Raw genomic sequence first — 288,358 nt, 5'->3', positions numbered from 1 at the left:
ACGCAGGCATCAATGGACGTCTGCAATCACGGTAGCCTGCAGGGAGATAAATGAATGCGTACTTTGTAAGTGGCGGAAATCAGTGGCGGGAGGAAGCGTGGTGGCTGTATTTAAATATAAACACTGTTTTTGAACAAAAACAGTGTTTATTCTCAGCAGACAAGAATGGATTGGCTCAGGGGACCTTTGTCCCTTGCAGCCAACCTCCCCTGCTCCAGGCAACATCGCGATCGCAGGCATCTGCCAGCACGATCGCCCACACAGCCCCCCAGGCTGCAGGGACGTGTCTATCGCATCCCTGCGGCTGTAGCAGCTGCCTCTGTGGATGTGAGGCTCCCGTCCCAGCGGCAGAAATGGTTAAGGAGCAGAGAGTGCTGGTACCAGAAACCGCTGCACACCGACCAATCGCCGCACTGAAACGCTGCTACCACCATTCACGCCACACACCCGTTGCCTCAGGCCACCCACTCTGCTGTCTTTATGATGGCAGAGCTCTGTGAGCCAGTCAGGAGCCAATTTCATTGGCTCCGGATGCTGTGATCAATGTGAGCCAATGGGATTGGCTCACATTGATCACAGGGTCAGGAGCCAATGAAATCAGCTCCTGACTGGCTCACAGAGCTCTGCTGTCATACCAACAGTAGGGGGAGTAGGTTGCGGCAGGGAGAGAGCAATATGATTGGCAGGCGCGAAGAAAGCGCACGCCCTAGGGGGTGACACTAGAAAACAAGGAGAGAAAGCAGTGACGCACGTAAGGCGCCACTAGAGGACGTCATACAGGGGAGACTGTAGAGAAGATGAATAACCGAGGACACTCGGGGAAAGGTAACTGCAACTACAACTCTGACGGTTAAAGGGAACATAGTGGCAGACACTTGGAGGGGATGGGGGAAGCTAATTTGCACACACTGCTTCAGCGGGAGGCTGGGCACATGCCGGCAACAGTCTGGAGAGGGAAACTGCTGATTATACCGCTCTGGCCATTAGACACATGCTGGGGACACTGAGGGGGAGAGAAACAGCTGAGAATACTGCATGTGCCGGGGACACTGGAGGTAGGGGGTCACTAGAACACTGAGCCAATGGCTCCATTCTTTGTTACCATCATAATTGACAGATCAGTACAGTGGAGCAGCAGCACAGAGCTGCTGATAATAAATGACAGCACTGGCATTATAATAGATGCATTCAAGAGTTCCCATCTCTGTCACATTACCCTACGGTTTTGTTGAGTATATGGGTCAAGTGGTGGGTGGTGAGAGATGATTTCCACTGCATATACATGGTTAGGTGCATATTTTCTATGGCATACTTCTTTATGGTCTATCACTCCCGGCTTATAGTCGGGTCAATGATTTTTTTTCTTGTTTTTTTATGTAAAAGTTGGGGGGTCGACTTATACTCTGGTCGGCTTATACTCGAGTATATACGGTGTATATATATATAATCATTTTTGGAATAATCCAGTCTTCAAAAACCTCATCCAGCCCCTTGTCTTTTTATGAGGGGATTTCATTCTCATTCAAATCACAGTACATAAGTCACCAAAAATATCAATAGTGTGCATAGAATACTTATATAAAATATATATATATATATTGCACAATGGTCCAAAATAAATAAAGTGCCAGTGTATAGAAAAAATTATAATAATGATAATAGTAGTAATAGTGATAGGGGGAGGAGAATGAAATCCCCTCATAAAAAGACAAGGGGCTGGATTCTCTAAAGCGTGATAACTGCTAGCACAGCAGTTATCTGCTGCCGCGCGCAAAGGTTAGGACGCGAACAGCGTTACTTTGCGTGATAAGCGAAGGCGCTTATCACAGCAGCTCGCGTGATAACTGCCGTGATAGCAGGTATCAAGCTTTAGAGAATCCAGCCCAAAGTCTGAGGGGAACAAAGTGCACCAGTGTCAGGTAACAAGACCAAAGTAAAGGAGGACTTATGTGTGAAGAGGAAGATGAGGACAAGGGATACCAATGCTAAGCGCATTAATGCATCTTGTGGGTCCAACCCGCTTCTGGAAGAGGCAAATTGTAAGTGTGTCAGTCTGATTTTAAAACCCCCCGCTGTCCGCCCAAACCAGGAAGACAGAGACGCCCAATGGATGTGACGCGTCCACATCATAACGCAGGAGATGTCGGGCTGCCATAGCAACCCAGATGCTCCCGTGCCGTCCAAGTTGAAAAATGAACCTCGATTTAGGCTAGTAAAGGGGCGCGTGCGACCCTTTACTAGCCTAAATCGAGGTATATTTTTCTACTTGGACGGCGCGGGAGCGTCTGGGTTGCTATGGCAGCCCGACATCTCCTGCATTATAATGTGGGCGCGTCACGTCTTTCGGGCGTCACTGTCTTCCTGGTTTGGGCAGACAGCGGGGGCTTTTAAAAGTGGACTGACGCATTATCTGCAAATGCAAGGGCAGAAAAAACGCATGGAAGAATAGATCTAGTTCTGAGACAGAAAGAAGAAGTCACCAATTGAAGAAAAGTGATGAAAAGAGTTGTAACAGTTGTGACATCTCTCAACTTGAGGATTGACTTTGAGAGGCACTTATGAGAAATTTGATTAACTATTCAATGGCAATTACCTTATGATGTAGAAAGCAATTGCAACTCATGATCCATTTTTGCAAGAGCATATAAAGAAGTGTGAACATGCTGATTCAGGAACAACATCTTATTTGTCAAAAACTGTGTGCTATGAGTACATTGATATGGTAGCTGCAAAACTGCTAAATACAACACTAAGAGAAACAAAGTAAGTAGTGTTGGGCGAACAGTGTTCGCCACTGTTCGGGTTCTGCAGAACATCACCCTGTTCGGGTGATGTTCGAGTTCGGCCGAACACCTGACGGTGCTCGGCCAAACCGTTCGGCCACATGGCCGAACTAAGAGTGCATGGCCGAACGTTCCCCGAACGTTCGGCTAGCGCTGTGATTGGCCGAACGGGTCACGTGGTTCGGACCCGAACGCGCTCTGATTGGCCGAACTGTCACGTAGTTCGGGTAAATAAATACCCGAACCACGTCATATCTCCGCCATTTGTCTGTGGGTTTAGCTTTGGGTAGGCAGGCAGGGTAGTTCGCGCTCCAGCCACGCTAGTCAGGGTCCCCCCTGTCATTGTGTCGCTGCTGGGAACAGTAGTACACCGCTCGCTCAGCCACACTATATAGCATTCTGTTTACTGCCACTCTGTGTACCTCGCTCAGCCACATTATATAGCATTCTGTTCACTGTTCTGTGTCTGCTGGGAATAGTGGTACACCGCTCGCTCAGCCACACTATATAGCATTCTGTTCACTGTTCTGTGTCTGCTGGGAATAGTGGTACACCGCTCGCTCAGCCACACTATATAGCATTCTGTTTACTGTTCTGTGTCTGCTGGGAATAGTGGTACACCGCTCGCTCAGCCACACTATATAGCATTCTGTTTACTGTTCTGTGTCTGCTGGGAATAGTGGTACACCGCTCGCTCAGCCACACTATATAGCATTCTGTTTACTGTTCTGTGTCTGCTGGGAATAGTAGTACACCGCTCGCTCAGCCACACTATATAGCATTCTGTTTACTGCCACTCTGTGTACCTCGCTCAGCCACATTATATAGCATTCTGTTCACTGTTCTGTGTCTGCTGGGAATAGTGGTACACCGCTCGCTCAGCCACACTATATAGCATTCTGTTTACTGTTCTGTGTCTGCTGGGAATAGTAGTACACCGCTCACCCGCCACTGTATAGCATTGTGCTCTGTGTCGCTGCTGGGAATAGTGGTACACCGCTCACCCGTCACTGTATAGCATTGTGCTCTGTGTCGCTGCTGGGAATAGTGGTACTGTATAGCATTTCTGTACTGCCACTGTACTGCTGCCAGTCAGCGTATACTGTAAGGATAAGTGAAATGAGGAAGAAATCCGGTGAAAGAGGGAGGGGCAAGGGAAGAGGTGTTTCCCCTGACGGTTCACGTACAGGCCACAGGGGAGCACCCAAGAAAACCCACTCAATACCGCCCATGTTGTCCAGGACAACAACCCTCACAAATCCAAAAGAACAGGACCAGATAATTACTTGGATGACCTCTCAAGCGTCCAGCAGTGGGTTAAGCAGCACCAGCACATCACGCACGAGGTCCGAGTCCTCAGCCAGTTACAAGGAGCCAGTGGGCACAAAGCTGACACAACCGGCAGCGACACCACGCACACAACTGCCAGATAACCAGTCCGATGAATTACCTCAGGACACAATGGGGTATTCGCAGGAGCTATTCCCAGCCCAACAAACTTCCACCTTTCAAAGGTCAATGGAGGAACAGCCAGAAATGTTGTGCCTGGATTCACAACCGTTAACTGTGGGAAATGCACCGCGCACTGAAATACAAGGCGAGTCCGAGGAGGACTCGGAAACCCAAATCCCAGAGCAATTTGGGCAGGAGGGGTTGCAATTGCAGGAGGTCGGCCGACAAGATCTGGAAGACGACGTTGGAGTGTGCTGCGCAGAGGTTGTTGTGGGGAGCTCTACTCCACGGCGGCGGCCCACAATGACATATGACGAGTTTGAGGAGATGGAAGAGGAGGGTATGGACAATGTGGACAGAGACCCAGAATTTGTTTGTGAACGAGAACATCGCCGTCGTAGCAGCAGCACAGATGAGTCTGTTGAAGAACCCACTGCTGCACGAGTTCGCCTTGTGCCACAAGGTAGGCGGCGCGCAATTTCAGGCACCACAAGCGTGGAAGTTCAAGTGAGAGGCAAAAGAGGAGCAAACAGAAATCGCCAGCAAGGAGGCAGGTGCTCCAAAGTCTGGGCTTTCTTTGAAGACTGCACTGAGGATGTTACCATGGCGATTTGCAAGGTGTGCAAGACCCGCCTGAGCAGGGGGAAAAGTATTAACAACCTCTCCACCACCAGCATGAGCCGTCACATGCTATCCAAACATCCCACTCTGTGGGCAAACGCGTCAGGACAGGGTACCAGCAACAACACTGCCTCCCTTGGGTTCACCAGACTCACCACCAGACCCGCCTCAGCAGCAGCAGTAGCCCAGCCATTGCGTGGTTCACAACATTCACAAACATCAGAGGACGCTGACACTGTCACTTTCCGGAGTAGTGCTCTTGAGGTCTCCCAGTGTTCATCAAACACAACAACCAACAGCCCTTCCGTGTGCAGCGCTACGGTTCAGTTGTCTGTGTCGGAGATGTTTGAGCGCAAGAGGAAATTGCCAGCAAATGACCCCCGGGCCGTGGCAGTAACAGCCAGCATAGCCAAGCTTCTGGCCTGCGAAATGCTGCCATATCGAGTGGTGGAGACAAACAGCTTCAAGGGCATGATGTCAGTGGCCATCCCACGTTACGTGGTTCCCAGCCGCTACCACTTTGCGCGCTCTGCAGTGCCTGAGTTGCATGAGCACGTGGTCAGCAAAATAACCCGAAGCTTGAAGAATGCCGTTGCCTGCAAGGTTCACCTCACCACTGACACCTGGACGAGTGCGTTCGGCCAGGGTCGATACATCTCCCTTACCGCGCACTGGGTGAACCTTGTGGAGCCTGGCAGCGATTCCTCACCTGCTACGGCACGGGTGTTGCCCACGCCACAAACAGCTGCACCGCCGTCCCTCTCACTGGATAACAACAGCAGCACCTACCTCTCTGACTCCTTCTCCTCCAACGCATCTCAAAGCTGTACCTCATCCGGAAACGCTAACCCAGCAGCAGTAGGATCGTGGAAGCAGTGCAGCACAGCTGTTGGCATGCGTCAGCAAGCGTTGCTGAAGCTAATCTGCCTTGGGGATAAGCAGCACACAGGGGAGGAAATTTGGAGGGGAATAAAGGAACAGACGGATTTGTGGCTGGCACCGCTGGACCTGAAACCGGGCATGGTTGTGTGTGATAATGGGAGTAATCTCATTCGCGCTTTAAGGTTGGCTAAGCTGACACACATCCCTTGCCTGGCGCACGTGATGAACCTAGTAGTTCAGCGGTTCCTGAGGACATACCCAGGCATGGACGATCTTCTGTTGAAGGTGCGTCGAGTGGCCAAACATTGTAGAAATTCCAGTACTGCTTCGGGGGCACTCGCCAAGATGCAGGAGCGCTTCAATCTCCCCCACCATCGCTTGCTGTGTGATGTCCCTACGCGCTGGAATTCTACGCTGCACATGCTAGCCCGCTTTTGCGAGCAGAAGAGTGCAGTGGTCCAGTACATGACGGCGCAGTACCGAGGCGCATCCGGCCAGCTGCCAAGCTTCTGTGGATCCGATTGGGCCAACATGTTGGACCTCTGCCAAGTCCTCCAAAATTTTGAGCAATCCACGTTGCTTGTGAGCAGTGACAACTCTTCAGTCAGCATTACCATACCACTGCTGTGTTTACTGAAGAGGTCGATGTTAAAAATCAAGGAAACAGCTGTCATGATGCAACTGGGGGAATCTGAAGGAGAAAACGATCAGCGTGATGGTACCAACATCAGGCCATCCGCCTCAGGGAACGCTGGCCCCAGCAGCTATGACGAAGAAGAGGAGGAGGAACAGCTGGAGTTGGAGCAGGAATTTCATGCCACCACTGACGAGGGCCAGAGCGGTGCACGTTGGACTTCCACAATTCAACGCGAATGGTCAGCAGAAGCAGACCAGGAGGAAGGTGACGACTATGATGCATCACAACAACTATCACAACGCTCACAAGAGGATGATGAGGATTCTGGTAGGACTCTGGCACACATGGCTCAATTCATGCTAGACTGCATTGAACGTGACCCACGCATTGTGCGCATTCTGGACAACACCAATTACTGGGTTTATACCCTTCTGGATCCACGGTACAAACACAATGTTCCAAAACTGCTTGAAGAAAGAGTCAGACAGGTCAAAATAGAAGAATACCAGCAGGCCCTTGTGGAGACTTTAGAGAGGAGATTGACATCCTCCCCCTCCTCTAGCCAGTTGTACGCAGACAGACTGACTTCCGCAAACCCAGGACGACCAGGAGGGCAGCAAACAACGCAAGCCGCAGCTAGTACCCAAAAGGGAACGGTATCGGCAGTGTCCTTGGAGTGGGAAAATTTTCTGACACCCATGCAGCAGCAGCCCACTGAACAGCAAGCGTGCAGATCCACCTCCAACACCGATCGCCTGGAGAAGATGGTCAAGGACTACATGTCAGATGACGTAGCTGTGTCGAACAATCCATCTGCACCCTTCAACTATTGGGTATCGAAGCTAGACACCTGGCACGAACTGGCAATGTACGCAATAGAGGTGCTGGCTTGCCCGGCAGCCAGCGTTATGTCGGAACGCTGTTTCAGTGCTGCCGGAGGCATCGTCACAGATCGGCGTATCCGCCTCTCTACAGAAAATGCAGACCGTCTGACTCAAATTAAAATGAATCAATCCTGGATTGGAAATGACTACGCAACACTCCAGGACCCCAACCAAGTAATATGACCAATGAACATCTGGGATGGTGTAGCGTTTCCGGTCCCTGTTTATTGAACCTCTCATCTGTATTACATTTATGACTGCATGGCGGCAAAAAGCATTGCTGCTATATCCGCACGCTTTTTGTCCTCATGCAAGGCCTGGGTTGTTGTGTCTCAAAAACCGTGGCCTTCTCCTCCTGCGCCTGCTCCTGTTCCATCACGTCTGCTGCTGCTGGGTTAGCGTTGCCGCGTGGTCCCTGTTTATTGAACCACTTATCTTTATTACATTTATGACTGCATGGCGGTACAAAGCATGCTATCCGCACGCTTCTTGCCCTCATGCAAGGCCTGGGTTGTTGTGTCTCACAAAGCGTGGCCTTCTCCTCCTGCGCCTTCTCCTGTTCCATCACGTCTGCTGCTGCTGGGTTAGCGTTGCCGCGTGGTCCCTGTTTATTGAACCACTTATCTTTATTACATTTATGACTGCATGGCGGTAAAAAGCATGCTATCCGCACGCTTTTTGTCCTCATGCAAGGCCTGGGTTGTTGTGTCTCACAAAGCGTGGCCTTCTCCTCCTGCGCCTCCTCCTGTTCCATCACGTGTGCTGCTGCTGCTGCTGGGTTAGCGTTGCCGGTCCCTGTTTATGGAACCTCTTATCTTTATTACATTTATGACTGCATGGCGGTACAAAGCATGCTATCCGCACGCTTCTTGCCCTCATGCAAGGCCGGGGTTGTTGTGTCTCACAAAGCGGGCCTTCTCCTCCTGCGCCTCCTCCTGTTCCATCACGTGTGCTGCTGCTGGGTTAGCGTTACCGGTCCCTTTTCCTGGAACCTCTTATATGTATTACATTTATGACTGCATGCCGACAAAAAACATGTTACCTGTGCAAAGAAAACAGACATTTCCCGCATTTAAAAGACAGTTTTCCCTTTGAAACTTTAAAATCGATTTTCTCAAAAACTATAAGCTCTTTTTGCTAATTTTTTTTCCTCTTGTACCCACTCCCAAGGTTCACATACCCTGTAAATTTGGGGTATGTAGCATGTAAGGAGGCTTTACAAACCACAAAAGTTCGGGTCCCCATTGACTTCCATTATGTTCGGAGTTCGGGTCGAACACCCGAACATCGCGGCCATGTTCGGCCTGTTCGGCCCGAACCCGAACATCTAGATGTTCGCCCAACATTAAAAGTAAGCAAAGTACTACTCCATTATTATTAATAAACTTTAATTATAAAGTTCTAGCATATTATGCAGCGCTGTACAATAGGTGGGGGAAACACTACAACATTAAACAAGGTTACACAACGGCATTACCATATTAAACAATGGTACACAAAATAAATGTAACAATAAACAAAGGTAAGGTAGAGGTAAATATAGCAGACGAGTCAATGGTTCCGTATGGTGGAATAACACAAGAGGAGGAGGGCCCCGACAAATAGGTTTACAATCAAAAAATTCCTACTAATGGTATAAATGGTACTTATGGTCCAGAGTGATCAGGTAAATGTGATCGGCTTGTCAGAAAATAAACCGACTGTGGTCAATTCTAATGGTGATCATTTGATAACAATTTAGTCGATACAGAATTTTTATTTTTTTTAATTACTTGTGATGGATAGGAAACACAGGTTGTTTCGATGATGGTGAAATAATCACTGTATTACGATATGACACATTCATCTGATCGTGCAGGTGAATATCGCTGAAAATTGTACTGTTATTGGACACCCTAAGGGGTGGGGGAGAGGGACACAAGGAAGGACACATACTCCATTAGTGCTGACTCATCACCGCACATATCACATATTGACCAGCTATCAATCATTCCTCGATGTAGACAAAGCTGTCATGGACACATTTAAATCATATGAGGTTAACATCATGGACTGCAGAGGCCAGTCTTCCAATAATGCAAGTAACATGTCTGGTCATTATTCTGGCCAATAAGCAAACAGGTAAACCAGCTTGCTGTTTTATACTATGTTCTGCTCATTCCCTCAATGTTGCTGAAACTTGTGCAATCAACGGCTGTAAGGATTCTCATTTTCCACAATTTTCAACATTTTCAATTTTTTTTCTCTGCGTTAACAACTAGATGGCATGCACTTGTTTCTCTTAAAAGGTTTGTCCACTACAAGGTGGTCAGCATGAAGTTATGCTTGCCTCAGCCTCAGAAAGTCCTGGAAAAATATAATTAAGCCTTGCAAAAGATATCAGAAGACACCAGTCAAAAAGCGGAGGTTGAGCAGAAGGTTTAAACCTGAACCTGCAGATATTCGAAACAAAGGAGTTGGATTCTGAGGGATCCGAGGACCTTCCAGAAAAGACAGAAAAAACACAGAGACACCAGAGGCCCCTTATGGTTTAGTATGTTAGACTGACTCTTTGACTAGTAAGTCTATAGAGTAATACAAACATGGGTTGCAAAACTAGCAAACATAGTATAACAGCCAGCAGTGGTGGCACCCGCTTCAAATTTTTGGGGAGGCACAAAGGTGGCACGATGGCTGGCTGGTGGTGCCTATTTGGGTGATCAAAATAAATGTTTCTATGGCGAGCTTTAGATATTTTTTGCCTAACTGAGGTGATAAAATTAAGGCTAACTTGTTCAGCAATGATAGGAACCAAATGTAAACATTACAAACAAAACTCAGAGGCTTTCGAGCAGAGCAGATTATAAAAACATTGCTAAAGGAAGGTTAACTAAAGATGTACTTGGCTAGTTTGCTTGCATGCGTTGATCACAGACAAATCATTCCATCCCCAGCCGGTGTCACAAGACTCTACAAGCAAGGGAAGGGGGAAGAGGCAGGGGGAAGAGTAGCTAAGCACTGCTGGAGACTAGAGATTGTATTTTACAAACAGGAAGTTTTGAATCAGGATTATTATCCTGATTCAAAACTTTGTCTGTAAAATATAATCTTTAGTATATTAGCTTATTTAAAAGAAAACAGTAAGCTTTCAGCTTGTAAGCCTTTTTCAGACCCTATTCCTGTTGAACTTACAATCAGAAGGAGGAAGAGAGAATGTTTTTGCATATATAAATGTCATCTAAATACATGAATTACAAAAGATCTTGCAAGGATTGTGAGGTGTTTATGGCAAATAGATAAGTCCCTTGGTTTACGTAAGTCCCTTGGTTTACTTAGACTCAGGCTGACATGGAGAGGTTTTTTTACAGAACCCTTTCCTGTTGACTGTATGCTGCTGGAGCCTGGAAACAGTTACCTGTATGGAAACATGTAACTGTATGTTACTGAGCAGTGGGTGGGCACTCAGGGGCGCACAGTGACTCCAAGGGGGAACAGTGCCCCAGTGTAGAACTGCCCATGACATCTAGTGAGGAAAACCTGTCCTCACTCAGGTTCTTGGGTCTTTCAATCAGGTAGGTCACACTCCAAAGGAACTGTTATAGTTCAAGGAACTTTAAACATACAACTCCCCTGATAGAGGGGGGCTGACTAAATAACTGAAAGGCAGGAGGCACCCCCAAAAATTGTGTAATAGTGATTTTTATAAATAATGAAACAAGCTTACCTCTAAATAAGGACAATGCCTATGTAAGTTTAAATTAGTTTAGTATTAGATCACAGTCCGCTTTCCTCAGATCAGTAACAAAGTGTAACGATCGGTGGGCGCAGAGAGTATCTGATTACCGGTGATCTGCAGTATCACTGGAAATACAGATATATACCAGATTATAAGTGAACTGCAGTCTCACCGATAATCCGATATACAAACTAACCTCTGATCACCCGAGTAGAGTGTAGTGTTTGGTGTAACTGTAACACTAAGAGGACAAGGCCTCAATGCAGTAAGGAGTACTGCACAGATTCCTTCCGCAGACCTGAGCTCTCCAAGACGGGAGGAGTCAGACTGATAGTAGGAAGGGATATCTGAAAGTGACCCTCAGGAGGAAGGATCGCTAACAGAGCGAGGAACCGCCTCTAACGGTAAGGTCGGTTCTCGAGGTCGGACAAGCCAGGTCGTACACACACGGACAGATAAAGTACAGGATCAGGAGGCAAAGTCAGAGTCAAAGTACAGGCAGGGTTCAGCAACGGGGTATCAGAAATATCGGGGTACAAAATCAGGAGGCAGAAGCAGAGTCAAGGAACGAGCCGGGGTTCGGCAACAGAGTATCAGAAATATCGAGGTGCAAGATCAGAGTTCAGGAGGATAGTCGAGGCAGGCAAAAGTCATAACATATAATCACAATCAAACTAGTACTTTAGCTATCAAATATCTAGCTAAGTGTAGGATTACAGCTCCAGCTGGTCCCGGCACACTTCAGGATCTGACTACGGATCTGGGTGCTCCCACGTATGTGATCGCACGCCAGACAAAGAGCAAGTGAACAACCAGCAGTATATATACTCTAGGACCTTTCCAGGACCTCCCTAATTGCTGGTCCAATGGGAGCAGTGGAATTTGTCAGCTGACCCAGCTGGTCAGCCGACACCCTTCTAACTGCTATTTAAACTCTGCCTCTGTGCTCGCGCGCGTGTAAGTCTGAATCTTGGTGGACTATCAGTCCCAGCCACACCAGTACTGTTTTGCAATGTATCTAATGCGGGGGTCGCCTCTGATGTGGATTCCGCCGTTACCAATGCGGATTCCGCCGCACTGCCCATGCGGCATGCGGCGTTTTTTCCGCGTTGTGACGCCATGCTGGACGCGGAAACAGCCGCCTCACCTCGAGAGACGGCGGCTTTTCCGCGTTTCCTCACAGTACCCCCCTCCCGAGGAGTGGACTCCGGACAACTCCCACCAGGCTTCTCGGGATGTACAGCATGAAATTCCTTCACTAACTCGTCCGCATGCATGCGGTTCCTAGGTACCCATTGCCTCTCCTCAATCCCGTACCCCTTCCAATGTACGAGGTACTGTACCGAGTTCTGTACAGTACGTGAATCTATGATCTTCTCCACTTCGTACTCGGGTTGGGCATCCACCAACACGGGAGGAGGAGGAGTAGGACCTACCTGGACTGCTGGTTTAAGAAGGGACACGTGGAAGGACCTCACCCCCCGCATGCTGGTGGGAAGGTCAATGGAATAATTAACATTATTAATCTTCTTGGTCACGGAAAATGGGCCCACAAACCTGGGACCCAGTTTGGCAGATGGCTGCTTCAGGGTCAAGTGACGTGTGGACACCCAGACTAGATCCCCTGGCCGAAACTTCCATTCCACGGACCGTCTCTTATCTGCTTGACCCTTCTGACTCTGGAACGCCTTCTGTAAATTCCCCTTAACAATTCCCCAATTGTCCCTGAGTGATCTCTGCCAATTTTCCAGTGCCGGAAATGGAGACGAGACAACTGGAAAAGGGGAAAATTTGGGTGACCTCCCTGTTACAATCTGAAATGGGGAAAACCCAGACGAGGAATTCTTTAAATTATTTTGAGCGAATTCCGCGAAGGGCAAAAATTTCACCCAGTCACTCTGCGCCTCAGAAACGTAGCATCTCAGAAATTGCTCCAGGGATTGGTTAATGCGTTCTGTCTGCCCATTGGTCTGTGGGTGGTAGCCTGACGAGAAAGACAATTTCATGCCCATTTGGTGGCAAAATGCCCTCCAGAATCCAGACACAAACTGGACTCCCCTATCAGACACGATGTCTTCCGGAATGCCATGCAGCCGGAAGATGTGAATGATAAACAATTCAGCCAGTTCTTGAGCCGAGGGGAGTCCTTTCAGGGGCACAAAATGGGCCATTTTGCTAAACCGATCGACTACCACCCAAATGACCGACATGCCTTCAGACCTGGGCAATTCCCCCACAAAATCCATGGACAAGTGGGTCCATGGCTCACTCGGGGTGGGCAAAGGCTGCAACCTTCCTACAGATGCCAGCCGGGAGGGCTTACTCCGGGCGCACACCGCACACTCCCTAACATACTCCTTGCAATCTGTTGCCAAGGAAGGCCACCAAGCACACCTGGCAATCAGATCCTGCGTTCTGGCAGCTCCAGGATGACCAGCATTCTTATGGGCGTGAAAGAGTTGCAGAACCTGTAACCGGAATGGTAGTGGTATGAACAAGACCCCTTCGGGTTTCCCTTCAGGAACCTCCTGCTGAAAGGGACCCAAGATCTCTGTCCACTCTTCCCAAGACTCCGTGGCGGCTAACACCAGTTTCTGCGGAATGATGGATTCAGGAGTGTGAGGCTGTGCTGTCTCAGGTTCGAAACACCTGGAGAGGGCATCTGCCTTGATGTTTTTGCTACCTGGAGTGTATGTGATTATAAACCTGAATCTCGTAAAAAACAAGGACCACCGGGCCTGACGAGGACTAAGCCTCTTAGCCCCCTCGATGTACTCCAAGTTCTTGTGGTCGGTGTAAACAGTGATCGTGTGCTCTGCCCCCTCCAACCAGTGGCGCCACTCCTCAAATGCCAATTTAATGGCCAGGAGCTCTCTGTTGCCTATATCGTAGTTTCTCTCCGCCGGAGAGAACCTACGGGAAAAGTACGCACAGGGGTGTAGTCTTCCCTGTAACCCTGATCGCTGAGACAGCACAGCCCCTACCCCGACCTCCGAGGCATCGACCTCAACAATGAACGGATAAGCGGTGTCGACATGTCTCAGGATTGGTGCGGAACAAAACAATTTTTTCAGACTAGAAAATGCATTCTGAGCCTCCGGAGACCAGTGGGTAGTATCTGCCCCCTTTTTTGTGAGACTGGTAAGGGGTGCAATGATCGTGGAGTACCCTTTTATAAACCTCCTATAATAATTTGCAAAACCCAGGAATCTCTGGAGGGCTTTCAGACCCACAGGTTGCGGCCATTCTAGGACAGCTGTGACTTTAGCAGGGTCCATTGACAGACCTGAGGTAGAAATCACATACCCCAGAAACGTGACGGATGTCACCTCAAAAATACACTTTTCTAACTTGGCGTAGAGTCTATTCTGTCTTAATTTGTTTAGGACAAATTTCACATGGACCCTGTGTTCAAGGAGGTTATTGGAATAAATTAATATATCATCGAGGTATACCAGTACGAATTTACCCAATACCTCCCGGAATACCTCATTGATTAGTTCCTGGAAGACGGCGGGCGCATTGCACAACCCGAAGGGCATCACTAAGTATTCGTAATGCCCGTCGGGTGTGTTAAAGGCCGTCTTCCATTCATCGCCCCTTCTAATGCGGATTAGGTTGTATGCCCCCCTCAGATCTAACTTAGAAAAGATCTTTGCAGTAGTGACCTGCGTGAATAAGTCGTCTATCAATGGTAACGGATAGCGATTCTTCACCGTGATTTTATTGAGACCTCGGTAGTCGATACAAGGTCGAAGACCCCCGTCTTTTTTCTTAACGAAAAAGAAACCGGCCCCAGCAGGTGACCGAGAGGGCCGAATAAACCCCTTGGCCAGGTTGTCACGAATGTACTCCTGCATGGCCAACTTCTCGGGACCGGACAAGTTATACAGGTGACCCCTAGGGGGCATACAACCAGCACGGAGATCAATGGGGCAATCGAACGGGCGATGAGGAGGTAATTGATCAGCAGACTTGGGACAAAAGACATCAGAAAAATCGGAATACACCTCGGGAACACCCTCCACGTACACCTTGGTCTGACCCAATGTCACCTTTCCTAGACACTGTTGGTGACAACGATCAGACCATCTGGTTACCTGACCCGTGGCCCAGTCGATTTGTGGAGAGTGGGCCTGTAACCAAGGCATACCTAAGATAATAGTGGAGGTTGACATGTTCAAAACGAAAAACTGTAGCTGTTCCCCATGCAATACCCCTATCGTGACCCTCACCTGCGGAGTCTGAGACAGGGGACGATCCCGTTGCAGCGGGGAATCGTCTACTGCCGTGACCTGAATGGGGGGACTTACTGGAGTGAGAGGAATACCCAACTCCCGAGCAAATTCAAGGTTCATAAAATTGGCCGCTGAGCCAGAGTCAATAAAAGCTTCAGTGTCCACAGACTTATCCTCCCACGTAATAGTACAGGGGAGAAGTAACTTCTTCTCTTTTTGGGGTGAGAATGAAGTGCCTAGGGTGTCACCCCCCACTACTCCTAGGCAGACCCGTTTCCCGACTTGTTAGGGCAGTTTCGCACCCTGTGCCCTGCTTCTGCACAATACAGGCACAGTTGTTCTGTTATTCTCCGCCTACGTTCCACCTGGGTCAATCTTGATCGACCAATTTGCATGGGTTCGGGTGGTGGTGAGGCTGGAGAGGGTGACACCGGTGGAGATGCCGTTACTGCGGGCGTACCAGAAGGTGCCACATACGAAGTCACCCTGACCCGGTGACTGCCCCTAGTCTGCCTCTGATGGCGTAGTCGACGATCGACTCTGATGGCCGATGATATGGCCTCATCGACTGTTGCGGGCTCGGGTAAGGTTAGCATCAAATCAGAGACCTCCTCCGACAACCCAGATAGAAAATAATCCATCAGAGCAAAATTGTCGAATCTGGCGGTAACAGACCACCTACGAAATTCTGCTGCGTAATCCTCGACCGACCCTCTGCCTTGCCGCAAAAGTTTGAGCTTCCGCTCTGAAGTTGCCGCAAGGTCAGGGTCGTCGTATATTACGGCCATAGCCTTAAAAAATTCCTCGACTGAGGTCAGAGCTAAACTAGTGGGGGACAGGTTGTATGCCCAGGACTGGGAATCACCAGTTAACAGTGTTTTAATGAAAATGACCCGTTGGGTCTCAGTCCCCGAGGATCGGGGTCTTAACTCGAAGTATGACAACACTCTACTCTTGAAATTCCGGAAGTCAGACTTGTGGCCGGAAAATTTATCAGGTACAGGCATACGTATGTCATCACTAGGAGGGGATCGCACTGAATCAACTGACGTCTGGAGGGTTTGCACAGAGCCTGAAAGGGCATCAATCAAAGCTTTGTGCTGGCCCAGTGCTTGATGAAGGTTATCCACCGAAGTGGCAAGCATACCCAGACGACCAGTGTTGGCGTCCATTTTGTTTTTTGGTCTGGCGTTCTGTAACGATCGGTGGGCGCAGAGAGTATCTGATTACCGGTGATCTGCAGTATCACCGGAAATACAGATATATACCAGATTATAAGTGAACTGCAGTCTCACCGATAATCCGATATACAAACTAACCTCTGATCACCCGAGTAGAGTGTAGTGTTTGGTGTAACTGTAACACTAAGAGGACAAGGCCTCAATGCAGTAAGGAGTACTGCACAGATTCCTTCCGCAGACCTGAGCTCTCCAAGACGGGAGGAGTCAGACTGATAGTAGGAAGGGATATCTGAAAGTGACCCTCAGGAGGAAGGATCGCTAACAGAGCGAGGAACCGCCTCTAACGGTAAGGTCGGTTCTCGAGGTCGGACAAGCCAGGTCGTACACACACGGACAGATAAAGTACAGGATCAGGAGGCAAAGTCAGAGTCAAAGTACAGGCAGGGTTCAGCAACGGGGTATCAGAAATATCGGGGTACAAAATCAGGAGGCAGAAGCAGAGTCAAGGAACGAGCCGGGGTTCGGCAACAGAGTATCAGAAATATCGAGGTGCAAGATCAGAGTTCAGGAGGATAGTCGAGGCAGGCAAAAGTCATAACATATAATCACAATCAAACTAGTACTTTAGCTATCAAATATCTAGCTAAGTGTAGGATTACAGCTCCAGCTGGTCCCGGCACACTTCAGGATCTGACTACGGATCTGGGTGCTCCCACGTATGTGATCGCACGCCAGACAAAGAGCAAGTGAACAACCAGCAGTATATATACTCTAGGACCTTTCCAGGACCTCCCTAATTGCTGGTCCAATGGGAGCAGTGGAATTTGTCAGCTGACCCAGCTGGTCAGCCGACACCCTTCTAACTGCTATTTAAACTCTGCCTCTGTGCTCGCGCGCGTGTAAGTCTGAATCTTGGTGGACTATCAGTCCCAGCCACACCAGTACTGTTTTGCAATGTATCTAATGCGGGGGTCGCCTCTGATGTGGATTCCGCCGTTACCAATGCGGATTCCGCCGCACTGCCCATGCGGCATGCGGCGTTTTTTCCGCGTTGACGCCATGCTGGACGCGGAAACAGCCGCCTCACCTCGAGAGACGGCGGCTTTTCCGCGTTTCCTCACACAAAGTTACACAGGCACTCCTGGCTTACAGACTTTGATTGTAAGACACTTTGTTACTGATCTGAGGTCGCGGACAGTGATCTGCAAAATGCCTCATTAATTTGGAGTCTAATAAAAAAAAAATTTTTACCTCATATACGCAGTAAACACATTTTATTATTTAGAAAAATTACTATTCTGTTACAAATTTGAAACTGCCTTTATAACAATGCTTTTGAATTTCATTCTTGACAAATGTAAGGATACAAACAGAAGTTTGCAGAGTGTTGAAACTGAAATTGCTTCTGGTGAAAAACATCATGGATGTCTAATCACACTGTTGCAAAACATAAAGGAAGAATAATATAGATTTGAAAAATAAGCAATAAAAATGCCTGGTGTAGAAAAACGCAAGTACTTCTTAAGTCTTCTTAAACAGTTACCGTATATACTCGCAAGCAAGCCGAATTTTTGACCCCCCAAAAGTGGGCCAAAAGTTGGGGGGTCGGCTTGCTTGCGAGTCATGTGTGGGTGGGTGGATAGGTGCTGTCCCTCCCCGCTCCCCCTGCGGCCGCCGCTGCTGCTATTACCTCAGGCGGCGCCGCTGCCTCTATCCCCGTCCTCCTCCGGTAACTCATTCACACAGCAGCGCGCCCCCCGCTGCTGTGATGACGCAGGAAACCATAGAGAGCGGTTCCCATAGTAACGGCATCACGCTACAGGAAGCCGCTCTCTATGGTTTCCTCGTCATCACAGCAGCGAGAGGCGCGCTGCTGTGAATGAGTTACTACCGGAGGAGGACGGGGATAGAGGAAGCGGCGCCGCCTGAGGTAATAGCAGCAGCGGCGGCCGCAGGGGGAGCGGGGAGGGACAGCACCTACCCACCCATACTGGGGCATTATGCTAGCTATATGGGGCACTATACTAGCTATAATGGGGCACTATACTAGCTATAATGGGGCACTATACTAGCTATACTGGGGGCACTATACTAGCTATACTGGGGGCACTATACTAGCTATACTGGGGGCACTATACTAGCTATACTGGGGGCACTATACTAGCTATACTGGGGGCACTATACTAGCTATAATGGGGCACTATACTAGCTATAATGGGGCACTATACTAGCTATACTGGGGGCACTATACTAGCTATACTGGGGGCACTATACTAGCTATACTGGGGGCACTATACTAGCTATACTGGGGGCACTATACTAGCTATACTGGGGGCACTATACTAGCTATACTGGGGGCACTATACTAGCTATACTGGGGGCACTATACTAGCTATACTGGGGGCACTATACTAACTATACTGAGCACTATACTAGCTAAACTGGGGCACTTCACTAGCTATACTGAGCACTATACTAGCTATACTGAGCACTATACTAGCTATACTGAGCACTATACTAGCTATACTGGGGCATTTTACTAGCTATACTGAGTACTACCTACCTATACTGAGCACTATACTAGCTAAACTGGGGCACTTCACTAGCTATAATGAGCACTATACTAGCTATACTGAGCACTATACTAGCTATAATGAGCACTATACTAGCTATACTGGGGCATTTTACTTGCTATACTGAGCACTACCTACCTATACTGGGCACTATACTAGCTATACTGGGACATACTGGGGGGATCACGCGGCCAGCGTTTCCTACCCCGGCTTACATGAGGGTCAATCATTTTTTCCTGTTTTTTGGGGTAAAAGTGGGGGGGTCGGCTTACATGCGGGTCGGCTTGCTTGCGAGTATATACGGTAACACTTTATTCAAGACTAAAAATAACCACATATGATTCCCTTATCCCCCCTTAAAAATAAACAGCCAGGTTTTAAAGTATAATCAGCTGAAAACTCATCCAGACATACATCACAGCTCACCAAAAGCTATTATCCTACGTGACGTCACTATTTAATGACTCATGATGCAATAAGTCACAGTAATAACCACTCTGTAACACTACTGCAGTCTCTCAAAACAGTGATAACATCCATGAAAAATGGTTGCTGGGTCAGTTCGCGTTTCCACAGTGCATAACACTGCTCCAGCACAGTCACTTCCAGTTCTGGATGAGAGCCACCAAGGACACATTGAACTGACTCCAAAAGAATAGTTCAGAGTCTTAACATTTCTAGTGATACTGGATAGACTAACAACTGAACTTCAAAAGAGAGCTGAAGCATACAGCAATTTAACAAAAATGTAATCTTCCCTCCCCTAGTGCCTTCTTCCCTCTGCAGAGTCCTGAGCAGAGTGTAAATGAGGGGTTACTCACACAGCTCTTGGCATTCCACTGCCGAGATCTCCCTTCAGTTGATGGCACCACTGGCAACTTAAAACTGAGGGTACCTCTGGCTACCTAATGCTAAGGGGCACCTGTAGCTACCTATGACAGGCAAGGGAAGTAAGGGAGAAGTGAAAGCTGCAGCTGGACCAGCCAGCACACTTGCGACGCAGTTTGGTGGAGGTTTGTAGGTTCAAGGAGGGTAAAGTCTAGGGTGAAGTCTAGGGTGAAGTATAGGCTCCTGTGAGGTAAATCCGGGCCTGAACATATTATTAAAAATACAAGATGTTCTACACTGTGTAAAATCTTAGAGGACGTGGTCAGAAGCCAAAAGTGACACCTGTGCTGGCCAGGAGGATAATTAGAGAGGTGAAAAATAATCCAAAGATCACCAACAAGGCCATCCTGGTGCATCTGGGCTCTGCTGGTGTCAATGTCTCGAGGCAGACAATCCAACGGACACTGCACACTGCTGGGCAGTGGCGTATCTGGGTAAAATTGTGCCTATGGCAAATACTGAAATGTACGCCCCTCCCCAAGACATTAGACTATGACTATGGTACGGATTAGATTGTAAGCTCCTCTGAAGACAGCCAGTGAAATGACTATGTACTCTGTAAAGTGCTGCAGCACATGTCAGTGCTGTATAAATATATAGTAATAATATGGTAGGACATTAGACTATAACTACAGTAGTATTCGATTGTCAGCTCCTCTGAGGACAGTCAATGACATGACTATGTACTAAAGTGCTACAGAAGATGTTGAGGGGGCTGGGCAGTGGGAGCGATGAAACTAAAGGCGCTACTAATGGTCCAATTTCCTGAATGAATGGCTGAAAATTGGCCGGGAACACTAATGGGAAATTAAAATCTGCTAGATCCGATCATGGAAATCGATTCCATAGTGTTCCTGATCAATCGCTTGTGGGCGATTTTCAGACAGTGAATTGTTCAGGAAATTGGACCATTAGTGGCCACCTTAAAGAAAAATTTAAAGAAAATGCAATGTTGCCAGTTACTTTCCTGGGGCCTTTTCCAGCCCCCTGAAGTCCTTCTGGTCCCTCATCTCATTACGTGCTGCTCCATTCAGCCACTCTGCCCCTCCGAAAGCTGTATGCGTGGCGCTGTACTACGTGCCTCCTCCATCGCGCTCCCATAGCTGGGAGCATTATGCGCTTGCGCAGTAAGTAAAAATTGCTACTGCGCAGCCATAGAACACTCCCAGCTACGGGAGCGTGATCAAGAGGCAAGGGCAGGGCATGTGTCGTGGCCCACAAGTGGTGGACTTTGCCAGCTTTTGGAGGGGGACAAAGGCTGAATCGAGCAGTGCGGAATGACACCGAGGGCACAGGACTTCAAGGGGCTGGAAGAAGCCCCAGGTAAGATAAACTAGCCAGATATATTTCACTTAAAAGTCCTTTTTAAGGGAAAAACAATAGAGTAAAAGAGAAGCAGAGAGAGGGGAGAGTGAGATACGGGAAAGGCAGAGGGTGGACACAAAAAAGAGCAAAAAAAAAGGAGGAAAAAACACAGGAGAGAGAAGAAGGGTGGGAGATAAAGAGGTAGAGAAACAGGAGGGACAGACTGGGAGTTTAGTTCTGATCGCTTCCCGGTTAGATTTGCGCAGTCATTGCAGCGATCAGAATGACATTTTTTCTTTTCCTGAAGTATGTTTGTTGACCAGTGAAGTTAATGTTTGTGTAAATTAACTTCATCAACAGGGTTCCTTGCTGGCCAGTGACACAGAGGTGTGAAACCCTAGCCAGAATCCTGGTGTAATATGTCAAAGGTTGTCTAGCTGGTCACACTCAGATGCTAATTGTGCACCAAAAGTTCCTTTCATCACAGGAAAAACTAAGGAAAGCTTCCCCAGCGGGAGGTCAGCCAAAGTGGCTCCGATTAGGAATAGATTTAAATGCATGTGGTTTATGATTTCGGTCTGTTGAATGAAAACCGTGTATAGCACAGCTATGAAATTCATATAGTCTTATTCATTAAATCTGCCCAATGTGCCGATATAAAATTCATAACAATAACCCGTCCGGTTATTGGGGTACGACCCTTCTCAGGGACAGGACAGCATATCGCACTCATGCGAGATGTCATATTAATCTGTATTTTCTGACAATTATGAATCTGCTATCCACCTAAATATGACATGTATTATTTATGAGTCACAGTGTTTTACAATTTAAGCTCAAAATCCTCCTAGGAGGAGGTGGGCAATTCAGAGGGGGCAGGCGTTGCCACACCCCGAGACCAGCTTCATCAAAAGCACATTGCCAGCAGGCGGACTTTAGTCCTCCATCTTAACATCATCTGGATTACAACTAGACCTGTTGCTGGGCAGAGAACCACCCAGCAGCCATCTTGGAACTGTAACATCTGCTTGGATTACAAAATATTCAGCTGCACAGAGGTGGCGCTCACAGGTGCTATGTTATGTGCATAAATCTGTAAAATCAACAATAAAACATAGTGATCTCTATGAAACTACTTATTCACAAAGTCCATATAGTATGTGCTCAGTCCAAGAAAAATATCACTAAGAAGTTTTCTCGTTCCCTCCAAATAAGTAGAAAGTTCACATTGGCAGAGCACACATCCAGTAGAAACAACCTCCACCTCACCCTTTGGTGCCTGACTCACCGTCTATAAAGACCTTCAATTAGGTCTATTGCAGCATTGGGACCGTTCCCGGGTCGTCCCCCACCACTCAGGCACAAGCTGGATGGCTATCACCACTTCAAAGATCCGCTACTGTATTCAGTTCACTGCATCTAAAAACTTAGACAAATGCCTCTCATAGCGTAAAAACGTCTTATTTATTCACGTATAAAAAGGTTATTGCACTCACAATTTCCCAGAGGTAAAAATCACATCGAGTTTTTCTTCCATGCGGGCTCTCCCCCGCTGTTTGTTGGCTACCGGCTGGCTGCTCCTAGTAGTCCCACTGAGTTCCGCCGTTAGTGCGCGCTTCTCCCGGCCGATACTCCCGTGGACGCCGCCGTACGCCTTTCCCCAGTTCCTGATTGCGTGGTTAGGCTCCGCCCGACATGTTTCGTCAGCATATGACTCATCAAGGGATGCTGACGAAACATGTCGGGCGGAGCCTAACCACGCAATCAGGAACTGGGGAAAGGCGTACGGCGGCGTCCACGGGAGTATCGGCCGGGAGAAGCGCGCACTAACGGCGGAACTCAGTGGGACTACTAGGAGCAGCCAGCCGGTAGCCAACAAACAGCGGGGGAGAGCCCGCATGGAAGAAAAACTCGATGTGATTTTTACCTCTGGGAAATTGTGAGTGCAATAACCTTTTTATACGTGAATAAATAAGACGTTTTTACGCTATGAGAGGCATTTGTCTAAGTTTTTAGATGCAGTGAACTGAATACAGTAGCGGATCTTTGAAGTGGTGATAGCCATCCAGCTTGTGCCTGAGTGGTGGGGGACGACCCGGGAACGGTCCCAATGCTGCAATAGACCTAATTGAAGGTCTTTATAGACGGTGAGTCAGGCACCAAAGGGTGAGGTGGAGGTTGTTTCTACTGGATGTGTGCTCTGCCAATGTGAACTTTCTACTTATTTGGAGGGAACGAGAAAACTTCTTAGTGATATTTTTCTTGGACTGAGCACATACTATATGGACTTTGTGAATAAGTAGTTTCATAGAGATCACTATGTTTTATTGTTGATTTTACAGATTTATGCACATAACATAGCACCTGTGAGCGCCACCTCTGTGCAGCTGAGTATAATTTAAGGAGAGGAGGCGAACCAGGTGTTTTTTGTTTTAACTTTTTGTTGTGTATTTTGCATTTTAAACTTTTTATTTGTTATTATAAATTTTATCCTCATAACCAGTGCCATCACCCTCGACACTGAGGGAGTCTAGGTGGTGCTATCCGGGTGTCTTGCGCATTTGTGTGCTGGTATTATATGGATTACAAAATATGCCTAAAGGCCTATGATTCTGAAACCAAGGACTTTGCATTTCTTTTCCCAGAAGGACATATTTCCACGAACTTACATATTTTCTCCCTTTTTATTTTCATACTGGCTACTAATGTTTCTATAATTGTTGATTTTAATGATTTTCTGTATATAGTAATTATTTATATTGCATTTTTAATTAACAACCCTAACGTCATTTATTTGTTCGGCTACATTTATTATTCAGCAACACAAAACTGAACCCTGGCTTCTGAAGAGTCGCTACTATTGTTGATTGCTAGATAAAATAGAGTGTGTTTAACCGTTGTCTATTTGCAGGTCTAGAATCAGCCAGTCAGTGGGCTCCTCTGACCCATTAGAACAGAGGTGGTGGCAGTTATACCCTGAAATAGTGTGTAAATTGTATTACCGTAACTTGCAGGCTTCCTCCTAGTCGGTCTGCTGCCAAATTCCCTGCGGTTTCTGTGCACCGATTACGACCACAGATTGCATGATCTGTGTGCTGAAACCGAGTGAAAGGCATAGTGCGGTCCGGCCACTAGGGGGCTTGTGACAGGGGGGCCCGCTCAAAATTTCTGCAGGGGGGCCCAGTGGGTCTTAGTTACAACTCTTGCTGGTAGAATAAAAGTAACTTTAAGTCAAAATTTGCCAGGGGTATAAAAAATTATGGGCAGCACTGTAAATAAATAATAATATGGCAGGACATTACACTATGACTATGGTAGGATTAGATCGTAAGCTCCTCTGAGGACAATGACATGACCATGTACTCTGTAAAGTGCTGCAGAAGACGTCCATGCTATATAAATACATAATAGTAGTTAGAATGAGACAATGTTGATTTTTTTAAGAGAGGAGCAGGGGGAGGAGGGTGGGAGAGAGATGCTGAGACAGAGACAGAAGAGTGAGAAAAACAGACAGAAGAAAGTGGGGGGATGTAATGATCTGCTCAGTTTAGAGGCTCGTCTGGAATCCAACCCTAGAGAGGGGGGGGGGTACTGTAATGATCCGCTCAGCTGGATGCACTGGCAGACAGCTGTTTGACCATTCCTCTAGTCTGTGGGCTGCAGGTCTCTGCAAGAGAGACCTGTTTTTCCATTACAAGTTTCTGGTCTATCCTGCTGCAGAGGAATTTGCATACACTCGTTATGCAAATCCCTTACCTGCCTCCTTTGATGACTGGCAGTATAAAGAGCTTTGTTTCCCAGAGTCCTTTGCTGGTCATAAGAGTTAGTCCTGTGGAACACTCGCCTGGAGTGTCAGCCTTGCTCTTTGTTTGAAGATTAGCCTAGAGTAATTCCTGGAACTGCACTAGGCAGTTTCCCTAGTGCAGTTAGGATTGCATATCTGTTTTGTTTGTCTGTTGCTATTGTCCTGTCGACAGGAAATCCTTCTGTGTGTCTGGGTGCTAACCGGAACAGCGGTTGTTACTGGTAGCCCCTTCTGATCTGTTTTCCTGGATCGCACTCGCCTCTTGCGCTAGTGCTGTGGATCCTTTTGGTCTGCTACTCTCTTGCTGTACTTGGATCGCACTAGCCTCTTGCGCTAGTGCTGTGGATCCTTCTGTTCTGTCTTCCTGGATCGCACTAGCCTCTTGCACTAGTGCTGTGGATCCTATCGCTCGCTTATTCCTGTTTTCGTGTATCTGTCTTGTCTGCTACGAACGCTTGCTGGAGGCTCGGTGAGGTAACCGTTAAGCAAGCGCTCGCATCCTCTGTTTCATGTTTGTCTGTCGGTGGTTAGTTAGGCGTGCTTGTCTCTGTTGTGCTTATCACGCGGAGACCGCGCATAAACGCGTGCACTGTTGCGAATGAGTGCGGTGTTCGCGTTTAGCTAGCGTTTGTTATTTTCCTTATCTTCTTATTGTATGATTTGCTGTGCCTTTGCTACTCTAGTGCTCTGCCTTGCTGTAGCCTTGTGTCACCTCAGGCAATTGCCTCTCTCGCGATTGCGTTCCTGCTTCTTATCTGCTGTTGTGTATGCACCGTCGCGGGTGGGCGACTAGTTTGGTGCACACACATACAATCTGTCCCTGTGCTCATTCTCTTCCACAATCGCTTCTCTTGCGTTTGCGTTCTCACTTGGTTTCTTCTGTTGTGTGTCCACTGTCGCAGGTTGGCGGCTAGATTGGTGGACATACATACATTCCTCATCTGTGCTTATTCGGTCTTGTGTCGCTGTCAGCAATCGCCATCTCTGGCAATTGCCTTCTCGCTTTGTCTTCATGGTTGTGTGTTCATCATCGCAGGGTGGCGACTAGTTTGGTGGACACACATACCCTCTGTCGCTTTGATCTCTCTCTTTCAGGGCTATCTTGCCCTGCGTTTCTTCCCTTCGTGCAATTCCTGTCTGGCGTGTGTGGTAGGGCAGAGGAGTTGTTCCTCTGCACTCCACAGCGCCACCTGCCGACAGGAATTTCCCTCTACAGGTGCATTGCACCTTTTGCTGGGTTTCCTCAAAATACACGCTTGTGGAGGATTTCCGCAGTATCAGCGCACATCTTGTGCGCTGATCACGGAGAGAATTCCACAATCGTTACAGTATGACCAGCCAAACAGAAATTCCAAGTGTAGAGGGAATTTCCGATTTGTACGATTTGGTCGAGTATGGGTCCTGTGTCTTTAAGAGCTTTAAAAGGCTAAACTCAGAGACCAAAGCGGAATTTCTCTCTGAATGTGTGAGGTTTTGCCTGAATCCCACTTTTCAGATTACTGATCCGTCCACGTCGGCTCTTCAGTTTGCCTATGTGCTCTTAAAAGGCGATTTGTTCACCTGGGCGTATGATGTGCTAAAAAACAATTCTTGGAATGATAATCTGTATCAGTTTCTTGCAGTGATCTTCTCTCACTGGTTTAAACTGCCTGGCTTACCACCTGCTCTGATTGAATGTGTAGCTGCTGATAAGTCAGCTGATCTTTCCCTTCCATGCAAAACCTTTCAGTATGACAATCAGTTCAATGTGTCGGTTGCCACTTCAGGTTTTAAACAGCAGACATGCAAAGTTGCAAAGAAGGGGAAAACTAAAAAACGCAAGCATCTGAATAAAACGTTCCCTATTGATGTTTATAATGATGTTGTTCAGTCTCCGGGTTTTTCACCCCAATCCAAAGCTTTTGTGGATCCTTTAATAGGCAGAATCATTTTCTATATTAATGGAGTAAGAAAGTCTATGCATGTACCTGACCCCAACCCATATGAAAGCTACTTAGATACAGGGTTATTTGAGCCCCCATTTGCTTCCTGGGATATTGGGGCCTTGCTGGAGGAATTTGATTTTGATTGGAAAGCCTTTTGCGATTTTTACATCGCAAAAAGCGAAGATGTCTTGAATGATTGTCTCGATTCTATGTACCTTTTGATTGATTCCGATGAGTGTGACAGGTGTTTTGTGGATCCAGTGATGTGTGTGTGGCAGACGATTTTGGATGAGTTGCACACACACCAATCGATTGATTTCAATAAAGAGACATCATTGTCGGATGATTGTTCCTGCCTTTCTGGGGTAAAGCATGTGAGTCGTGACATTGTGCGATCTGAAATGAGTGGGTGTACCACTGTGCTTGATTCCTGTGCGAATCCTGAAAGATTCTCTCCTGACTGCGTGCAGTTTGAATCGGTGCGATCTGATGCCTGTTTCTCGGATGTTCCTGCAGATTGTGATCGGCATGGATGTGCCAGTTTTCTCAAGGATGTGTGGGACCCCTTGTCATTTAGAGACAGATCTTTAAGATCTTCCATCTGTGATCCTGCTATGGGTAAAATTCCTAAATTATGCAGCATCAGTCAACTGGTGACCCCGAGCACTCAGCTGGCCGAGGAACTGAACAAGTTCTACTGTAGGTTCGAGCAACAGCCCAAACAGCCCGGGGCCCCGGGGTCGGTGACGACAGCGGCACCCTCCTCACTGAGAGACCAGGACATCACTGCACCGGTTGCAGTCCAAGAGGCAGAAGTCCTCATGCTGCTTCGCAAGCTCAACCCCAGGAAGGCTTCAGGCCCGGATGGAGTGTCATCAAACTGCCTAAGAACCTGTGCGGACCAATCGGCTCCGGTGCTCACCACCCTATTCAGAAAATCGCTAGCGGAAGGTACAGTCCCCTCCTGTTTCAAGAGGTCCACAATCGTACCAGTCCCAAAAAAGCCAGGCAGCGCAGACCTCAACAACTTTAGACCCGTGGCTTTAACACCTACCATTATGAAGGTTCTAGAGCGGCTAGTCCTCGCTCACCTGAAACGCACCACTGATGCACTGCTTGACCCACTCCAATTCGCATACAGGGCCAACAGGTCCATTGAGGACGCCATAAACATCAGCCTGGCACACATCATGGAGCACCTCGACCGGCCTAGCTCCTATGCCAGAATCCTGTTCCTGGACTTCAGTTCAGCCTTCAACACGATCTGCCCAGACACCCTGGTCGACAACCTGGCGCAGCTTGGTGTTGACCCCACACTTCGCGCATGGGTCAAGAGCTTCCTTTCAGACAGGACACAACAGGTCAAGCTCGGAAACTGCTCCTCCAGCATGAGAACTACCAATACAGGGGCACCTCAAGGGTGCGTACTGTCCCCGCTTCTATTCTCTATGTACACCAATAACTGCACTTCCGCCTCAGACTCCCTCAAGGTCATCAAATTCGCTGACGACACAACAATCATCGGTCTCATAGGCGAAAACAGAGAGCGGGAATACCGCAGGGAGATAGGGAGAATCTGCGAGTGGTGCAAGAACAGCAACCTGGTCCTCAACGCAACAAAGACTGTTGAGCTGTTTGTTGACTTCAGGAGGAATCCTCCCACTCACCCACCAGTCTACATAGATGGAACCGAAGTCTCCAGAGTATCATTGGTCCGGTTCCTTGGCACAACCTTATCCACTGATCTAAAGTGGGAACAGAACACCATCAAAATTCAGAAGAAGGCACAGCAGAGGCTTTTCTTCCTGCGCCAACTTAAAAAATTTGGTATGCCTCGGGAGCTGCTGACCAGTTTCTACACCGCTACCGTGGAGTCCATACTTTGCTCCTCAGTTATCGTCTGGTATGCCCGCGCAACGGCCAGTGACAGACATAAACTGCAAAGAATAATTAGTGAGGCGGAAAGGATCATCGGATCGCCCCTGCCACCTCTCGATCTCCTCCACGCGGCTAGGATGAGGAAGAGGGCCACTAGGATTTCCTGCGACCCCACCCACCCTGGCAGCCGCTTTTTTGAGCCCCTCCCATCCGGCCGCCGCTTCCATACTATCCCAACCAAGACCACTAGGCACAGGAACTCTTTCTTCCCCCAGGCAGTTCTGCTGCTCAACAATTCTGACCCCTGACTCTTCCATCCTAGTCTGCAACAGCATAACCATTATATGAGCAAGGACACTATACATGTGGTTACTAACTGCCAATGTGTTTTATTTAGAATTTAGTACCTGTAATATGAATGTTTGATGAATGTTTGATTCATTATCTTTTATAAAATTTTAGAGGTGACCCACTTAACACCTGACTCAGCATATGAGCGCAGTATCAGGGTGCTGTAATTGTTGTGAACCAGCATACTTGCCTTAGTGGCTCTTCTGCCTTCTCTTCTGCATCTCCAACACACAATATCAAAATAGATGCTATCGTACTGTTATGCTGCTAGTATGTGGAACTGTAGCCGCTAATGTATTGTAAATGCTGTCAGTATGTGTAATTGTTGCCGTATATATGTAAAATGTAAAATGTACAACTGTCATTACGTATTTGCCCTAGCCATGTGTACCACAAGCAATTCCGAGTACGGCACCACCGTATTTGGCGAATAAATCCATCTTGTATCTTGTATCTTAAGTAAAATTAATATGTCTAATAAAATTTTTCCTGATGTTGTCGCTATTTCTACTGCAAATGCGTCTTTGTCTCACCCTGTTCACACCTGTAAGAGCCCGTTGCCTGGTGACAGTTGCTCCAGTGTTTCTGTCCTGAACGGCTTACAGTCTGCCCCGCAGATCACGGAGGTTTGCGCTATGGAAGCGTCAGTTTCACAACCTAAAGCGATTTTTGATTCGCAAGTTTTGCGTTCTGACTCCTCGGATTTGACATGGTTAGCCGAATCTAAGAGTGAGACAGCGCTTCGGTTTTGCGACTCTGATGCTGAAGCTTCTTTGCTTTGCCCAGAGAAGCTTTCTCTGAATCTGCCCTGTACCATGAATGAAAACATGATCTCCACTCGCACTGACATTTGTGAGTCCCTTTCTTGTTCTGAGGAAAATGCTGATTCTGCACCCTGTACTCTGGATGAGTTAAGATGGCCTTGTTTAGAGTCTCCTGCAGTGTCCCTAGAGGCTCGTCTAGGTATTGCCACTATACTCACCTGTTTTTCTGCAGTTTTGGAGTTGCGAGCTAGTTTGACTGCTACGCAGAATTCTGGGTGCAGTGAGATTAAAATTAGGGAGTCAGTGTGTGTTCCAGTAAATATTCCTGTACGTTCCGCTCATGATGATTAAATTCAGTCTCAGTTTATGTTGGAACCTTCCATGGGACATCTGCCCTGTCCACAAAATAAAGTTCCAGTTTTGCCCTGTAACATGGATAGTTCAGAATCCTTCTTAGAAAACTTGAAAAATGATGTTCCTGAGGTCTTGCCTGATGTCCTGGAGACCTCTGAGTTCCTCCAAAAGGGTGCAGAACTTGTAGGAGATGTCTCCTGCCCCCCAAGTCCTTCTGAGGTGTTGCCCACTTCAGTAGGCATTGCTGCCTTGCTGGCTACTTTTTCAGCTCTGGTGGAGCTTCAGTCGTGTGTAGTCAATGCTCCTGAGGTTTTGTTTGATGCTCTGGAGGTCTCCGAGTTCCTCCCAAAGGGTGCAGAACCTATAGGAGATGCCTTTGGCTCTCCAACTCCTTCTGAAGTATTGCTCACTTCAGTAGGCATTCCTGCCATGCTGACTACTTCTGCAGCTCTTGCGGAGCTTCAGTTATGCGTAGTCAATGTCTGAGGAGTTTTTGTCAGATACCATTACAGTCACTGAGACTTCTAAGCCTGAGTCCGATTTTTTTTTTGAAAGTCCAGTGCTTGAGACCACTGCTCATGATGATTCTCTGCCCAGTACTGGTTTTGGTCCTGTCGTGTCGGACTCGGAGGTTGGCAGTTCCCCGACATGTTCTGAGATTTCTCCTGTGCTGGTGTACCCCAATGTGCTCTGTGACACAGAAAGCCCAAGTGTGCCTCGGTTACCAGCATGCTCAGATGCTTCCTCGGTGGAGACATGCTCTGATATGGCCTGCCTGCTTGCATGCCCAGAAGTGATCCCTGAAAGTCTTGATCTTGATGGGTGTCCTAGTAATTCTGAATCCAGAATAGTCATTGGTTTCATAGGAGGGCTTGATAGTTCTCCATGTGAGCCTGGTGATTGTTCTGCCCTCTTGGGATCTCTGTGGAGCTTTAAAAGGTTCTGGGAGATTCCGGGAGAAATTTTGCTTGGTACCCTGGATAAGATCAACAGTGGCTTTTGTGTTGTAAGGGACACTTCGAACAGGTATTGCGGCAGGTTTGGTATTTTCGGACGCTCCCTGGAAGGTGGTGGGTATTGTCTGGAGGGTTTCGATGGCTTCTTCTCTGGCGTTCACAGTCCTGATGGGTGTTATACTGAGACTGGTAGTACTGAAGGGCATGTTTCGGTGGCGTTTGCTTCCGATGAGGTCGGTTTCGGCTGGACTGACTCTGGAATTGGGCCTTGTCGGGCTGCCCCGGACCTACATGAGTCTTTAGTTAGAGTCTTTTGTTAATATCAGTTTAGAGGCTCGTCTGGAATCCAACCCTAGAGAGGGGGGGGTACTGTAATGATCCGCTCAGCTGGATGCACTGGCAGACAGCTGTTTGACCATTCCTCTAGTCTGTGGGCTGCAGGTCTCTGAGAGAGACCTGTTTTTCCATTACAAGTGCAGAGGAATTTGCATACACTCGTTATGCAAATCCCTTACCTGCCTCCTTTGATGACTGGCAGTATACAGAGCTATGTTTCCCAGAGTCCTTTGCTGGTCATAAGAGTTAGTCCTGTGGAACACTCGCCTGGAGTGTCAGCCTTGCTCTTTGTTTGAAGATTAGCCTAGAGTAATTCCTGGAACTGCACTAGGCAGTTTCCCTAGTGCAGTTAGGATTGCATATCTGTTTTGTTTGTCTGTTGCGATTGTCCTGTCCCAGCGGTGGTCGACAGGAAATCGTTCTGTGTGTCTGGGTGCTAACCGGAACAGCGGTTGTTACTGGTAGCCCCTTCTGATCTGTTTTCCTGGATCGCACTCGCCTCTTGCGCTAGTGCTGTGGATCCTTCTGGTCTGCTACTCTCTTGCTGTACTTGGATCGCACTAGCCTCTTGCGCTAGTGCTGTGGATCCTATCGCTCGCTTATTCCTGTTTTCGTGTATCTGTCTTGTCTGCTACGAACGCTTGCTGGAGGCTCGGTGAGGTAACCGTTAAGCAAGCGCTCGCGTCCGATGTTTCATGTTTGTCTGTCGGTGGTTAGTTAGGTGTGCTTGTCTCTGTTGTGCTTATCACGCGGAGACCGCGCATAAACGCGTGCACTGTTGCGAATGAGTGCGGTGTTCGCGTTTAGCTAGCGTTTGTTATTTTCCTTATCTTCTTATTGTATGATTTGCTGTGCCTTTGCTACTCTCGTGCTCTGCCTTGCTGTAGCCTTGTGTCACTTCGGGCAATTGCCTCTCTCGCGATTGCGTTCCTGCTTCTTATCTGCTGTTGTGTATGCACCGTCGCGGGTGGGCGACTAGTTTGGTGCACACACATACAATCTGTCCCTGTGCTCATTCTCTTCCACAATCGCTTCTCTTGCGTTTGCGTTCTCACTTGGTTTCTTCTGTTGTGTGTCCACTGTCGCAGGTTGGCGGCTAGATTGGTGGACATACATACATTCCTCATCTGTGCTTATTCGGTCTTGTGTCGCTGTTAGCAATCGCCATCTCTGGCGATTGCCTTCTCGCTTTGTCTTCATGGTTGTGTGTTCATCGTCGCAGGGTGGCGACTAGTTTGGTGGACACACATACCCTCTGTCGCTTTGATCTCTCTCTTTCAGGGCTATCTTGCCCTGCGTTTCTTCCCTTCGTGCAATTCCTGTCTGGCGTGTGTGGTAGGGCAGAGGAGTTGTTCCTCTGCACTCCACAGCGCCACCTGCCGACAGGAATTTCCCTCTACAGGTGCATTGCACCTTTTGCTGGGTTTCCTCAAATTACACGCTTGTGGAGGATTTCCGCAGTATCAGCGCACGTCTTGTGCGCTGATCACGGAGAGAATTCCACAATCGTTACAGGGGAAAGTAGAGAATGAAAGTGAAAGGCAAAATGCCTGTAGACATTATGGTGTCTTAACTTGTGCCTGCCCCCAGACAATGCCCTGGCCCTGGTCTGGGGGGGGGGGGGGTATTCTTGGCACCAGTAATCACCCCCTTCTCCCAAAACTTGATTATGATAGGTCCTTCAAACTAAGGATGTTTTTAAAGGAAAGTTACAACAACAAATTAGGAGGGTTTTGTAAAGAAATTGCCTGGACTGCATATAGTTTTAATACATCCATTTAAGTTTTGTGTTATGTAAAGACCAACATTTGTAGGAGAAAAATGGTGAAACACAGAGTCTGCTGAACTGAACTCTCTACAATTATCACTAAAGGTGCATACACACCTCTTGATTTTATGCAAGCTGGCCTGTACAGATATGTGTCAGCTATGTAGCTGACAACGTGTTCTGTTGCTATACAATACAATACAATACAATAACATTTGTAAAGCGCTTTTCTCCCATAGGACTCAAAGCGCATAGCTGTGTCTCAGATTAATACAGGGTTTCAGGCTGGGTTGTGTTACAGAGGAGATAGTCAGATGTTCATGAATGCCAGACTGAAAAGGTAGGTTTTCAGTTTAGACTTAAATGCTTCCAGGGATGGGGCTGTCCTGATTGGGTGTGGCAGGGAGTTCCAAAGTGTAGGGGCAGCATGACAAAAGGCTCTGTCTCCAAAGGTTTTGAGGTGGACTCTGGGGGTGACCAAGGTGTTACGTCCTTTTGATCTAAGATTGTGGGGGGTGTGATGTAGTTGCAACAAGTCCTTCAGGTATCCAGGGCCCAGATTGTGCAAGGATTTGAATGTCAGTAAGCCAATCTTAAACAGAATTCTCCATTTTATCGGTAGCCAGTGGAGTGAGCTCAGGGTTGGTGTTATGTGGCAATGGCGGAGTTGGCTCGTTAACAGCCTTGCGGCGGCATTCTGTACTAATTGCAGGCGGCGTAAGTCTTTCTTATGCAGGCCTGTGTAGAGGACGTTGCAGTAGTCTAACCTTGATGTGACGAAGGCATGAACTATGCGGCAGGGGGAACAGGACACAACGGAAACGTGCATGTGGGACATCATGCAGTGGGCAGGGGAGCAATGCAGACAATGCGATCAACAATCGCAGGGGGTGAGTTGATCCGCCGGGTGGATCGCTTGTGGGTTGGGGGTCGGCGGCCGCTGTACACACGCCTATCAGCTCAGGCAGTCGTTATCAGCTGCCTTAGTCAGGCATGTGTACGGGCTTTAAAGAGAATCTGTACTCTAATATTCTTACACTAAAAAGCATACCATTCTATTCCTTATTTTCTCCTGTGCCCCTCTGTGCTGTTTCTGCCACTCTCTGCTGCAATCCTGGCTTGTAATTAACAGTTTTAGGCAATGTTTACAAACAAACTAACCAGCTTCTAATAGGCTCAGCTAAGCATAGTGTGTGAGTATGCAGGGGGCCTGCAGAGGGTGTGTATCGCTTCTACCAATCACAAGCAGCCCTGCACATTCCACACAATCAAAGCCTTAGCCCGACAAACAGGACAGAGGAAAGACACATTGATTTATTACAGAGACAGTGTAATTAGGAAGAGCTGCAGTAAGCCCCAGCACATTACATCAGGCATAGGAACTCATAGGATAGAAGAACTAAGGCTGAAAAAATTGTTACAGAGTCTCTTTAACCACTTCCCGACCGCCCACTACACAGGGGCGGCGGGGAAGTGGAGCCCTGCAGGACGGCCTCACCCACAGAGGCGGCGGTCCATTTAAGGGCATGGGCGGAGCGATCGCGTCATCCGTGACGCGATCCTCCGCCGGCGCCTGTCACCGCTCGCTCGCCGCAACATCCCGCCGGCTATACGGAAGCGCCGGCGGGATGTTAACCCCGCGATCGCCGCATACAAAGTGTATAATACACTTTGTAATGTTTACAAAGTGTATTATACAGGCTGCCTCCTGCCCTGGTGGTCCCAGTGTCCGAGGGACCACCAGGGCAGGCTGCAGCCACCCTAGTCTGCACCCAAGCACACTGATTTCTCCCTCCCCTGCCCCAGATCGCCTACAGCACCCATCAGACCCCCCCCTGCCCACCCCCCAGACCCCTGTTTGCACCCAATCACCCCCCTAATCACCCATCAATCACTCCCTGTCACTATCTGTCAACGCTATTTTTTTTTTACCCCCCCCCTGCTCCCTGCCCCCTCCTGATCACCCCCCACCCCTCAGATTCTCCCCAGACCCCCCCCCCCCCAGACCACCCCCCCTGTTCACTGTATGCATCTATCCCCCTGATCACCTGTCAATCACCTGTCAATCACCTGTCAATCACCCGTCAATCACCCGTCAATCACCCGTCAATCACCCCCTGTCACTGCCACCCATCAATCAGCCCCTAACCTGCCCCTTGCGGGCAATCTGATCACCCCCCCACACCAATAGATCGCCCACAGATCCGACATCAGATCACCTCCCAAATCCATTGTTTACATCTATTCTCTCCTCTAAACACCCACTAATTACCCATCAATCACCCATCAATCACCCCCTATCACCACCTGTCACTGTTACCTATCAGATCAGACCCTAATCTGCCCCTTGCGGGCACCCAATCACCTGCCTACACGCTCAGATTGCCCTCAGACCCCCCCTTATCAATTCGCCAGTGCATTAATTACATCTGTTCTTCCCTGTAATAACCCACTGATCACCTGTCAATCACCTGCCAATCACCTATCACCCATCAATCACCCCCTGTCACTGCCACCCATCAATCAGCCCCTAACCTGCCCCTTGCGGGCAATCTGATCACCCACCCACACCATTAGATCGCCCGCAAACCCGCCGTCAGATTACCTCCCAAATGTATCGTTTACATCTGTTATCTTCTCTAAACACCCACTAATTACCCATCAATCACCCATCAATCACCCCCTATCACCACCTGTCACTTTTACCTATCAGATCAGACCCTAATCTGCCCCTTGCGGGCACCCAATCACCCGCCCACACGCTCAGATTGCCCTCTGACCCCCCCCCCCCCTTATCAATTCGCCAGTGCATTAATTACATCTGTCCTTCCCTGTAATAACCCAATCACCTATCACCCATCAATCACCCCCTGTCACTGCCACCCAACAATCAGCCCCTAACCTGCCCCTTGCGGGCAAACTGATCACCCACCCACACCAATAGATCGCCCGCAGGTCCGACATCAGATCACCACCCAAGCGCAGTGTTTCCATCTATTCTCTCCTCTAAACACCCACTAATTACCCATCAATCACCCCCTATCACCATCTGTCACTGTTACCCATCAGATCAGACCCTAATCTGCCCCTTGCGGGCACCCAATCGCCCGCCTACAATCTCAGATTGCCCTCAGACCCCCCCTTATCAATTCGCCAGTGCAATATTTACATCTGTTCTCCCCTGTAATAACCCACTGATTACCTGTCAATCACCTATCAATCACCCATCAATCACCCCCTGTCACTGACACCCATCAATCACCCGCTGTCACTGACACCCATCAATCAGCCCCTAACCTGCCCCTTGTGGGCAAACTGATCACCCACCCACACCAATAGATCGCCCGCAGATCCGACAACAGATCACCACCCAAGCGCAGTGTTTCCATCTATTCTCTACCCTAAACACCCACTAATTACCCATCAATCACCCCCTGTCACTGCTACCTATCAGATTAGACCCCTATCTGCCCCTAGGGCACTCAATCACCCGCCCACACCCTCAGAATGCCCTCAGACCCCAGCCCTGATCACCTCGCCAGTGCATTGCTTGCATCTATTCTCCCCTCTAATCACACCTTGAGACACCCATCAATCACCTCCTGTCACCCCCTAGCACACCTACCCATCAGATCAGGCCCCAATTTGCCCCGTGTGGGCTCCTGATCACTCGGCCAAACCCTCAGACCCCCTTCCGATCACCTCCCCAGTGCATTGATTGCATCTATTTTCCCCTCTAACCACCCCCTGAGACACCCATCAATCACCTCCTGTCACCCCCCTAGCACTCCTATCCATCAGATCAGGCCCAATACAACCTGTCATCTAAAAGGCCACCCTGCTTATGACCGGTTCCACAAAATTCACCCCCTCATAGACCACCTGTCATCAAAATTTGCAGATGCTTATACCCCTGAACAGTCATTTTGAGACATTTGGTTTCCAGACTACTCACGGTTTTGGGCCTGTAAAATGCCAGGGCGGTATAGGAACCCCACAAGTGACCCCATTTTAGAAAAAAAAGACACCCCAAGGTATTATGTTAGGTGTATGACGAGTTCATAGAAGATTTTATTTTTTGTCAAAAGTTAGCGGAAAATAATTTTTATTGGTTTTCTTTCACAAAGTGTCATTTTTCACTAACTTGTGACAAAAAATAAAATCTTCTATGAACTTGCCATACACCTAACGGAATACCATGGGGTGTCTTCTTTCTAAAATGGGGTCACTTGTGGGGTTCCTATACTGCCCTGGCATTTTAGGGGCCCTAAACCGCGAGGAGTAGTCTAGAAAACAAATGCTTCAAAATGACCTGTGAATAGGACGTTGGGCCCCTTAGCGCACCTAGGCTGCAAAAAAGTGTCACACATGTGGTACTGCCGTACTCAGGAAAAGTAGTATAATGTGTTTTGGGGTGTATTTTTACACATACCCATGCTGGGTGGGAGAAATTTCTATGTAAATGGACAATTGTGTGTAAAAAAATCAAACAATTGTCATTTACAGAGATATTTCTCCCACTTAGCATGGGTATGTGTAAAAATACACCCCAAAACGCATTATACTACTTCTCCTGAGTACAGCGGTACCACATGTGTGGCACTTTTTTACACCCTAAGTACGCTAAGGGGCCCAAAGTCCAATGAGTACCTTTAGGATTTCACAGGTCATTTTGCGACATTTGGTTTCAAGACTACTCCTCACGGTTTAGGGCCCCTAAAATGCCAGGGCAGTATAGGAACCCCACAAATGACCCCATTCTAGAAAGAAGACACCCAAAGGTATTCCGTACGGAGTATGGTGAGTTCATAGAAGATTTTATTTTTTGTCACAAGTTAGCGGAAAATGACACTTTGTGAAAAAAAACTATTAAAATCAATTTCCGCTAACTTGTGACAAAAAAATAAAAACTTCTATGAACTCACCATACTCCTAACGGAATACCTTGGGGTGTCTTCTTTCTAAAATGGGGTCATTAGTGGGGTTCCTATACTGCCCTGGCATTTTAGGGGCCCTAAACCGTGAGGAGTAGTCTTGAAACAAAAATGACCTGTGAAATCCTAAAGGTACTCATTGGACTTTATGCCCCTTAGTGCAGTTAGGGTGCAAAAAAGTGCCACACATGTGGTATCGCCGTACTCGGGAGAAGTAGTACAATGTGTTTTGAGGTGTATTTTTACACATACCCATGCTGGGTGGGAGAAATACCTCTGTAAATGACAATCTTTTGATTTTTTTACACACAATTGTCCATTTACAGAGGTATTTCTCCCACCCAGCATGGGTATGTGTAAAAATACACCTCAAAACACATTGTACTGCTTCTCCCGAGTATGGCGATACCACATGTGTGGCACTTTTTTGCACCCTAACTGCGCTAAAGGGCCTAAAGTCCAATGAGTACCTTTAGGATTTCACAGGTCATTTTGAGAAATTTCGTTTCAAGGCTACTCCTCACGGTTTAGGGCCCCTAAAATGCCAGGGCAGTATAGGAACCCCACAAATGACCCCATTTTAGAAAGAAGACACCACAAGGTATTCCGTTAGGAGTATGGTGAGTTCATAGAAGTTTTTATTTTTTGTCAAAAGTTAGCGGAAATTGATTTTAATTGTGTTTTTTCACAAAGTGTCATTTTCCGCTAACTTGTGACAAAAAATAAAATCTTCTATGAACTCGCCATACTACTAACGGAATACCTTGGGGTGTCTTCTTTCTAAAATGGGGTCATTTGTGGGGTTCCTATACTGCCCTGGCATTTTAGGGGCCCTAAACCGTGAGGAGTAGTCTTGAAACGAAATTTCTCAAAATGACCTGTGAAATCTTAAAGGTACTCATTGGACTTTGGGCCCTTTAGCGCAGTTAGGGTGCAAAAAAGTGCCACACATGTGGTATCGCCGTACTCAGGAGAAGTAGTATAATGTGTTTTGTGGTGTATTTTTACACATACCCATGCTGAGTGGGAGAAATATCTCTGTAAATGGACAATTGTGTGTAAAAAAAATTAACAAATTGTCATTTACAGAGATATTTCTCCCACCCAGCATGGGTATGTGTAAAAATACACCCCAAAACACATTATACTACTTCTCCTGAGTATGGCAATACCACATGTGTGGCACTTTTTTGCAGCCTAACTGCGCTAAGTGGTCCAAAGTCCAATGAGCACCTTTAGGCTTTACAGGGGTGCTTACAATTTAGCACCCCCCAAAATGTCAGAACAGTAAACACACCCCACAAATGATCCCATTTTGGAAAGTAGACCCTTCAAGGTATTCAGAGAGGGGCATGGTGAGTCCGTGGCAGATTTCATTTTTTTTTTGTCGCAAGTTAGAAGAAATGGAAACTTTTTTTTTTTTTTTTTTTTCTCACAAAGTGTCATTTTCCGCTTACTTGTGACAAAAAATAATATCTTCTATGAACTCACTATGCCTCTCAGTGAATACTTTGGGATGTCTTCTTTCCAAAATGGGGTCATTTGGGGGGTATTTATACTATCCTGGAATTCTAGCCCCTCATGAAACATGACAGGGGGTCAGAAAAGTCAGAGATGCTTGAAAATGGGAAAATTCACTTTTTGCACCATAGTTTGTAAACGCTATAACTTTTACCCAAACCAATAAATATACACTGAATGGGTTTTTTTTCATCAAAAACATGTTTGTCCACATTTTTCGCGCTGCATGTATACAGAAATTTTACTTTATTTGAAAAATGTCAGCACAGAAAGTTAAAAAAATCATTTTTTTGCCAAAATTCATGTCTTTTTTGATGAATATAATAAAAAGTAAAAATCGCAGGAGCAATCAAATAGCCCCAAAAGAAAGCTGTATTAGTGACAAGAAAAGGAGCCAAAATTCATTTAGGTGGTAGGTTGTATGAGCGAGCAATAAACCGTGAAAGCTGCAGTGGTCTGAATGGAAAAAAAGTGGCCGGTCCTTAAGGGGTAGAAAGCCCTAGGTCCTCAAGTGGTTAAGGCAGACAAACAAGAAGTTGTTTTGGTGCAGACTGCAGTAGATCTTTGTTTCTGGGCGAAGCAGAGAGACAAATACTTGTGAGGGCATGGCAGGAAATGCTCATCAGACCCCACTGTAAAATGTAATTGCAAATGGTCTAAATGATTCTATTCTGGATAGTCAGAATTCTAATTTGTTAACTGATCATGCATAGGTCCACATCTTGTATGTGTTTTGCTTCCCAAAATACTTAAAGAGCCTTATAACCCCCATTGTCTCAGCGGTGGGTTCAGTACTTTATTCTTTGGCTAAATTTGCAGCTCATTGCTTACAGGATGTGGTTACTGGTATAAAAAACATGTTTCAAGGATGTGAACGAGTTTGTTATGTTCTCTGTTCGATAATGGTCCTCTTCCTGAGAACTTATAGTTGTGTATTTTGGACGTCAATAATTTATTCACATCCATAATCCATTAAGAGGAAATGCATGGAATTGAAATTAAATTATTGGAAACTTTTTTACTCAATTGCCTTGAGATAATCTTATGTTATAACTTTCGGTTTGACAATGAATTTAATGCCCAGCCGCAGGACACGAGTATTAGATATCCAATTATCTTTTTTTCAATCTTTGCATGATGTTTGTGGATAATGACAAATATGAGGAGGAGCTGATCCCACATTTTTGATTTGACATTTCTATATTGTGGAAGGGCTCTGAGCGATGTTTTCTAGAAATGGTACATGAACCAACCTGTGCACACCTGTACACAGAATGTTCTCAAAATGGTATCTATCTTCATGTTTTGATATCAAAGTTTGTAGACCAATTGCTCAAGACTGTATAGTAAACCTATAGAAATAAACAATTTATGTGCATATTACTGCACACCTTCTGAACAACAAAGAGTAAATTCAACTGTGACCTGCAATTTTTGTCATCTGGTTGAATGCTATAGCTCTCATTCCACTGTGCCAGCACAATGGCATCTCAGTGGGGATCTCAGCTCTCAGCTTAAACTGCAGTCAAGTCAGTGATTAGTGACCCCCTTCCCGAGTCCATCCCCCATCGCAATGTGAAAAAAAGAGCTGAGCACTAATGACCGCGTGCCCCCTCCCTCGTTTGCCGCTATGTGCAGAGTGATGCAGCACTGGTGACAATGTTATTCCCTCCCCCACGCTGCCAGACCGGAGTGTGAGGCCGACTTTTGAGGTGTCCTCTGTGCCCCCCCAAGTGTCCCCGTCAGGATATGCAGAGCAGTGTGAGTGCTCTGATTATTTTAGATGCCAGTCTTTGTACCTGTTGTACTATGTCAGAGTAAAGTTCTTCCAGGGTATATAATTATACAAAAGGAGACCCTGAAGAATGTGTCACCTGCTCTCCTCCAGCTTTCTGCTCTCCTCCCGCTATCCTCCAATGTCATCCGTGACCAGACCTAAATACTGTTGTGTCAATCCACTTTTGAAAGCATTATCAAGCAGGTCTGAGAAGATAAAAGCACTTTTTTCACAGAGAAATTATGTAGCAATTAAAATAGAACTACCATCCAGAGGTTTTTGAATAATAGTTGATAGTTCTTAAAAAATAAATTACATTAAATAATATGCCACTGGACTTTAGCCTTACTATAAAAAGATGTGCTTTTAGGTGATTTGAATAACACTGTAACTTTCAGAGCAGACAGCTTGAGAACCATGAACCACCCAACTAGACTCTCATGGTAGGTTTCATGAAGAAAGCCTATATCCTATCTATCGCCATAGAAGGCACTGAAGTCACTAGGGCTTCAATCGTTCACTTCCTAGCTACTACCATCTCCAAGGTTCTGAAATGGAAAGGAAAAAACATCAAAACACAGAAAAAACACCAACAAAGGATGGCCACTGGGCCTACTAACCAGCTTCTACTCTGCCACCATCAAGACAATACATTGCTCCTCTATCACTGTCTGGTATGCAGGCGAATCTATGAGTGACAAGTATAACAGGTAGAAACTACAGATGGTTATCATCGCTGCTAAGAGAATCACTGGAGCACCCCTGCCATCACTGGCCCTCTTCCACACCTCAAGATTGCAACACCAGCAACAGCTACCTCAATCTTCTTCATCAAGCCACCACTACAGATCCATCTCCACCAGGACTTCCAGACACAGAAACTATTTTTTCCCCATGCTGTCTAACTCTTCAACACAAGAAAAAAATACATATATCCAGGCACATCGCCTCTAGTTAGGACATTAAATAAGTTATTAAGGAAAGGGAGGTGCTGAAGGGGGTATGGCTAGAAAACAGCCAAAATCTATTAACCCCTCGCACTCTCGCATGCAAATGTTCAAACAAATTAATTCACAGATTCACTCATCCAGGCACAACTGTTATCCCTACAGCTAAGTTAAAAGCCGGGGTTTTAGTTCACAGAAGAACGCATTCCCATGCTTAGTCACCTATATTTCGCAGAAGTACCCTGGTAAACATAGGTGTCCTAACTCTAGCACTGTAACATGCATAGTGTAAACATGCAAACACATTCATTGCATCAAACCTATCAATGGATTAGGAGCACACATCCTGACATCCTCTACTGGGACAGATAGTGCATCTTACCAATCGCACAAGGGAGCTAACGTAATGTATCCATGTGCACCATGCACATACACCAGCATAAGCTGTGTGCATGCTGACAAAAATATACAGGGGAAGGAGGGAGTGCACTGAATTAGACCCTAGCCACAGGGGTCAATAAGAAAAAAAATACATATATCCAGGCACATCGCCTCTAGTTAGGACATTAAATAAGTTATTAAGGAAAGGGAGGTGCTGAAGGGGGTGTGGCTAGAAAACAGCAAAAATCTATTAACTCTCGCATGCAAATGTTCAAACAAATGAATTCACAGATTCACTCATCCAGGCACAACTGTTATCCCTACAGCTAAGTTAAAAGCCGGGGTTTTAGTTCACAGAAGAATGCATTCCCTTTAACACAAGACTTCCTACCAACCAACTCCCCTAGTTCCCCACATCCACACAAAATTCTATTGGACCTACAGTATGTGTATCTACTGTATTTACCCATACACGAAAGGATCAGCTTACCAGTATCATAAAATGTCCAATCTTTATTTGTGAACAATGGACATATGGACAATCAGCAATTCTGCAGTAACAGCTCCCAGTTATCTGATTGTCCATATGTCCATTGTTCACAAATAAAGATTGGGTGTTTTATGAAACTGGTGAACAGATCCTTTCATGTATGTTGGTGTAATGCTGAGGGGTCATACTTTCTGACCACCCAGCGCAACAAGGCTAAGAGCTGGATAATGGAAGAGGTTACACAGGCTGCCCACAGCAACTGCAGCTCTGGGCTTCCGGTATCGCTACAAATAAAACACAATGGCAGCGCAGTGCGATGTTGCACTGGCTTAGTTCGCACTGTGCTGCCTTAGTGATAGCAAGTATTCAGACAGGTACAAGACAGGACTATATATTGGAGCGTAACTAGTAGCAACCGCAGCTCACAGTCACGTCCACAGAAGCAGAGCAAGCAGGCTAACAACAGTTACCAGCAAGCATCCACCCAGGCAAGACTACAGGATAGAACGTAACTAATAGCAATTGCAGCCATTAGTTCTGTTCCCAGAAACTAGAGTAGCAGGAATACTACCAGTCACCAACGTGGTGATGGCAGAATCCAAGCTATCTGGATAATGGACATCATCACTGACCCACTGCAGATGCAGCGAACGTCCATCAAGCATGGAACTAGGCAATACACAATAATAAGAAAAATAACAAACGGCTCAACTAACGGATAAATATATATTAGCAAGTCTGCATATACATTTATCAAGAACTAGCTAAAGCACAAGTAACAAGGTCACATAGAACTACAATAACAGAACTATACAGAGTAACAAGGTGCCCACCAGATCAGCGTACTGACCACTATGACGGGCGGGGTATGAAATGGGAGGCAGACTTTTATGCTGGCATCAGCCAATGGATGCAGGTATGCAAATCTCCACACAGCTGAATGGTAATCACTCAATCCTGAGCTGTCTTGATTACCATTTGCTAGCTGGCTGTGAATGCAAAGGACTCCCATAAGAAATACATGCGATACCCACCACCTTCTAGGGACTGTCCAAAAATTTCCAACACAGTACCCACTGTCGAACCAGTCCAAGGCACCAGGACATGTTTCCTCAGAAATCTCCCAGAACACTTTGAAGCTCCATAGAAATCCCAAGAGGTTAGAACGCCCTTTAGGCTCACATGGAGAACTATCAAGAACCCCTATGGAACCTAGGGCAATTCCAGAGTCAGGGTTACAAGGAAAAACTTCGAGATCAGGGCCTTCAGGGACCAGAACCACCTCTGGGCATCCAGGCAGACTGGCAAAATCAGAACATATCACCACTAAGGAAGCATCTGAGTACGCTAACACACAAGACACACTTGGGCATTCTGACACACAGAGCACATCTGGGCACACTGGTACAAGAGAAACTTCTGGGCACGTCAAGGAACTGCGGACCTCAGAGTTAGTCACGATAGGACCAAAACCAGGACTGGGCAAAAAATCATCATGACTAGACCCCACAGTTACTGGACTCTCTCTAAAGAATACAGAATCAGACTTAGGGGTCACTGATTCCACCAAGGTTATTAACAAGTCATGTTCAGGGGCATTAACAGGACAGGACAAATCTTCTGATGTATGCACTGAACTAGATAGAGCCTCCACAACTTCCTCTGAACTGGACAGAGACTCATCGCCAACTACACTGGATTGGAGCTCCAAAAGAGCTGCCAGTCAGTATTGCAGCAACCCCCACTGAACTAGGCAAGACTGAGAAACTCACTGGACAGGAAGAGGACTCTGGAACCTCTGCCACACTCGATAGAGAACCAGAATTTTCCAAGATACTAGGCATGATTTCAGGAACACTTACTAAACAGGACTGAAATTCTGAGACTTCTGTTATTTTTACCAGAGAGTCAGAATGATCCATGTTACAGGGCAAGACTTCTGAAACTTCTGAGTTCCCTGGCTGCTACAACATCAGACAGGGATTCAACAACATTAGCTAAATCAGACTGTGTTCAGGGCAAGGCATGCAAACCACTTGCTGACGAGAACAATGCTTCAATGGCTTCTGCTTCACTGGACAGAGATTCATCAAGTTTTACTAGAGTGGACTGTAATTCTAAGACAGCTGCTAAACAGATGAATATTACTGCAACACCAACTGAAGAAAGCAGAGTCTGAGTCCTCTGCTAGAGATCTTGAGGCATCCAAAGTACTGGGTGAAGCATAAGACTCTGCGACCTCAGCTTCACTGGACAGGATCACTGAACAGTCCATGTTGCAGGGCAGAACCATGGAAGCACCTGCTGGACAGCATAATGATTCTGTGACCTGAGCTTCATTGGACAGAACTACTGAGTAATTCATGGTACAGGGCGAATTAACTGGAACATTTTCTGGATAAGGCAATGATTCTGTGATTTCAGGTTCACATACCAGATGCTCTGAACCATTCACGGAACTAGAGCAAGGTGTGGAAACAGAAGTATCATAACACAGAGTTTGCGAATCTGAACCACAGTTCTTCAACTGTGAAGTTGGAAAATTCAGATGCTGGGGTTCTAAGGCTACCAAACATGATTGCTGAGACTCAGGAACTGATGCAGTGCATCCATTGGTGTCTGCTGGATCATATGGTTTGCAAGATGCAGAAAACAAATCAGTAGGAACTTGTTTGTATTTTTTCGCAAAACGTTTTGCGATCAATTTAACAAATTCCAGGGGGTCATCAAAAACCTCCTCATTTTCCTCAGCAACTTCCTCAGCCCAGGTTCTCATCTTTCTATCAAGCAGGTATAAGATAATAAACCTGGACTGTTGAAATCTTGTAGCTGATCTGAAGAAAGAACATGAATTCAAAATTTTGCAATTCTGCAAGAAATTCAAAAAAGACTTATTGCCACCATTATAACGGGCTAGAGAAGCAAGATGTGCATCTGGAGCAAAGCTAGCAGGCGATGACATTGCTAGGGGCAACGGAAAGACCGAATTGACATTGGTTATTGAGTGTTGCTCACACTGACTCCCAGAGCAATCATTCAAGATCTCATTCCATGCATCAATTAATGGAATTACAAAGTCATGCACACACAGATTAATTTCATTCAAAGAAAAAGCAGACTCAATGCATGCATGCAAAATTATGTTACTCTTAGCAGTGAAAAATTCATAGAAATGTTTTCGATCATTCTCCAATTCATAAATCAACAGAGGATCCCATTCATTCTTGTGATGAACTAAACAATTATTCTGGGTATAATTTACAGTTGGACCAGTCTGCAGGAAGCTAGTTGGAGTGAACTTGGCTTGGTTTACTCCTGACAGAGAATCAACTCGATTAACTGGATCATTATTAGGGTATTTCCTATTCTTAAGAACGTCTAGGACTTGTAATAAGTGGTAAACTGCAGAATATGCAAATGTTCCTTGCTGCACAAACAATTTGATTTGCTCAATACTCTGGAATATTTCCTCATAAGAATATTCAGACAATTCTTTTAAACAAAAATCTTTATTCTCCCTGGCTAGCAAGGAAAGTTCATTGATAGTTTCATAGGTCCATTTGACTCCAATGAATGACAATTGAATTTCATTATCTGCTAATTACAGAGTCTGACTATGGGTCTGATGCGCAGTTACTATGGACGACACTGCTGGTTGTGAACATTTTCTGGAACGTTTACTTTTAGTTTTATGCAAGACTTTAGACTTTGCGGCATACAGATTTTAAATACTGCTGAAGAGACATCTGATTGACTAGCAATCAGGGGTTCATTAAGAGGATATGGTAATGGAGATATTCTTAACCAGTTATGGATCACAAAAGCTATGAATTCTAAAGGCTTTTCTCTCAGAGAAGTGTAATTCAAAACATCAACTGCCCAATCAAAAAGCTTGCCCTTAAATAGAGTGCAAACTATCTGATCAGCCCAGGTAGAAAATGCTGAAGCCTGAAAATCTGGATTTAACAAGAATCTAACCAATTCTGGCATAAATTTGCTTGCTGTTTGACAGTCAAGCTTTTCAAATCTTTCAATAGACAGGGAACCATAACACACGGTGCTAGAAGCCTCCTCCATGTGATTTTGTGTTTGGCCCGTCATAATGTAATACTGGGGGGTCATACTTTCTGACCACCCAGCGCAACAAGGCTAGGAGCTGGATAATGGAAGAGATTACACAGGCTGCCCAGAGCAATTGCAGCTCTGGGCTTTCTATATCGCTACAAATAAAACACAATGGCAGCGCGCTGCCTTAGTTTGCACTGTGTTGCCTTAGCGATAGCAAGCATTCAGACGGGTACAAGACAGGACCATAGATTGGAGCGTAACTAGTAGCAACCGCAGCTCACAGTCACATCCACAAAAGCAGAGCAAGCAAGCTAACAACAGTTACCAGCAAGCATCCACCCAGGCAAGACTACAGGATAGAACATAACTAATAGCAACTGCAGCCTATAGTTACGTTCCCAGAAACTAGAGTAGCAGGAATACTACCAGTCACCAATGTGGTGATGGCAGAATCCAAGCTATCTGGATAATGGACTTCACTGACCCACCGCAGATGCAGCGAACGTCCATCAAGCATGGAACTAGACAATACACAATAATAAGAAAAATAACAAATGGCTCAACTAACGGATAAATATTTATTAGCAAGTCTGCATATACATTTATCAAGAACTAGCTAAAGCACAAGTAATAAGGTCACATAGAACTACAATAACAGAACTATACAGAGTAACAAGGTGCCCAGCAGATCAGCGTTCTGACCACTATGACGGGCGGGGTATGAAATGGGAGGCAGACTTTTATGCTGGCATCAGCCAATGGATGCAGGTATGCAAATATATACACAGGTGAATGGTAATCGCTCAATCCTGAGCTGGCTTGATTACCATTTGCTAGCTGGCTGTGAATGCAAAGGACTCCCATAAGAAATATATGCAGTATTATGTAACAACATGCATGCAGGAAATCCAGGGCTATCTGGCCGCAGCTCAGCTGCAACAAGCAATTGGTGGAGTGATGACAGCATCCTGAGCTGCCCAGAACTGCAGAGCGATTGCAAATAACAATGAGACACATTGCAAATGCACAACCGAATGCATGCAGATAAGCCAGAACTGTCCGTTTGCAGCTCCACTGCAACGGACAGAATACGCTACAGGAGGAATCCTTACAGTTGGACTCAGGAGCTCTGGCAGCTAGATTGTGCTCCCGATGAATGGGGTAGGTTGTAGCAGAAAATCTCTTCTCTGTGTATCTCCTGTATTTATTGTATGCTTAAAGTTACTCATAATCCTTACATTCATGTTTTTGTTTTTTTGTTAATTTGCACTTATGTTGAACCTGTCTGTGACAAAAATAATTTCAGGTATGATCCTGTCTTATGTTACCCCAACATATCAAATGTAACGAACATTACCTCCCATATCAAGTGCCTCAAATGATTATCCCCCCTCCCCCTCCCTCCCCCTCCACACCCACACACATAGCAAATGCAGCAACAATACCCCAATGCAGCAAACATTAACACACACACATCTATTTACCTGCTGCTGCAGTGCTTCTTCTTCTTTGGTGCTTGCTCATACATGCTGGGGCCTCACCCATCAACCCCAGTGGCTCCATGCAGCGATGAGGCAGAGCTACATTGCAGCTACTAGACCTTGCTTATCCTCCCCAATGTTAATTTTCCACAGGATTTTTGTACCAAAAGTAGAACAAATTTTATTCTTTATATTAAAAGCATTTTTGCTGATCCCTTGCAAGTTGTGGTCTTACAATTTGTCCACAAGCATGCATACAATATAAAAAAAAAAGTGTTTACATTTTTTTTCCTTTACATTTTTTTTTTTAAATTACTTTAATGTTTGCTGCTCGTAGCATTTTTTTTAGACTTACACACTCTTTTTTTATTGGATCCAATACAGATGTTTGCATTGAATCCAAAAAAACAAACAAAAAAAATAGAATTTGCTGCCAAAAGTGATGAAGAAGCTATGGGCATCTGATAGCAGAGGGCGCATGCATCATCATCACAGGCACACGCCAGGGGACATGTGATTGGCGAGGCCCACCACAAAAGAAGCACCAAAGTGGCACACCATCCGGAAGATCAAGACCAATAAAAACATGTAAATCAACGGTAGATCTAAGTGTAACCTGTTTATTAAAAAACATAGCAAATAGCCATAAAAGATGAATAAAAATTAATAAGACTTACATACGGGGCCCAAGCAATGAGAACCCTGAGAAAATTTTGTGCTTGTATGCTGGTCCACAACCAGTAAGACAGTATAAAAGGTGCCGCCTTTTATACTGTCTTACTGGTTGTGGACCAGCATACAAGCGCAAAATTTTTGCCTGGGTTTCCATTGCTTGGGCCCCGTATGTAAGTCTTATTGAATTGTATTCATCTTTTATGGCTATATGCTATGTTTTTTTAATAAAGGGGTTACACTTAGATCTACCGTTTATTTGCATGTTTTATGGATCTTGATTTTCCGGATGGTGTGCCTGAACTAATATAAGGATTGATGAAATTGGGGTCTTGGGCGTTTCTTGGTCCCTCTTACCACTGAATGTGAGACATACAACCTTATAACGTGGGTTGTCAGCAGCTGGTAAGCTCTCTCTAATCCTTTGGGTGACGAACTACCACTTGGATATAAGAGGTGAATTACCACTTTGGTGAAATACAGTTGAATGTGAAATAGTGGAATCACTTATGATCTGCGCTGACTTTTTAATAATAATATAATATATCAGATACATTTACCCATGTTAATGGGAGGGGGGGGGTAAGAATTTTGAAAATAAATAAGAAATTTTATTCATTCAGATATGCACAGTAGTGTATAGCGGAACTCGTGTGATAAAAAGCATGTGATCAGTTTTATCAGGGCTCTGATTTGCTGTGTTGCTTTTCTCCTGTTTCCATTGTAGGCTAGAGTAGGACGTGTTAACAACAAATCAGAGCAATACAAACCTTATTAAACTGACCGCATGTTTTTAAACAGGAAAAACTGTAAAGCCTAGTACACACATCCAATTTTCATTGGCCAATTTTACCACTTCCATGTAGTATGAAAGCCAACAGATTTTTAACACTATGAACAGATTTATAGGTAAGCTTTAACACTACATGAAAGAGAATCTGTACAATAAAAAAAGATACTATTCGAGTCACTGTGATCTCCTGGATCCCTCTTTGCCGTTTCCGCCGCTCCCCGCTGCGATCCTGGCTTTTAATCACCAGTTTTAGGCAGTGTTTACAAACAAAAAACAAGGCCGCTAACCAGGAAGTGATGTTTGTATATATATATATATATATATATATATATATATATATATATATATATATATATATATATATAATGTTACAGTACACTACAAGTTTTTATTACATAGCGAATTATCTGCACTCCAGTCAGGGTTTCTCAGCATGGGCAGCTCCCTTCCCCCTTGGACAAGCTGAAACTGGGAGCAGAGACCTGTCTGTGAGGGATGAACCAAGCACACACACAGAGCCTGCAGGGGGCGTGGAGGGTGTGTGCATAACTACTCTCTATCACAGCAGAGGCAGTGCATTCCTCTCTGGGTCGACAGAGCTTGACAAAGAAAAGAAGATTAGTTATATTACAGAGACAGTGCAACTAGAAAAGGCGGCAGTAATTCAGCCCACATTAGAATAGGTATAGGAACTTATAGGATAGAAGAAATAAGGCTGACAATTTTGTTACAGAGTCTCTTTAAGGTAGTAAAATTGGCCAGTGATTGGCCAATCAAAAGTGTATGTGTGTATGCACTCTAATTGAGGTTGTCATATCTTTTTTAAAGCTCTTCAAAATTGTCTTGGTTTTTCTAGAATGTCTGTAACAATCTAATGCACACAATCCCTCAGCTGTCTCCATTTCACCTGTTGAATGATGATCTTTTTCTAAAAGACTATTTTCAACTTACTGTAGTTGAGTGAAATCTCTTCTGAACAGGGATGTTACAGAAATATTTATCTCCCTTGACCTGGGGTCCAGATGCATTATCTCTATAAGATGAGAGATATTGCTATCAGTACAGTACATACTGACACTTGACATACTGACATATGCAGCTTGATTGATTTTAATACATTATAAAGAAAAAACTTTAGTCATTTCAGACAGGTCAGATTGCTGGCATTTGATAGCTTTGCTTTACTTTAGCTCAAAAATAGTTTTAAGCAATATTTTTGAAGATGTATGAGCTAAATATCAAAAATATCAATACATAGAATGGCTATGTTGCAAATCTCAAACATACAGTGTTTCAAAAAAGATCATTTTGTTTAGAGGGCTTTAAAGGAGTGTTTTTCATCATTAAATCAACAAATACAAAAGGCATGAATATGATATGCTACTAAACTATCTAGACCATTCATGTCAAACTCAGGCCTGCAGGGCCATCAAATCTGGCCCATTAGTGGATTACCATTTTGCATTATGTTTGGCCAACTCTAGATCACCAGGGAGGCTCTAATGGAGGTGATGCCCTAGACCAACAAGAAAGAAATGTGGGGAGAAGGAGGAAATCACTAGACCCCAGGGAACTGTATATGGGAGGGAGGGGGTCACTAGATACCAGAGAACTGTATGGGGAGGGAGGGGGGCACTATGCACCAGACAACTGTATATGGGAGGGAGGAGGTCACTAGATGCCAGACAACTGTATGCGGAGGGAGGGGGCCACTATGCACCCAGAGAACTCTGTATGGGAAGGAGGGGCCTCTAGAAACCGGAGAACTGTATAGAGGAGAGAGGGGGCTACTAGACTGGTACTTTTGTTTGGGAGGCAAGGAAAAACACTAAACACCAGGGAAGTACTAAGGAGACTAAGGAGAGGGAGGGGGCATTAGACACCAAGGAACTGTATGGGGAGGGAGGAAAGCAACTAGACACCAGAAAACTGTATGGGGAGGGAGGAGAGCAACTAGACATCAGGAAACTGTATGGAGGACGGAGGAGGGCCATAAGACAACAGGGAACTTTATAAGGGAGGGAGGTGGCCAGTCCACTAGACATTGTGTGTTGATCGAAATGTTTAATTTCAGCCTACTTTGTATTGTATGTATGAGTTTGACAAGGTTTTTGTGTTTTTTATTATTTAGGAGGTTTATGGTTTAAGTTCACCTTTCTACTAGAGGTTTCCACATTTCTGAGCTTGTCATTTATTAGGGTTACTTTTTTCACTTTACGATCCCCAGTAATCAATTTGTTTTTCGTATTTAAATAGTTAAAGTGTTAAGAGTCAAGACAAGACAGAGAATATTTATATTGTGCTTTTCTACTGGTGGAATCTAAGCTCACCGGGGCTGCAGCCACTTAGTGCATGCTCAACAACGGGTTATTAGGGAGCCTTTCCCAAAGACTCCTTACTGTTTTACGTACTGGTTTGAGCCTGGATTCAAACCCTGATCAAAGGCTAAATCCTACATCAAAGGCAACAGCCTTAACCAGAATGCTATCCAGCTGACCCACAGCATAAAACTTAGATACTTTCCTAAGTAGTGAGAAACGCCTAGACCAGGGGTCCCCAAACTTTTTCAGTCAAGAGCCGGGTCAACATACTTCAGACTGCTGGTGGGCCAGAACATAAATAAAATGATGTTGAAAAACATTACATTGAATCTAAGTATTGATTCCCCCCATTCATGCCTGGAGGAGAACTCCCCGCAGCATCCATTCAGTCATGTGGCTCCCGAAGAACGTCTAACGTGTTTGTGCACCAGACAGTGATGCATACCCAGGTGACAATCTCCAGTCCACCAGAATTATGTATGCATTTTTAACTTATGTTGCTGGATGTTCTGCTTATACTATGTGATGAACATAAATTATTATGTATCTATGAACCCCACTTTTGTGCGTTTCATACTATGTACAGTGCTAAGGCATTTTATAAATAAAAAAAAATACAATAATATTAGTTGATGGAAATCCCACATGTAACCAAGTGGATGATGTTGAAATTTGTCATATAGGTTGTAAAAATGTATTGACTTGGCCGGATGATGTGTCCAAGGGGCTTATTTGAATTTTCCATTGCAAAGACTTAAATCATCTGCTACACCCAGATGTCTCTATTAGCATAGGCAGGGCTAGTACCGTTACAGTGGTTGAGAGAAGTAGCTCAAAGAAAGAGGATGGACATGGTGATAATGGCCAATTTAAAAACACTGTCCAGTGATTAGGTGTACCATTGTCAAAGTCTACAATTAGGACAAAACATCATGAAAGTAAACACACAAATTTTACAATAAGGTATAACCCACTGGTAAGCCTCAAAAATAACGAAGGCAAAATAAGACTTAGGAAATAAGAACTTAGGATGCTGGCATAATACTGCCCGTTTAGCTCTGTGGTAAGGTCGCAACTCTGAAATATGGAATACAGTTCTAGGAACCACATTACAGGAAGGACATTGCAGTTTCATGCAGGTGCAGATTTAAGCCGCAAAATTGATCAAAGGAGTGGAATGTCTCACTTACCAGGTTAGATAAACTGGGCCTATTGAGTATGGAGAAAAGAAGCCTCAGAAGAGATGAAATTAACAAGTATAAATACATCAGAGGGTCATATGAAAGTTTGACAGATAAGCTTTTTGTCCTTAGGCTTGGGGACACATTCCATGTATGGAGAAAAAATGTTTCTGTCACCTATTAGGAAGAGGTCCTTTACAGCAAGAGTGATTGCAATGTGGAATTTATCACCACTGGAAGTAGAAATTCTATATGTGCATTTAAAGATATCCTTGGCTATAATTACTAGGTAGTTCCCGACAGTGTTGATCAAGGGATTTTATCTAATTGGCATCTGAAATCAGTAAAGCAGGCCATACACTGGCTCGATTCCCGGGATCGAATCTGCTGCCAATCGTTTGCGGTAAACGCAGCCGCCGATCCGATTTCCTCCCGAAATCGGATCGGTCCGTCGATCGCGCAGTGCGGGAAATTACCCTCGATCGCCCGCGGGTAAAGTGCGCGTCGCTAGCGGCGGCCGATCCGATCAAGTATACATTACCTGAGGCTGGCTCCCGGGCGTCTTCTCCACGCTGCACGGCTCTGTTCCGGCTCCATCCATCCCGGCGCTTCCTGTGTCACTGCAGTGACCAGGAAGCGCCGTAATGGAGCCGGAACAGAGCCGTGCAATGCGGAGAAGATGCCCGGGAGCCAGCATCAGGTAATGTATACAGGGGGGGGGACAGGCGGCAGGAGCAGCTCAGCAGATGGTGAATCGGTTTCAGGCTGAAATCGATTCACAATCTGTTTGCAGTAAAGGCAGCCATACGATCCCTCTCTGATCAGATTCGATCAGATAGGGATCTGTCAGCTGGTCGATCTAATGGCACATCGACCAGTGTATGGCCACCTTAAGGATTTTTTCCCTTTTAGGGCTAATTGTTCCAAGCCTTGTAAGTTTTTTTTTGTTTTTTTGCCTTCCTCTGGATGAACTGAGATATGCAAGGCGTTGATATATTTTCTGGTTGAAATCAATGGACGGATCTCCTTTTTCAACCTATGTAATTATGAAACTATGAGAAAAACACACCAAAGGATGAAAAAAAAGCACAAAGAAAGGAAGTCTCATGATTTAAAGCATACTGTATCATCTTGGAAAAAAGTTTAGGCAGTATTCAGCGGCGTAGCTAGGAGCTTTGGGGCTCCAGTGCAAGTTTTACACTGGGCCCCTCCAAGCATTCTTCATATTGTGCAACAAAACCTGCCAAGGACAGCCACAGTATTAGAGGTGTAAGAAGAGGAGGTGAACAGTTTTTCAATTATTACCACTATTCCAAGCATATATTGAATATATTCCAAGCATATATTGAAGTGATATTTACCAGCATAGCACCATTGAAGAGCATATACTGTAGTTAAGATATGTCCCGTTTGGTCCATCTGCCTCGGTACAGTCGTAACCTCTGCCTCCTCGATTGCTACGTCACATGCATGAACATGTATGGCTGCCAGTGGAATTAGTTTTCCAATGTTTACTAATGATATGACTACTGACAGAAGCAGCGTGGTGAATTCTGGATTGCCTAGTGCTACACTGTCCAATTTAGCCAAATGCTACAAAACTGATAGAATGACACTTCATATACAGATGGTCAATTACCAGATACATAGGGCCTGATCCAATTCACTTTTTCTCCAACATTTTCTCCTACGTGAGATTTCCTATCGTATCAATAAAAAGCCAGCTAGGCCATACATACGTAGGAGCCTACTTCAATAATTTTGGCAGGATGTTTTGATAAAACAACAAAATAACAACTCTTCCCTGGGTCAGGATCAGCTATTCCCAGGCAAAATTAGATAGCAAGGATTGAGGATTTTTTTTCACACATTTTTTCATACAATTTCAATAGATTTTCATTAGATTTTTTTTTTATTTACTAAATTTAGTGTTCGTTTAAAAAATCTAATAGCTTAAAGAGGAACTGTAACATAAAAAGATCCCCTGGGGGGTACTCACCTCGGGTGGGGGAAGCCTCCGGATCCTAATGAGGCTTCCCACGCCGTCCTCCATCCGTCAGGGGTCTCGCTGCAGCCCTCCGTGGAGTCCGGGCAGCGGTGACGTCAATATTTACCTTCCTGGCTCCTGCGCAGGCGCTCTGACGGCTGTCGGCTCCGAACTACACGGAAATACCCGATTGCCGTCGGGTCCGCTCTACTGCGCAGGCGCAAGTTTCCTGCGCCTGCGCAGTAGAGCGGACCCGAATGAGATCGGATATTTCCGTGTAGTTCGGAATGGAAAGCCGCCACAGCGCCCCCGCTGGAGCCAGCAAAGGTAAATATTGAAATGACAGTCGGCACAGTCGCCGGCTGTTCGGAGGGCTGCGGAGAGACCCCCGTGGGACAGAGGACGGCGTGGGAAGCCTCATTAGGATCCGGAGGCTTCCCCCACCCGAGGTGAGTACCCCCCAGGGGATCTTTTGAATGTTACAGAGTCTCTTTAAGATATTGTCTTATGTGTCCTTAAAGCACACATTAAGTAAGAGGAATATGGAGGATGACACATTTATTTCTGTCAATGTGAAATGAAGAAGGCGGACTCCGGCACTCTAATGCAGAGGTAGTTTATTCAAGCACGGTACACAACTTGCAACAGGTTACAAACACGCCTGTGTCGACAGCTGTTTCGCGTGAGACCACACCTCCTCAGGACACCAAGGACCAATCCAGCGGAAAAAAGTAATTAGTTCAAATCTGAAAGAACCGACAGGTTTAGGGTTAGTCCATCTCCTCATGGCGAATTCTCTGAGTTTTCTTTGTTTTCAAAAGCTTTTCCTGAACGTCAGTTGCTATGTCTAACTGCAAAAGATAGTAAGGCCTGGTGCACACCAGAGGAGTTTTTCTGAGCGTTTTGATTTTTTAAATCTGCTGCTAATGTTATCCTATGTGTCTGTGCACACTGGAGCAATGAGGTTTTGTAAAAAACCCCATAGCATTACATTGGGAAGAGCTTTTAGAGGTTTCAAAAGCTCTTCCCAATGTAATGCTATGGGTTTTTTTTACAAAACCTCATTGCTCCAGTGTGCACAGACACATAGGATAACATTAGCAGCAGATTTAAAAACTCAAAACGCTCAGAAAAACTCCTCTGGTGTGCACCAGGCCTAAGATACCAGCCAGCCTCCGTAACAACAGTTAGACTTAGCAACTGCTGTTCAGGACATGCTTATGAAAACAAAGAAAACCCAGAGAATCCCCCATGAGAAGGTAGACTAGTTCAAAACTTGTTGGTTCTGTCAGATTTTAACTGCTTACTTTTTTGCACTGGAGTGGTCCTTTAACCACTTTACCCCCGCGCGTACGTATTTCTCCGCCCCTTTTTCCATCCTTTAAAAACCAGGGACGGAGAAACACGTACTTTCCGCGTTCCCGACGCTGCCCGCGCTCCCGCTCGTAAACACGCCGCCCGCCGCTAGTAAAACCGCCGCCGCCCGCTCGCCCAGAGATCAATGAACGGGAAAATCCATTCCCGTTCATTGATCTAAGCCCCGCAATGATCAGCTGCTCTCCTATGGGCAGCGCGATCATTGTGAGAAAAAACTCACGTGTCCAGCCTCCTTATTCTTCCTCCAAGCTTCCGGAAGGAAGCTTGGAGGTCGCATTAAAACAAAAAGTTACTGTGGCCATCTTGTGGCCAAATAGTAAACTACACCCTACACATTTTTCACATACAAATAAATGACTTTTACACATAAAATTAACTCATTACCTCCCACACTCCCCATTTCTTTTTTTTTTTGTAATTAAAAAAAAATTAAAAAATTTACAATTAAAAAAAATACATAAATAGTTACCTTAGGGACTGAACTTTTTAAATATTTATGTCAAGAGGGTATAACACTGTTACTTTATAAACTATGGGCTTGTAATTAGGGATGGACGCAAAACTGAAAAAAATGCACCTTTATTTCCAAATAAAATATTGGCGCCAAACATTGTGATAGGGACATAATTTAAATGGTTTTATAACCGGGACAAAAGGGCAAATACGTTTCATGGGTTTTAATTACAGTAGCATGCATTATTTAAAAACTATAATGGCCGAAAACTGAAAAATAATTATTTTTTTCCCCACATTTTTCCTATTTTCCCATTAAAACACATTTAGAAAAAAATAATTCTTGGCATAATGTCCCACCTAAAGAAAGCCTAATTGGTGGCGAAAAAAACAAGATATAGTTCATTTCATTGCGATAAGTAATAATAAAGTTATAGACGAATGAATGGAAGGAGCGCTGAAAGGTGAAAATTGCTCTGGTGCTCAGGGGGTAAAACCCCTCAGTGGTGAAGTGGTTAAACAATGCTAAATGCCGGGGTGTCCTGCTGATCATCTGCTTCTAATACTTTAACCACTTGACGACCGCAGTGTTAAACCTCCCTAAAGACCAGGCTCATTTTTGCAGCACTGGGCTGTGCAGGCTTTTCAGCCTCCTGCACAGCCCAGCTAAGAAGCATGGCAATCGGACTCACCTCCTATTTTTGTCCCTAAGGGGACATGCTGCCGGAAGTGTCCGATCGCTGCTGTCACTTTTTTTTCTTCTGCCTCATAGATGCTCTCTCTCCATCCGTCCCCCTCCCTCTCCTTCCTCCCTCCCCTCCGCCTTTTTGATTGAACAAGACTGCGATCCGTCCCGTTTTCCGCCTCTCATAGGCATTAGCCTATGAGAAGATGGCGATCCCCGACCAATCAGAGGTCGGGATTGCCGATCTCGGACAGCGCTGTACTGATGTAAACAAAGGGGATTTCTTTCACCTTTCGTTTACAGTCTGCTAGCCGAGATCAGCGGCTAGCAGGCTAATCAAGGAGCTCTGCACCGTGAGCGGGCAGGGAATGATCGCGCATGCGCGTGGCCGTTTCTCTGGGAAACTGCAGCTCCAGGGCTTGACGCCAATCGGAGTTAGGCGGTCCTGGGGCTGCCGCCGCATTCACGCCCATTGGCGTAATGTGGTCGTTAGGTAGTTAAAGTGTACCTGAGATAAATAATATAGGCATATTTATACTCACCTGGGGCTCCCTCCAGCCCCATCAGGTCTGTGGGCTCCAGCCCCTCTCCAGTGCTCCATTCTACCACTGTATGGCCCAGTAATCTGGCCAGTTGTGGCCAGTCGTGCCCTTCAGTGCATCCACGGCTTGCCCACATGCATGCCTCCATCACGCTCCAGCATCCTGGAGCTGCCTGTGCCTGTGCAGTACGCTCCCGGCTGCGGCAACCAAGCTACGCATGTTCTGAAGAGTGTGGCCAGCCAGATTACTAGGCCAGATAGCAGCAAAACGGAGTGACCAGAGAGGACAGCAAGGGACCACACGGACCTCATGGGGCTGGAGGAAGCCCCAGGTAAGTTTAAATACCCATGTATTATTTATATTAGGTTCTCTTTAAAGGAATAGTCATTCATGATATACTTATCCGGGGCTTCCTCCAGCGCCTGGCAGCCGAAATGTCCCTCGCCGTATCTCTGCTCGCAGCCACCGGCCTGGGGTCACCGCTGGGGCAGAGGCCGACCTCCTCTACTGCGCCACTGTCAATCAAGTCCACGTTGACCGCAATGTACTGCAAAGGTGCAGTAGTTCTGCGTGTGCGCAGTACACTGTGGACAACGTGGACTTGATTGACAGCGGCGCAGGCGCAGTAGAGGATGACCTCAAGGTTGGCCTCTGCACCAGCGGGGACCCCGGGCCAGCGGCGTGGGACATGTTGGCTGCAAGGGGCTGGAGGAAGCCCCAGGTAACTCCTTTAAGCTATATACAGTATCTTAAACAAGCATGCAGATGTTTCTGCCTAAAGTCTACTTGTTTCAGGTGTGAGATTTAGACACTACTGCAGGCAAACAGATCAGTGGGACTTCAAGGCATTGGCAACTGCTATTATTTAAAAGGAAATAAATATACCAGCCACCATGTGCTTCTCACTTCAGGTGTACTTAAAGTCAAACCTCAAACCTGCTCAACATGTGTTTCCCTTGCTAAAGACAAAACTGAATAAAAAAAAAAAAATGAACAAGCAACAACTGGACACAGATTCAATGAAGACTTTGAAAACTTCACTTTGAGGAAAGCCACTTTTAAAGTTGACCCTCTGAACATAGTTGATGATTGCAAACATTATTTTCAAAAATTGAAAATGTTCATTATATTTAGGATTTTGAAAGGCGACACAAATACATTTTAATTCCTCCATTTCTATTTAACTGTTCAACTGCAGGAAATTATCTCCTAGGCCCTAGGGGAAAACTCAGGTGAAAAAGTGAATTGCATATGGGCCAAGGCAGGCCTGTTTCTAGGGGTGGTGCAGCTGTGCGGCCACCCTGAGCGCTATTGGGAGGGGGGCGCTGTAATGGAGGGGGGAGACGCAGCCGCAGGGATGGCAGCCCGACCTCTCCCTCCCTTCCTCTCCTCGGGCCGCCCTCCATGCTCCCCCTCTCAGATGCAGAGTGATTGCAGCAGGGAAGCGCTGTAAATAGCTACTCACCTCACTAGTTCCAATCGCTGATCACTCACTAGCCGCTGGTCTCCTCTCTGCATAGCCGGGTATACACACGCTTGCAGCGTGTGTATACGCGTCTATGCAGAGCAGGAGACCGGCGGCAAGTATGCACGCATACTTGGGAAGGAGTGAGGTTAACAGCTACACTCGGCCAGCAGACGTGCTGATGATCCGGTGCAGTATATGATTACGATATGCTCATGTCCAAGTGTTTACATTGTAAGCAGAATTGTTAGCAGGGTTTTACTGTCTTAAATAAACGGAATTACGCTATGGTTTACTTTTATATCAGCTCTAGGATGTTTATTGCATAGGCAATGGCTGCCAAAGGCTGGGCTTGTTTACAAGAATACTGAGGGTAAGCAGCCACTCTATAGGAAGTGGTGGTGGTTATCCCGGCTGGGGACTTATTCACTACTTCTGGAAGTGTGTGTGTTTAGCAGCAAGGGTGAACTGAGCATACGTTACACCCTATGTTTTGGTTCTATTTTCTTCTCCCCCTACATGTGACATTACTGGATGTGTCTGTGAGGAGTAAAAGCGCAGCAGCATTGGACGAATAAAGTTGTAAGAAGGGATATATACAGTGGGATGCAAAATATATACAGTGGGATGCAAAAGATTGGGCAACCTTGTTAATTGTCATGATTTTCCTGTATAAATCGTTGGTTGTTATGATAAAAAATGTCAGTTAAATATCCTCTATAATAATCCCTAAGTGTCTCTGCGTCTCATGTCCGTGTGTGTGTCCCTTTTGCGCCCTGCGCATGTGCAGGGATGCAGAGACACTGAGGGGGAGTGACGCGCGGCAAGGGATGACGGGCCAAGGGACGGACGGGTGTGCGCGTGGCGGTCGTGTGCGGCATGCGTGCGGTGGTCGTGTGCAGCGCGCACGGCGGGCGCATGCGCAGTGACAGACCTAGCCCATTTTTAAATGGGACAAGGTCACTAGTATCATATAAGAGACACACACAGTGATATTTGAGAAGTGAAATTACTGTAAGTTTATTGGATTTACAGAAAGTGTGCAATAATTGTTTAAACAAAATTAGGCAGGTGTATAAATTTGGGCAACACAAAAAAAAAATGAAATCAATATTTAGTAGATGCTCCTTTTACAGAATTTACAGCCTCTAAACGCTTCCTGTAGGTTTCAATGAGATTCCAGTTTCTGGTCGAAGGTATTTTGGACCATTCCTCTTTAGAGATGTAGCGAACGGTTCGCCGGCGAACTGTTCCAGGCGAATTTAGGGGGTTCGCGTTCGCCTGCATCAGGCGAACTTTTGCGGAAGTTCGATTCGCCCCATAATGCACTATGAGGGTCAACTTTGACCCTCTGCATCACAGTCAGCAGGCACATTGTAGCCATTCAGGCTACACTAAGCCCTGGAGCCCCACCCCCCCCCCTTATATAAGGCAGGGTCTGGCGGCCATTAGCCTCACTCGTGTGCCTGCTAGAGAGAGGAAAGGGACAGCTGCTGCAGACTTTTTCTCCTAGGGACAGATTAGTTAGGTTCTAGGCTGCTTTGCTTGCTCCTAACTGATTATTATTGCTTTTAAAGCACCCAGCAACAGCTCTTTTCAGAGCTCATCCTGTACATTTTTTTTTTCTGTGTGTCAAACTGACACTTTTGTTGCATGCACAGCCTTGCTAATTGATATTGTGTGTGCCACTGCCAGCAGCCCAGCACATTCAGTGACTACCTGTGTGTGTGACAGGGAGCTGCACATTGTACTACCCAGTACTGCATATACCCCAGTACCTGTTGTGTTTACTTAACCCACCTCATCACTGCATTGTGTTGAGTGAACCCAGCTCACTGCATCTAACTACCTGTTGTGTTGAGTGTGAACCCACCTGGCCACCTCACTGCATCTAACTACCTGTTGTGTTGAGTGAGAACCCACCTCACTGCATCTTAAGTACCTTTACTGTTCAGTGAACCCAGCTCACTGCATCTAACTACCCAGTACCTGTTGTGTTTACTTAACCCACCTCATCACTGCATATACCTAGCGTTGTGTTGAGTGAACCCAGCTCACTGCATCTAACTACCTGTTGTGTTGAGTGTGAACCCACCTGGCCACCTCACTGCATCTAACTACCTGTTGTGTTGAGTGAGAACCCACCTCACTGGATCTTAAGTACCTTTACTGTTCAGTGAACCCAGCTCACTGCATCTAACTACCTGTTGTGTTGAGTGAGAACCCACCTGGCCACCTCACTGCATCTAACTACCTGTTGTGTTGAGTGAGAACCCACCTCACTGCATCTTAAGTACCTTTACTGTTCAGTGAACCCAGCTCACTGCATCTAACTACCTGTTGTGTTGAGTGAGAACCCACCTGGCCACCTCACTGCATCTAACTACCTGTTGTGTTGAGTGAGAACCCACCTCACTGCATCTTAAGTACCTTTACTGTTCAGTGAACCCAGCTCACTGCATCTAACTACCCAGTACCTGTTGTGTTTACTTAACCCACCTCATCACTGCATATACCTAGCGTTGTGTTGAGTGAACCCAGCTCACTGCATCTAACTACCTGTTATGTTGAGTGTGAACCCACCTGGCCACCTCACTGCATCTATCTACCTGTTGTGTTGAGTGAGAACCCACCTCACTGCATCTTAAGTACCTTTACTGTTCAGTGAACCCAGCTCACTGCATCTAACTACCTGTTGTGTTGAGTGAGAACCCACCTGGCCACCTCACTGCATCTAACTACCTGTTGTGTTGAGTGAGAACCCACCTCACTGCATCTTAAGTACCTTTACTGTTCAGTGAACCCAGCTCACTGCATCTAACTACCTGTTGTGTTGAGTGAGAGCCCACCTGGCCACCTCACTGCATCTAACTACCTGTTGTGTTGAGTGAGAACCCACCTCACTGCATCTTAAGTACCTTTACTGTTCAGTGAACCCAGCTCACTGCATCTAACTACGTGTTGTGTTCAGTGAACCCAGCTCACTGCATCTAACTACCTGTTGTGTTGAGTGAGAACCCACCTCACTGCATATAGCTAGCATACCCCCGAGATGGACAAAATGGACAAACCAGGTAGAGGAAGAGGTAGAGGCAGACCCAGAGGAAGGCCACCAGGCACCGGCAGGTCTGTGGCTGTGCGAGGTGGTGTTGCTGTGAATTCGTGTGGACCTGCCCCAAAATACTTCCCAAAATCGTGAGGAGGTGCTTGAGTATTTAACACAGAACACCTCATCACCCGCAGCCACCAGCGCTACAACAAGCACCACATCTGCTGCATTTGACACTTCGCAGGAGTTATTTGGTGGTGGTGGTGAAATCACTGATTCCCAGCCACTACTGCAACAACAACAAGAAGGCGCAGGTACACCACCTCATACGTCTGAGTTAGGTGGCGATAGTATGGACGTAACGTGTGTGGATGGGGATGATGGTGGACCACCTGAAGTTGGTGCACTTGAGGAGGCGTCTGAGGAAAGCGCAGCTGGCCAGGAGGATTATGATGACGATTATACGGATACCACATATGTTCCCGGTAGAGGAGATGACCAGGGGGACAGTTCAGAGGAGGAGTCAGAGAGGAGTAGGAGGAGACGACTCCATGGTAGAAGCAGAGGGAGCTCGTCCTCAGAAACAGCTGGGGGCAGTGTCCGGCGCCATGTATCACCAGCTATGGCTAGCCAGCCAACATGCCCTTCAACGTCAGCTGCTGATGCCACCGTAGCGCCATCACCCCAGGGGGGTTCAGCGGTTTGGAAATGTTTTCACGTGTGTGTCTCAGATCGGAGCAAAGCCATCTGTTGTCTCTGCCAGCAAAAATTGAGCCGTGGAAAGGCCAACTCTAACGTAGGGACAAGTGCCTTACGAAGGCACCTGGAGAGAAGGCACAAACAGCTATGGCAAGAACACCTGAGGAAAAGCAGCATCCCTCAAAAGACAAGCCGCGGAGAACAACCGCGGCAGCCGTCACAGGGGGCTTCTGCTGCTCCACGTTCCCATGGTATTGTTCGTGGCTGGGGGGAGGAAGAATGGATACACTTTTAAACAATTTAAAAATACAATCATCTAATCTTTCAAACAATTTAAAAATACAACCATCTAAACTTTCAAACAATTTAAAAATACAACCATCTATCATGTTCAAAAATTTTTAAAAAAGGGCAAAAAAACTTGCCCTCCGTAAAACATTCTTGGCAAATGCTTTCGACTTTGTCTTCCGCTGGCTCAAGGGTCCATCTGACCACAGATGCCTGGTCTGCAAAGCACGGTCAGGGCAGCTACAGCATGGGTCTCAGCAGGCTCCCACTTCGGGCTGGAATCCAACCTTCATACCCCGCGGTGACAATGGCAGACTTGCCCTCCATAACGGATTCCCGTTAAAGGATTTAAAGTTAATTCATTTCAAATACACAGCAGGGCCTCGAAAGTCCGCCTCCTGTATTGTTATTTTTGGTCACTACCTCGGGGCGGGCGTGCATGCCTGCCTGCTGCCCTCCTTGGATGTGTAGTGGTAGCTGTTTCTCAGGCTCCACACTGGATTCCATCCCTCATTCCCCGGCCATTACCCGGGGTCACAAATGGCAGACTTGCCCGCCTCCATATGATTCTCGTGAAAGGAATGTGGTGTCATCTTTGCCCGCCATAACTGGTTCTCGTTAAAGGATTTAACCACTTCCGGATTCCCGGTGCGTATATGTACGCCCCTGAATCCTGAAGTGTATTCCATGGAAACGGCCACTCGTATAAGCGGCCGTTTCATGTCAGTTCACGGAGGGTGTCTCCGTGAACACCCTGCGAGCCGATCTGCGGCTCGCAGGGTAAATGTAAACACACGGGGAAGATCTTCCCCGGTGTTTACATGTATACGGCGCTGCTGCGCAGCAGCGCCGTAGAGGAGATCGGTGATCCCCGGCCTCTGATTGGCCGGGGATCGCCGGCATCTGATAGGCTAAAGCCTATCCCATCAGGCGCAGGACGGAAATCCGTCCTGCGCCGCTCACAGGGGGAGGGAGAGGGAGGGAAGGGGAAGGAGGCCAGGAAGCGCTGCAGAGGGGGGCTTTGAAGAGCCCCCCCCCCGCAAGCGCAAGCAGCCGGCGGCGATCAGACCCCCCTAGCAGGACATCCCCCTAGTGGGGAAAAAAGGGAGGAAGTCTGATCGGCCTGGCTGCAACCTGATCTGTGCTGTGGGCTGGAGAGCCCACGCAGCACAGATCAGCACAAAATTTCATGGTATAGAAGTGGTTAAAGTACATTCATTTCAAATACACAGCAGGACCTCGAAAGTCCTCCTCCTGTATTGTTATTTTTGGTCACTACCTCGGGGCGGGCGGGCGTGCATGCCTGCCCGCTGCCCTCCTTGGATGTGTAGTGGTAGCCGTTGCTCAAGCTCCACACCGGATTCAAACCCCTCATTCCCTGCCCATTACCCGGGGTCACAATGGCAGACTTGCCCGCCTCCACAGGATTCTCATTGTAGCGGTACTGAACAAGTACACAGCAAGTAGAAAATGTAATTTAAAAACAAAACGTAAGCTTTTTAACAATGCCATGGAAAGTTGAGAAGGAAGTCACACATTACCTGACATCACTGAGTGAGGAAGAGCAATCTCGCCATGTTGCGCAGTAGTCCAGCATGGCCGTCACTACACAAACAGCTGTTTGCGGTGCGTTACACAGTGAGTTTGGTGTGTCAGTGTGAAGCAGTACTCGAATTACACTCCCTGATTGATGTATACACATGCAAGATATTTTAAAGCACGTTAGGCCTGCAATTTAGCATTCAATGTGATTTCTGCCCTTAAAACGCTGCTTTGCGTCACATCCAGATTTTTCTCCGGGACTTTTGGCATGTATCCCACTCCGCCATGCCCCCCTCCAGGTGTTAGACCCCTTGAAACATCTTTTCCATCACTTTTGTGGCCAGCATAATTTTTTCTATTTTTCAACGTTCACCTCCCCATTGAAGTCTATTGCGGTTCGCGAACTTTTCCGCGAACCGAACCTTCCTCGGAAGTTCGCGAACCCGGTTCGTGAACCGAAAATCGGAGGTTCGCGACATGTCTATTCCTCTTTTCCTCTTTACAAAACATCTCTAGTTCATTCAGGTTTGATGGCTTCCGAGCATGGACAGCTTTCTTTAACTCACACCACAGATTTTGAAGTATATTCAGGTCTGGGGACTGATATGGCCATTCCAGAATGTAGTACTTGTTCCTCTGCATTAATGCTTTTGTGGATTTTGAGCAGTGTTTAGGGCTGCTGTCTTGTTGAAGCCTCCAGCTTCAGCTTTGTCACTGATTCCTGGACATTGGCCTCCAAAATCTGTTGATACTGACTGGAATCCATGCATCCCTCAAATTTGACAAGATTCCCAGTCCCTGCACTGGCCACACAGCCCCACAGCATGATGGAACCACCACCATATTTTACTGTAGGTAGCAGGTGTTTTTCTTGGAATGCTGTGTTTTTCCTCCATGCAAAACATTCCCCTTGTTATGCCCAGATAACTCAATTTTAGTTTCATCACTCCACAGCACCTTATTCCAAAATGAATCTGACTTGTCCAAATGTGCTTTAGCATACCTCAAGCAGCTCTGTTTGTGCTGTGGGTGGAGAAAAAGCTTCCTCTGCATCACTCTCACAAACAGAATCTCCTTGTATAAAGTGCACTGAATGGTTGAATTATGTACAGTGACTATCTGCAGCAAGATGATTTTGTAGGTCTTTGGTGCTGGTCTGTGGGTTGACTCTGAATGTTCTCACCATTCGTCGCTTCTGTTTATCCGAGATTTTTCTTGGTCTGCCACTTCGAGCCTTAACTTGAACTGGGCCTGTGGTCTTCCATTTCCTCAATATGTTCCTAAATGTGAAAACAGACAGCTGAAATCCATCTAAACCATGATGATGAACAATCTTTGTCTTCAGGTCATTTGAGAGTTGTTGTGAGACCCCCATGTTGCTACTCATCAGAAAAGATTAAAAGAGGAGGGAAACTTACAATTAACCCCCTTAAATACTATTTCTCATAATTGGATTCACCTGTGTATTTAGGTCAGGGGTCACTGAGCTTACCACGCCAATTTGAGTACCAATAATTAGTACTAAAGGTCTTGGAATCAATAAAATGACAACCGTGCACAAATGTATGTACCTGCCTAATTTTAAACAATTATTGCACACTTTTTGTAAATCCAATCAACTTCATTTTACTTCTCAAATATCACTGCGTGTGTCTCCTATATGATATATTTAACTGACATTTTCTGTGGTAACAACCAACGATTTATAAAGGAAAATCATGACAATTAATAAGGTTGCCCAAATTTTAGCATCCCACTGTATATAGAAATAAATAAATAAATAAATATATATATATATATATATATATATATATATATATATATCTACAATAAATAGTATGTGAACCCTTTGAAATTATATGGATTTCTTCACAAATTGGTCATAAAATGTGATCTGATCTTCATCTAATGCTGGGGATACACGGTACGTTTCTGTACCATGTATCGAGCAGCTGATCCAGCCAGCTGATAATATTCAGCTGGTCCGATCACACTGCTCGACCCCCGCCCGCGGACAATGGCAGGGAATCGAGCAGCTGATAAGGAGCGGCGGGGACGAGCGGTAATCGATCCGCGCGCACGTGCCGACGAGCGGGGGCGCGGCGGGGGTCGATCCAGAGGCTAATCGGCCGCCGGATCGACCCATGTATTTTAACAGCATAAGTCACAACAATAGACAATCACAGTCTGCTTAAACTAATACCACACAAGTAATTAAATGTGTCCATGTTTTATTGAACACACCATGTAAACATTCACAGTGCAGGTGGAAAAGGTATGTGAACCCTTGGAGTTAATAACTGGTTGAACCTCCTTTGGCAGCAATAACTTCAACCAAACGTTTACTGTAAATGCAGATCAGACGTGCACAACGGTCAACGGAGAAATTTTTGACCGTTCCTCTTAACAGAACTGTTTCAGTTCAGCAATATTCTTGGGATGTGAAATGTATGGATGGTGTAAATCGCTTTCTTGAGGTCATTCCACGGCATCTCAATTGGGTTGAGGTCAGGACTCTGTCTGGGCCACTCCAGAAGGTATCTTTTCTTCTGTTTAAGCCATTCTGTTGTTAACTTACTTCTATTCTTTGGGTCATTTTCATGTTGCAACACCCATCTTCTGCTGAGCTTCAGCTGGAGAACAGATGGTCTTAAGTTCTCCTGCAAAATGCCTTGATAAAATTGGGAATTCATTTTTCCTTCGATGATAGCAATCCATCAAGGCCCTGACGCAGCAAAGCAGCCCCAAACCATGATGCCCCCACCACCATACTTCACAGTTGGGATGAGGTTTTTGATGTTGGTGTGCTGTGCCTTATTCTCTCCACACATGTTGTGCGTTTCTTCCAAACAACTCAACCTTGGTTTCATCTGTCCACAGAATATTTTGCCAGTACTGCTGTGAAACATCCAGGTGCTCTTTTGCAAACTTTAAATCTGCAGCAATGTTTTTTGGGGGGACAGCAGTGGCTTCCTCTGTAGTATCCTCACATGAACTCCTTTCTTGTTTAGTGTTTTACATATCATAGATTCACCAACAGCATATGGCAGAGATTTTTGTAAGTCTTTAGCTGGCACTCTAGGATTCTTCTTCACCTCACTGAGCATTCTACACTGTGCTCTTATCTTTACTCTCCTGGGGAGAGTAGCAGCAGTGCTGAACTTTCACCATTTATAGACAATTTGTCCTACCATGGACTGATGAATAGCAAGGCTTTTGTAGATACTTCTATAACCCTTTCCAGCTCTATGCAAGTCAAAACTTCTTAATTGTAGGTGTTCTGAGAGCTCTTTTGTGCGAGGCATCATTCACATCAGGCAATGCTTTTTGGGAAAAGCAAATCCAAAACTGGTGTGTGTTTTTATCGGGCAGGGCAGCTGTAACCAACACCTCCAATCTCATCTCATTGATTGGACTCCAGCTGGCTAACACTTCACTCAAATTAGCTCTTGGAGATGTCATTAGTCTAGGGGTGCATATACTTTTTCCACCTGCACTGTGAATGTTTACATGGCGAGTTCTAAAAAAAACATGGAAACATTTAATTATTTGTGTGGTATTAGTTTAAAGGGAAGGTTCAGGGACAGTTAAAAAAAAATCCAAATCCTTTACCTGGGGCTTCCTCCAGCCGGTGGCAGGCAGGAGGTGCCCTCGGCGCCGCTCCGCAGGCTCCCGGTGGTCTCTGGTGGCCGACCCGACCTGGCCAGGCCGGCGGCCAGGTCGAGCCTCTTCTGCGCTCCATTGTGCGTTCCACGCCGGCCCGCTGATGTCATCGGAGTACTGAGCCTGCGCAGTACAGCCCGGAGGACGTCAGATGACGTCAGCGTACCGGCGTGGAACGCACAATGGAGCGCAGAAGAGGCCCGACCTGGCCACCGGCCTGGCCAGGTCGGGTCAGCCACCGGAGAACACCGGGAGCCTGCGGAGCGGCGCCGAGGGCACCTCCTGCCTGCCACGGGCTGGAGGAAGCCCCAGGTAAGTGGATTTGGATTTTTATTTTTTTTAACTGTCCCTGAACCTTCCCTTTAAGCAGACTGTGCTTGTCTATTGTTGTGATATGAAGATCAGATCACAATGTATGACCACATTGTGCAGAAATCCATATAATTCCAACCATATAATTCCAAAGGGCTCACATACTTTATAAATATATAATATAAATATGAGTACACCCCCTTTAAAAAGTACAGATTTAATCAGTAGCTCAATGAACAAAAGAACAGTTTTCCAAAATGTTCACAAGGCTGAGTTTTATTGAACACTTGTTTAACTCCATAGAACATGAAATTAATGTTAAAGGGAAACTGAACCCTTTGCTTTTAAGCAATACCAGTTTCCTGGCTATCCTGTTAATCCTCTACCTCTAATACTTTTAAAGCCATAAACCCTGAACAAGCATGCAGCAGATCAAGTATTTCTGACATTATTGTCCGATCTGAAAGATTAGCTTCATGCTTGTTTCTGGCATTATTCAGACACTATTGCATCCTGCATCCTAATAGACCAGCAGAACTGCCAGGCAACTGGTATTGTATAAAAGGAAATAAATATGGCAACCCATATATTTCTCACTTCAGTTGTTCTTATAATAATAATATAACTTATATCAGAAAATGTTCAGTTTTACTCAAACTGGTTTAATGGATACACCCCACAACAAAAACTACTACATCTAGTATTTTGTATGACCACCATGATTTTTAGGGACAGCACTAAGGGCCCGTTCAGATCACAAATGCGGATGGCCATGCGTGCGGAACGCATGCGGAAACGCAACGCGTACGAACGCACGCCATCCGCGTTTGTGTGCGTTGCGTGGCTGATCCCATCACTGAAAAGTGAATGCGACAGCAACGCGTTTTAGCAAAATCTGCGTGCAGCATGCGTTCCCGGACCGCACAGGTCCGGAACGCATGCAGTGTGAACATCAGACATTGCACTCTATGCAATGTCTGATGTCGTGTGTGTCGGCCACCTGCACGCGTTTCCAAAACGCGGCTGGAAACATGTGCAGTGTGAACGGGCCCTTAGTCTTCTAGGCATGGAATAAACAAGTTGACGACATATTGCAACATCTATCTTTTTCCATTCTTCAAGAATAACCTCTTTTAAAGCCTGGATGCTGGATGGGGAGTGATGCTCAACTTGTCGCTTCAGAATTCCCCACAGGTGTTCAATTGGGTTCAGATCAGGAGACATACTTGGCCATTCAATCATCTTCACCCTGTTCTTGTTTAGAAATGCAACAGTAGCTTTAGATGTGTGTTTTGGACCGTAGTCATGTTGGAAAAGTGCATGACGACCAAGTGCACGGAGTGATGGCAGCATCTTCTCCTTCAGTATAGAGCAGTACATTGTTGAGTTCATGATACCATCAAGGAAATGCAGCTCCCCAACACCAGAAGCATTCATGCAGTCCCGCATAAGGACACTGCCACTATCATGTTTCACTGTAGGCACCATGCATTTTTCTTTGAAATCCTCATCCTCACGACGTCATACAGTTTTGAAACCATTAGTTCCAAAAACAGTAATCTTTGTCATTACTCCAGAGTATGGAGTCCCAGTAGTTTTCATCTTTTTCAGCATGGGCCCTAGCAAATTAGGCATGCTTTTTTGTGCATTGGCTTTAGGAGAGGTTTCCTTTGTGGACGATACCCATGCATACCATTCCTCTGCAGTGTGCGCCGTATGGTGTCACGGGAAACAATCACTCCAGTTTGGCTTTCTACTGCTTTAGCTAACTGCAGTGAACTTGCATAGCAATTTTCTTCAACCTTTCTCATCAGAAGACGCTCCTGTCGAGATGTTAACTTCCGTGGACGGCCTGGACGTCTCTGTAAGATGGTTGCGCTTCCATGTTTCTTAAATTTTTGAATCACTTTTGCTACAGTATTTTGACTGATATGTAAAGCTTTGCTGATCTTCTTGTAACCCTCACCTTTTTTGTGTTAAGTAATAATTTCCTTTGTCAGATTTTTTGACATTTCTCTTCAATGTGGAGCCATTGCTGACAGCATGAAATGGGAATGGCTTTTCTTTGTTAAGTAATGCTCTTTTATAGTCACCTGTCTGCTGGACACCTCTTAAATGAATCATTAGACTTACCTGTGGTTGAATGCCTCATAATTAGAATTTTGTAGTCATAAGTGTAGCTTTTCTCCTAAGACTATAATTGGTGTGTACTCGTTTTTGCGACATGGGCTTGAATGAATTTGTTAGGAAAATCGATATATATATATATATATATATTTAAGAATGAGGAAGTTTGCATTCTGAGACAGGCACAGTACAAAAGCCAATCTGGAGCACGTCTTTGTGACACTAGTGTTTATGCCTTGCCACTGGGCTACTGACCACACTTTAACCACTTAAGCCTATCTGGACGAATATGTTCGTCCAGATAGGCTGTGCTGCTGTCAGTGTGCGGTGCGCACTCCCGCCGCCTGCAGTTAGCCCCCCAATCAGTGAATGGGAATATAGTTCCCATTCACCAATCTAAGTCCCCCGCAGAAAAACCGACGATCTCTTATCAGAGGCCGCGTTATTTCTGCAAAAGAAAAAGGTTCCACATTCTCTTTATAGTTCCTGGAAGTGTGATCGTACGCTTCCAGGACTTTTTTGACTGTGGCCATCTTGTGGCCAAATAGTAAACTACACCCACATGTATTTTTAATAAATAAATGCATTGTATTACATTTAAAAATTAGCTGTTTACTTCCTACACCAAAGATTACCCAAATAAAATTTTTAATTAAAAAAAAAAATTTCAACATAAATTGTTACCTAAGGGTCTGTCAAGAAAGTATGTTAATATATTTTTTTAAATTATAGGCTTGTAGATAGTGATGGACGCAAATTGAAAAAATGCACCTTTATTTCCAAATAAAATATCGGCGCCATAAATTGTGATAAAGACATAATTTAAACGGTGTATTAACCGGGACAAATGGGCAAATAAAATACATGGGTTTGATTTATGGTAGCATGTATTAATGTAAAACTATATGGCCAAAAACTGAGAAATAATAATTTTTTTCCATTTCTTTCTTAATCTTCCTTTTAAAATGGATTTAGAATAAATTAATTCTTAGCAAAATGTAGCCTCCAAAGAAAGCCTAAATGGTGGGGGAAAAAACAAGATATAGATCATTTCATTGTGATAAGCAATGATAATGTTATTGGCAAATGAATGGGAGGTGAAAGTTACTCAGATACAAAAAATTAACAACTCTGTGGGCTTAAGTGGTTAAAGAAGATTATCCTCTCAAAAGGAATCAAACCTAATGTTTGTCCCATATAAACTGGAAATTACAAGCCAATCTTTTGCAGCACAATACTCCGATACAGTACCTTTGTGTTTGTCAGTCCAGCACTAGCATGTGCTTTCCAGAGAAGGACCTCATGTTACTGAGCTACTCACCATTGTTATTTCCACCTGAACACCTGTCTCAGGCAGAGTACAAAATCATAGACTGGGTTTAAAATGGCAGTTCAGATGTGTGTGTGTTTTTTCTCAACTATTTTTCCCTGCAACTATCACACAATCCACTTTACACCATTCACCACTTTTTGTACTCTGGACTAATATTTAGAAGAATAAAAATTGTTATGGAAATAAGTGTGTACCGTAAGTTAACAGGAACAACAAAGGATGATTTGCATATTCAGCAGTGATGCTTGGTGGGAGACATCATATGCTCATTTCAATGTGAATAATCGCAAATATCTTCTGTTTTAACCGCTTGCCGCCCGCGTCACGCCAGTAGGCGTGGCCGCGGCGGCAGCCCCAGGACCAGCTAACGCCAATTAGCGGAAAGTCCTGGGGCCGCAGTTTACGGGAGATCGCGCGCACTGTGCGCGCGCATCTCCCGCTTAGTGGGCAGAGCTGAGCTCCGCCTTCAGTCTCCGAGCGGCGATTGCCGCTCGGGAGACTGTTACACGGCGAAACCGCCGTGTATTTACATGTACAGCGCTGCGATCAGCAGCAGCGCTGCACTGGGGACAGCCGTGTGACACGGCTGTCCCCATGGGGGACAAGAAAGCGATCGGCTCTCATAGGCAGAAGCCTATGACAGCCGATCGCCGTGATTGGCCGACTGGGGGGAGGGAGGGGATTTAGAAAATAAAAATAAAAGAAAATGTCAAAAAATATTTAAAAAACAAACAAACAAATATTTATATAAAAAAAAATAAACACAGGGGGGGCGATCAGACCTCACCAACAGAGAGCTCTGTTGGTGGGGAGAAAAGGGGGGGGGGAGATCACTTGTGTGCAGAGGTATACGGCCCTGCAGCTTGGCCTTAAAGCTGCAGTGGCCAATTAATGTAAAATTAGGCTGGTCACTAGGGGGGTTTACCACCATGGTCCTCAAGAGGTTAAGAAGGCAAACTTTTGTTTTGAGTATCATTTTAGTAGGAGGGCTTTTGGTCCTTTCTAGACCCTTACACACTCCTATGAGTTCTAGATCACTTTGAGCTTTCTGGGTGATCTGTAACTCTGGATGCATCAAGTCCTATCCCATAGAGCCACATTAATCCATGCGATGCACTGATGAGGATCAACCAATCTGAAACAGTCTGTATGCATGTTGAATTATTGTGGCACTGTACAATTGACAAGCTGACACACCAGGTGTGGTTGGCTCACAGGGATAACAAGTGATGATTTCTATATTCAGCAGTGATGCATTGTGGGAGACATCATATGCTCACTCCAATCTGAATAATCTCAAATACCTTCTGTTTTAAGAAGGAAACTTTTTGATTTTCCCCTAACCACTCATGTTGATTAGCTAGATTACTGCCCAAAAACTACTCCATACACATGTATGGGTGTCCTCAAATTTGGGTGCCACATGACCTAACCAACCTAACGTACACTATTGCACTTGCCAAGTGATGCCCCCTCACCAAGTGATACCCCCCTATCATGTGAAACAATGAGTAAACAGCCAGTAATGGAGGGTGAGAGTGGCTTGAGTGCTGCGCTCCCTCCCAAAAGGGACAGCAAGAGGTCAGGCCACAGTGATGATGTGGAGGCTCTCCTCCAGGTGGTGATAGAATTATGGCCAGAAGCATTATTGAGGTGTAATTTCTGGAACTTCTGGGGTCTGTGTGAATATAACAGAGGCTCTTAGGAGAGGGACCCTACTTAGTGGTAGGGGGGATCAGATGAAAGGTAAAAATAATAATAATAATAATAATAATAATAATGATAATAATAATGTAGAAAAGCTTTTGAAATACATATAATTATTTTTTATGCAAATTTTAGCTTTAAGAAAAAAAAAAAACAGAAATAGAAAAGAATATGATGGAAGGTAGAGATACTGCTTATTCAAGCATAAGCATATCTTGAAAATTGTTTCCTTCTGCAGCGTAGCTCTAATACGTATCTGTAAATATTAGAAATGCTGCATGTCGTCATACTAGCAAGCATTTGTGAACCTAGATTTAATGCAACTGCCACGTATATTAAACCTATGAAACCTGCCAGTTGTTGATCTTCAAACCACAGCCAAGAAACCTACCAGCCGCCAGCCTTGGCTAATTAAATATCCGTGACTGACTGCCCACTGAACAGTCTGGCTCTGTTTAATTATATGTTCCCCTGCTGTGCCTGAACTTTGCAGTCTGTTCTGGGAAAAACAGGCTTTCAGCACACCAGCACGACACGCTGCCACATGCACGTGCTGCCTAGCACTGGCTGTAGCAAGGACAATAGGGAATAAGCTAATGGCATACTATACTAGTCAGGAGCTGAAAGGGAGCCTGCGAATAGCATTGAATGCGAGTATTGCAGGGGGAAAAAAAAAGACCTTGAGCTTGATGCTGAGGGTCTTAGAAATGAACCAAAAGAAGCGATTGAATCCCTAGACAGGTATACAAAAGAGAATGCAAGCCTTCTGACATAGGGTGAAAAGCAAAAGATAAAGGATCTGCTTTAGAGGAGAGAAAAGTCTCGGGAAAATACAAAATAGCAGTACACTATAGAATATGATGTCTGTATGACATTCTGCAGCAGTGAAGAGATTGTTTCTGCTGTATTTTTTATGTGCATATCCTGTGTATTATTATAATTTAAATGTCTTTCTTTTTTTGGTTCTTGACAGTTTATTGTGTATTGCAATTATTAGCAGTTTGATAGTAAAAATTAAGTAGCTTCTCTTACCATCATGTTCTTTTGACGTTGATTAGGAAAGCAATTGAAATAATAGGAAATAATAGGAAGCGCCTGCTGTGCTTAATTGCATGACTTAGTGGGGCTGGTTAATTGTAAAATGGTTTATGCAATGGAAGCAATAAACTGTGTTTATGAACTCTAGGTGTGGACAGGCTAATACTGCTGCTGGGTGTATTTAAGAAGGCACAATATAAAAAAAAAAATATTCTGATTGTGCCCGGCATGATTCCTTTGTGCACTTACTGTGTAGTTCTGCTTGCATGCTTTACGCTACATTATATCTCTATTTTTGTACAAGTAAGATCTTTGCTCATTTGCTATTTCATCATAGAATTTGAGGGATTATTGCATATAGGTATATTTTCATCAAAGTGAATATTATGCTGATTTTATGCAAATGTATGCAGCTTGATAATGGACCAGTTAAACGCTATTGCATTTGATCGGTCCATTTCCAAGCTGTGTATATTTGGATAAAATTTGCAGCAACAGAATTATTAGCTTCTCATTCCTAGTGGTAAGCATAAAGAACCGTCATCTGTACATTGCATATATGTAAATCTACATTCTGTTGATTTTTTGTATGTAGAGCTAAGGTACCCACAGATAAAACACTGACCATATACTGCTCCACATTAGAGACATCTACTAAACTTCGACACCATGTGTATTTTACCCCAGAAAGGCTTAATAAGCTAGACCACATGCGCTCCCCACTCAGATTTAGAGGCTGTGGCTCTGTGGGTACACTTTGACATGTCTGCTTTATTCTGAATAGAGGATCATCTGTTGTGTCCTGCCGGATCCCCTTAATGAGGGATAAACCCCCTAAACTAAACAAATATCCTGAGCATAGGTTCGTACACCATGTTGTATCAGCAAAAACCATTCGGGCATGTAACTGGAACTCCCCAAACCTCCCAAATGTTCACCTTTAAAAAAAAATAAAATCTCCTGATTATGAGCCATGTATGCTGTTATCAGAAATAATGCTGGCTGACCATATCACTGCTAAGATAACTGATAATATGGCAGGGCTTTAGAACACTTGGTCTTCTTGGATAGTCTGGCTAGTGGCTAGTAATTTTCACTTATAGTAACGAGGTGCTACATAGAAGGGTCCAGATTTCTTTTCATTATTTGTAGGATTTTGATTTTCTAATCTTTGTTTGTTTTTATTTTCTTTTTCACTTTTACTTTTTTTGTATTCTTTTTGTGTTGCTTTGTTTTTCTATTGTACTCTTACTGAAATTTTCAGCCCCTGGGTGGGTTTAATGGTGTTTTCACCTATTTCCTTATGCTAAAAACATATAAAGATTTTTGAAACAAAAACACTGACCATACTCCCTACAATCCTGAATTGGATTGCTGTATAGGAAAGTGTGCTCACCTACTATAGAAAAGGACACAGGTTAAGCAGGCAATTGTCAAATTTGGAATGGGGTTAAATATTTTATTAGCGAAGGTAAGAAGGTCCAACGAATATACCTCATTAAATCAGGGAGTAGGTGCCTTGCAGGGGAGTGCATTGCATCTATAATTCTTAGAAGGGGACAGTTAAATATCCATCTACAGTTAAGGCTGCATTTATCCTACATCTTAGCTTCCTATACACCTTCCTCCCCAATGCCAAACACATTTTCATCCTTTTTTTTGTTTTATGTGTTGCACCACCTTTCTGTTCCTTCTTCCCTCTTCTCTACCACATTTACTGCTTTAGGATGATTAGTCATTTTTATATTTTGCACTAGGTTGCAATTAGCTATGCATAGTCTAGAATAATAATTCTGTAGGAATTAGAGGAAATAGAAATATTTTAACTTTGGGACTAGTTTAATTTGGTCCACTTGAGATCTGTAAGTTTACTTGGCATTAAATGGGTTGGAAGCCACTCTAGTCAGTTCTGTGCACTATACACATGAATGAAGCCACCAAACATGGATGTGGTGATGGGACATGCCTTCTGGTCTGCCTTATATGTCACCACAGAAAGTAACCAAATCCTCACTACAGGCTTTGGAGAAAGAGGTAAGGATATGAATTGACTACATTTTTATTTTGTTTAGGCGATATTCCGTCTTTGCTGATGAATGAAAAAAGATCACCTTAGTTCTATATCCGATATACGGTATACATTGAAGGGAATTTTGCAAACATAATGTCAGATCTCTTACTTTTGTATCTTCAGAGATAGCTTTAGCTTTGCCACAGGATTATTAACAGCATAACGGCTGCAGAGTTGCAGTGCTTCTTGCTGTGTGCAGTGAATTACTTTACAGGCTACAACAAAATGTACTGATTTCTTGCTTGGAAGAATCTGCTATTTAAGCTTATGGCTCTTCTAGGTATTCATAGGTAGTTGCAAACTAAAACAGAAAGATAGTTTTTTTGAACATTAAATTACATAAAATATTACATATTACATAACATATTGCAGTAGTAAGTGCAACAGCAAAATGTTTTTAAAGTGGTCATGAAAAAATGTGTGTTCTTAGTTTCTACAACTTAGTTTCTTATTATTTGACACAAGTAACTCTTTGTTAATATGTGATTCTTTACTGGAGAGACCGTAATTTAGATTTATGTAGCAAGATGTAATACTTCAAAATATTAACCAAGCAGTCTACAGTCTATGGGTAGCCACACCCTTGGCTTTAATGTTTTACAATCAGTCAGGCTCCTTTTACACTTAATCAGTTGGTGTGCGTTAGTACGCGTTGGTACGCGTTTTTTCCACAGCAATGCATTGGGAAGAAGATTTCAGTTAAAACGCGTTATGTGTAAAAGGTGCCATAGGAAAACATGGGACTTACTTTGAAAATCAGTTTTCTTTCCGTTTTAACTGAGAGCAACTGATTAAGTGTAAAAGGGCCCTAAGTCTTACCAAAGTCTGCCAGAAAAAGACCTTCTAAGATGTGAAATTTTACAGTAACTGCAATGCTTCTGGTTTCATTAGCCTGGAGCAAAGGCTTAGTACACAAGCAAGACTACACTCAACAGATGCCACTAGTCCAGCCATCTCTGTCAATACTTTATCATGTATAAAAATATTGGGGCCCTAATTCAATTCACTTTTTCACCTAAGTTTTCTCCTAGGAGATAATTTTCATCTTCGGTTTAAAATAACTTTTCCCCTGGGAAATAATCCTCTGGGAGAAAACGTAGGAGAAAAAGTGAATTGATGACCAGACTGGTGGGGGCGCGCATTCAGGAACACAAGAGAGCCATCACCAATCATATTAAAGGAGAAAAAAAATATGACACACCAGTCGCTAGACACTTTAACCACTTCCCGACCGCCTAACGCACAGAGGCGGCCGGGAAGTGGACCCCGCAAGGACCAGCTCATGCCCAAAGGCGGCGGTCCTTGTAGGGGCATGGGCGGAGCGATCGCGTCATCCGTGACGCGATCCTCCGCCGGCGCCTGACTCCGCTCACCCGCCGCAACATCCCGCCGGCCATACGGAAGCGCCGACGGGATGTTAACCCCACGATCGCGCATACAAAGTGTATAATACACTTTGTAATGTTTACAAAGTGTATTATACAGGCTGCCTCCTGCCCTGGTGGTCCCAGTGTCCGAGGGACCACCAGGGCAGGCTGCAGCCACCCTAGTCTGCACCCACACTGATCTCCCACCCCCTGCCCCCTGATCACCCACAGCACCCCTCAGACCCCCCCCCCTACCCACCTTCAGACCCCTGTTTACACCCCATCACCCCCCTAATCACCCATCAATCACTCCCTGTCACTATCTGTCAACGCTATTTTTTTTTAACCCTAAACTGCCCCCTGGGGACTCCTGATCACCCCCCACCCCTCAGATTCTCCCCAGACCCACCCCAGACCCCCCCCCCCCTGTGTACTGTATACCTCTATCCCCCTGATCACCTGTCAATCACCCATCAATCACCATACAATCACCCCCTGTCACTGCCACCCATCAATCAGCCCCTAACCTGCCCCTTGCGGGCAATCTGATCACCCACCCACACCAATAGATCGCCCTCAGATCCGACGTCAGATCACCTCCCAAGTGCAGTGTTTACATCTGTTCTCTACCCTAAACACCCACGAATTACCCATCAATCACCCATCAATCACCCCCTATCACCACCTGTCACTGTTACCCATCAGATCAGACCCTAATCTGCCCCTTGCGGGCACCCAATCACCAGCCTACACGCTCAGATTGCCCTCAGACCCCCCTTATCAATTCGCCAGTGCATTAGTTACATCTGTTCTTCCCTGTAATAACCCACTGATCACCTGTCAATCACCCATCAATCACCCCCTGTCACTGCCACCCATCAATCACCCCCTGGCACTGCCACCCATCAATCAGCCCCTAACCTGCCCCTTGCGGGCAATCTGATCACCCACCCACACCAATAGATCGCCCGCAGATCCGACGTCAGATCACCTCCCAAGTGCAGTGTTTACATCTGTTCTCTACCCTAAACACCCACTAATTACCTATCAATCACCCCCTATCACCACCTGTCACTGTTACCCATCAGATCAGACCCTAATCTGCCCCTTGCAGGCACCCAATCACCCGCCTACACGCTCAGATTGCCCTCAGACCCCCCCGTATCAATTCGCCAGGGCATTATTTACATCTGTCCTTCCCTGTAATAACCCACTGATCACCTGTCAATTACCTGTCAATCACCCATCAATCACCCATCAATCACCCCCTGTCACTGCCACCCATCAATCACCCCCTGGCACTGCCACCCATCAATCACCCCCTGTCACTGCCACCCATCAATCAGCCCCTAACCTGCCCCTTGCGGGCAATCTGATCACCCCCCCACACCAATAGATCGCCCGCAGATCCGACGTCAGATCACCTCCCAAGTGCATTGTTTACATCTGTTCTCTCCTCCAAACACCCACTAATTACCCATCAATCACCCCCTGTCACTGCTATCCATCAGATTAGACCCCTATCTGCCCCTAGGGCACTCAATCACCCGCCCACACCCTCAGAACGCCCTCAGACCCCAGCCCTGATCACCTCGCCAGTGCATTGCTTGCATCTATTCCCCCCTCTAATCACACCTTGAGACACCCATCAATCACCTCCTGTCACCCCCTAGCACACCTACCCATCAGATCAGGCCCTAATTTGCCCCGTGTGGGCTCCTGATCACTCGGCCAAACCCTCAGATCCCCCTCAGACCCCCTTCCGATCACCTCCCCAGTGCATTGATTGCATCTATTTTCCCCTCTAACCACCCCCTGAGACACCCATCAATCACCTCCTGTCACCCCCCTAGCATTCCTATCCATCAGATCAGGCCCAATACAACCTGTCATCTAAAAGGCCACCCTGCTTATGACCGGTTCCACAAAATTCGCCCCCTCATACACCACCTGTCATCAAAATTTGCAGATGCTTATACCCCTGAACAGTCATTTTGAGGCATTTGGTTTCCAGACTACTCACGGTTTTGGGCCCGTAAAATGCCGGGGCGGTATAGGAACCCCACAAGTGACTCCATTTTAGAAAAAAGACACCCCAATGTATTCTGTTAGGTGTATGACGAGTGCATAGAAGATTTTATTTTTTGTCAAAAGTTAGCGGAAATTGATTTTTATTGGTTTTTTTTTCCACAAAGTGTCATTTTTCACTAACTTGTGACAAAAAATAAAATCTTCTATGAACTCGCCATACACCTAACGGAATACCTTGGGGTGTCTTCTTTCTAAAATGGGGTCACTTATGGGGTTCCTATACTGCCCTGGCATTTTAGGGGCCCTAAACCGTGAGGAGTAGTCTAGAAAACAAATGCCTCAAAATGACCTGTGAATAGGACGTTGGGCCCCTTAGCGCACCTAGGCTGCAAAAAAGTGTCACACATGTGGTATCGCCGTACTCAGGAGAAGTAGTATAATGTGTTTTGGGGTGTATTTTTACACATACCCATGCTGGGTGGGAGTAATATCTCTGTAAATGGACAATTGTGTGTAAAAAAAAATCAAACAATTGTCATTTACAGAGATATTTCTCCCACCCAGCATGGGTATGTGTAAAAATACAACCCAAAACACATTATACTACTTCTCCTGAGTACGGTGGTACCACATGTGTGGCACTTTTTTACACCCCAAGTACGCTAAGGGGCCCAAAGTCCAATGAGTACCTTTAGGATTTCACAGGTCATTTTGCGACATTTGGTTTCAAGACTACTCCTCACGGTTTAGGGCCCCTAAAATGCCAGGGCAGTATAGGAACCCCACAAATGACCCCATTCTAGAAAGAAGATACCCAAAGTTATTCCGTTAGGAGTATGGCGAGTTCATAGAAGATTTTATTTTTTGTCACAAGTTAGCGGAAAATGACACTTTGTGAAAAAAAAAAACAATTAAAATCAATTTCCGCTAACTTGTGACAAAAAAATAAAAACTTCTATGAACTCACCATACTCCTAACGGAATACCTTGGGGTGTCTTCTTTCTAAAATGAGGTCATTAGTGGGGTTCCTATACTGCCCTGGCATTTTAGGGGCCCTAAACCGTGAGGAGTAGTCTTGAAACAAAAATGACTTACCAAACACACAGGAGAAACTCACTTCCCAAACAGCATGCAACACCATATGAAACAAAAATGACCTGTGAAATCCTAAAGGTGCTCATTGGACTTTGGGCCCCTTAGCGCAGTTAAGGTGCAAAAAAGTGCCACACATGTGGTATCACCGTACTCGGGAGAAGTAGTATAATGTGTTTTGGGGTGTATTTTTACACATACCCATGCTGGGTGGAAGAAATACCTCTGTAAATGACAATCTTTTGATTTTTTTACACACAATTGTCCATTTACAGAGTTATTTCTCCCACCCAGCATGGGTATGTGTAAAAATACACCCCAAAACACATTGTACTACTTCTCCCGAGTACGGCGATACCACATGTGTGGCACTTTTTTGCACCCTAACTGCGCTAAGGGGCCCAAAGTCCAATGAGTACCTTTAGGATTTCACAGGTCATTTTGAGAAATTTTGTTTCAAGACTACTCCTCACGGTTTAGGGCCCCTAAAATGCCAGGACAGTATAGGAACCCCACAAATGACTCCATTTTAGAAAGAAGACACCCCAAGTTATTCTGTTAGTAGTACGGTGAGTTCATAGAAGATTTTATTTTTTGTCACAAGTTAGCGGAAATTGATTTTTAATGGCTTTTTTCACAAAGTGTCATTTTCCGCTAACTTGTGACAAAAAATAAAATCTATGAACTCACCGTACTACTAACGGAATACCTTGGGGTGTCTTCTTTCTAAAATGGGGTCATTTGTGGGGTTCCTATACTGTCCTGGCATTTTAGGGGCCCTAAACCGTGAGGAGTAGTCTTGAAACGAAATTTCTTAAAATGACCTGTGAAATCCTAAAGGTACTCATTGGACTTTGGGCTCCTTAGCGCAGTTAGGGTGCAAAAAAGTGCCACACATGTGGTATTGCCGTACTCAGGAGAAGTGGTATAATGTGTTTTGGGGTGTATTTTTACACATACCTATGCTGAGTTGGAGAAAGATCTCTGTAAATGGACAATTGTGTGTAAAAAAAAATTAAAAAATTGTCATTTACAGAGATATTTCTCCCACCCAGCATCGGTATGTGTAAAAATACACCCCAAAACACATTATACTACTTCTACTGAGTACGGTAATACCACATGTGTGGCACTTTTTTGCAGCCTAACTGCGCTAAGGGGCCCAAAGTCCAATGAGCACCTTTAGGCTTTACAGGGGTGCTTACAAATTAGCACCCCCCAAAATGCGAGGACAGTAAACACACCCCACAAATGACCCCATTTTGGAAAGAAGACACTTCAAGGTATTAAGAGAGGGGCATGGTGAGTCCGTGGCAGATTTCATTTTTTTTTTTTTTTGTCGCAAGTTAGAAGAAATGGAAACTTTTTTTTTTTTTTGTCACAAAGTGTCATTTTCCGCTTACTTGTGACAAAAAATAATATCTTCTATGAACTCACTATGCCTCTCAGTGAATACTTTGGGATGTCTTCTTTCCAAAATAGGGTCATTTGGGGGGTATTTATACTATCCTGGAATTCTAGCCCCTCATGAAACATGACAGGGGGTCAGAAAAGTCATAGATGCTTGAAAATGGGAAAATTCACTTTTTGCACCATAGTTTGTAAATGCTATAACTTTTACCCAAACCAATAAATATACGCTGAATGGGTTTTTTTTATCAAAAACATGTTTGTCAACATTTTTCGCGCTGCATGTATACAGAAATTTTACTTTATTTGAAAAATGTCAGCACAGAAAGTTAAAAAAATCATTTTTTTGCCAAAATTCATGTCTTTTTTGATGAATATAATAAAAAGTAAAAATCGCAGCAGCAATCAAATAGCACCAAAAGAAAGCTTTATTAGTGACAAGAAAAGGAGCCAAAATTCATTTAGGTGGTAGGTTGTATGAGCGAGCAATAAACCGTAAAGCTCCAGTGGTCTGAATGGAAAAAAAATGCCTGGTCCTTATGGGGAGTAAAGCCCACGGTCCTCAAGTGGTTAAGACAGCGGGGCACAATGCAGCGCAGTTGAACTGGTGTGTGTTAGAGGCTGTGCAACCCCAAAACTTGGGGGCGATTTTGAAAAACTCCTCAAACACAGGGAAGCCAGGTGGATACATTTTCTGGACGTGGTATCTCCCAGGGGTATGAACAAAAGGTTACCCCTGAAATGTTTTTTGTGATGCTAAAGATGTTATAGATGCAGACAATATGTTTTTATATTTTGTACATTTATTTGCATGCAGGTTTATGCAATATTTTTAACCTACGTTTTTTCCACAGGTTTTGTTTTTAGGAGGAAGACCTTGTGATAACCTCTGAATCACGGTCAGTAATGGACTTTTTTATTTGGTAGCCCAGAGGGAGTGCCAATCGACTGTTATGAACATTAAAACGTGTTATTTATGCACTTTAGGCGATGGACATTCAAGGGTTAATTGTATGTTGGGTGGGGCAAACAGGAAGTGGGGTGGTGTACACTTGGACTGTTTGTTATATATGAGTTGGTTTGTATTCAATCGCTGTTATGCATCTGAGGAAGTCCGTAACATGTAATGCAGTGCTTTGCTCCATAATACAGAGCAACAGTTTTTGCAGCCAATTGTGTGCCGTCTCTTTTTCATTTGTTTATGGTGAACCAGGACCACTTAGGTAATCCAGTCGAAACTGAGCACCGGCAAAGTGTACATATGCCTGGTGTACTGCTTGCAAGGCACCCCTTCCACTAACTACACTCCTTTGAAGTTGAATGCATAGTACTCTTTAATAATTTTAAGTTGCATCTCTCTCCATAATTCTCCCACAACCACTTTTCTATTTGCTAACCCTGTTCCAAGGCAGGTATTATTGAGTAGCTTACTTCCTGAATCTATCATATGGGACATATGAGTGATATACCCTTATCTGGTCACAACCTAGCCAAACCCAAGAAATGTCCTGTGAAAAAGCAGAAAAGGACCATAATGGCATAAAAGGAGATATTTGCCCTAGCAGAAAGATATTTACATACCTCCCTCAAGGCGATACAAGTGTCTCGCTGGAGAACATTGCACTTGATATAAGTCGGCGGCTGAGAGATTTTCATATGCAGTATTCCTGCCCAAGACCAAGAGGCAACGAGTTTGTGCTACAGGGTGGTGAAAACCTCTCTTTGGCCTAACCAATCGTTAGCATGCCTTACAACAGCACCAATGTTATATGATCTTAGATTAGGGAAATTTGCCCCTAAAGCTTATTTGGAGCTGTGCAAGTCTCTCCGGTATCCACGCTCTTTTCTCATAAGAAAGTTTTCAATGCCTTCATTATAGCCTGTACATCTCTGTTTTTTAGCAATACAGGGAGTGCCAGTAAAGGATACAAAAGTCACCCAAAACTTATCTTTAACAAATGACATCTTCCTAGTAATGAGAGGGGTAGGTCCTGCCATCTAGATAATTCTACCAAAATCTTATTTATAAGGGGTGTGAGGTTATGATAATAAAGCTGGGTAGCATCCCTTGGGACCATAATGCCAAAATAAATGTTAAAAGTTGTCGGAACCTGAACCCCCAGAGACTGTACCTTAGTTCTAGCTTCTCCCAAGATAGCAACTGGATGTGCATTGACTTCACATAACCTAGGAAGGAGCCACTAAAGTTCATCTTCTCTTTAAAATACCTTTATAGCTGTCACAAAATGCATCTGCTGGCGAATTTCCTGAACTATTGATGAACTTCCTCCATTTCGCCAGCAGATGTCATCTGTGTCCTCAGAGTTTGAAACTGCTTGAAGTATCCTCTGCCACCAGCAGAGGTCTCACTCACAAGAACTGTTATTGCAGATTTAATGAGGGCAGCTCTGTGATCACCTGGACTCTGTCATCTGACTTTCTTGGACACTATTTAAGCTGCCTTAACAGATTACTCTGTGCTAGCTCATCAAAGTCTGATCCTGAATCAAAGTCTGATCCTGAATCAAAGTCTGTTCCTGATCAAAGTCTGTTCCTGATCCTGAATCCTAGCCTTGTATCCTGTCTTGAGTCTTAGCCTTGTATCTGCTCTGATCGTGTTTGACCTGTTTTCTGTATTTGACTAACCCTTTGCCTAAGCGATTATATCTGGTTTGTATCTCTGGTTTGACCCTGCATGTATGACGTTCCGTTGCCTGCCGATTATAATTCTGATGCTCTGTCTCTGTATATAATGTATAGGATTCTCATGTGTATATATTAGTCAGGTTTGGGGTTCAGTGTGCACACTATATTGTTATGCTTGGATACCTTTGCATATTATCCTATATGCAGGGGGTCCATAGCATCTGCAATACCTGATATATTCTGATTATGTGTTAGTTTCCAGTTGCACCATTGCTTATATTACTTGCCTGACGTCTGCATGATTCTCTGTATAAACTTAATACTAATTGTTTATGCATCCTGATAGAGTAATTCTCTGCGTAAACTTAATGCTAATTGGGTATGCATTCTGATGGTCAGATCTTAATGCTGATTGTTTGTTTGTAAGCTGTGTAACTGTTTAGTTGCATAACTCTGTGCATGAACTCAATGTGCAACATTTATGCTGATTACAATAAATCTTTATGTTTATTCCTTTAATTCCAGTCTCAGTGTTTCTTGCATACTGACAGAGCAATCTTCCTTGTGATTCCCTTGCATTGTATACCAATGCATCAGAATCATGACAATAGCAATCTGTAAATAAAAAAAGTCCCAAATAGTAGGTGAAAAAGTACTGACAAACGTTGTCTGAATATTTTCTTACTTGTTGGTAAGATATGAAAATATCAGTACCAATATCAGTACCAAAAAGTAGGCGAAAAAGTACTCTCAAAATTATTCTGAGTATTTTCTTGCTTGTTGGTAAGATGTGAAAATATCACTTAGGAGAAAAAGTGAATTTGATCAAGCCCATATGGTTTGCAGCTTATTCTAAACTATCCTGATCTATATAAGCAGACATTTTGGACTTCTCTGTGCTCTCTCCCTATGCCACAGGCTGTCACTGTAGTGCCGTGGGTATCATCTGTCACCAGCGCTCACCAGGTCAATAACCAATGGGCAGTGACTTGACATTCATTATCAAAACAGTAATGGGTCTCTTGCACCGGCCAAGCTATAAATACATTGGATTAACCTAATTTCTTACAACGTCTTATAATTGTCTGTAAATGTTATATTCATTCCAGCAGCTGTGTTTTACATAACTGTTCTATTTCTCTGTGTCTTCCAACTATAGATAATTCCGCTATAAATAATACGCTTAACTCCTCAGTTTAAGTAGTTATTTCAAAGACATTACAGAAAAAAAATTCTGCTTAACAATACAGTCCATATTGATTACAAACAGATTATATAGGATATATATTAAGCTATCAGCAAGTGCTTTCTAATTTACAGTATCTTGCAAAAGTATTTACCACTCTTGGCATTTTTGATGTTTTGTTCCCTCACAACCTAGACGTAAAATAGATTGTTTGAGAGTTTGCACTATTTCGTTGACAGGACATGCTTAAAACTTTAAAGTCCGTATTTTGTGGAGCCACTGTTTGCAGCAATTACAGCTGCAAGTTGCCTTGGATTCTTGTCCATTCCTCCTCAAGGCATAACTGCTCCAGCTCCTTCATGTTGGATGTTTTTGCTTGTGAACAGTAATTTTCAAGTCGGACCACAGAGTCTCTGTTAGACTGAGGTCTGAACTTTGACTAGGCCATTTCAACACATTAAAATGTTTTACCTTAAATATTGCTTTAGCGGTATGCTTCAGGTCATTGTCCTGCTGGAATGTGAACCTCTGTCCCAGTCTTAAATCACTGGCAGACTTACACAGGTTTTGCTCAAGAATATCCCTGTATTCAGCACCATCCATCTTTCCTTCTAATGGAACCAGTTTCACAGTCCTTGCTGCTGAAAAACATTCCTACACCATGATGCTGACACCACCATGTTTTACTGTAGCTTTGCTGTGGCTCTGGCGTTCTTGGGGTGATGGGATGTATTAGGGTTGCGCCGCACACAGCATTTTCATCGATGGCCAAAAAGTTCAATTTTAGTCTCATCTGACCAGAGCACCTTTCTCCATACATTTGTGGAGTTGCCCACAGGTCTTTTGGCAAACTTAAAATAACCTTCTTATTTTAAATCCTAATGGCTTTTTTTAGACACTCTTCCATAAAGCCCAGCTACCTGGAGTGTACGGCTTATTCTGGTTCTATGGACAGATTCTTCAGTCTGGTGTGGAACTCTGCAACTCCTCCTTACAGTTTGTTACTTTTTAAAAATTCATTTTAATATATATTTTTCTATTTTCACATAAAATAAGATTAAGAAACAAAATTTTACAAGATAGGCACAAAGCCGGGAGTGGGGGAGGGTAATACTTTTGCATTGTACTGTATAATATTGGTCCTACATTGGTTGTATTGCAGATTCTAAGTCTGGGATATAACCCATAATTTTAAGTACTAATTACGTATTAGTTCTTCAAGGGGCTTTTTTCCTATGTTAATATCCCCCCAAAAGGAGTGATAGATATAAGGGAGTGACCAGACATCCACCCAACCAAGGTGTGTAAATAAAAGTGGCCTGGTATCTTCACTTGTTATCGAGTGTAATGCTGGGCATACACGGCTGCTGGGAGTATTATCAATCGATGGCTCGATTGATAATATCCGACGTGTGCAATACCCCGCCGGATCTATAGTGTGCTCGATATGGCGGGGAGAACAATAGAAGAAACGAGCGGCTGGTTTGCAGCCGCCCGCGGGTACTATGTGTTATCATAGAAAAAAAGTAATATAAATTAATTAAGTTATACATATTTTAGTCAGCTAGATTATCTGTTTGTATAAAATCCTATTTATCACAATATATTTCTTGAAATTTTGTATGCGGTGAACACAGTTCCAGGTATTCAAAAGAGAAGTAGCAGATTATTGTTCCATGCTTGTCATTAGTTAAGGCAGAACATTTTGAGTGCAATAAATGGTATCCCCAATTCAAATTTTTCTGACATGAACTAAGAACATTAAAAGAAAAAACTTTTTTTTAAAATACATTTTCAAATGACATTTTTAATAGAGAAATGCACAGTAATAATCCCTGTTGGTCTAGGTTTGGCATCTCCAAACAGAACACATAAATATATTAAGTTGAAAACCACTGCCATACATCTGAATTGGTGAGAACCGAAATTTTATTTTTCTAATTGAACACATATATATATAGGCATTTAAATTCGTGTTGGGCGAACACCTGGATGTTCGGGTTCGCGAACGTTCGCCGAACATGGCCGCGATGTTCGGGTGTTCGCGACGAACTCCGAACATAATGAAAGTCAATGAGGACCCGAACTTTCGTGCTTTGTAAAGCTTCCTTACATGCTACATAGCCCAAATTTGCAGGGTATGTGCACCTTGGGAGTGGGTACAAGAGGAAAAAAAATATTTGAAAAAGAGCTTATAGTTTTTGAGAAAATTGATTGTAAAGTTTCAAAGGAAAAAATGTCTTTTAAATGCGGAAAATGTCATTTTTCTTTGCACAGGTAACATGCTTTTTGTCGCCATGCAGTCATAAATGTAATACAGATAAGAGGTTCCAGGAAAAGGGACCGGTAACACTAACCCAGCAGCAGCACACGTGATGGAACAGGAGGAGGGCGGCGCAGGAGGAGAAGGCCACGCTTTGAGACACAACAACCCAGGCCCTGCATGAGGACAAGAAGCGTGCGGATAGCAATGCATTTTGTCGCCATGCAGTCATAAATGTAATACAGATGAGAGGTTCAATAAACAGGGACCGGCAACGCTAACCCATCACAGATGTTCATTGTTCATGTTACTTGGTTGGGGTTCGGGAGTGTTGCATAGTCGTTTCCAATCCAGGATTGATTCATTTTAATTTGAGTCAGACGGTCTGCATTTTCTGTGGAGAGGCGGATACGCCGATCTGTGATGATGCCTCCGGCAGCACTGAAACAGCGTTCCGACATAACGCTGGCTGCCGGGCAAGCCAGCACCTCTATTGCGTACATTGCCAGTTCGTGCCAGGTGTCTAGCTTCGATACCTAATAGTTGAAGGGTGCAGATGGATTGTTCAACACAGCTACGCCATCTGACATGTAGTCCTTGACCATCTTCTCCAGGCGATCGGTGTTGGAGGTGGATCTGCACGCTTGCTGTTCTGTGGGCTGCTGCATGGGTGGCAGAAAATTTTCCCACTCCAAGGACACTGCCGATACCATTCCCTTTTGGGCACTAGCTGCGGCTTGTGTTGTTTGCTGCCCTCCTGGTCGTCCTGGGTTTGCGGAAGTCAGTCTGTCGGCGTACAACTGGCTAGAGGAGGGGGAGGATGTCAATCTCCTCTCTAAAGTCTCCACAAGGGCCTGCTGGTATTCTTCCATTTTGACCTGTCTGACTCTTTCTTCAAGCAGTTTTGGAACATTGTGTTTGTACCGTGGATCCAGAAGGGTATAAACCCAGTAATTGGTGTTGTCCAGAATGCGCACAATGCGTGGGTCGCGTTCAATGCAGTCTGGCATGAATTGAGCCATGTGTGCCAGAGTCCTGCCAGAATCCTCATCATCCTCTTGTGAGCGTTGTGATAGTTGTGATGCATCATAGTCGTCACCTTCTTCCTGGTCTGCTTCTGCTGACCATTCGCGCTGAATTGTGGACGTCCAACGTGCACCGCTCTGGCCCTCGTCAGTGGTGGCATGAAATTCCTGCTCCAACTCCAGCTGTTCCTCCTCCTCTTCTTCGTCATAGCTGCTGGGGCCAGCGTTTCCTAAAGCAGATGGCCTGATGTTGGTATCATCACGCTGATCGTTTTCTCCTTCAGATTCCCCCAGTTGCATCATGACAGCTGTTTCCTTGATTTTCAACATTGACTTCTTCAGTAAACACAGCAGTGGTACAGTGGTGGGTGAGCGGTGTACTACTATTCCCAGCAGCGACACAGAGCACAATGCTATACAGTGGTGGGTGAGCGGTGTACTACTATTCCCAGCAGCGACACAGAGCACATTGCTATACAGTGGTGGGTGAGCGGTGTACTACTATTCCCAGCAGCGACACAGAGCACAATGCTATACAGTGGTGGGTGATCGGTGTACTACTATTCCCAGCAGCGACACAGAGCACAATGCTATACAGTGGTGGGTGAGCGGTGTACTACTATTCCCAGCAGCGACACAGAGCACAATGCTATACAGTGGTGGGTGAGCGGTGTACTACTGTTCCCAGCAGCGACACAGAGCACAATGCTATATAGTGGTGGGTGAGCGGTGTACTACTGTTCCCAACAGAGACACAGAGTGGCAGTAAACACAATGCTATACAGTGGTGGGTGAGCGGTGTACACAGAGTGGCAGTAAACACAATGCTATATAGTGTGGGTGAGCGGTGTACTACTGTTCCCAGCAGCGACACAATGACTGGGGGGACCCTGGCTAGCCTGGCTGGAGAGAGAACTACCCTGCCTGCCTACCCAAAGCTAAACCCACAGACAAATGGCGGAGAAATGACGTGGATCGGGTATTTATTTACCCGAACCACGTGACCCGTTCGGCCAATCACAGCGCGTTCGGGTCCGAACCACGTGACCCATTCGGCCAATCACAGCGCTAGCCGAACGTTCGGGGAACGTTCGGCCATGCGCTCTTAGTTCGGCCATATGGCCGAACGGTTTGGCCGAACACCATTAGGTGTTCGGTCGAACTCGAACATCACCCGAACAGGGTGATGTTCTGCAGAACCCGAACAGTGGCGAACACTGTTCGCCCAACACCAATTTAAATAAGAGAGACTAATGATAATTATTTAAAACCTGCCCTAACACATCTCCTTTTCTTAGTACTGACTAGTTTTTTTTGTCTTTGAAAATACTTGTTAGTCAATCACAAAGCCCTTAAACGCTTAAGGACTGCAGTCTTAAAATCCCTTAAAGTGAACATCCGGACTAAAAATCGACTCAGCAGCACTGAAAAGGCTTTGTGTTTCTTTAACAGTTTCACAGCATCAGAACTTTGTTTCTCTTATACAAACCTCATTTTTAGCTGCACAGGAGAAAACTGCCCGGGCTTTTTTCCCCTGATGCTGTGCAAAGCATGATGGGATTTCTGATTTTGTTGTTCTCTTTCTGCTGTTTTGGTGCAATTTTTTTTTTTTTTTTTTTTTTACATTTTGAATTTGACATTTGAAGCCTAGCGTGTGCAGCTGGGAGGGGTGATCAGGACACAGGATAGTTGGAACTGTGTCTCCTGCTCCTTGTCACCTCCTTTCAACCAAAAAGATGGCTGCCCCATGACAAAGATGGCAGCCCCCATGAATCACAAACATTTGCCTGTTCTTTTAAAACAGGGTGGGTAAGAGATTATATTACCCATCTATTCTAATTAACATAACTAATGTAACTTGATGACAGTATGTTTGTTTAGGCCGAAGTTCCCCTTTAAGGACCAGACACTTTTTTTTTCCATTCAGGCCACTGCAGCTTTAACGGTTTATTGCTCGGTCATACAAGCTACTATCTAAATAAATTTTACCTCCTTTTCTTGTCACTAATACAGCTTTCTTTTGGTGCTATTTAATTGCTGCTGTGATTTTTAGTTTTTATTATATTCATCAAAAAAGACATGAATTTTGTCAAAAAAATTTTTTTGTTTTTTTTTTATTTCTGTGCTGACATTTTTCAAATAAAGTAAAATTTCTATATACATTTTTGTCTAAATTTATTGTGCTACATGTCTTTGATCAATAAATAGACACTTATTGGATTTTTTTTTGTTTGGGAAAAAGTTATAGCGTTTACAAACTATGGTGCAAAAAGTGAATTTCCCCAGTTTGAAGCATCTCTGACTTTTCTGAGCACCTGTCATGTTTCATGAGGTGCTAGAATTCCAGGATAGTATAAATACCCCCCAAATTACCCCATTTTGGAAATAAGACATCCCAAAGTATTCACTAAGTGGCATGGTGAGTTCATAGGAGATTGTATTTTTTCTCACAAGCTAGCGGAAAATGACACTTTGACCTAGTGCACACCAAAACCCGCTAGCAGATCCGCAAAATGCTAGCAGATTTTGAAACGCTTTTTCTTATTTTTCTGCAGCGTTTCAGCTAGCGTTTTGCGGTTTTGTGTAGCGGTTTTGGTATAGTAGATTTCATGTATTGTTACAGTAAAGCTGTTACTGAACAGCTACTGTAACAAAAAACGCCTGGCAAACCGCTCTGAAGTGCCGTTTTTCAGAGCGGTTTGCGGTTTTCCTATACTTAACATTGAGGCAGAAACGCATCCGCAATCCAAAATCTGCAGCAGCCCGGGAGTATGCGTTTCTGCAAAACGCCTCCCGCTCTGGTGTGCACCAGCCCATTGAAATACATTACCCTAGCGGATCCGCACCCGCAAGCAGATCGCAAACCGCAGCGGAAACGCTCCGGTGTGCACTAGGCCTTAGTGACAAAAATAAAAAAAGTTTCCATTTCTGCTAACTTGTGACTAAAAAAAATGAAATCTGCCATGGACTCACCATGCCCCTATCTGAATACTTTGGGGTGTCTACTTTTCAAAATGGGGTCATTTGTGGGGTGTGTTTACTGTCCTGGCATTTTGGGGGGTGCCAAATTGTAAGCACCCCTGTAAAGCCTAAAGGTGCTCATAGGACTTTGGGCCCCTTAGTGCACCTCGGTTGCAAAAAAGTGTCACACATGTGGTATCGCCGTACTCAGGAGAAATAGTATAATGTGTTTTGGGGTGTATTTTTACACATTGGGGTGTATTTTTACCCATACCCATGCTGGGTGGGAGAAATATCTCTGTAAATGAGAATTATTTTTATTTTATTTTTTTACACACATTTGTCCATTTACAGATATATTTATCCCACCCAGCATGGGTATATTTTAAAATACACCCCGAAACACATTATACTACTTCTCCTGAGTACGGCGATACCACATGTGTGACACTTTTTTGCAGCCTAAGTGCGCTAAGGGGCCCAAAGTCCTATGAGCACCTTTAGGATTTCACAGGTCATTTTGAGGCATTTGATTTCCAGACTACTCCTCACAGTTTAGGGCCCCTAAAATGCCAGGGCAGTTTAGGAACCTCACAAGTGACCCCTTTTAGAAAGACAACACCCCAAGGTAATCCGTTAGGAATATCGTGAGTTCATAGAATATTTTATTTTTTGTCACGTTAGCGGAAATTGATTTTTGTTTTTTCACAAAGTGTCATTTTCCACTAATTTGTGACAAAAAATAAAATCTTCTATGAACTCATCATACACCTAACGGAATACCTTGGGGTGTCTTTTTTCTAAAATGGGGTCGCATGTAGGGTTCCTATACTGCCCTGGCATTTTAGGGGCCCAAAACCGTGAGGAGTAGTCTGGAAACCAAATGCCTCAAAATGACTGTTCAGGGGTATAAGCATCTGCCAATTTTAATGACCCGTGGTCAATGAGGGGCCGAATTTTGTGGAACCGGTCATAAGCAGGGTGGCCTCTTAGATGACAGGTTGTATTGGCACTGAAGTGCAGGAAGCGCAGGATGTTCTCAAATCGTGACCTGGACATGGCAGCAGAGAACATGGGCATGTGATGTATTGGGTGCGTAAACCAATAAGACCGCAATACGTTCTTTTTGACTAGATCCATGTTAAGGAGAAGGCCCAAAAAAATGTTAAGTTTGGAAACTTGGAGTGGTTTCCACTGAAAAGGCTGGGCATGGTAGCTTCTCGGATTGGCATTTGCGTAGTGTGTGGCATAACGGTTGGTCTCAGCCACAATTAAGTCATAGAGATCCATGGTGCAGAACAGATGAAAAAAGTCTAGGGCCAATCCTAGATTATCTGTCTCCACCTGGACTCCAGACTGGGTGGTGAAAGGGGGCAGTACGGGTGCGGCGGAACCAGGGGATTGCCAACAGGGATTTGCCAGCACCTCTGGGAGACTATGGGTAGTACAGGCCCGTTTTGCTGGTGGCTGCGACTCGGGTCTTAATGCACGTGCCACCGAACCAGAACCAGTTTCTACTACCATGCTGGTGCTCGCCACTTCACCAGGGTCTACGGTAGTACTGGTGCTAGGTCCAGGAGATGCTACGCTGCTGGTGCATGCCTCACCAAGAAAACTCGGATCAGCGCTAGCACCACTTTGCTGCCCTTGAGTCTGATCCTGCAATCCAGTGACATGTGGTGTGGTACGTCTGGCTCTAGCCGGGACCTCAACCTCGTCATTGCTATCGGTCACAGAGCCACTGCTGTTTACCGGTTCGTATTCTGACCCGGATGATTCGTTGGAAAAGGCTTCCCAATCGCACTCACCCCATTGGGCCAGAATCTCGGCGGCGTCTTCAGCGGAATACCCCTTTTTTGCCATGGTGGACTGCTAAATTTAGGGGATATTCCTCTGAGACTACCTAGGAAAAAGAGCACCTACCTAGCAAAAGGGAGTACTTGTGAAGTAGAAAGCTGTGGTCACTGAGTTTTGATTAAAAAAAAAAAAATCAAAACTGATCTTTACAGCGCCACAGTTATTGTACAGTGTTTTTTGCAATGATCAGGAAAAAAAAATTCTGTCACTGCGCTGGGGCGGGTGAGGGTTTGCCCGGGTGATCAGAAGCCCACAGGGGGCAGATTAGGGCCTGATCTGATGGGTAGGAGTGCTAGGGAGTGACAGGTGGTGACAGGAGGTGATTGATGGGTGTCTCAGGGGGTGATTAGAGGGGGGAATAGATGCAATCAATGCACTGGGGAGGTGATCGGAAGGGGGGTCTGAGGGTGTGGGCGGGTGATTGGGTGCCCACAAGGGGCAGATGAGTGTCTGATCTGATGGGTATGATGGGTAGCAGTGACAGGTGTTGACCGGGGTGATTGATGAGTGAACAGTGGGTGATTAGAGGGGAGAACAGATGTAAATAATGCACTGGGGAGGTGATCAGGGGGGGGTCTGAGGGTGATCTGAGGGTGTGGGCGGGTGTTTGGGTGCCCGCAAGGGGCAGATTAGGGTCTGATCTGATGGGTAGCAGTGACAGGTGGTGACAGGGGGTGACGGGGTGATTGATAGGTGATCAAGGTGTGATTAGAGGGGAGAATAGATGCAAGCAATGCACTGGCGAGGTGATCAGGGGGGTCTGAGGGCAATCTGAGGGTGTGGGTGGGTAATTGGGTGTCCGCAAGGGGAAGATTAGGGTCTGATCTGATGGGTAGCAGTGACAGGTGGTGGCGGGGTGATTGATGGGTGATCAGTGGTTGATTAGAGGGGCGAGCAGATGTAAACAATGCACTTGGGAGGTGATCTGATGGCGGGTCTGCGGCCGATCTGAGGGTGTGGGCGGTTGATCAGGTGCCCACAAGGGGCAGGTTAGGGTCTGATCTGATGGGTGGCAGTGACAGGTGGTGACAGAGGGTGATTGACAGGTGATCAGTGGGTGATTACAGGGGAGACCAGATGTACACAGTACACAGGGGAGGGGTCTGGGGAGGATCTGAGGGTGTGGGGTGTGATCAGGAGCCCCCAGGCGGCAGTTTAGGACCTAATCTGAAATATATAGCGTTGACAGATAGTGACAGGGGGTGATTGATGGGTGATTGGGTGCAAACAGTGGTCTGAGGGGTGATCAGGGGGGGGGGGGGGTCTGAGGGGTGCTGTGGGCAATCAGGGGGGCAGGGGGACAGGATCAGTGTGTGTATGTCATTACAAACACAGCTGCCTCCTCCCCTGGTGGTCCCTCGATCACTGGGACCACCAGGGGAGGAAGCAGCCTGTATAATACACTTTTGCAGGGCAAGATCGGGCTGTTTCCAACCCGCCGGCACTGCTAAATGGCCGGCGGGTTGACGGTGGGCGGAGCCTAATGCCGGCGGATGCGGGTGCAGATCGCCGGCTAATTAGTCCCCCAGGTCCTGGGGGTGCCACTTTGCAGCCGCCTATTGGTAGTGGGCGGTCAGCAAGTGGTTAAAGAGGAACTGTCGTGAAAATCTTAAAATTTAAAACACATACAAATAAAAAGTACATTTCTCCCAGAGTAAAATGAGCCATTAATTACTTTTCTCCTATGTTCCTGTAACTTGCAATAAGAAGTAGAAATCTGTCATTACTTCTCATAGGGGTGTTCTCAGGGTTTTCTTTATTTTTAAAAGCACTGAGTGAATGGCAGCTGCTCTGTCCAAACTGCCAAAATAGTGTACAGCGAGCAGGGAGGCTGGCCAACATCATTGTATAAATCTTTTTCAGGGAATGTCTTTATAAAGAATAAAGGCCATGCTGAGAATCCCCTGTGGAGAGATGGACTAGCCCAAAACCTGTCGGTAATGTCAGATTTCTACTACCTACTGTGAGTGACAGCAACATAGGAGATAATTTATAGCTCATTTTACTCTGAAAAAATGTACTTTTTATTTGTATGTATGTAAATTTTAAGATTTCCGTGACAGTTCCTCTTCAAATATAATATAAATTATATAATTTATCATTTTAAAAATAATTAAATAAAATTCTAATAACACATACACCTAACTTGGGCCTAAGTGTACCAGATAGTAAAAATATTATAAATCATCTATACTTGAACAATACAAATCAATATGGACAAACGATCAATAAAAACAATGGATGATCATCAAACAAGAACAACTACCCATAAAATCATATAAAGAGTTTATAATGTCCAGGCTGATCTGGAAGGTTCAACCAAAAATTAAAAATTCCATTACTGCTAATACCCTAGGAATATGGAAAGAAGTGATCAAAAACTGTAAAAATCTTACTTTAGCAACTTATAAACCTATTCCATTGACTTATTTGCATATGGTGATTAATGGTATTCAACTAGACAACTGGTTAGAACAAGGTATTAAATCTATAGATGATTTGATGACGGGCTCAGATATTAAACCATTTAATGAGCTGGTTTCCACATACAATATTCCTGAAGATGATAAACTTAAATATTTTAGAATTCGCAAGTTTTTAAACAAATATAATTCTGACCCCTTTCCTCTTATTCCACAAATTAGCAGATTATTAGATCCAGACAGAAAATATACCAAAGCAACATCTGTGTTTTATAGATCCCTTTTAGACATGGATGATAAAATACCCCAATGGCAGCTCAAGAAATGGCAGGAGTTTCTTCAAATTGATATTGATTAAGAAGAATGGGAAAAAGCATTCAGATCTTTGCAAAGATCCTCTCATTGTGTTTCTCACCATGAGACGTTAATTAAATTAACTTGGCAATGGTTTAAGACACCAGATAAAATATCAAAGTTTGATAATAAGGTATCTCCATTATGTTGAAGGAATTGTAACCAAATAGGTTCAATATCTCATGTCTTTTGGTCTTGCCCTAAAATTCCGAAATTATGGGAAGAGATAGAAATTTTTCTAAAATGATTGCCAATGACATAAACTCAGATCCCTCAGGTATGGCTTTATTCCATCTACAAACCACGGACTTGCCTCCTAAGGAAAGGTTGATCTATAACCACACCTTTATTGTCACCAAAATGCTCATAGTAGCAAATTGGAAATTACCAATTATACCAACACTGAAAGAAATACTTAAAGGACTTACGAGGCCAAGTCCATCAAAAAAAATAAAAAAAAGTTAGCTACCTTGCTCAGCTTGTAAGGCACGGAGGACGCCGTCCGCGCCCTCCGTGCCGTTCCGCCTGGTCCCCGCCGCTGCACAGCCCCCCGAACGGTCCCCGACCGCGCGGCCCGGGTCGGGCTCCCCAGCCCTTACCAAGATGGCCGGCGGAGCTGGCCGCGGCTGCGCAGTCCGCATAGCCGCCAGTGCGGCTGCGCAGCTCTAAGGCCAACCCCCCGATCCACGCAACAGTAGCGTGGATCGGGGGGTTGGCCTTAGAGCTGCGCAGCCGCACTCGCGGCTATGCGGACTGCGCAGCCGCGGCCAGCTCCGCCGGCCATCTTGGTACAGGCTGGGGAGCCCGACCCGGGCCGCGCGGTCGGGGACCAGGCGGAACGGCACGGAGGGCGCGGACGGCGTCCTCCGTGCCTTACAAGCTGAGCAAGGTAGCTAACTTTTTTTTATTTTTTTTGATGGACTTGGCCTCGTAAGTCCTTTAAAAAAGTGGATTCAAATCTTAAAGCCGAAAAATTATGGGCTATCAGGTGTGGAAATATACAGGCTTTTCTAAACAAGGCAAGTCTATGGCCTTTCCTCTATCCAGAGTCCAAACTATTAGAGATCTAATTATTACTGGAATACCTCTCACAAGCAACTATATAAACTCTAATGTTTTCTTATAAATTCTGTAGTTATATGGCCCCAACTATTCAAATAATAGGAACAATTCCACAACATCAGCAGTAGGTCATGTAGGGTATTTTATTTTAAAGCATAATGACAATCATCACAATAATCCGATATTGATATATTGTCATATTTCTACTATTCATGAGAAATCAGCAAGTTGAAATTAATCCACCATTTCACAAGTTGATACACTTCATAAGAACATCACCTATTTACTCAAGAAATCTAATAAGGCAATATACCATGATTTTTCTAATAGAAATCAGACTACTATTTATGCATTAATGATACACAGTGTTCAAAAGTTCTTATTAGAAAAGTCAGTAAGGGCCGGTTCACACGGACGCTTGGCGGCGTCTACCGTCAAGCGTTCGGGACCCATCGGCTAAACTCTCCCATTCAAGTGAATAGGAGCGTTTAGCATTGCGCGGTTACCGTCGATTGCATAAACGCGGCGTTCTGATCCCGATTTAACGCATCGTTTCGGCCGTCCCTAGAAGGGCCGGTTCACACGGACGGCAGGCGGCGTTGGGGTGGCCAGGAAGTCGCGTCGTCCTGTGACGTCCCGTTCGGTGGCGGCGGTACAGAGATTGTCGCGATCGGCGTTTCTTGTCCCCGCAGGGGGACATATAGCCGCGCCGGCTAGCCGTCCCTGGACGTTGCATGCGGCTTCTAGGGACGGCCGAAACGATGCGTTAAATCGGGATCAGAAAGCCGCGTTTATGCAATCGATGGTAATCGACGGTAACCGCGCAATGCTAAACGCTCCTATTCACTTGAATGGGAGAGTTTAGCCGATGGGTCCCGAACGCTTGACGGTAGACGCCGCCAAGCGTCCGTGTGAACCGGCCCGAAGCCGCATGCAACGTCCAGGGACGGCTAGCCGGCGCGGCTATATGTCCCCCTGCGGGGACGAGAAACGCCGATCGCGACGATCTCTGTACCGCCGCCACCGAACGGGACGTCACAGGATGACGCGACTTCTTGGCCACCCCAACGCCGCCTGCCGTCCGTGTGAACCGGCCCTTAGACTCCTTAGTTTTAAAAATACAATATAGTAATAGTATCATTGAAGACTATCCTGGAATCTCAGTAGGGAGTTTTCAGTCCCCCATTTTCCAGGAAATATATCTCCAGGTTAAGTGTTAATATTTAAGTTGTATTTTATTAAAAATGTTTTGGACACATTTTGAAAAATGTATAAGTGTATATATATATGACGATCATTTTACACTATACACTGTAATTATTCAATTGGTCCTTGATATTTTATTCCTTTGATGTAATTTTGATGTTGATGTTATTAAGATTTGTCATTGAAATAACTGTTTTATAATTAAAAAAAAGTCAATAAAAAATATTGAAACCTAAATATAATTTACAGTCAGCAACATCATGCTGACTGAATTAACAAATATGCATGTATAATTCCATTTTGCACAGTCTATGCGAAAATGCAATTCATTGAAATTCCGCTTGGAATTCACAGACACAAACATTGTTCATGTTTAGTAATTTAACGCAAAAAAAATGGTAAAATGTGCTTGATTTCATTTCTAAGGCCTCTAATTTGCAAAGGTTTAAAGTGGGCTGGTAAGCCCCAAATATGTTTTTCCAGGTACAGTGAGCAGAGATTATGCAAACAGTGCCTACTAGAGATGGCCCGAACCTTCGATTTTAGGTTCTCGAACCGGGTTCGCGAACCTCCGCAAACGTTCGTGAATCTGCAAACTTTCGCGAACCGCAATAGACTTCAATGGGGAGGTGAACTTTGAAAAGTAGAAACATTTATGCTGGCCACAAAAGTGATGGAAAAGATGTTTCAAGGGGTCTAACATCTGAGTTTTTGCATGGATGAGTGTGATAGACGCCAAAAGTCTCGGGGAAAAATCTGGATTTGACGCAAAGCAGCGTTTTAAGGGCAGAAATCACATTGCATGCTAAATTGGAGGCCTAAAGTGCTTTAAAACATCTTGCATGTGTATACATCAATTAGGGAGTGTAATTAGAGTACTGCTTCACACTGACAAACCAAACTCACTGTGTAACGCACCGCAAACAGCTGTTTGTGTTGTGACGGCCATGCTGGACTGATGTGCACCATGGCGAGAGTGCAGGCGTTTTTCAAGCCCATATGATCGCCAGGCTGAGGTAGCTCAATGACAGAACAACAGTAATTGTCCAGCTTATCAAATTTGGTCTGTCCACAATGAAGCAACGACCTTATCTTTGGTGTGCCACCCCCCGAGACACTCATATAGCCGACGGTCATTGCTTCATTGTGATACGCAAGCCCCTTCACCGCAGCAAGGTAACGATCACGAAGGGGAGGCCAGGTAGTCGGCTACCTGCCGGTCGAGGTGTTGGTGGAGGGTGGATCCTAGGGATGATTGGAACCAGCAAATTCCGTTCCGCCGGAAATCACGGATTCCGTCATTGTTGAATTCCGTCACTATCAAAATTCCGCCGGATTTGTACGAAATTCCGCGGAATTCCGGATTCCGTCGGAAAATTTTTAAGAAATCTCCTCCTCCTCATCTCATCTCTTCTTCCTGGCAATTGTAGTGTTTCAAAAGCCAGCTTACTTACCATGGATGAAAGTGAACCCAGGCTGGGCTGGGAATTGAACCCAGGTCTCAGTGTGCAGTAGGTATTTGACTTAACCCCTATACCTCCAACCACACTACATGCTGAAGCCAGCCTAGCATGTACCATTATGATCAATTCAAGAGAAAAAGTAGCATGCTTAAGGATTTGTAGACTTTTAAAAACCAGCTTACATACCGTGGCTGGGAATTGAACCCAGGCTGGGCTGGGAATTGAACTCTCAGTGTGCGGTAGGTATCTGACTTAACCCCTATACCACCAACCACACAACATGCTGAAGCCAGCCTAGCATGTACCATTATGATCAATCCAAGAGAAAAAGTAGCATGCTTAAGGATTTGTAGACTTTAAAAAAACAGCTTACATACCATGGCTGGGAATTGAACCCAGGTCTCAGTGTGTGGTAGGTATCTGACTCAACCCCTATACCACCAACCACACTACATGCTGAAGCCAGGCTAGCATGTACCATTATGATCAATCTAAGAGAAAAATTAGCTCTCTCTAAGCAGGAGGAGGAGAGAGAGAGAGAATTTTTTTATTCCGTAAAATTCCGCGGAAATAAAAAAAATTCTGCGGGATTTCGTTTTAAAAGGTTTAGCAATTCTGTTCCAATCGTCGGAATCGGAATTGACCTAATTCCGGCCGGAATTGCAGAATTAAGAATTCTGCGGAATGCAGCGAGCATCCCTAGCACTGGATCCAGAAGCTCTAAGGTGAGGCGTTGGACTAAAGAATGTCCGCATGTCCGACATCACCATGAAATTGCTGGAGCGTCCTGTCCTAGCCTGCGTGGGCATGGGAGAAGGATTACTGGCAGTGGTACCTTTATTGCGTTGTGCTGTGACATCACCCTTATACGCATTGTAAAGCATAGTTGCCAGCTTGTTCTGCAAGTGCTGCATCCTTTCTGCCTTCTGGTGATTTGGAAACATCTCAGCCACTTTGTGCCTATACCGAAGGTCTAGTAGTGTGGCCACCCAGTACAGCTCATTCCCCTTGAGTTTTTTTATACGGGGGTCCCTCAACAGGCTGGACAGCATGAAAGACGCCATCTGCACAAAGATGGATGCAGACGTACTATCCATCTCCTCTTGCTCTTTCTCAGTGATGTCAGCTAAGTTCTCCTCCCCCCAGCCACGAACAATACCATGGGAAAGTTGAGCAGCACAAGCCCCCTGCGACACCTGCTGCGGTTGTTCTTCCGCCTCATCCTCCTCCTCAAAAACAACACCTTCCTCATCATCTGACTCCTCTTCCCCAAACGACCCTTCCTCCTCCTCCTCCTCCCCCCTCTGTGCTGCCGCAGGCATTGAGGAATCATTTGCTTCTGCTGAGAATTGATCCCACAACTCTTCCTCCTGTTCCTGTTCACACTCCTCCACAGCTTGATCCACCAGTCTACACACAGCACGTTCCAGGAAGAAAGCATGTGGGATCAAGTCGCTGATGGCGCCTTCACTGCGACTCACCAAATTTGTCACCTCCTCAAATGGCCGCATGAGCCTGCAGGCATTTCGCATCAGTGTCCAGTACTTCGGCCAGAACATCCCCATCTCCCCAGACTGTGTCCTTTGACTGTAGTTGTAGAGATACTGTTTGACGGCTTTCTCCTGTTGTAGCAGGCGGTCGAACATCAGGAGGGTCGAATTCCAGCGAGTCGGGCTATCGCAAATCAAGCGTCTCACCGGCAAGTTGTTTCTCCGCTGAATATCGGCAAAGCGTGCCATGGCCGTGTAAGACCGCGTGAAATGCCCACACACCTTCCTGGACTGCTTTAGGACGTCCTTTAAGCCTTGGTACTTAGACACAAATCTCAGAATTATGAGATTGAGCACATGTGCCATGCAGGGTACATGTGTCAACTTTCCCAAATTCAAAGCCGAAATGAGATTGCTGCCATTGTCCCACACCACGTTGCCGATCTCCAGTTGGTGCGGGGTGAGCCACTGATCCACCTGTTTGTTCAGAGCAGCCAGAAGAGCTGCTCCAATGTGATTCTCCGCTTTGAGGCAAGACATGTCTAAGATGGCGTGACACTGTCGTACCTGACATGTAGCATATGCCCTGGGGAGCTGGGGCTGTGTAGCTGGAGAGAAAATCGCAGCACCAGTAGATTTGCACTGCCACTCAGCCAAGGAGGAGGAGGACGACGACAGCGAAGAGGATGTAGCAGGAAGAGAGGAGGTGCCAGCAGGCCTGCCTGCAAGCCGTGGAGGTGTCACAAGTAGGTCTGCTGCACAGCCACGTACTCCCTGCTTGTCAGCGGTCACCAGGTTGACCCAATGGGCTGTGTAAGTAATGTACCTGCCCTGACTGTGCTTGGCAGACCAGGAATCCATGGTCAGATGGACCCTTGACCCAACACTGTGTGCCAGAGATGACACCACTTGTCTCTCAACTTCATGGTACAGTTTGGGTATCGCCTTTTTAGAGAAATAATTGCGGCCTGGTGTCTTCCACTGCAGTGTGCCAATGGCCACAAATTTACAGAAGGCCTCAGAGTCCACCAGCTGGTATGGTAACAGCTGGCGAGCTAACAGTTCCGCCAAGCTAGCTGTCAGACGTCGGGCAAGGGGGTGACTGGCAGAAATTGGCTTCTTCCGCTCAAAGATTTCCCTCACGGACACCTGACTGCTGATGTGGGCAGAGGAGCAGGAACCGCTCAAGGTGAGAGGCGGAGTGGAGGAGGGTGGCTGTGATTGTGAAGGTGCAAGGGAGAAAGCGGATGAGGATGCTGCACCTGAAGGAGGAAGAGGAGAAGAAGGGTGGCTTTTCTTTTGTGTGCTGCTTTTCCTCTGGTGCTCTTCCCATTGCAGTTTGTGCCTTTTCTGCATGTGCCTTCGTAAGGCAGTTGTCCCTACGTGGGTGTTGGCCTTTCCACGGCTCAATTTTTGGAGGCAGAGAGAACAGATGGCATTGCTCTGATCTAAGGCAGACACACTAAAAAATTTCCAAACCGCTGAGCCCCCCTGGGGTGATGGCACTATGGTGGCATCAGCAGCTGACGTTGAAGGGCATGTTGGATGGCTGTCCATAGGTGGCGATACATGGCACCGGACACTGCCACCAGCTGTTTCTGACGACGAGCTCCTCCTGCTTCTTTCAGGAACTCATCTCCTCCTACTCCTCTCTGACTCCCCCTCTGAACTGTCCCCTTGGTCATCTTGTCTCTTAGGATCCCACGTGGCATCTGTATCATCGTCATCATCATAATCATCCTGCCCAGCTTCGCTTGCCTCAGATACCTCATAAACTGCACCAACAGCAGGTACTTCATCATCCTCTTCCTCACACCTTACGTCCATAGTGTCGCCTAACTCAGACATATGAGGTGGTGTAACTTGCTTAGCGCCTTCATCTTGTTGTAACAGTAGTTGCTGTGAATAAGTTAATTCCCCACCAAATAGCTCCTGCAAAGTGTCAAATGGAACGGATGTGGTGCTAGTAGTAGCGCTGGTGGCTGTGGAAGATGAGGTGTTCTGTGTTAAATAGACAACCACATCCTGACAATCTTGGGAGTTGATGGGACATGCCCTTTTCTGAGCACTGTACTTTGGTCCAGGGCCGCACGAAATCACATCAGCATGACCTCGAACAGACCTGCCGGGTGGCCTTCCTCTCGGTCTTCCTCTGCCTCTACCTGTTTTGTCCGTATCGGGGGGGATGAAGTGAAAGGCATGCACTGACTTGACTAATACAATGTGCAGTCACACAGGTGCAGTTAACAGATATGCACGGAGTGGTATATCCCACTGTGTGCACTCACGTAGGTAGGTGGGTGCATTGAACAACAGGTAAGTATATGCAGTGATGGGTATTACAAATGTACACCTGTCACACACACACGTACCGTGAACAGGTACAGTGACTGGTGGTATTAAATAGCACACTGAGTGCGCTCCTGCAGGTAGGTGGGTGCACTGAGCAACAGGTAGGTATATGCAGTGATGGGTATTACAAATGTGCACCTGTCAAGCACACGTACTGTGAACAGGTACAGTGACTGGTGGTATTAAATAGCACACTGAGTGCGCTCACGTAGGTAGGTGGGTGCACTGAACAACAGGTAGGTAGGTATATGCAGTGCTGCTGGGTATTACAAATGTGCACCTGTCACACACACACACACACATGTACCGTGAACAGGTGCAATGACTGGTGGTATTAACAATGCGTGCACTCACGTAGGTAGGTAGGTAGGTGGACTAAACAGTGAACAGGTGCAGTGATTGGGATTACAAATGTGCAGCTGCCTGTCACACACACAGGTAGTCACTGAATGTGCTGGGCCTGGCAGTGGCACAGTAGGAATTAAGGGGCCAAAGGCCAGCTGCGACTGACTGACAGGGCTGTATATAAATATAATACAAGTGGGCCACGCCCAAAAAAAAAAATAGATCACAAGAACAAAATTAGCTCTCAAAAGAGCTGTTGGGGGATGCTTTTTTAGCAATAAGAAACAGCAAGGAGCAAGCTAACAAGCCTACAAGAGCCTAACTAAGATTTCCCTATGTGAGTCTGCAGTAGCTCTCCCTTCTCTAATTACTGCAGACACACGAGTGAGTCCAATGCCTGATGCTGCGTGCATTTTATAAGGGGGGGGGCCTTCAGGAGGGAGTGTATCCTGATTAGCTACAATGTGCCTGCTGACTGTGATGTAGAGGGTCAAAGCTGACCCTAATGATGTACTATGGGGGCAAATCAAACTTCCGGAAAAGTTTGCGGTTCTCCCTGATCGCGAACCCCGGAAGTTCGCCGGCAAAACGTTCGGGCCATCTCTAGTGCCTAATATCTCTTTAAATGATTCTTAGAAACTTTCCCAGCATAACACTATACATAGGACCCCCTTGATCCCAAAGAGACTCCACCATATGGGTTATGCAGTGGACGCCTTACATCCTCATTGCAAATCACATATGGGGATTACATTCATATACTTTGGAGATGTCCAAAGCTTTTTAGGTATCAGTCTAAGATACTTGCACTCATTGATCAGGTTTTCAAGGTCCAGGTACGGAGTGAAGAATTCTCTTGTCTACTGTCCTACCTGGAGAATGTGACAGCTGACTACTGTGTTTTTTAGGCAATATATAGGGCTCTGGACGCACAATTGAAAGGATGAGGTTCCTCCTTGCTTTGACATGTGGACTGCGGCAGTTAATAATAAAATGAAAAGCTTTGGAGCCTTTGGCTCGATACTTCTGGCCTGACTCAGATCTAGTGAATGACAGGTTGGACCTCTAAGCGATTCTTGATTTTTTGTAAATATGTATTTATCCGTAAGTATGAAAACAGGTTGTACCCGATTACCTCTCACTTTCCTGATCCTAACAGTAAACTTTATTTTTTTGTAGTGAAGCCTTCTTACACTAGTGCCTTGTTTGCTGTTGGGCAATGTAATCTTTATACTTATGTTGTCAATGTACCGTCTGATCTGTGCAATCATTATGTCTCTCATTCTTTAAAAGTTTGTGACCAGTGGCGGCGCCACGCTGGGGCTTGCCCAGGCTTCAGCCCCAGCTGGCGACTTATCAGCCCCGCCTAAAGCCCCCCCGGCGGGTGCCGCAAGTTCCTATTTTGCACACAGACAGGCAAAATGAGGAGGAGGATCGTCTGGAGGAGGGCCTGGTTGACTGTCTGACAGCGATCCCGGGTCATAGATGCTGGCCGCAAGGGTACGTTCGTGGTGGGCTGGTGGCGTATAAATTTGTGTCACGTGACAATGTCCGGCGTGACGTCACGTGACACTTGCAGTGCGCTCGCCTTGCCTGCCCAGGCAGCTTCAGCTACTTGCTGCCGACGGCTGAATAGGGAGCAGGCCAGCACCACTGAGACCAGACTGTATCACTGTGAGTGACTGGCTGCCAGCCAGAGCCAGCACTCACACCCACCCATGGACAGCACATCAGACAGGCAGCACGCACAAACGTCCGAGCCTCCGAGGACTCAGTAGTCGGACTGGAACCAGGCAGCTCAGCAGCAGCATCAGGAGGATTGGAGGAAGGAAGACTCAAGGTGGGTGAGTGGGTGGACAGCCAGCCAACAGGCAAATTTTCTTTTTCACACCGGACAGGCCTGAGCTGCTCTGAGCTGAGCCCAGCCCGGCACCACCACCAACCAGGCCTGAGCTGCCCTGGGGGGCCCCCAACCCACCACCACCAGCCAGGCTTGAGCTTCCCTGGGGCCCCCAGCCCACCACCACCAGCCAGGCCTGAGCTTGCCTGGGGCCCCCAGCCCACCACCACCAACCAGGCCTGAGCTGCCCTGGGGGGCCCACAACCCACCACCACCAGCCAGGCCTGAGTTTCCCTGGGGCCCCCAGCCCACCACCACCAGCCAGGCCTGAGGACTTCAGCCCACCACCAGCCAGGCCTGATCTGCCCTGGGGCCCCCAGCCCACCACCACCAGCCAGGCCTGAGCTACCCTGGGGCCCCCAGCCCACCACCACCAGCCAGGCCTAAGCTGCCCTGGGGCCCCTAGACCACCACCAGCCACGCAGGCCTGAGGCCTCCAGCCCACCACCAGTCAGGATTGAGGTGCCCTGGGGCCCCCAGCCCACCACCACCAGCCTGACTACATATACTGGGAAAAGCTATACGCCTGGCTACATATACTGGGGACAGCTATACACCTGGTTACCTATGCTGGGGACACTGGCTGTCTGTCATTATGTGCATTTACTGGTAAAAGTTGTCTCTTATGTGCATTTACGGGTGAAATGCAGTCTGTCATTACGTACATGAACTGGTGAAAAGTTGTCTCTTATGTGCATTTACTGCGGAAATGCTGTCTGTCTCTTATGTGCATTTACTGGGGAAATGCTGTCGGTCATTATGTGCATGAACTGGTGAAAAGTTGTCTCTTATGTGCATTTACTGCGGAAATGCAATCTGTCATTACGTGCATTAACTGGTGAAAAGTTGTCTCTTCTGTGCATTTACTGGGGAAAAGCTGTCTGTCATTATGTGCATTTATTGGTGAAAAGTTGTCTCTTATGTGCATTTACTGGGGAAATGCTGTCTGTCATTATGTGCATGAACTGGTGAAAAGTTGTCTCTTATGTGCATTTACTGCGGAAATGCTGTCTGTCATTATGTGCATGAACTGGTGAAAAGTTGTCTCTTATGTGCATTTACTGGGGAAACGCGGTCTGTCATTATGTGCATGAACTGGTGAAAAGATGTCTCTTATGTGCATTTACTGCGGAAAAGCTGTCTGTCATTAAGTGCATTTATTGGTGAAAAGTTGTCTCTTATGTGCATTTACTGGGGAAATGCTGTCTGTCATTATGTGCATGAACTGGTGAAAAGTTGTCTCTTATGTGCATTTAGGCCTGGTGCACACCAAAAACCGCTAGCAGATCCGCAAAATGCTAGCAAATTTTGAAACGCTTTTTCTTCTTTTTCTGCAGCTTTTCAGCTAGCGTTTTGCGGTTTTGTGTAGCGTTTTTGGTGTAGTAGATTTTATGTATTGTTACAGTAAAGCTGTTACTGAACAGCTACTGTAACAAAAAACGCCTGGCAAACCGCTCTGAAGTGCTGTTTTTCAGAGCGGTTTTCGGTTTTCCTATACTTAACATTGAGGCATTGAGGCAGAAACGCATCCGCAATCCAAAATCTGCAGCAGCCCGGGAGTATGCGTTTCTGCAAAACGCCTCCCGCTCTGGTGTGCACTAGCCCATTGAAATACATTACCCTAGCGGATCCGCACCCGCAAGCAGATCGCAAACCGCAGCGGAAACGCTCCGGTGTGCACTAGGCCTTACTGCGGAAATGCTGTCTGTCATTATGTGCATTTACTGGTGAAAAGCTGACTCTTATGCGCATTTACTGGTGAAAGGCTGTCATTATGTACGTTTACTTCATTTTTTTTTAATGTAACTACGTTAGCTGGTACAACTACATTACAGTTAGCCCCGCCCACATGACGTCATGACCACGCCCAAGTTGCCCCCCCCCCCCCCCCCCGCCAAGCCCGGCCTGCCAGCCCTTGTGCCCCCTTTGAGCCCCCCAAAAAATCTGAAGCTGGAGCCGCCACTGTTTGTGACATTTGGATTTTGTTTAATTGACTGAAACCAACACAAAAATACCAGAGATTGTTGCAGTTAAAGAGGACTTCAAGCAAGTTTGGAACATATCCAAACAAGCTGATGCTTGAATGTCCTGATGCTTGAATGTCCTGAACTAAAAGATACCTCAAGACTTCAAACAAGATGAATAAGTAAAGGAAAGCAGTGGATATAATCAACTATTTTGTATAACAGCTCATGCTCTGTTATTGGACAATCCTCAAAAGTCAACATAATGTTCAAGGAGCCCCTGTGCCCATCGCTTGGCTACTGTGATTTGCTAAAAGGTATACAGTGCTGAAAAAGTGGGCTCATGCACATTGTCTCTCTTCCTACACTCTCTAAGCCCCTGTCCCTGGGGGTGGGTATACTTTATGTGTAAGGTGATCTCACATTGTTTTGTTTTTTTCTTATTTAAAATAAAAAAGCTTTTTTAAATACTCAACAACAGCAGTTCAGCACCTTGAAGTAATTCACCTGTGAGGTAATTTAACACATTTACCCCTACGCCCGCATCATAGAAGAGCATAAAGCAGCTCTTTTAACAAGGTTACTTCCAATTGAGTTAACACTTGATTGCCAGTAGTGCATTGCACAAGAATTAAGAAATATCATGAGTTAATTAATTACTCTGGTATTGCATTTTTTTCAAATGTTAAAGCTCAATTAAAGGCTAAAATAAATAAAGGCAGGGTTAGTATGGATTTGTCTAGCATTGCACTGTATGTCTTATTGGCCAGAGAAACTATATTCTGCACTGCAGTGGTGTGTTTTTCTTTCTTCCAGGCACCTTGTCTCAGAGCTCTGACCATGACACTTCCCCATAGATTAACGCTAGGTGATGTACAGGTATGCATGCACCCGAAATACACTTTCGAAATATCTGTGTGTAATGAATTTGTATTACATATGTGTTTCACTTTTTGAATTGAATTAATGAAATAAACTAACTTTTTGATTATATTTTAATTTACGGAGTTAATGCAGCATTGCAGGCAGTCATTAAGAGGTCTTCAATCAAGATGTTAAGAAGACCCCAAAGGATTCCAGTGATTGGGATATCTTTGTAGCATTGTATTGTTATAAGGTACAATAAGAAAAAGCTTTTTCTTAGGCTTCACTATTCTTGTATAAATGTTAAGGGGCTTTAAAAGGCTTAGTAGGGCATCCTGCTTCTATTAATAAAACAATGAAAAAGTAAAATATAAAATAAAAATGATAATGAAAAGGATTTAAGGGTTAGCGAACCATTAGGCAAGAGAGATGTGTGATGCTGAAGAAAGCTCAACCTAATACATATGTTAAGTGCACCAGGGGAATGGCCCCTGATGTCTCCACAGTGAGGTGTGAATAATTTTCCTTCTCCTCATCACCTGGCTTTGGTGCTAGTACATGTACAATGAACCCAACTAAGCACTTTTATTTGAATGAAGTGAATTCTGCCACCCTTATATCACTCAGCCAGTACAAAAGAGAACATGACTGAGCAGGTAAATCAAAAGTATTAACAGGATGAAGAATGGGTGGGAGGGATACTTCCCTTATATTGCATAAGTGACTTTACTGCTTAGCAGGCACACAAATAACTTTTACTTGCTGCATACAAGCTGTCTATTGAATTTAAAACAAATTCCTTTCTGATTTTGAAGTCACTTTTCCCTCCTAAGTCCATAAAAATGATATTCCTTTTTAACGTGTGTGGCAAAGACTGCTACTGTAAGACATACAGATATTTGGATTAGTGAAGAATATCTGGATAAGTGTCAAATCAATCGTAATAATGAGAAAGTGATCTCACGGTACAATACTCATCATACTAGCCATGCTTTGACAGATTAAGAAATTTAATGGCAAGCTTCACACGGCTGTATTTATAGCTATGGGAAATGGGTAATTAATAGCACATACTTGTAGCAGGTACAGGATTTTAGCTACCTAGCATTGCTGCTTAGCTGGTGAAGATACAAGTCTAAGTAGCAGGAGTTTTCGGAAGTAGCATTCGGAAAGCATCCTTTAGCTAAAAGTAGAAACTAATAAGCAGCATCTGTTTCCAGCACAGAATGCTGATAAATCTAACTTGCTAAGGAATTGGTAGTGACATTAGTAACCGCCTGACTGCACTTGAATTAATGAAGAACATTGTGACAATTTGCTGCTAAAACATGGATAGCAGCAAATCGCCATGACAGTGTTGTCTGGGTACTGTAGACTCTAGTAGTACTTAATGGTATACTTTAATAAAATGTGAATATTGGTAATATTTTGCGTTTAAACTCAACCTAAAGATTCAGTCTTCCCACCTGAATTGTTCTTCAAGCATTAGTTTTCTGCACCTGGGAAAACCCTTATATGGACTGTCTGACTTTCATACAATAATATTCTTCCTGATGATATTAGCAGTTCACTAAGAGTCTGTTTACACCAGATCTGGGTCATGTTCACGTAGCCTAAAAAGGATACACAGCAGACATCAATTCATGACAATGGCATCGCATAAAAATGCAAGCAAATGCTAGCCCTGCAAATGCTAGCCCTAAACGATTTACTTGTTTTGAAGATCTATTTATAAAACAGCAATAAATCTGTATCTTAAAGCCTGTACGCATGCTCGATTAAGGTCGCTCGGCTGGGATTCGGATTTAACCCACCAGGCAACCTTGCAGGGCAGTCACTGTACATATATGTTGCAATGGGGGGGGGGGGGGGGGGGTAGGGCAGAAGGCAGATGAAGCAGCATGGAAGTGATGTTACTTGGGAGCCAGTTGAGTGGGGAGATCAAAGCTTTCAGCTGTCCCTCTGACGGCCAGCTACCCTAGGTCACAGGCTGCTGTACATGCTGAATTCCGGCCAATAACTACCACTTCTGCCGATTTTTATCTAGCATGTGTATGGGCCTTTAGCGTTGCTGCTCATGGCATCACTGCTCATAGGAAAGTTCAATTAATTTTCTTTTCATTTCAGTGTTTCCAAAGAGTTTATGAATTTTCAAATCCTCTAATTCCAGTTAAGTATCTGAGGAGAAAAAAGACAAAATTAAGAATGTCTCTGTTTAGAGCATCGGGGCATGAAAGTATGAATCAATATACAGTATTTTATAAAAGTTAGTACACCTCTCACATTGTTTGCAAATATTTTATTATATCTATTCATGAACCGGCACTATTCAGGTAAGTATTTTGCGCTTTTTATTTCAGATAAGCATCACATGATGCTTATCTGAAATAAAAAGAGCAAAATACTTACCTGAATGGTTCTGGTTCATCTATTCCTCAGTGATACTGATCTGGAGTGCTGCCAGATCCGCCGTGGCACTTCCCAATTGGAAATTAGAGTAGTGCCCCACAAATATTTTCTTCAAATGATATCTTTTCATGGGAAAACACTAAAGTAGTCAATGTACAGCTAGTATAACAGTATAAATTTGCTGTCTTACCAAATAACAACACACAACTATTAATATCTTAATTGCAGGCAACAAACTGAGTACATAAGTGAAGAATGTCAAAATTCTACCCAATTACACATTTTCCCTGGGTCATATTATTTGTTAGTTTTCCAAGGTCTGATTTATTAATGCAGAGCAGATGAGTTAAATTTGGTTTTATCACACTCACACGCTCTCATACTGGTCACTGGAAGTGCAACATGGCACCTCATGGCAGAAAACTCCCAGAGGATCTTAAATAATAATTGTTGCTCTACATAAAGATGGCCTAGCATAGAACAAGATTGCCAACATCCTGACACTGAGCTGCAGCATGGTGGCCAAGACCACACAAAAGTTTAACAGTAGAGGTTACACTCAGAAAAGGCCTCGCCATGATGGACCAAAGAAGGTGAGTTGCATGTGCTCAGCATCATATCCAGAGGTTATCTTTTGCAAATAGATGTACAGTATGAGTGGTAGGAGCATTGTTGCAGAGGTAGAAGGAGTGAGGGTTCAGAGTGGCAGTGCTCAGATCATACACAACACACTGCACCAAAATTGTGTGCATGGCTGTTGTCCCCAGGGCTGTGGAGTCGGTACAAAAATCATCCGACTCCAACTCAGACTCCTCAGTTTATGAAATCTCTGACTCCAACTCTGACTCCAGGTACCCAAGATGGCTCCAACTTCGACTCCTCGACTCCGAATCCTTAGTCTAATACTTACCAGGGCTGTGGATTTGGTACAAAAATCATCCAACTCCGACTCCTAACTCCTTAGTTTATTACACCACCAACTCCAGCTTCCCAAGATTGCTCCGGCTACGACCTAATCGACTCGCTCTCCAGGATCCGTTGAAAAGGGCTCCTGAGCTGCCTGTATGAAAAAGGCTCCTCCATAGACATCAAGGTTATTTCTGCAAATATGGGCTACAAGGTGATGAAAAGGGCTCCAGAGTTTTGATATAGGCTACAAGCGGGCACCCTTTTGTAGCCCATATATTTTTTTTCGGCTAGAAGGCTTTCGGCTACAGTAGGGCACCCCTTTGTAGCCCATAATTTTTATTCGGCTGTAAGGTTTTCAGCTACAAAAGGGTACCCTTTTGTAGCCCATATTTTTTTTTCGGATACAAGGTTTTCGGCTACAAAAGGGCACCCCTTTGTAGCCCATATTTTTATTTGGCTACAAGGTTTTCGGCTACAGTAGGGCACCCCTTTGTAGCCCATATTTTTTATTCAACTACAAGGTTTTAGGCTACAAGGTTTTTGATTCTGCTACAAAAGGGCACCCTTTTTATAGCCGAGATTTTTGATTCGAGGGCGCAGGGGAGGTTAGGATTAGGCATCACAAGCGGGGGGGGTCTTAGGGTTAGGCACCACCTGGGGGGTCTTAGGGTTAGGCACCACCAGGGAAGTATTAGGGTTAGGCACCACCTGAGGAGTCTTAGGGTTAGGCACCACCTGCGGGGGGACTTAGGGTTAGGCACCACCTGGGGGGGTCTTAGGGTTAGGCACCACCTGGGGGGGTCTTAGGGTTAGGCACCACCTGGGGAGTCTTAGGGTTAGGCACCACCTGGGGATTCTTAGGGTTAGGCATTACCTGGGGGTCTTAGGCTTAGGCACCACCAAGGGAGTCTTAGGCACCAAATGGGGGGTCTTAGGGTTAGGCACCACCTAGGGGGTTAGGGTTAGGCACCATCAGGGGAGGGTTCTGTGTGAGAGTAGGGAGCAGTTACATCATAATAATTAATTTTCTTAGCTATATCTAGAGCCCTTTTATAGCCCAGCAAATTTTGCCTATAACACCATCCTTTCAAATAAGGCCATTGTCCACAGGCGGGAATCGAGCGGCTTGATCGGGCCAGCTGAATATTATAAGTTGGCCGGATCAGCTGGTCGATACACGGTACAGAAACGTACCGTGTATCCCCAGCATAAGGACATGTAATATTGGAACCATGTCCTATGGTCTGATTAGACCAAAATAAACGTATTTGATTTAGATGGTTTTAAGCCTGTGTTGCGGCAACCAGGTGAGGAGCACAAAGACAAGTGTGTCTTACCTACAGTCAAGCATGGTGGTGAGAGTATCATAGCTTGAGGCTGCATGAATGCTGTGGGCACTGGGGAGCTACAGTTCATTGAGGGAACCCTAAATGTCAACATGTTCTGTTGGAGAGCATGCTCTGCTCCTTTTGGAAACTGGGCGCAGTATCCCAATATGATAACCCCAAATATACCTCCAAGATGGCCACTGCCCTGCTATAGAAACAAAGTAAAGGCACTGGACTGGCCAAGCATGTCTTTAGATCTTAACGGTATTTGAGCATCTGTGGGGCAACGAAAGGTGGAGAAGCGCAAGGTCTCTAACATCTACCAACTTCGTCATGGAGGAGTGAAAAAGGATTCCAGTGGCAACCTCTGCAGCTCTATTGCACTACATGCCCAAGAGAGCAATGGATATGTAATAAAGACTGTCAGATGAGTGTCAGTTAATCATGAAACTACATCCTTCTGGGTTTCTATAGTGTTGATGGGTCACTTTAACATGCCACCACGTTCAACCTGTTAACATTTCTAAAACAACGCGCTGTCAGACTACTCTTACATCCTGAAATCTAAGACGCCTGTTTAAAGTGGTTTAAAATGGGACACTTTTATCTGCAGACAACCAAACAGACTGATCTATGTAATTAGATTCCAGACATGCCTGGCATGCATTACGTCTTCTTCATGGAACGAGCCAAGCGTTGTCTTTGAAACAACGACAACATGGCAGAATCTCATGCTCATCCTTTGCACTATGCACAAATTTATGAATTACCGCTGCTCTCAAGAGCAGGCATTCAGGCAGAGAGCATATTGTGATTAATCCTTCTGCTGTAAGAGTGGTCAACAAGGAACGTGCTGCTTAGCCTTAGAGGAGTGGCGCTACTAAACAGCAGTTAAGTAGTGTCAGCTGGTCTGATTTAAATATCCAGATAGGCACTGCTGGTAAGCCATAGCCGAGACTCTCAATAGCACTCCGGACTAATCCAACATCATCAGATGTGTCACATTAATTGCACCTCCTCTGCTCCCTCCAACGCTGATCACTCACACAGGCGGCGGCGTATCAAAGGAGCTGTTAGACTGCACGACAATGATGCCTTCCCTCAGACTGCATTTAACTCATTGTGTACTTGATCATATCAGGATACAGGCTGGAATTGGAACTTTCACATTATCCTGTGCTGTAGAAATTCCAGATACATGAATGTAACATAAATGATTAGAGCAAATAGCTTACATTCTCATTTTAAAGCTGAAGAAAAATAAATATCAGGGGATGTATAATGGCAACTCCAAATTAAATATGAAAAACTAAGGTATTAATCTAACAAACAGTAATTTTAATTGTACATAGTATTACTTCCGTGCAACATTGTGGTCGTAAGGCATTCTGACTAAATCTGTTCAGAGACAAAGATAGATAGATAGATAGATAGATAGATAGATAGATAGATAGATAGATAGATAGATAGATAGATAGATAGGAGTTTTATCTGGATTTTGTTAATTATACTTCCATCCCTCCAATGTGAGAACACATATTACAGCATTCATTTACAACAGCCTAATTGGCTATTGAGAGTATAGGCTGATTTGTCTGTGGGGTGGTGGGGGCATAAGATTGCAAGCTCCAATGGAATTATTATAAATACATCAGCATATTATCACTTCCCCTCAGAATACAAATACTGTCACATGTGTACTATCATCAGATGTACTATCACTGAACACTATATACAATTATTTCATAACCTTAAACTGTAGCAACACACACTACTCGAATTGGAGCTCCTTAAATAAAATAGGCACCATTTTACTTGCTTTATATTCCAAATACAAAATCCTTGACCTCTAATTTTGCATTCATCCTTTCACCTTAATTCTATTGTGGCTCAAGCAGTGCTTTCAATGACTAAAGCAGCCTATACAATTTCATAATAATGATAGTCTCTCGTGAATAACGGACACAGAACAAAATGCTGGGATCCTAATCCAAGATTGGCCAGTAACATTAGAATCAAATTTAATCACGTACAGTGCACCCTAGATGTTTTATTTCTGATGACACAGTGCCCCCCAGAGGTCAAGGAAAATCTCTTTACTTAAGGTTTTCATTGAAAACAGGAGAGAACTCCTCTCAGCCCAGTTTGACACATTCTATCATTTCCCACTTGCTAACTAGAAGGATTAATGACTACGTTCCAATTTCATCTTCCCCAACGAAAGATGCATTCCATGCACCACTTACTGTCACAATGTACTGTGTAACAGCACCATCTAGTGGCTTTTATCTGAACACAACAATTTGAGCGATCTGGTTAGAAGAGGGAATCCACGTACTGTAATTTTTATGACTATGGAAAGCATAAGAATAAAGTAATATTATGCAAGGGGGGGAAAAAGTAATTTTTAAAATAATATATATTTTACATGACATTTGTTGATTAAAAAAAATAATGTTTTAAGATATAAGCAAGCTGAAGAAACAGGGTTTGTGTGGACAAATGCATAGATCAAAAGGTTTTTATGGCTCAATATTTGTACTCATGACTGTGTCCAAACAGCCAGGACTGCAGCATAAAATACAGATCCATTCTAATAACATTTTCCACTGGCCAAGACAAACTGGCACTATCTTGGCTTGTTTGAATGTCTATCCTTAGATCAAGCAAGTTGTGGTGGCCAAGAAATTGAAGCCACTGTGATCCAAACTTGATATGACAAAAAAGACATTGAGAAATTGTCATACTGCCTATTAGAAATCAGATTTGTTCTTTTTCCAATCAAATGAAAGACAAAGATTATTGGGTTGTAATTTATCTATGGCATCTTCCCACTGTACGGTGACGTTTTACTCGTTTGTAAGCAGACCTAGATCTAAATAAAGGGGAAGGGGAGACTTTTCTCTTTATTTTTTTTTGGGGGGGGAGAGGGTTTCTGGGTAAATTTAACAAAGTTTGATTCAACAATTTAAGGCACCATTTAGCTAAGATGCAGGCGGCAGGCAGAGTAATCAAAATCCAGGCAGAGGTCGGTGCAGGCGGCAGGCAGAGAGTAGTGAAAATCCAGGCAGACATCGGTGCAGGCGGCAGGTAAAGAGTAGTCAAAAAATTGTTACAAAACAGCTGGTAAACAAGGTTTTTTCCCACAGGCTGTGCTGAGAGACCTCAGAACAGCATTTTAGTGTTGCTGGCTAAAAGCTCTATAGGTATGTGAGGTTTACAGAAAACCAGTTTCTTTTATGATTGTTCTTTAAAGAGAAACTCCGACCAAGAATTGAACTTTATACCAATCAGTAGCTGATACCCCCTTTTACATGAGAAATCTATTCCTTTTCACAAACAGACCATCAGGGGGCGCTGTATGACTGATATTGTGGTGAAACCCCTCCCACAAGAAACTCTGAGGACCGTGGTACTCCTGGCAGTTTCCTGTCTGTGAACCTTGTTGCATTGCGGGAAATAGCTGTTTACAGCTGTTTCCAACTGCCAAAAAAGCATGCAGCAGCTACATCACCTGCCAACAGTAAAAATTTCACCATGTAATAAATGTCAGAATGTAAATCAGGTATTTAAAAGATTTTACAATGGGCAAACACTGACTAAATCATTTATACATAATTATTCTAAAAATGAAGCACTTTTTTATTACATTATTTTTACTGGAGTTCCTCTTTAAGTGCACTTGTGGCTTAATGTACAGTGGGATGTGAAAGTTTGGGCAACCTCGTTAATCGTTAACAGAAAGTACTATTTTCCTGTATAAATCGTTGGTTGTTAATAAAAAAATGTCAGTTAAATATATCATATAGGAGACACACAGTGATATTTGAGAAGTGAAATGCAATTTATTGGATTTACAGAAAGTGTGCAATAATTGTTTAAATAAAATTAGGCAGGTGCATAAATTTGGGCACTGTTGTCATTTTATTGATTCCAAAACCTTTAGAACCATTAGCTCAGTGACCCCTGACCTACATACACAGGTGAATCCAATTATGCGAAAGAGTATTTTAGGAGGTCAATTGTAAGTTTCCCTCTTCTTTTCATTTTTTCTGAAGAAGTCTCAAAACAACTCTCAAATGACCTGAAGACAAAGATTGTTCTCCATCATGCTTTAGGGGAAGGATACAGAAAGCTGTCTCAGAGATTTCAGCTGTCTGTTTCCACAGTTAGGAAGATATTGAGGAAATGGAAGACCACAGGCTCAGTTCAAGTTAAAGCTCGAAGTGGCAGACCAAGAAACATCTCGGATAAACAGAAGTGATGAATGGTGAGAACAGTCAGAGTCAACCCACAGACCAGCACCAAAGACCAACAACATCGTCTTGCTGCAGATGGAGTCACTGTGCATCGTTCAACCATTCGATGCACTGTACACAAGGAGATGCTGTAGGCGGGAGTGATGCAGAGAACAGAGCGGCTTGAGGTATGCTAAAGCCCATTTGGACAAGCCCGCTTCATTTTGGAACAAGGTGCTGTGGACTGATGAAACTAAAATTTAGTTATTTGGGCACAAGGGGCGTTATGCATGGAGAAAAAACAACACAGCATTCCAATAAAACAACTTCTGATTTTAGGATTTTTATAAGCTGTAAGCCATAATCATCAAAATTATAGCAAATTAAGGCTTGAAATCTCTCACTTTGCATGTAATGAGTCTATGTCATATATAGGTTTCACCATTTAAGTTGAATTACTGAAATAAATGGACTTTTGCACAATATTCTCATTTTTCAAGTTTCACCTGTAGGTGCCGGCGGTCATGTGTCCCTCTGTTCCTGCAGTCTTCCATCAGGTCTGCTGAGACAGGTGAGGCTGATGGGCTGTTTTTAAATCTGCTTATCACTGTGATTAGTGTAATCTGTCTCACAGGGTATATAAGAAAGGCGATTTGGATATAATGCATGCACTTGATTCTTGTCTTGAAACGGGCAGATAAATGCCCAAAACAGTGTGAGGCCTATGTCTGTCGCTTACAAATATGGACATGGACTGACCTATACCAATATGTTAACATTCATGTTGCATCTCTAACAGGACTAACAGGATGAAAGGACTTTATCCTAATGGAGTTATTGATTTACTGGGGACTTTTGGCTGATTTGGTACTATTGGCTGTCACTGTCAAATTATCATGCATTCCTGAATAAAGTGTATTAATTTCAGACATATATAATTGGTAATTTCTGGAATTTCTACTATAATGGCATCCAGCATGAGTTATGGTGCCATTTCTGAATTGGAGCAGCAAGTTGATCGAATGATACCTAGGGGACATGTTCTGCTCTAACAAACTCCATTTTGCACTGGATCTGTGCTTACTATTTACCAGCTTTGATATACTTACATTTACCAGCTTTGTTAATCTTTCATTTAGCTTTCCTAAATGAAGTGTTTGTCTTTTTCCTGGATTACTGGTTGAAGTTTATTCATCCACGTTTAGCTTCATGCACACTACAGAGCCTGCAAAAACGGAAAAAAAAAAACTTAGACGGTATGGAGTGCTGAATAAGTATGCAACCATTTAAAAGAGTGCCTCACAGTGGCTAATATAATAATATTTTAACTCTCAGCCTTTAGAGACACACCAGAGAAGAGTCACCTTCAACACAGAGAAATTTCACCTCGAGATACTCTAGATAGGAGCCCTCTTTGAAGAGCAGGCACACAGGGATTCTCTTCAAATTGCAAGCGCACAAGGCTTCATGACTATGCCAAGTATTCAGCATTTGCCAGAGACTCGTGCTGTCAACATTATCAAAATCCTTATTATGAAGAAGTGGGAGGTGTGTCATTATTCAGCAGTATTTTTTGTACCTGATATCATACTTCACTTTGTTTCTCTCTCTGTATATTGCATAATAACAGCCTAACTCTCTCTGTACCTAACAACAGTGCTTTACCTTATTGCACCTCATCCTTTTCTCTGAGTTTCATATCTAATTATAACTCAGTCCTCTTTAGAAATCATAGGATTGTTCTCTCTCTTCACAATGTATGGTTAACAGCAAATGGAAATGCAGCAGGGGTGGATCATGCCATCATTATTCACAAGAGGTTTTATTCCAATTTAAACTTCTATGCTATGTAGACCATAAATACCAATAAGGACCTCTCTATATAGGCATAGGTAGTAGGTAAATAGATATCTAAAAAAAAAAAAAAGACAAGCCGTTTTAAAATATTTAACTCACAACAACTATAGTGCTATTCTCAGAGCTGAAATGTCACCATAATATGTACCCTTTCAATATCACTGTAAACAGTGAAACTTGAATAAAACAAATAAAAAAATAAAGAGTGAGCCCAATCTAGTGTAATAAATTAGTAAATGGTGGTGAATATTCAAAAGCGAGAGAGTAATACTCAAAAAAGGCAGCTACTGTATCTGCTAGTGGGGGGAATAAACCCAACCTCAGGCCTCAAATCCACTAGGAGCAATTTCTAATCGCTAGTGATTTGAAAAAGCTCTTGCTAATGCAATGCTATGTTGGATTTTTATAAAATCACATCGCTCAAGTGGGATCACACCCATAGCATTACATTAGCAAGAGTTTTCAAATCACAAAGTGCTCAGAAAATCGCTCCTAGTGGGTTTATGGTCTCACTCGGGTTAAGAAGTCACTCTCTGTGGTTATAAAATAGGGTGGAACACCCCTTTAACAAGTGTGGACAACAATCAGTACAATACTGGTATAACAGAGTCACCAACAAAGATAAATACATTAAAAATAGCTTAAAGGGAATCTGAAGTGAGTAAAATTATTTAAAATAAACACATCATGTAGCTGCAAATGAATATTACATACTTACCTCACTGACAGTTCCTCTCAGAAGCTCACTATAAGGAATGTACTTGTTAATAATAAAGTGCCGCCGAGACCCGGGCAGAAGTTGTCACTGCCAGGTCTCAGCGCTTGTTCCCCGCTGCCGGCCCTGCCGGTGACTCACAGTCCGCAAGCGCTGATAGGCGGAGGGCGCGTTTGCAGTACACTCCCTGCAAGGGTAAACAATAGTCAGCTGACAGGAGAGGTGTCAGCTGATCTCCACCTCACACGCCCTTGCTGTGTGATTGGTTGTGAAGAAGGTGGCCGGCCACTGATTGGAGAATGATCGATATTAAAATGTGCAGAGTGCTCCCAGTCATCGCTATAAGCATAGCTTTGGCTAGTTGCTGGGTGCGCACTCTGATCATTGCTGATATTCTAGACTTTGACCTTGGATTGTATTTTGACTACTCTGCTGTGATTAACCCTTGCTTGCTTCCTGGATACTCTCTTGTCTGCTGCCTAGTTTGACCCTTGCCTGTTTACTGGATACTCTTCTGTCTACTCCCTGAATTATCCCCTATCTGGTTACCACTGACTTTTGACGCTGAGTGCTTCAAGTCCTCTGAGTCCAGGTAAAGACCTGTGTGATACCCTTGAACTGTTGAACTGTATATGATACTGCGGAACTGTGTTACTAGCCTCAGCAGTGACCTCTGGCGGTACCCTGGCTTTCTCGGCCTCAGCATCTTGCACCTCCAAGGCCTGGGTGTAACCGAAGTCGGGGAGGTGTTATTTCCTCACCTCCCATTCAAGCGGGACGCACCACATAGGGTGAAGAAGGTGGTGACAGATTGGGGTATAGCGGCTGAAAGAAAGCATGAGATCTGCAAGGCATTACACTCACCATTTTCTTCTTACAGTGATCCCTTCCAGTTCTGACAATATTTTGACAGAACTGAAATATACCAGTTGCTGTCAGTTATATATCAGCTGCTGTCAGTTACAATTGAATGTGCAAGGTAATGTCCATGTTTCCCTATGGCTCTAGTGGGCATTATTATAGTGGACAAACAGGACGCAGGAGAGGAGAAAGATATTGAGGAGTAGACTACACGGGAGGTAAGTATGACGTGTTTATGTTTATTTTGACTTTCAGTTTAATTTTCAGTTCAGGTTCTCTAACCTCTAGCTGACCGTGTCTCGCTGATGGGCGTAACCGCGGCGGCAGCCCCAGGACCGACTAATGCTGATCGGTGTAAAGTCCTGGGGCAGGGATTTGCGAGAGATTGCATGCGCCAAAGCGCGCATCTCCACTTGGATGACGGAGCTCCACTCTGCTCCGTCATCAGTCTCCCATCGGCAATCAGCGCTAGGAGACTGTTAGACAGCGAAACCGCCATGTATTTAGTCTGTACAGCACTGCCGTGTGACACGGCTGTCCCCCTGGGTGGAAAGACAGCGATCCGCTGTCATAGGTTGAGCAGCCGGTTGCACTGATTGGCTGGTGGGGGGAGGGAGGGTAAAAAAAAAAAATAGGCAGATTTATTAATAAAATAGACAGAAATATTTCTAAAAAACAAACATCCTGAGAGCAATCACAGCCCACCAACAGATACCTCTGTTGGTGGGCAGGAAAGGGGGGGGGGGGGAATCACTTGTGTACTGAGTTGTGCGGCCCTGCAGCAAGGCCTTAAAGCTGCAGTGGCCTATTTTGTAAAAAATGGCCTGGTCATACCCTCCTTGTTTAACAAAAAAATAACAAAAATTGATGAGGTCGGAGGACATTGTCGAGGAATTCAGGGCATTTTATGCTTCACTATACAATCTACGTGATATGAAGGCTGATGACAGGCATCCACCAGCTAGATAGGCAAGGATCTCGGAATTCCTCTCCAGGTATTCCAAGCCTCCTAAACTGTCACTGACATTCAGGACATGGAAGCTCCCATCACTATGGATGAGTTTTTAATGGCAGTAAAAGCACTCAGAGCTGGTAAGGCCCCAGGCCAACCAGCATCATCTAAAGCCTGCTATACACTGGCAGACCTACTCCCAATGTGCCCAAAAGATTGATCCCTCTCTGATCGACAGGAGGGATCTATCACTGCCACACACTGCACATCATTTGTTAAGATTTTCAGCATGGAAACTATTAAAAATCAATAGTACTGCCTCTCCCCCAGGTGTCCCCCTTGCTAATGCTGCTCTCCCCGGGGCCCCTGCAGAGTATTAGCACAGTGGAGTGCTCCAACACTCACCTGTCCAGCTGGTGCACTACTTCTTGTGTGCTTCCATGATCTCCCGGTGCCTGTACTGTGTGACTCAGAGGTGATATGCATGTTAAACATGCTACTGGGTCACAAAATACAGGCACCAGGAGATGAAGGAAGCACACAGGAAGGAGCACATCGGCCAGACAGGTGTGTGTCGGATTCTTTCACTGTGCTAATACTCTGCAAGCACCCTCGGGTACATACCACTGTGACCCTGCCCTTTCAACCACCAAAAGAAACCCGATCCTGTCCAATCTGTAATGAAAATTTATTTAGGCCAGAACTGGATCGAAATTACGATTGTGCGACATGTTAGGGCATTGATCTTAGGCAGATCCGATCACAGTGATATCACAGTGATCGAATCTGCTGAGGAATATTGTACAGTGTATGTGGACCTTAAGAGGTGCTAGGCTGTAAATGTAGCTATTTATGGGCAGACCAGGTAATTTTGATACCATTTTCTTAAGCCAATCTTGTAACAGGCCCCTACAAAGTTTGAAAATATGTTTTTGAGGTAAACATCTCTAAACCTACCTCTGTTTATAAACAAATGTGGGCCACTATACACCAGGGAACTGTATAGGGGAGGGAGGTGGGTGCGCTCTGCATGTAAAATTGGGGCGTGATTAAAGGTGTGGCAGTGGCGGGTTTAAGTGTCCCTCTTTTCTGGCTCCAAATGTTGAGGGGTATGCAATATTGCTTTGGAATTTGGATGCTAAATTATTAGCTAAAATATTGGCATTAGGCAGAGGTGCCCTCTCTCATACCTGATCTAAATTCTTACCCTCGAACCGATTCTAAATGCAATATGGATGGATGAGACCATCCAAGGTTTGCAGATTGGCAAGAAGTTTCATAAAGTGGCTGCCTTTGCAGATGATCTTCTCTTTTACTTACGAGATCCTCTGATGTCTTAACCAAATTTAATATGCAGATTTGAGGAATGTGGGGATATTTCCAATCTTAAGATTTTCAAAATTACAGGCTCTAAATATTTCATTGGATTTGGAGACTGTTCATACTTGCAAATCCTTGTTTGCATTTCTCTGGGCTAAGGATTCATTGTGATACTTAGGAATTACTATTCCTCAGAATCGTCAGAATTTTAGTTTTTTCCACTAATTTTGAGTGTATAGGGGAAGCCTTGAAGGCGGATCTGTTAAGATGGGGACAAACAAGTAATTTGCCATGGTTAGGCCAAATGGCATCTGTGAAAATGAATCTGTTGCCCTGATACTTATATGTCAGCCTATGTGTGCCCATTGCTCTCGCCTAAACATTTTTACGTACTCTGCAAACTCAAATCAACAAATTCATTTGGAGAAATAAACCACCGCGCATACAATGCACAATTTTGTCCCTACCAAAAGACCTGGGTGGGTTGGGCCTGCCTGACTTGTTTCAAAACCATCTAGCTGTAATGCTGGGGGGCATACTGTCTGACCACCCAGCACAATAAAGCTAAGAGCTGGATAATGGGAGAGGCTACACAGGCTGCCCAGAGCGACTGCAGCTCTGGGCTTCCGATAATACGCAATGGCAGCGCAGTGCGATGTTGCGCTGCTCCTGCAATAATCAACATAAAGACAGATACAGAACAGACTGGAGTGAGGTAGCCGATAGCAACCGCAGCAATGGCTACCTCGCAAGGACAGGACTAGGAGGGCAGAGGCTGACAGAATGAATACTTGCTAATCTAGTCACTATCTTAGTGACAGCAAGCATTCACAAAGACAAGAGTGAGGTAACCAATAGCAACCGCAGCAATGGCTACCTCACAAGGACAGGACTAGGTTAGCTAAGAACGGGTGATCACACTAAGTGCAACCTACCGAAACATGCTAAAAACTGACTAGCTAGACACAGAATACCAACAGTTCGAGTACGTGTATATCAGCGGCACTGATATATCACCGTAGCACGAATACAAGGAAAATAACAAATGCTGGCTAGAATATGTATATATTGGCGATGAACCGATATATAACATAAGCAAGGAGTACTGACTAGAATCAGGAACAATACAGCGAACAAGGCTAGGTAATACAAAATCTCTATACTAGAAGGAGTATGTATATATGTCCCTGTGGGAAATATATAACATAGCTTCACAGGATAACTGAACTAGAACGTAACAAGACAAGGGCTATATTTCACAGTATCAAAGGACCCAGTCACAGCCTAGACCGAGGTGAAGCTGAAAACTATGATGGGCGGAGCATGCTTGCAGGAAGCAAACCTTTATACTGAAGTCATCCAATGAGAGCAGAGATGCAAATCTCCACACAGGTGAATGGTAATCAGTCACAAGCAGGCTGGCTTGATCACTATTCCCTAGCTGACAGACTATCACAAGCAATGCATGCAGAACTATGCCAGCAAATGCATGCAAAGGAACCAGAACTGCTTGGCTGCAGTACCTCTGCAGCCAGCAGTACATGCTGCAGAAGCGATCATGACACTAGCCTCCTAATTATGTAGAATGATTGAGTGGTCTAATCATTCCTTTCCAAAATAAATGGGTACTGCTTGAACAAGAGACTGCTCAGTGTTCGGCCCCTGCACTAGGTTGGTCAGACTCATCTGGCATGGTTCTGAAGAATTGGGGCAATCCCATCCTGTCTGCTACTGTGAAAAGTATGAGGAAACATCTCCTGGTCTTGGGTTTGCCCTTTATTCCTGAGAAACTTACACCATCACAAGATAATCCTAGTTTTCTTCCAGCTAATGATATTCCCTTTTTACAGAACTAGTCTCAGGGTGGATATCCTAGAGTTAAGGATTTTTTGTCTGGATGATCCAGTCCTTTACCAAAATAGCTGCACTCAGGGAGGATGTTACTCTCTCGAACTGGCAAGATTTCCAAATACGTTCCTATTTGAATTCACTCAAAAGCAAATTTGGGTGGGGGAAACCCCTGACACACTTTGAGAACTTGGTTCTTAGTGAAGCTCCCCATAGACACCTTGTTTCTCAACTTTACCAGCTGTTGTTCATGGCCTCCAGCCCTCGGAAGATTAATTTTCATAAGACTTGGGAAAGGGAGCTAGGTATGAATGTCAATGTCCTTGAATGTCAATGTCCAGGAGATGGGGTATAAAATTCTCTCTAAATGGTACAGGACTCCTACAATATTGCACAGATTTTTCCCCTCGGTGCCAGATGTATGTTGGAAATGTGGGGTCTCTAGGGGCAATTTGTTATACATCTTCTGGTCCTGCTCAATATTAGAGTCTTGCTGGAAGATGGTACTCAAACTTATGGAAGCCATCTCTAGTGTAAAGGTACATTTCTCACCCAGTATACTCTGAATCAGTAAAATTGTATAAAAAGTCTCTAATGATTCACAATTAACACAGCTAGGGCGGCCACCTACTGCCAAGGACTGGTTGAGACAAGTAGATGCTATTGGTGCTATAGAGTAGCTGATACTTCTCTCACAGGATAGGAATGAGCAATTTATAATGACCTGGGCAGTGTGGGTAGAGTTTCAGTACTCGGATTAATAAAAAAGTATAATAAACACATAAGAACTAAATCCGTATCCTTTCCTTTCCCTTTTTCTTCTCTTTTTTCTGGCTCTTTTTTTTGCCTTCCCTTGTTATGGTACAGTGGTGGACTTTAACCACTTAGGGCTCTTTCACACTAGAGCAGGGCCGGATTTACAGCTCAGGAGCCTATAGGCACAGAGGTGCTGGCGCCCTAAGCCCCGCCCCTCAACGCAGGCCACACTCCCTTTTCTTAGGAAATAAATTACGATTATAATGATCATCTCCAGCCGCTCCGTTCACTTGATATCACTCCTGGTAATTTGGCCAGTCGTTCACTTCTGCATATGTGCAGCCTGGCCATTCTGCGCCGTACTACTGCACACTTACAGGTTCCAGTTGCAGGAGCAGGACAACGGGGTGCGTACAAGGCCAGGCCACGCATGCGCAAAAGAGCAAGATCAGTCAGAATACCGGGAGGCATATCAAGTGAACAGAGCAGACAGGGAGGACAGCAAGGAAGCCCGCGCAACTCATGGGGCTGGAGGAAGCCCCAGGTAAGTATAAATAAATACAATTATCCCATCTCAGGTTCCCTTTAAAGAGAACCCGAGGTAGGTTTCTGCAATCGATATTAGGACACAGAGGCAAATTCTGCATACTTTCACCAGCCTCTGTGTCCTTATAGTGTGCCCCCAGGCTCCCCCCGTGCTCTGCTGTCCCCCAATATAAAAACCACCAGGCTAGTGACACACAGATTGTCGCTAGTCGGCTGTTTAAATTCAGGCTGCCCATTGAAGGAAGCTTACGGAGGCGGGGAGGGAAGGGACACAGGCGGGAAGCAGCGCTATAGAGGAAGCGGGGGGAGCGGCAGTGAGTGGCAGCCTGAATGTAAACAGCCAACTGGCAACAATCTGTGTTTCCCTAGCCTAGCGGCTAGGGGGGGGCAACAGGGGGAGCATGGGGGCACACTATAAGGACACAGAGGCTGGTGATAGTATGCAGAATGTGCCTCTGTGTCCTAATATTGATTGCAGAAACCCACCTATTGTTTGCAGAAATACACTCATTCAACCAGTTTCCCTAAAAAAACCTGTAAGTAAACCACAGGACCACCATATATGCAACCGAGAGCCTCTCTGAGATTGGCACCTCCAGCACTGATAGGGCATGAAAAGATACATTTTGCTGAGAATTTGAAGGCACCTGTCCTAGTTTTGTGAACAGTTTGTAGTTTCTCTCCAGCAACTGAGTAGAGACAGAGAAGGCATATGCTATGTTATGTGTTTTAGACCAGAGATCATAAGAAAAATCTGCCACAACATTTTCCCTCACTGCGTACAGTAGGGAGGTGTGAGGTCTTGTCCTCTCTCCCTCAGCAGCCTGCAAATTGTAGAAATAACATGAGCGGGCTTAGTCTGGTCCGTACACAGGAGCTTAAAGTCAGTAAGGGCTGGAGTTAAGCCACTAGAGTTGCTGAGATCTCCAGAAGGCAGTGAACTGCCTCCAAATCAGACAAACCCTCCCCAGAGCAAGTCCGACCTCTAGGATAGAGAACCTAGGAGGGGAGGTAGATACAAGATGTCTAACCTGAGGCCAATACTCCCTAGAAAGAGAGAGAATAGAGTTATGACACAGCCCAGAGGGGAATGCAGGATTATCAAACACAGGAGCCAGGAAGGGTTCCAAGAAAGATTCTTCAAAGTATGTCTCTTTTTTATTTTTATTTAGATACATCCAATCCACAATTCTAGCCAACAGAGATGCCTTATGGCAGCCTTTTCAACCTTTTTAACCTGGATGAACCCTGCAAATACATTTTGGACCTCAAGGAACCCCTACAAATAATTTTTGAATCTCAAGGAACCTCTGCATTTATTTTGCAGGAGGCATTGACTTCAAAAGTAGTTGTGGCCATTCATTTCACTAGCCCCTATTACAGTACCCCTTATTATACTGTGCCCTTATTCTAGTGCTTTTTATTAATGTGCTCATTATTATATTATTCTGACCCCCATTTTAGTGATGCTTTCCACAGCACCCCCTATTCCTATTATAGTGTGCTTTATCATATTTCCCCCATGATGGGGAAAAGGCCAAGGAACTCCTGCAGAGTACTCAAGGAACCCTAGGGTTCAAGGGAACACTGGTTGAGAAAGCTTGCCTTATGGTATAAACTAAAATCCAGAAGGCCGAGGACACCTGTCCTTATCCGGAGTCAGTAAAGAATAGCTTAGTCTAGGGCAGTACAAGCCCCAAATGAAATGATAGATGCTGAGCGTAACAATGTCTAAAAAAAGTGTAGGGGATTGTTAGAAACAAGTAGATACATTTAGGGACAACATCCATAGAATATTGACTTTACCGTACCAGGACAGGGGAAGCGCAGACCACTCCTGGAGGTCTTTCTTGATTTTATCTATTAAGGTTAAAAAATTCAGGGTGTACAAAAGAGATAGGTTGGCAAAGGATCTGCACACCCAAGTATGTTAGGGAGAAGAGAAACCAATTAAACTGAAATGAGGCAGTAATCTCGGCCATGTCTTCCAAAGGAACAGTGATGTTAAAGTAAACCTGAAATCTTGCACAGGACAGAAGGAAAACATAGAGAAATGCACCCTATAGATATTTACAGCATTTAGCCTGTCTAATTCCCCCTCATCTGTGACTAATCACAACTGTAATTTGCGCTCTCATCTGTGTCAGCTGGCTGCCTCAGCAAAGCAGCTAATTTGTAAACACAGGATGTTAACCCTATGTCTGCTTCCATGAAAGCAGGAAGAAGACACACTCCAGATGTATTGCAGGATTTGTATCAGCTGTAACAAAGAAATGTTTTTTCTTAGGTTATTATCCTGTTGCTTATCTTTTCTGTTCTGAGTTCAGTTCCGCTTTAAGACCTTCAGATTTTGAAATGCTGACCTTAAAATGACTGCTGACTTCCACGTACAACATTTAGCTAAAATGTTTGGTAAAGAGATCTTGGGTTGCGTAATATATAATAAAAGATTGTCAGTGTATAGAGTTAATTTATGATGCATAACTCTGACCTCGACACTGTGGATAGAAGAATTGTGGTGAAGGGAAATGTTCAAATGCTATACAACTAGAACAAAATGAAGTAGTGATCAGGAACAACCTTGACAGGTCCCGTGGATGCGAAAGGGACCTGAAAGAGTGCCATTGACTTGAATTTGAGCAAATGGCACAGTATAGAAAGCCATTGCCCTCTCAATGAAGGAGGAGCCAAACCCAATCTGTCAAAGAGAAGCAGAGAGGAAGGGCCATCCCACCCTATCAAAAGCCTTTTCAGCATCTAGCGATAGTAAACAGAGTGGGATGGCCCTCCTCTGAGCCAGATCAATCAGATTAATTGTCCTAGTAGTGTTAATCCTCGCCTCCCTTTGATGAATAAACCCCATCTGACCCCGTCAATCAAACCACATAAAAGAGGTTGAAGCCTCTGAGCTAGCATTTTAGCATATAGCTTGAGATCTAACTTTATTAAAGAAATGGGACTGTAACCGCCTCCATTAGAAGGGTCCTTACCTTTTTTCATGAATAAGTGATATACGCTCACCTAAAGGATTATTAGGAACACCATACTAATACGGTGTTTGACCCCCTTTCGCCTAAATTCTATGTGGCATTGATTCAACAAGGTGCTGAAAGCATTCTTTAGAAATGTTGGTCCATATTAATAGAATAGCATCTTGCAGATGATGGAGATTTGTCGGATGCACATCCAGGGCACGAAGCTCCCGTTCCATCGCACCCCAAAGATGCTCTATTAGGTTGAGATCTGTTGACTGTGGGGGCCATTTTAGTACATTGGACTCATTGTCATGTTCAAGAAACCAATTTGAAATGATTCGAGCTTTCTGACATGATGCATTATCCTGCTGAAAGTAGCCATCAGAGGATGGGTACATGGTGGTCATGAAAGGATGGACATGGTCAAAAACAATGCTCAGGTAGCCTGTGGCATTTAAATGATGCCCAATTGGCACTAAGGGGCCTAAAGTGTGCCAAGAAAACATCCCCCACACCATTACACCACCACCACCAGCCTGCACAGTGGTAACAAGGCATGATGGATCCATGTTCTCATTCTGTTTATGCCAACTTCTGACTATTGAAACTCATCAGACCAGGCAACATTTTTCTAGTCTTCAACTGTCCAATTTTGGTGAGCTCATGCAAATTGTAGCCTCTTTTTCCTATTTGTAGTGGAGAAGATAAGTGGTAATCGGTGGGGTCTTCTGCTGTTGTAGCCCATCGGCCTCAAGGTTGTGCATGTTGTAGCTTCACAAATGCTTACCGGTAGCTGCATACCTCGGTTGTAAGGAGTGGTTATTTCAGTCAACGTTGCTCTTCTATCAGCTTGAATCATTCGGCCCATTCTCCTCTGACCTCTAACATCAACAAGGCATTTTCGCCCACAGGACTGCCGCATACTGGATGTTTTTCTCTTTTCACACCATTCTTTGTAAACCCTAGATATGGTTGTGCGTGAAAATCCCAGTAACTGAGCAGATTGTGAAATACTTTGACCGCCACGTCTGGAACCAACAACCATGCCACACTCAAAACTGCTTAAATCACCTTTCTTTCCCATACTGACATTCAGTTTGGAGTTCAGGACATTGTCTTGACCAGGACCACAACCCTAAATGCATAGAAGCAACTGCCATGTGATTGGTTGATTCGATAACTGCATTAATGAAAAATTGAACAGGTGTTCCTAATAATCCTTTAGGTTAGTGTATGAGCCTCTAGGGCAGCCTTTGTCAACCTTTTTACCCTGAAGGAACCCTGCAAAAAAACGTTTAAATCTCGAGGAACCCCTACAAACAATTTTTTGATCTCAAGGAACCCCTGCATTTATTTTGCAGGAGACAAGGTCTTTAAAAGTAGGTGTGGCTGTTTATTTCACTACCCCCTATTACACTGCCACTCATTATACTGTCTTCTTATCCTAGTGCTTTTTATTAATGTACTCAGTATTATTCTGACCCCCAATTTAATGCTTCTTTTTACAGTACCCCCTATTATAATGTGCTCTGTTATACTTGTCCTCACGATGGGGGAGAAATGCCAGGGAACCCTGGGGTTCCAGGGAACCCTGGTTGAGGGAGCCTTCTCTAGAGCCTGTTTGGAAAAGGATACAGTTCTGGACACTGAGTTGCAAACCCTAACCATAAAGGGAAGTAATTGAGGACAAAAAGACTAAATAACTATCCAAGAAACTGTCAAGACCAGGGCACTCCCCAGTGGGTAGTTGTTTAATGGCCAAGGTCAGTCCCAGTTCAGTGAAGGTTTCATCTAAAGATTCCCCAAGTCTGAAATATTAGGCAGTGGGGTATCTGTGACATACATAGAAATGCAATCTAGCCTCTCTGATGTGAAGAGATGTGAGATCCCATAGAATCAATATTATACAGCCTGGAATAAAATTGAGTAAAAGCTTGGGAGATATCCAAAGGGCGGTTGGATTTGGGTGATTGTATGGACATGAGTGCGTTTGGACCTGGGGTGAATCTGTCTAGACAGGAGTCTGATATATTCCCCTTCAAATTGTCAGTAAGATTTCCTGATCCTGTACATTAGGTACTTCTGATCAATCAGCTTAAAGGGACACTTAAGTAAAACAAAAAAAATGAGTTTTACTCACCCAGGGCTTCCAATAGCCCCCTGCAGCTGTCCGGTGCCCTCGCCGTCTCCCTCCGTACCTCCTGGCCCCGCCGGCAGCCACTTCCTGTTTCGGTGACAGGAGCTGACAGGCTGGGGACGCGAGTGATTCTTCGCGTTCCCAGACACATTAGCACCCTCTATGCTGCTATATGTTATATGATATATGCTATAGCAGCATAGATGGCGCTATTGTGGACAGGAACGCGAAGAATCACTCGCGTCCCCAGCCTGTCAGCTCCTGTCACCGAAACAGGAAGTGGCTGCCGGTGGGGCCAGGAGGATCGGAGGGAGATGGCGAGGGCACCGGACAGCTGCAGCGGGTTATTGGAAGCCCCAGGTGAGTAAAACTCATTTTTTTTGTTTGACTTAAGTGTCCCTTTAAGCAGATACTGTCTAGTAGCAGAAAGATCAAGAATTTGGGCATTAAAATTTCTATTACAGAGTAACTCCAATGCAGATATTTTAGCAAGTAAGGTCCTGGTGGCATGGGCTCTCTCCTTCTTAAAGAGAGACTTAAGCCAACAACAACAAAAATCAGCTTTACTCACCTGGGGCTTCTACCATCCCCCAGCAGCTGTCTGGTGCCCTCACAGTCACGGTCGGATCCTCCTCTCCCCTGCCGCCAGCTACTTTCACTTTGCCGACAGGCCCAACAGGTTTAGCCACGCGTAGCCTTCTACGTGTTCCCATCCGCAATAGTATCCTGCGCCTGCACAGGGTGCTATTGCGGACAGGAACACGTAGAAGGAGGTGCGTGGCCAGGCCTACGCAGGCGCATTAAAGCGGAATATAACCCTGCATTTCAACTTTGCTCTAAAACATTATTTACAGCATATTATATGCAAAAAGCATTTTTTTTTTTACTAGACCAGCATTGGGAGGGTTAAACACAGAGGTTTAAAGTTCCGTGGAGAGATATGCAGAAGTTCAGATTGTTACATTCTATTTAGTTAAATGTATCTATTGAGAAATGTTACACACTCTTTGGCTGTCCTCCAGCTCCTTCTCAGTCAGAGAGATGAGTCACATGTCACACTTAGATACATTTATGTAAACAAAATGTATCTATGTCAGCTTCGGATGCGTCTGCAGAAATCTCCAGGAACTTTAAAGCCCTGTGTAACCCTTCCAATGCTGGTCTAGTAAAAAAAAAAAAATGCTGGTTGCATATAATATACTGTAAATCAGGGGTCTCAAACTCAATTTACCTGGGGGGCCGCAGGAGGCAAAGTCAGGATGAGGCTGGGCCGCATAAGGAATTTCACAATCGCGGCGCATTGCCGCCTCTGCCCGCCCCTCTCACTCTGCCTTCACAGAGAGGGGCAGGGAGAGGTAGCGATCCGTGCGGCGATTGATGTCAGGAGGGGCAGAGCTGAAGCTGAAAGCTCTGCCCCTTCCAGGAAATGCCGGCGGATTGCCCCCCCCCCCCCCCCCCGGGCGATTTAGGGGCTCTGCAGCCCTCGTTTAGCAGTGGGAATGCGGCGGATTACTTGGAAGCACTGAAGCAAACTATAAGGAAGCTTTTGCTGGCGAGGGCCACAAAATATTGTATCGAGGGCCGCAAATGGCCCGCGGGCCGCGAGTTTGAGACCCCTGCTGTAAATAATGTTTTAGAGCAAAGTTGAAATGCAGGGTTATATTCCGCTTTAAGCCTGTTGGATGAAATTGAAAGTAGCTGGCGGCGGGTAAAGTAAAAACTGAGTAAAACCAGTTGTCTAGTCCTGGGAAAAGAGGTGAGTGGACTCACCTGGAAAACCCCTGCGCCAAAAAATGGGCATGGTGTGCCAAAAAATGGGCGTGGTCAAGCATAATGTGGACGTGGTCATGGGTGGGGCCAAATATACCTGACCTTAGCAGTGATGTAAAAGGTCTGCCGGGGAAGTTTGAGCTCTGCCGTAGTGTATCCTCCCCAAAATAGATGTAATCTTACAGCATTTCACCAAAAAGACACATAATCTGGTAAAAATTCCTCCAAAATACAGATAATATGGCAGTGGTTCCCCCAAAATAGACAATGTGGCAGCAGCAGTTCCCCCAACATACACATAATTTGGAAGCAGTTCCCCAAAATACGCGAAACCTGGCAGCGGATCACCCAAAATACACGTAACACCCAAAATACATATAATCTGGAAGCAGTGGTCCCCCAAACATACACAATCTGGCAGCAGTTCCCCAAAATACGCGTAATCTGGCAGCAGCCGTTCCCCTAACATACACATAATCTGGCAGCTGTTCCCCAAAATACACATAATCTGGCAGCAGCCGTTCCCCTAACATACACATAATCTGGCAGCTCTTCCCCAAAATACATAACAGCGGTTCCACAAAAATGCAGATAATCTGACAGCAGTTCCCCCAAAATAGGTACCCACAGCATAGGTAGCCAGGTCTATAGGTGTCCCCAGTATAAGAAGCCATGAGTATAGTAGTCCCCAGTATATGTAGCCAGAGGTATATGTGCCTAGTATATGTAGCCAGGGGTATATGTCCCCAGTATATGTAGCCAGGGGTATATGTGCCCAGTATATGTAGCCAGGGGTATATGTGCCCAGTATATGTAGGCAGGGGTATATGTGCCCAGTATATGTAGGCAGGGGTATATGTGCCCAGTATATGTAGCCAGGGGTATATGTGCCCAGTATATGTAGCCAGGGGTATATGTGCCCAGTATATGTAGCCAGGGGTATATGTGCCCAGTATATGTAGCCAGGGGTATATGTCCCCAGTATATGTAGGCAGGGGTATATGTGCCCAGTATATGTAGCCAGGGGTATATGTGCCCAGTATATGTAGCCAGGGGTATATGTGCCCAGTATATGTAGCCAGGGGTATATGTGCCCAGTATATGTAGCAAGGGGTATATGTGCCCAGTATATGTAGCCAGGGGTATATGTAGGCAGGGGTATATGTGCCCAGCATATATAGCCAGAGGTATATGTGCCCAGTATATGTAGTCAGGGGTATATGTGCCCAGTATATGTAGGCAGGGGTATATGTGCCCAGTATATGTAGGCAGGTGTATATGTGCCCAGTATATGTAGTCAGGGGGTATATGTGCCCAGTATAGGTAGCCAGGGGGTATATGTGCCCAGAATAGGTAGTCAGGTGTCCCCCCAGCATGAGGGGAGCAGCGCAGTGGAAGGAGAGCTGTGAGCAGCGGTCGAGAAGGGGGGCCATCTCCCCCTCCTTCCCTCACCTTAGGGCTCTCCATCCCTCGCTCTCCCCTCCAGAACTAATGTGCGGGCAGCTGGCAGCGGGCGGGACTTACCTCTCCTCGTTCCGGCGCGAACACTCCACTGCCGCTAGTCTTTTCTGGTCTAGACCAGAGCAGCGGCATGCAGATCCGGCGCCGGAACAAGGAGAGGTAAGTCCCGCTCGCTGCCGGCTGCCCGCACATTAGTTCTGGAGGGGAGAGCAAGGGATGGAGAGCACCCTAAGGTGAGGGAAGGAGGGGGAAGATGGCCCCCCTTCCCCACCGCTGCTCACAGCTCTCCTTCCACTGCGCTGTTCCCCTCCACACATGCCAGGGTGGACGGCGTCCACGCTCAGGAAAAAGTAAGTGGACGTCGTCCACCCCCCACTTTGACCCCTGAGTAAAACTGATTTTATTTTGTAGGCTTAAGGGTCTCTCTAAGTCTAGACCTGTGTTTGATAAAAATTCCCCCCATGGCACACTAAATAGCCTCCGGCTTCGCAAGCAAAACAGTGTCATCATGCTTATCAACCTCAAAGAAATCATTAACCAGTTCACCATTATGGAGTTTTTCCCCTTATGGACCAGAGCAATTTTCACATTTATGAACTCCTCCCTTTCATTCACCAATAAATGTATTACTATTTATCACAACAAAATGATATGCATCTTGTTTTTTTGCCACCATTTAGGCTTTCTTTGGGTGGTACATTTTGCTAAGAATTATTTTATTCAAAATGCATTTTAACGTGAATAGAAAGAAAAGAAATGTATTATTTCTCCATTTTCAGACATTATCGTTTTAAAATCATACATGCTACTGTAATTAAATATATTTTAATTACATATTTTATTTGCCCATTTGTCCTGGTTATTACATCATTTAAATTATGTCCCTATCTTAATGTATGGTGACAATATTTTATTTGGAAAGGTTTGTTTTTCAGTTTTGTGACTGTCACTAATTACAAGTCCTTACTTTAAAAAATAACAGTAATATACCCTCATGACATAGGTAACTAGTTATGTATATTTTTAAATGTCACTGTAAAATATATATATTCTTTTGGTAACTATGAGAGGGGAGGTAAGGGGTTAATTAATGGGATATTGTATTTTTATTTAATGGGATGTGTGCAGATGTAATTTTACTATTTGGCCACATGATGTCCTCCCCACTTTACTCCTAGCGTGTGATGTTTACTACATACACATGTTACAGGAAGTAACGCATGTATGCTTTACTTTCACTTTTGTCAATGACCATCGGCATCTCATTGATGCTGGTGATTATTGATCACAGGCACTAACAGGTGGAGATGAGAATGCATGTTGGGGAACGCGGGAGTGCACGCAGCAGTGTTCGTGGCAAGGTACGTATATCTATGCCCCTGGAGCTAAGATGAAGTCTCTGGGGGGGGGGTAGATATACTGTAGCAAGAGCAATAAGTGGTTAATGGCCCAGACAATGTCCTCCTTGCTATTTAAAATGTTGTTTCTATCAATTCATAACATTCTCTGTAATAAACTTAAGATAGCCATACTTTAGGTAATGATGGGCAGATTCGACTAAGAGACTAATCTCTCTCTAATCGAATCTGATTAGAGAGAGATCCGTCGGCTGCCCATACACCGCAGCCCAATTCCCGATCAATTTCACGTTGAAACTGATCCGGAATCAGCCTTGTGCACCGCATCCGCTGCCTCCCCTAATGTGTAATGAGTGCCCTCCCAATGCCAAGTGCTATATAGTATAGATTACCTGCCCGCTTCTTGTCCGCCGCTGGGTCCGGGCACACTCCTTGCTCCACATGCGCACCCAGGGCCGGCCCGCTTATGAGGCGGGGTGAACCTTTTGCCTCAGGCGGCACTTCTGGGGGGGAGGCACCCGCCCGTCCTGAAGGTGCGGGGGGCCGGCCGCTGAGCTGGAGGGGTAGAGGGCAGGACGGGGGTATTGGGCCTAGCGATGGGGAGGGGGTTCGGACCCCCCCTCCCTCGCCTGGGTCCCCCGATCTGCGCTCCCCTCCAGCTTTAAATCATTAGGAAGCAGCCGATAGGAAGAGGCACGGGCGGGGAGGACTCACCTTTTCCGCGTTCCAGCGTGCGATCCACTGATGTCACTTCCTGCAACGCCGCCCACTGGGTGGGCGGCATTGCAGGAAGTGACGTCAGTGGATCGCACGCTGAAACGCGGAAGAGGTGAGTCCTCCCCACCCATGCCTCTTACTATCGGCTGCTTCCTAACGATTTAAAGCTGGAGGGGAGCGCATATCGGGGGACCCAGGCGAGGGAGGGGGGGTCCGACCCCCCTCCCCACCGCTAGGCCCAATACCCCCGTCCTGCCCGCTACCCCTCCAGCTCGGCGGCCCCCCATGGGAGGGAGGCCATTTTTTCCAAATTTGCCTCAGGCGGCAAAAAGTCTAGGGCCGGCCCTGTGCGCGCCCCACTTGGCTGCCAGCGTACACGAGGGCGCGTGTGACGTCACACACGCGCCCCCATTATTCCAGCAACCACGCGTGTATGGAACAAGGAGTGTGCCTGAAGACAGCGGGGGACAAGCGGCAGCCACGGACCAGTAATGTATAGTGCACTGGACAAGGGGAAGCAAATTAGGAGGGACAGCGGAGGGGGTCTCGTCGCGTTATCACTCGCTGTTACTGTCGATCACCTGACCAACCATGACGGTTCGACATCTTGCAGCACATCCAACCGATTTATGCGACCAATTTCAGCCTGAAATTGGTCGCATTGTTGATTGGGCATGCACTTGGCGGCACTGATTTTCATCCGGTTTCCAATTATAATAATCTAATCAAATGGTCGATTGGCTGCCAATTCACCTAGTGCAGGGGTGCCCACACTTTTCCGGCTCATGAGCTACTTAAAAAAATTAGCAAGTCAAAATGATCTACCTGTGTACAATTTTAGGAGCACATTTGTATTTACAGAATGGAAAATGTAGTGTGGTCAGGATCTACCATGAAGCCCTTCGTGATCTACCAGTAGATCGCGATCTACCTAACGGACACCCCTGACCTAGTGTATGGCCACCTTTACTCAAAAGTTTCTACCGCTGTGGTAAGATCTTCTCTGCTGTGTCTTTCATCAATAACAGAAAGATGCTTCAATTCCTGTAAAGTGAACCAGAACTCTTGCACAGGACACAAGGAAAACATAACAGAAATGCACCCTGTATGTACAGTATTTACCCACTTCGTTTTACCCCTTCAGCATCCGAGCAATTTTCTCCTTTCAGCGCTCTTTACATTCATTCGCCTATAACTTTATCATTATAACTTTTAACTTTATCGCAATGAAATGAACTATATCTTGTTTTTTTCACCACCAATTAGTCTTTCTTTAGGTGGGACACTATGCCAAGAATTATTTTATTCTAAATGTGTTTTAATGGGAAAATAGGAAAACATTTGGGAAAAAAAACACATTATTTTTCAGTTTTCCGCCATTATAGTTTTTAAATAATGCATGCTACTATAATTAAAATCCATGTAACTTATATGCCCATTTGTCCCAGTTATTACACCATTTAAATTATGTCCCTATCACAATGTTTGGCGCCAATATTTTATTTGCAAATAAAGGTGCATTTTTTTCATTTTTCCGTCTATCCCTAATTACAAGCCAATAGTTTATAAAGTAACAGTGTTATACCCTCTTGATATAAATATTTAAAGATTTCAGTCCCTAAGGTAACTATTTAAGTTTTTTTTTTATTGTAATTTTTTTTAATTTATTTTAATATTACAAAAAAAATTATTGGTAACAATTGGGGAGTGTGGGAGTTAATGAGTTACATTTAATAGTGATAATATTGGATTTGTATGTGAAAAATGTGTTTGGGTGTAGTATTACTTTTGGCCACAAGATGGCCACATTTGTTTCTACTACAAGCGTCGGAAGGACGCTTGCAGGAAGGGAGGCTGGGAAACTGAGTTTTTTCACAATGATCGGCTGCTTCTCATAGAAGCATGCTGATCATTGCGGGGGCAGAGATTAACGAACAGGAATGTATTTTCCCGTTCATTGATCTCCGGGCGAGCGGGCAGCGGCGTGCACGATCGCGGGAGTGTGAGCGCGGACAGCGGCGGGGGGTGCGTATATCTACGCTCCGGGCGGGGAACTGAAGTCCAAAGGAGCGTAGATATACTGTACCCGGGCGGCGAAGTGGTTAAAGAGTTTAGCCTATGTAATTCACCCTCATTTGTGTCTAATCACTAGTTGCAATTTGATCACATAACTGTCTATGGCTGTAAACAAAGTGTCTGCTTCCATGAATCAGGAAGTAGAAACTGTGCAATTTATTTTAGGATTTGTATTAGCTGTAAAAAAGAAATGTTTTTTGTTTAAAGTTTATTATGCTGTTGTGTATATTTTAGAGCAGAGATGAATTCTGAGTTCAGGTCCACTTTAAATGGAAACATTACCTTTTTCAATATCACCACTAGATGGTAGTGTAATCCTAGATTATCACATGAAGAGAAAAGTGTTGTAATTTACATTGGTAAAGCTGGCCAGATGCCTATACAAACCTGGGGCCATATGCAATTTTCTTCTTCACCTGAGTTTTCAACTAGGAGATCATTTTTAATCTTCGATTTTAAATAACTTTCCAGCACTTTTCAACTAAAAAAAAAGTACCAAAAAGTAGATGAAAAAGTACAAACAAAATTATTTTGAGTATTTTCTAAGTTTCTGGTGGTTTCAAAGGCATTTTAATGACAAGTTTAAAAATATCACCTAGGAAAAAACGCAGGAGAAAAAGTTAATTGCATATGGGCCCTGGAATCTAAAGGAATGAAAATGTATTCTCATTACTGGACAACTGTAATATGTACGCCACACTTAAGAAATGGTTGTTGTTACTGCTGCATTAAAATCTTCCTGTTTCTGCCTAGCTTGTGTATAATAACGTTGCTTTGTTGCTTAAAGAACAAATACAGAGATTCCCCTGTCTGTTTTAGTGTGCTGCGCTCTTGAGCGAGTTCTTCTCACATCAAGGTTTTGAAACTCCATTTCCTTTTTTATTTGAGGCATGAACACAAAATAAGTAGTACTATTTCCTGTAGCCTATAAGAATCTGAAGTAACTTTAGACAAAAGGGTGTTGAATTTTCAATAGGATTTTTACTTTGCAAGAAATAAAGACAAATTATCAGGACCCAGGGACTGAAGGTTGATGTCAAACAATAATTCCCACGCAACTCATGTCCTCCTCTCGCCGACAACAGGTGCCTGGAACGTGCCTTCAATCCAGGCCTGGTTGATCTTCAAAAATGTCAGTCTGTCCACACCCTCTGTGGACAGACGAGAGCGCTTCTCGGTGACCACGCCACCGGCCGCACTGAAGCACCTCTGACAGCACGCTGGAAGGGGAGCAAGACAATACTTCCAGGGCGCACTGCGCCAGCTCACTCCAGATATGCAAGCGCTCCACCCAGTACTCCATGGGGTCCACAGGCTCCTCGCTGCCGGTGTCAAGCCCACTGAAGGACCCTATGTAGTCGGCCACCATCCGGGTCATGCGCTGGCTGTGACTTTGAGAGGAGGTGGCTGCTGCACACACCTCCTCTCTCGGCTGCTCTACCTCCATGTAGAGCGCCTTCGTCAATGACAGCAGGTCTCCTGGGCGCCTGACGCTGCTGCTGGCCGCAGGCACCGGCTGCTGTGCTGGCTGGACAGGGACAGAGGGGGTGGAAGGCTGGGGGAAGGCTTCCTCCAATCGCCGAACAAGGATCTCCTGCAACTCCCTTGTTCGCTGCTCACGGTCTCCAGCAGGCAGAAACAGAGCCCACCTCCCCCTCAGCCGTGGGTCCAGGATCATGCTTATGCAGGCGTCCTCCCTCGCTTGCATCTGCTTGACCCTGGGGTCTGTGCGCTGCCATGGGGAACAGGGTGGTCCGTCCAGCAGAGAAATCAGGGTCAGCGGCCGCAACGCTGTCCTCCTCCTCCTCTGGCCCCTGAGCCTCTTCCTCCTCTCTCCACCCTCACGCCGCTGTTCCCCCTCAGCAGCAACGTCCAGCATCTCCAACTCCTCCTCAGCCTCCTCCAAGGACTCAAATACCTACGTAGCAGTGGACTGCGCAGGCGGCTGCTGTTCCAGCTGGTTCAGGGCCTCCTCTCCTAAATCCACTAAATCGCCAAGTGCCCTGTCCAGCAGACAAACAAAGGGCATCCACTGGCAGAAGGATGCCTGTTCCTCGCTGACCAAGTTGGTTCCCTGCAGGAAGGGAGCCAACACCAAGCAGACCTGCTGCATCTGCCCCCACTGTGCGTTGGAGGGGAGCTGGAGTTTGGTGGTGCCGGCGAGAGTGCCCACGATGATGTGGCAGTTGACAGCCCTCCTCTGCTCAACCAGCCGCTCCAACATCACCAGGGTGGAGTTCCAGCGAGTCGTCACACCGGTGACAAGTTTGAGCGGCGGAAAGCGCGCATAATTTTCCGCGCCGCTTCCAACAGCTCCTCCATCCCCTGGTAGGTGCGCATGAACTTTTGCACCACCAGGTTGAGGACGTGGGCCAAGCAGCGGATGTGGGTCAAGTTTCCCCTGCTGATGGAAGCGAGCAGGGTGGCCGCATTGTCGGACACCAACAATCCGACTCGGAGGCCGCTGGGGGTCAGCCACGTCTTCTCCTGCTCCCTCAGGTAGCGGAGCACGTTGGCTGCAGACTGTTCTTCCCGAGGCTTTTCATCTCGGGCAGCGCTTGGCAATGGCGGGCCTTCACGCTGCTGTTGGTGGCACCACATAGTGGGCAACTGGTGGTGCTGCTGCCACTGATGCGCCCGAGGATGGACCTGCTGCTTCCTCACTGGCACATTCCACCAGGCTGACCCAGTGGGCCGTGAAGGACAGGTAGTGGTCTGTCCCAAAACGGCTGCTCCAAGAATCCATGGTGACGTGCATCCGCGCACTCACGGCGTGATCGAGCGCGCGGCCCACGTTCGCCATAGCAAAGCGGTGCAGTGCTGGGATCGCCATGCGGGAGAAATAGTGGCGGCTGGGGACTTACCACTCCGGGATCCCAAACTGCAGCAGCGCTCTCATGTCACTCCCCTCCTGCACAAAGGAGTATGGCAGAAACTGGGAGAACATGGCCCGGGCAAGCAACCCGTTCAGCACCCGGATGCGCCTGTTGGTGGGAGGCAGCACCTTGGTCACACCGGGGAACGACTCGCTGAGCAGGGTCTGGCGGCGTTTGCCTGCACGGGAGGAAGAGGAGGCCACTGTGGAGGGAGCTGATGAGGCCACTGAGGACTCGCTGCCCGGGGGGGAACAGTGAGTTGCTGCTGTGCTCCTGCTGCTGCTGGATGGGCAGGAGGGTGGGATGCTGCTGCTGCTGTCTGTGTAGTGGCTGTCTGGCTCTGACCACTGCCTGCGCCACTGTCCTTCAGCTTCACAAACTCACTGTACTCATTGAAATGTCTGGTCTCTAAGTGGGTCTACAGGCACGAGGTACTCAACTTGTTGAGATCGCGACCTCTGCTCAGACCGACACCGCAAGTGTGGCAAATTGCACGGGTCTTGTCGTCTTCGCACGTAGTGAAGAACCGCCAGACTGGGGATTTCAGCTTGCCCTTTGAGCTTGAGGGCTGGGGATTTTTTTTGCCCTTGGAGGATGGTGTTTTTTTCTGTTTGCTTGGAGGTTTGCTGCGGGTGGTGGTAGCAGCTGAAGCAGCAGGCTGTGGCTCTTGCCTTCCACGCCCTGTGCTGGCCGCCTTGCTGCTGCCACGCCTCTGCGCCAGAGACGCCTCCTCCTCCGATGACGAGCTGCCTTCAACCAACTGTGCTGGTGGTACTGGTGGCACATAGGAAGGATCCAGCAGCACATCATCATCATCCCTAAACATCTCCTATGAGCCCGCCTCAACCAACTCCTCTACACCAACATCCCCTGCATCACGCCCCTCCTCCTCAGCGCCAACAACAAACTGCTCCACCTCTAACTCCTCCTCCTCCTTGCATGTCCCTGTCATGTCCACCTCAAACTGCTCCAAAACATCCCTGTAAACACTCGCAGTCCCTGGGGTGAAGAAAGAGCTCACTGAGGGCAGGCTGGTCGATGGGGTCGTCATGACCTCAAGCGGTGGTGGAGACCTGCTGCAGACCAGAGTGCTGGTGGTGGTGGCACTGGTCTCGCTGGTGCTGGAGGTCTCGCTGGAAACGGTGGCTTGCTGCTCCGCCATTATTTCCACCACAACCGGCACCTGACTGTCCGAAATGGGCCGGGGGCGACGACCCGTCTCAAAGATGGGCGCAACACGCTGCTGTTGCGCCTCTGCTCTCTCCTCCACAACTCTGTTGTCAGTGGCTGGCGGCGGACCAGTCACAGACCTGCTGGTGCTGGCAGTGGCTGCTGCAATGGCGCTGCCTCTCCTGCTGGTGCCTCGCCCTCTACCTCTGCCAGTCATTGTACAATTATACAAATACAATAAAAAAATATATGCGTAGAAAAGGGCGGGAAAGGGTGTAAACTTTAATAAAAAGTCTGAGTTGGTGGTGACTGGGTGACAACAAAAAATGAAAGTTTTTTTTTTTTTTATTTAAATAGTAGTAGCACTGCTAACAGTAGTGTAGTCTACAGTAGTCACTAACTCGTGTGACAGGCAGTGACAATTAGAGTCGGTCACACACGGTCGGACGCAATCAATCAATAGGGTCGGGCAGATGACAGTCACAGATCACAACGGATGCTGGCCTGTGAAGTAACTATTACACAGTACAGAAGCTAATAAACTCACAGACTAACAGTAGAAATTAAGTAAACGAGTAGTAGTAGTAGTAGTAGTGGTAGGTAGTAGTAGTATGCAACTAACTATCAATCCCTAGTGTACTACACAATAACTAAGTCGTGTGGCAGACAGTGAGTGACAGTTAAAGTCGGTCAAACACGGTCGGACGCAATCAATTAATAGGGTCGGGCAGATGACAGTCACAGAACACAACGGATGCTGGCCTGTGAAGTAACTATTACACAGTACAGAAGCTAATAAACTCACAGACTAACAGTAGAAATTAAGTAAACAAGTAGTAGTAGTAGTAGTAGTAGTGGTAGTAGGTAGTAGTAGTAGTACGCAACTAACTATAAATCCCTAGTGTACTACACAATAACACTGAGTGACAATTAAAGTCGTTCACACATGGTTGGACGCAATCAATCAATAAGGTCGGGCAGATGACTGTCACAGATCATAACGGATGCTGGCCTGTACAGTCAGTAACTAACTATTAACTAACACAGTACTGAAGCTAATAAACTAACAGACTACAGCAGTACAAAGTAGCCACCCTGGCGTTCTATTTCCCCAGGATTTCCATGCAAAAAGTGGTTCAATTAATTTCCAATAATTTTCAACCAATTTTTTTTTTTTGCAATCATTTTTTTTTATATTGAATTCAATACAGGTTATTGTATTGAATTCAATAAAAAAAAAAAAGTGTTTGCTGCGAGATTTTGATGATGCTGTGTGCCATCAACGTCGATCGACGGGGGACATGTGATCGCCAAGGAAGAAGCAAAATCCGCCAAGGGACATGGAAGAAGGCACTGGGGAAGCTATCAGAGGTACGCGACGAGGGATCAGCATGCCAATGGTGAGTATAAGACCCAGATGTATAGCCAGATGTATTAGCCAGATGTGCAGCCAGGTATAGTTAGTCAGATGTATTAGCCAGATGTGCAGCCAGGTATAGTTAGTCAGATGTATTAGCCAGGAATAGTTAGCCAGGTATATAGGGAGCAAGATGTTTGCCAGGTGTATAGGAGACAGATGTGCAGCCAGGTGTATAGGAGACAGATGTGCAGCTAGGTCTAGGGAGTCATATGTACAGAGAGCCAGGTTTGCGGGTGCCTCTGCCCCCCACCCCCCCATTACCCCCAATGCCCCCTGACTGTGGCCAGGTGTCCCTTCTGTGGGGGGGCTCCCCTTCTGTGCTGGCTGGTAGTGGCCGGCGGGGATCCCCTCTGTGGGAGGGGGGGAATCCCCATACTGTGCGTGCGGGTGGCCCTTCTGTGTGTGCGGAGGGAGGGTATCACCTTCTATGGGGGCTAGTTGTGGTCGGTCGGGGACACCCCCTTCTGTGGTGGGGGGAGGTGGGTGTCCCCATCTATGCGGGCTGTGGGTGGCTTCTCCCCATCCCTCCCTCCCGATCCCCCGTGCCCCCCCCCCCAATCCCGATCCCCCGTGCCCCCCCCCCCAATCCCGTGTCTCCCCCTGTCAGAAGCCCTGATCTACTCACCTGAGGGCTTTCTCCTGCGGCGGAAAGCGGCGCACTTCCTCCTCCATCGCGAAGTCCTGTGTTCTCTGTAAATACAGTATGCGGCTTGGTGACGTCACCAAGCCGCGTACTGTAATTACACAGACCGGGACTTCGGCGATGGAGGAGGAGGGTGTCCATTGCGGCCGGCGCAGGAGAAAGCCCTCAGGTGAGTAAAGCAGGGCTTCTGACAGGGGGGAGACACAGGATTGGGGGTGAGGGGGGGCACGGGGGACAGAGAGGGGGGGATGGGGAAGAGGAGGGAGAAGCCACCCACAGCTCGCATAGAAGGGGACACCCACCTCCCCCGCACTGAAGGGGGTGTCCCCGACCAGCCAAGACCAGCCCCATAGAAGGGGATACTTGCCCCCCCGCGCACACAAAAGTGTCACCCGCACGCACAGTACGGGGATCCCCCCCCGCACAGAGAGGATCCCCACCGGCCCCACCGGCCACTATCAGTCAGCACAGAAGAGGACATCCCCCGCACAAAGGGGATCCCTGCACCAGCCACCCGCCAGCACAGAAGGGGAATCCCTGCACAGCCCCACACATTCTCTGCCCCGCCGGCTGCACAGGGATTCCCAGGGTGGCTGGATGCTAGTTCAGTATGCTGTGGGTAGCACAGATCACTACCCACAGCGTGCTGACAGGCATCCAGCCATCCTGGGGAATCCGTTTGATGAGGGAAAAGTGCAGCCGACGGGGCAGAGAAACAAGAAATCTCCCTGGCGGTAGTGACGAGCTCAGCTCAGGGATACATCCAAATATTGAATCCCACTGTCAGAGGCTTCCATGGTGAACTTGATAGTAGGGTGGGCCTGATTGGCCTCATCCACCATCGACCTGAGCTCATCTACCTGGCCCTGCCACAAAATGAGGATGTCATCCACAAATCTGAAATACCCAATGATATTGTGACAATATTTCTCATTCTTAGTAAACAAACTCAAGTTTATACATGAATAAATTAGCAAATGACGGGGCCACAGGGGACCCCATACTTGTACCTTGTTTCTGCAAATAATAATCGTTCTCAAATCTAAAATAGTTGTTCACCAATACCATTTCTAAACAATCAAGCACAAAGTAAATCAAACGATTATCCATAGATGTTTCTAGCAAGAACTCTTCGATGTACCTCATCCCCTCTTCATGAGGGATAGACGTAAATAAACTTTGTACATCAAGGGTAGCCAGTGTTAGTCCCACTTTACCTACACACAGCCCGTTCAATCTTTGTAGCAGATCTGTTGTGTCTTTCAAACACGTTGGTATAGCCTTAACCAGATCCTGTAAGTACACATCCACAAACTTTGACACAGGATACAGAACTGACCCAATTGCAGACACTATTGTGCGACCTGGAGGTTGAAAGATTTTTATGAATCTTAGGTAACAGATAGAGCAACGGTACCTGTGGGTGTTCAACCTCCAGGTAATCTGCTGTTCCCTTTGTAATCAGCCCCAACAACAGGGCATCTTGTACCAAGTGATTCACTTTCGATTTTATCACCCAAGTGGGGTCACTTCTACATTTCTCATAGTGTCCTGGGATCTGTAACTGTCTATACGCTTCTTGGACGTATTGCTCTTTATCTAGGATCACTGTGGCACCCCCCCCCCCCCCTTATCTGCCTTGATGATTATAATAGAATCATTGTTTTGTAAAGCCTTCAGAGCCTGTTTCTCCTTAAAAGGCAGATTGTCTCTAACTTTATGGTTCTGCCCTTCCCACAACCTCTGTACTTCAGTATAAACCCAGTTCTTAAAACTCTGCAAGGCGGGTGTCACCAGGTCAGGCATCCATGTGCTCTTTTTCCTCAGTGGGGCTCTCTCTGTACAGCAAGTGGAATCTTTAAAGCACATTTTGAGCTGTAAACTTCTCACAAACCTGTGAAATTCTATCTCTCAATCGAAACAGTCAAACTCAAATACAGTAATAAACCCTAGGCCTCTATCCAGTACACTCTGTTCAGCCTCAGTCAGTGTATAGGTTGAAATATTCACCACTAGGGTGCTTACCTCTGAACCCTGTCCCTCTGTGGATACTGGTCTCGGGGAGGGGGGCTCTGGGATTGCGACGAGGCTTCGTGTAGTCTGCTCCTCTGCCTCTGCCATCCGCATACTGGTAAAAAAAATTGGGATAAAATCTATGTACACTTGTGATAGCACTTTTGTGGTTTACACACTGAAATGTCCTTGTGGGCTCCTGTATATTGGCAAAACTACTAGAGATGTCAAAACAAGAGTGCAGGAACATAGGAGCTCGATCCGTGGATTCAAGCCGTCCGTACTGAGCAGTCACACTCCGGTGGGCAAACATTTTTTTGACCGTGGACATGGAGTGTCACAGCTTAAATGGATGGTCTTGGATCATGTGCCACCACCTAGAAGGGGAGGAGATAGGGACAGGTTGCTGTTGCAGAAAGAGGCGCGATGGATGAGAAAATTGGATTCCTTCACGCCAAGAGGTTTGAACGAAATGTTCAGTATGAAATGCTTTTTGTAATTATTGCCCTGTTGTGTTTTCTCTTCCAGGTCGTGATGACTTGTCATCGCTTTGGTGGGTGGTGGAGAGAGGGAACATTTGCATCCCTGGGGCAGTGAGTCTATGCAAAGTTGGCTTAATGTCTGGTATATGTATTGATACTGTATGTTTGCTTACACTTATGTATCTCAAGTGTTTCTTTGGGTAGACACTTGAGGTGTAGGGCCCATCAAGATTGGACTATGGACTTACCCTGAAAGGGTTAACCTGGACTTTTGATGTCATTTGGTCAGCTGACCAAAGGGGGCGGGTCTTCCATGAAGGGTGTGGTGCACTGCTGTGCATAAGTATGTTGTGTTTTCACGTGGTTGCATGTACACTTGAGAAAGGGGTCCGTCCCGAAACATGTCATGTTTTGCTACTTGAATATAAACGCAAGTTTATTCGCCATTGGAGTGCCTCCTTCATATATCAACTTGGTTAACTAAACTAGTACTAGTACACAACTAACTATAATCCCTAACCTACCTAAGCTAGTAGTAGGCTAAGGCTACCTAGGCTAGCAGGCCTAGCCTGCACACAGACTAACACTAGCCTAGCACAGTATACAGTAGCTGACTAAAAACAATCAAATTACTATCTAACTATAAATGAGTACAATATAAGTGTGTAGAATGAGTGTAGGATGCAAAACGCTGGGTTTAGCACAAGAAAAGCACTTGCTCTCAGATGCAGCAGCACTAGAGATGCTCTCAGTACCACAAGTCACTAAGCAAGGACGGGGCTCCGCAACATGGCCGGCGCCTTATATAGAGAAGGGGAGGGCCAGGCTCCCCTCCTCTGATTGGTTGCTAGGGTTGCCAGGGCCTCGGCTGGAGGACTTCTGATTGGCCCAATGACGTCATCCCCAGATACCGAAGCCGAACCTCGTGATCACTGCGTCACCTGGCCGAATTGGAGTTCGCCCATTCGGGAACCTTCGTATTCGAATTCGGTATCAGCATTTGGGCTTCGGCAACCCTGAAAATCTACCCGAATATTCGGGTATATTCGAATTCGAGAGTCCTGATGAGCACCCCTGGTAGTTAACCTCCTGCTGTCTGTGTTCCCACCGACAGGGTCTACAGAATTATGCGCTGCTGCCATGCACCACTAGCTATTACGCCACATATTTAGCTATGCTGGTGTTGAAGAAAAAAATTCTGTAAGGGAAAAAATATTAAGTTGGGTACAAGAGGAAGAAGATGAACACAAAACAAAGAAGAAGATGGAGGAGGAGGAGAAGGAGGCATTTTCCATCAAAATTTTTTTACTACAATAGCTACATTTTGTTGTAAAAAAAAATAAAAAAAAATTCAGAGATGTCTGGGTTGAAAACTGTGCTGTCCCAGGTGTGCATTGGGCACAATGTGGGCTGCACGGCTGCTGTCCGGAACCTCCTGCTGTTGGTGTTTATTTACAGCCATGGTACCAACGCTAGGTACCATGGCTCCGTTACATTGCCTGCTGCAAAACGTCACTCACTCCTCCTCCTGCTGTAGTTAACCTCCTGCTGTCTGTGTTCCCACCGCCAGGGTCCACAGAATTATGCACTGCTGCCATGCGCCGCTAGCTATTACGCCACTACAATAGCTGCATTTTGTTGTAAAAAAAAATCTGAGGTGTCTGGGTTGAAAACTGTGCTGTCCCAGTTGTGTATTGGGCACAATGTGGGCTGCACGACTGCTGTCCGGAACCTCCTGCTGTTGGTGTTTATTTACAGCCGTGGTACCAACGCTAGGTACCATGGCCCCGTTACATTGCCTGCGGCCAAACGTCACTCCTCCTCCTCCTGCTGCTGTATTTAACCTCCTGCTGTCTGTGTTCCCACCGCCAGGGTCCACAGAATTATGCACTGCTGTCATGCGCCAATAGCTATGACGCCACAAATTTAGCTATGCTGTTGAAGAACATTTTTTACAACAGTTGAGTTCTGTACGGGAAAAAACATTGTTGGGTACAAGAGAAATAATATGAACACAAAAGAAAAAAAAAAGATGGTGGTGGTGAAGAAGAACCAGGTGAAGAAGAAGAAGAAGAACCAGGTGAAGAAGAAGAAGAAGAACCAGGTGAAGAAGAAGAAGAAGAACCAGGTGAAGAAGAAGAAGAAGAAGAACCAGGTGAAGAAGAAGAAGAAGAAGAACCAGGTGAAGAAGAAGAACCAGGTGAAGAAGAAGAAGAACCAGGTGAAGAAGAAGAAGAACCAGGTGAAGAAAAAGAAGAATAACCAGGTGAAGAAGAACCAGGTGAAGAAAAAGAAGAATAACCAGGTGAAGAAGAACCAGGTGAAGAAGAAGAAGAGCCAGGAGAAGAAGAAGAGGAGGAAGAAGAAGAGGAAGAGGAGGAAGAAGAAGAAGAACCAGGGGAAGAAAAAGAAGAACCAGGTGAAGAAAAAGAAGAACCAGGTGAAGAAGAATCATATGATGATGAAGAAGAAGAAGAAAAACCAGTTGATGATAATGATGATGAAGAAGAACCAGATGATGATGATGATGATGATGAAGATGAAGAAGAACCAGGTGAAGAAGAAGATGAAAAACCAAGTGAAGATGAGCCAGAAGAAGAACCAGGTGCCAATGAAGAAGAAGATGATGGTGATGAATGATGACGACGATAAAGAAGATGGTAAAACAGAAAAAGAAGATGGTGAGGAAAAAGATGGAGAGAAGAAAAAGAAGAAGGTGAAGACGGTGAAGAAGAATAAATAAGAAATGCAGAAAAAAGTTTTCCATCACATTTTTTTTTTAACATTACACCTATTTCATTGTGATTTCCCTTTAAAAAAAAAAATGTGGCTTGAAGGCCATCCGAATTCGTGATCACGACTATTACCCGAATTCAAGTACCTATCACGAGTCGAATTTGAATCGAATTCGATGGGAGTGATCACGCCCGAATCCGAATTTGACCCGGACCCGAATGTACTCGAATCGAATTTGGGTACATTCGAGCACCACTGCTAGCTATACAGGGGTAGCTATACTAACTATACTGGGCTAACTATACTAAATATACTAGGGCAACTATACTAGCTATACAGGGGTAACTATACTAACTATACTGGGCTAACTATACTAAATATACTGGGGCAACTATACTAGCTATACAGGGGTAGCTATACTGGGCTAACTATACTGGAGCAACTATACTAGCTATACAGGGGTAGCTATACTAACTATACTGGGCTAACTATACTAAAGATACTGGGACAACTATACTAGCTATACAGGGGTAGCTATACTAGCTACGCTGGGGTAACTATACTAACTATACTGGGCTAACTATACTAAATATACTGGGGCAACTATACTAGCTATACAGGGGTAGCTTATACTAGCTACACTGGGGTAACTATACTGGGCTAACTATACTATACTGGGGCAACTATACTAGCTATACTGGGCTAACTATAATAGCTGCACAGGTGTAACTATACTAGCTTTACTGGGCTAACTATACTAGTTATACTGGGCTAACTATACTAGCTATACAGGGGTAACTATACTAGCTATACTGGGGTAACTGCTAGCTATACATGGGTAACTATACTTCCTATACTTGGGTACCTATACTAGGGCAACTTTACTCCTTATACAGGAGCAACTTTATTAGCTACCTATACTGGGGGCAACTATACCTAGATACTACCTACTTAACTATACACTCCGTTCAGGCAATTGCTTGGAGGAAGAGGCAGTCTTAAATAGAAGCAGGATGCAGCTGGTGGTAACTAACCAAAGTCCCAGAGAGGCCTCTGCAGGACAGACAAAGAACTGCAAGTCCTTGGTACAGGCAGCATACAGCCACCTGCTGGTGGAAGGCAGAACTTCAGGGCTGCTAAATGTCCACAAAGCCCTCTGCTGGTGGCACAGTGAAAGTCCAACATTCTCCAAGTAAAAGCTGTCACCAGCAGGCAGGAGAAGGCGATGTATAATTCCTAACAGCCGTATACACGTGGGGTGTTGGTTTTGTCTCCTTACTCAATCTGGACAGGTCAGTGTTACCTCTACAGTCCGGCTGGACGGAGAGCCCTGACCAGAATTGGGTGACATGGTGGAGGAGTCTTTTTCTCCTTCTACCAAGCAATTGAGAATTTAGATTCCTGTTCCTGTTTCTAAGTTCTTGTGTTTGTCTCTTTCTATTTTTTCTTTGTTCGGTATGTGTCGATTGAGGTGATTCAGTGGCTGCTATTCCATAGGCACTATAAACTTGAGAATGGCATCACTTAAAGTACAGACACTTAACGCCAGGGGCTTCCAAAAACCACCCGAGGTTAGCTAATAAACACTACCCCCTGGCATTTTATAGTTCATCTTCAGACGCAAAGATGAAAGGGGTGGCCATATTATTTTCCAAACATGTTGGCATTACTCAGATCCAGTCTCTCATGGACCGTGAGGGGAGGTTTGCGCTAGTTAAAAGTGTCATTAATAACCGCTCATTCACATTTGGCTCATTTTACACTCCAAACACTGGCCAACAATCCTTTCTTTACAAGTTTTCAAAAGAACTAGATGCCTTTGCGGAGGGAAGTTTGACCCTTGAGGGTGATCTGAATGTGGCCCTAGATCCGGCTCAGGACACTGTGTCCGGCAGATCTGCGGTGCCATACCGGGTGATTGGCAAATGTGCACTTGCTCTCCAATCCCGTCAATTAGTAGACGTATGGCGCTTAGCATACCCCTCAGATAAAGAGTACATCTTTTTCTCACATCCTCATAAGACTTATACGTGCACTGATTATATCTTTGCTTCATACAACTTACGTCCAGCGGTCTCTAGCACTTGCATGCTGGAGGTCACCACTTCAGAACACTCCCCGGTGCTGGCTTCTTTCGCTATTTTGGAAAAGAGATCAGGACCCTCCTCTTGGCGACTTAACCTATCTTTATTAAAAAATAGAGAGGTGTCTGCAATAGGGCACTTGGACACTACTTTGCGACAAATGTGACTGACGATGTTTCCCCTTTGACTGGGCGGCACACAAATGCGTGATTCGCGGGATATTTATTCAAGAGGGAAGCAGGTTGAAGAAGGAACGGAATGAGGCTATATAAAACTCCCTTCAGGAGATTCGACGATTGGAGCTTCTTCACAGGAGCTCCCTCTCTGATGTGGACCTGAGCACTCTTACTGAAAGAGAGAAACTTAAATCCCTCTTATTTTTTAAAGCCCAAAATGCAGTCACACGTTGCAAACAACATTATTATGAGTTTAGTAACAAGTGTGGTCGTCTACTGGCTGGAGCCCTTCGAACACAACAGACTGGGAACTATGTTCCGTTTATTAATGACTCTGCATCTAAGAAACATCGCAGGACCTCTTCCATAGCCAAGACTTTTAGGGCATTTTATGATACCCTTTATAACCTACCTCAAGATACCTCAGATGAGGTCAGATCAGTGCTAATTGATAAAATTCTGAGATATCTGGAGACTTCAGGGTCTGGGGATGCCCAGACTGTCCGAGGCAGATGTGGAGGACTTAGAAGCCCCACCTACCCTTTCAGAGCTTAAGATGGCCTTAGCTCAAATGCCTACGGGGAAGGCTCCGGGACAGGATGGGTTCCCAAGGGACTATTACACACAATACTTTGACTCATTACATCCTTACCTTCTCAACGCCCTTAATTCAATCTCGGATGATGACCATCAATTATCTTTCCGAGTGGATATGGCGATGTCTCACATTACTGTCATTCACAAACAGGGCAAAGATCCAGCAGTATGCCCTAGTTATCGTCCCATTTCCCTGCTGAATCTGGATCTAAAAATATACGCAAAAATTATTGCGAACAGACTATCCCCTTATATGAGTCAGCTGGTGCATTATGAAAAGACGGGTTTCATCCCGACACGTGAGGCACGAGACAATACCATGCGTACACTGAGGGCAGTCCATTGGGTACGATCGGAGGCCTCGCCTATGATGCTACTGTCAACTGATGCGGAGAAGGCCTTCGATCGTGTCCATTGGGAATTTCTGAGAGGTACCTTGACACATATTGGGTTGACACAAAAAGCGCTGGCACGTATTATGGCTCTATATAGATCTCCCTGCACTAGGATAAAAGTTAATAGTGAACTCTCTGACCCTTTCAACGTATCTAATGGCACTCGCCAGGGGTGCCCATTATCCCCTTTCATATTTGCTCTGACAATCGAGCCATTACTACGCACTATTTGGGCTAACCCTGACTTTAGGGGACTCCTAGTAACTTCCACAAAGCATAAGGTAGCTGCGTATGCGGATGACTTACTCTTTTATATCACCCGTCCCCACATTCTATTACAGGAGTTTTCAACCTTTGGACATTTGTCCAATTTTAAGATTAATTACGACAAATTTGAGGCTCTCAACATCAATCTAGACCTGGCGACAAAATCCATGCTGCAATCCAATTTCCCATTTAGGTGGTCCAGCCAAACTCTATCATATTTGGGTACCAAAATCCCCAGTAATTTGACAGATATTTTCAATTAAACTTTGCCCCCCTTTTATCTAAGGTACGGGCGGACCTTCTAAGATGGGACCTTGCTAAGTTCTCGTGGTTTGTCAGGATAAATATTATAAAAATTGAATCACCTCCCTCGCTTTTTATATATATATTTCAGACCCTCCCAGTCACGATGCCTCCCTCCTTTTTTACTGATTTGTAAATGTTTCAATAAATTTATATTGAAGGGTAAAACCCCGAGAATTTACTATGCAATCTCTGTTCAATCTAAATCAGAGGGTGGTCTGGCCATCCCTGACCTCCAGCTATATCATGCTGCGGCAGCACTTCTGAATAGTAGATTGGAACAGACATGAACAACATAAACAGAGGGTTAAGATGGAGAAGGACATGACTACACCCTTTTTGACGCATCTACCCTGGACTAATAATAACAAGTCAGATACTCTAAACATTTTCCACCCCTTGTAGTAAGCACACTACAGATACTGAACAAGTTCCGTAAGTGTTCTGCTATCAGCCCTTGGCCATCCCCCTTGATCCCTCTGTTAGACAATCCTAAATTCCCCCTGGAACATATGGTTCTGCATATAAACATTGGCACGGAATTAAAACAGTGCAAGCTCACCATTTAATAGAGAATAAGGAATGGCAGAGCATTAAATTAATTAGAACCACTTTCCAATTACCTAGAGCGGATGATTGGTCCTATCCACAGTTTAACCTTTTACTGCACAGTCTGGGCAGTAGAGCTGACCTTGCTCAAGCTCTCTCACCAATCGAGACTCTCTGCTCTGCGGAGGGTTTTACCACACAGAGTATCTCTCAAGTCTACTCGATGCTGGTGACAGACCCCGATGCTACTAATGACATCCACTCTCGTTGGGAGGCCACAGTTGGTCAATCCTTCACTAAGACTCAGTGGCAGAAAATTGTAGCGCTAGTACATAAGTCTTCTGTTTCTGCACGGACCCAGGAGTCTGGTTATAAATTCTTGATACAATGGTATCATACACCGGCCAAACTCTCTAAAATATTCCCTGGTGCCAGTGATGTATGCTGGAGATGTCGGGCTCATAGTAGTACATTCCTTCATATCCTTTGGGAGTGCCCACAGCTGCCCGAATATTGGAACTCTCTTCGAGCTCTCTTTTCCGATGTTATGGGAATAGCCTCCACAGACGATCAGACATTATTTACTCCATAATACACCATGGCGCCTTGAAAAATATAAGAAATCTTTATCCAAACATCTTATTAATGCCGCCAGGCTATTGATTGCACACCATTGGAAAACAACGCAGTCTCCTTCAGTCATCAAGTGGCTTCAAGAGGTTCGGTCTATTAGGCAGATGGAAAGTATCACGATGACAAAATTGTTCATCTGTATTTTGTCATAGTGATACTTTCCATCTACCTAATAGACCGAATCTCTTGAAGCCATTAGGGAGGACGTGGGCTATCTGGTCAAAGTTTGAAGAGCAAGACACTTATAAGAGGCTAATGGGATGATTTACTCAGTGCATGGGAGTTGAGCCCCTGGCGTTTGGTGAAGCGTACTGCGTGTGCTCCCTTTCCTACCTCTTTGTGGGAGGGGTGCTACCGCTATATTTACTTATTCGACAGTTGCTGGACCCTCTTATGCTAACATTTTCTTTTGCTATTTTTTTCATGACCGAACATCTCTTCTTTTCCTTTTTCTTCTATTTTTGTTTGTTACTGTCTATTTGTTTGCCTTGTGTCTGTTTAAGGTTATCAGTGTGTTGGTTGATGCGGTGTTCATAAGGTACACAGCCTGACATTAGTTTATTCTATTTCTAGTGGGGGGTCCAGGTGTATAATCCCTCTGGGCCCTAGGTCTCCTGCCCTATCATTCCTGCTACCTTCTGTAGGGAGAAGGGATGAAGGCTGATGTGCACGTGGGGGCAGCCGCATGTACAACTAGACACCACATGATCTATATTGAAACATCCTCTTGATGGTTTCTATTTGTCTTACAAATGTATTTCTATATTCTGTTGTGACTGCTTATAAATAAATGCTGGCTGCACAATTTTTCTTTTCACTGTATAATTAACCATTTCAGCCCGCGGAGATTTTTCACCTTATGCAACACAGCAATTTTCGCCTCCCATTCATTCACTATTAACTTTATCACAATGAATTAATCTATATCTTGTTTTTTCCGCCACCAATTAGGCTTTCTTTAGGTGGTACATTTTGCTAAGAATTATTTTTTTCTAAATGCATTTTCACAGGAATATTAACCTCCTTAGCGGTAACCCCGTGTGTGACACGGGGTAAGCCGCCGGAGGGTGCCACTCAGGCCCTGCTGGGCCGATTTAAATAATTTTTTTTTTGCTATACGCAGCTAGCACTTTGCTAGCTGCACAAGCACCCCGATCGCTGCCGCCGCCGCGCGCCCGATCGCCGCTATCCGGTGCGGCGCGCGCCCCCCCCCCCCCCAGACCCCGTGCGCTGCCTGGCCAATCAGTGCCAGGCAGCGCCGAGGGTTGGATCCGGAGTCCCAATGACGTCCCGACGTCGGTGACGTCATCCCGCCCCGTCGCCATGGCGACGGGTGAAGCCCTCCAGGAAATCCCGTTCTTTGAACGGGATTTCCTGATCGGAGATCGCCGAAGGCGATCGAAGCGGGCGGGGGGATGCCGCTGAGCAGCGGCTGTCATGTATTTAAAAAAAAAAAAAATTAAAAAAAAACTGCTGTGCTGCCCCCTGGCGGTATTTTTCATACCGCCAAGGGGGTTAAGAAAATTTTTTTAAAAATTCATTATTTCTCAATTTTTGGCCATTATAGCTTTAAAATAATACATGCTACCATGATTAAAACCTATGAATTTGATTTGCCCATTTGTCATGGTTATTACCAGGGCTGTGGAGTCGGTCCAAAAATCCACAGACTCAGACTCCTCAGTTTAGGATTCCACCGACTCCGACTCCTCTAATTTGCATATTACAATTTTGTTGATTAAAAGTATGTAACATGAAATTCGTCTCTTAACTGCCAACGCTTAGGAATTTTACAAGACAACTGAAGTGAGGAGGATATGTAGACTACTATATTTATTCCCTTTAGACTAAAACTAGTCCTTGGTAAGAGTACTTATAAAAGGTACAAACCGGAACAAAGAACATCTATCAGGCCCTAGGCAATGTAAGTGTGGGTACATGTAAGAATAATGTGCAGGTACTCTGCAGGGGAATGAGGAGATTGTAAACAGACAACACCTCTGTGTTCAATGTGCACAGCATTCTCAGTGGATTCCCTGCAGCTCTGTGGGGAGTGCATATGTAGAGTATAGTACTACTGTGTTACAAAGTAAACCTGAGACAGATGAAATTAAAGTTTTATACATACCTGGGGCTTCCTCCAGCCGCCTTCAGGATAATCAGTCCCTCGTTGTCCTCCTCCACCACCTGGATCTTCTGCTATGAGTCCAGGTAGTTGAGCCAGTCGGGCGTAGTGCGCATGCACACACTCCGCCGCCAGGAGCATACTACACCTGTGCAGCACTATTGCGCAGGTGCAGAATGTTCCTGGCTGTGGGAGCGGCATGCGGCCGGACAGCGCTGACTGGCTAAATTACCAGGACTCATAGCAGAAGATCCGGGTGGTGGAGGACAGGGAGGGACTGATTAGCCTGAAGGGGGCCGGAGGAAACCCCAGGTATGTATAAAACTTTATTTTTCATCCGTCTCAGGTACCCTTTAATTTGTAGTCACTAAACCAAATTTTAACAACATATCAAATTATTTGATTTCATGAGCCGAGGGAGTGCATACATTTGCATAAATCAGCATCAATGCAGAATTATTTCCATATCATTGACCATCTCTATTAGTGACACAGCTACACATCAGGCTTTATTCTTACAGCATAGATGTTATTTAGTATATATAATAGATTCCTGTGTACACATCATATATACAGTCACAATCAGATATGTATATCTAGCCTTAAAAATACGGGGACTGCTTTATTGAAGCAGCACAAGTAACTAATTTTGATTGGTTTATTTCATTTTTGTAGACTAAGCACAGCTATTACTGTATATATACTGTATATATACATTATTTTTAATGACTTTTATATGAAAAATAGAACATTTTATCATATTTTCTATTTTAATTACAGTTACAAATTCATTAGGAGTCGGGGCATTTTTTCCCCGACTCCAGGCACCCAAAATTGCCCGACTCCACGACTCCGACTCCACAGCCCTGGTAATTACACCTTTTAAATTTTGTCCCTATCACAATGTATGGCGCCCATATTTTATTTGGAAATAAAAGGTGCATTTTTTCAATTTTGCGTCCATCACTATTTACAAGCTTATAATTTAAAAAATGTTCGTAAAATACCTTCTTCACATGCATATTTAAAAAGTTTGGAACCTAAGGTAACTTTTTTTTTTAAATTTTAATTTTTTTTCCATTAAAAATTTTATTTGGGTAATTTTTGGTGTGGGAAATAAACCGTTAATTTTAAATGTAATGTGTTTTATGTTTTGAAAAATGTATGTAAATGTAGTATTACTATTTGGCCACAAGATGGCCAAATTGAGATTTTTTTTTTGGTCTTTCTCGCTTCCAGGAAGCGAGAAGAGGAGGGGAAACTGTTTTTTTTTTTTTACAAAAAGACTGCGGCCTCTAACAAGAGGCTGACGGTTTTTCTGCCAGGGACATAGATCAGTGACCGGGAACCATGCTCCCATTCATTGATCTCCCGGCTACCGTAGGGGGGGCAGCACGGGGGCGCCCCCGCGATCTCCCGTGGGAGCGCACTGAAGTGCGCATCAGCAGCACAGCAGCCACCTGGGCGTGAGGATCACATCCAGGCGGCATAAATGGTTAAGGATATGGAATGCTTTGGTATGCTATTTGTTCTTTTTTTTGTATTGTGTAAAAATTTTCTAAAATAGAAAATCTTTAAAAAAAAAAAAAAAAAAAGAAGATTTTAGTGGATAACACCGTACAGTCTCAGGAACACTTCTAAAAAGCACTGACACAGTTTGTCACTTAAACCATATACTGTACGAACATGTTCCAGAAACATCACCACCTTCTCTACAGTGTGACCCTCACTGATAAGAAATTCCAACTATAGAACACTTTCCTAGCAGAAAATGGCTTCTGAGAGCAAGAAAGAGATAAAAAAGGGAATTTCTTATCAGTGAGGGTCACGCTGTAGTCACTTCAGGACTGAGTCAGCCACTTACATACCTGATATTTAACTCTTTCAGGCAGAGAAAGAAAAAAGGAACACAGTATAGTTATTTGTGTGCTAGGCACTGTACATACACATGTCTATCTCATGTCACATGTCACATGTCACTTCGGGTATCCTTTAAGATAGATTGCAGCAAAATGGAAAACGGACCTGTGGTCTGAGTAATCAAAATTATAAACTCTTTCTGAAAATGTTGGATGTTGCATCTCCCAGGCTAAAATGAAGAAAGACCATCCAGCTTGTTATTAGAGCCAAATTTAAAAGTCAGCATCCATGATGGTATGGACTTGCATTAGTTCATATGGCATGAGTAGCTGCATATCTGAGGGGTGCTTGTTATTATGGCGCCAGGCAGGTCGGAGCAGGGCAAGCCGAATTGACAGCTTTCCCTGCTGTGGCTAAACTTCCCTGCGGCGTTAAAGGGAACTCGAGGTGAGAATAATATGGAGGCTGCCATAATTATTTCCTTTTAAAGAAAATCTGTAACGAAAAAAAGTCCCCTGGGAGGTACTCACCTCGGGTGGGGGAAGCCTCCGGATCCTATCGAGGCTTCCCCCATCCTCCTCGGTCCGGCGGCGATATAAATATTTACCTCCATGACTCCAGCGCAGGTGCAGTATCCGCTCATCCCACAGAGATAGGCGGAAATAGCCGAACTCTGTCGGGCCGCTCTACTACGCAAGCGCAAGGGCTGAGTCCAGGGTGACACCCAGGCAGCGGGCTTGTGTGGTTGGACAAATGATTGTGCCATGGACACAATGGAGTAGAGGTCTGTGGGGGGTCAAACAGCACAGGGTGGGAAGATTAGGATTTCAGTCTTATCCAGGTTTAACTTTAGGAACCTGGCAGACATCCAGGATGAGATAGCCTAGAGGCAAGAGGATACCTTCTCCATAGTGGTGGTGGAGAGGTCAGGGCATGGAGGTAAATCTGGGTGTCATCTGCATATACAGTGATGTGAAAAACTATTTGCCCCCTTCCTGATTTCTTATTCTTTTGCATGTTTGTCACACTTAAATGTTTCTGCTCTTTAAAAAACGTTAACTATTAGTCAAAGATAATATAATTGAACACAAAATGCCGTTTTAAATGATGGTTTTTATTATTTATTTAGTGAGGAAAAACACTCCAAACCTACATGTCCCTGTGTGAAAAAGAAATTGCCCCCTGAACCTAATAACTGGTTGGGCCACCCTTAGCAATAACTGCAATGAAGCGTTTGTGATAACTTGCAATGGCTATCATTCATGAACAGGCTGTCGGTAAGGGGAACCCGTGCGGGAGAATACCGCCGTCGGTAGTTTATCCTTCTGGGTGGTCATTCATAAAGTTTGTGCCTGGGGCGGTAGCAGTGCGGAGGTTTTCTGGAGAATGGTGTCGGCAGGCGGGCGGTAGGCATGCGGAAACAGAAAAGCTGGCCAAGTCCCTCCATGCGGTGCTCTCTCTGCTGATGTGTGGGAGGTCCGTCCCATTCACTTACATGTACTCCGCAAGCTTCCCGCTACATCCAGGGGATCGGTAATCCCCTTCCGCATACCGCTATGCGGAAATGTTTATGAATGAACATTTTGCTACTTTTTCTGGATACCTGCGTATCCACACTGCACAAGGCGGTACGTTGTTACTCTGCACGGGAATGTCAGCTCCGCATGCGGAAAGAGGCTTTATGAATGCACAACTTGCTCAGTGCTCGGTAAAGTCAGCGGTATTACGCTTTTCCGCATGCGGGAATGCTTTATGAATGATAGCCAATGAGTCTTTTACAGCGCTCTGGAGGAATTTTTGCCCACTCATCTTTGCAGAATTAATGTAATTCAGCTTTATTTGAGGGTTTTCTAGCATGAACCGCCTTTTTAAGGTCATGCCACAACATCTCAATAGGATTCAGGTCAGGACTTTGACTTGGCTACTCCAAAGTCTTCATTCAGAGGTGGATTTGCTCGTGTGTTTTGGGTCATTGTCCTGCTGCAGCACCCAAGATCGCTTCAGCTTGAGCTGACGAACAGATGGCCGGACATTCTCCTTCAGGATTTTTTGGTAGACAGTAGAATTCATGGTTCCATCTATCACAGCAAGCCTTCCAGGTCCTGAAGCAGCAAAACAACTCCAGACCATCACACTACCACCACCATATTCTACTGTTGGTATTACTGTTGGTATAATGTTCTTTTGCTGAAATGCTGTGTTAATTCTACGCCAGATGTAACGGGACACGCACCTTCGAAAAAGTTCAACTTTTGTCTCGCCGGTCCACAAGGTATTTTCCCAAAAGTCTTGGCAATCATTGAGATGTTTTTTAGCAAAATTGAGACGAGCCTTAATGTTCTTTTTGCTTAAAAGTGGTTTGCACCTTGGATATCTGCCATGCAGGCCGTTTTTGCCCAGTCTCTTTCTTATCGTGAACACTGACCTTAATTGAGGCAAGTGAGGCCTGCAGTTCTTTAGATGTTTTCCTGGGGTGTTTTGTGGCCTCTCGGATGAGTTTTCTCTGCGCTCTTGGGGTAATTTTGGTCGGCCGGACACTCCTGGGAAGGATCATCACTGTTCCATGTTTTTGCCATTTGTGGATAATGGCTCTCACTGTGGTTCGCTGGAGTCCCAAAGCTTTAGAAATGGCTTTATAACCTTTACCAGACTGATAGATCTCAATTACTTTTGTTCTCATTTGTTCCTGAATTTCTTTGGCTCTTGGCATGATGTCTAGCTTTTGAGGTGCTTTTGGTCTACTTCTCTGTGTCAGATAGCTCCTATTTAAGTGATTTCTTGATTGAAACAGGTGTGGCAGTAATCAGGCCTGGGGGTGACTACAGAAATTGAACTCAGATGTGATAAACCACAGTTACGTTATTTTCTAACAAGGGGGGCAATCACTTTTTCACACAAGACCATGTAGATTTGGAGTTTTTTTTCTCACTAAATAATAAAAAACATCATTTAAAACTGCATTTTGTGTTCAATTATGTTATCTTTGACTAATAGTAAACGTTTTTTGATGAGCAGAAACATTTAAGTGTGACAAACATGCAAAAGAATAAGAAATCAGGAAGGGGGCAAATAGTTTTTCACATCACTGTAGGTGATAGTTGAAACCCAGAGAGGAGATGAGTTTTCCGATGGAGGCGGTGTAAATTGAGAACAGCAGGGGACCAAGAACAGAGCTTTGGGGGACCCCAACTGCGATAAATCTCCATAGTGCAGGAAGTGGTTAAAACGTATCACTTTGCTGAAAATAAGACATCACAAAGACAACTTTATATAAAGGAACACCTAATGATCATTGAAATCCATGACATACATAAATTAACTTGTGTATACACAATCAAAGCAAGAAAGGGCTCCACAAATCATCAAGATTTTTGAAATAAGACACAAATGAGTTTCTTGAATGAATAGATGTATGCTAAATAAACATGATGGTACAAAAAGACGTGCTGGTGTTGGTAACACTACATATTATATCCAAATCTCATCCATATCATATCAGAGTGAAGACATTCACAGGTATAAATTGTATACACATCTGTAAGGCAGCATCCACAAATACAGAGGATATCTAGGTGTTTACACTGCAAAACAGCAGAAGGTTAATAGTAGGTTTGCATTTGACCATAATGTTAATTTTTGTTTTTAAATATTAAAGATATTTGTGTAATCCCTCCAAACATATTTTGGTTTTATATAAAAATTGAGATAAAAAAAAAAACAATACTTAGATCTTGAATATGTAATTTATGATATTACTTGCAAATTTAGGAAGTGACGGTAGGGGCCCTTTCCCACTAGCTAATGCGTGCACGACCCAATTTCGTGAATGCGTTATGACACACGGTATGATGGCAGGAAGTTGCAATTCGAGGTATATCAGCGCCGCTAGTTCCAATTCACCCGACGGGGAATCACTTGCATCGTGAGATCTAATGTTCCCAGAGGCGTTACAATGAAACTCTCTGGAACACTTTTACTAGTGTGCACGGTAACCGGGCGACAACAAATAGACTTTCAAGCAACCTTCCTTGTCGCATCCTATGTACGGTACATCAGTAGAGATGGGCCGAACCTCCGATTTTAGGTTCGTAAACCGGGTTCGCGAACTTTCGCGTAACGTTTGGTTCGCGTTAAAGTTCGCGAACCGCAATAGACTTCAATGGGGATGCGAACTTTGAAAAAAAAAATAATTATGCTGGCCACAAAACTGATGGAAAAGATGTTTCAAGGGGTCTAACACCTGGAGGGGGGCATGGCGGAGTGGGATACATGCCAAAAGTCCCAGGGAAAAGTCTGGATTTGACGCAAAGCAGCGTTTTAAGGGCAGAAATCACATTGAATGCTAAATGACAGGCCTAAAGTGCTTTAAAACATCTTGCATGTGTATACATCAATCAGGTAGTGTAATTAAGGTACTGCTTCACACTGACACACCAAACTCACCGTGTAACACACCGCAAACAGCTGTTTGTGTAGTGACGGCCGTGCTGGACTGGTGCGCACCATGGTGAGAGTGCAGTGGCGGGTTCACTGAACAGGAATACAGTGGTGGGTTCACTGAACAGAACAGGTATGCAGTGGTGGGTTCACTGAACAGAACAGGTATACAGTGGCAGGTTCACTGAACAGGTATACAGTGGCGGGTTCACTGAACACAACAGGTATGCAGTGGTGGGTTCACAGAACAGGTATGCAGTGGCAGGTTCACTGAACAGGTATGCAGTGGTGGGTTCACTGAACAGGTATGCAGTGATGGGTTCACAGCACAGGTATGCAGTGGCAGATTCACTGAACAGGTATGCAGTGGTGGGTTCACAGAACAGGTGTGCAGTGGTGGGTTCACAGAACAGGTATGCAGTGGCAGGTTCACTGAACAGGTATGCAGTGATGGGTTCACAGCACAGGTATGCAGTGGCAGGTTCACTGAACAGGTATGCAGTGATGGGTTCACAGAACAGGTATGCAGTGGTGGGTTCACAGCACAGGTATGCAGTGGCAGGTTCACTGAACAGGTATGCAGTGGTGGGTTCACAGTACAGGTATGCAGTGGCAGGTTCACTGAACAGGTATGCAGTGGTGGGTTCACAGTACAGGTATGCAGTGGTGGGTTCACAGAACAGGTATGCAGCCAGCCAGGAACAAGTTAAGCCTAACTAATCTTTCCCTGAGAGACAGTCTGCAGCAGCTCGCCCTACTCTCACTAACGCAGGCAGCACACGAGTGACCGTAATGGCCGCCGCTGCCTGCCTTATATAAGGGGGGGTGGGGCTCCAGGGGCTAGTGTAGCCTAATTGGCTACACTGGGCCTGCTGACTGTGATGTAGAGGGTCAAAGTTGACCCTCAAGGTGCATTATGGGGCGAACCGAACTTCCGCAAAGGTTCGCCAGCGGGACGCGAACGCGAACCACCGAAGTTCACGTGGAACCGTTCACCGGGGAACCGTTCGGCCCATCTCTATACATCAGAACGGACGGCACAGCACCTAGTGGGAATGGTGACTTAATGTTTTGTCTGCAAATGGATTTGTTGAGTTGGAGTAGTGACATTAAATTGTAGCATGTTTATTATACCCATGATGAAGAGAGGGAAAATCCCTGACAATTGTATAGGTTTATCTGATGTGACATAGCTTCTGGTTCTCACATAGGCCTCAATTCACTAAGATCATGCTAGAGATAATAAGGCAAGAGAAAACTTACCTCCACACGTAAGAGAGTTATCATACCTCTTCATTCCTTAAGTTACCTCTCCTGTAGTTAATTTACCTCCTCTGTAGTTAATTTACCTCCTCTGTAGTTATTTTCACATGCAGCTAATTAACAGCTTGTCTTTAACTCTGGAGTTATTTTAAGGATTGGAGAGTTAATTTAAAGACAGAAGAGTTAACTTTAGGCTTGCCTGAGGTAAAATGTTTCCTGAATACTACATGCCTTATCACCATGGTAACAACTCTAGAAGAGTTCTTAAAGACAGGAGATAAGTTTAGTGAATTGAGGCCATAGTTTAGGTAAAATTATTGTATCAGAAGAAAAGTGATAGGAAAATGTTAACTGGAAATAAGTCATCTTTTTGCTTTTTCTTTAATTTTTATTTGATATTGTTAGGTACAAAAAGCTTATAGCTTAATAACAAAATGTTTTCAAAACAAAACAACTTGATCTTCTAACCGAATGACAGAACTATCAGGGCCTGTTCACAGTGCTCAGTTGCTTTGCAGAATAATTCTGCATGTCATCTCACTGCCCATACAATTTTATGGGTCTGTTCACAGTACTATGGTTTAACTGAACATGTTATTTAAACTCACTGCATGCAGGCTTTGTATTAAATTCTATATCCAGTCTCCATTGCAGTACACACTTATTATAATGCATGCGTTACGCAACTGACCACTGTAAATCTAGCCTCAAACTTTGAAAGTATACTGCATAGATCTTGTACTCCAATAGCACAATGCCCAATATCCTATTAACTTTTCAACTTTTCTCCTAAGGTTTTCTTCAAGGAGATATTTTCAAACTTTACCAACAAAATACCTTTAACCTCTCTGGCGTTCAATTGATGCGGACTTTTGTCAATGGGAGGGCTATTTTTTTTTAAATCATGTAGCTAGCACTAGGCTAGCCACGTGTTCCCCAACTGCCCCGGTGCTGTGTCCCGCCCCCGATCGCCGCCAGCTATATTTACCGCTCCGGGATCCCACGAGAGCCGTAACCTCTTCCCTCAGCTTTGGTCGTCGCTATGGCGACGATCAGACACGACATCTGACGTCGTCGGCGTCATGAGCAGTCCCGATCCTCGCCATAGCGACGCCCGGTGGTGACGGAAGATGCTGCGCCAGCGCGAGCTCCCGGGGGGGGGGGGGGGGGGGGGGTATGTATAACGCCGATGATCGGGGGTGGGGGGGGGGGCGCAGCAATCGCACAACACATGTAGCTAGCTACATGGTGCACAAAAAAAATTTCCCCAACAAATCTCCCTGGGCCATGTTATCCCCTTCAGCGGTAATGGACGAGCTGAGCTCGTCCACACCGCTCAGGAGGTTAAAGCTCCCACCATGGAAGAAAATACCGTACTCAAAATAAAGTTTGAGATTACTTTTTTTACCTACTTTTTATTATTTCAATTACTTGGTTTTAAATAAGATTAAAACTATGTTGGGGAAGAAAACACAGGAGAAAAGGTTAATTGGATAAAGCCCAATGAAGGAAAACAGAATGCATATCATGTAGGTATTCACCAACAAATAACTCCAGTCTCTATTCATCCTTGAATGATTAACAAAAATACTCCAATGCATATTAGAAGTAGGTACCTTTCTGATTTCAGCTGCAAATTGTAGAAAGGCTTAAGAAATTTTTCTATCTGTAATATGCCAATAGGTGTCTGTTAAGCCTACGTTACCCAGGTACTGTACATAGTATGGTTGAAATCCATCCATCTGGAAAACAAAAAAGAATTACAGTAGGTAAAACACCACCCTAAACCCTCATATTCCAGTTGATCCAGGAGAAGGAGGCAAAAAAAAAAACTTACAAGGCTGGGGGCAATTAGCTGCAGTTATAGAACTTTCCATAACTACTTATTGTGGTAAAATATTATTTTTACCCTTGCATACTGTAAAGAACCCCTCTCTAAATAGATGGCAAAACCTTTGCAGATTCTATGCCCTTTAGGGACATAAATCTCATCTGCAAAGCTTCAGTATCGCCCTCTGATGTATTTATACATATTAGGGCCAGTTTCCACTACATGCATATTCTGGATGCAGAAAAACTGACTCCAATGAATGCCTATGGGCCTGTCTCCACTAAACGCAATTTTTCTGATGCAGATTTCCCACAGACATTCATTGGAGTCAGTTTTCTGCATCCAGAACCCGTGTGTAATGGAAATAGGCCCTAAACCAGGTTCTTATCCATCTTTTTTCCAAGCTAAATAAGCCCAGTTTGGCTGACTTTTCTTGGTGAGATCTTCCACACGTCAAATTAATTTATCTGTCAGAGATTGTACCTGTTCTAAAAATGTCAATTTCCTTTCAATAGTTTGGTCACCAAAACGATATCCTATAATCCAGATGTGGCCTTCCATGTGAATTATACAGAGGGAGTAGCATACTACTCATGATTTTATTTCCTGTTTTACGCATCCCAGAATTGTATTTGCTTTAGCTGCTACTTTGCATTTAATACGGTTCCTTAATTTGTCATCAATCATTATTCCCAAGTCTATATGCCAGTTATGATGCTCTATCATTGGCACATCCAAGGTGAATGACCTTACATTTATATACATTAAATGTTATCTGACTACCTGTAAGGCTTGGTGGTGTATTCTCCACAGTCAGCATGCAACGCATGAGCTGACGTGAAGGAGGTACACACACTAGCACAAGGAAACAGGCTATCCCTAGTATAGTGGAGGGGAGACCTGACTCCAATAGGAGATTGTGGCGCACAGAGCCGGTGCAGATCCGACAGCCACAAACAATACTTTTGCTATAACGTCTCAGCGCAAAGTAGCGCTGAGCGCATAAACCAGAACTGAGGAGATCAGGACAGGTAGACAGAATGAACGCTTGCTGGCTAGCCGCTACTTAGTGACAGCAAGCGTCCAAAACAAGACAGACTGGAATGAGGCAGCCAATGCGTTTGCAGCGATGGCGTGCCTCACAAAGACAGGACAGGATAGTCAGGAAATAGCAGGATCAAGATAGATGAATGTAACACAGACACATATACAATAAGTATGTTTTCCTAGCGTATTACAATTACAGCTATCAATGAAACTATTTGTAACGTCTGACTAACATATGTATATATCGGCAATGAACCGATATATGACATAAGCAGGAACACTGACTAGGACTGGAGCAATACAGGGAACAGGACTCAGAAGGATTCGCTATCTCTTCGCAGAGATGAACGCAATCCACAAACGGTAACAGAACAGGATTCAGAAGGATTCGTTATCTCTTCGCAGAGATGAACGCAATCCACAAACGGTAACAGAACAGGATTCAGAAGGATTCGTTATCTCTTCGCAGAGATGAACGCAATCCACAAACAGAACCAGGAGCAGGAAACCTAACTCAGCACGGGTGATCACGATACGCGCAACCTACCAAAACGTGCTGGAAAGCTGACTAACTGAACACAGGATATAAACAGTTCGTGTACGTACAGTGGAGGAAATAATTATTTGACCCCTCACTGATTTTGTAAGTTTGTCCAATGACAAAGAAATGAAAAGTCTCAGAACAGTATCATTTCAATGGTAGGTTTATTTTAACAGTGGCAGATAGCACATCAAAAGGAAAATCGAAAAAATAACCTTAAATAAAAGATAGCAACTGATTTGCATTTCATTGAGTGAAATAAGTTTTTGAACCCTCTAACAATAAAAGACTTTATACTTAGTGGAAACACCCTTGTTTGCAAGCACAGAGGTCAAACGTTTCTTGTAATTGATGACCAAGTTTGCACACATTTTAGGAGGAATGTTGGTCCACTCCTCTTTGCAGATCATCTCTAAATCCCTAAGGTTTCGAGGCTGTCTCTGTGCAACTCTGAGCTTGAGCTCCCTCCATAGGTTTTCTATTGGATTAAGGTCTGGAGGCTGACTAGGCCACTCCGTGACCTTAATGTGCTTCTTCTTGAGCCACTCCTTTGTTGCCTTTGCTGTATGTTTTGGGTCATTGTCGTGCTGGAACACCCATCCACGACCCATTTTCAGTTTCCTGGCAGAGGGAAGGAGGTTGTCGTTCAGGATTTCACGATACATGGCTCCGTCCATTTTCCCGTTAATGCGATTAAGTTGTCCTGTGCCCTTAGCAGAAAAACACCCACAAAGCAAAATGTTTCCACCCCCATGTTTGACGGTGGGGACGGTGTTTTGGGGTCATAGGCAGCATTTTTCTTCCTCCAAACACAGCGAGTTGAGTTAATGCCAAAGAGCTCTATTTTGGTCTCATCAGACCACAGCACCTTCTCCCAGTCACTCACAGAATCATTCAGGTGTTCATTGGCAAACTTCAGACGGGCCTGCACATGTGCCTTCTTGAGCAGGGGGACCTTGCGAGCCCTGCAGGATTTGAATCCATTGCGGTGTAATATGTTTCCAATGGTTTTCTTGGTGACTGTGGTCCCTGCTAATTTGAGGTCATTCACTAACTCCTCCCGTTGGGTTCTAGGATGCTTTTTCACCTTTCTCAGAACCATTGACACCCCATGAGGTGAGATCTTGCGTGGAGCCCCAGAGCGAGGTCGATTGATGGTCATTTTGTGTTCCTTCCATTTTCGAACAATCGCACCAACAGTTGTCACCTTCTCTCCCAGCTTCTTGCTAATGGTTTTGTAGCCCATTCCAGCCTTGTGCAGGTCTACAATTTTGTCTCTGACGTCCTTGGACAGCTCTTTGGTCTTTCCCATGTTGGAGAGTTTGGAGTCTGCTTGATTGATTGATTCTGTGGACAGGTGTCTTTTATACAGGTGACTAGTTAAGACAGGTGTCCTTAATGAGGGTGACTAATTGAGTAGAAGTGTCTCTGTGGGAGCCAGAACTCTTAATGGTTGGTAGGGGTTCAAAAACTTATTTCACTCAATGAAATGCAAATCAGTTGCTATCTTTTATTTAAGGTTATTTTTTCGATTTTCCTTTTGATGTGCTATCTGCCACTGTTAAAATAAACCTACCATTGAAATGATACTTTTCTGAGACTTTTCATTTCTTTGTCATTGGACAAACTTACAAAATCAGTGAAGGGTCAAATAATTATTTCCTCCACTGTATACATCAGCGACACTGATGTATCAACGTAACACGAATACAAGGAAAATAATAAACGTGCTGGTATGCATATATATTGGCAATGAACCAATATATGATGCAAAGACCAGCAAAGTATCTTTAGAACAAGAAACACGATCGGGGGCTGAAGCAACAGCAAGACAGGCTTAAACTGAAGCTATGATAACCCGAGGAGTCCTGCAGGAAGCAGATCTTTATACTGAGGTCATCCAATGGGAGCAGACATGCAGATTCCCACACAGGTGAATGATAATCAGTCACAAGCTGACAGCAGGGAAAGGCAGACAAAGCTATGCAGCTTGCATGGAAAGAGATCAGAACTGCCTGAGCTGCAGCACTACTACTTCCAGCAAAACCTGCTGCAGCAGCGATCATGACAGTACCCCCGCCCTTAAAGGCGGATACCAGACGCCTCTCAAAACTGACATTCCCAAGGAGACAACCTAACTGATAATTCATGATGACCGGGACAGCCCGGCAAGACCAAATTCCAGAATCAGTCATCACAAGACTGGAACCATCAGAACCAGAACCTACAGAACCATGCCCATCAGTACTACAAGTCTCAGTGTGACACCCATCAGAACCATGATTTCCAGAAAAAAGCCCCCCGAAGCTCTCTGAGCGATACCCACTGCCTTCCAGGGACCGTCCAAAAATGCCAAAGCCTTTGCAATGCCCACCGGAACTGTCTTTACCAACACAAAACCCACTGCTGAACCAGTCCAAGGTACCAGGACAAGCTTCCTCAGAGATCTCCCAGAACACTTTAAAGCTCCAAAGAGGTCCCAAAAGGTCAGAACGCCCTTTAGGCTCACATGGAGAACTATGAAGAACCCCCATGGAACCTATGGCAATTCCCGAGTCAGGGTTACAAGGACCAACATCAAGATCAGGGCTTTCAGGGACCAGAACCATCTCTGGGCATGCAGGCAGACTGGCAACATAAGAACATGTCTCCCCTAAGGAAGCATCCGAGTATGCTAACACCTTAGACACACTTGGGCATTCTGGCACACAAAGCACATCTGGGCACACTGGCACAAGAGAAACCTCTGGGCATGTCAAGGAACTGTGAACCTCAGGGTCAGCCAAGATAGGACCGAAACCAGGACTGGGAAAAAATTCATCATGACTAGACTTCGCAACTACTGGACTCTCACAAAAGAATGCAGGATCAGACTTAGATGTCGCTGATTCCAGCAAGGTTATTAACAAATCAGGTTCAGGGGCACTAATAAGACAGGACAACTCTTCTGATGTACGCACTGAACTAGATAGGGACTCCACAACTTCCTCTGGACTGGACAGAGACTCATCTAATACACTGGATTGGAGCTCATGAGGGGCTGCAGAACAAGTCAGTATTGCAGAAACCCCCAGTGGACTAGGCAAATCTGAGGAATTCCCTGGACAGGAAGGGAACTCCGGAATCTCTGCCACACCGGCCAGAGAATCGGAATTTTCCAAGATACCAGGCGGGTTTTCAGGAACACTTACTAAATCAGACTGAAATTCTGAGACTTCTGTTATTTTGACCAGAGAATCAGAATTATCCATGTTACAGGGCAAGACTTCTGAAACATGCAGAGGACAGGGCTGGAGTTCCTCGGCTGTTACAACACTGGAGAGGGACTCAACAACATTGGTTAAATCAGACTGTGTACAGGGCAAGGTATCTAAAACACTTGCTGACGAGGACAATATTTCAATGACTTCTGCTTCATTAGACAAAGATTCATCAAGTTTATTTAGAGTGGACTTTAATTCTAAGACAGCTGCTAAACAAGTGAATATTGCTGCAACACCCACTGAGGTAAGCAGTGCCTCAGAGTCTTCTGCTAGAGGGTTTGAAGTATCCAAAGTACTGGGTGAAGCATAGGACTCTGCGACCCCAGCTTCACTGGACAGGATCACTGAACAGTCCATATTGCAGGGCAAAACCATGGAAGCACCTGCTGGACAGCATAATGATTCTGTGACCTGAGCTTCATAGGAGAGATCTACTGCACAATTCATGGTACAGAGCAAATTTACTGGAACATTTTCTGAACAAGGTAATAATTCTGCAATTTCAGGTTCACATAGCAGATGCTCTGAGCTATTTACGATACAGGGCAAATTTACTGGAACATTTTCTGAACAAGGTAATAATTCTGCGATTTCAGGTTCACATAGCAGATGCTCTGAGCTATTCACGATACAGGGCAAATTTACTGGAACATTTTCTGAACAAGGTAATAATTCTGCGATTTCAGGTTCACATAGCAGATGCTCTGAGCTATTCCCGAAACTAGAGCGAGGTGTAGAAACAGGAAGATCAAGACACAATGTTTGCGCATCTGAATCACCATTCATTTGTAAAATTGGGAAATTCAGATGCTGGGGTTCTGAGGTTTCTAGGCAGGATTGCTGGGACTCAGAAGATAATGTAATGCATCTATTGGCATCTGCTGGATCAGAGAGGAGTTGAACTTTATTAACACAGGTAATTTCTGCAGAAGTGTTTGCAGAGGCAGGCAAGATTTTTCTGATGTCTGTTTCACTGAACAAAGAGTCATGAGTACTGGCTAGGCTGGACTCAGAAGTCAGCAGGGCCTCTGGATTCTCTGCTGAGAAATTTGCGCAGGGCAAGGTTAAGAATGTATCAGTGGCTTCTGTTTTACTGGTAAGTAACACTGAGTTATCCATGGTACAGGGTAGAATTGCAGGAACTTCAATTTCACACAAAAAGAGCTCTGAATCACCTGCTGAATCAGCCAAAGGTGCTGAAGCAGGCGGGTCAGAACGCCAAATTTGCGAATTCGGAGTCACATAAAAATCATCCAAAATCAGTTCCCACACATCAATCAATGGAGCCACAAAGTCATACCTACACACACCAATCTCTATTAGGTTATAGGCCGACTTAATGCATGCATTCAATACTAATTCACTTTTTGCACTGTAAAATTGACAAAATGAACTTGAATCATTCTTCCATTCACAGACCAGGGCTTCCATCTCTCCCTTCTCGAATGGGGGATCCCATGCATACTTAGCTGAACATTCAGGCTGATCGCAGTTTGCAGATATGATTGTGGCAGGGACATGTATTGGGTTAATTAGCAGGTGATTGGCAGATTCCTTATTCTTAAGAATCTCCAATACCTGTAGCAAGTGTTGAACTGTAGTGTATGCAAACTTCCCTTGCTTCACAAATAAGTTGATTTGTTCAATACTCTGTAATATCTCCTCATAATCATACTCAGATAATTCTTTTAACCACTTCGGGACCACAGTCTTTTCGCCCCTTAAGGACCAGAGCCTTTTTCTCCATTCAGACCACTGCAGCTTTCACGGTTTATTGCTCGGTCATACAACCTACCACCTAAATGAATTTTACCTCCTTTTCTTGTCACTAATACAGCTTTCTTTTGATGCTATTTGATTGCTGCTGCGAGTTTTACTTTTTATTATATTCATCAAAAAAGACATGAATTTTGTCAAAAAAATGACTTTTTTAACTTTCTGTGCTGACATTTTTCAAATAAAGTAAAATTTCCTATACATTTGAGCGCGAAAGTTATTCTGCTACATGTCTTTGATAAAAAAAAAAACATTCAGTGTATATTTATTGGATTGGGTAAAAGTTATAGCGTTTACAAACTATGGTGCCAAAAGTGAATTTTCCCATTTTCAAGCATCTCTGACTTTTCTGCGCACCTGTCATGTTTCATGAGGGGCTAAAATTCCAGGATAGTACAAATACCCCCCAAATGACCCCATTTTGGAAAGAAGACATCCCAAAGTATTCAGTGAGAGGCATGGTGAGTTCATAGAAGATTTTATTTTTTGTCACAAGTTAGCGGAAAATGACAGTTTGTGACAAAAAAAAAAAAAGTTTCCATTTCTTCTAACTTGCGACAAAAAAAAATGAAATCTGCCACGGACTCACTATGCTCCTCTCTGAATACCTTGAAGTGTCTACTTTCCAGAATGGGGTCATTTGTGGGGTGTGTTTACTGTCCTGGCATTTGGGGGGTGCCTAATTGTAAGCACCCCTGTAAAGCCTAAAGATGCTCATTGGACTTTGGGCCCCTTAGCGCAGTTAGGCCGCAAAAAAGTGCCACACATGTGGTATTGCCGTACTCAGGAAAAGTAGTATAATGTGTTTTGGGGTGTATTTTTACACATACACATGCTGGGTGGGAGAAATATCTCCGTAAATGACAATTTTTTTATTTTTTTTACACACAATTGTCTATTTATAGAGATATTTCTCCCACTCAGCATGGGTATGTGGAAAAATACACCCCAAAACACATTATACTACTTCTCCTGAGTACGGCGATACCACATGTGTGGCACTTTTTTGCACCCTAACTGCGCTAAGGGGCCCAAAGTCCAATGAGTACCTTTAGGATTTCACAGGTCATTTTGAGAAATTTCGTTTCAAGACTACTCCTCACGGTTTAGGGCCCCTAAAATGCCAGGACAGTATAGGAACCCCACAAATTACCCCATTTTAGAAAGAAGACACCCCAAGGTATTCCGTTAGATGTATGGTGAGTTCATAGAAGATTTTTTTTTTTTGTCACAAGTTAGCGGAAATTGATTGTAATTGTTTTTTTTCACAAAGTGTCATTTTCCGCTAACTTGTGACAAAAAATAAAATCTTCTATGAACTCGCCATTCTCCTAACGGAATACCTTGGGGTGTCTTCTTTCTAAAATGGAGTCATTTGTGGGGTTCCTATACTGCCCTGGCATTTTAGGGGCCCTAAACCGTGAGGAGTAGTCTTGAAACCAAATGTGGCAAAATGACCTGTGAAATCCTAAAGGTACTCATTGGACTTTGGGCCCCTTAGCGCACTTAGGGTGCAAAAAAGTGCCACACATGTGGTACCGCCGTACTCAGGAGAAGTAGTATAATGTGTTTTGGGGTGTATTTTTACACATACCCATGCTGGGTGGGAGAAATATCTCTGTAAATGACAATTATTTGATTTTTTTTACACACAATTGTCCATTTACAGAGAGATTTCTCCCACCCAGCATGGGTATGTATAAAAATACACCCCAAAACACATTATACTACTTCTTCTGAGTACGGCGATACCACATGTGTGACACTTTTTTGCAACCTAGGTGCGCTAAGGGGCCTAACGTCCTATTCACAGGTCATTTTGAGGCATTTGGATTCTAGACTACTCCTCACGGTTTAGGGCCCCTAAAATGCCAGGGCAGTATAGGAACCCCACAAGTGACCCCATTTTAGAAAGAAGACACCCCAAGGTATTCTGTTAGGAGTATGGTGAGTTCATAGAAGATTTTTTTTTTGTCACAAGTTAGCGGAAAATGACACTTTGTGAAAAAAAAAACAATACATATCAATTTCCGCTAACTTGTGACAAAAAATAAAATCTTCTATGAACTCATCATACACCTAAAAGAATACCTTGGGGTGTCTTCTTTCTAAAATGGGGTCACTTGTGGGGTTCCTATACTGCCCTGGCATTTTAGGGGCCCTAAACCGTGAGGAGTAGTCTTGAACCCAAATGTCTCAAAATGACCTGTGAAATCCTAAAGGTACTCATTGGACTTTGGGCCCCTTAGCACAGTTAGGCTGCAAAAAAGTGTCACACATGTGGTATCGCCGTACTCAGAAGAAGTAGTATAATGTGTTTTGTGGTGTATTTTTACATATAACCATGCTGGGTGGGAGAAATATCTCTGTAAATGACACATTTTTGATTTTTTTTACACACAATTGTCCATTTACAGAGAGATTTCTCCCACCCAGCATGGGTATGTGTAAAAATACACCACAAAACACATTATACTACTTCTCCTGAGTATGGCGATACCACATGTGTGACACTTTTTTGCAGCCTAGGTGCGCTAAGGGGCCCAACGTCCTATTCACAGGTCATTTTGAGGCATTTGTTTTCTAGACTACTCCTCACGGTTTAGGGCCCCTAAAATGCCAGGGCAGTATAGGAACCCCACAAGTGACCCCATTTTAGAAAGAAGACACCCCAAGGTATTCCGTTAGGGGTATGGTGAGTTCATAGAAGATTTTATTTTTTCTCACAAGTTAGTGAAAAATGACACTTTGTGAAAAAAACAATAACAATCCAATTTCCGCTAACTTTTGACAAAAAATAAAATATTCTATGAACTCATCATACACCTAACAGAATACCTTGGGGTGTCTTCTTTCTAAAATGGGGTCACTTGTGGGGTTCCTATACTGCCCTGGCATTTTACGGGCCCAAAACTGTGAGTAGTCTGGAAACCAAATTTCTCAAAATGACTGTTCAGGGGTATAAGCATCTGCAAATTTTGATGACAGGTGGTCTATGAGGGGGCAAATTTTGTGGAATCGGTCATAAGCAGGGTGGCCTCTTAGATGACAGGATGTATTGGGCCTGATCTGATGGATAGGAGTGCTAGGGGGGTGACAGGAGGTGATTGATGGGTGTCTCAGGGGGCGGTTAGAGGGGAAAATAGATGCAATCAATGCACTGGGGAGGTGATCGGAAGGGGGTCTGAGGGGGATCTGAGGGTTTGGCCGAGTGATCAGGAGCCCACACGGGGCAAATTAGGGCCTGATCTGATGGGTAGGTGTGCTAGGGGGTGACAGGAGGTGATTGATGGGTGTCTCAAGGTGTGATTAGAGGGGGGAAATAGATGCAAGCAATGCACTGGCGAGGTGATCAGGGCTGGGGTCTGAGGGCGTTCTGAGGTGTGGGCGGGTGATTGGGTGCCCGCAAGGGGCAGATTAGGGTCTAATCTGATGGGTAACAGTGACAGGTGGTGATAGGGGGTGATTGATGGGTAATTAGTGGGTGTTTAGAGGAGAGAATAGATGTAAACAATGGATTTGGGAGGTGATCTGATGTCGGATCTGCGGGCGATCTATTGGTGTGGGTGGGTGATCAGATTGCCCGCAAGGGGCAGGTTAGGGGCTGATTGATGGGTGGCAGTGACAGGGGGTGATTGATGGGTGGCAGTGACAGGGGGTGATTGATGGGTGATTGACAGGTAATCAGTGGGTTATTACAGGGGAGAACAGATGTAAATATTGCACGGGCGAATTGATAAGGGGGGGGTCTGAGGGCAATCTGAGCGTGTGGGCAGGTGATTGGGTGCCCGCAAGGGGCAGATTAGGGTCTAATCTGATGGGTAACAGTGACAGGTGGTGATAGGGGGTGATTGATGGGTAATTAGTGGGTGTTTAGAGGAGAGAATAGATGTAAACAATGGATTTGGGAGGTGATCTGATGTCGGATCTGCGGGCGATCTATTGGTGTGGGGGGGTGATCAGATTGCCCGCAAGGGGCAGATCAGGGGCTGATTGATGGGTGGCAGTGACAGGGGGTGATTGACGGGTGATTGACAGGTGATTGACAGGTGATCAGGGGGGATAGATGCATACAGTACACGGGGGGGGGGGGTCTGGGGAGAATCTGAGGGGTGGGGGGGTGATCAGGAGGGAGTAGGGGGCAGATTAGGGACTTAAAAAAAAAATAGCGTTGACAGATAGTGACAGGGAGTGATTGATGGGTGATTAGGAGGGTGACTGGGTGCAAACAGTGGTCTGGGGGGTGGGCAGGGGGGGGTCTGAGGGGTGCTGTGGGCGATCAGGGGGCAGGGGGGGGGGAAATCAGTGTGCTTGGGTGCAGACTAGGGTGGCTGCAGCCTGCCCTGGTGGTCCCTCGGACACTGGGACCACCAGGGCAGGAGGCAGCCAGTATAATAGGCTTTGTATACATTACAAAGCCTATTATACACTGTTGCAGCGGCGATCCGGATGCCAGTAACCCGCCGGCGCTTCCGAACGGCCGGCGGGTTACGGCGAACGGGGGGCGGAGCCAGTCCCCGGCGGCTGATCGCGTCACGAATGACGCGATCGCCGCATAGCCACTCCCGCAGCCGCCCCCGCCGATGGGCGTATTGCGGTCGTTTGGGCCCAGACTTTGCCGCCGCCCATCGGCTGGGGGCGGTCGTTATGTGGTTAAACAAAAATCTTTATTTTCCCTAGCCAGGGATGAAAGTTCATTAGTAGTTTCATAAGTCCACTTAACTCCCCTGAAAGACAATTGCATTTCATTATCTGTTAATGGCAGAATCTCATTATAGGTCTCAGTCACTAAGGATAACGACTCTGCAGATCGGACACGTTTCTTAGAACGTTTGCGTTTTGCCTTAGACCCTGCTGCCTTTGGTGATTTATTCAAAGCTGCAGGAAAATTATCAGCAATACTCTCTGCTTGCTGATCATTTTTGCAAGCAATTGAAGGGGCAGCTGATTGACCTGCTGCCAGGAGTTCATTAAAAGGGTAAGGCAAATTAGTTTTGCGCAGCCAGTTATGGATCACAAACGCTAGAAATTCCAGCGGTCTCTCTTTCAAATTGGTATGATCGAGGGCATCAAATGCCCACTGAAACAATTCCCCTTTAAACAAAATATAACTTAGCTGGAGTGCCCAGGTTGAAACAGGAGTCGCTTGGAGATCAGGATTGGCCAGGAACCTGGCACATTCAGAGAAAAACTCATTTTCTGTTTCAGAGTTAAGTTCTTCAAATTTCTTAAAGGAACAGGAACCATAATTAACAGTGTCATACTTTCTGGGAATCCCCCCCCCACAATGGGGATTGGTAATGGGGTTATCATAATGTAAGGCTTGGTGGTGTATTCTCCACAGTCAGCATGCAACGCATGAGCTGACGTGAAGGAGGTACACACACTAGCACAAGGAAACAGGCTATCCCTAGTATAGTGGAGGGGAGAACTGACTCCAATAGGAGATTGTGGCGCACAGAGCCGGTGCACATCCGACAGCCACAAACAATACTTTTGCTATAACGTCTCAGCGCAAAGTAGCGCTGAGCGCATAAACCAGAACTGAGGAGATCAGGACAGGTAGACAGAATGAACGCTTGCTGGCTAGCCGCTACTTAGTGACAGCAAGCGTCCAAAACAAGACAGACTGGAATGAGGCAGCCAATGCGTTTGCAGCGATGGCGTGCCTTACAAAGACAGGACAGGATAGTCAGGAAATAGCAGGATCAAGATAGATGAATGTAACACAGACAAAAATACAATAAGTATGTTTTCCTAGCGTATTACAATTACAGCTATCAATGAAACTATTTGTAACGTCTGACTAACATATGTATATATCGGCAATGAACCGATATATGACATAAGCAGGAACACTGACTAGGACTGGAGCAATACAGGGAACAGGACTCAGAAGGATTCGCTATCTCTTCGCAGAGATGAACTCAATCCACAAACGGTAACAGAACAGGATTTAGAAGGATTCGTTATCTCTTCGCAGAGATGAACGCAATCCACAAACGGTAACAGAACAGGATTCAGAAGGATTCGTTATCTCTTCGCAGAGATGAACGCAATCCACAAACAGAACCAGGAGCAGGAAACCTAACTCAGCACGGGTGATCACGATACACGCAACCTACCAAAACGTGCTGGAAAGCTGACTAATTGAACACAGGATATAAACAGTTCGTGTACGTATACATCAGCGACACTGATGTATCAACGTAACACGAATACAAGGAAAATAATAAACGTGCTGGTATGCATATATATTGGCAATGAACCAATATATGATGCAAAGACCAGCAAAGTATCTTTAGAACAAGAAACACGATCGGGGGCTGAAGCAACAGCAAGACAGGCTTAAACTGAAGCTATGATAACCCGAGGAGTCCTGCAGGAAGAAGATCTTTATACTGAGGTCATCCAATGGGAGCAGACATGCAGATTCCCACACAGGTGAATGATAATCAGTCACAAGCTGACAGCAGGGAAAGTCAGACAAAGCTATGTAGCTTGCATGGAAAGAGATCAGAACTGCCTGAGCTGCAGCACTACTACTTCCAGCAAAACCTGCTGCAGCAGCGATCATGACACTACCCATATGATCATGCTGTTAAGATCATGTTGTAAAATGTCCCTATTCTGCTTGGTGTTTAAAATTCAGCAGAATTTAGCAAAAATAGCTTTCTGCATGATACTCATCATGTAGTACGACTTTACGCAAATTATTCTGCTTACCACAGTTTAGTGCATACACCCATTTTTCTCCTAGTGCCTGTATCATCAGCTTCTGTATCAGGCTATTGTGGGGAACAATGTCAAAAGCATTTGCAAAAGTCCAAGTATACTACATCTATTGTTTTCCCAAGATCTAAAATTTGCATTCACCATTTCATTGAAACCGAGCATGTTGGTGAGATGAGACCTGTGTTTAGTTGACCCATATTGATGAACTGAAATAATTTGTACTATATAATCTTGTATAGCATATCTAATGATATTTTCAAATAGTTTACATACTCTTTACATCTTAAAGTAAAGTACCCGAGATGACATGTGACATGATGAGATAGACATGTATATACAGTGGCAAGCATACAGACACTTATGCTGTGCTCCTTCTACCTTTTGCCCTGAAAGAGTTTATAATTAGCTATGGATCTGACAGTTTTTCTACGGTCAGCTTACTGATAACAAATTACAGCCAAGGAGATAACTGGCCTTCTGACTGTGAGGGGAAAAAGGTCAATAGTTCATGTTTTTTAAATCTGGGACTCTTGAGACACTGCAATTGAGCAGAGACTTTAAAACATTAAGTCTGCTTTGTAAATGTTTATACATAAAATCTTAAGATATCTAAAAAAAAAAAAAAAAAAAAAAAAAAAAAAAAAAAGGGGCCATTTTTAGGAGTAGGACGACAGATCCAATTGTTTTTCTCATTAGTTTATTTTCATCTCGAGTTCACTTTAAGCTTACAGGTCTATAGTTTCCTGGTTTAGATTTATTTATTTTCTTAACTGGTAGTTACACTGCTGTACCGTGTATCTGCGCCCCTGTGCACTTCAGCACCAGGGGAGTAAAAACACGTATCGCACTGTCCTCCCACGGCAAAGCACTGATCGGGGAATAGGAACATGTGTTCCCATTCCCCGATCAGAGTGCCCATAGTAGTCATCCGAAATTAATGAGATGCCGATGGTCATTTACAAAATGAAAGTAAACACTATACAGGATCTTCTCAAAAAATTAGCATGTTGTGATAAAGTTCATTATTTTTTGTAATGTACTGATAAACATTAGACTTTCATATATTTTAGTTTCAAATACACACAACTGAAGTAGTTCAAGCCTTTTATTGTTTTAATATTGATGATTCTGGCATACAGCTCATGAAAACCCAAAAGTCCTATCTCAAAAAATTAGCATATTTCATCCGACCAATAAAAGAAAAGTGTTTTAAAAACAAAAAAAGTCAACCTTCAAATAATTATGTTCAGTTATGCACTCAATACTTGGTCGGGAATCCTGTTGCAGAAATGACTGCTTCAATGCGGCGTGGCATGAAGGCAAATCAGCCTGTGGCACTGATCAGGTGTTATGGAGGCCCAGGATGCTTCAATAGCGGCCTTAAGCTCAACCAGAGTGTTGGGTCTTGCGTCTCTCAACTTTCTCTTCACAATATCCCACAGATTCTCTATGGGGTTCAGGTCAGGAGAGTTGGCAGGCCAATTGAGCACAGTAATACCATGGTCAGTAAACCATTTACCATTTACCAGTGGTTTTGGCACTGTGAGCAGGTGCCAGGTTGTGCTGAAAAATGAAATCTTCATCTCCATAAAGCTTTATTTATAACAAAGCTTTATTTATAATATTGCCGACAAGGCGATTGCTCTACACTGGCAACTGTGCAGAACACTCCAGCCCATGTGCGATTGACTGACAGCGGCGGTCACGCAGGCGCAGTAGAGGAAGACTTCGGGAGGTCAGTCTCTGCACCAGCGGGGACCCCAGGCTGCTAGAGGCTGGGAGCAGAGCTGCGGCGAGGGACATGTCGGCTGCAAGGGGCTGGAGGAAGCCCAGGGTAAGTAGAGCTTGCCTAGCTTAAATTGCCTGACATTTCAGCAAATGGAAAACTGTTCACAGTGGGGTCTAATTCTCTTCATTTATTAATGACCTAGTAACAATGCCAGATGAAAAAAAAATATTATGTTGCACCCTCATCAGAGTAACATTAGGCTAGGTTCACAGTGGGATCTGCGTTACGGTCCCTGTAAATACAGGAATGCAATGCAATTGAAAAGTCGCAGCGCACATTATATGACCCTTTTGTCACATACAGTGATGCATACAGTCAATGAAATGTGTGCTTCATTACCTTTGGTTATGTGTGTTATGCAGGAATGCACTGTAGTCCATTAGATTACATTGCATCAGATGCACTCTGAATGTCGCATAAACTTACTATTGCAGTGAGTCTTTCACTGTTAAAATGCCTCTGTTACGTCGCGACGCCCCACTGAGAACTTAGCCATACAGTTTCTTGACAGCATGGCTATATGGAAAGACATATGAAAGATGAAACAAGCACAAAGTCGGGCAAATAAATTAATGGAATGGAAGGTCTCACGGGAGAAACCAGGGAACCTGTAAGCATCAAGAGACCATATCTTCCAGGGAAATACTGCGCTCCAATGGAATAACACAATCATAGTATTAGGGGATCGCAGTTATAGGAGGTTCACTTCACCTCTATCAATAATACTTAAATCAGTCACTGCGCATACTTCTTTCCAGGGCTGTGGAGTCGGTACAAAAATCCACCGACTCCGACTCCTCAGTTTAGGATTCCACCGACTCCGACTCCTCGACTCAGACTCCTCTAATTTGCATATTACAATCTTGTTGATTGAAAGTATGTAACATGAAATTCGTCTCTTAACTGCCAACGCTTAAAAGACAACTGAAAAAGATAACTGAAGTGAGAAGGATATGGAGACTGCCATATTTATTCCCTTTAGTCATAGACTAAAACTAGTCCTTGGTAAGACGTAAGAGTACTTGTAAAAGGTACAGACCGGAACAAAGAACATCTATCAGGCCCTAGGCAATGTGACTGTGGGTACATGTAAGAATGATGTGCAGGTACTCTGCAGGGGAATAAGGAGATTATTCCTCTATTACACATTCTTCATGCACAATCTGAACCAGGTTTATGGGTGATAGACAACACTTCTGTGTTCAATGTGCACAACATTCTCAGTGGATTTCCTGCAGCTCTGTGGGGAGTGCATATGTAGAGTATAGTACTACTGTGTAACAAAGTAAACTTGAAACAGATGAAATTAAAGTTGTATACATACCTGGGGCTTCCTCCAGCCCACTCAGGCTAATCAGTCCCTCGCTGTCCTCCTCCGCCACCTGGATCTTCTGCTATGAGTCCAGGTACTTGAGCCAGTCTGGCGTATTGCGCATGCACACACTCCGCCGCCGGGAGCGTACTACACCTGTGCAGCACTATTGCGCAGGTGCAGAACGCTCCTAGCTGTGGAAGCGGCACGTAGCCAGACTGTGCTGACTGGCTGACTTACCAGTACTCATAGCAGAAGATCCAGGTGGTTGAGGTGGAAAGCGAGGGACGGATTAGCCTGAATGGGGCTGGAAGAAGTCCCAGCTATGTATAAAACTTTTCTTTTCATTCTTCTCAGATACCATTTAATTCGTAGTCACCAAACCAAATTTTAACAACATATCAAATTATTTGATTTCATGAGCAAAGAGTGCGTACATTTGCATAAATCAGAATCAACGCAGAATTATTTCCATCTCATTGACCATCTCTATTAGTGACACGGCTACACATCAGGCTTTATACTTACAGCATAGATGTTATTTAGTATATATGTTACGGCCAGAACCCGAAGTGTGGCCACTTCTAGTTCTGGCCGGCCACTTCGGGTTCTGGCCGGCCAATGCGCGAAGTGGCCGCAGCGCAGCGGCCAATGTTAGAAATGGAATGTTTCCTTTTAATATGAATGTAGTTTTCCTGGCCGTATGTAGCAAAAAAAACCAGTTCGTTCATTGAATGAAATGAAGCCGCCCGGCTTCTGCTCCGCCTCCTCTCCTCCGCCCCTGCCTCTCTCTCTCTCTCTCTTCTTCGGGCAGCCGGCGGGGACACACGTGTCCCTGAGAGTCGTTCGTGGCGCCAGGAAAGCAGAGCGGGGAGGCTGCAGACATTGCTTCTGCCAGCCCCCGCTCTGCAGGGACGAACGACAGGATTTCCTGCCGCTACGAACGACTCTGGAGGGGACACGCATGTCCCCCGCTGCCAGTGTCGGGGAGAAGAGAGAGAGAGAGAGAGAGAGAGAGGCAGGGGCGGAGGAGAGGAGGCGGAGCAGAAGCCGGGCGGCTTCATTTCATTCAATGAACGAACTGTTTTTTTGCTACATTTGGCCAGAGACGGCCAGGAAAACTACATTCATATTAAAAGAAAACATTCCATTTCTAACATTGGCCGCTGCGCTGCGGCCACTTCGCGCATTGGCCGGCCAGAACCCGAAGTAGACAGCCAGAACTAGAAGTGGCCACACTTCGGGTTCTGGCCGTAACATATATAAGAGATTCCTGTGTACACATCATATATACTGTACAGTCACAATCAGATGTGTATATCTGACTTTAAAAATACGGGGACTGCTTTATTGAAACAGCACAAGTAACTAATTTTGATTGGTTTATTTCATTTATGTGGACTAAGCACAGCTATTACTGTATGGATAAATTATTTATGATGACTATTATCTGAGAAATAGAACATTTTATCATATTTTCTATTTTAATTACAGTTTAAATTCATTAGGAGTCGGAGTCGGTGCATTTTTTCCCGACTCCGACTCCAGGCATCCAAAATTGCCCCGACTCCGACTCCACGACTCCACAGCCCTGCTTTTTTCCCTGCAAAAATCATAAAAAGCACATAGTGCCCAGTACTGTTTGAATCAAGCTATAGCTAGCACTTCGTACCGCACACCTGGGGGTAGTGCCACCACCTTATAGGGGGAAGTATAACAAATCCCCCCTTCGTGCTTGCACTCACCGAAAGAGCGTCTTGCTCTATTGCATATCAAATCAAATCCACACTTCTTTGCCAGCCAAGGGGAATAAGACAGATGTCAAACATAGATCCATTTAATGGGATAAAAGCATCTAGCAGGCTTACATTCACAAGTCTCAGCTCCATCGCAGACAAACAGAGCCACTCGCTTCCACTGTATATTCCCGCTTCCGAGTGACGTCAATGCGCTCCTCCGACTCCGTCCCCTATCGGCACTACCGCCAGGTGTGCGGCACGGGGTGCTAGCTATAGCTTGATTCAAGCAGTACTGGGCACTATGTGCGTTTTATGATTTTTACAGGGAAAGAAGTATGCACAGTGACTGATTTAAGCATCAAGAGACCATAATAAACACATTCTCATATTTAGTTTAAGATTTTTTTTAGTTAGTTCAGGTGTCCCTTCAAGCAAATCTGAAGCAAAACGTAAACTTATGAGATAACGAATGCTATGTGTAGTACAGATAATGAATAGAACATAAGTACGGTAGCAAATGAGTCTCATGTTGTTTTCCGGTACAGGAAGAGTTCAAAAATACTTCAGTTGTTATTTATGCAAACGAGCTAGTTGACTGAGATAGTCGACTAAGGGTCTGATTCCACTAGTGCTGAATCCGGCAAAAACCTGCAGCATTGCCTTGCAGGCGAGAGAGATGGGGAAAGGCTGCCTAACTTTTAAACGGCTTTGCTGCCCAGCTCACACTGCTGTGCAACGCTGGACATCATACTGCAGAATTCTGCAGCACGCACCCAAACACCTATAGCTGTGCAGGCTCAGATTAGCAATTCGGGCTGTGGCTGCGGAGCAAAACGGGAGCCACAGCCAAATCGGAAAGGGCTGCAGCTCCCAATGGAAATAAGCCCTAACTTGGTCAAAATCAGTCCTATTTTATGAACCAAGAAACAGTGAGACAAACAGTTTTAGGGCCCATTTCCACTATCGCGAATTCGCATGCGTTTTTCGCATGCAAATTCGCATAGCAATACAAGTGAATGGGACTGTTTCCACTTGTCAGGATTCCTTTGCGTTTTTCTGTGCAGAAAAAATTCGCATGGCAGAGCCTTTAGAATTCGCATATCGCATACCGCTATGCGAATCGCATACAATGTATTTAATAGGAAATTCGCATGAGGTTTGGGTATGCGAATTTTCATGCGAATTCGCATAGAAACAATGGACAAGTACACCAGCACTGCCATGGTTAAATTCGCATACATCGTCATCCATGCAAATTCGCATGAAAATTCGCATAGACCCGCATTGTGAAATTTGCATCCGCATGCAAATTTTTTACCGCGGCGATTCGCACCGCACAAGTGAAAATGCAGCCTTACTGCAGGAAAGTTCAAAGGGTCATTAACTATGCTTTGTTTTATAGATTAAAGTACTGAGTGTGGATTCTAAACTGAAAATGTGAAAGTCTGATGCAGTTATAAATAAAGCTATATAACTGAAAATAAAAATATGAGACTCTTTTCGTTGCTACAAATGTTCTATTTATTATCCGTACTACACATACAATTCATTATCTCTTACGTTTATTTTCACTTCAGATTTGCTTTAACCACTTTAGCCTCCATGATGTAGCTCCTATGTCCAAATATGCATGCTGGACATAGGAGCTGCGTCCATGAAAAATGGAGCCACCGGGGTGCGCAGGGCCAAAACTGCCACAGTGTGCGGGCCGCCCGTTAGCCCGGAGATCAATAAATAGGAAAGCAGTTCCTGTTCATTGAGCTAAGTCCCTTAGAACCTAGGTTCTCAACATGCGGTACGCGTACCCCAAGGGGTACTTCTGATGGTTCCAGGGGGTACTCATGCTTGATATACTTAACCAAGTATAACAAATTTAGAGTTTTAGAAAATGATAAATCCTACATAAACAACACCAAATTAGTATTTTAGCTAATTAAAAGCAACAGTAAATGCTTGGAAATTGTTTAGAACCAATTATTATGCACTACGTTTAAATATTTATTTGTCAAGGGGTACTTGTGATAATGTTTACCATGCTAGGGGGTACTTGGCGAGTACAAGCTTTTAAAAGGGGTACATGCCAATAAAATGTTGAGAAACACTGCCTTAGAACAATCGCTGGCTACTATGGAGAAGCCGGAAAAAAAATTGACTGTGGCCATCTTGTGGCCAAATAATAAAACTACATCTACATACATTTTTATTAAAATTAACCACTTCAGGACTCTGCGTACACTTAAGTACGCCCCTGAATCCTGAAGTGGATTCCATGGAACGGCCGTTCCATGTCAGTTCACGGAGGGTGCTTCCGTGAACACCCTGCGAGCCTCCGATTGCGGCTCGCACGGTAAATGTAAACACACGGGGAAGATCTTCCCCGCTGTTTACATATATACGGCGCTGCTGCGCAGCAGCGCCATAGAGGAGATCGGCGATCCCCGGTCTCTGATTGGCCGGGGATCGCCGGCATCTGATAGGCTAAAGCCTATCCCATCAGGCGCAGGACGGAAATTCGTCCTGCGCCGCTCACAGAGGAAGGGAGAGAAGGGGAAGGAGACCAGAAAGCGCTGCGGAGGGGGGCTTTGAAGAGCCCCCCCGCAAGCGCAAACAGCCGGCGGCGATCAGACCCCCCCAGCAGGACATCCCCCTAGAAGGGAAAAAAGGGGGGGGGGGGGGGGAGTCTGATCGCCCACGCAGCACTGATCAGCAAAAAAAAACCTGGCACAGAAGTGGTTAATAGACATTTTTACATTTAAAATTAACTGTTTACCTCCCACACACCCAAAAATATTTATATACAATTTTTTATTAGAAAAAATTACAATTAAAAAAACAAAAAATAGTTACCTAAGGGTCTGAACTTTTATAATATGCATGTCAAGAAAGTATAATACTAATATTTTTTAAATTACCGTATTTCGCGACGTATAAGATGCTCCGGAATATAAGACGCACCCAGGTTTAGAGGGCAAAATCCAGGGAAAAAAATATATACTAATCCTGGTGTGTCCATATTCCAGGAGCGTCTTATAATGGTCAGACTTGAAACGACAAAAACACAGGGAGATCGGGAGCCCGATCTGGTGTATTACCGTTGGACTAACGTCAGGTTAGTAGTGGAGTAAGAATAATACTCACAAGTGTGGGTTGCTGTAGGCAACCACTCATCTCGGCATGTGGGGGAGTACCGCCCCGCCCTCACTCGGCCTTTTACCGTCCGGTACGGTCGTCGCTCCAGAAAAATTCAGATATGACAGGGTGTTCCTGGTATCTGTAGATCCTCTGGGAGTATGTAGCATGAGCTTAAAGGTAGTTGGAGGCGCCCGTGTAGGATCGGGTGCACCTTCTGATAGGGTCCCTGGGTTGTATGTGTGTATGTGAACACTAATATCACAGTTCTATATTTATAGAGATAGCCTACCTTGTTAGTAGTAATCAAACCGTATAAAAAGAAATTCAGAATTTATTTGCGCACATCGATAACGCGTTTCACGGTCGCAGCCGCTTCATCAGGTCAAATATACGTGCTTAAAATAAGAACATAAAAACAGTTTAGACAGGCGCTCAGGTCCCAAATTGCAAAGAAATAAATTATATATAGCTTAAAACGCCAGAGTCATAAAATACATAAAATACATAGTATAGGTGAGTGCATATGATATAGAAAAAATGTAAAAACGCCAGTACATAGCATAGGTGGTCCCTATGATGAGGCTAGGTACTAAACTAAAGTAGCGTATGTAACAAAAAAGGCTCAGAGACTATGGTGGTGTCATGAGCATTAGAATGGCGTGTGCTACCCCCACTATCCATCACACCAGTTGAGCTTGGACGGAAATATAGTGAGCAGGTATACTAACTGGTTGAAATGTCTAGACTCATATATGTGAAACATACTCTGCTGCGCAATTAAAAAATCCCTGATCCTTGCCATATTGTAAAAGGTAATAAATAACAGTAAGAAACAACAGGAGTCAAATGGACTATTTGAATAAGGTACCCCACGCCTGAGAGGTAAACCTAGGGATATAGATGGTAGAGAAAGGGGGGGGGGGGGAGTAGGAGGGGGTATGGTGTTAAGGGACCTGGGATATAGTCTAGGAGTAGGACGGGAAGAGACCAGGAGAAGGTTAGCTAAAATAGATAGTACTAATGTGACACCCGTTGGGGGGAACTGAAGTAGCCCGGAGGCGTATAGGCCGCTCCAATTGGAGTCACAACAAACCAACATGTAGCCATACTAAAGGAGAATTGAGAGGAGTTTACCTTGTATGTCCTGCAGTCGGCCTGGGCGCCAGAGAAGCGCTGCTGTCAGGACTGGCTCGATATATAGCGCTGTCCCTGCTAAAGGAGGCGGTAGGGGTGGGTGTGGCCTGACTCCACGCTCTAGCGTGGAGAGATGTAGTGGATAGAGGGAGCCCAAATACGGCGCGGCCTCCTTCGGACGTACGGCGTCCCTGTTGAGGACATGCGCCTGCGCGTCTGTCCACGTGATTGTACGTATCGCGTACCCGCGTACGTCAACGCGTAGCATTACGCCCAGAGTCACTGAGCAAGGGGGCGGCAATACGACTGAGGCGTGTCAAGGGGTTATGCCTGTCGCTATAGAGACAAGTAAACGCCGTAAGGGCGTGCTTGCCAGACTTGGCTGCGATGAGATGCAGCTAATCCAAGGGTCTATTCACCTCGGAGAAGAAGTGATGTGAGATGAAAAATAATAATAATAAATATTATTATTATACAGAAATATGAGGCAAGGGGAGGACACCCCGTTCCTTAGTAAAATGTAAGATAGGTAAAACATAAATATATATATATATATATATATATATATATATATATATATATATGCAGGGGAGTGTGATGAACCATCTATAAGTATTATCTATGTTATAGTTGTATAGACATTGCATAGGGAGAGCTACTTGGTGCAGTGTAAACCCATATGTCTAAATGTAATAAGGCCACATATCTAATTCTGATTAAACCACAGTGCTAAAACAATAGCAGACAAAATAAAAAGTACAACATAGATGAAAAAAAGTAAAAATGCATCTGGATACAATTGTAAGTAGGCAGGTGGTAAAAACACAAACCAAGGCAGACATGTGTATATATACAGTCTATAACCAACTGCTAGTATGTTATAGAGAAAACAAATGTCCTGTAGTATTGCCGGCAACGCCCGTACTCAAGTAGGTAAGGCTAGAGTGTGATAGGTTTAACCCTGCATCAACCAATATATCTGCAGGGGGGGAGGGAGGGGGAGGGGAGAAGGGATAGACAAAAATGAAGGTATTATAATAGTCCCACCCTGAGATATGACCTGGGGTCTAGGTACTAGGGTCAGGGGATTGAAGCCCAGAAATTGGCTAAAAGCCCGTTATGGGCATATGTAGTACATAGTGTCGGGTACGGAAGCCCTTTTCTTCTCATTTGTGCTCGATTGATTAGAAACCGATGGTTATAATGGTCTCATTGCCCAAGATGATTGGTGAGCGAGAGGGCGGGTAAGTGGATAAATGTCTGAGTTGTTAAAGATTATGCTCCAAGCAGACGTTTAGACCCTCTGGTTGGAGCGTGTTCAATTGGAAAATCCAGTACATCTCTCTTCTCTTCAGCATGTTATGACGGTTGGTGGAGTCCTCCAAGATGTGCTCAATGGGGCAGACTTTTGTACCTTCCGGGTTTTCATTGTGGTATAATTTATAGTGTCTAGAAAGTCCATGTTTGAGGAAACCTTTTTCTATGTTGCGTCTGTGTTGGCTCCATCTTGTTCTGAGTTGCTGGGTAGTTCGACCGACGTACTGTTTATTGCACGGACATGTGATGAGATATATTACAAAGTTTGTGCCACAGGTCAGATTACTTGAAATTTGGAAAGTTTCACCTGTGTGTGTGGATGTAAACTCCTTTTGTCCTGTTACTAACATCTTGCAGCAGAGGCAACGAGGTTGTTTGCATTTAAAAGTGCCCTTAATTAATGTATTTTTAGGTGTTATATCCAAGTTCTCTGTGGTCTCCACACACTTCTTCAATTTACTTGGGGCTACGAGGTTCTTGAGTGTCTTCGCTCTTCTGTATATTATTCTTGGTTTATTTTGCAGTTGGGCGTTTAGAAAAGGATCCCTTCTGAGGAGTGACCAGTGTTTGTTTATTATTGTTTTAACCTCTGTGTGTTGATTAGAAAACCTCGTGATGAAATTGGATTCAGGGGTCCCCAGAAGTCGCCTTCTGTCCTCTTTGACCTCCTGTGTGTCCCCTTCTGCCCACAGGTGTCCCCTGTGCCCCCAGGTGTCTTCTTCTGTCGCTGGGTGTCCCCCTTCTGCCCACTGTGTGGCTGCTCTGTCCAGCTTCTGTTCCCCAGGTGTCCTTGGTGCCCCCCTCCTGACCCCTGTGTAGCCTCTGTCCAGCCTCCTGTATTTCCCTGCATATTACATGTCCCCTCGCCTGCCTGTGTGGTCTCTCTGTCTCCGCTGGTGTATTAATGTCCCCCCTTCTCTTACCTATGTGGCCGCTTTGACAAGCCCCGTATATTTGTCTCAGCTTATGTGTATAAAGTCTTTCCTTGCGTCGTGTGGCCGCCCGCTTTGTCCCGCCCCCCGTCGGTGTCTCCCCGTGCCTGTTAAATGTAGTTCTAGACAGCGTATCTTACTACATCCACGCTGCCTGGGGATCGCCGATGTCCTCACTTCTTGCTCTAGTGACCGGCGCTTGTGTATATGACATCATCTCCACAAGCGCCGGTCACTAGAGCAAGAAGTGAGGACATCGGCGATCCCCAGGCAGCGTGGATGTAGTAAGATACGCTGTCTAGAACTACATTTAACAGGCACGGGGAGACACCGACGGGGGGGCGGGACAAAGCGGGCGAGCCACACGACGCAAGGAAAGACTTTATACACATAAGCTGAGACAAATATACGGGGCTTGTCAAAGCGGCCACATAGGTAAGAGAAGGGGGGACACGGCACACCAGACATTCGGCTGGGATTATGCAGGGAATCCGATGCGGCGGGTCGGCGGTTTGTAACGGCGGGCGATCGTAACTCGGGGATTCCCTGCCTTTGCCGTATAAGACGCAGTGACTTTTTCTCCCCATTTTTGGGGGAGAAAAAGTGCGTCTTATACGGCGGAAAACACGGTATAAGCTTGTAAATAGTGATTTACGCAAAACTGAAAAAATGCACCTTTACTTCCAAATAAAATATTGGCGCCATACAATGTGATAGGGACATAATTTAAATGGTGTAATAACCGGGACAAATGGGCAAATAAAATACATGGGTTTTAATTATGGTAGCATGTATTATTTTAAAGCTATAATGGCCGAAAATTGACAAATCATGAATTTTTTTCCATTTTTCTCTTAATATTCCCGTTAAAATGCATTTAGAATAAAATATTTCTTAGCAAAATGTACCACCCAAAGAAAGCCTGATTGGTGGCGGAAAAAAAAGATAGATTAATTATTTCATTGTGATAATTAGTGATAAAGTTATTGGTGAATGAATGGGAGGTGAAAATTGCTCAGATGCATAAGGTGAAAAAAAAAACACTAAAGGCTGAAGTGGTTAAAGAGACACTGTAACGAGAAAAATGTCCCCTGTGGGGTACTCACCTCAGGAGGGGGAAGCCTCCGGATCCTAATGAGGCTTCCCCCGTCCTCCTCTGTCCCACGGGGGTCTCGCTGCGGCCCTTTAAAGCCGGCGCGACAAATCCGACAGCCTGTTCAATACTTACCTTTCCAGGCTCCAGCGGGGGCGCTGTTTCGGCTCTTCTGACGGAGATAGGTGGAAATAGCCGATCTCCGTCGGGTCCGCTCTACTGCGCAGGCGACTTGCGCCTATCTCCTTGGGAAGAGCGGATACTGCGCCTGCGCTGGAGCCACGGAGGTAAATATTTATATCGCCGCCGCTCCGGAAGGATTTTCGCCGCCACCATGGGACCGAAGGAGGACGGGGGAAGCCTCAATAGGATCCGGAGGCTTCCCCCACCCGAGGGGAGTACCCCCCAGGGGACGTTTTTTTGTTACAGATTTTCTTTAAGCATATACAGATGTAAAAGGCAGGTACATTTAATAGTATCATGTTCTTAGTTGCTTTGCCTATTAGTTTTTCTTTATTCTCATTTGTTTCTTCATGGTAGACAATGGGTACCTATTATTTCTCTTTATTCTGGCTCCGACCCAATTTTAGCATTCATTTTCATTAAATTACCAAATACAATTATCATGTCTTTTTTTTTTTTAGAACTGCTGTGGTAGACCTGCTCCAGCCTTTGACAAGATTATTTTGTGTCTTAGTCATCCTCTGTAGGGCAATGTATATTTATAACAGTTATATTACAAAAGACTCCGGTTAGACCTACTGGTAACAGAGTTTGGGGCGGCTGGGTACAGTGAAGTATAAGGTCACACCTGATATGTGGAAACACTAATCAAATCAAAGAAAGATTAAAAGCCCCCGTCCTCTGCTACACCTCAGTGCATCAGAAAGTATTCAGCAAAAGAAACACCAAAATGTAGGAAAAAAATAGACACTCCCTCCTTAGAAACTCTGTTACGGGTAGGTCTAAAGGTTTGTACACACGTCTGACTTTAACAAACTACCGGTCGTCAGACCCACCCGCGGTGCAGCCGTTCTGACGACAGTTTCTGGTGTGTACAGTCTGTCGGCAGGCTGATAAGACTGCTTTTGACCGATCCGCCAAGCGGATCAGTCAAAACCAGCCTCATCAGCCTGACGACAAACTGTACACACCGGCAAACTGCCAGCAGAACGGCCGCCCCGTGGGAGGGTCTGACGACCGGTAGTTTGATAAAGTCAGACGTGAGTACGTAGCTTAACCGGGGTCTCTCTCTAATTGCCATCTGGGACCATTGAAGAGATAAAGTCTGAACAAGACTCACCTAGGGAGGGATTACAGCCTGGAGCACCTTTCTGTCAAACGACTGGTCCTGTGATAACACAATCACTCTATAATGCTTGATAAAAGTAGATGCATTTGACCAAGTTGCCACGTGACAGATCTGTTGAATGGCTGCTCCAGCCCTCTCAGCCCAGGAAGTTGATACCTTCTTAGTGTGTTTACCAGGTGGAAACACTGCTGAACTGAGGTGTAGGGGAGGGCGGGGGCTTTTAATCTTTCTTTGATTAGTGTTTCCACAGATCAGGTGTCACCTAATACTTCATTAGTCCCAGATGCCAATTACCGAAACATGCCGCATCCTCGATAGCCAAAGTCAGCAGTGGTCTCCTCGTTATCATCCAAGCAGTGGCCACTAGATGGCATCATAGCTTCGCGAGATGAGACTGCAACTAACGTGACAAACTGAAACTGATTTCAGCTATAGAGGAGTCGGCGGAGCGGACTTGTAATTACGATATGCCTAGGGAGGATACAACGGCGCGGACCGGTAATTAAAGAGCACTGCATATGCGAAGGGGACGGACAGATTCAGAGACCAAGTGGCAGAAAAAACAGCAAGTCCTTAATGCATACTTTTCTCCCAGGTATCGCTCTGCATGCATGCGGGGGTACAGACGGACACAGGTATACACAAGTACTCATATTCTGTGGGTGTGCAGCGCGGCAACACACAGCCATGTAAATCTGGCTCTTTGACAACAAGACTGGGCCAACAGCGCTCTGCGCATGGCAGGAGGAGGGGGGGGGGGGGGGGGAGATGACACAGCCATTACAGCTCAGCAACAGACTTGAGTATAAGCAGAGACCAACCACTTTTGAGACACTTTTTTGGTCTAAAAAACTCAGCTTATACTCAAATATATACGGTATGTCTGATGTAACATTTGCTGCATTTCATATATGTGGGGTAATGTACAGTATATGCATTTGAAATATGTTGGAGTTAACGTTTGCTGCATTTCATGGGTCGGAGGTAAGATTTGGCACGTCTGAGTCAGAGAGAACATTTGCGGCTTTTAGTAATTGTCATGGAGGCTTAATTTGCTACTTTAGGGTTATTGATGCAGCATTTGACATTTTGGAGGCCTATTATTACTAAATTGTATGCTACTAAATAAACCAAAAGAAACACAGGAAAATGTATATATTTTGCAGGCCACTTTATTAGGAACGTCTTGCTAGTACTAAGTTTGACCTCTTATTGCCTCCAGAACTGCCTTATTCTTAATGGCATTCCTCAGAGATTTTGGTCCAGATTGACATGATAGCATCACCCAGTTTCTGCATATTTATCCTGTGCACAACCATGATGCGAAACTCCAGTTTCACCACATCATGGGGGAAACACTGCTTTCTTATGTGTTTGGGGAATGTTGTCTAATTACCTTTAGGCTGCTTACACACAGGGACGTTACAGGCGCACGTTAGTGCAGCCTGTAACGCTCTCCCAACGCACAGCAATGTAACACAAGTGGGCTGTTCACACTGCCCACGTTGCGTTACATGTAACGCTGCACGTTCTTCCGAAAGTGCAGCATGCTACGGCGTTACAGCGGCTTAAGCCGCGTTAGACTGTTTGCAGATGCTCAGTCATGTTGGGGAGGAGCGGAGAGCGGCCAGGCACATGGCTAATTAATATTCACTGCACGTTGTGACGTGCAGTGTTTACTTCCTGGTGCGGCCGCTCTGTGCGGCGATTGGCCGGCGGGACCACGTGATGCCGCAAGCGTCCAAGAGTACGCATCACGGACGCCAGAGTGAGCTGCACAACGCGGCTCACTCTGACGTCCACATCGAAGAGCACCAGGCCTTGCGTTAGGTGCACGTTATGCGACCTTAAAGAGACACTGAAGCGAAGAAAAAAATATGATGTAATGAATTGGTTGTGCACTATGAATAATTACTAGAAGATTAGCAGCAAAGAAAATATTCTCATATTTTTATTTTCAGGTATATAGTGTTTTTCTAACATTACATCACTCTCTAATATGTGCAGATTACACAACATTCAGCATTCAAAATGATTCTTTCAGAGCAGTCTGTGAACTAATGACCTCTCATCTGGCAGAGCAAAAGAAAACACTTGAGATAATAAAAGTCAGATAACAGCCCTCTCCACGACTTTGAAAGTCATAGAGATTAATGGCTTGTTTGCATAGAGATAACAACTGGAGTTTCTTAACTCTTCCTGTACTAGAACAATTACACTGATGTATCTGATCTTAATGTTTTATTTCTTAGCTGTGCTACACATACAAATCATAATATCATAATTTTTTTTCCGCTTCAGTGTCTCTTTAACATAGCACCTCTTGGTGTGCAAGTAGCCTTAGGGCCCTTTTCCACTAGCAGTCGCTAGCGTTCGCGCTGAACACTAGCGATTGCTGAATCGCAATTCCGCCGTTTTCCCGACGTTTGCGGCCGCGATTTTGCTATGCACTGCATAGCAAAATCGCGGCAAAAGTCGCTCCGCGGCGCGATCGCGATCAAGTAAAAAACGAAGCGCGGTAGTGGAAATGACCTACCGCGATTCCTATGTTAAAAAGCAAACCGTAGCGATTGTAAAATCGCTAGCGGTTTGCGGTTTTGCGATTCAGCTAGCGCAAACGCGCTAGTGGAAAAGGGCCCTTAGGGTCACTTGTTGGGCCTGTTTTGGGAGGAAACTTGGGCTCACTACCTTTGACTTACTGTTACACTAATTACCTCCGCCCCATCATGTCCATGCCCACTAACCTACCTCTCCCATAGCTCCAAACTGTCCCTCTTTTGGATTCCATCCCCTCTGTCTTCATATGTCCCTCTTTCAGGACTGATATACAATGTATATACATATTTTTCTATTAAAAAATGTGCTAAATTGACTATAAACTTTATTTCCATCCTTTAAATTGATATATTTCTTATAGTCAAATGTTAGGGCTGGTTCACACTACAAACACTTTTCTAAGCGCTTGAAATTTTAAAATCTCTTGCTAATGTAATCCTGTGTGTGTTCTCACTGGAGCAATGTCATTATGGAAAAATCCCTCATAGCATTGCATTGGCAAGAGCTTTACAAATCACCAGCGCTTTAAAAGCTCTTGCAGTGTGAATCAGCCTTAATATGAAAGAAAATTAACCACGTCAGCCTACAGTGTTGTTTTACCTTATGCATCCAAGCAACTTTCACCTCCCATTCATCACCGATAACTTTATCACTACATATCACACTGAAATGATCTATATCTTGTTTGTTCCCGTTCATTGATCTCCGGAGCAGCGGAAGGCAGTGGGAGGGCACCCGGCTCGGCGGCAGCAGGAAAGTGCCGGCTGCTTACCTGGTAGCAGTGTTCCGGCGAGTCCTCCAGGACGGCCCCCTGAGATTGTGTAAGTCTCCCCTCCCAAAATTGGAAACACCTGAAAAGAATTAAAAGCAATTAGTATAAATCCCTCCCCCGCACAATCTCCTCCAGTTTTAATGAAGAGAGAGACAACTTCCACAAACCCAATAACATAAACATAATATATTAATAGGGCCGGGAACTAGGCGGCCGTCCTGGAGGACTCGCCGGAACACTGCTACCAGGTAAGCAGCCGGCACTTCCTCCCTACGTCCTCCAGGACGGCCCCCTGAGATCTAGCGAGAAAGATTTACCTTAGGGTGGGATAACAGCTTGAAGAACCTTTCGACCAAAGGCTTGGTCCTGGCTGGACAGGAGCTCGACTCTATAATGCCTGACAAAGGTAGAGTGGCTAGACCAGGTCGCTGCTCGACATATCTGTTCCAGGGAGGCTCCCGATCTCTCTGCCCATGATGTTGACAAAGATCTAGTTGAATGTGCTGTAATGTGGCCAGGCACCTGTAATTGAGCCTCTGAATAAGCTAAAGATATTACTTGCTTAATCCACCTTGACACCGTGGTCCTAGAAACATGGACCCCTTTTTTTCGCACCCCCGAATGCTACCAAGAGATTGGTGGAATTCCTCCATTCTCTGGTCCTGTCTAAGTAAATTAAAACAGCTCTTCTGACATCCAGAGTGCTCAACCTCCTTTCCTTATTTTGAGGATTAGATATAAATGAAGGAAGAATAATATCCTGGGTTCTATGAAAGGTTGTAGCCACCTTTGGCAAGTAAGCCGGATCCAACTTAAAAATAATTTTGTCTGAGTGAATCACCATATATGGGTCCTTTATTGATAATGCTTGGATATCACCAACCCTGCGGGCTGAAGTAACGGCAATCAGAAACGCAACTTTAAGCGTAAGAAATTTCAATGGAACCGAATCTAACGGTTCAAACCTTTCGGAGGTCAAAAAATCCAAAACAAAAGACAGATCCCAAGGAGGGACTAACTTCTGAGGGATTGGTTGAGAACGTTCAACTGACTTTAAAAAATTCTTAACATAAATGTTGGCAGACAGTCGTCTGGAAAGAAAAACAGAGAGTGCCGATACCTGAGCCCTTAGAGTGCTAACTGTTAGACCCAACTGAACTCCATGCTGCAAAAACTCTAAAACTGAACGGATGCTATCTGACCTGGAAACATCTTTCTGTTTCCAGGAAGAGAAAGTAAACCAAACTCTGTTATACTTCCTTCTAGTAGTGGGTTTCCTACAGGCTAATAGCGTCTTAACTACTTCCGTAGAGAAACCCTGATCTCTTAACATCTGCTCCTCAGGATCCACGCAGTCAGGTTTAGGAATTGAGGATCTGGGTGAGCCTGTCCGTTCTGCAAGAGTAGGTCCTGTCTGCCCTGCAGATGCCAGGGACCTTTGATCACTAAGGATTGAAGTAGGGGAAACCAAGCTCTCCTTGGCCACCAGGGGGCAATCATTATCACCTCCGCCCTCTCCATCTGAATCTTTCTGAGGACCCTCGGAATTAACTTGAACGGGGGAAACGCATAGAGTAGACCCTCTGGCCAAGGAATTGACAGAGCATCTATCCTGCTTATTGAAGAGGAAGGATCCAGGGTACAAAAATCTTCCACTTTTGCGTTTTCTGGATTGGCAAATAAATCGAGAACAGGAATCCCCCACCTTTCTGTGATCTCCCGAAAGATTTTCGGATTGAGTTCCCATTCTGATTCCTCCATCCACTGTCTGCTTAGGGCATCTGCCCGCCTGTTGAGGACCCCCTGAATGTGGACTGCTGATATGGATTCTAAATTGGTCTCTGACCATGTCATGATCTGTGACGTCAGGTCCTGAAGAACTGGTACTCTGGTGCCCCCCTGTTTCCTGACGTAACAGACCGACACGAAATTGTCCGAGAAGACCAGGACTTCCGAGTTGGCAATAATCTGATGAAGGCCCTGGAGACCGAGCAGAATTGCTCTGAGCTCCTTGTAATTGGAGGACCTGCAGATCATCTGCTGATCCCAAGTTCCCTGAACTTGGTGACCTAGGCAGTGCGCACCCCAGCCCCAGGCGCTGGCATCTGTGTACAATTTTAATGGTAGCTCCTGGGACCACTTGCGTCCCTGATTCAATTTTACTGGTTGAGTCCACCAAAGTAACGAAGTCAGTACCTGTGCTGAAACCGTTGTCCTCCTGTCTAGTGACTGATGATTCCTGTCCCAATTTGTTAGGAACCAGGACTGAAGCTCTCGAGAATGGGCCTGAGCCCATTCCACTGCCGGGAAGGCAGATGACATCAGACCCAGTAATGAAACTACTCTTCTGAGAGGAACAAAGGGATCCAATCTGATCTCCTGCACCTCTGATATCAGTCTGACTATTTTCTCCTGCGGTAGAAAAACACGCCTGACCGTCGTGTCCCACCTTAGTCCTAAGAAGATTAGGCTCTGTACAGGTTCTAAGTGGGATTTGTCGTTGCTTACTATCCATCCCAGCCTGTTTAGTATCCGAAGAGAAAAACCTAGCTGCTCTAGCAAGGTTTCCCTTGATTCGGCCATAAACAGAAAATCGTCCAAATAAGGTAGAACCCTTACATTGTGGAGATGTAGGAAGGCCATAACCTCTGCTACCACCTTTGTGAAAATTCTCGGGGCCGACGAAATCCCGAACGGAAGGGCCCGGTATTGAAAGTGACATACTGAATCTCCCGCCTGAATCGCAAATCTTAGAAACTTGTGGAAGGACGGGTGAATGGGAACATGGAGGTAGGCATCCTCCAGATCTACTGTCGCCAGGAAGGATCCCGGCGACATCAGATTTCTCACAGAGGCTATGCTCTCCATTCTGAACTTCCTCTCCACAATGTAAGGGTTCAGGGGCTTTAAATTCAAAATCATACGGAATTTCCCTGACTGCTTCTGAATCAAAAATACTTTGGAGTAGAACCCCATCTCTCGTTCCTGATTCGGAACTGGAGAGATGACGTTCTTCTGTAGTAGAGAGGAAATTGAGTCCATCAATGCTGCCGTCCTGACTGTGTCCTTGGGCATTGACGTGATCGTAAACCGGGAGGGAGGAGGGGATACAAATTCTATCTTGTAACCTCGCTGGATGATGTTTAAAATAAATTCGTTCTGTGTTATTTCCTTCCAAGCTGGGAAGAAATGAAGCAGCCTCCCCCCTACCGGAATCTGAACGTCATTTTGAGGGTTTAGATGTGGAAACTGCAGTAGATGGTTGGGGCCTGTTGAAGAGGAATGGTCTACCTCTACCTGCGTTATAGGTCCATCTCTTATTTTGTCTTTGCCCCCTATTGGCCTGATCCTGCCGAAAGAAGGGCTTTTTAGTCCGAAAGGACCGCTTGGTCTTTTTCTTCTTATCTGGAAACTTCTTCGTTTTGTCCGAAGATCTTTCCAAAACTGAGTCCAAATCTTTCCCAAACAATAAATCTCCCTGGAAAGTCATTCCACAGAGCTTTTGTTTGGAAGCAATGTCCCCCTCCCAGGCATTTAACCAAACAGCCCTGCGTGTTGAATTGATCAACGCAGCCGTCTTTGCAGCCGCTCTGAGGGATTCCGTAGCGGCGTCTGCCAGAAATGCTACTGATTTGATAATCACCGGTAAACTCTCTAGAATTTCTGCATGCGGTGTACCCTCCTCTAGACGTCTCTGTAGCCCCCGAACCCACTTATCAAGATTACGGGTAACACAGACTGATGAAATAGCAGGTTTGAAGGAAAAAGAAGTTGAGTCCCAAGCTCTTTTAAGCAGAACCTCAGCCTTCCTATCCATAGGGTCCTTTAAAGACCCCATATCCTCAAAGGATAAATCTGTATCCTTTGAATATTGGGAAAGAGGAGCATCCAGTCGAGGACATTTAAATAACGATTCATGCTCCTCTAAATTAAAGGGAAACCGGCGTTTGAATGACCTGGGTACAAATAGTCTACCCTCAGGCTCCTTCCACTGAGCGGAAATCACACTTTTAATAGCTCTATGGACTGGAAAGACTCTCGATCCCCGATCCTCAAGACCCCTATAAATATCGTCCTGGGGTGTAGGTGCAGATTTAGGCTCTTCAATCTGTTCCGAGTCATAAACTGCCTTTAGGAGTTCAGAGGTGTCCTCGGCATTAAACAAGTATCTAGGCATCCTAGTCCCTAATTGATCGGAACCCTCTGATTCAATTAATTCTCCATCTTCCGACTCCTCAGAAATATCCTCTAAGGATAAGGAAGATGTCTCCCCCACCCCCATTGGATGGGAAAGAGGTGCCGCACCCCCCGGGGCTATTGGCTGGACTGGTGCTTGCGGCTCCACAACAGAGCTCGTCTGAGGGATCTGAGCCTGAGAGGTAACCACCATAGGCTGGGGAGCAGGTACGGGGGGTAACACAGCAGGAGGCTGTGGCAAAGGCAACATCTGAACTGGACAAGGAGGTAAAGCTGCTCTAAATGCCGAAAAGGTCGTAGCTAACTCCTGCTTCATAGATTTCATTAAATCTAATAACGCAATAGTAGCGCTCTCAGGTTTAGGTGCCTTAGATTTGTTGTAGCAGTCTAAACATAAGGTTTTAGCTGACCCCTCAGGTAACCTAGATCCACATTTAGCACATTTATTAGACTTGCTGGTGCTCTTCAGTGGCTTCTGAAAAAACAGTAATAATAGTACCCCAGCACGTCAGGTTACCGAAATCAGTGCACCACCAACGGGTTATATAACACTATATTCCAACACCTTACCGGCTGCTGAGGACCTGTCTGCTCCGAGGTATCAGCCGAAGGAGTCTGCTGTGTCTCTGACGAGGGCTCCCCTGACTGCTGCATGGCCCCTCAGAGATCGTCTGCCCAATGCAGACTGCACGGCGTGCTGGTGGTGCGCGAAAAAGACTGGCAGGCAAACACAAGGGAGTGCGATCCACGTCCTTTGGGAGATGCGTCAGCCACCGACAGACCTCCGGCTTCCGCAGACACGCCATGATGTTTTAAGGCCGCCCTTTATCTGCCTCGTGGAGCGGCCGCGCACGACTGACGTCATCCTTACGCGCCGCTCTGCCCCTTGCGTCACATCCGACGTGAGAGTACCAGAACTTCCGCCTCCATGCGGAAGTGATGCACGCCCACCAGCCGCCATGCCGACAGAAGCAGCGGTGAAGATAGACGGAGTCCTCCGACTCCCTCCGCTCCCAATAGTGGCTCAAGGTACTTACTGCCCGGTCCCCACTATGCAGGTCGCGCCCAGCACAGACCCAACCGCCACCTCTGTATAAATATCCCTGAAACCTGGGTTTGACTAGTAGGTGCCAACAAGCTCCCCTACCACCAGGAACAATCTTGTAGGTGCTTCCATGTGGGAGTCCAGGAAACGAACAAAAAACTGGAGGAGATTGTGCGGGGGAGGGATTTATACTAATTGCTTTTAATTCTTTTCAGGTGTTTCCAATTTTGGGAGGGGAGACTTACACAATCTCAGGGGGCCGTCCTGGAGGACGTAGGGAGGAAGGCTATCTGGACAGATATATGCGTACAGATAGACCTAAGTGGTTAACCAGGATAGAAAGGACCAGTGTGGTTTAAATTATAAAACATATTTTTCTTATGAAATCTTTATGGTATGCATGACTAGGGGTGTCGCCGGGGCATGATTAGAGGTGTGGCAGAAGAGTGGCATAAAGGTGAACTTTAATGAACATTAAAAAAAAAAAAAAAAGGAAACTCACTGCAGGGGCCGGAAAATCGTTCTATGACGGCACGGGCACAGGGCAGCTGCAGGGGGCTGGTAAAAGCCCCAGAAAAAACAGGATGCCTAACGTGTGTGTGGGGAGTTGTGCAGATGCAGACCGCACCTCCCATGCCCTGGAATCTCTCTCCGTTCTCTGGTAATTATCTAAATTCAGCACTTCCTGGTCCGTGTGCCCCGCGACCTGAACATAGTACGCTGCGTGTACGCAGTATGTCCGCTTGGGCACCTTGCAACGGCTCTTTCCGGTGGCCCCATATGCGGTAAGCATCTGCACAACTCACCACACACACATTAGGTGTCCTTTAAAAATATATATATTGCCAAGGTATCCTTTAAAGCAGTATTTCTCAACCTGGGGTGCGCAGACGACCCCTGTGGGTTAGTGTTGTCCGGATCATGAACGATTCGGATCTTTGATCCGAATCTATTTTGTGAGTCGAATCATCCGAATCATCAAAATGAGTGATTCGGATCGCAAAAGGGGCGGGGCCAGGAGCAACACCCCCCCCCCCCCCTCTCAGCGGTATCCTGGGGGTCCTGGAAGCAGAGCAGAGATGGATCGCTGTTGGAGGGGAGCCAGCCTTGCAGGGACAGGTAGATGAGAGAGAGGGGACATGGGTGCCACTGCCAGATATGTGTAGAGCACACATACTGGCTATAACGTGCTGCTGATTATAGGCTGTCTGCTGTTCCGTAGTTGTGCACAGTGAACACATTGGAAGCTTTTGGCTCAGCTCAGCACAGCTCAGTAACTTTGCAGGCACTGTGATTGCAGCGCAATACGATCCTCCTGCACTCTGCTCTAAACAGCTACACTTCACTTCTGGGAATGCTTGGGGAATGCTTTCTTTCACTGTGCGACACAGATGAGCATATAGGTGAAATACATGTAAAGCATATGATTGCAGCATGTGGGTATTGTGTGCAAACATTTCTGCTCTCTGCTCGTCCCTCCTCCCATCTCTGTCCACTCCCTGCCCTCTGTTCATCTTCTCCCCTTCTCTGTGTGTCCTCCCCCCTCCCCTTCTCCTGTCCACAGACCTGTCCTGCTGTTCATTTCACCCCCGAATGCTTCGGTAGTAAAATGATCCGAGATTCGGATCAAAGATCCGGATCTTTTCAATGATCCGATTCGAATCATCCAGATCATTGAAAAGATCCGAACTTCCCATCTCTACTGTGAGTACATCGGCACCTGTCAGGGGATGCCCCTGGGGCCGCAGACAAAATGGTGGCTCTCGCCCCCAGGAGAGAAGTGTCAGGCAGGGCAGGCCATATATCGGTGGCAAGGGGCGCAGCAACTTACTTAGCTCCGTTCCGGCGTGGACTCATGTCGCCGGGCTCTTCTCTTGGCGCTGCCTCGTGTCCTGTCGCCATGGGTCCCCAGCAGCCTCTCATGACGTCAGAGTTGGTTCCTGAAGTAACCATAGAGGGAATACGCGGCAAGGAGGAGAGCCCGGTGAGAGGAGAGCCCAGCGAGGAGTCTGTGTGGGAATGGAGCTATGTAAGTTTATACTGGGGCACTACCTGGCTATCTATACTGGAGCACCTATAGCTCTCTGCCTACACTATGGCATCTGTACCTGGCTACTTATACTGGGGCACATATAGCTCACTACCTATACTGGGGGCACCTGTACCTTGCTAACCTATTCTGGGGAACCTATACTTGGATACCTATATGGGGGGCACCTATACCTAGCTAGGACAATGGGTCAAGAGGTGACACAGGGGGACAAAAGAGGGACGGGGGAACAGAGGGGGAGAAAATAGGCACAGGGGGAACAGAGGTGACACAGAATGTGTCAAAAGAGGCACATGGAGAACAGAGATAATATGGGGAGATGAGGTGACACAGAGGGAGACAAATGAGGCACAAACTGAGGTGGCACAGAGGGGGCCAAAAAAGGCATAGGGAGAACAGAGGGGGACAAAAGATAATGGATTTGGGGTAACAATGGACACAGTGCTTATCTCATTTGTTAACCAGGGACTACCTGTATTTCGCTTGTATTTGGCTCCACCCACGTAATGTAATGGCCATGCCCACTTTTTTTTTTGCCACAGGGCCTCATTCGCTAGGGGGTACATTTGCCTAGGGATGACTCACAAAGTTGTACACATGCTGAAAAGGTTGAGAACCACTGCTTTAAAGCAAGCCTGTCATATTAAACAGTTAGTTAATTACTTCATCAGATGGAAGCCTCTGGATCCTTCTCCAATCCTTCTGGAGCCCACCACTGGTCACCAGGACCCTCTTCTTCTCCATGGCCAAGCTACTCTTTGTGAATGACTGCAGGTACACTGAGGGCCAGGACAGCAGCACGGAGCTGTGTGTACACGCAGGTCAGCTTGCACGGTGCAGCCATGCTCCTACACAAACCGCACAAATCTATTTAACAAACCTTTTTCTGCAAGCTCCAAGGTGAACTACTGAGGTAACTATAAACTAACACATTAATTTATTAAATTACACTGTTTTTCTCCAAATTTGCCTTCAAGTTCACATTGCTTTTGGTGTGAAACAGCCCTGAAGTGCTATTGGGATCGGCGAAACACTAACAAAACGAAAATCTTGAGTAGTGGAAGAGAGCCCTAATTCCTTCGTTAAAACCCAGCTATCAATCATTACGCCTCTCATCTAAGAGCTAAATAACTATAGACATGCGAACTAAATCAGCTAAGAATGTTGCATTGCCGAGGTAATGTCTGTACACTCAACCTCCATTTCACAGCTTCACGTGATCACTTCCTCCTCAACCAGTCTCCGCCATCACATAGAAGACACCTCAACTACCAATCACGCTGCATTTCCGCCCTTGCTGCGTGTCATGTGAGCAGAGTATGGGCGGAGCTGCACACTCAGGCGAACGGTGATTGGTCGCTGCTCTGTGTCTGTCCAGGAAGACGTCCGGAATTTTTCTGCATTCGGGTGATGCTTTGCTGATCAACGGTAGCTTTCAGCAATCGCCGTTAACTGTATTGTTATAAAACGGCGGCCTCTATGATGCGTCCAACACTGGCACTTCTCGCTGTCTTCATAGCAGGTAATTACCAAGAAAATCTGATTCAATCGCACTACCTCCTCCCATTCAGTCAGCTGACTAGAGGATGCTGTCCCATGTTATATGGCTTATTCTATCCATGTTCCTGTAAATCCTATTTTTTTTTATATCGGATCTTCTTTGCCATTCTCGTTATTATGCTGATATTACAACATATGTAATAAAATATACAACTGCGTTAAAATAAATAAGTAGCCTTCTTTGACACTGTATCTTAAAGTTACATGGTGTGATCACTTGGAAAGGCAGGGACATGCAAACAAACGAGTGCTGGAACTGATATCGAATTGGTGGCGTTCTAGTTTAGATAATCTTATAATATACAATATTATTATCTATAGTGCAGATTTTGAACGCACGTACCACTGGGTGATGTATGTTGAGTATAGGAATACTTGATTTGTCCCAGGCCATACATTTGAATAAGCTTAAAGGAATTCTGTATTGAGGGAAAAAAAACGTACCTGGGGCTTCTACCACAAGCCCCCTCCCCTGCCGACATCCTGTGCCCAGACAAAACAATCCCCTGGTCCCCCGCCGCGGCTTGTTTCCGATATTTGCAACTAATGTTGTAAGCCACTGCAGTGTTCTTCCCAGAATTTTTTTTCCAGCGGGGTGGCATGAAATAGTAGCCGGGTGGCATGAAAAAGTAGCCGGGTGGGTCGAGATGAAAATGTAGGGCAACTCTGCTTACAGCATAGGAGGAGGTGAGCCGATGACAGCCGGGTGGTCACCAAATCTAGCCGGGTGGAGCACCTGGCTAAAAGAGCCTGTGGAGAACACTGCACTGTGCCTGTGCGAGTTCCCACTCCCGCTGACATCGCCAGGAGCTTCCTGAGCAAGCGCAGTATGCAGATGTAGTGGCTTGCAGCATTAAAGTTGCAAATACCGGAAGCAAGCCACGGCAGAGGACTGGGGGATCGTTTTGTCCTGGTGATGGCACAGGATTGCCAAATTGTTAATTACCAATTATAAAAAGGAGTATATGCTGTAATATAATTTTTTTTATTATTATTTAGTATCCATACAACACTGACATTTTCTGCAGCACTGTACAGAGTTATATTGTGATCTCACTTAACTGTGTTAAGGGGCTCACAGTCTAATCCCTACCATAGTCATATGTCTATGTATGTATGTATCGTGTAGTATATGTATCTTAATGTAGGGCCAAATTTTAGGGGAAAGCCTATTATCTCTTTGTTTTTTGATGGGGGAGATCTGGGAGTAAACTGTAGTGCACGGAGGAAATCCACGCAGACATGGGGAGAACATACAAACTCTGTGCAGATAGTGCCCTGGCTGGGATTCTTGACATTTATAGTAATATAGTCAAAAACACTGCATTATATTTCCTTGTAGAATGTCACTGGTTTTTGCTTTCCTTTTAAAGGGGAACTGAAGTAAGAGGTATACGGAGGCTGCCATATTTATTTCCTTTTAACTACTTGCTGCATGCCGTGCAGTATATTCACGGCCCTTTAAAAAAGACAGGATGCAGCAGGGCCGTGAAAACAAGTCTGCAGCGGCATGCAGCCGCCGCTCGCTCCCGTTCGCGCGTGCGCGCGCACCGCCGTTACCGCCGCTTAGAGGGGAAGTTAATGAATGGGACCGCAGGTCCCATTCATAAATCTAAGTCCCCGATTCAATGAATACCAGCGTCTACGAGACGCCGGCATTCATTGTATCTTCCTGTGTTACACAGCCACGGATTACTTCCGATTCACGTGCTTACGTACGTGAATCGGAAATGACGACTGAGGACATCTTGTGGCCAAATAGTATATTGCACCAAAATTGCATTTTATTTAATAAAAATCCCCACACTGACTGATATAATTAACTATTTCCCTCCCACACCCTCCCATAATACCCAAACTTTTTTTTTTATTTATAAAAGGAGGAAAAAAAATTTCATCAAAAAAAAAAAAATATAAGTAGTTACCTTAGGGACTGAACTTTTTAAAAATTTATGTCAAGGCAGTATATTACTATTAATTTTTAATTTATGGGCTTGTAATTAGTGATGGACGCAAAATTGAAAAAATGCACCTTTATTTCCAAATGAAATATTGGCGCCATACATTGTACTAGGGAAATTTTTTGAACGTTGCAATAACCGGGACAAAAGGGCACATAAAATGTGTGGCTTTTATCCACAGTAGAATGTTTTATTTTAACACTATAATGGTCAAAAACGGAAAAATAATGCATTTTATAATTTTTTTTTCTTATTATTCATGTTAAAATGCATTTAGGATAAAATAATTCTTGGCATACTGTACACCCAAAGAAAGCCTAATTGGTGGCAAGAAAAACAAGATATAGATCATTGCGCTGTGATTAGTAGTGATTAAGTTATTGGTAAAAGAAAGGGAGGAGCGCTGACAGGTGAAAATTGCTCTGGTCCACAAGAGGAAAAATGCCTCAGGTGTCAAGTGGTTAATCAATACCAGTCGCCTGGCAGCCCTGCTGGTCTATTTCTCTGCAGTAGTATCTGAATAACACCAGAAACAAGCATGCAGCTAGTCTTGTCAGATATTACTTTAAAGTCTGAAACACCTCATCTGCTGCATGCTTGTTTAGGGGTTATGGCTAATAGTATTGGAGGCAGAAGATCAGCAGGGCTGCCAGGCAACTGGTATTGCTTAAAAGCAAATGAAAATGGCAGCCACCGTATACCTTTCTCTTCAGTTCCCCTTTAAAGAACAGTGCTTAATTGATAAACTGAATAAGAAGTCATGGGACGAAACCTGTATATGCACACTTTATATTTCCATTTGCCATAGCAATAATTCCTGATTGTTTTGGTTAGAAATATAACATGTGTACAGGTGGCCTTTTCTCCAGCAATCTGCCCAGTCATGTCACTGTATTCCAATTTTATATTTCCAGCAAAAATTGAGTTCACACACATAGACATTAATTCAAAGCCTACATGTAGTGAGCTAAAATAACGCAATCTGTAACGTGGCAGAGATTTGAACAGGCCCATAGAATTGTATGGCAATGAGCTAACGCAGATTTATTCTGCAACGCAACAGATGTGAACAGTGTGAAAGGACCCTTAAAGGAAGTTTCTGCAGCGTAGTGCCTGTTACGCGTCTTTCCCTCCCCCCCTGTTTGAACAGTTCACAATGCCAGCTGAGTAGTGCTTATTTTAAAACTGTTGCTCTAAATAAAAAGTTAAGATAAACATTGAATGCCTGTATGTAGCTTTACTTATTGCTTGGTATAGTAGAAAATCACAGATAATTAAAAAATGAACCAGTAACCTCTTTTGATTTTAGCAAGAATGGAAAATGGCAGTGTGTGTCATAAGCTTCTGCTCAAGTTCCTTTTTTACTATGGTAAAATTTAGCAATACATGGAGTAGTCTCCCTCCCCCTCTTGCTTTTCAAATTTGAATTCCTATAAGGAAGTCAGTCAGTTGCAGTACTGAAATAAGTACTGTGTCACAACTAATCATTAGAATTGACTATAAAGTTGTATTGTTATAAATGCATCTTTTGTAGTGAACATTCTTTTGCTGTGACTAGCAGGCTAAAGCTGGTGTATCATTTATTACCAATCCAGAAATTGTACACAGGGGGGCTTTCCCCTGATCAGTGTATAAATGTGCTGCCTAACTTGGTGGCAAGCAACACACTAGACCACAGATGTCGAGCTCCAGTCCTTGAGGGCCATATTCATGCCAGTGTTCAGGACAGACTGAGAATGGATATATACCGTATGTTCTACTTGAGGAACACCACCTTTGCTGATTCAGTCCTATCAATGAATTTGAGCTGTGCCAAAAAATGTGTGAGGACCTCGGCCCTTGAGGACTGGAGTTCAACATCTCTGCACTAGACCCTATAGAGAGGGAGAACAAGCGGAGACATCCCAGTACCGTCTTGCAGTAGGAAGTGAAGTAGTACTAGCTGGCTAGGTATTATGCATTGCGGAAGAGGAGGCCACCAATATAGGGGAGGAAATTTGTACACTTGTGAGATGTTAAACGACAACTGTTCAAGAGTAATATGGAGGCAGCCATATTTATTTCCTTTTAAACAATACCAGTTGCCTGGCCGCCCTGCTGATCCTCTGCCTCCAATACTTTTAGCCACAGACTCTGAACAAGCATATGCAGATCAAGTGTTTCTGACATTATTGTCAGATCTGACAAGATTAGCTGCATGCTTGTTTCTGGTGTGATTCAGACACTACTGCAGCCAAATAGACTAGCAGGGCTGCCAAGCAACTGGTATTGTTTAAAAGGAAATAAAGATTGCAGCCTCCATATCCCTCTTGTTACAGTTGCCCTTTAGCAAATGATTGGCCCAGGTGGTAAAAATCTAGTGTGTTTATGTAGCTTAATAGAAAATTCCACTCTTGTTGAGAAAAGCCTATGTGCTTTCATTTTGGCTGTATGCATTGTAAGGATTAATGGCAAGCATTTTTTTTGTTTTGTTTCATGTGCATATACAAAAGCCATTGGGCGGTGTTTCTAAAAGAAAGTGTAAATAGATTGGAGTGTCATAATTTGCCATCATTCAGTCTAGGTATTGAAAAGAAGTAGCAAATCGTTATGTCGTGTGCTGCAAATTACTCCTGCAGTGGGATTCAACCATACTGCCAGATTTAGAAATTCTTAGTAGGCTGCAGATCATTTGACTTGTGCTACAGTCATGGCAGTTTAATAATTAAAGTGGGGTTACTGAACTCATTCGGATTGCCTGGATGGCTCACTGTAATTTTCAGTGGTGTCTTAAAGGGATTAAGGCACCACTGAAAATTACAGTGAGCCATCCAGGCAATCCGAATGAGTTCAGTAATGGCAGCTTTCATAATCTGTCAATATATGTCCGCTTCATGTGCATTATTATTTAAAGTACAGGACAATGCCAATAGAAATAACTTGGATTTGGTTATCAGAGCTTATTGTCATAACTCTGGCATATGCTTTTTATAACTAGGTTTCAATAATTTTTATTAGGGTTTTTTCAAAAAGAATACAGCCTATATAGGCATCATGTAGATATCACAGTAAAGTTTACATTTTGAATGAACAATGAACATTTGCTTTTTATAACTAAAGGCTTCTGCTTCTAAACTTTAGTTTTCTTTGTTGACCTCTAAAGCGCTGTGTTTACTGACAACACATGAATGGTGTTGTATGTGGAAACAATGTCAGGTCTTGAGGATGACTGGGACTGTATACTCTAAATATGCCTTGGCCATGCAGGATCTGCCTGGTTTTTACCAGAGAGAGAGAGAAGGCTTTGATATCAGAACTTCTTAAGGTCATCCGTGAGGAAAATTGTACTTTTGTTAAAAAAAAAATGTTGTGTGTGGCCTACAGGGCTGTGGAGTCGGAGTCGTGGAGTCGGGCAATTTTGGGTGCCTGGAGTCGGAGTCGGGAAAAAATGCTCCGACTCCTAATGAATTTGTAACTGTAATTAAAATAGAAAATATGATAAAATGTTCTATTTCTCAGATAATAGTCATTAAAAATAATGTATATATACAGTAATAGCTGTGCTTAGTCCACAAAAATGAAATAAACCAATCAAAATTAGTTACTTGTGCTGCTTCAATAAAGCAGTCCCCGTATTTTTAAGGTCAGATATACATATCTGATTGTGATTGTATATATGATGTGTACACAGGAATCTCTTATATATACTAAATAACATCTATGCTGTAAGAATAAAGCCTGATGTGTAGCTGTGTCACTAATAGAGATGGTCAATGAGATGGAAATAATTCTGCACTGATGCTGATTTATGCAAATGTATGCACTCCCTTTGCTGATGAAATCAAATAATTTGATATGTTATTAAAATTTGGTTTGGTGACTACAAATTAAAGGGTACCTGAGACGGATGAAAAGTAAAGTTTTATACATACCTGGGGCTTCCTCCAGCCCCCTTCAGGCTAATCAGTCCCTCACTGTCCTCCACCACCCGGATCTTCTGCTATGAGTCCTGGTAATTCAGCCAGTCAGCGCAGTCCGGCCGCATGCCACTCCCACAGCCAGGAACATTCTGCACCTGCGCAATAGTGCTGCACAGGTGTAGTATGCTCCTAGCGGTGGAGTGTGTTCATGCGCACTACGCCAGACTGGCTCAAGTACCTGGACTCATAGCAGAAGATCCAGGTGGTGGAGGAGGACAACGAGGGACTGATTATCCTGAAGGCGGCTGGAGGAAGCCCCAGGTATGTATAAAACTTTAATTTCATCTGTCTCAGGTTTACTTTGTTACACAGTAGTGCTATACTCTACATATGCACTCCTCACAGAGCTGCAGGGAATCCACTGAGAATGCTGTGCACATTGAACACAGAGGTGTTGTCTGTTTACAATCTCCTCATTCCCCTGCAGAGTACCTGCACATCATGCTTACATGTACCCACACTTACATTGCCTAGGGCCTGATAGATGTTCTTTGTTCCGGTTTGTACCTTTTACAAGTACTATTACTAAGGACTAGTTTTAGTCTAAAGGGAATAAATATAGTAGTCTACATATCCTTCTCACTTCAGTTGTCTTGTAAAATTCCTAAGCGTTGGCAGTTATGAGATGAATTTCATGTTACATACTTTTAATCAACAAAATTGTAATATGCAAATTAGAGGAGTCGGAGTCGGTGGAATCCTAAACTGAGGAGTCTGAGTCGGTGGATTTTTGGACCGACTCCACAGCCCTGGTGGCCTAGTGCACACCGGTTCGGCTGCGGTTTGCGATCCGCTTGCGGGTGCGGATCCGCTAGGGTAATGTATTTCAATGGGCTGGTGCACACCAGAGCGGGAGGCGTTTTGCAGAAACGCATACCTCCGGGCTGCTGCAGATTTTGGATTGCGGATGCGTTTCTGCCTCAATATTAAGTATCGGAAAAACGCAAACCGCTCTGAAAAACGGCACTTCAGAGCGGTTTGCCAGGCGTTTTTTGTTACAGTAGCTGTTCAGTACCAGCTTTACTGTAACAATATATGAAATCTACTACACCAAAAACGCTTCTCAAAACCACAAAATGCTAGCAAACGCTACAGAAAAATAAGAAAAAGCGTTTCAAAATTTGCTAGCATTTTGCGGATCTGCTAGCGGTTTTTGGTGTGCACCGGGCCTTAGTGTGTATTTCAGTTTAGCATTGTATATTTCAAGGTTTAATGGCTGCATGTCTTCAGCTTGATTACTTTTTATTGGACTCATGCTAGATGGTTTTTGGCCAAGGCAGCTGGTTGGGGCTACTTCTGCTGAGAATCTATCATATATACAGTGGCCTGCAATCAGCCTGGTGAATTGGCTTTCCTCGTCCCCTCCATAGCAGCATACTGGACAGAACATGGCCCTGAACTATCACTTGAAAGATGGAGTCTGGCTCCCTTGTTTGTGTGTACGAGGCTTTAGAGATAGCAGATGTCCTGCATATGTAAAGTGTAGGCTTTTGCTTGTATGTTTTTTGTTGAAGAATTGCCAAAAATTACTGTTTCTCTTTCTGGCACCCAGGCTTCAAACCTTTTTTTTGCCAAGCCTGAAAAAGTCAGTGAGCAAAAAAATACAAAAAAAAACAACTTTCTGTGTTTTTCTGAAGCCTTCATTGTAAAGCGAAATGAGGCCACACATACGGTAATTTAAAAAAAAAATAATAGATACCTATGGAGAAGGAAGCCCCTGAATCCTAATGAGGCTTCCATCACTGTCCTCTGGTTCCCCATTACCAGACCCTCCAGCTGATCGAGGGCGCTTGCTCCTCTTCCTCCACAAGCCACGGCCGGACCTGCACAGTAAGCCAGAGCCATTTCAGATTACCGGCAAACCCTTGTCTGTAATGTTTGGAAGGTCCGCACTCAGCTTCAGGGGACCAGAGGACAGCAAGGGAAGCCTTATGAGGATCCAGAGGCTTCTCTCTTTGCTAAGTATCTGATTTTGTACCCAAGCTTCTGCTTAGGTACACTTTTTAAGCTCCTTAAAGGGATACTGTAGGGGGGTCGGGGGAAAATGAGTTGAAGTTACCCGGGGCTTCTAATGGTCCCCCGCAGGCATCCTGTGCCCGCGCAGCCACTCACCGATGCTCCCGCCCCGCCTCCGGTTCACTTCTGGAATTTCAGACTTTAAAGTCTGAAAACCACTGCGCCTGCGTTGCCGTGTCCTCGCTTCCCCTGATGTCACCAGGAGCGCAGGCACAGACCATACTGGGCCTGCGCAGTATGCTCCTGGTGCCATCAGTGGGAGTGAGGACACGGCAACGCAGGCGCAGTGGTTTTCAGACTTTAAAGTCTGAAATTCCAGCAGTGAACCAGATGTGGGGCCGGAGCATTGGGTAGTGGCTGCGCGGGCACAGGATGTCTGTGGGGGACCATTAGAAGCCCCAGGTAACTTCAACTCATTTTCCCCTGACCCCCCCTACAGTGTCCCTTTTAATGTATTGTAGGTGCCACCTAAATTCCATCCAGCATTTTCCCCATCAACCTTTTGTGCACTCTGTCATACGAACACAGTGAATCCAGCGCAGGAGACTTGGGTGCACAGGGAGTAACTTCTGCGTCGTCAGAAGACGGAGCTGAAGTTACTTTTAAAACACAATAATTCAGCTTCCAGCAATTGCTGGAAGCTGAATTATTTCATTCCCCACCATCCTTGGCGGCCTGGAGGGGGAACATTAATTTACACGGCCGGGACTTGTGTAGCAGCAGGATCAGCCATATACTGGCTGTATCCTGCGCCCAGGAGAGAGCGACACTTCGGAGGTAAACGGCCTGCTGGCGACACACTGTGTGTCGCTAGCAAGGCATTTGATTTATGGGGGCACAGCAGAGCGCAGGGGGAGACTGGGGGAAACGGTATAGCAACAGAGGCTGGGCATTATATACAGACCCAGCCTCTGTGTGCTAATTGGATTCTTAGAACTCACCTCGGGTTCTCTTTAAATTATACATTTTCTTTACCTGTAAACTGGGACAGATGAAAAAGAAGGAGGGATAAGGACAAAGTCACAAAAGAAGGAAAAACTGTGACAGTATTATGCTGAAATCCTTTGCGGTGTATAGAGCTGTCCTTTTTTTTTTCTTAGCAAAAATGGTATGACACACTGAAGGGAGATGAATATGTATAGCTTCAGGAATCCCATTCACATACACATGCTACATGCATGCATACATACATTTTCTTTTATTATTATTATTAATATTATTATTCATACAGCGCCAACATATTACACAGCGCTGGACAATAAATACATACAGTGATACAAAGGATAACAGATATAACAATGTTATACAACATAGGACAAATCTATACAAGGTAAATAGGGTACATACTACAAGATCATGCAATTTTTGAGCTGGTTTGATAGGCCTAGCCCAAAATTGGCCAAAATATTTGTATGTACGTACATACATACGGTACATAAATAGATACTACAGTAGCGGAGTCTGAATGTAGTACACAAGTATCACTTATCTAAAGACTCAGCAGTGGCACCATCCATGTTTCCCTCTGTTCAGGTTTCCTTAACCACTTAACGACCGCCTAACGCCGATAGGCGTCGGCAGGTCGAAGTGATGTTTCCATGGAAACGTTCCATGTCAGTTCATGGAGGGTGTCTTTGTGAACAGCCTGCGAGCCTCCGATCGCGGCTCGCAGGCTAATTGTAAACACGCGGGGAAGAAATCCCCGGTGTCTACATCAATACGGCGCCGCCGTAAAGGAGATCGGCGATCACCGGCATCTGATAGGCTAAAGCCTATTAGGGGGGGGCGCAGGACGGATCGCTGTCCTGTGCCGCCCACAGCAAGGAAAGAAGGGCGAAGAGGGCAAAATAATGCTGCGGAGGGGGCTTTGAGGAGCCCCCCGCAAAACCCAAACAGCCGGCGGCGATCAGACCCCCCCAGCAGGACGCCCTGGCTGAAACACAATCTGTGCTGTGGGCTGAAGAACCCACGCAGCACAGATAAGGGAGAAAGTGGTATGAAACTCCATATTAACTGAAAACATTTAAATAAACCATCAAATAAGAAATGATTTATCTAGCTTACCTATCCTGTTGTTTTTAGTATTCACTGTCAGATTTACGAGAAATGTGGTATGAAAAAAGAAAATATGATATGAAAAAGAAAACCATATTTCTGCTAGTTTCCATTGCTACGGTTTCTCTATGATGCAAAAAACTGACATCAATTCTGCCCTTTTTTTTTGAACCTAGCTCAGTGTTAGGGCTGGTTCAGACGGACGTTTGGAGGCGTCGCGTTCGTTGGCGTCGCGGTGGCAATGCGTTCGCATTGCGTTCGGATGCGGTCGCGTTTTTTCTTCCCGTAGGGGAACATTACCCGTCGCGGTTAACCGCCCCTGGAAGCTACATGTAGCTTCCAGGGGCTCCTTGAACGCCAGGGAAAATCGGGACCCGAACGCCGCGTTCGTGTAAACGCGCGTTAAAGCTTGGTACAAACGCTCCCATTCACTTGAATGGGAGCGTTTAACGCCAAGCCCCGAACGCTGGCGGTAAACTCTGCACAAACGTCCGTCTGAACCAGCCCTAAATTTGCTGCTTATTTTACAGATTACTATTCCTCCCACAGCAAACATCACCTAGATAATGGGCTTACATCACTGTGTGAACTCTTCAAAGGGAGGGATGATTCAATTACCTTTTGGTCATAGTGTCCTTTATTTTATCTGAAATGGGAATAAGGGCCAGTCTGCTATAAGTTATATTTGTAAAACTATTGACTATACATTCTTGTTTAATGCTTTTCCCTTTTTTCCAGCTGCCACTGCTGATTTTAGTGTTTTAAAAAGTCCACAAAACCAAATCTTCCGTGCAGGAAATTGGCCAATTCCGGGAGAGCGCATTCCCGATGTGGTTGCCTTGTCAATGGGCTTCTCTGTAGAAGAGGTAAGAATGTACTCTCACTTATACTATTAGGAATTAAATCTGAAGTTTCATTAATCTCAAGGATATGTATTAACCTCCCTGGCGATACGATTCCTTCCTGATTTTTAGGTTCTAAAAGTGGTAACCTTTTTTTCATGTGCTTTTAGACCCTAAAAACAAGGGGAAAAAAATCATACTACGAAAGAGCTTGGAGCAGCCCCTACACTTACTCGCCTCCCTGGGATCCATCGCTACAGTTCTCCCTCCGTCCTCCAGGTGGCGCTGCAACCCTATAGTGAGATTGCCAGTTGTCGTCATGACAACAGTCGACTATCTCACTGGGGGATGTAGAGCCTACGTGGACAGGAAGAGGAATGGCTGGCAGCATCTTGATCGCACGGGAGGTGAGTGAGAACGCCCACTGCGTGCAATGCTCTGCATGGACCTCTCGGCGGCTACCACAAGTGTAGCTCGGGTTACTTCTCTGAGCTGCCATTTTCCACCCCGAGTGTAGCTTGTGGTTACCACTAAGGGGGCTAAAGCCAACTCCATGTATACATGTAATATCGGTCCATTTCCCACAATAGAGACAAATGCCAAAGGATTCTATAGGATCCATTCAGAGATGTCCATTTCACCATATCTGTTGTCTCAGATTTGGTAGCAGAATGCAAAGTCCCATTTTACATAACTTTTCTGGACTCCACACGGAGAACTGACATAGCAAAAAATGCTCTCCAGACACTCCAAGTCTGGTATCCCTTACTGTCTGCTTTTAAAAAGCACAACAGACACCGGCAGATTCCAAAATGTAGAGGATGAACACAGCAAGTCTTTTATTGGATCTGCTGTGACCATCCATGTTGTTAATCCAAATGGTGTGGATCTAGACCAGGTATGTCAAACCGGTCCTACGAGGGCCGAGATCCTCACACATTTTTGATACAGCTCAAATTAATTGATGGGTCTGAATCAGGAAAGGTGTGGTCTATCAGGTAGAACAAATTGCTTTCTTTCTCAGTCCATCCTAAACACTGGCATGGATCTGGCCCTCCAGGCCTGGAGTTCGACACATGTGATCTAGACTAACAAGCCCACAAAAGCATATGGATATGTCAGAGTTTTTTGTTCCCTCGTAGAGGTTAGGCTCTCGGCACTATATAGCCTTCCCATTCCTCAGTGCAGCCTGTGATTCCAGCACTGTAAGCCAGTAAGGCTGTTTTGACCAAATAGCTCTTCAGAACTACGTGTACACTACCATTGCATCGCTAACTGTGCATGTACGAATCAAAGCCTCGCAGTAGCGATGCACTTGTCATTGGAATTGCTCAGGGACACTAGTTGTTCTGGATGAACAGCTTTACCGGCGGACAGTGGTGGAACGACAGGCTGGACAGAGAAACGGTAAAGCCTTGTATCTAAAATGCTTAAAGTTACTTCCACCTGCGTACACACCTTTTTCCCTTCAATTATTGGAAGAGCTGAGCATGATATGTGCACAAAATAGTGTACATGGTACAGAGGTACTGATTGCCAGTTGCCCTCATTGATCACTCTTTTCGAATATATATATATGTATGTATGTATGTATGTATGTATGTATGTATGTATGTATGTATGTATATATATATATATATATATATATATATATATATATATATATATATATATATATATATATATATATATATATATATATATATATATATATATATATATATATATATATATATATATATATATATTTCCAGGACGTCTCAGGACAGCAACCCTGAGACTTGTCTCCCTCCATTTCCAACTGGACAGGATACTAGTTAAAAGAATTAACATAATTGATTAGGCAGGCACCCTACATAAGGCAGCATTCCCTTACCCTCATCAGTTGTTTTCCTGTCCAGCAGGATGCTGGTTGTGTGGGGAGAGCTGGCCAACCATGATAGATTTCAGGAGCCGCGGCATACAAGTGTCCCCTATGTCAGCGCTGGTCAGGCGAGCCAGCGCGGGTGCTTGATGTCTGCATCGGCTTCTCCCCCAGTCTGTGTTACACGCCGGAGCGGCTTCCGCTGAAGGACGCGCGCAGAGGGACATGTGACTTCCGCATTACGTGACCAAGGAGGAAGTAGAATGCTTTCCATGGCTTGGCGTGCATCCCAGCGGACATCTCGCCGCATTTAGCCGCTGATTGAGCTAGTCTGCTCAGTAATGCGGTGGATTTCTAAGGTAACCTTTTCATTATGTTTGAGCGGAAACCTTCAGGTGACCTATTCAAGGGTTGTGCATCCTGGTCAGTCTTGTGTATGCTGACCATGGAAGCGTCCGCAGGCTCTTGCTCCCATAGTTGTGAGGAGTCAAGCTCCACTCCCTCTCTGGTATGTGTCTTCTGTTATAAGGCCTTTATACCGGCTATTATTTGAGGGTTATCAAGCACCCTCCCCTGGTTCCTCAGTTTTAACTTGGTTTCCATCCTGGAAACACCCAAGAGGAATAGATGCTGAGTTTATTTGGCCGGATGGATGTCCTCTTGGCAGCACTGCTCATGCATGAAATCCCTGGGCCACAAGCCATGGTCGGGAGACTGGTGCTGGTGGGGGAGTCCAATATAGGAGAACTAGACAGCATAAGAAATGGTACTGTTCCTGACGTTCTCCCCTATGCTGGAAAGATGGGATCACAGACAAGAGCTTCCAAGCTTGTTCCAGCAGCAGGGATATTCACTCATATAGTTCACATTAGAGTGTGATTTTCACCCTGTGTGTTTTACCCTCTCTCTTGTTTCCTCTATAATCTAGTGAGCTAATGGAAACTTGCAGGGCAATGATAGTTGCCAGGAGTCATTTGCTTCCCATTTGATTGGTCAGGCCTGCAGTAAACCTATGCTAGCTGTAGAGACCGACAATCATTGAAGGGATGTACACTCACATGGTTGATTTTAGAGTGATGTTTCCTTGGTATAAGTTTATACTTTCTCTTGTCCTCTGTGTCCATGCAATCTAGCAGTGGGTGCAAAGCAGGAGGTGAAGGTGAATTGTTGCCATTGCAGCAATAGGCTTCCCCAGGGTTATAATAAGATGACTTGTCAACCCTGAACTGCAGCGATGGGGATTGACAATCTATGGAAATTTTTAGGAAGTGAATCTCTGGGTAGTTTCAAGGAGCTCCTTGTTTCAAACTTGTTCAGATATATTGTGCATTTGTTTCAGATCTGCATTGCATTTGTTTCAGATCTGCATTGCATTTGTTTCAGATCTGCATTGCATTTGTTTCAGAGCTGCATTGCATTTGTTTCAGAGCTGCATTGCATTTGTTTCAGATCTGCATTGCCTTTGTTTCAGAGCTGCATTGCCTTTGTTTCAGATCTGTATTGCATTGGTTTCAGATCTGTATTGCATTTGTTCTGATCTGTATTGCTTTTGTTTCAGATCTGCATTACTTTTGTTTCAGATCTGCATAGCATTTGTTTCAGATCTGCATTACTTTGGTTCAGATCTGTATTGCATTTGTTTCAGATCTGCATAGCATTTGTTTCAGGTCTGCATTACTTTTGTTTCAGATCTGCATAGCATTTGTTTCAGATCTGCATTACTTTGGTTCAGATCTGTATTGCATTTGTTTCAGATCTGCATTACTTTGGTTCAGATCTGTATTGCATTTGTTTCTGATCTGCATTGCATTTGTTTCAGATCTGCATTGCATTTGTTTCAGATCTATATTGCATTTGTTTCAGATCTGCATTGCTTTTGTTTCAGATCTGCATTGCTTTTGTTTCAGATCTGCATTGCTTTTGTTTCAGATCTGCATTGCTTTTGTTTCAGATCTGCATTGCTTTTGTTTCAGATCTGCATTGCTTTTGTTTCAGATCTGCATTGCTTTTGTTTCAGATCTGCATTGCTTTTGTTTCAGATCTGCATTACTTTGGTTCAGATCTGTATTGCATTTGTTTCAGATCTGCATTACTTTTGTTTCAGATCTGCGTTGCATTTGTTCTGATCTGTATTGCTTTTGTTTCAGAGCTGCATTGCATTTGTTCTGATCTGTATTGCTTTTGTTTCAGATCTGCATAGCATTTGTTTCAGTTCTGCATTGCATTTGTTTGTGATCTGCATTGCATTTGTTTGTGATCTGCATTGCATTTGTTTGTGATCTGCATTGCATTTGTTTGTGATCTGCATTGCATTTGTTTGTGATCTGGAATCTTAAGCAATGTGGACAGTAGATTTTTCCAGTATTATAAGTAATTGTTGAATCTGCACATAGGGCAGTGCTCAGTCGTGTGGCAGATTTATTCAGCATGGAAATTCACTGCCCATATAAATCTATGGGTCTGTGCACAGTGCGGGGTTGTACCTGATCGCATTATTCTAAAAAGCGGCATGCAGATTTGTAAAAAGGCCATGTCTGGTCTCCAGTGCAGTTCACACTCCTAATGTTGCGTTACTATGCATGCATTATAAGCTTATCCACTGTGATCCTAGCCTAGAGCTATCATAGCGGTGGGTGTTGTCTTCCACTTAAAGAGGAACTCCCAGTGAAAATTCTTCATTTTTACAATAATTATGTATAAATGTAGTCAGCTTTTGCCCATTTTAAAAGCTTTACTCTTTTATTTACATTCTGACATTTATCAGATGGTGACGTTTTTACTGTTGGCAGGTGATGTAGCTGGAAGTACATGCTGCTTGTTCTGGCAGTTGGAAACAGCTGTAAACCGCTATTTCCCACAATGCAACGAGGTTCACAGACCGGAAACTGCCAGGAAAATAGTCCTCAGTCTCCTGTGGGAGGGGCTTCACCACAATATTAGACATACAGAGCCCCCTGATGAGGATCCATTTGTGAAAAGGAATAGATTTCTCATGTAAAAGTGGGTATCAGCTACTGATTGGGATGAAGTTCAATTCTTGGTCACGGTTTCTCTTTAAAGGAGAAACTGTTAGGAAGCTGTTAAAACAGATTCCAAGAATGGCAAGTTGGATAAGACTAAGCTGTCAAACCTGATAAGCATGCAGTGTCTTCTGAAGCGGTGTCTAAATCTAGGAAATGTGCAGTGACCATATGCCTGATTCTGCAGAACACCTGTGTCAATTATGCACTGAAAAGGTAGTGAAAGATGAATCCCCTACATAGCTTAAAGATTCGATGGGATGGTTGAGATCAGAGATGTCCTTTGCTATTAAAGAAATTGAAGAATCTGCTTTCATACTTTCTACTTCAGATGTTACACCGACATTTACCCCCTCTACTTCTGATGCACCGTTTGCTGGTCCTTCTAAATCCTCCTAACAGATCTCCTCAAGAGGTAGAGAGTCGAGGTTGATTCAGATAAATTTGATGTCTAACGGGAGAGTGGATATCTATTATTGGAAGAGTTACCACAGGGCGAAGTAGACGCATCTGAGGGTAAAGGCGTTAAGTCTCAGAAATTCGTTTTTCCACAGAATTTATGAATGAGTTATTTGAAGCTATGCATAGGGCTATGGACATTACCAAGGAACAAGAAGACCTATTACTATTGATCAAATGTACAAACGTTTATCTGACCTAAGATTGTATCTAAATTCAATAGATCTCAAGAGATCATTTTACCATCTTTTTGCAGTAATTCATCAAATCGAAAGGAAGAAAGGTTCCACTGTCTAGGTGTTAAGAAGGTGTCTAATTGAATGAATATCTTCAGAGATCCAAGAATTGGAGGAAGTCCAATGCTTTGTTGGTTCTCTTTGCCGGAAAGCAGCCATCTAAAGAAACCTATTGCAAGATGGATCAGACAAGCTATTGCTTTATCTTACTTGCACCAGGGCAAGCAGTTATCAGGACTAGCGAAAGGTCATTCAACCAGAGCGGTTTCTACTTCCTGGGCAGAGAGAGCAGGGGCTACTATTAATAAATCTGTGAAGCTGCAACCTGGTCAAGCCACAATACCTTTGTTAAGCATTATAGACTTGATTTAACCTCTAACTCTGACTTATGTTTTGGTAGAAGAGTTTTGCAGGCTGTAATCCCTCCCTAATTATGTCTTGTTTATCATCTCAGGGTTGCTGTCCTGAGACGTCCTGGAAAGACAAAACTTACTTACGGTAAGGTCTTTTCCAGGAGTCGGAAGGACAGCACCCTTACTACCCACCCTGATGTATTGTTAATAAAAATTATTTGAAGCATCATTCTGTGTGGTCTTTTGTATTACTGATGAGGGTAAGGGAATGCTGCCTTATGTAGGGTGCCTGCCTAATCAATTATGTTAATTCTTTTAACTAGTATCCTGTCCAGTTGGAAATGGAGGGAGACAAGTCTCAGGGTTGCTGTCCTTCCGACTCCTGGAAAAGAACTTACCGTAAGTAAGTTTTGTCTATTATACTTTAGACTTTTTATAGATTTTAGATTCAAATACACACAACTGAAGTAGTTCAAGCCTTTTATTGTTTTAGGCTACTTTCACACCAAGACGTTGCGTTTTAGGGGACGTTAAGGTCGCCCCTTTTACCAACAGTAAAATATGGTGGTGGTAGTGTGATGGTCTGGGGTTGTTTTGCTGCTTCAGGACCTGGAAGGCTTGCTGTGATAGATGGAACCATGAATTCTACTGTCTACCAAAAAATCCTGAAGGAGAATGTCCGGCCATCTGTTCGTCAACTCAAGCTGAAGTGATCTTGGGTGCTGCAGCAGGACAGTGACCCAAAACACACCAGCAAATCCACCTCTGAATGGCTGAAGAAAAACAAAATGAAGACTTTGGAGTGGCCTAGTCAAAGTCCTGACCTGAATCCTATTGAGATGTTGTGGCATGACCTTAAAAAGGCGGTTCATGCTAGAAAACCCTCAAATAAAGCTGAATTACAACAATTCTGCAAAGATGAGTGGGCCAAAATTCCTCCAGAGCGCTGTAAAAGACTCGTTGCAAGTTATTGCAAACGCTTGATTGCAGTTATTGCTGCTAAGGGTGGCCCAACCAGTTATTAGGTTCAGGGGGCAATTTCTTTTTCACACAGGGCCATGTAGGTTTTGAGTTATTTTTCTCACTAAATAATAAAAACCATCATTTAAAACTGCATTTTGTGTTCAATTATGTTATCTTTGACTAATAGTTAACGGTTTTTGATGAGCAGAAACATTTAAGTGTGACAAACATGCAAAAGAATAAGAAATCAGGAAGGGGGCAAATAGTTGTGTGTGTATGTATGTATGTATGTATATATATGTATGTATGTATGTATATATGTATGTGTGTGTGTGTGTGTGTGTGTGTGTGTGTGTGTGTGTGTGTGTGTGTGTATATATACACAGATTTAAACTATTAAATCTGTAAAGAGACCCACTAGTGCGCCTGCGCAGGATTGCCGGGAGGTAAATACTACTCGCGCCTGCGCACCCTTGTCAAGGGAGTTTTGGGGGAGTCAGCGCTGGATTCCCCCAAGCTGCAGAGGATGGGGAAGCCTCATTGAGACTCTGAGGCTTCCCCCTACCCCCTATATTCTGTACAGATTTTCTTCAAATTGAATTTAACACTTCAGGTTTATGTTACATTGTATCTGAGGCTGCGGGGGAGGGGGTTGCTTTAGATGGGACACAGAGGCATGTTCCCTGGTCCATGACTATGCCTACATGCAGCTTGTTGGCAATTTCGAGAGGTAGAGGTGTCCTTAGCAAGAGAGACACTCCTGCAAAAAGCCCACTGGGGCTGTTCCTTATGCCCTTCCCCCTGCTCTCATTGGGCAGCTCCCCTGCCTCTTTGCTCATTCCTTTGTGTTGAGACACACAAGGGTCACTGAAGCGGAAAGTACAGGATTTCTGGCCACAGGAGCGGCGTTAACTGAGGCTACATGATCCAGTTAGCACCCCTTGATCAGATGGCATGTTTTTTTACAAAAATGGCCACCTCGGGTTCTTTTTAAGGGAAATACAGATGGTAAAATGTTCTTGCAGTCATTTGGCTGATTGAGACCATAATGGGTCTCCTAATCATTTGTATATGGGATTTCCATATTTAAGTTCATGTGTACAATAACTCTTTCCTCTAATCCTGCTTTCAAGTAACCTCCTGTGGCCATGATCATTGTGTGCTTTGATTAAATAAATAATTTGGACCTACACCCAGTGCAAAGTATACAGCTGATCCGTGTTTACAAGCATGTCTGTTTGCTGGTAACTGACCCAGTTATACATTTTTAATTGTCTGCAACAGAATTCAAATTCTATTCAAATAATTGGTAATTTGACCATGTCATTGATCAGTTTGTAACTAACCCCTTTCTTGAAGGTTTAATGCAGCCTGTTGGGCATCAATGTATGAGGGCCGTTGCCACAGAAGGATTGGGGACTTGATCCTTCCGGACGGCAGTGCAAGGCCGATTTTGAACAGATGCTTTGGTTGCCTGTAGGTTAGCAAGGTGTTCTGCTGCTATGCGTGGTGAAGGGCTGATGGAGCAGCGCAGCTGAGTACTTTAAGTTAAAGTGGAAATATTCAAAAATGTATAGACTCCCACTTAATTTAAGTTATAATGAAAAAATACAACATGATAAAACCCTTGCTGCACTATTCAGCACTGCCAGTTGTTATAACTGATTTCTTCATATTTCTTTCAGGATCTGTCTTGGCCAGGGCTTAAAGTTGGTAATATTTTCCAGCGTCCACGAGCAACAGTCCTGGTATCGGTGACTGGTGTGGATAAGCTTACTGTAGGAGATAATGGGATTTCCTACCCTGTAGAGAATGTGAGTATTTCTTGGGTACACCCGTGAATTGAGTGAGGAAGAGTTAATGGGAGAGTACGGTATGTAGTTTATTTTTGGTTGGCGACGGGGAGTATGTAGATTTTGAATGGGGGGGGGGGGGGGGAGCATAGGAAGTGTAAACATTAAATAATTATTCATTGCAGATCTTTTGCCATCATTCTCCTTCTTGAACAGTGTTTTATTCAAGGGGGTGCAATTTTTCCCTTCAGATTTGTGATGTATTCTTTTTATTACAGGCTGTTCCTTATAGTGTTGATTCTGTCGTGAATATGATCCATTCTGTGTTTTCTGAAGAAATATCAGTGGTTTTGCAATTAGCTCCTATAGATGAAGTAAGTATCAACTACTGACCTTAAAACCAGGTTAAATAAAATGAAGGCTGCCATAGATGCAAGTATGGCCCAGTAGCTCATGAGACTTTATTAGTGTCCAGAATTCTATTATTCTGTTATGACAAGTCTACCTTGTATGCCTGTAGTTGCCTCATCTGTAGCCCAAAGTATACTGGATATGTCACAGCTAAATGCACAGTTGGAGCAATATGGTGCTCCGTGGATCCCTACCGCTAGATAGCTGCACTGTGATAGGACAATCAAAAAATGCATTTTCAGTACACCAGATGTACAGTGGTTTGCAAAAGTATTCGGCCCCTTGAAGTTTTCCACATTTTGTCATATTACTGCCACAAACATGAATCAATTTTATTGGAATTCCACGTGAAAGACCAATACAAAGTGGTTTACACGTGAGAAGCGGAACGAAAATCATACATGATTCCAAACATTTTTTACAAATAAATAACTGCAAAGTGGGGTGTGCGTAATTATTCAGCCCCCTTTGGTCTGAGTGCAGTCAGTTGCCCATAGACATTGCCTGATGAGTGCTAATGACTAAATAGTGTGCACTTGTGTGTAATCTAATGCCAGTACAAATACAGCTGCTCTGTGACGGCTTCAGAGGTTGTCTACGAGAATATTGGGAGCAACAACACCGTGAAGTCCAAAGAACACACCAGACAGGTCAGGGATAAAGTTATTGAGAAATTTAAAGCAGGCTTAGGCTACAAAAATTTCCAAAGCCTTGAACGGAGCACTGTTCAAGCGATCTTTCAGAAATGGAAGGAGTATGGCACAACTGTAAACCTACCAAGACAAGGCTGTCCACCCAAACTCACAGGCCGAACAAGGAGAGCGCTGATCAGAAATGCAGTCAAGAGGCCCATGGTGACTCTGGACGAGCTGCAGAGATCTACAGCTATGTCCATAGGACATCTATAAGTCGTGCACTGCACAAGTTGGCTTTTATGGAAGAGTGGCAAGAAGAAAGCCATTGTTACCAGAAAAGCATAAGAAGTCCCGTTTGCTGTGTCTCCCACATGGCTTGTGGCAAACTGCAAACATGTGGAAGAAGGTGCTCTGGTCAGATGAGACCAAAATGGAACTTTTTGGCCAAAATGCAAAACGCTATGTGTGGCGGACAACTAAAACTGCACATCACTCTGAACACACCATCCCCACTGTCAAATATGGTGGTGGCAGCATCATGCTCTTGGGGTGCTTCTCTTCAGCAGGGACAGGGAAGCTGGTCAGAGTTGATGGGAAGATGGATGGATCCAAATACAGGGCAATCTTGGAAGAAAACCTCTTGGAGTCTGCAAAAGACTTGAGACGGAGGGGCGGAGGTTCACCTTCCAGCAGGACAATGACCCTAAATATAAAGCCAGGGCAACAATGGAATGGTTTAAAACAAAACATATCCATGTGTTAGAATGGCCCAGTCAAAATCTAGATCTAATTATAATCGAGAATCTGTGAACAGCAGTTTTCAGATCTTGCCATAAACGCGAGTACATTTGAAATCGGCGCCGGTAGACTTGGGCGCAGGATACAGCGGTATATAGCTGATCCTGCTTCTGCACAAGTCCTGCCCGTTTTAATTACTATTCCCCCTCCAGGCCGCCATGGATAGTGGGGGAATGAAATAATTCGGCTTCCAGCGATTGCTGGAGGCCGAATTATTATGTTTTTAAGCAACCTCGGCTCTGTCTTCTGACGGAGCCGACGTTACTCACTGAGCGCTTCAATAGGAATGATTCCTATTGAAGTCTATATGGAGGCGCCGGCTGCGCCCAAATCTAGCAGCGCTGAAAAGCACTGCTCCGATAAACGCTGTCCATCTAATCTGACTGAGCTGAAGCTGTTTTGCAAAGAAGAATGGGCAAGGATTTCAGTCTCTAGATTTGCAAAGCTGGTAGAGACCGGCATCTGTAATTGCAGCAAAAGGTACAAAGTATTGACTCAGAGGGCTGAATAATTACACACACCCCAATTTGCAGTTTTTTTGTTTTTTTTTAATGTTTGGAATCATGTATGATTCGTTCCACTACTCACGTGTACACCACTTTGCATTAGTCTTTCACGTGGAATTCCAATAAAATTGCTTCATGTTTGTGGCAGTAATATGACAAAATGTGGAAAACTTCAAGAGGGCCGAATACTTTTGCAAACCACTGTAGAAGCATGACATCATTGGGGGATTTGAATGTGTTGGGGTTCTGGGTCTTGCTCTAGTATGTCATGATAAAAAACTTTATAACTTTCAAAAAAATTTTATAGAAATTTGGATACTTGAAGTGGACCAGTCACTTGCAAACATACATGCATGCCTAGATATATCATAGCAAATAAATTATGTTTAGTAAAAAGTCTGTGGTTACTCTGTGCATTGAAGCTTTAAGTGAACCGAGCACCATTTTTGGCACCCAGGGCATCTCAATAGCACATGAAAAATGCATGCCAACAATATGTCTCACTAAAATGAACTTCCATTTTACCTTTTATTTAACATTCAATTTAACATTCAAAGTAGTTTTGTTAGCCTACTTCAGCAGGCCTGCCCATCCGTCCCTGACCGCAGAGATTTCAGGAAGCTAATTGCTTTATTGAGGTTATTACCAAGAAGTACACAATAACTTTTCAACAACAGAGGGGATGGGTAATTAGGACAGTTTCTTCAAAGAGATTGAATGTGTCAAGCATCTCTGACTTGTATAAATAAGGACTGTGAGAAGGGGAGGTGGGAACATGGCAGCTTCCATGCCAGGAGAAACTCCAATGAGACAAAAGGGTGGTTAGTTCCCTTTAAGCTTTGTCCTACTGGATCAAGGAACTGAGAATAAGCACACAAATAAGATATATAATCATAGGGATGAAACAGAAAATATAAATATAATTTTGTATAATATTTTAATACAAATATAAAAGAAAAACAATATGGCTGCTCCTAACAAGTCTGGTCCACAAAACAGAGCACATTAATTTGGTACCCCTTAGCAGGGCTTTTTATGTATAGTTTACTTGTTTTTGTTTAGCTATAGATTGGTAACAACTTTCTATTTTCAGAGAATTTATATGGTTGGAAAAGCCAATACAGTGTTTGTCGATCTTCCAGTCACCCTAAGACAGCTGAGGAGCCGCTTAGAACAAGATAATTCTGTTCTTGCATCTCTGCCTGCGAGCTCATTATACAAAAATGATGAGGTAAGTTTAGCTGATGCATGAATGCTTGTTGTAAACTTGGCCATAGACAGTTCAATTGAACATTAACATTTTGGCAGACTAGATCACCTTTACCAGTTCTGTCCCATTTTTTTCTGCTGATGCATTTGAGCATTTGGAAATCAAATAGTTTGTGGCTATTTTTAGGTGCAAATTTGCCAAAGCACCAACTTGACTTCTTAAGTTATATTCATACTACACACAGTACGTGCTTGGAGCAGACTGTATACTAGTATAGAAGATATCCGAAGGCACTTTATAATATAAATATGGTAACCTGTTTTGTTTGTTAACAGATTCACTTGAATCACTTCCTGCAATATGGACATTTATTAACGTCCTATTTGGCAACTGTTAACGTTCCTTTGCCTGCTACAATTGTTATACAGCCAGGTAGCCTGCTGAAACTGACTGCAGAGAGAGCTGAGAAGTGATCACTGGATACATTACAATATATAAATATTGCAGCTTTCAGAGCAAATAAACTACTTTGGCAACTTATTTGCAAATGGACAATAATACTTGAGTATACAAATGCAAATAACTGCATGGGTAATAAAGTAGGAAAACCCATTTTTATTGAATATTCTGTCGGAGATTAATCCATATTTAAAGTGCCTATCCAGGCTGATCCGTTACTCCACTCCTCTTCCTCAGCTCTCATGCTTCTCCTCTTCTTCCGATGTCTACAAGTACAGTTGCATGTTAACTTCCGGGTATAGTAATGCTCCATTGCATTGCCCGATAGCAATGCATGGAGGATGGGGAAGAACGTCGTGGCACCCCAGGTAATTGCTTGCAGTGCACCTGTGCGCCGTGGCACCTAGTTTGAGGACCTCTGATTTAACAAGTTTTCCAATTTAGAAAATGGTGAATCCTACATGAAAGCATTAGGAGAAACTATTTAGGTATATTGGGGGAATACAGATAACAAGTGTCAGCAAGTACATGAAATAATGTTACCAATACTAGCGGATGCTCTGTAAATCCTTTCAGAAGATGTCACATCTGTTAATATTTAAGTTTCTTTAAAACAACACAGCTATACAGTATTAAGACTGAATTTTATTTGTTCTCTGCAGACAGACAGACTTTTTCTTTCTGAACTGCAAGTTATACAAGACATCCCTACTCTGGTAAGTTGGTAATCGCACTAAAAACACATGGAGAGAGGCATATGGAGACTGCCATATTTGTTTTCTTTTAAACAATACCAGTTGCCTGGCAAACGGCTGATATCTTTGGCTGCATAGTATCTGAATCACACACTTGAAACAAGCATGTGGCTAATTCAATCAGACTTCAGTCAAAAGCATCTGATCTCCATGCTTGTTCAGGGGCTATGGCTAAAGGCAGCCATACATCTAGCGATGATGGGCAAATTCCACCAAGAGACAAATCTCTCTCTAATCGAATCTGATAAGAGAGATCTGTCAGCTGCCCATACACTGCAGACTAATTCCCGATCAATTTCAGCATAAAATCTCTTGGGAATCGGCAGAGTCCGCCGCCTCACCACTGTTGCTTTAATGTATAAATGTATGTAATTTGTGCATTTATACATTAGCTGTTGCGGTGCCCATCCTTCTGAATCTTCCGCTCTTGCATAGCCCCATACACACTGCCGGGGTGGCATGTAACGTCACACCTGCGCTGACAGTGTGTATGGGGCTAACAGAAGAGCAGGGATTCGGAAGACTGACGGACACTGCGACACGGGAAAGGTAATGTAGAAATGCACACATTACTTTTATACATTGCAGGAACCGTGCCAGGGGTTTTGTCGCTCGCCATTACCGCTGCTCACCTGATTTACCACGACGGCCTGACATCTTGCAACAGGTCCAACCTATATATGCAACCAATTTGGCCGCAAATTGGTCGCATTGTCGGTTAGGGCGTGCACTTGCCGGCACAGATTTTTATCCGATTTTGATTATATGAATTGAAAGGGATGGTCCATTGGCAGCCTGATGTAAGGCCACCTATAACCTTATTAGAGGCAGAGGATGAGCAGGACAGCTAGGCAACTGGGATTATTTAAAGGGAAATGAATATGGCAGTCTCCATATACCTCTCACTTCAGGTGTGCTTTAAAAGGAAAGCTTGAATGCCAGGCCAGTAAGTTACCTGCACAGATGAAATGCAGGATACGTGAGCTGCTTTACTTGCCTGGAAATGTACAAGTGTCTAGCTAATCCTGTCATTCAAATGGCTATAGACAATACCACAGCTAGCATCGTAACCTGTTTTGGACTAGAAATATAGTCACTTTCTCTTAAAGGAATACTATCGATTCACATATATTTTTTTCAATTGGCACAGGAATTGTTTGTGAAGTGCTGCTAAGTACTGGTGTATACATTTTAGTATCAACTTCTTTGTTTACTGTTATCAAAATACATTCAAACTTTAAAGAAAACCTGAACTGAACATTAAAAGTCAAAATAAGCATACACAAGTCATACTTACCTCCCATGTAGTCTACTCCTCAATCTCTTTTTCCTCTTCTGCGTCCTGTGTGTCCACTGTGATCAATGGAATTCTCCGTCCTCCATTTTGAAAATGGCCATTACACCATAACAGCTTTCTGGTCAGCACACAGTTAAACTGTACCATCGCCCACTTGAGCCATAGGAAAACATGGACACATCAGTTCTTCTCTCAGCTGTAACTGACAGCAACTGATCTATAACTGAGAGCAACTGATATATTTCAGTTCTGACAAAATGTTGTCAGAACTGAAAGGGATCATTGTCAGAAGAAAATGGTGAGCTTCTGAGAGGAACTGATGGCAAGGTAACTATGTAATGTTCATTTGAAGTTACCTCGAATGTTTATTTTAAATAATTTTACTCAGTACAGGTTCTCTTTAATGATGCCAAAACTGACCGCTGACTGAGCCATGAGGAGAGGGGAAATTCCCCTCACACTTGATCAGTTAACTCTATGTGTAGCTCTGTGTGTGACAGAGAAGAGCGCTCCCAACAGCTGCAGCTACTGTGTCCTGTGTTTCTGACTGACCTGTCTGAAGAGAGCAGAGGAAATGTAACTAATTGTCACAGCTTTTTCATACTGTTTTTGCTTTCACAGTTTGATATCTTTGATATTTGCTTTCTGTAGTCTGATATGCAACTCTGGCTGTGCATTGAAGCAGACACCCCTTCTGCAATTGATTTGTCCCAATATAGCTAAATCCTACCCTCAATAAATTACAGCTTTTGCCTCTGATATTTAACATGAAAAGTAGGAAAATGTTTACACAGCTACTTAGAAATTATTTGCACATTGTCATTTTAGAACACTTGGGTATCGATAGTATTCCTTTAAAGGGAAGGTTCAGGGAGGGTGCCTAAAAAATAAAAATCAATTTCCACTTACCTGGGGCTTCCTCCAGCCCGTGGCAGGCAGGAGGTGCCCTCGCCGCCGCTCCGCAGGCTCCCGGTGGTCTCCGGTGGCCGACCCGACCTGGCCAGGCCGGCTGCCAGGTCGGGCTCTTCTGCGCTCCAAGGCCCGGCACTTCTGCGTCCCACGCCGGCGCGCTGAAGTCATCGGACGTCCGCCGGGCTGTACTGCGCAGGCGCAGTAGTTCTGCGCCTGCGCAGTACAGCGCGGCGGACGTCCGATGACGTCAGCGCGCCGGCGTGGGACGCAGAAGTGCCGGGCCTTGGAGCGCAGAAGAGCCCGACCTGGCAGCCGGCCTGGCCAGGTCGGGTCGGCCACCGGAGACCACCGGGAGCCTGCGGAGCGGCGGCGAGGGCACCTCCTGCCTGCCACGGGCTGGAGGAAGCCCCAGGTGAGTGGAAATTGATTTTTATTTTTTAGGCACCCTCCCTGAACCTTCCCTTTAAGGAAATTCTCTTTGAGGTGTATTTATGAACATGCCTGTCATGGATTTTCTGTGTTGTGATTTGCCAGTGCTTCATGATCACACCCAGCTAATCAGAAGTTTTTATGCTTATCACATGCTTCTCCACAAAAATGTATCATGGAGACACTGTTCATTTGGCTTTGCAGATCCACAGCTCACTGATCAGGTCACTGGTCATCTTTAATCCTGCAAGGACGGTCATGACTGTTCTGCTAAGAGTCTGGTCCACGCTAGAACATAACTGGTTCAACAAACCTAAATGGTAGTTTTACATTCTATCTGCAATGAGCTGACAAAACCTTTGTTTGGGTCATGTGAGAGCATAATGAAGATTCCTGAAAGATTTATTTTATTTATTTTTCAGTTATGAGGGTATATGCTTTGGGACCACCAGTATTCAACCTTCTTAAGCTGGAAGTGACGAGGTTTCAATGGAAGCCTGCAAACACAGTGCCTGTGGGGAGATTAATGAATCGGAACGTTGTTCCCATTCATAAATCTAACGATCTGCAGCGGAAAACTGTGAATCGTCGGTGGGATGGCTCTATTTAAGAATAAATACTGTTTTTGAACAAAAACCGTGTTTATTCTCGGCGGTAATGTATGGATTGGCACAGGGGACTTTTGTCCCCTGCAGCCAATCTCCCCTGCTCCCTGCAGCAGCACGATCACGGGCATTTGCCCACACAATCGCGTGACAACACCCCCGAACTGCAAGGATGTGACTAGCGCGTCCCTGCGGCTCAAGCAGCTGCCGCTGCAGACATGAAGCTCACGTCCGCACAGCATAAATTTGTTAAAGGGACCCGGAGATGAGATAAACAGCAGCTCTGATACTTACCCGGGGCTTCCTCCCACCCCATAAACTGATCCAAGTCCCACGCTGTCCTCCTGCGATCTGCCATTCAGCCGCAGTGATCTCCGTTACCAGCCTTAGTCGATGCCAGTCAGGGTCTACTGTGCATGCGCAGACCCCCCGCACATGCGCAGTAGACCCGGACTGACGTGACTGAGGCTGGTAACAGAGCTCACAACAGCGGAATTCCTCCCCCCCCCCCCCCCCCCCCTTGCCCCTTTCCATGTTAATTGTTGAGGCCAGGACTTTCAGACCTGTGTTTTATTGCCATTCCCTTTCCTCAAAGTATCACCACTGGGTAAATTACTGCAAATGGGAATGTCACTAATAGTATTCACATTATTCAGTGTGCTCAGTGTTGCCTATGACTCGTGTATAGGTCGACCCCTATACTTTCATGAAGTGAATCAGACCCACATTTCTAGACTTCTACTGGAATATATGTATATATGTATATATATATATATATATATATATATATATATATATATATATATATATATATATATATATATATATATATTCTGAGTTTAGTGCAATTTGTTGAGTTTCTCTCTGCACATTCCATATTATAATTCTAAATATTGGGTTACCTGTTTTTATTGTTTATGGTGGTGTTTGTCCACTCCTATAATGTTATAGGATGAGTGGAGGGCTATGCTTCCCATCAGAAGACACTGCAGGGGGCAGCTGCATCATGCACAGCTGCACATACCCAGAATGCGAGAAAAGATGGAGTAGAACCCAGCCTTTTGAAATGTTTAGAGATGGTGGAATGAGGCCTTTTTGTTTTTGATTATTTTTCCTAAAGCTGGAGAGTGCCTAACCAAATTACATGCCATCCTAGGGTTAACTTAATAAGACAGTGTGTTGCAAGTACAGAGACACTTAAAACCTATCCCTTCCATATAGCCCTTTTCTGTGATTTGCCACTTTGTCTATATGAGGTCTGACATTCTAGAAAAAAATACAAAAAAACATTTTGGAGTTTGCAGCAGGGTGGAAACCGCTGACAGGGAAGAAGATGTTCATCCATCCCTTGAACAGCAAACAGGAACCAGACTGCTGGATGCTGGGGCAAATTCTGCAAGTGCTGAGTCTTGTCATTCTTCAGTTCAGCCCCTTCCACCTTCCTGCCAAATCTGCTGTCATTTTTTTTTTTTTAAACTGATGATTTTACCTAGTAAAATCTGCTTTACTCATCAGCATTAGTGAGGGAAAATAGTAGGTTTTAAAGTACTGAGAGTGATCTGGTGGCTGCTTTACTTATTTCTAAAACGTTATTGTCACCATAAAAATCAAATTACAACAGCAACTGGTCTGAGTGTATTAAGTGATAAAGATGCTAATCCTGCATTCAAAACTTGCAAAACTTTTTCTGCTGTTATGGTTTGGAGTTATCACATACTTTAGGAGCACTGGACCTAGTGCCAAACAGTTGATTGTTGGAAGTTATTTTTATCTATAATATATTCCTCCTCTTCCATTTATGTCCCTGCCTAGCTGCTTTTTAGAAACACCCTCTGATCACTTGTGTTTACAAGCAAGGCTGAGGTGACTCAGCGATTGGATGTGTAAATTAAAAAAAAAAAGACAGTGCAGTTCCTAGTATACACCTCAGTGGGAGTGTCTGAAGACTCTGGGAGGAGGGCAGCTAATGAATACACAATGAGCAAGAGCAGGAAGGGGGGGGGGGGGGGACAAGAGTCAGGGAGGATATGATGTCAGCATTAGCTTGGCAAAATGGCCACTACCTAGAATAGGATTTTCTGCTTTTCTTTTAGAAAATTCACAGGAATCATTACGTGGATAGCACAATACATCTGTTACATAAGTAGAAGTAGTATTTATCTACTTATATATGTGTTTTTTATTTCTAGGTTAGCATGGGTGTCACTTGTTCTTTAAACTATACCAGTTGCCAGGCAGCCCTGCTGATCTCTTTGGCGGCATTAGTGTATGAATCACACACCTGAAACAGACATGTGGCTATTCCAGTCAGACTTCAAATACATGATCTTCATTGCTGTTCAGGGTCTATGACTAAAAGTATAGGATCAGCAAAATAGCCAGGCGATTTACATTGTTTAAAAGGAATATGTCAGCCTCCATATCTCTCTCAGTTCAGGTGTGCTTTAAGTCTGTTCTGTGAGATATTGATTTGTTTTATGAATCATGCACCACATATAAGAATTTTTAAACATTCCCTTTGTATAGCTTTCTCGGCATAAGCATTTGGCCAAAGATTATGTACCAGATATTTATTGCCTGGAACTGACTGGACTGGAAGAGATCAAGAAACGTTACGGAGAAGACTCTGTGAAATTCAAGGATGCAACCCGACTTCTGTCAGAGGCACTCCAGAAGGTAACTAGAACCTAATACAAATACTTGGTCTGTCTATGAAAGGCATGTCCAAAGTCTGGCCCGGGGGCCATATGCGGCCCGTCGAACCATTTCCAGTGGCTCCCAAACTCTCTACAGTTTGTAATTCCATGTTGCAACTGTGGTGGCACATGCAAGGACCAGCAGCAGGGGGCCCCTTCGCAGGCGGGGAATATTGGGGGGGGGGGGGGGATCAGGTATGAGTGGAGGCTAGTTAAAGGAGTACTGTAATGGGCAAAGGGGGAAAAAGAGTTGAACTTGCCCAGGGCTTCTAATGGTCCCCCACAGACGTTCTGAGCCCATGCAGCCACTCACCGATGCTCTGGTCCATGCCGCTAGTTCACTTCCGAGATTTGCCACTGCGCCTGCACGGCCTTCTCCTCACTCTTGCTGACGTCACGGGAGCGTGCTGCACCGGGGCAGTACTGCCTGTGCAGTGTGCTCCCGGGGGAAGACAGCGGGAGTGGGGAGAAGGCAGTGCAGGCACAGTAAGGGCAGTGGATTTACAAATTTGAAGTCGCAGACTCCGTAAGTAACCGGCGGCGGGGGACGGAGCATCGGAGCATGGCTGCTCAGGCACAGAACGTCTGCTGGGTACACACAATGCGATTTCCCGCTCGACCCGCGGGATTGATCGCTTATTTCCGACATGTTCGATCGATACAGCCGTCGATTTTTGCATACTTAACACGCAAAATCGACGGCTGTGTCGATCGAAACCCGATTGAACATGTCGGAAATAACCGATCAATCCCGCGGGTTGAGCGGGAAATCGCATCATGTGTACCCAGCATAAGTTCCAACTTTTTTTTTTTTTTTTTTTTCTCCTTTGCCCATTACTCCTTATTTAAAGGTTGTTTTTCAAACAAATGTTCAGTCCTTCAGGTTGCAGTGTGTTGAGTTGAAATATCCAGTACATTTCTCTTGTCCTAAAGGTTTCATGATGGTTTGGTGTCTCCTCTGCGATGTGTTCAATGGGTGGCTTCTGTGCGCTGTTTATGATAAAGTTTATAGCAAGGGTCTCAACTTTTTCAATCTAGGGCCGGGTCAACATACTTCAGACTACTGGGGGGCCGGAGAATAAAAGGTAGAAAAGCAGCATAACATTGAGCCTAGGTATTGTAGACCGCACCTATTAACATGGGTATCCCTCATGTCTCCTATTTAACCAGAGCAGATGTTATGCCCTCAACACAGCATGTGCATATACAGTAGTATCCCCCCAACACAGCGCAAATATTGTGACCCTAACAAAGCAAGTCATATGTGAGGCATAATGTCATCCAATGGCCTGCAAAAGCCTGCAGCACTGTGGGGGACGGTTAAAAAAGCCTCAGGGGGCTGCATTCGGCCCGTGGGCCTTAGTTTGAGGACCACTGGTTTACAATGTCTTGATAAACTGTGGGGTTTTTTTTTGTTAAAACCTTCGGGGTTTTTTTTCTCTCCACAAGTTTGAAATCACCCACAGCTGCCCCTATATTGTATGCGGAGTACAAGAGGTATACCTGCTCGTGATGCCTCTTGCTGGTCACATAATTTACGATTATGTGTAACTGAGCTCTCTCTCCTGTCTATGGCCGATTAATTGCAGCTCCTGTTAGATTTGGTACTGCAGACACCAGTGCAAGTATTTGCACTTTTATTGGCTGACAAGCGGTCTTAAGACCAATTTAAAGAGACACTGAAGCGAAAACAAAAATTATGATATAATGAATAATGAGCTCTCTGTGTGGAGCTCAATGGCTCTTTTGTATAGAGGACTGGAGTTTCTTCCTTCCTGTACTGGAAACAATGTTAGACTTATGTTTCTGCTCCTAATGTTTTTTGGTATTTTTGTTTTTTGTTTTTAGCTGTACTACACATATGAATCATTATATCATACATTTTTTTCCCCCCCGCTTCAGTGTCTCTTTAAAGAGAATCTGTACTCTGAAATTCTTACAATAAAAAGCATACCATTCTATTCATTATGTGCTCCTGGTCCCCTCTGTGCTGTTTCTGCCATTCTCTGCTGCAAACCTGGCTTGTAATTGCCAGTTTTAGGCAGTGTTTACAAACAAACTAACCAGCTTCTAATAGGCTCAGCTAAGCAGAGTGTGTTAGTCACACAGAGCCTGCAGGGGGTGTGTACAGCTTCTAGCTAATCACAAGCAGCCCTGCACATTCCAGTCTGACTGCCTCAGCCTGACTGTGCCGACTATAGAGAGAAGATTAGATCATATAACAGAGATAACACAGCTACTGTGCAATTAGGAAAAGCTGCAGTAAGCCAGACCACATTAGAAAAGGCATAGGAACTTATAGCATAGAAGAAATAAAGATAAACAATTTGTTACAGAGTCTCTTTAAGGGCATATTCACAGTGGAACGTTTTTGTTTTAATGCAACATTAAAGTCGCAACGTGTCTGCGTTAAGAGGTAACGAACTGTAAGCAGTGAGTTACCACAACGCAACATTTTTCAACGCAACGAATACGTCGCACTGTGAATGGCCCATAGGATTATCATTGCAGTGTGGTAAGCTGTGTTATAAGACTTTATAACGCAGCTCCGCAACGTGGCACTGTGAATGCGACCTCAAGCATTTGCTTCTCTTGTGCTTGGCATATTTGTAGTACAGCTAATCAATGAATGGAGGCAGCGGCTATCATCATCACAGCAACCTTAAAAATACACTGGCATAGATTTTTTTTTTTTTTTTTCCATTTGATATTGGTGTTGATGATTTTGGAACATCTCATCCTTTTATTTTGGAGGTCATATGCAATTCTAGTTTTCTAATTTGAAATAGAATAGAGGTTCTTTAAGTTTTGAATATTAAAATACTGGATTTCATAACACGTGCATGATTGTTTAACCACCCTGGCGTTCTATTAAGATCGCCAGGGCGGCTGCATGAGGGTTTTTTTTTTAAATTAAAAAAAAACTATTTCATGCAGCCAACTGAAAGTTGGCTGCATGAAAGCCCACTAGATGGCGCTCCGGAGGCGGTCTTCTGATCGCCTCCGGCGGCCAAAAGTAACACGGAAGGCCGCAATGAGCAGCCTTCCATGTTTGGCTTCTCCTGTCGCCATGGCGACGAGCGGAGTGACGTCATGGACGTCAGCCGCCTCCGATCCAGCCCTTAGCGCTGGCCGGAACTATTTGTTCCGGCTGCGCAGGGCTCAGGCGGCTGGGGGGACCCTCTTTCGCCGCTGCTCGCGGCGGCGATCGGGCAGCACACTCGGCTGGCAAAGTGCCGGCTGCGTGTGCTGCTCTTTATTTCATCAAAATCGGCCCAGCAGGGCCTGAGCGGCACCCTCTGGCGGTAATGGACGAGCTGAGCTCGTCCATACCGCTAAGGTGGTTAACAGGCTGAACTAATCCCTTCTTTTCCAGTTTGCAGATGACATGTACAGTATTTATGCGGGAAATGCAATCGTAGAAGTGGTTGCAGTGGAGACATTTGAAGCTCCTCTTATTCGGAAAAGTCGCTCCATTCTGGCATCTCAGGCCATTGTAAGTACACCTGTTTATAAACTTAAGAATTATGCTTGTGTGACGGCAGCAGCTTAACCACTGTAGCCTTTTGGACGTTTTTAGTATAAAAAAAAAAAAATTACAATTAAAAAAACAAAACAAAAACCTAAATAGTTACCTAAGGTTCTGAACTTTTTTTAATATGCATGTCAAGAGGGTATATTACTATTATTTTTTTTAAATGATAAGCTTGTAAATAGTGATGGACGCAAAACTGAATAAACATACCTTTATTTCTAAATAAACTATTGGTGCCATACATTGTGATAGGGACATAATTTAAATGGTGTAATAACCAAGACAAATGGGCAAATAAAATACGTGGATTTTAATTATGGTAGCATGTATTATTTTAAAGCTGTACTGGCCGAAAGCTGAGATATAGATCAATTCATTGTGATAAGGTTATTGGGGAATGAATGGGAGGTGAAAATTGCTCGGATGCATAAGGTGCAAAACGACTGAAGGCTGAACTGGTTAAGCAAAAGGCGAGGAATACAGAGGATCTAAAATAATATAAAGAAAATTTGTAAGAAAAAAACATCCTGGGGGATACTTACCTCAGGAGGGGGGAAAGCCTCTGGATCCTAACGAGGCTTCCTCTGTCCCCCGAACATCGGGGAGCTAAATATTAAAGGCCCATACACGCGTCGGATTTCCGTGAACGACGGGTCGTTTGAACGTCCCGTCGTTCGCCCGCTAAATCGGGCGTGTGTACAGACTGTCGTTCGCGTGATAAGACTGAGTTTGAGCGATCCGCCCGACGTGTGTATGGGCCTTTACCTACTGCGATCCAGGTGCAGTAGCAGCTTTCCCATCAGGTTCCGTTGTAAATAGCCGAGCCCGATTGGGTCTGCTCTACTGTGCAGGCGGCTCGTGCCTGCGTAGTAAAGCGGTCCCGATTGGGCTTGGCTATTTTCACCAGAGCCGATCAGAAAGCCGCTACTATGCCTGCGCTGGAGCTGGGGAAGATAAATATTGCGCCACAACCGACCTTCTTTCGGGCTGTAGTTTCAGGGGCTTCCAGTGCTGGATTGCTGGGATGGAGGAGGACAGGGAAAGCCTCATTAGGATGCAGAGGCTCCCCCCTCCCAAGGTAAGTATCCCCCAGAAAGTTTTTTTTTTTTATTATTATTACAATTTCCTTTTTAAAACTATTTAAAGGACCACTTGCGCAAAAAAATTTAAAATACATGTAAACAATACAAATAAGTATGTTTCTTCAAGGGTAAAATAAGCCATACACTACTTTTCTCCTATGTTGTTGTCACAGTATAACCGTATAAATCTGACAGAACCAAGTTTTGAACTAGTCCATCTCTTCACGGGGGATTCTCAGCAAGGCTTTTATTCTTTATAAAGACACTCCCTGAATAGGATTTATATAAAGATGCTGGCCAGCCTCCCTGCTCACTGCACACTTTTGTGGCAGTTGGAAAAAACAACTGCCACTCACTAAGTGCCTTTGAAACTAAACAAAACCCTGAGAATGCCCTATGAGGAGATGGGTTAGTCCAAAATCTGCCGGTTCTGTCAGATTTCTACTACCTACTGTAAGTGACAGCAACATAGGTGAAATGTGACTTATGGCTCATTTTCACTCTGGAAGAAGGTTACTTCTTATTTGGATGTGTTTACATGGATTTTCAATTTTACGATTTTCCTTTTAAATAGAGGTAGTGGTGGACTTGCCTCATAAATGTTAGTCACACAAATATGCAATGTTTCTTTTAATTTTTAAATAAAAAAAAAAAGACTAAAAATACTAATTTTTTGTTTTTATAAAAAAAAACTAATATGATTACCGATATTCTACTGTTGCACAGTGGTCATTCTGATAGTAAAATGTACTGATATTTTACTAATGCTAAACCCTGCACAAGCCCTACCAATGCCTAACCCTAACCAAATTCAGCCACCCCCTCGTGAACCCTAACCACTCGCTATACAAACTGCTGCTAGAAATGAGAAGGGGGCGCCTAAAGTTCCTTGGTTTCTCTGGCACCCAAAATTACCATTTTGGTCTGAACATTTCCTGAATGAATACATTTAGGAAATATTCAGACCTACATAAAAGCAAACTGTCCCAGATACACCCACCCACCCATGTATTGCAATTCCTTTTTTGTCATGATCTTTTTTGCTGCAATTGGAAGACTGGAATGGCCAATAATTGTCATTTCAGCTGGTTGGAGTAATTATGTCCATAGGTAGGCTTGGCATGTGTAAGTCCTCTTTTCCATGGACTGTAGATAGGCAGTGAAATGCCTCTCAAACTCTTACAACTGCTCACTGCTGTCTGGTAACTGCTTGCTGAGCACACAGCTCAACAGTACATGGAAAAGAGGTGTTAGGCCTCTTTTCTGTGTGCAGATGAACTGTGTGCTCAGCAGACAGTTACCAGGTAGCAGCAAGCAGTTGTAAGAGTCTGAGAGGTATTTCACTGCCTATCAACTGTCAGTGGAAAAGAGGCCTTAATTAGACTATTTAGAATGTTATCCATGGAACTATATTACAAAGACTTTACAAAACTTAATAGCTAATAAAACATTAATTGTCTTCCCCCTGTAAGACTAATAAAGAATTGAACTGGTTGCATTAAAGGGGAACTGAAGAGAGAGGTATATGGAGGCTACCATGTTTATTTCCTTTTAAGCAATACCAGTTGCCTGGCAGCCCTGCTAATCCTCTGCCTCTAATACTATTAGCCATAGCCCCTGAACAAGCATGCAACAGATCAGGTGTTTTAGACTTTAAAGTCAGATCTGACAAGACTAGCTGCATGCTTGTTTCTGGTGTTATTCAGATACTATTGCAGAGAAATGGACGAGCAGGGCTGCCAGGCAACTGGTATTGATTAACAAGAAATAAATTTGGCAGCCTCCATATACCTCTTACTTCAGTTCCCCTTTAAGGCCCCTTTACCACAAGCAGTTGATAGGCAGTGAAAAGCCTCTCAAACCTGCTTGCTGCTGCCTGATAACTGCTTGCTGAGCACATATTTCAACTGTCCATGGAAAAGAGACCTTAACGAGAACAGAACCCGAGGTGGGTTCTAAGAACGCTAATTGCACACAGAGGCTGGGTCTGCATATACTGCACACCCTCTGTTGCTATACCGATTTTCCCCCCCCCCACCCCCCCAAAAAAAAAATTATACGCAGAGCTGTCGACACGCCTGTGGATCTGTCATACTCGGTGCTCCCCCGCCTCCTCCAAAGCGCCGGTCCCCGCCTGTGTCCCTTCCCTCCCCGCTGATTGGAGGGAAGGGACGCGGGCGGGGACAGGAGCTATGGAGGAGGCGGGGGAGCGCTGAGAGTGACAGATCCAGAGGTAAACAGCCAGCTGCAACACGCTGGGTGTCGCCAGCTCGGCATATGATTTATGGGGGTCAAGCAGAGCGCAGGGGGGCCTGTGGGGGGATCGGTATAGCAACAGAGGCTGGGCAGTATATGCAGACTCAGCCTCTGTGTGCAATTAGCGTTCTTAGAACCCACCTCGGGTTCTCTTTAAGGATACATCTGGCAAATTTAAAAAAAAAAAAAAAAAAAAAAAAAAAGTTCAACTCGCCTGTGGCTTCTTCCAGCCCCTAGAAGTCGTTGGGTCCCTTTACAGGTGATTTGAAGTTTTGTTTTTATTTTTTTGCCAGATGTATCAGTAAAAACTGCACTTTTCCCCCCGCGTATTTATATGAGCAATCTGTTTGCACCTTATGGGCCCATTTAGGCACAATCATAATAACCAAAATTCTTGTTTGTGTATTTTAGAGTAATCCTGGCAGTCCATACAACTTGGCCTATGAATATAACTTTGATTACGCGGTTATCTTCAACATCATCTTGTGGATTATGATTGGCTTGGCTCTTGCTGTTATTGCAATCTCATACAATCTATGGAACATGGACCCTGGCTATGATAGTATCATTTACCGAATGACCAATCAAAAGATCAGGATGGACTAGTGTTTAAAACATTCTAATTTATTTGAAAAAATGAAGTTTGTCTCCTTGTTTTTGTTTCTTTGAGTGTATGGAAAGCAAGTGTAAGAATTATATTGAGGTACTACTGATATTTTTTTTTTTCTCTTCTTCCTTTTTAGTTCAAGGTAATCAAATTTTATATCTGACTGAAAATAGTAAAAAAAAAATAAAGTCTGCAAGGTATACTTATTTTTTTCTGGTGGACAGCATTACCTTGTTGTTTATTATTATTTTACCTGCCAGTTGTTGTAAGCAGAGATGTTGCATCCATAGGTAGAAAATTGTATAATTACTATGAATTCTTTTATCTGCAAATCCTAGATTTCAAGATACAAGAGTGTTGTATGATATTTTGTTAGCAAAAGGTTCTTTTGGTGCTATGAATGCAAAAATCTTAGCTTTAACATTAAAGACTTGCTTTTAAGTGTACATTGTATATATGTTGGTGAGCATGCCTAATGTAGTCGTTGCCTCCTGCTTCTGGACCTCTTTTCAGAATTGTCTGTATATTTTCAAGAAGATTTATTGCTTGAAGGAGTTTTGAGGTGAAATACCTTAAAGAGAATCTGTACTCTGAAATTCTTACAATAAAAAGCATACCATTCTATTCATTATGTGCTCCTGGTCCCCTCTGTGCTGTTTCTGCCATTCTCTGCTGCAAACCTGGCTTGTAATTGCCAGTTTTAGGCAGTGTTTACAAACAAACTAACCAGCTTCTAATAGGCTCAGCTAAGCAGAGTGTGTTAGTCACACAGAGCCTGCAGGGGGTGTGTACAGCTTCTAGCTAATCACAAGCAGCCCTGCACATTCCAGTCTGACTGCCTCAGCCTGACTGTGCCGACTATAGAGAGAAGATTAGATCATATAACAGAGATAACACAGCTACTGTGCAATTAGGAAAAGCTGCAGTAAGCCAGACCACATTAGAAAAGGCATAGGAACTTATAGCATAGAAGAAATAAAGATAAACAATTTGTTACAGAGTCTCTTTAAAGGAATACTATCGATGTATGCATTTATTTTTAAATGCTGTATGTTGTAGCACACATTAGGGCAAGTACTAGGAACAATTTGATTCCTCACACAGCTGTTCCTCTCAGCTGTAAAATCCTCCCTCAGTTTTGGCGTCAGTGTTGGATACAAAATGTATCTAATACTGAGCTCCCAGAGGGCTAGACCATGTCTCTGCACAGGGGAGTTGCTATCAACTCCTCAGTTTATAGTTTAATTATCACCTTGCTGAAAGAATCTTATTGATATGGTGGTAAGGGGTTAAAGATTCTAGCAATGTGTGTTTATTATCTTTGCTTCTCTTGACTGATAAAGATACTAATAATGCTAATTGTAGACAGTGGTCTGCCCCTCTCAGCAGCTTGTAAAGTGGATGCAGCCTGGAGTGAATCACCTCAAGCAGGCAGCCTGACTGAGGGTAAACACAGACTCGTGGTATAGCTAGTTATATTCCAGCAATATTACAGCTCATTTAGTTACCTGTTACCACCTCAGATCAGCCTATTTCTCCTCATGTCTCCTGCATGCTGTGAGTGACACAGTGAAATATATTTGTGAGCTGTGTGACAGAGTAACCAAGCAGCTCAGGGTAACCCAAACTACTATGAGCTGTGTGAGAAATGAATTTTTAAGCAGGGATAGCGAGAGAGAGACCTGGGTGAATAAATAAAGTGCCCCTAGCACTAGTGGTAATGTGTACACTAATATAGAGTATTAAAAAAAAAGTTGTTTCAATCGATAGTATTCCTTTAAGTAAACCTGCATACACAGGCCAACAGAATACTGCCCTTGAGGAGTACTGCATTCTCTGTTCTGCCTCGCATGGCTTCGTTCTTTAGTAATTCGTCCCACACTAGGCCCTAACCCCACCCCACCCTCAGGTTGTGAACTTTTGACAGAGAAGTATTTTCTGCTTCTGTGTCAGTTTGTGATCCAAGGGCTGGTCGGGGCCTAGTGTGGGCTGAATTACTAAAGAAAGGAGTGGTGTGGGGCAGAACTGAGTATGCAGTCCTCCTCATGGCAGCATTCTAGAGGCCTGTGTATGCCTGTTAACTTAAAGAAACACTGAAGCCAGTTTAAAAAAACGCTTTTTACTTTTTATTTATGTGAGGCATGTTTGCCTCTGCTAAAACGCTGCTATCCTGCGTCAGAATGAGGGGTCTTTACCCCCCAAATCCCCCCTGCAAAATCCACGACTTTCTTGGTCGTGGATTTTGCTGCTCATGGAGGCAGAGCTTTCGGCTGCAGCTCTGCCTCCATGCGTGTCTATCAGCCGCGGATCTCCGCCTCTCCCCTGCCCCTCTCAGTGAAGGAAGACAGAGGGGCAGGCGGAGATGCGCGCTGATAGACGCGTGTAGAGGCAGAGCTGCAGCTGAAAGCTCTGCCTCTCACGGTAGCGCTCCCCACAGTGTGCCCCAGGGGATTTGGGGGTTAAAGACTCCTCGTTCTGCTGCGGGATAGCTGCGTTTTAGCAGGGGAAAACATGCCTCACATAAATAAAAGGTAAAGTTTTTTAAACTGCCTTCAGTGTCTCTTTAAGGTGTTTCACTTCAGAACTCCTTTAAAGGAATACTGTAGGAGGGTCGGGAGAAAATGAGTTCAACTTACCCGGGGCTTCTAATGGTCCCCCGTAGACATCCTGTGCCCGCACAGCCACTCGGCGATGCTCTGGCCCCGCCTCCGGTTCGCTTCTGGAATTTCAGACTTTAAAGTCTGAAAACCACTGCGCCTGCGTTGCAGTGTCCTCGCGACCACTGATGTCACCAGGAGCGTACTGCGCAGGCACAGACCATACTGGGCCTGCGCAGTACGTTACTGGCGACATCAGCGGGAGTGAGAACACGACAACACAGGCGCAGTGGTTTTCAGACTTTAAAGTCATAATTCCAGAAGTGAACTGGAGGCGGGGCCAGAGCATCGCCGAGTGGCTGTGCGGTCACATGATGTCTGCGTGGGACCATTTGAAGCCCCGGGTAAGTTCAATTCATTTTCCCCTGACACCCCTACAGTTATCCTTGAAAAGGATGTCATGGAATTGTGTTGGGAATAGCCCTCACCTGTTGAATAGAAGTTGTGTGTGTGTGTGTGTGTGTGTGTGTGTGTGTGTGTGTGTGTGTGTATATACAGCTACTAATTATGCTTGCACCAAGTTTATCTTCTGCTGCCGTAGACTGCATCACTCCTGTTTTTATACAGTCATAGGGTGGTGCCACTATTTTTATTTTCTGGTCCAAGAGGCATTATGGTTTCCTTTTTCATGCAGCTTCACTTATCTATAACACAGCCTCTTGCTTCTGTAACCTGCTAATTGCTGGAATGCACTACAGGCAGTCCCATCAAAGCTCTTATTGCACAAGATGTGTTGCACTAGCACTGCGCTCACAATTGTGTGTTGCAGTCCCTGCGCTCACAATTGTAAAATCTATGCTTTAAGCATATTTTGCGATGTCATTGAATAGGAGGAAAACTATAAAAAGTGCATATGCATTTATGCGAATGCATCTGTTAGAGTGCAAAGGGCCTAACACCAGATACATTTGGATTTAACATGTTAAAGGGGAACTGAAGTAAAAGGTATACGGAGGCTGCCATATTTTTCCTTTTAATCAATACCAGTTGCCTGGCAGCCCTGCAGGTCTATTTCTCTGCAGTAGTATCTGAATAACACCAGAAAAAAGCATGCACCTAGTCTTGTCAGATCTGACTTTAAAGAGAACCTGAGGTTGGTTTGAAGAATGTGATCTGCATACAGAGGCTGGATCTGCCTAAACAGCCCAGCCTCTGTTGGTCTCCCAAACCCCCCTAAGGTCCCCCTGCACTCTACAATCCCTCATAAATCACAGCCTCGCTGTCGACACACAGCGTGTCGCAGCGGGCTGTATTTTTCTCTATAGTGTCAGTCTGCTGCTCTCCCCACCTCCTGCAGAACTATGGTCCTCGCCTGCCTTCCTTCCCTCCCCGCTGATTAGTGGGAAGGGAGGGGGGCAGGGACCGGAGCTCTGCAGGAGGCGGAGGGTAGCAGCAGAGACTGACACTACAGATGTAAACACAGCCAGCACAGCGTGGCTGTGATTTGTCTGATTGCAGAGTGCAGGGGGACCTTAGGGGGGTTCGGGAGACCAACAGAGGCTGGGCTGTATAGGCAGATCCAGCCTCAGTATGCAGATAACATTCTTCAAACCCACCTCGGGTTCTCTTTAAAGTCTGAAACACCTGATCTGCTGCTTGCTTGTTCAGGGGCGATGGCTAATAGTATTAGAGGCAGAGGATCAGCAGGGCTGCCAGGCAACTGGTATTGCTTTAAAGGAAATAAACATGGTAGCCTCCATATACCTCTCTTTAGTTGTCCTCATTCAGTTTATAAGCAGCATTTCACATGGACTGCACACCCTTCTTTGGCTTCAATTCATCAAGCATTACCGCATTCGGTAATGCTGAAAACAGCTGAGTTAACGCAGCACTTAAGAAAATGTTAATTCATCAAAGCTGTTACCGAATGAGAAGCTGAAATCACAGAGCAATGAGATAAATTACCGACTTGTGCTCAACACGTCAGCAAATGTCAGTAAATGTTAATTCATCAAGGTTACCACATTCGCTAGCACATTCGGTGTTTATCTCAAGCTCTCCCCTGTCGTTACAGGCTTCGAAAGCCTTCTGTGTGAATGTTTTCATGATTAGCAGGAGCAGGCAGCCAATAGAAACAGCCCCTGTTCTCCTGCAAGTGCCGCTGATAGGTCATGCAGGCTTCTCCACACAAGCTTCCAGACCCCACAGACAGTGAGCAGAGAGAACGGGACAAAAGATATCCCCAGATGTCCTTCGGTGGTTTAACCCTTTGAGTCCCTGTTTGAACATGCAAAGATGCAAGTGGTGAAATCACCAAGCATGGCATTTGTAATGTCTCCAGGAAGTTTATCTACGTTGTGGCAAATAAGTAAAATGTTAAGAAACACTGATGGACAGATTCAGAGCAGCAGAGGCAGTATAAATAACAGTAAATATAACACATGTAAAGGGATGTCTGGATGCTTTCTATTGTTATCAGCTTGTAACAACACAGGGACATTCCAAGCTGCTCTGCACTGCTCTGCTGTTATCTGACAGCCTTTGATGAACTGAAGCCGTAGTACTTCGGTAACTTAACGACCCTCTACCACACATGGGAAAATATTGATGAATTAGCACAGTGAAGTGTAAAATACCGAATGCGGTATTTTAAGGACTGGGATTTTGTTATCGAACACCCTTTGATGAATTGAAGTGTTTGTCTTCTTGTAGAATTTTCAAGAATAGTGATCTCTGCATGCATCATCACAACACTTCTGCAGAGCATTAGAAGGAGATCATATTCACTCACTAGTAATAAACATTCCTGTGCTTTTATAATAGGTAAAATATAAAGTGTAGTCAGGACTAGCATCCTTCCTACTTTTAAATGCTAGCTCCCTGGCTGTAATGTTGACCATCTAACTGGAATACTATCTAAATCCCTTGCCTACACCAAGTTTACTGATCACCTGCTAGGACTTTACTGGTCTGCATGTTTGTTTCAGGAGAGTGACTCTGAAGGCACCAATGTAGAGTGCCTGCACCACAGCCAGAAAACTAAATTTTAAAAGACGTTTCAAAATCGTAGCCTCCATGGTTTTTAACGCAAGGTGCAGTATAATGAAATAAATCTGCAGCGTGTCTACTTCCTGCTTTCATGGAAGCAGACATAACATTAACATCTTGTGCTTTCAAATGTGCTTATCCGCTATGGTAGTCAGGTGACACAGGGGGCAGATCAAATTACAACTTGTGATTTGAAACAAATGAGGGGAGATTAGACAGGCTAAACTCTAAATACATACTGGTGCATTCCCCTGTTCCTTCTGTCCTGTGCAAGAGTTCAGCTCCACTTTAAATTATGCATTTCTCCCAGGCTCTAATTGTTGTGTGACTAAGTCAACTATTTAGTAGCAAATATCACATTCCTTTAAATGGTGTGTTTTTATTTTGATGTAAATAGAATAGATCTATATATAAAGTACTGCATAATCTTTTCAACACCATGTAGCTATGGGAAATAAATACAAAACGTGAATATGTAAGCAGAATAATTGTTGCTGAAGTGTTTGCCATGCTATGGGCTTTGTTCACAAACTTCTACGTATTATAGAATTGAAGCATTCTTTGACCTTAAATTATATTTGGGTTATATTATTGAACAAGTATGAATTTGTTGCTGCGTTGTTAACTCTGTGTACATTTATTACACCATGGGACTAGTAATGGTGGCCATCCATGAAGCAGTCTGACTGAACCGATCAGAGCAATCCTTTATGCAATTAATTAGCACCAGTTTATGCCATCAAATGCTAAAGACCTAGAGAAACGTGTGGCATGGTTGTTTGCTAACTATATTTTTCAGGTACATCAAATTTAAATGGTTGAAGTTAAAATTGTAAGTTTTGTTTATAGAATTTGATATATTAAACAGTTGTTAAAGACTGATTGGCCAGTGCATAGATACATTTAAAACCTGAGGTGGTCTTATCTTTTAGTAACTAGCTGTTTAAAATCGTAAAGGAAATCTGTAATGAAAACCGCACTGCTGTGGGGTACTTACCTCAGGAGGGGGAGGCTTTCCCTATCTCCTACAGCCTCCTGGATCCAGCGCAGACAGTCCCAGAACTCCACGTGCAGCAATATTTACCTTTTGGGCTTCATCGTAGGTGCAGTGGAGTGGAACAGATCAGGCTTAGCTATTGTCACTAGAGTTTGACAGGAAAGCTTCGACTGCGCCTGCCCTGAAAGGTAAATATTGCTGCGCCTGCCCAATGCTTGTCAGGACCAATGTCACAGGGTGAAGTTAGCACACCATCAGTTGTCTTGGGGTGCTTGGTAAAGTGGCATAGGCAGTGCCACAGCAGATACAGTTCATGGATATTACCAGCACACCAGTTTATAATATGCACTTTATTGTGCCAGTTTCCACAATGCAAGTCCCCCCCCCGACTTATATTTTGTTAAAAATATACTTTAACTTCAGACATACATATGAAACAATTGTAATTCTTTATTAATACTTTCAGCATAAATACCGGTACCGTACCTTAAATGTGCATTTTATTTATCCATAGCCCTCTACAGAGCAGGGCTATGGACTAGACTGATACAGGGAGTGTCAACTAAAACTGAACCAATTAGATTCCCAATTTCCTCAGTCAGTGTTTAAGGTCCAGTGACATAGTTCAGAGGTGACAAGGGCAGAGAGAGGAGTTGCTTTATAGTCTAGTCTGAAAGTAGGGAGATGACCAAGTCTGTTTTATATTTAAGAGGTAAGTGACAGAACTACAATTATATTAGTAGGTCCTTGTAAGTAACTGTATAGCTAGAGGACCGTTTTAAATTTGTACCTTTTTAGAGTCCATGCAGAATGTGAGAGTATTTTGTTGTATAGTTGAATTGTAGAGTAATTGTGAGTCCTGAAGTTCTTCATTTTCTTTCTCCATTCAGCTGTTCTCTCTTTTCCAGGCGACTGTCTCTCCAATCTAAAATTGTCAGTGAATTTGCTTATCGGACTTGTGGGGGTTTGATTTTTGGGTCACAGACAGTTGAACTGATTTAATAAAATGTGCTGGTTTTGTTTCTGGATGGTCTGTGCTCTTTACCTGAACCACTATTCTGTGAAAGGTTGAACAATTGATTAAACAAATACAACTCTATAATGTAACTTGCCTCTGTTTTTATTTTACATTCTCTAAAAGCCAAAAGTTCAAGTACACATTTTTCTAGCCTTCTGCAAGCATTTTGTGGCAGTGCTTTTTTTTTTTTTTTTTTTTTTTTTCAGTGTATACATTAATTGATGTGAAATCACTTTTGAAGTAACTAGCCAAAAAACCCAGCTACAGGAAAACAAGTCCTCAAAGGTTAAATGAATCCATCACTAGATATGTTCAATGCATTACATTTCCATGCAGGCAAGAATCATTAGTACCTCATTGGCATTTTATGTGTGATGGATAGAGATGGTTAGTGTTTTGTGAGGCCACTGTGACCCCTTTCCCATTCATGTATGGACAGACTTCCTTCAGAATGGAGTACCAGTGTCCCTGATGCATTTTCTTTGATTTAAATCTTCATTGTGTGCTTTCTGAATTGCCTTATCCAGCCATGCACCCTAAATCTTCGCAAAAGCTATGAGGGCGGAGTACTTTCTACCACAACTCGAGAAACCCTTCACTAACCACTTTTAAAATTGCTGTTTGGACTGTACCCTAGTCTCTTACAGATTAAACAGCATAATGATGCTGAGCCAAGCTAGTTAATCGTCAGTTTAAACGCATCATTTTGCTTACTAAAGTAGCGCGATGATGAAAAACTGTAAATATAGTATATCTGTACACATAAGTAATATGTACAATGCACTGTAAATGAAAGAGAAGGTAAAGCGAAACATTTTTTAAATTTAGTACCTTCCTCAGTAGTGGGAACAAAAGCTTCCAAACCTCCCATCAAGAGACTTACGCGAGGCTATGAATATTAGATGGGCTAGTTTGCTTGGAACAGAAATGGCATGTGTTGTTGGTCCAGAGTCTCTAGAATTGGCATCAACATAATTGAACAAGAACAATAGTGGCGTCAGTTCTAGCTTCAATTTACACAAAGTTATAATGTAAGCATGTACCTCGTGCCAGAATTTTCCAATTGCTGGGCATAACCAGAGACATTGGAAAAGGTCGGCATTTTGTAGAAAACACTTGGGACACCTCGGAGAGTAGTATGAGGGAGGAAATCGGTACTTAAACTAATTCATAGGGAAAAATATGCCTTTAATATTAAGTTGGGATTCCCTCCAGACTTCTCCCAAGATCATTTTATGATATACCTTATAACCCTCTAGGATTTTTTCCTCCAATTTTTCTGATGAAATATCTTTATTCCACTTAGAGAGATTTTGCTGTGCTTTTAATTATATATTAAGCTCTCGCAGTCTTGCATGAATTTCAGATCGTGATAAGTGAGATATATGAGGGGCTAAGAATTTGTCAAATGAATCTAGGGTAGCTACATTTGAGATATTATTAACTTTGCTCGAGATGTAAGATCTTAATTGGCCATAAAATAGAAAATGGTTCTTTGGTATACTGTATTTATTTCTAATTTCCTGAAAAGACATAAGTCTCCCCCCTCGCAAGTCGCAGAGGTGCCCCAAACACTCCACCCCCCTCACCTGCCATGCCAGAAATCCTCCATGAGCTAAACTTGCTGGGAAACCCAGGTGCCCCCATAGGGGCATGTACTTAGAAATGCTTTGAGGGGTCGAAAATAGCTTCCTCAGAGCCCTCCATGCCATGACAGTATCTTTAACCACTTCGCCATATCTGGACGCATATATCCGTCCAGATAGGCAGTGGTGCTGCAGCCGTGTGGTGCGCGCGATCGGGCGCGCGCCCGCTCCCGCTGCCTCCCGCTGCCCCCCCCAATCAGTGAATGGGAATATAATTCCCATTCACCGATCTAAGTCCCCGGCAGAAATACCGACGCTTTCTCATCAGAGAGCGTGGTATTTCTGCCCCCAGGAAACTTCTTCTCTTCATTTTAGTTCCTAGATGCGACATTGTTCGCATCCAGGAATTTTTTGAATGTGGCCATCTTGTGGCCAAATAGTAAACTGCACCCACATACCTGTATTGAATAAAATACATTATATTACATCTAAAATTGGCTATTTACCTCCCAAACTAAAATTACCCAAATACATTTTTGTATTAAAAAAAAAAATAAAAAAAAATTACAATTAAAAAAAAAAAACTACATAAATAGTTACCTAAGGGTCTGAACTTTTTAAATATACATGTCGAGAGTATCTTATTAAATTTTTTAAAATTATAAGCTTGTAAATAGTGATGGACGCAAATTGAAAAAATGCACCTTTATTTCTAAATAAAATATCGGCGCCATAAATTGTGATAGGGACATAATTTAAATGGTGTAATAAGCGGGACAAATAGGCACATAAAATGCATGGGTTTTAATTACTGTAGCATGTATTAATTTTAAACTATAATGGCCAAAAACTGAGAAATAATGATTTTTTTCCATTTCTATCTTAATCTTCCTGTTAAAATGTATTTACAGTAAAGTGGCTCTTAGCAAAATGTACTACCTAAAGAAAGCCTAATTAGTGGCGGAAAAAACAAGATATAGATCAATTAATTTTGATAAGTAGCGATAAAGTTATTAGCGAATTAATGGGAGGTGAACATTGCTCGGATGCATAAGATTTTCGAAGCTTTAGGCTGAAGTGGTTAATCACCCTGCTATTTTTGAGTTTTGGAGGCATGAATTTCTGGGGTGTATGTAGCAATCCTATCAATGACCATGGTTCAGTAAAAGATGCTTCCAGTGAATAATTGGAATATATGCTTGATTTATGTAGCCAATCTCTTACGTGGCGGGCAAGGCAGGCCAAATTATACCGGCGAATATCTGGAATTGCTAGACCCCCCCCCCCCCCCCCACTCTTTGGGCAGAGACAATTTAGATAGTGCAATCCTATTTTTTTTTTTTTTTTTTTTTGCTCCTCCATAGAAATCTATTAAACCCTCTATTTAGTTCTTACTTTACTTTCCTATGTACAGTGGGATGCGAAAGTTTGGGCAATGTTGTTAATCGTCATTTTCCTGTATAAATCGTTGGTTGTTACGATAAAAAATGTCAGTTAAATATATCATACAGGAGACATACACAGTGATATTTGAGGAGTGAAATGAAGTTTATTGAATTTACAGAAAGTGTGCAATAATAAGGTTTCAATGAGAGTCTGGAGTCTGGTTGAAGGTATTTTGGACCATTCCTCTTTACAAAACATCTCTAGTTCACTCAGGTTTGATGGCTTCCAAACATGGTCAGCTCTCTTTAACCTCCCTAGCGTTCGCCGGAGGTCATCGCTCAGGCCCTGGTGGGCCGATTTGAATAATTTTTTTTTTTTTTTTTGAAACGCGCAGCTAGCACTTTGCTAGCTGCGTGTTTCTTTGATCGCCGCCGATACCCGACGCGAAAGAGGGCCCCCCTCCGCAGACCCCGTGCGCAGCCTGGCCAATCAGTGCCAGGCAGCACTGAGGGGTGGATCGGGACTCCGTCTGACATCAATCCGATCGTCGCCATGGCGACGGGGGAAGCCCTAAAGGAAATCCCGTTCAGAACGGGATTTCCGGACGGGTCTTCACGCCGGCGGCAATCGGAAGAGTGGGAGGGATGGAGCAGGGAGGGATGGAGCAGGGAGGGGAGGGGGGGGGGGGGAAGAAGCATGTAGCTAGCGATAGGCTAGCTACATGGGGGGAAAAAAATTTAGGTAAAAAAAACCTGGAACCAGCAGCACGGAATCAGAATGCCAGGGAGGTTAACTCACACTACAGATTTTCAATTATATTCAGGTTTGGGGACTGAGATGGCCATACCAGATGTTGTACTTTTTCCTCTGCATGAATCCCTTAGGGGATTTTGAGCAGTATTTAGGGTCGCTGTCTTGTTGAAAGATCCAGCCCTGGCGCAGCTTCAGCTTTGTCACTGACGCGCCCCCCCCCCCACGGGCTACCATTAGCGCCCCCCTCCTGTAACAGCAGCTGGGGAGCCCCATCCAAAGTTTCACAGGGGGGCCCAGTGATTTTTAATTACGTCCCTGGTGCAGATTACTGTGAAACAGCTGGAGAAGTAGTAAAGCTGTGACTCACCAGATATTTAGTAATAAACTTTATCATTGCAGTACTGTCTTGCACAGTACTACAAAAGTATGAACTGGCCATAAAAGAGCCACTCCACTTAATTATAAATATTGTGTACCCTTAATAAAGGGATACTGTAGGGGGGTCAGGGGAAAATGAGTTGAAGTTACCCAGGGCTTCTAATGGTCCCCCACAGACATCCTGTGTCCATGCAGCCACTCACCGATGCTCTGGCCCCGCCTCCGGTTCACTTCTGGAATTTCAGACTTTAAAGTCTGAAAACCACTGCACCTGCGTTGCCATGTCCTCGCTTCCCCTGATGTCACCAGGAGCGCACGGCGCAGGCACAGACCATACTGGGCCTGCGCAGTACGCTCCTGGTGACATCAGCGGGAGGGAGGACACGGCAACGCAGGCACAGTGGTTTTCAGACTTTAAAGTCTGAAATTTCAGAAGTGAACCGGAGGCGGGGCCGGAGCATTGGGAGTGACTGCGCGGGCACAGGATGTCTGTGGGGGACCATTAGAAGCCCCGGGTAACTTCAACTCATTTTCCCCTGACCCCACAAGTGCCAGGAAAATCACCCTAAAACATATTGGTTTCATTTACTGTAACGAGGCCTGCTGTCTAGATTTGCTGAAACGTCACATTTTCAGATTAGTGTCTATTTGGCATTGTGTTGTCACTGTTCACAGCTTAGCTGGAGTAGCAAATACGCCTGTTTACAGGAATATGTGAGTGAATAGAGCAGACAGATACTGGGTCTTGTCGATCGTAGGATGTTTAAAGAATTTGGGTGATGGTTGAGGAAGATGGGAGGGTAGGTGAGGGTTGATCCTAGTAATCCCCCAGGACAAGTAACAAGTAATGCAGGAAACATCTGCATTTTTCGAATAAACACATCATTAGTCCCCAGCTTATTATAACAAGAACCAGAAAAGGTAAGCATTATGACCATACAACACCACAGGATTAGACAAAGCCAGCACAAATATTTCAAAGGATTCCTCAAGTCATGGGGAAGAGGTTTTCCATACATTTTTGTAGTGAACTCCTAATTCTTAAATTTTAAACCACTCTTAGATAATCCCTTTTTAACCAAATCACATCAGGAGCCATGCTACAAGACTGATATACCTTTTGGACGCCTGTGCAGTTTTCAAGATGGTAGGTAGTGATGGTCGTGTCCAGGGGAACTCATCAGCTTTTGCAGTAGATAGATTTGCAAAGCTCTGATTTTCTGTGATCACATCCTGCTTTAGCACATGATGACTAGCAAACCAGAGACTTGCATATCCATCACCTGACCAAACTGATCACATGCTTCTTAGTGAATTTTCCTAGACTCAACCAAACTAATGGTAAGTCCAGTCTCCTGGGAAACCTCCAAGGATCCTCTTTGGCAAGGAAAATTAAAGGAGTCAAGTTCTGGGACGGGGTTTTACAGGGTATTGTGCACATCCCCGCTTGAGTGATGGAGTGAAGCTCTATCAACAGTCTGCCAGCCGCTAGCAGACTAAAAAAAAAAACCCCCCCGTCCGTTTCTTTTATTTGTGCAGCGCTGCGATCTTATACAGTGCTGTACTGGGGACAGCCCTGGCAGCTGGCTGTCCCCTGGAGAAGTTCCGAACACGATCCCCTCTCATAGGCTGATGCCTATGCGAGAGGATCGCCCTGACTGGCTGTCAGATGGAGGGGGGAGGGAATAATTAAAGAAAATAAAAAATAAAACATGGCAGCAGCAATCAGAGCCCACCAACAGAAAGCTCTGTAGTCATTTGTATGCTGACATGTATGGCTCTGCAGCGAGCTATTAAAGCTGCAGAGCACTGGCTTGTAAGAAATAGCCTGGTCACTGGTGGGAGGGGGAAAGCCTGTGGTCCTTAAGAGGTTAAATTGGGATAGGCTTAGCTTGCTTAGGTTTTATTAGTGTATCTCCCCCTTGCTCATCTCTTCCTTTCATTTTATAAAATTCCTTTCACAATTCACAGACTGGCAATGGGTGTCGTACCAGGGAATCGTGGGGTGGGTTGTAATCCCTCTCTTTACATCTGTTAACCCTGTGTGAACTTTAAGGCTACGTTTCCACTATAGTGTAACATTTTCGCCTGCAAAAAAAAAAATGGTATAATATGTTTCTGATTGGTGAAAATTCGCATGTAAATATTTACTCGTTTTTATGCAAATTTTTGTACGCAAAAATTCGCATTAGTTAAATATAACATAATCTGCCTAGCAACAGCTTAGTTATGACTGCTGACAACTTCCAGTAACCATTGATCTAATTGCGAATTTTCGGGCAAGTAAACGCAAAAATTTGCATTGCCTATACAAAGCATTGTACGGGAATCGTATGCAATGTCCGAAAAAAATGATACAGGACCTATTATTTTTTTTCACACATATGAACGCTAACAAAAAAAAAAAATCGCATTGAATGGAAACAGCCCCATTCGCTACTATTAGTTGCAAAATCAATGCAAATTTTCTGAGAGAAAAATCTGACACAAAATGCACGAGTGGAAACCAGGCCTAAGCTGGTGAGACTTGTTATCTGCAAAACATATAAACTGCAACTCCTATTTTTGTCTTTCCAAATGAACTCTCCAGATAAGATGCCCAGGCTTTCGGGCATGGCTCTCTGAGGAGAATAATGTATTGATGTGCAGAGCTAGCAGAAGGAAATGTATGTGTTATCTGCTACACAGGGTAAGCCTTGTTCACACTAGGGATGTTGCTGTACACTTTTTGCAGTGCAGTGCTAGGTAAAGCTTTTTCCATTTATTTTAATGTACCACGTTCACATCAAGCGCTTTGCTACTTACGGTCTGTTTTAGAAACATGGTGTTTCACACATTTTTGTGCGTTGCGTTGTGAAGCGCAGAGCAATGCAATTGAATGGGTGCACATTTTGGAGATGCAAGGTTCTTTTACCCCTATTTAAAATAAAAAAAAAAATCAAATGGAAAATCTTAATTGACAACTTTTACATCAAATAAGCAAAACATGCTGAACAAAAACGCATTCATACACCTTTAACTACTTAAAGACCGCCTCACGCCAATGGGCGTGATTGCGGCGGCAGCCCAAGACCGCCTAACGCCAATTGGCGTCAAGTCCTGGGGCTGCCGTTTCCCAGGGAATGGCGCAATCGTTCCCTGCTGCTTCCGTGAATAGCCTGCTAGCCGCCGATCGCGGCTGGCAGGCCGCTTGTAAACGTAAGGGGAAAGAAATCCCGTTTGTTTACAAGCGTACAGCGCTGTACGAGATCAGCGATCCTCGGCCTCTGATTGGCCGGGGAGCGCCAACCTCTCATATGCTGATGCCTATGAGAGGCGGAACAGGACAGATCGCCGTCCTGTTCCAAATTTAGTGCACGGAGGGGGACGGGGAGTGAGTGAGCTTCGCTGAGGCTGCTGTAAAAAAATAAAAAAATAAAGTCTGCAGCGATCGTACCCCTCCGGCAGCAGGGTCCCCTTAGGGACAAAAAAAAAGAAAAAGAAAAGGTGAGTCCGATCGCTGGGCTCCCAAGCTGGGCTGTGCAGGAGGCTGAAAAGCCTGCACAGCATTAAATGGCCTGGTCTTTGGGGGGGGGGGGGGGGGGGTAGCACTGTGAGCTGCAAGTGGTTATGTGCATGTAAAACGCATTGATAAGCTTAATTTTTTATCATGTGCTTAAATACATTTCTAAATGCACCCGATGTGAACAAGGCCTAAACATCCTCTACTAAGGGCCAGTGCACACCAAAAACCTCTAGCAGATCTGCTTCAAAAACCTCTAGCATTTTGCCGATTACAGAGCGATTCTAGGTATGTTTAGAGAGGTTTTCTAAACATGCCTAGCGTTTTTTGGAGCGTTTTTGTGAAGCAGATTACAAACATTGTTACAGTAAAAGCCTTTACTGAACAGCTTCTGTAACAAAAACGCCGGGAAAACCGCTCTGATCTAGCGTTTTTCAGTGCGTTTTTCTACTTTCCTATACTTTAACATGGAGGCAGAAACGCCTCAAATCTAAAAAAATGCTACAGCAGTTTGCGTTTGTAGAAAAATCGACCTGCTCTGGTGTGCACCATCCCATTCACTTTCATTAGCCAGGCGGTTTTCCCCCTGCAAGCATTTTAAAAACCGCTCCGGTTTGCACCAGCCCTAACTGTGTGTGAAACCTGACCCAAAGCAGGATTTTCACACTAAGGCTCCCTGCACACTGCATGCGATTCCGATTTTTAATCGGTTTTTACATCCGATTCAGATTTTTAATCTTTACTGCATGTTGCATTTTTTTATCCATTTTTCTGTTGAATGTATTCAGGGAAAATTGGAATTGGAATCGGAATCGCAAGACGGATTTGCAGTGTGCAGGGAGCCTTAAGTTTGTTTTGCTGTTGAAGAAAACTAATCTGTAGTCTTCTCAGAGATACAGAGACTGTGCGTTATTAGAAATATGACAATACAACCAATGCCAGACTCCCCTCTGGTAATGTATCCTTCCAATGCAGCTAAAACCTACACACAACAAATTACAGCTTTTAGCTTGTATAACATGAAAAGTAGGAAAATGCTTACACAGCAACTTAGACATTTGTCTTATATAATTTTAGAACACTTGGTTATTTGTAGTGAACTGAGAGGCATATAGTGAGTGGCTGCCTTATGTATTTCCATAAAAAAAAAAAAAAATACCAGTTGCTTGGCAGGCTTGCTGATGTCATTACATGGTCAGTTTGGTAGAAAAAAAAAATACACATACTGTAGAATGTGGTGTCACACAGCACTCAACAATAGATTCAAATCACAGAATAACCAGAGTGATGAATGCAATATTAGTCCATACAGAAATGTCTCTGCGTTCCCAGCAATTCCTCTTGATTGCCAGCTACTTACTTCGTCAGTATCATGGAAATATAAAAAGGACTGGAGATAGTGTAAGGGCTGGTACCTACTAGAGTGCTTTTTTTGAGCGTTTAGGGAAATAGCTCACGATTTAAAAAAACTCTCCCTAAACAGTCTGCCAATGAAAATGAATGTAACAAATTACACAGTATCCATTGTGAAACAAAATCGCAATCGTAGGACATGCAACATTTTGGGAGCATTTGCGCTTCAATGTAAAGTATTGAAGCACTGGCAAATCGCTCATGAAATCACTACACATAGCGATTTGTGTGTGATTTTAAAATTACTGCAAACTAACACAGATTAAAATAATTTTAGCCATAGACCCTAAACAAGGGTACAAATCAGATGTTTCTGACAAAAATCTGGCAAGATTACCCACATGCTTGTTTCAGATGTTTGATTCAGACAACACTGCAGCCAAACTGCAGGGCTGCTTTGAAACTGGTATTGTTTAAAAGTTAATACATATGGCAGCCTCCATACATCTTTGACATAATGTTCTTTAAATGAACAAGAATTGTGCTCATCAAAATATCCTCCTTCAACCTGGCCTGTCACCAGGATTTCCTCTGTCCTCCCTAAGGCCCAGTTCACATCTGAGCGGGAATCGCGCGATTCCCGCTCACTGCAAACCGCTAGGGGTTTTAAAACGGCTTAGTACATGGTTTGCTGTGGCAGTGATCTCACTGCCTGCAATCGTAGGAATTTTGCGATTAGCGACAATAGCAAACGTGTTACATGTAGTGTTTTGGTGGCAATTGAGCAATCGCGATTAGCATGTGTAGAACCGCTAATCGCGATCGCTCCAAAAACGCTACAGTGTCCAGTGATTTTTCTGCATTAATCTCGGGAAAAAAATCACTCCCGCAAAACGCTAGCGGTAATCGCTAGCGTTTTGTGATTTTAGATGTGAACGGGGCCTTAGGGCTTAAACCTTAAGCTCAAAGGTCACTAAAAGAAAGCAACAATAGCATTGTACTGCAATGATGGTGTCATAAAAGGCAATCCCTTCACCTTCACTGTGTTTCACAAGTGCTGTATGCCTCCACCTGCATGCGCTCAAGATGTGCTTACCACATTTAACTGCTGATTTCACCACAGAACAGCAATAATCATGTAGAGGATACCATCACTTGCAGTGAATATGCATCTTTCCTCCTTCAGCTTAACACAGTATTTAATCATAAAATTAATAAAAATCACATCGCACTCACATGTTATAAAGTAAAAATGTGCATATAATTTAAAACAAGTCACTCCTAGAGCACTCTCCACAAGTCACTCTCCACACCAGCAGAGCAGATTCAAGCACTTTGTAACACAACTAACTTACTTTTCATGACAGCCCCTAGGTGCATATAAGGAACAATGGGCCTGATTCACAAAGCGCAAAATAGGCGTGATAACCATTGCACCACGCTGGTGAAAAGCCAGTTTAGGCGTGATAAGTTTAGAGAAGTTTAGATCACGCGCAAAAACAAAAACTTTATGTGAAGTGCACCAGACTTTGCTAGCGCAAAACTTTTGATCAGCTGTGCACTGCGGTGCTAACCTAGTTGGTGCTATAGTTATCACGCCTACACTTATCACGCCTAAACTTATCACACCTAAAAACTTATCACGCCTAAACTGAGTTTAGGCGTGATAAAGGGCTTTTCACCAGCGTGCTAACTGTTAGCACTGCTTTGTGAATCAAGCCCATTGTGATAGTTACAAACGAAGAAGGTAATAATAAGGCTATTATCTATTTATTTCAAATATTTTATAAAAGTTATACACAGTGTTATTTCAGAGAAGATTCTTAGTTTAAACAAGTTTATGGCAGATAGGAAAAAGATGTTTTTCAGTCTGTGTATGTATGTGGATTGATCTAAAAGGTTTACCTGATGGTAAGAGCTCAAACAAGGTGCTTTTAGGGTGAGTGTTGTCCTTGATGTTTTGGTCCTTTTCACACAGCGAGTCTTAGGCCCAGTGCACACCAAAACCGCTAGCAGATCCGCAATACGCTAGCGGTTTTGGGAGCTGATTTCAGAGCGATTCTAGGTATGTTTAGAGAGGTTTTCTAAACATACCTAGCGGTTTTGCGTGCGTTTTTGTGTAGCAGATTACACATATTGTTACAGTAAAAGCTGTTACTGAACAGCTACTGTAACAAAAATGCCTGGCAAACCGCTCTGAACTAGCGTTTTTCAGAGCGGTTTGCGTTTTTCCTATACTTTACATTGAGGACGAAACGCTTCCGAAAACCGCAAATGCGCAGCAGGAGGCGCGTTTGCGGCTTGGCAAAAACCGCAAACCGCCGGTGTGCACCATCCCATTGCAATACATTAGACAAGCGTTTTTAGAGGCGGATGCGGCCGGCGGATCGCTCCAAAAACCGCTCGGTGTGCACTGGGCCTTATACAAGAGTTTGAGTGATGGTAGTTCAGTAACGAGAATGACCTCTGCTGTTTTTACAACTTTATGCAGGGCTTCTCGACGGCCTGATACAACAGCTGCACCAAGGCCGGTAATGTAGTTGATCAAAACTTTCTATAGTGCATCTGTAGAAATTAACCTGTCCATGGGAACCATTACTGATAATTATTCTAGAGCGTACAGAGTCAACATATCTCTTATTCTGTATTACTTTTAATTGTATTCTATTGCTTTGCCCATTGTACCTTCTGTATACAGTTCTGCATCGCACTAAATTTTTTCAATAAAAATTATAGCAAAAAAAAAAAAAAAGAAAAACTAGAGAAACATAAAATTCATATTCCATGCGTTTCAGGCTACTAGAAATATGCTAGTTAACCCATCTTTGCAGAATTTGTTAAAGCGAACCTGAACTCAGAACTTCCTCTATGCTCTAAAAAATAAGCAACAGCATAATAACCTTTAACCACTTATAAGCCTGTGACAGTAAATCTACGCCCTGGCAGACTTCATCTCTGCGCCTAGGGCGTATATATACGTATCTCCGCTGCAACTGCCGCCTATTAATAGGCAATGATTGGGAACGCAATCTAAGTCCCCGTTGCAATGATCGCTGGCATCAATGAGACGCCTGTGGCCATCGTAAAAAAACAAAGTAACACAGCCACGCCTTACTTCCTGTTCGCGTACTAACCGTACAAAGGGGGGAAAAGAGGCACCCGGGGAATGATAAAACTATGTTCAAAACAGGGGGGGGGGGGGGAGGAGGTGGCTTACCTTAATCACTTGAGGACACAGCCTTTACCCCCCTTAAGGACCAGTGCTGTTTTTTATGATCTGTGCTGGGTGGGCTCTGCAGCCCCCAGCACAGATCAGGTTGCATGCAGAGCGATCAGATCGCCCCCCTTTTTTCCCCCTATGGGGATGATGTGCAGGGGGGGGGGGGGTCTGATTGCTCCTGCCGGCTGCCATGTTGCGCTATCCGTCCTGTGCAGCCTGTGACAGGATGTCCTCTGTCACATGGCGGCGATCCCCCGCCGCTGATTGGCCGGGGATCGCCGATCTGCCTTACGGCGTAAACAAAGGAGACAAACGTCTCCTGCGTTTACATTTAGTCTGCGAGCTGCGATCAGCCGCAGGCTATTCACGGAGACCCGCTCCGTGATCTAACAGGACCAGGCCGCTCGCGCGAGCGGCCTTTCCTGATTAATTAGGGAGGCACTTGGCGACGCAGATATGCGTTGCTGGTCCTCCAGCTACCACTTTACCGCCGCACGGTATGAGTGTGCGGTCGGCAAGTGGTTAAAGGATGAAAAATTCAAATGGTAAACAATGAACTGTAATATGCACTTAACAACATGTTTCATGGGTCTCAGCCCCCTTCCTCAGGCTGAATAAAGTGCCAGAGAGATCAAAGCCAGAGCAAAGCGGCCTATTGTGACAAGAGGCGCCTTTGATCTCTTTGCTTCACCTTTATTTCCCCCAAAAATATTGGCGCCCTACATTGTACTAGGGAAATATTTTAAACATAGAAATAACTGGGACAAATTGGCAAATAAAATGTGTGGATTTTATCCACAGTAGAAGGTATTATTTTAAAGCTATAATGGCCGAAAAACTGAAAAATAATTTTTCAATTTTTTTTGTATTCCTGTTAAAATGCATTTGGAGTAAAATCTTAGCATAATGTACCACCCCCCCAAAAAAAAAACAAGATGTAGATCAGCCTTTCTCAACCTTTTTACCCTGGGGGAACCCTGCAAATAACTTTTGGATCTCAAGGAACCCCTGCAAACAATTTTTTGATCTCGAGGAAACCCTGCATTTATTTTGCAAAAGGCATGGACCAGGGGGTTTTATGCTGATCTGTGCAGGGTGGGCTCTTTAGCCCACAGCACAGATCAGCAGGCAGCCAGGGCGACCAGACTTCCCCCCCTTTTTTCCCCACTAGGGGGATGTCCTGTTGGGAGGGTCTGATCGCCGCCGGCACTATGTGGGTAGCGGGGGAGGCTCCTCAAAGCCCCCCTCCGCAGCGATTCCCAGCCTCGCTCCCTTTCCCTCCCTCCCCTCCTCTCTCTGGGCGGCACAGGACGGCGATCCCTCCTGTGCCGCCTCTGACAGGCTTTAGCCTATCAGATGCCGGCGGTCCCCGGCCAATCAAAGGCTGGGGATCGCCGATCTCCTTTACGGCGCTGCTGCGCAGCAGCGCCTTATGATGTAAACAGCTGGGATTTCTTCCCCACGTGTTTAAAATTAGCCTGCGAGCCGCGATCGCAGGCTGTTCACGGAGACACCCTCCGTGAACTGATATGGAACGGCCGCTCGAACTGCAGTTTCCATGGTAACACCACTTCGACCTGCCGACGCCAATCGGCGTTAGGCGGTCGTTAAGTGGTTAAAAGAGGCGAGGCTGTTTATTTCACTACCCCCTATAACACTGTCCCTCATTATACTGTCTCCTTATCTTAGTGCTTATTATTCTGACCCCCCATTTAGCATTTCTTTTTACAGTACCCCCTATTATAATGTGCGCTTTTATACTTCCACCACGATGGGGAAAATGCCAAGGAACCCCTGCAGAGTACTCAAGGTACCCAGGGGTTCCAGGAAACCCTGGTTGAGAAGTTGAGAAAGCCCGATATAGATCATTTGGTTGTGATGAGAAGCGATAACGTAATTGGCGAATGAAAGGGAGAAGCGCTGAAACGTGAAAATTGCTCTGGTGCTCAAGGGGATAAACCCCTCAGTGGTGAAGTAGTTAAAAATAAATTTTGCTTGGCTATTTCTACGGTTTATAACAAAATTTAAATTACATGTGTCACAATTTATGAAGATATTGGATTCTGAAATAATGCTTACAGAGCAAAATCAATCTTATTGGCTCAGGGAACATATATTCGTTTTCACCAATTACAGCAGTGCTGCAGCAGTTAGTGCCAGAGGTTTTGCACAGGAGCAAGCCCAATCATGCACAGCTGTGCTTCCGCTACACGACTAATATCTACGTCCTCGTCACAAAAGGCGTAAATATACTGTAGTGGTGGAAAAAGTGGTTAAAGGAAAAGTTAAGTCAAATATAAAAAATGATTTTTACTCACCCGGGGCATCCCTCAGCCCCCCGAAGCTGGATGGTGCCCTCGCAGCCCCGCTCCGATCGTCCTGTCCCCGCCGGCGGCTACTTCCGGGTTCGGCGACAGCCGCCGACAGGCTGGGAACGCGGCCGATTTTCCGCGTTCCCAGCCGCTATATCACCCTCTATGCTGCTTCCGAACCCGGAAGTAGCTGCCGGCGGGGACAGGACGATCGGAGCGGGGCTGCGAGGGCACCATCCAGCTTCGGGGAGCTGAGGGATGCCCCGGGTGAGTAAAAATCATTTTTTATATTTGACTTAAGTTTTCCTTTAAAGAGACTCCGTAACAAAAATTGCATCCTGTTTTTTATCATCCTACAAGTTCCAAAAGCTATTCTAATGTGTTCTGGCTTACTGCAGCACGTTCTACTATAACCATCTCTGTAATAAATCAACTTATCTCTCTCTTGTCAGACTTGTCAGCCTTTGTCTGGAAGGCTGCCAAGTTCTTCAGTGTTGTGTTTCTGTGATGCATCTCCCCCCTCCAGGCCCCTCTCTGCACACTGCCTGTGTATTATTTAGATTAGGGCAGCTTCTCTCTTCTCTCTTATCTTTTACAAGCTGGATAAATCCTCCTCTGAGCTGGCTGGGCTTTCACATACTGAGGAATTACATACAGGCAGAGCTGTCTGCACTCTGCAGGAGGAAACAGCCTGACACTTCAGTGGAAGATAGCTGCAGGGGGAAAGAAACACACAAATGATCTCTTGAGATTCAAAAGGAAGGCTGTATACAGCCTGCTTGTGTATGGATGTATTTTCTATGTGTGGACATACTGTACATCAATCTACTTCCAGTTTTGGTGGCCATTTTGTTTGTTTATAAACAAACTTTTTAAAACTGTTTTTAACCACTTTTAATGCGGCGAGGAGCGGCGAAATTGTGACAGAGGGTAATAGGAGATGTCCCCTAACGCACTGGTATGTTTACTTTTGTGCGATTTTAACAATACAGATTCTCTTTAAGGCTGCAACCTCGTTTCTATTTGCTGAGAACTGCTGTATGTAGCTTTAGCGTAGAGAAAGCATGAAAGAGGGAAGAGTCCTTAGTTGTGCATACACATCTATGCTATCTGGGCCCTAAAAAAAAAAACAAAAAAAAACCCCACCACCAGGACAGCTAAGTATCTTTGTGATTGCAATAAGATTTTTTTTTCTCCTATTGTAATTGCCAGTTTGCTCAGATTTCTCATTAAAGGGGTTCTGTAGTGGTTATTAAAAACAAAAAGTGTCACTTACCTGGGGCTTCTACTGGCCCCCTGCAGACATTTTGTCCTGCGCCGGCCTCAACGATCCTCCAGTTCCCATGCCGCGGCTCCCTAATTATTGGTCCTTGCTCCCGCTTACGTTTCCGGGAGCTTCATGCGCAGTACGCAGTTTTCTTGTATTGCGCCTGCGCATTCAGCTCTGGGACACGCGAGCGAGGACGAGCGCAGCCACCCAGACGCAGTGGCATTAGTCTTGTTAGATGAATAATTGGGAAATGACCCGCAGTGGGGGACCGGAGGATCCTTGAGTGACGGCACGGGACAAGAGGTCTGCATGGGGCTGGTAGAAGCCCCAGGTAAGTGACACTTTATTTTTAAAAATCACAACAGAGCTTTAAGAGTTTAGCCCCATACATACTGGGGGATTTCTGTCACCTGGCAGGGATCATTACACGATTCCTTGGGCAACACTGTACCGATGCATGAATAGCCTCAAGGCTAGAGGCGGGTTTGTTGCTATGGAGCGAGGCAAAGGGAGAATGAGGAGCGCACAACAGAGCATATTCCTGTGTTGAGAGGAGCGGGGAAAAATTAATGTGTCAGGATCACTATAGATCTGGCATGCCAGATCTTTAGCAGACATCTGGCCGCCAATGGGCACACGCTGGAGTCATTCTTGGCAGAGGCTGTCTTTGTTGCCGACCATGGCCAAGTCAATTCCAGCCTGTGTATGTAGTTTTACATATGCTGCTTCAGGCGCATCGTTAGCCACATATATCCATGGCCTGTGCTACGGATATGGCTGTGGAGTGCCCGGGTTTCCCCCTCCAAGGTGCCCAGCAGAAGTGCCCGGATTCCATCGTGGCCACCACGCGCTGGTAATGGTGGTTGCCATCTTGTGGGCGGGGCTTGCCACTCACATTAACATAGCTCAGCCTCAGCTTGCAGCTATCACTATGGGCTGAGGCTGAGCCTGTGACACTAAACACCATCACTGCTGGCAGGGGGCATGGATTTGATGTCAGAAGGCAGGTGGCTGGAGAGAGCTTTGAATAGCTCCACCCTCTGTATGCATGGACAAAGACAACATGGCTTCAGGCTCTTCAGCCAGCCCTAGAAGCCTCCTCCAGGAGAACCACACAGTGTGCCTGCCCGTGTGCCACATCTCTTCCCTCTGCCTGCCAGCCCAGTGTCTCAATCTCCTGTGCCAGCAGCAGAAGCCAGCCACATGCCCAGTGCCCACAGCTGCATCCTCCTTCACAGTAATTAGCTGAGCAGCTCACACTGACACTCAATGTAAAGGAGGAGAGACACTAAAGGTGGCCACACACCATACAATTTTTTAAATATCGTTCAATTTAAGAATTGCAATCAATTTTTCTGACTGATGGGTATATTGGCCATATTAGTGAAATGTTACACACACCTATGTTAAATTTTTCCCCAATTATGATTGTAAACTGACAAAATTGCTAGGGGGTGTATATTAATACATTGACAATCTAACACACACACGCACGCACGCACGCACGCACACACACACACAAAATCTTTAGAAAGATTGAAAAAAAAATTAATATCTGGCATTCCGGATCGATAAAAATCAAAGAAAACGGGAAATCCAATCAGATTTTTCAGTCGAATGAGAAAAAAAAAATCAATTTTTCGGGAGATCCGATCGTTTTTTAATCGAATTGCCGTAAAGTCGGATAATTTCATTGTATCATGTGTGGCCACATTAAAGCAGGCAGACTGTGCACACACAGCACAAGTCCATCACTCAGGTAGATGAAGAGAAAGATCCGCACCACCTTCAGAAAAGCTTAGTCTGTTTTATTGGAAAAAAACATACAAATTTAAAAAGAACTTTAAGGCAGGACAGTCCACTGTTTCGGGCTCCTGCCCATCTTCATGCTGCCTAGTTCTGAAGTAACATACAAAAACACCAACATATATACAGAGAAACAACCAATCACTGAGTATATACTAATTAGAGGACCTGATGGGAAACAGCCTATTTACATATCTAGTCACACCTCTGACTAGATATGTAAATAGGCTGTTTCCCATCAGGTCCTCTAATTAGTATATACTCAGTGATTGGTTGTTTCTCTGTATATATGTTGGTGTTTTTGTATGTTACTTCAGAACTAGGCAGCATGAAGATGGGCAGGAGCCCGAAACAGTGGACTGTCCTGCCTTAAAGTTCTTTTTAAATTTGTATGTTTTTTTCCAATAAAACAGACTAAGCTTTTCTGAAGGTGGTGCGGATCTTTCTCTTCATTTGCCACAGTTTGAGTCCCATGGTGTCCGGGACTATTAGATCTGCACACCTGACCATCTGGAATTGATGGAAGCCAAGCAAGTGCGACTCCACACTCAAAAAAAAAAAATAACATCACTCAGGTAGACGCATTGTGAGTGGGAGACACACCTAGCACCCAGTCCATCACACAAGGAAACACACAGCACTCGTCCATTACACAGGGAGACACATGGTGAGAGGGAGGGGAGAGCTGAGCTCAAAAGTGTAGGTAAGTGTTCAGCTGCATTAGGACTGGGCCTGTGTCAGCCATTGTAAGGTGGCCATATATCTTGCAATTTTTGGTGGTTCACTCCTCTCTCACTGGCTGTCCAGCCCCATGTGATCTCTGACGGGGCTGAAAAGCATTTCTGTAGCTCAGCACACTGTACAGGTTTATGGCGGCCGAAAGATCTTTCTCCGTTCAGATTCAATCAGAGAGATCTGTCTCTTGGTCGTTCAGCTGCCAGAATCGCTAGGTGTATGGCCACCTTATGGCTGACGCAAACCTAGTCCTAATCCTGCTGAACAATTGGCTACACTTGAGATCCTCTCTCACCTCCCTGCTCTACTCGCCCTCTCACCATGTGTCTTCCTGTGTCTCCATGTCGCACTCCTTGTCTTGTATGTGTTCCGCAGCCGTGTTAACAGCAGGACCGCTGTGCGTCTCCCAACATTAGGGGCATAGCAATATCCCTGCACACAAGCCAGTCAGGCCAGCTCAGCATCACCACCAGCATAACCCCAGCCAGGCCAGCACAGCATCATCACCAGTGAGCCCAGCATCACCGCAGCATAACTGCCAGCCATGCTAGCACATCGGCACCAGCTAGGCCAGTGTAGCATCACCAGCCAGGACAGTGCAGCATTACCAGCCAGACCAGCACAGCATTACCACCAGCCAGGCAGCCCAGCATCAGAGAATTACCACAGCATCATCACTAGCCAGGCCTTACTATAAGGGCTCGTTTCCACTGTTGCGATGCGGAATCGCCTGGATTCCACCGCGGACGAAATCGCATGCGGATGCGTTTCCGCATGCGGATTTCTCCGCGATTTCGCATGCGATTTCGCATGGCAAGGAGCCAGGTGAATTTAACAATGTCACGGCCTGTGTAAAGCTCCATAGCATTACATGCGAAATCGCGGGGAAATCCGCATGACAAAGCCGCATGCGATTTCCCTATTAAAAGCATTGCGGGCGATTCACCCGCATTCCTGCCGCATGCGAAATCTGACGGCTCTGCTGTGCAGATTTCCCCCGCACGCCAAAACGCACCCGCACGATGCACAAGTGGAAACAATCCCATCCACTTGTATTGCCAATGCGAATCCGCATGCGGTGCCTGCATGCGGATTCGCTATAGTGGAAACGAGCCCTAACTGCCAGCCAAGCAGAGCACCCAGGCTGGCTAGCCAGCCAAGGACAAAACAGAAGCCAGATGAGGGGACTCTGCCCATTTATGTGAAATGCTGCCCATTTAAAATATTTAAAATTGCACCGCTGCTAGGTTTGTGTACATTTATGACCATGTTCTGCTACATGGCCATGCCCATTTGTTTTTACAGTGCCGTCATTTCTCCCCTGGTGCCCAGGATCTCCCAGGATCCTAGCAACACCCCTGTACTGCTTGTTTGCCTCTAGAGTTGTGCTACAAAGTGTTAGGTTTGTCTGTTATTTTTTCATGTACAATCTCAAATATTCTTTCGATCCTAAATGCAAATCTGATTTATGTTAACCTCCATAGCGCCAGCCGCCGGGAGCTCTATGCAGAGTATAGCACGCAGCGGGCGGTTTTAATCACCTGCCGGGGATCCAGACGTCAGTAGCCGTTCTCCTTCCTGTCCCCGGAGGCTATGAATCACTGTGATGAGATTGTCTTCATTGATCTCATCAAAGAGTTACTTTGCCACCCAGAGGACTGAGGTAAAATTGCAGTGCTGGAGCCCAGGGAGGTAAGTGAGAGCAGCGGCTGCTGCTAGCATTCTGGCCGCATGATTTTTTCCTGATTTCAGGGTCTGAAAATTTAAAAAGACCCTAAAATCCAGGGGTTATGAATAATGAATAAACTATGATACCTGCTTATACTTTTGGTCATTCATACAACTGGATTTTTCTTTCCCTCATGGAGGAGTACTAACATATTTGTCTTGTATTTCCATTCGTGTTGGTTGTTTCACCTTTTGGCTGTGCTTATGTTCTCTAAACAGGGGTCCCCAACCCCCGGTCCGCGGCCTGCTGCTGGTCCGTGGGCTGTTTGCTGGTGATCCGCAGGTCTAGCCTCTTGTGTATTGTATTGTGTATGTGTATCGCCATTACCAGGGCAACCACTCTCCTGCTTTCTGCCTCGTCACAGCAGTCGCGGGGCGTGCTGCTGTGAAGCAAAATAACATGCAAGAGGAGAGGGGAATAGAAGTGAGGAAGCGGCCGCCAGCTAAGGTAACAGCAGTGGCAGCCGCGAAGGGGGAGCGTATGCTGGGGCAACTATACTAGGTATAATGGGGCACTATACTAGCTATACTGGCGTAACTAGACTACTTATACTGTGGCAACTATGCTTGCTATGCCGCCGCATCCCCAACCCCCCCCCCCCTGTAACCCGCTGCGCACAACACTGCTCAGTACCCAAATTTTGGTCAGTTAGCGGTCCCCGGGACGAAAAAGGTTGGGGACCCCTACTCTAATACCTAATTTATATTTGTGTGCAAATCTCACTCTTAACACTGCAAAGTCTGACTATACCAGTACAACTTACCATAGTTTCACTTACCATATATACTTGAGGATAAGCCAAGTGGGGGTCTCGGCTTATACTCAAGTCACTAGCTGTGCCAACCCCCCCCCCCCCCCCCCCGATATACAGTTATTACATCCGGGTCCCCTCCGGCATGTTACAGAAAACAACACCACCACAATTTTCAGGACACAAAAAAAATGTCAATTTTATTATAAGAAATTCATTTCATAAACCAAAAATCACCCTACTATACATAAATGATAAAATGAGAAAAAAATACAACACAATGTCTTTTTGATTTTTGCCTAAAGTACCTGAAGTGGCTAGATACTACTTGAACTTGAAACAAAAGTATGGCTCAAGCCTCAGTGAAATCAAGTCACGAGTATATTTTGTCAAGAAAAAAAAAAATTATATCTATAGAAGCCTTTCCAAGATACACTTTTAACCTCATAAGGGTTTACATTTCTTTCATACATGTCATATGTTCTTCCTGAATACCAATATTCCTGAAAAAGTGAAATCTGATATAACAAATCAAATGGGAGTCATATGGCCGTTTCTAGCTGAAATAGTATCTAGATGAATAAATGGCACATAACTGTATGTGAACCTCTTTACTTGTGCACTACCTGTAAACCAGCTTTCCAAAAGTATATTAATTTTCGCATGCATTTTTCCATATGCAAATTTTCATGCTGTGTTATTTGAATTTTATGTGCATTGTCACATGCATCTAACGCAGCATTTCTCAACACTATTTTGATATGTATGGCTGTCCAGTGCATAAGGACACGCCTCCACCTCTAGTGTCACCCCTTATGCTCACTGTGAGCAATGCTGTACCATAGTGCATTAGTAATTACGCCCCCAGTTAGTAAGCCTATGCCTCCCAGATTGCAGTGCGTTCAGTTTGAGCAGCACAATGTGTCAATGAACACAATTTGAGTCCTGGACAGCCCTGGTAGTGCTGTGTGTTCGTGGGACACCAGCCTTGGGTGTCTCATGACACATAGCACACGCATATGACAGTGCTGAGTGTGGGAAAAAATGTATTTACACATGACATTTGTTACAAATCTCACACCAGTGATAAACTATAAAGGGAGGAGTGTGGGAAAGGTTTTGTAGGTAAAGCAGACCTTGTTATATAAGAGTGATCTCACACTACTGAGTAGCCCTATTTTTGTGCAAAGTGTGGGAAATGTTTTGTAGGTAAAGCAAACCGTGTCATACGTGCGTGATCTTACACTAATGAGAAGCTTTATTTATTTGCCGAGTGTGGGAAGTTTTGTACATAAATCCCTGCTTGTCAGACATTTGTATTGAGTAGGGGAAAAGTGTTCCATCAATTTAAAAAAAAAATTCATTTGCGAACAGGGTGGATCCCTGCAGCTCACACGATTTTGCTTGGTGTCTGCTTCTGAAATCCGTAATCAGAGTCCTCTCAGCTATTTCCTTTTAAGGATTTAGTTACTATAAGGCAAAATATTACAGATCACATCAATTCCGATGATCAACTGTGAAGTATTATTGCTCAATGATAGAGTTGGTGGAGTATTGTAGCCACAAAGGGGGTGTCCTTTGCTTCGCTACATAACCTATTGGCAGGACTTCTGCTGGCCATATGAATCTGAACACTGAGTTGGCTGCTCACTAGCTTTGACAAGGGCTGGTGTTAGGCTACTGTTCATGGTGTTGTAAATTCTGTACACTGTACCCCCGAGCCCATCAGAGGTAACTACTACATGTTGAAAACCTAGGGTCTAACGTATTGACAATCGTTACATTGGAAACAGATGCAATGTCTGAGAAAATGCAGCATGTTCGTTTTCTTCTCCACTCAGATACCTATCCATGTTACAAGAGCCCTTCTGTACTTTTTTTTTTTTTTTTTAATACAAAAGTTACTCTTCCTATTGTTTCACATGACTGTTAATTTCTTTAGAATAACCCCACGGTGATTATCTATAATACTACATGCGCTTTTATTGCAAATGCTTTCCCAATAAATAATTGTTTGAAAAAAAAAAAGTATTGTTTTACCAATAAAAGTGAATGTCTTTATTTCTGTTTTCCTTCAAAAGTCCCTACATCTTGTTCTCATTTTTATATTCTGTTGAGAGTTTATGTAATTATCTAATACTATTATTGATTTATAAAGCCCCGCCATATTCTGTGATGCTGTACAAAGTAAATATTAATCTGTAGCCATCTATATATATCCCATACACACGCACACAAACATTTTGTCAATTGTATGAATTAACGGTTTACTTTAAAAATGTCACCTGCTTTACCATTAACATCCTGAGCGTTACGCCACTCAGGAGGTTTTGCATTACCCGTGGCCCCTGCACTAATTTATTAGTTTAATTGTGTCCTTTAGATACTAGCTAGCACTAGGCTAGCAAGTATTGTCTGCCGGCACCTCCGGACCAAAATCCCCCCCCCCCCCAACCCGATTGCCCGCTGGATACATTACCCCGCCTGGATCCCACTCCTTGCTCAGCTCCAGTTTTAGCTATGGGGAGGATCATACATGACGTCACTGACATCATGAGCAGTCCCAATCCTCCCCGTAGTGAGGGGGGGGCGGGGGGGATTGCGGCCAATCGGGGGGGGGGCAGGTTCTGGCAGACAATACTAGCTAGCGTAGTACTAGCTAGTATCTAAACGACACATTTTAACTAATAGATTGATTAATAAGAAAAGAAAAAAATACCCTTATCCCTATCAAAGTAGGTAGTATTTCAAGGCAATATTGCCATTTAAAAAAGGGACACTGAAGCGAAAAAAAAAATAAAAGCAACTTATGATATAATGAATTGTGTATGTAGTATGGATTATTAATATAACATTAGTAACAAAGAAAAGTCTCATTTTTATTTTCAGTTATATAGTTTTTGTTTTAGAACTATGAAACAGAGCAGAGCGAATGACCCTTTATAATATATAATAATAATAATATATAATAATAATAATCTGAACATTTGTATAGCGCTTTTCTCCTGTCGGACTCAAAGCGCTCAAGAGCTGCAGCCACTGGGACGCGCTCAAGAGGCCACCCTGCAATGTTAGGGAGTCTTGCCTTGAACTCCTTACTGAATAGGTACTTGACCTCGCCAGGATTCGAACCCTGGTCTCCCATGTCAAAGGCAGAGCCCTTAACCAGTACTCTGTCCAGCCACCCTTTGGACTTCATTGGAGTAAAATCTTATCAGAGGGCTGGTGTTTTAAAAAACACTTTTGGGCTGAAAACCGCTTGGGTAATGTATTGCAATGGGATGGTGCATACCAGAGTGGTTCGTTTTTTCCCCAAACGCAAACTCAGGTCCTGCAGCATTTTTGTGTTACTGCCTCAATGTTAAAGTATAGGTAAGTGGAAAACCGCTCTGAAAAAAAAGTGGTAGATCAGAGCAGTTTTCTAAGCATTTTTATTACAGAAGCTTTTCAGTTACAGCTTTACTGTAACAAAATAAAATCTGCTACACAAACACGCTCCAAAAAATGCTTGGCATGTTTAGAAAATCTAAACATTCCTAGAATCTCACTGAAAAACCTTTTGGTGTGCACTGGCCCTTTAACTGTTTCTTTCATGTACATCTGCTTCAGAAAATAGCTAAATTAGTCAGAGAGCTCAGAGAAGCTCTTTTGCATACATAACAAGTGACGTTTAACTCTTCCTGTACTGGAAACAAAATGGAGACTCATATCATTGCTACTAATGTTCTATTTCTTAGCTGTACTACACATACACGTAATTATATTATAAGTTTATTTTCACTTCAGATTCCCTTTAAAGCAAGTGCCGAATCCTAGACAAACAACTATATTCAGTGCTGTAATGACAGGAGAAGGGTGACAAAAAAAACAAAACAAAAAAAAAAAAACACACCTGACCTGATTTCTTTACTGCACAGCAGCTACTGACAGATTAAGGGCCCTTTTCCACTATGAAATGCGATCGCGATTCCAATCGCAATCGCGTTTCAATTTCCACCATGCGATTGCGATTGAGCTACTATACTCATTATAGTCCAGCTCAAATCGCATACAAAACGCGGCAGGACGACGATTGCGCTTTGACCAAAATCGCATCGCAATCGGATCGCACTAATGGAAATTGCTGCTGCAGTTTCCATTAGTTTAATGTACCTTGCGATTTGCGATCAGAAGCAAATCGCAAATCGCAGGCTAGTGGAAAAAGGCCCTAAGAAGTTCTGCCTGGACTGTGGGGAGCAGCATATAATAAACAGATAAGGTCTTATTTAGGGCCTGATTCATGAAGCTGCGCTATTAATGTGCTGTAGTGCGCTATGCACGCCTTACACTGCTTCGCTCGATGCCCTGTAAGGAGTGTGCCTTCCTTAGTTACGTGAATTGCTTCCTTAGTAACACACGCAACATTAACTGTGGGCGGTCCTGCTCCTGTAAGTATCGCTACAGTGATACTTTACTCGCGGCTGCTACTGTGTTAATTTACAGTGTTACATTTACAGTAATGTAAATTAACACAGTAGTGGCCGCGAGTAAAGTATCGCGGTAGCGATACTTCACAGGAGCAGAACTGCCCGCAGTTAATATTCCGCACATTGCTAAGTAACGAAGCAGGGGCGTAGCAATAGGGGTTGCAGAGGTTGCGACCGCATCGGGGCCCTTGGGCCAGAGGGGCCCCGAAGGGCCCTCCCTCAACTACAGTATTAGCTCTCTATTGGTCCTGTGCTCATAGTAATCACTTCTATGGATACTTTGAATAGTGGTAATCATTAACAAACTGTTCCCTATCCCCTTCCTGCACCGACACTGTAGTTGCCATTGGCAGATTTTGGTGCACCGTATCAATTGTTATGTATAAGGCGCATGGGGGGCCCCATTGTAAAACTTGCATCGGGGCCCACAGCGCCTTAGCTACGCCACTGTAACTAAGGAAAGCACACTCCTTACATTACCACGAGCGCTGCTATGTAAGGCGTGCATAGCGCACACTACAGCACATTAAGAGCGCAGCTTGATGAATCAGGCCCTTAGTCACCTATGCCAAGTGCAAAGGTCCAACTTCAGATATAAAATGGGAAGTCATCCCTCCAGCGATTAAATGAAGCTATGCAGGTATAATTATACAATAGCAAGAAAAAGTATGTGAACCCTTTGGCATTATATGGATTTCTGCACAAATTGGTCATAAAATGTGATCTGATCTTCATCTAAGTCACAACAATAGACAATGGTGGGAGAGTGGCTGCCTGGGAACTGCCTTACGCTGATTGGCGTCAAAGTGCGGTGGGCGGGATTAGCAGGGAGGTAAAATTGATAGCAATGAACTGTTAAACTGTTGCGAAGTGCTGAATTGTAAAAAAAATTGCCTGGTCCCTAGGTGGGTATAAACCTGTGGTCCTCAAGGAGGTTGAACTAATACCACACAAATAATTAAATGTTTCTATGTTTTTATTGAACACACCATGTAAACCTTCACATTGCAGTTGGAAAAAGTATGAGAACCCCTACTAATGACATCTCCAAGAGCTAATTGGAGTGAGGTGTCAGCCAGCTGGAGTCCCAATCAATGAGATTGGAGGTGTGGATTACAGCTGCCCTGCAAAAAAAAAAAAAAAAAAAAAAAAAACACACCAGTTTTGGGTTTGCTTTTCCCAAGAAGCATTGCCTGATTTTAATGATGCCCTGCACAAAAGGGCTTTAAGAACCTAGGATTAAGAATTGTTGACTTGCATAAAGATGGACAGGGTTATGGAAATTTCTCCAAAAGCCTTGCAGTTAATCAGTCCACGGTGAGAAATTATCAATGAATGGAGAAAGTTCATCACTGCTGCTACTTTCTGTAGGAGTGGCTGTCCTGTAAAGAGGATTGCAAGAGCACAGCTCAAAATGCTCAATGAGGTGAAGAATCCTAGATGTCAGCTAAAGACTTACAAAAGTCTCTGGCAAATGCTAACTTCCATGTTAGCGAATCTACGATGCGTAAAACACTAAACAAGAATTGAGTTCACGTGGATACCACAGAGGAAAGCCACTGCTGTCCAAAAAAAAAACACCAAACCATTGCTGTACGTTTAACTTTTGTAAAAGAGCACCTGGATGTTCTACAGCAGTACTGGTAAAATATTCTGTGGACTGATGAAACCAAAGTAGAGTTGTTTGGAAGAAACACACAGCACTATGTGTGGAGAGGGAAAAAAAAAAAAAAGAAAAAAAAAAAAAAGAGGCACAGCACGCCAACATCAAAACCTCCTCCCAAATGTGAAGTATGGCGGTGGGGGCATCATGGTTTGAGGCAGCTTTGCTGTGTCAGGGCAAGGAAAAATGAATTCCAAAGTTTATCAATACGTTTTGCAGGAGAACTTAAGACCATCTGTTCAACAGCTGAAGCTCAGCAGAGGATGGACAACTACCCAAAGCATAGAAGTAAATCAACAACAAAATGGCTTAAAACGAAGAAAATACACCTTCTGAATTGGCCTCCTGAACTTAACTCAATTGAGATGCTGTGGCATGACCTCAAGAAAGCAATTTACACCAGACATCCCAAGAATATTGCTGAACTGAAACAGTTTTGTAAAGAGGGATAGTCAACAATTACTCCTGACCGTTGTGTATGTCCGATTTGCAACTACAGAAAACATTTGGTTGAAGTTATTGCTGCCAAAGGAGGTTCAACCAGTTATTAAATCCAAGGGTTCACATACTTTTTCCACATGCACTGTGAATGTTTACATGGTGCGTTTTAAAAAAACATGGTAGAAGCAGTGTTGTACCGTGTTAGCCATCAGTAAACTCAAGGAGTTTTGAATCAGGATGATACCATTTATTGGCAACCTTAGAGAAGTTCTCTAAGTTAGCCAATAAATACTATCATCCCGATTTCATAACTCCTTGCAATAAAAACATGGAAACATTACTTTGTGTGGTATTAGTTTAAGCCAGGGGTCCCCAAACGTTTTGGGTCAAACGCCGGGTCAACATACTTCAGACTGCTGGGGGGCTGGAGTATACATAAAATGATGTAGAAGTCTTTGCGGGCCAGACAGTGAAGCATACCCAGGTGACAACCTGCAGTCCAATTAGACAGCAGTGTCACCTGATGTGGAATTTGATTGGAAACCAGCGAATTACTGATTTCTGGCTTCCATTTGGATGGGTGGTGCCAGCACTGCTATTGCATATGCGGACCACCAATATTTAAAGATGTAGCTGACCGCATCTATGAGTAATACATTTTACTCATAGATGGGGCTGGTAAAAAAGCCTCAGGGGGCCACATTTTGCCCGCAGGCGTTAGTTTGAGGATCACTGGTTTAAGCCGACTGCGATTGTCTATTGTTGTGACTTGCAGATCAGATCACATTTTTGACCAATTTGTGCAGAAAGAAAGCCATATATTTCCAAAGGGTTCACATACTTAGTCTTGCTACTTTAAGACAAAACAAAAAGGTGAATGTGTTCCACATTTATGATGACCAAATCTAAGTCCATGCAAGGCATATGTAGTTTTTTGTTTTGATTATCTACAAATGAATCTTACAGTGAAGAGCTCACTGCAGCCGTTTTGATTTGTTCTCATAACGGATGTGGTCATTTCCAATTTCAGTGCAATCTAAAGAGATGGGAAATAGAATAAAACATGTGAGAAACTTTTTCATAGGGTTTATAACCAAGATGATAATAATAATAATAACAACAACAAGCCCAACCTAAAACCTTTAGGCAGGGGTCACACTTGAGGGGGAAGGCACTCAGTTTTCCTGCATACAGAATCTCACCAGATCTGACAGCCCATGTTCATCAATGGACTTTTTCACATTAGTGCAGTTCCTTCATGGATGGCTCATTAAAGAGCTGATCAACTGATGTTATGCTGGCTGGAGAAGGTGACATATTGTTTTAGGTTGTTTGAGTGCATTGCCAGGAAATCCAATTGCTTTTCAGTTTAGAGAGTGTGTCCCTTTCACATGTAGAGAGAGCTCTGTACTGTGCCCTTGGCCATCTAACTGACATTAATCTCCCATGTCTATGTGCTGCCCCCTGCCAGAGAGGAGCAGAATGTGTGCCCCCCCAATATGAGCAGAGCTCCGTACTGTGCCCTTTATCATAGATTAACGGCCGCTAGTTGGCCGTATGCCTCTGTGCTGTCCCCAGAATGTGTGCCTTCGAAAAAGTGTCTCTCTTCCCCCCCCCCCCCCCCTTCCCGACATAAGCAGAGTTCTGTGTGGTTGCTTACCGGACTGGTATAATGCACGATGCTGCAATGTTCCTTGTATGCTTCCAAGCCGCTCTTTCACCGCTTTGAACTCCGCACTGCTAGTGCACGTGACACTAGATGTAGTTGTAAGTTGGTGTCTCCTCGCTAGAACACCATCTAGTGGTGCCCATCACCACATGCACTAACTGAGCGGAGATCAAAGCGATGGAATAGCAGCATGGACCAGTGTACAGGATTACAAGAAAGCATACAAGGAACATGGCAGCATCTTCGTGCATAAAACCAAACTGGCAGATGAAGTGTCTCTCCTACCAACATTAGGAAAAGTCACATTACTTACATTAGTCGAAATGCAGGAAGGAGCGCTCTATTGCTGTCAATCAGCGCACAGCTCTCGCTCGATAGCGAAAACAGTCGCTGAACACTGCAGTAGCGCTCCGGTCATTCACTGGCTGGGTGGGTTGTAGGTGGCGCTATCGACAGGGAGGGGGGATGGGGGAGGTGCCTCGGCGGCTCGGCATTGCAAGCAATGGAGCTTCTATCCAGCCCCTCGCTGACTGGGCGTGTTGTAGATGGCACTATCGGCGGGGAGGAGGAGGTAGCTCGGCATTGCGAGCAATGAAGCTTCTATCCAGGTAGATACAGTCACTGGCTCTGGGCTCTCTCATACACTAGAGCGCCAGCCAGCCGCCTGATCCATGTGGTCTCCTCTCTGCAATGCCACACATACTGCTTACTATTTTGGTGTGTGTGTGTGTGTGTTACATTGCACAGAGGAGACAGCATGGATCAGGTGGCTTGATGGTTCTCTAGTGTCTGAGAGTTTATCTACCGCCCGAGGAGCTGGATAGAATCTTCATTGCTCGCAACGCTGAGCCCCCTCCCCCTCTGTATCTACTGTGCGGGCATCCCCAAGGTGAGGTGCAAACCCTCCCCACTAGCCCACCAGTGCCCAGACTCCAATCTGAGGCACCCTCCCCACTAGCCACCAGCTTTTGTCCTGACCACCTACCCACCACCCTGACCACCCCCAAGCCGCCTGACCACCTACCCACCACCCTGACCACCCCCCAGCCTGACCACCTACCCACCCACCCCACCTATCCACTAGCCTGACCACCTATCCACCCACCCCACTAGCCTGACTACCTACCCACCCACCCCACTAGCCACCAGCCTGACCCACCCATCCCACTAGCTTGAGCACCTACTCATCCATCCCACTAGCCCCCAACCTGACCACCGACCCAGTCCTCAGCCTGACCTACTTACCCACACACCCCACTTAGATGTAACTTTCCTTTTATACCCTGCATGACCTTAGGGCCCTTTTCCACTATCTGCGATCCGCTTTAGAAAGCGGATCGCAGCAGTTTTTCTGATCACAATGAGCACCACGATAACAGGTTATCCTCATTTCCCACTAGCATGTGTCATTTTTTCAGAATCGCAGTTGGTAGTCGATCATGCTCTGTTCTCAGTAGCTATACGGCGCAATCACGGGTAGTGGAAATGATAGGTTGCGTGATCGCAGCGCGATTGCGATCACGCTGCCTAGTGGAAAAGGGCCCTTACTTCCCCACCTGGATACTTTTTCATGCCACCGGGCTGAAAAAAAATTCTGGGGAGAACACTGAAGTATTGAACTTCATCCCAATCAGTAGCTGATACCACCTTTACCATGATAAATATTTTCCTTTTCTCAAACAGATCATCAGGGGGCTCTGTATGGCTGATATTGTGGTGAAACCCCTCCCACAGTGGGATGTCAGCACCAGGGTGCTGACATCACTGTGGGAGCCTTGTGCATTATGGGAAACAGCCGTTTACAGCTGTTTCCAACAGCCAAAAATACATCATCTCTTTCCACAGACATCACCTGCCAGCAGTAAAAATGTCGCCATGTGACTGGGGTCCCTTCCAAAATAGGCACTTTAATTAAGAGAAAAAACCTGAATAATAAATAGCAATTTTAAAATGAGGAAAATGTTCACCAAGTCTTAGAGTTTTGATTTTTACAAATATGGTAATAAAGTCGGGACCATTCTCTACAGTCTTTCTAAGCCCCTACAGTCTCTACTGTAATAACAGCTCTGCGATCACCTGCTGGCCAATTACATAAAAGCCCTGAAGACATTAATTCTGTGTCTTTTGTAGAGTCCTGTACTCCAAACCTCCACCGGGCACAGCTCTTGGAACTAGCTGCAAATGGTTGTCTTGGGTTTCTCTTCCCTCCCTCCCGGAGGCTGACTTTCTTGCACTTCATGCAATTATAACAAGCGAAGAAGAAGATAGATAGGGTGTTGTATATATTTTGTCACGGTTTTCCTGGGTTGTATGTACAGTATATAGTGTGCTGTGCATATGGTTGCATTTTATTTGCATTCACATTTGTATGCATGCTTGAACTATATTGCTTGGCAATAAAACCTTATTTGCACCTCATTTCCTGGTATTAGTGTCTATTAGTGTGTATTACTGCAGACTGGGGTCAAACCTTGTTTCTCCATTCAGGTTTGTGACACTACTTCTTCACTTCTGGTGGACAGGACTAATTAATATACTCTCTTTCCTGTCCAAGTGGAGGAGAGGTTTGTGACAGGTTTACTATGGAATACACTTTGCATTAGAAACTATTACACTAAAATCCCTCAAAACTCGAGTCATAACCCACTAATGATACACCCAACAAAAGAAAGCCCCAGCTGCTTACCTGTAGCCGTGTTTCGGCGAGTCCTCCAGGACGGCTGCTGCTGAGACATTGTTGTCTCCTGTCTCACTGGAAACACCTGAAATAAATTGTAAAGCCAATTAGGTCTGAGTCCATAAAGGACTCCTCCTCCCTCTCTCATTCAGTTAATCCCGAGTACCCATTCATACGTGTATACATATTTTATAGATCATATATTTATTTATTTTTTTTTTTATTTATTTATTTTTTTTTAGGGTTGGGAACTCAGGCAGCCGTCCTGGAGGACTCGCCGAAACACGGCTACAGGTAAGCAGCTGGGGCTTTCTCCCATCGTCCTCCAGGACGGCTGCTGCTGAGACCAGCGAGAAATTTATTTACCTTAGGGAGGGATGATGGCCTGTAGAACCTTTCGTCCAAAACTTTGGTCCTGGCTTGAAAGCAGTTCCACTCTATAGTGTCTGATGAACGTAGTGTGAGAAGACCAGGTTGCGGCTTTGCAAATCTGCTCTAGGCTTGCCCCTGACCTTTCTGCCCACGATGCTGCCAAAGACCTAGTAGAGTGTGCTGTCACTTTAGTCGGAGCTGATGTATTTGAGGCTTTATAGGCTAATGTGATAACTTCCTTTACCCATCTGGAAATGGTGCTCTTGGATGCTTGTAAACCCTTTCCTGACCCTGCATGGGAAATTAACAGATGGCTCGACCTTCTCCAGTCAGCAGTGCGCTGAAGGTAAACTAAGACTGCTCTCCTAACGTCTAGCGTACTCCATTTCTTTTCTCGGTCATTGGTAGGATTTGAGGAAAAAGAAGGTAGAATTATTTCTTGCGACCTATGAAAGGCTGTGGCTACCTTAGGTAAATACGCTGGATCTGGTCTAAAAACTATCCTGTCTGGGTGTACCACCACATACGGATCTTTAATGGATAAAGCCTGAATGTCGCTAACTCTCCTAGCCGATGTGATAGCTATTAGAAAAGCTACCTTCAGGGACAAAAACTTTAGAGGTACTTCTGACAAAGGTTCAAATTTTTCCGAAGTCAAGAAATCTAGGACTAAGGATAAGTCCCAAGGCGGCACCAACTTTTCTGCAATTGGTTGTGACCTGGCTACCGAGGTGAGAAAGTTTTTAACAAAAATATTTTTTGACAACCGTCTATTTAGAAAAACTGAAAGTGCCGAAACGTGAACTCTTAGTGAACTAACTGCTAGTCCCAAATCTACTCCACTTTGCAAAAACTCTAAAATAAATTTTAGGTCATTTGATCTGACCCCATTTTTTTCTTTCCAAAACAAATAAGCTTTCCAAATTTTTGCATACTTTTTCCTTGTAGAAGGTTTTCTACACTTCACTAAAGTGGAAATAACCTTTTTTGAAAACCCCTGTTGCTCTAGGATGCTTTCCTCAGCATCCACGCTGTGAGGTTCAACATTTGCGGATTTGGATGATACCGGCTTCCCTGTCTCAACAGATCTGCCCCGCTGCCCAAGTACCAAGGACCTTTGACTATCAAATGTTGGAGATTTGGGAACCAAACTCTCCTGGGCCAATTTGGACCTATGAAAATCACCGTGCAATCTGATATCTGAATCTTGCTGAGAACTCTGGGAATCAGTTTGAAGGGGGGGAAAAGCATAGAGAAGACCTGTTGGCCAATCCACTACCAACGCATCCAGACGATTCTCCGGCACTGTTGGGTGTAGGGAACAGAAGTCTTTTACTTTTGCGTTTTGCGGCGTCGCAAATAGATCTATTATTGGGCATCCCCATTTCTGTATGATCTGCAGAAATATCTGCTGATTGAGTTGCCACTCTGCTTCCACTGTCATCCCCCTGCTGAGTGAATCTGCCCATCTGTTTTTGATTCCCTGAATGTGTACCGCATTCAGAGAAATCAGATTCCGTTCTGCCCAAGTCATTATAGTCAACGCGAGATCTCGCAGACTTTGAACTCTGGTTCCCCCTTGCTTCTTCAAGTAGGATACCGTGACAATATTGTCCGAGTATACTAGAACTTCTTTCCCCACTAGGTGTACTTGAAGTCCTAGGAGCCCCAGTTTTACAGCCATCAATTCCCGAAAATTTGATGAGCTTTCTATCATCTCCTGATCCCAAAAGCCGCTGACCTGGAACTCTGAACAATGCGCCCCCCATCCTGATAAACTGGCGTCTGTGTAGACTCTCGCTGGGGATAACTGAAGCCATCGTCTCCCCAGCGACAAGTGATTTTGATAAGTCCACCACTGAAGGGACTGAAGAACTTGGTCCGGGCACTGTACATAGTTGTCCAAGGACCTCTGATTTCTGTCCCAAATCGAGAGAAACCATGTTTGGGTAACTCTTGAATGAGCTTGGGCCCACTCCACTGCTGGAAACGTTGAGGACATCTGTCCCAGTAGGGACATGATTCCTCTTAGCGATACTCTTTTTTCTTTCCTGAAAA

The 288,358-nt window shown here is 44.7% G+C and overlaps 2 protein-coding genes and 1 long non-coding RNA gene across 5 annotated transcripts in view; 1 reads left to right on the top strand and 2 right to left on the bottom strand.

Moving 5' to 3' along the window:
* Positions 1-110,608: 110,608 nt before the first annotated feature.
* On the bottom strand, positions 110,609-208,578 carry LOC137544522 (uncharacterized). 2 transcript variants are annotated; one of them, XR_011025893.1, is made up of 4 exons: positions 208,495-208,578; positions 169,341-169,466; positions 121,456-121,571; positions 110,609-113,640 (listed from the first exon to the last, which is right to left on the bottom strand). It is a non-coding gene; the product is annotated as an uncharacterized lncRNA (long non-coding RNA). The 2 variants fall into 2 exon arrangements; XR_011025892.1 differs by having other exon boundaries at positions 208,466-208,539.
* Positions 208,579-208,645: 67 nt separating this feature from the next.
* On the top strand, positions 208,646-247,199 carry ATP6AP2 (ATPase H+ transporting accessory protein 2). Its single transcript, XM_068269858.1, has 9 exons — positions 208,646-208,819; positions 219,587-219,714; positions 228,271-228,399; positions 228,657-228,752; positions 231,822-231,959; positions 233,060-233,113; positions 238,922-239,071; positions 242,468-242,587; positions 246,376-247,199. The coding sequence occupies exons 1-9, from the start codon at positions 208,777-208,779 to the stop codon at positions 246,568-246,570; spliced, it is 1,053 nt and encodes a 350-aa protein (XP_068125959.1). The 5' UTR covers positions 208,646-208,776; the 3' UTR covers positions 246,571-247,199.
* Positions 247,200-261,114: 13,915 nt separating this feature from the next.
* C2HXorf38 (chromosome 2 CXorf38 homolog) overlaps positions 261,115-288,358 on the bottom strand; it is a 68,342-nt gene continuing 41,098 nt past the window's right edge. The window contains exons 7-8 of one of the 2 annotated variants that reach the window (XM_068265608.1): positions 282,547-282,618; positions 261,115-261,250 (exon numbers count right to left, since the gene is read on the bottom strand). The gene's annotated coding sequence lies outside the window, so the exon portion shown is untranslated. Of the gene's footprint in view, positions 261,251-275,234; positions 276,483-282,546; positions 282,619-288,358 lie in introns of those variants that run through there. The other variant, XM_068265609.1, reaches the window with a different exon arrangement.

The sequence above is a fragment of the Hyperolius riggenbachi genome, chromosome 2 (assembly GCF_040937935.1).
Source record: "Hyperolius riggenbachi isolate aHypRig1 chromosome 2, aHypRig1.pri, whole genome shotgun sequence".
NCBI lineage: Eukaryota > Metazoa > Chordata > Amphibia > Anura > Hyperoliidae > Hyperolius > Hyperolius riggenbachi.
The sequence above is the reverse complement of the archived record's forward strand: the minus strand, read 5'-3'. Positions and strand labels throughout refer to the sequence as shown.

Excerpts from the sequence above, each read along its gene's own strand:
- ATP6AP2 (XM_068269858.1), top strand. The coding sequence starts at position 208,777 with ATGATGCGTCCAACACTGGCACTTCTCGCTGTCTTCATAGCAG. Across the intron at positions 228,753-231,821 it reads AATTAGCTCCTATAGATGAA|AGAATTTATATGGTTGGAAA; the intron begins GTAAGTATCAAC and ends TTCTATTTTCAG. Across the intron at positions 239,072-242,467 it reads TGTCAGAGGCACTCCAGAAG|TTTGCAGATGACATGTACAG; the intron begins GTAACTAGAACC and ends CTTCTTTTCCAG.